At 38.2% G+C, this 211,792-nt stretch overlaps 2 protein-coding genes and 2 long non-coding RNA genes across 15 annotated transcripts in view; 2 read left to right on the forward strand and 2 right to left on the reverse strand.

The window, feature by feature from the left end:
- The window catches only part of OXR1 (oxidation resistance 1), a 299,313-nt gene extending 239,927 nt beyond the window's left edge, over positions 1-59,386 (forward strand). For 4 of the 11 annotated variants that reach the window (XM_075023813.1, XM_075023807.1, XM_075023809.1 and 1 more), the window contains 10 exons: positions 7,195-7,379; positions 10,805-11,598; positions 21,207-21,375; positions 24,530-24,692; positions 44,470-44,550; positions 47,938-48,063; positions 48,790-48,942; positions 55,328-55,423; positions 55,996-56,069; positions 56,850-59,385. In XM_075023813.1, coding sequence (XP_074879914.1) covers positions 7,195-7,379; positions 10,805-11,598; positions 21,207-21,375; positions 24,530-24,692; positions 44,470-44,550; positions 47,938-48,063; positions 48,790-48,942; positions 55,328-55,423; positions 55,996-56,069; positions 56,850-56,985 — 1,977 coding nt within the window. In that variant the 3' untranslated portion in view covers positions 56,986-59,385. Of the gene's footprint in view, positions 1-7,194; positions 7,380-10,804; positions 11,599-21,206; positions 21,376-24,529; positions 24,693-36,256; positions 36,453-44,469; positions 44,551-47,937; positions 48,064-48,789; positions 48,943-55,327; positions 55,424-55,995; positions 56,070-56,849 lie in introns of those variants that run through there. The other 7 variants (XM_075023806.1, XM_075023810.1, XM_075023811.1 and 4 more) reach the window with 7 other exon arrangements.
- A 5,819-nt stretch (positions 59,387-65,205) lies between these two features.
- ABRA (actin binding Rho activating protein) lies at positions 65,206-73,883 on the reverse strand. Its single transcript, XM_075023817.1, has 2 exons — positions 73,073-73,883; positions 65,206-67,501 (listed from the first exon to the last, which is right to left on the reverse strand). Exons 1-2 carry the CDS (start codon positions 73,822-73,824, stop codon positions 67,024-67,026), a joined length of 1,230 nt encoding a protein of 409 aa, XP_074879918.1. The 5' UTR covers positions 73,825-73,883; the 3' UTR covers positions 65,206-67,023.
- Positions 73,884-73,944: 61 nt separating this feature from the next.
- On the forward strand, positions 73,945-165,774 carry LOC142029247 (uncharacterized). Of its 2 annotated transcripts, XR_012649880.1 has the most exons (8): positions 73,945-74,410; positions 96,481-96,601; positions 96,714-96,785; positions 134,366-134,517; positions 140,247-140,393; positions 141,788-141,865; positions 147,722-147,775; positions 165,257-165,774. It is a non-coding gene; the product is annotated as an uncharacterized LOC142029247 (long non-coding RNA). The 2 variants fall into 2 exon arrangements; XR_012649879.1 differs by lacking the exon at positions 165,257-165,774 and having other exon boundaries at positions 147,722-148,243.
- On the reverse strand, positions 156,994-171,761 carry LOC142029248 (uncharacterized). The gene is made up of 3 exons (XR_012649881.1): positions 171,720-171,761; positions 160,735-160,842; positions 156,994-157,252 (listed from the first exon to the last, which is right to left on the reverse strand). It is a non-coding gene; the product is annotated as an uncharacterized LOC142029248 (long non-coding RNA).
- Between the last annotated feature and the right edge of the window lie 40,031 nt (positions 171,762-211,792).

Raw genomic sequence — 211,792 nt, forward strand, 5'->3', positions numbered from 1 at the left:
TACACTAATGATAAACAAATTAATGAGAATCTCTTAGAACTGCTTTTTTTTTTCTTTTTTTCTAGCTGATGGAAAGGTTTGCAGATCTGTTCAAGTCTAGACATACAGCTTTTTGACAGTAACGTGTATATTGGCAAAAGCTATGTGTTAAAAGTTGGTAAGGCAGGTACTGGAAAAGCTTTGTTACTTTGTTCTACTTTGCAGTTAATTTGCTTCACTCTTTGCATTCTGTCCCTGCCGACTTTTTTTAGGTTGATCTTAGACAAGTCATTACGTCTCAGTTTTGAGTGCTCTGATGCAAAAGAATTGAGAACTGTGAGCCTCTGTTAGAAATTGGCTGTACTGGAAAAACATAATCTAAGGTTAAAATTTACAGCGTATTATTTATGTGCTGTAATTCCTCATCAGAATATAATGGGGAGTGTTCACAGCATCTGTCTTTGACTTGCATCTTTACAACCTATTTTCTAAGAGCTTCAAGGAGAATTCTGTTTCTATAGAGTTGTATAATCCACCATGGTATCAGTCTATACGTGGGGGGGTGAATGGGGAGAGAAATGAATGCTAACTTGCTCAGATTTGAGTGCCGGATTTCTTAAGTTCTACATACAATTTAGCCTTTGTGTCACATGTGGTAGGAATGTCCTCTGACATGTTGTCTTATCCTCTCCTTGATACATTTCCTGATGATGCAGGATGATAGATCTTTACATGTTTTCTGGAGAATGCTTAAAAGATGCATCTCCTGTTTGCCACTCTGGAAGTTATTTTGAAGCTCATTAACTGTTTTATAGGGCTTCAGGTGTGAAGTCTCAGTCATCCCTATGACTGATGGTCATAAGCTAAAATCTAGTGAAAGCTTCTTTTTCAATGTGTTTAATTTCACATATGCAAAAGGACTTGCGTTAAGTTAAGACTGTCTAATTTCTCACTTTTCAAGACTTCTTATTCTGTATGTGGTTTTTGTCACACCTGTGACTTCCTGGACAAGCGCACAGGAATTCTCTTGACATGTGGTGGCTGGAACGTGGAAACAATTGCTCTAGTATTTGCTGTCTGTTGTCTCGTTATGGCTACTGTTAAAGGCAGGGTGTTGGGCACAGTAACAGGGTGGTGTGAACATGCCACGTCCTGGTCAGACAATAAATCAGTGTAACCAATGTGCTGCAGTCACACCTTAACTCACTGTTAATTGTGTATGTAGGCATGCCCCTTTCTTGCAGCCACACTGTGCACTTCTTTTCTACAAAAGTGTGCTGCTCTTTTTTCATTCTTTGCACTGTTCATGGAAGGCAGAAAAAGGTATCTTAAACAGTCTGCTTGATTGAAACTGAAACTAATAGAGGAGCTTTGAAGTTCTTTGTTCTTTTCCTATGCTTGCTTGTTTACTTGACTTGTTTTGAAAAGTAGTAGGTAAAGGAAAATTACTAATACTAAGGCTTAAAAAAACTAAACAAACAAAAACCCAAAACACCAGCCTTGAAATATGGACACAAAAAGGACAAACACATTGTTCATGAGATGAAAAACAGGACACTGACAAGGTTCAAAACTTCTACAAGAAACAAAGAATAAAAGTAAATTGTTATCTTCATGTGAATTACAGTTTTTGTTCTACCTTATGTGTTCAAGAATGTAATGGAATTATGTAGAGGTAACTTCTGTTTGAGAACTGCTTGTCAGAAGTCCTCTCAAACTTCCTTAAATATGTGTTTTACTGAACTGCCTAATCTTAATGTTTGGGCTCACCAATGTCATAAAGTTTGGCTCTAATCCTCCCTTTATAATGATTGTTTGAATTTCTGTCTCAGATAATGTATAGGATTTTAGACCTCCTACTTCCTGAGGTTTAAGGAACTGTAATGGGAAGAAGTTAAAACTGATTCAGAATTGAATATCTGCATGCAGGTGCAGTTTAATCTACTTTCAATATGCATGTTTTTGTTTATCTGGATTAATATTTTGTGGACCAGCTTTAAGACTGAAGGGATCTGTTTTTAATAGCCTAGTGTGTCTATACAGTTTTCAGTAATAAAGTGGCTTGGCATTTCTCCTTGAGGCTGTTAAATCTGAACTTCACCTGAATAGAAGTTCACTTCACGTCTTTAGAATCTGTCTTGCATACAGGAAACTTGACTTCTAGAAGTGGTATTTTGGGGAGTTTTGTTCAAGAACCAGACCTTCCTGTAATGATATCATGTTAAACTATGTAGTAGTTATATGCAGAGTCTAATTTTTACTTCAGTTTCATTGACAGTGTTTTTGATACTTTTTTCCTCAACAACTCGTTAGAAGTATAGTCCAAGAGAAACAAGTCACAGGTTATTTGGTGGAAGATGTCCTAAAAAAACTGTTTCCCACAGTCTTCTATCAACAATTGAGCTGCTTATAGACTTTTTTATTTTAAATTCCGCCCCCCCGCCCCGACTAGAAATTTAGGACCTGAGAGCAAATACTAGCAGTATACTGGAGTCATGTAGGAGTTTGGGCAATGGCATGCACACTACAATCTTTTTGCTTATGCTTGTGCACTGATTTGCTGATCTGTCTCTCTTTAGCTGCATTATTGGTACAAATAATTTTTCTGAAAACACTTTGAAAACTGAATTCATATAAAATAAAGTCAAAGCGCAGTTCTAAAATGTTCAACAAATATTTGATTATCATTGAAGGGATCTGTGCTGAAGACACAGCATAACAGAGCATGACCACAAAGGAGAAGCTGGGTTCATCTCCTTGTGTTGATATGGGTAAGTGATGGCATAGGAAGGGCTTTACTTAGTAAGCAAGCCCCCCATGCTATTTTTTACTCTGAAGAATATATTCACACTGAAGATATCTTCAGCAGCTCAGCTAGGCCATAGAGGGAGCTTTGGAACTTTCTCCCTGCTACAAAAGCAAGTAACCAAGAAGATTATATGGGGAGTAGACTAGGCTCTCAGTCGTCTTCAGTACTTGTAAGATAGCAGGGGAATAGCAGGGGAGGTTAGGTTATCAAAAATAAGCCACTAAAGTATGCTGTAGGGTTTTTTTCCTGGCACCAGTGTTGTTACCCATTTCTGCTTATTTTGTTGGAACAACTATGACATCTGCTGCCATAGTGCATAAATGTGTATGAGTAACTAAAAAGTTTTGTTCAGAGCCTTAAATGAGTGCATGGTACTAAAATGCTCAAGAGTTCATCATTAGCTTACTCTAAGACAATAGTTCTGAAGTATATGTGTTGTAGGAATGCTAACATAGAAGTCTGTCTGATCCATAATGGTAAACCAATAAGGGAATTAAGTTTCAGGTACTCTTCTTTAAAGAGGATATGTTATTTTTGTCTTTACTTATGCAGAACTGTGGTGTTAATTCTTAAAGGCTGGAGCTGCTTCCATCTTTCAGGGAAGACTAGCATAATGCCATAAGCAGTTCTTGACCAGCGGTTGGCTAGATGCATGTATGCTCCCACTTACATGTCTTGTGCTGATGTTATCCTTTTTTTTTTCCTCACAGAATCAATAGCACTTGGTTTCTGTCCATGCCAGAAACTCCATCTGTTGAGTAATACATGTTCGACAGGTTTTAAGGAAGCTTTACTCCTGCAAACAAGTTAGAAGGTAGTGAAGACAGAAGCCATTTGTCTTAAAGAGAGTCACAGAAATTGTTAGAGAAGGTGGCAGAAACACTGGCATGTCTGAAAAAGAATAATTTAAACTTGGGACCAAACAAAATGTTTCTTTATCTGGCTCTTACCTGAGCTTTACCAAGCTACTTAGGTTAACATTCAGTGATTGTTGGTAATAATAATAATAAAAAAAAAAAAAGACAGAAATACTAATGATGTTTAGGGTATTATTAAGAATCTCATTTCTAGCCTGTAAATTTGGGGCAGCAGTTCTTCTCTAGAAGTACCCTGAAGTGTTCAGGTAGTAACTGTGGACCATATCAAATAACTTGTGAGCCAGAAACCTATTGGTCTGCCTCCTGTCACCTTTAAGTAGATAACAATGAAATAGGTCATCTCTTGTTGAGGCACTATAAAGCTGTGTTTTCAAGACACCTGTATAATCTTTCAGTTGCTTATAGTCAAGTGAAGTGTTTGATCAGCTGCTTAGTCAAGTACACATAAAAGCCTGTTAGTTCCAAAGGTTTAATTCTCTATTTCTCTATCAGTGTAATAAATTTTAAATGGAATTACACTTTGAGATTAATTTTTAGGCTGAGTATTTCCTTACTGGTGTGAGGGTTTCCTCTAAGACCAAGATAAGCAGCAGCTAGGTTTCTAGCTGTGTCTTTGCTTGAGGCTACAGAGGTAGGCTTTAGAATCTTCCATATGTGTTGGGGACAACTGCCTGATATACAAGTTTGGTTTTTCTGCCATCAGGCAGGTCATTGTCAGACTGTTCTAGGAAGCTTCCATTTGCAATAGAAGGTCTCTTAAACTTGTTTTCCTTATGTAGTCAGTAGTCTTGCACACTTCTTCGGCTAAATGTTTGCCTGCAGAAAGATTATATCTACTGTTCCTCAGTGTCTGAGTCTAAACACCACAAGGTACTATACAATTGCTTTAAATGCACTCAAATTTGCCCTGGAAACAGAATTCTGTCCTGCATAGGATGATGTTTCTTTAAAATATTAACAAGCTTGGTGTGGGGGAGTTGGGAGGGGTAAGTTGGTATTTTCTGAACTGCTAAAGTTGAGGCTGAAGCAAGATAACTGAAATGAGAAGATGTGCAGCTGGTTCTTCATGCATGTTATTCTAATGTTGTGACTCTCTAGTGTTCAGACAAGCAATGTAAAATTGACTTAAGAAACTTTTAACTTATTTTGCAGTAAAATACTCTTTAACCACTTTTTGACCTGGACTGCCAGCTGAAGCAGTCTTTTAGCTTGCTTTCAAGAGCACAGGTAAAGCATTGGATTTTGTTTGTTCAATAAAACCATGGACCTTGTTGACATGAGTGATATGTCAGTTGTAACAGCTCACCCCTTGATAGAAAAATGTCATCTCCTTTTATTGCCTCAAAAGCTTTAGCACTTTCTGTGTACTTAATTTATCAAGGAAGGTTAATGAAATAGTGAACAAGTGAAGGCAAAATCTTAGTCTGGAAATGAAGAGTTCTCCAATGAACTTGATTACTGATTGCTTCTACTGAGTAATACATAATTGTACAAGTTGGTGTTGAACACTTAAATCCTTCAGCTAGAGCAGTCATACAACCTTACTTTTTTTTTCTTCCTCTCCAGCCTGACTGTTCTGAAGATGCACATGCAACATGTGGGCAGTGAAAGAGTAGAACAGAATATTTCAGTTGGAAGGGACCTACAATGACCACCTAGTCCAACTGCCATCAAGGCTATGGCCTTGAGTTTTGGGTCAAATCTGGAGAATATTAATAAAATTCCATTTTCGTGTGTGGTCATTAATGAAAGCGCTCAGATTTAGAAATTATGCTGCTTTTTTGCATTGTGCACTGAATTTATGGAAGTAGTATTTGTTTAAAGAGAAGCAATTGTTCTTCTGAGTAGACTCAGGGACTTTTGCAGTCATGTTAAATTTATTTTCTAGACTACAGTGGATATAACCAAATAGACTTCTGTCAACAGTCATCCTCTTGGAGTTCCTTTTTGCACCTTGAAAGTCTATTTCCGCAATACAGTGCTGGGAAAGAAATGCCAGTGACAGTTTTGTTTCAGTGTCTTAAACACCTTGGAATTATGTAAATATCTTCTGCTAACTTTAAAGTCTTTAGTGTATGTTTGTACTCTAAAATGCACATATAAAACCTGACTAGGCACATAACGCCTCAGGGGAATAAGTATAGATGCTTGAGCTGCTTTTGAGACTGTTTTCATTTTTCCATAATAGTGATACCATTGGTCATTGCTGTAGACTTTAATACTATTTTTGGTTTGTTTTTTATAACTTGCAATTTTCTGCTCATTATATGGCATCTTTTTCTACTGTGAAGGTCATCAACCATCACAGTGCTGGGAACAAATTTCTGGAATTGGGGAGGACTGTAGTTGTATTTCATGCTGTGCTGATATGTCGTCTTAAAACAAAACTGAAAACAAACAATCCCCCCAATACACAATGTTTGTAATCACTGTGAACATTTTATCAGTGAGCTGAATATTTATTCAATTCCTGATAAGCTTCAGCAGCACATGAAGCAATTCTTTTGTGATCTTGCACAAAAGTTTTGAATGTCTTTCTAAATTTGTAGAGTCCTTAGGATTCAAGATCTGTAACTGAAGAATCACTTTCATCCTGCTTAAAGCTAGATTTCCTCTAGTTCATAGTTTTAGCTCAAACTCTACCGTTCTAACAGTTTAATGAATTTCCTTAGCAGGCAACTGGTGTTGATGTTTGTGTGAGTTTCTAATGCTTTAAAAAAAAAAAAAAAAATCAATCTATTGTAAATTAGCTTGGTATCTGTATTGTGTAAGAACCCTACAGCTCATAGTATATCAGCTTGCTTTAAACTTTTTCATACTAGAAGTTTAAAATCTAATTGTGTTCATGTACTGCAGCAGTATCATTGTGATTAAATCCATTCAGAGCTGCATCTTGTTGCAGCTGCATCTTTAAAAATCTTTAATATTTTTAATCTAGTTTCATTCTATAAATGTATTTGTCCTATCAGTCAACAGGAATGACTTGTATCAGATACTGCTGTTGCTTTTCTGTAAAGAAAATGAAGATAAATGATGGTTTTGGAAGATCGTTCTTTTTTTTGTTCTTTAATTAAATAGTAGAAAGTGAGAAGAGTTAAGAGTCAGGTTTTAGACAGTGCTTGAAGTTTATTGCAAAACTAACAATAAGCTCTGTGGTTATCTAGGAAGGATGTATCTTTACCTCAGAGGAGCCACCTAGCATATCCTTTAGGGTTTGAGGAGGTTGTTTTGGTTTGGTTTTTTGTGGTTGGGGTGGCTTTTTTTTTTCTCCACTCAACCCAGCTATTAAGTATCTGTAAGGAACAATATTGTTTTATTTTGGGAAAGTAGGTGGCATTAATTTGCTTCCCCAGAAAAATAGTTATGTTTCTAGGTGATTGCAAAACATAAGAAACTGTATAAAGTTGCTTAAATATAAAGATGCTTTAAAAACAAATTGGAAAAAAAAGGGTTTTCTTACAAAAAAAATTGAGAGTAAGCTGAAATATGAAGGAAAAAATTTACCACTTCTTTTCCCTCTCGTTTTAGGGTACAGTCAATGGTGTGCTGCTAGTGACGCCAAATAATATAATGTTTGATCCTCATAAAATGGATCCTCTGGTCCAAGAGAACGGCTGTGAAGAGTATGGCATCATGTGTCCAATGGAAGAAGTGACGTCAGCTGCTCTGTATAAGGAAATTGCGGACAGCAAAATTAAGGATTTGTTAACCATGTAAGATAGGATAGTATTTATAAAGCTTTAAGTAAATACGAACTGTAGCCATATTGCTGACCATACAAAACTACCAAAACCACATTTTCTTCTGTTGTTTTCCTTTTTAAGAACATCATCAAAGATTGGCTTAGAAAGACCACTGAGAAAACTTAGATTGCCTTAAGCTTTCACATTCTATATACTATATAGAATAAATCCTTTTCTATATACATGGATTCTAATTTCCTCCAATAGTCTCTTTTAAAAATCAATGTATAGCAAGAGGTACCACACCACTTCCTCTTCCCCTTCCCTGCTATGAAAACAATAACAGATGTGTTTGATTCTTCAGCAATTTAAAAACTGATGTACAGAATAGCAGAGTCCAACTGAAACAGCTTTAGGTGCAAGTCTTTACTGTTTACCGTTTTCCACTTGCTTCTCAAACTCTTGTTGCTCTGATAAATGGTTGTAAGACTAATTTTCTGAGACTTGTATATATTTTTATGGTATTAGGAGTATATCTTTTCCCTTTTTGGCCAGGGCAGGAACTGCATGTTTGCCTTTGGGTCTAGCCTTGTTGGGGGTGAACAGAATGAGTTTGGATCAGTCAGGTTTAATTACTGGTGTTTAGCGTGGTAGGCATTTAAAACTGACTTTAACAGCATTATGAAAAATCCTTGTTCTGTTCTGTCTGTTGCCTAATTTTTATACTGTCCTCAGAAATAGGATAAATTCTAACATCAAAGCTAAAAAGGATTTTTTTTTAAAAAAAGCCATCTTTACCTATCACAGCCCATAAAGCACAAACATTTGCAGACTACCTTGACCATCTAACTGCAGGGAAGTGGACTCCTTTAACCAAGGTAGAATTGTCTATACGTATGAGAGAGTAAAGCTGCTTGCATGATGTGTAACTCTTAAAATGCAACCATTTTAAATAAAGTGTAGAGATACTCAGTAACTCTGAAAAATGTACTTTTACAGTTCTTACAGGTAATATGCTAAGCACATCTTTCTTGATAATCTTAAATATCTGGACAACCAGAAGAAATAACTTGTCTCGTGCTATTTTTAAGCTCAGTTTCAGCAGAGACCTGATAGTAAACTGATATCTTGGCATGGTCTTGTTTGCTGCCTGAAGTCATGCATTTCCTTGAAAGAGCAACTAATATACGTATTACTGTAGTAGTACTTTTGGGGCTTTTGATGTAGAATGATGATGCCTTCAGCATGATTGCTTTCTGGAAGTCTATTTTCCAGATTGAGTTTTAAAAAGTTGCTTGTAGTTCTTACTTCAATTGATGTATAGTGCAAATAATGAGATTATGAAAATTGGATGACTTCTTTTAATCTGCCTTTTTGAATCATACCATTGCAGTTGCAAAAAAAGTCTTTTTCCTAGCATATTTAGTTTCTTAATGACTTACTGTTGACTTACAAATGTACCTTTCATGCCCTGTTGATTTTTGTGCTCTTGTAGCACATGCATTTTCTGGTTTTTTTTTATAATATAAATGAATATGGAATGAAAACATGTCTAGTAATAAAAGGTCACACTATGCGTTGAGCCATGAATGTCCAATTTGATTTATCTTTCTTGTCAACTTTATAAACTATTACATGGAACACCAACTTCTAGCATTTTCTTCAGTCCCAGCACTCTTGTGCCTTAACCTTATCAAAATTTGAGGCATGTTTGTAAATTTTGGGGAAAATAAAATTCAAATTTCTTAAGTCTGTAACCAGAACTCCCAATAGCTACAGCTAGATCTGACAAGACCTGTGTGTCTCAAGGTATTTGAGACTTAAATCATGTTTTTCCACTATTTGTTTTTTTTCTAAATATTCCATTGTTATAATTAACCCTCTTTCTCTCCCAATTTTGCCAACTGTCAAACCTGTTTAAACTTGGAAAAACAATCTGAATACTGAAAATAAGATTATTGGTATAATAGAAACTGATCACAAAACGGATGGATTCTTTTCTTCTTAAAACTGCAATTTCATGTTGTATGGTTTTTATATATAAGCCACAATCTGTGCTGAAACTGGAAAAAAATATATCTGAAAACATACAGATTTTTTTACACATTTCATGAACTTTAGGTTGTGCTTGTCCAAAAGCACCTATTACCAGCATAATCCTGAAAAATTAAGGAAATGGTCCAGTCTAATAGGTGATAAATCCTAAACTCTAATCCATGTGCTTTGTAAGCAAAATTACTACATAAGCACAAGCTTAATACCAGCTTCATGTTAACGCTCGGAGAAGAGAGTGTATATGCTTTGCAAACATCCTGAATTTTAGTAATGTCAGTAATGACCTAACTGATTAAAAAACTTTGTAGAAATGTGGAGTGGATTTATCCTTCTTCAAGATGGGAGATTAAGGTATGAGCTTCTTAAAAGCATTTGGTACTAGATAATGGAAGATGTGCTTGTGGTAGCAAGGGAGTTGGCACTGAGAACTCTACTAAAAAGTATGTTTAAACATGAGATTTTTATGAAGGTTGTATACTACTCAGTTTTTTTTGGTAACACTGGAAAAGCTTGAGCCATGTAGATATAGTTGAGCATGTTCACAGTCCCCTTGTAGTCCTCCTTTTCTAAAACTCATAGAATTTCTGGTTACCTTATTTTGAAAGGCAGGTTTGAATAAGATTACTTGCTTTGCAGAAAGTAAGTTCTTTTATGCTTGCTTTTTTTTTTCCTTACACTATTTATGAGCATTTCATGTCTGCTCTTTAAATTGTTCAGTTGTACCAAGTAGTTTTGGATTTATTTTGCTTAACAGAGGTATCCTTGAAGTTAGGTACCTGACTGGTGAAGACACTAATCTCTTGAGTATTTCCCATGGGCAGAATGGTAATATCTACCTTGGTGGTTCCTGTTCTGCATTGACTGGCTGAGATAGTTAAGGTTAGACAAGATGATTTCTGCCATTCATTTCTTAAGAGTGAGCTAGGTGTCAACTTCATAATAGGGTAGGATAGGTATATAAAATTGTACTGGCCTCTTTGTTAGATAAAGCTTAAAAGATTTTGGAGGATTTTTACCTTTAGAGATTATGGTTGTGTGTAGCTTTTTGTTGGTTTTCCCCTGTTTTTTTATTTTATTTTTACACTCTAAGCATCTCAAACAATCTTGTTAGTTTCATAGGAGAGCTTCTACTTGCAAAAGTAATGCCCTGAAGTTGGGAGGTCCTATCTATGTCATGCTGGCCACAGGTCTGCCATAAGCTTACTGTTAACAAGAACATATTTTATGCTTGTTTCTTATTACTGATGCTCTGGATTAAGGTTTTTTTAATTTGTTTCTTTTCTTTTTTTTTTTTTTTTAAGAGCACCCTTAAATTTTTTCAGCTTTAAACAAAACTTAGTAAAGAAAAGAGCTTGACAGAAAATGCACCTGCTTTAGTAACATTCTTATTTCCTCAACAGAGATGTAGAACAGCTGTCTGTAAGGGAACTTTGCCATTCCAAGAAAGCTGCAAAGAGCAATACAGATGAAACGGATTCCAGGATTCGGGATACAGGCAATGACAGTGCTAGTACTGCCCCGAGGAGCACAGAGGAGAGTCTCTCAGAAGATGTCTTCACAGAATCAGAACTCTCTCCAATACGTGAGGAACTTGTTTCCTCAGACGAGCTTCGACAAGACAAATCTTCTGGAGCATCATCAGAATCTGTCCAAACAATAAACCAGACTAGTGCTGAATGTTTAACAATCATTTCAGACTCAAATGAAGTTGCCAGTGACTTAAAACCCAGTGCTGAAATGGTTGTAAATGTTAAACAGTTTGGTACCCACAGCTTAGGTTCGGAAGGTTCTGAAATGTCTATAAAGGGGGGACAAGAACCTAGTGAAAATATTGCAGATATCCTCCAGCAGCCTTTGCAAGGATCACATGGTAGTGAAGAGCATGACAAAGAGGCAGAAGTGGGTAATGATCAAGATTCCTCACTAGGAAAAGAACGAGAAGGAGAGAGTAAGATGGGAGAGGAAAGTCCATGTTGTGAAGATACCACAGATTCTCAAAAGAAAGAGACAACTAGCAAAGGAAAAGTAGCGAGAGGGCAAACGCAAGACTCAGAGACAGAAGTTGAGGAACTCCGCAACCTCTGGAAGACCCACACTATGCAACAAACCAAACAACAAAGAGAAAACATGCAACAGGATTCACAAAAAGAAATTAGTCAGAAAACTGTGACTGCAAGAGATGGGCAATTAGAAGGTGAGTCAGTATTTATGTGTTAGTGTTCAGATTTACAGTGTATCTCCCTCCAGCTTATCAGAATTTTCGTTAGTTTTCATTCTGTAGAACACATCTCCCCATATACTGCTTGTATTTCTCATTGGCTTGAAGATATGCTTAAGTTATACTGTATATAAACCAGTGGGGAAAATATTGCTCAGGAAGGTGAAAACAGAGATACTTTTGTTACTGACATTTTTCTTCACTGAAATTGTATTTATGATCATATTAAAAGACAGTATCTTTTCAGGGGAGTTTTAAATGAACCTGTAAAATTAGATCCATGATGCATTGGTCACTGTAGAGCTCAAAATTAAGTGTTCCTTAGCAGTCAGCTAGCTGTCACTTAAATTGTGCTCCCAGTATACATGTGTATGAATGAATTTCAGGGAATGAATTTCATCTTATTTATAGCATGTCTACCTTGTGGTTAAGGTTTATAACATGAACAACAAACACTGGAGGCTTAATGCTCTTTTATACTTTCAGAACTTTGTTTCACTTGCATCTTGTCATACTTCCATGCTGACTAGAACAAGGTTGTACGGCGACCGAATTAAGCGCTCAAGCTATCTGTACAAGATTCCCTTTATTTCACAAAAGAATCCAACTTATATATGTTTCAACAAAGATCTAGAAAGAACTAACAGCATACAGCCAATACTACTAACACAGGAGCACATATCTGGCTCAGCTGGGATGTTTGCCAGTCCTCAGAACAGTTAAAGATAAAAACATTCCGTACACATACTCATGACTGTCTTCAGCCACATCTTCCCAGGCCTACACGAGGCCATCCTCCAACCTGACCTTGTGAAACTAGTTCTTCAGGGCTTGGCAAACATACAGCCCAACGAATTCTAATGGTCACTCTTGAAAACAAATGCCAGGTGTTCCAAGCTGCTCCCACATCTCCCCCTTTTTTGTTTAGGAACATCAGATACACGAGGGAGGCAGCAAGGGCTCTAGCTTCGAACTGATGCAATCCTCGTACTGCTCCTCAGATGATTCTGATTGCTGCAAACACACAAATGATTAATAACCCTCCAATAGCAATACAAATTCAGATACACAGATTTAAACCTTCAAACCATGTTTTTGGATTTAACCATTTAACACTATTAGACAATTCTTTAAAAAACACCTTATTCTGCTAATTTTGTATATTTCCCATTTGATCTTGTAATATCTGTGCAAGATCTTAGATATCTCCTGCAATATTAGTAGCAAACGCACCTTGCAAATGTGCCTTCACCTAATTCCAATCTCATACACTTTCATTCCTTTGTAAAGGAGTTACACAGAGCCCTTGTTTTTGAAATTCCCAATTGCGATGTAATTTCATAATATTTTGTAATGCACTTTGTCTCTATGTAATGGATTGATCCTGGCTGGACACCAGGTGCCCACCATAGCTATTCTATCCCTCTCTTCTCAGCTGGACAGGGGAACGGGAAATGAGGTTTGCGGTCAGTTCATCACACATTATCTCTGTCTCTTCATCCTCCTCAGGGGCAGCACTCCTCACACTCTTCCCCTGCACCAGTGTGGGATCTCTCCCACGGGAGACAGTCCTCCACGAACTTCTCCAGCATGGGTCCTTTCCACAGTGTGCAGTCCTTCAGGCGCACACTGCTCCAGTGTGGGTCCCCGACGGGGTCATAGGTCCTGCCAGAAAACCCACTCTGTGGGCTCCTCTCTCCACAGATCTGCAGGTCCTGCCAGGATCCTGCTCCAGCGTGGGCTTCCCATGGGGTCACAGCCTCCTGCGGGCACCCACCTGCTCTGGCGTGGGGTGCTCCCCGGGCTGCAGGTGGAGATCTGCTCCACCGTGGACCTCCCTGGACTGCAAGGGGACAGCCTGCCTCACCATGGCCTTCACCAGGGGCTGCAGGGGAATCTTTGCTCCGGTGCCTGGAGCATCTCCTCCCCCTCCTTTTTCACTGACCTGGGGGTCTGCAGGGCTGTTTCTCTTACATGTTCTCACTCCTCTCTCCAGCTGCTGTTTCTGTGTGTTCCGCTACCACTTTTCTCTTCCCCCTCTCCAGCTGGTTTTTTTTCTTTGTTTGGGGGTTTGTTTTGGTTTGGTTTTTGGTTTTTGTTTGGTTTTTTTGTACAGAGGCACTACCACTATCACTGATTGGCTCGGCTTTGGCCGGTGGCAGGTCTGTCTTAGAGCCAGCCAGCATTGGCTCTGTCAGACATGGGGGAGAACCTCCACCAGCCCCCGCAGAAGCCACCCCTGTAACCCCCCGCTACCAAAACCTTGCCACACAAACCCAATACAGTCCAAGCCAAATTACCACTGCTTCTGAAGCATCCAATCATTCTAGTATTGTTGATCAATTTGTACCTGGGTATTCATTTCAGCCGTAACATTTTTTAATACATTAGCTACTGTGTGAGCATCTGAACAGATTTCACAAGCGCCGTGGTAGCAACAGTGGCAGTAGCTGCAATAATGATAGCTGATATTATAAAGGCAATGAGCCATTCTATAAATCGTTGTGGGTGACCAATTGTCTGCTTTAAAAGCCTTGATAATTGACTTAATCCTGATTCCCCTTCCCATGATTTGGTCATATTTACAGGGATCCACAATTCAGCACAACGTCACATTGGCATAATTACTGTAAGACTTAGTTCAGATATATTCTTATGAGTAAAACAGCTAAAATACCAAGGTTAATTCAGATTAGTTTCAAAAGCATGGTTACGTAAAGCGATATCTACAAATTGAGCTGCTACAAAAACATAAGAATGTGAAGTACATCACCGAATCTTTGTGATTCTGTGTGAGGTTCAAACTTATACAAGGAATGTTTTTTTATATAGTCACCGTAGCTTAGGCGCAACACCTCCAGTGGGCCCAATAAAAATGCTGCGCCTGAGCCACAGTGACCCTGCAAAGAAAAAAGGATCAGAATTCATACAATACTGTTGCTGGCCACTATTGCCAGGTATGCTAAAAAAGGTATTCTTTGGAGTAGGATACATGTTGCATCATCACGCTAGCTTGTTGTTGCATTCTCTTCAAATGTCCCTATGTGATAGCTTTTTCGTTCTTGATGCACCGCTTCCTCCTCATTCGTTTCTCCTCTTTCAAATTCAGAGTCTTCATCTGCGGGATTGGGTTGTCCGAGTGGTTTTGCCAGCTCATGATATGGCTTCATGTGTTTAGCTGGAATCCACTTGGTTCCTGTGGGAAGAAGAACACAAGCATACCCTCGCCCCCAAGCAATTAGTTCCACAGGTCCACTCCAGCCAGGTCCACTAAAAGGATCTTTATACAGTACTTTAGGTCTGTGTGAAATAGAATCAGGAGTTTTAAAATGCCAATCTATTGCTGTGCTGGCCATTAAGTCTGGTGAGCTATTTAAAAAATTCAAAGTATACATAGCATTATCTAGCTGGTTTTGTGGTGGCATATTCCCCCTTTTTTGTTTATGTAACATAGACTTTAAAGCATGATGCGCACGCTCAATTATTTCTTGTCCAGTAGGTGAATGTGGAATCCCTGTCACATGGGAAACCTGCCACTGTTGCAAAAATAGAGTAGATTCAGCTACATACCCTGGACCATTGTCAGTTTTAATGGTTTGAGGAACCCCCATAACTGCAAAGCAGCATGACCAATGTCGTTGAACATCACATGCCCTTTCTCCAGAATGAGCAGTAGCACAAATATAAGAGGAAAAGGTATCAATACAAACATGCACAAATTTCAAGGAGCCAAAGGCAGATACATGTGTAACATCACTTTGCCAAATGGCATTAGAATGTAAACCGTGTGTGTTAACTCCAATGCTCGCTGCATCAGAAGTAACTCTTTGATAATCTGGACAAGAACGAATTCTATCTTTAGCCTGTGCCTTTGTCAAATTTTGAATTGTGTTGATTCGCCCATGATATCCTTTACTACAGTGAGGGCATAATTGATTTGGAGGTTTATCATGTTTGGATTTCTGTCATTTAGGACATTGCTTAGCCATATGTCCCAATTTTCCACACTCAAAGCATGTCACAGTAACTTGATTAACATTTAGTTGTCATGACAGTGCAGCAGCTAACATGTTAACTCTATGAGTGTCTGTCCCTACGTTTTGACATATCTTAATATATTCCCCAACGTCAGTAGCTCTTCCTCTAACAGTTTTCAATACAGCCTGACAGTCTGTATTTGCATTCTCATAAGCCAATTGAAATAACACTTTTGTAGCTTCTGGATTTTCTACCTGCCGTACTATCACGGCTTGAAGGCAATCAATAAAAGATACGTATGGTTCTTGAGAGCCCTGTCGTATAGAGGCAGATGAAGCGATACCTTGCCCAGTTTCAGGTATGCATCATAAAGCCATAATTGCAATACGAGTAGCTTGATTGAAAACTTGCTTTGGCAAAGCGGCTTGTGCCTGAGGTGTAATGTAAGGGCCTGTTCCTTGTAACATATTTTGATCTGTAAGTATCCCTGATGACAAATTGTCCATAGTTTGTTCTGCTTACAAATCATTGTATTCTAATTGCCATACAGAATACCGAGCAGAAGTCAACACTGTTTTCATAAGCAATTTCCAGTCCCAAGGAGTCATAGTATAAACGCCTCCAATTGTTTCCACTAGTCCCATTGTAAATGAATTGTGTAACCCATTTTCACGAATTGATATCCGTAATTCTTTTATCATTTCATAAGGTAAACCCACATGCTGTGGTGGATTATGGGAAAAGTAAACATGGTATCTCCTTGCTGTAGAGCTTTTTCTCGACAGCGTCGCATCAAGCTATTTGTATTTTTTCCCAAATCATTAAGTGAATCATCACATTTAGCATCAAAATCTGTTAAAGGCGGAGCTGAAGGCACTACAGTTTTTTCTCCGCACCGCTGTAAAGCAGGAGCCACAGGATTAGACAGAGGCATAGAGTTAGAGCGATTAGTAGGAGAAGGAGCTACAGGCAGCACAGCAAAGCCAGGTTCTGTTTTAAGTTCTGCAAACCCTGGAGAGGGAGTACCAGGCGACTGGGGTGGGGGACAGTGGTGTCGCGGCAGGCAGTGGCGGGGACCTGTATGTAGCGGTGAGGGTCAGCGAGCCCGCCTGCCAGCGGGGTGAGTGCGGTAACGGTGTTAGTGCAGGCGGCGGTGGAGGTAACGAGGGATATAAATCCGGCTCTCTTTCAGAGTCCACCCTGCCTGATGCAAAAGAATTATTATTGGAATCAGAATCCTGCTCATTAGCGGCCCGCTTACAAACTCTCTCCTCAAAAGCAGTATCGGGTTGTATTGATATGATTTTCTCTGCCGGCTGTAAATGCACCAGCGCAGTATAAATAAATTTCCATGTCACAATTAAATTTTCTGATACACCGAATGCCAAAGTTTTTCGCATTTGTAAATGCTCCCCGACTCTTTCCCAAACCTTGCTATCAAAAGTTCCCTCTGTGGGAAACCAGTTACAATTATACTTTACCCATATTAAAAGCGAAGCTATTTGTCCCTCTGTTATTTTATACCCAGGGGCCCCTAAAATCTGCTGCAAAACGTTTAAGTAGAGCTTATGCTCCCGAGAAACCAATTGCCCCATGCTACCGCAATCTCGCAACTCGCCCGTTCCGCAGGGGTTGCTGTTACCTATTTTCTCGGAGTCATGGCCACTTCAAAACTCTCCCCACTAGATTGTGTGGTCTCCGCAGTGAAGGGGAATCACCTTTTCTCTTCTTCTCTTGATCATGTCGTTTTCTTCTCTTAATCTTGCCGGCTTCTTCTCTCGATCACGTCGTCATCTTCTCTTGATCGCGTCAGGCTCACCATCTGCGGCGAGTGAATTAAGCGCTCAAGCTCTCTGTACAAGATTCCCTTTATTTCACAAAAGAATCCAACTTACATATGTTTCAACAAAGATCTAGAAAGGACGAACAGCATACAGCCAATACTACTAACACAGGAGCACGTATCTGGCTCAGCTGGGATGTTTGCCAGTCCTCAGAACAGCTAAAGATAAAAACATTCTGTACACATACTCATGACTGTCTTCAGCCACATCTTCCCAGGCCTACACAAGGCCGTCCTCCAACCTGACCTTGTGAAACTAGTTCTTCAGGGCTTGGCAAACGTACAGCCCAACGAATTCTAATGGTCACTCTTGAAAACAAATGCCAGGTGTTCTGAGCTGCTCCCACAGGTTGAGCATACAAAAAGCATATCTCAAGATAAGTAAGAGCTAGATGGTAAGAAACTAGTGCTATGAATATGGGGAACAACTAGGCTTATTTCTTGAGTACCTTTACTCCTCTGCAAAGATCAGGTCCTGGGATTATTAGCCAGAAGTTATCTTGAAAATCTATTGAAGTTACTCAATTCATGTTAAAAAAAAAAAAGGTATGTCTTTTTAAGTAACTTAAAGATGTTTCTGCATGTATTTGATTTTGCTTGTTAAAAAATTAATAGGTCACTTTCTGATATTTTATGATCTTACTAATGGAGATAAACTGATTGTTTTAACTGTGCAGTATTTCGTGGGCTAGACAGAAAACATACCTATAACACCTGTCACAAACTAAGAGATTATATGTGAAGTGCATTTGAAGGTCAAATTGTTTATGTTAATAATTAAAAATTGAGATTGTATTGAATAGAGAGGAAGATTCTTCAGTTGACAGAAATTCATCTTGCACTTTAGAGTCTGATATGATAGTTTTTGTTTTCTTTTCTTTTTTTTTTTCCTCCTGTTAAGGAGGTAACTGAATTTTGAAATTTGAAGCTGATTAATAGATGTATCTTTCTGTGATAGATTTGGCTTTTACGCCTTAAATATTAGAGGAAATCTTCTGGCAAAATTGTCAGCTAATAGTTGCTGTTTGTGACTTTTAAAAAATGGAAGTACAAGTGTTCTTTGCCAAAATTGCTGCTTTTCTTACAATTGAATATTATTTGTAATTCAGTTGTATTAGATGCTTTAGTTTTGTTGGCTGCCTAAAAGATTGTATCATTGAGTGACACTGCAGGTTTTTCATGCAGGATGATCTGTATAGTCACAGAATATATACACATATAATCAAAAAAGTGTCTGCATACAGTCAGAGGGGTGCTGGCTAGAAGCCTTCTGCACATGGTGTTACAGCCTCACTGAAGGTTGTGGGGGTAAAATGGAAAGAAAAAATAATTTAAAAAAAGAGGTAAAAAAAAAAGCACAAGTTACTTTTTGGAGACTTGTGCCAATGACTTCAGTCCAGTTGGAATTATTGTATGTTTCTTATTCTTGCATGTTGTTTTAGCAGAATGCAAATAAAACAGTAGACTATGAATTAATGTTTCTCAATCTAAATAGATTTGGTGAAGCTTCTACTGGCTTTGTCTACAGGCAAGTTTTAGAGCCAAGATAAAAGTTTGGATCTATTGCTTAACTCTTGAAGGTCACCAAAGACTAAATATGTCAGGTCTGTTAACAGCAGGTCACTAAAAACCACTAGGTAATTAAAAAATTGAAACACTGTAAACACTATCTAATATCCTGTCTATCAGACTAAAACCCTGAAGTAATCATACTACGAGTTTAGTACCATTAAGATACCTAGATAGGTCTTTTTATCTCCTGCATCTAGCAAGGACTTGGTTGAATTCCTCTTTTCTGCGAGTTTTGAGCGTCTAGGTTTTTGGGAACTACCATTTGTTGATCTTCACAGAGGCCAAATGTTTCTGAGTTTGGAATTAATGATCTATTTGTTCTGAATGTTGAACAGGTGATGCATTGCAAGTCGATAAACTGTGAGTACTCTAGAATAGCTAAAAAGGCCTCCCTTGGAATTTTTTTTTTGTAACCCATGACTCTCATATTCTCTTCTATTTTTACAGACCCTTAGGTTAACCACTGGACTTAAATAAAAGCTAGATGTAGCTGATACTTTAGAGAAATTATGCTGGTTTATAGTTATATAAATAGTGTAAACAAACTGAAATCTCATTAAAGGTAACATGTGTGTCTGCTGCTTAGCTGGATATTGGCCAAGATTGAAGGGGCGAAAAAAAAAAAAGGCATGATACATAATAGCCATTACTAATTTTTTTTTTTCCTAATGAATTCAGTATCAAATATACAAAATATATTGGAGAACACACCAGAAAGAAAAGAGTGTCTTAAATAGTCCTTTTGATATTTGAGGGCAGGGCTAAATTTTTTTTTTCATTCTCTCTGCTAGCTGGAACTAAATCTCACATTTTTATTTTGTAAGGTATGGTACAAATCCCACTTCTCTGAGCTCTATGTCAGAGAAGTTCTAAACTACTGCATCAGAAGGACCAAAATCCCAAATATCAGATAGTTTTAAGAATATTTCTCCAACACTGCCACAAAGTTCATGTGCCAGTCCTATGAAACAGCTTTTTGTTTATTTGGGGTTCTTTTTGGTTTGTTTTTTTTTTTAATCTGACAATTTAGCTTTTGAGCCTATGGATTTATAAAATGCTTCCAAATCATGCATATTATGACTATTCTACTATACTGTATACTGCAGGTATAATTCTAAGATATTGTAACTGAAAATTAGGAGGCGCACATTTAAATGTTTACTGAAAAAAAGAATCTTTTGTGGATCAATGCTATTCTAAACTTCATGGTGAAAATCTGATTGAGAAAACATACAGTAGAGATGTTTATAGATCAAGAAGGTAGTGTTTTCTGGGCTTAGTGTGTCTGTAGTCTGCATAGACACTGAAGGAGAACTTCAGCTGTAAAGATGAGTGTCCTAGAAAATTGGAACATATCTGTATGTACATGTAAACCAGAGGTAGGCTAAATCTTTTGTTGTCATAGCTGATCATAAGAACTCTTAAATTTACATTATCCTTCCTTTTTTTAAAAAGTCTCTTGTGGCTGGAGCTCATGTTCTGGGATTTGGGCAATTAATCTAGCAAAGCAACAATTTTGAGAAGGCTTCTTCCTTTACCTTGTGCTGACCTGGCAATCCAGACCCTGAGGGTAATCATGTAATTCTATTAGTTCTTTTAAATATACTACTGGATGGAAAAATCTCATGCTGCAGCATCCAGTATACTTCATCCTGAAGTGGTGTTCATACTTTTGAAATGTTTCATACAGCTAACAAATTAAAATTCGTCTTAATCCTCTATTAGTAGTGCCAGAACTTTTTTTAAATCAAAAGTTAACTAATGAACAGCTTTGACATACATGAATCAGGCCTAACTACTTATTTAACGCTGTATCTTTTGCATGTATATGGAATATCTTTTTAATATTGGGAGGGATGTCCAATTCAGTGTTGAGGGATATGTATTGAGAATACCTTCTGAAATGCTTTCAAGTAGGGATGAAAGACTGTCATAATGTGAACTGAGGTTGGAAGCAGAAATGAATGTTACAATTATTCAAATGTGTTGTATTCTGAAGTTAATTCTGCTGATGCAATTTACGTAACACAAAAAGGACAGGTAATTATTACTACCTATGTTGTTACCTCATCTCATATTACTTACATATATATGCATCTTATATACCTGTATTGCCTAATACAAAATGGGCTAATAATTTTGTTAAGTTCTTTTGTACATTGTGGATAGCTTACTTTTTCTTTACTAATAGGTTCTTCTCTTACAAAAGAAAAAAGGCGACATCGATCTCACAAGTTTCTGTGTCTCAGGGTTGGAAAACCCATGAGAAAAACATTTGTTTCGCAAGCAAGTGCATCAATGCAACAGTATGCACAGAGGGATAAAAAGCATGAGTACTGGTTTGCTGTTCCACAAGAAAGGTAAGGAGGAGGTAGACTGTAAAAATGAACGCTTTCCAATAGGTCTTTGAGCTTTTTTTTTCCTGCACCATGCGAAATTTTTCAGTGACTGTGTCTGTAAAGCAACACAAAAAAAGGTCAACAGCTGAGGATATTAATGATTGGCTTGTACTTAACACTGGAATACCTCATTACAATACTGAAGTTTTACTGATTTACTTGAGTTACTTGCATGTTCAGCCAATAGTTTATCATGGTATTATTTAGGCTTGTGTTTGTAGCTAAGTGAATAACAAAAGAAAGATTCAGGTAAGTAGTGTCTGGTGAAGGAAGTGAGTTCTGCAACAAAGTTTTTATTGTCATTATCTGTGCTTCCCATTATTTGGAAACTTTCTAAAAATTCTCTCCTTCTTAAAGCTCTGAGTTCAGAAGACCTAGCTGGGGTTCTTTTGTCCTATCTTTATATATGGAACATAAAACTTCTCCAGGAAGCAACTTAAACATATCTACTGGAAAAACATCTAGATTTGTTGCAGTGATTCAAAGACATGAGATGTCCATGCTCACTCACTGGTAAAGGCTTGAATTCTTAAATGATCTGGAAACTGACTTATTTTCAAGTTGAATGTGATTTTTTGAGGTATTGGAGATTATTATATCCTTGTCAGAAGAGTGGGGGGGGTAAAGAGAAAGAAACAACAACAAAAAACTATGAGCTATCATCTTGTATAAATACCTACACACAATGATCAAGTCACTTTTCCATCTTTTCTTTTGAGCTGAATGGCATAGAATGTCCAGTTGGGGCACTGCAGTTGAGGACAGATATGGATCAATTGGAGAGAGTCCAGAGGAAAGCAGCAAGACAAATTAATGCCTAGAAAGTGTAACATATAAAGAAAATTAGAAGTAAGTGGGGTTCTTTAATCTAAAGGAGAAAAGGTGGATTACAAACATAAAATCATTTCATACTTAAAAGTTGGCTGCAACAAGAAAGGCAGTAGTCTTTTTTTTGTGTCCACTGTGAATGGAGATGTGTAATGGACTGAAATGACATCAAAAATTCCAATATTCCAACAGGGATAATTGAGTCTATGCTAGCACATCACTAACCTGCTTTTAAACATCACCCCTGCAACCCCTAAGTGGTGGAGATCATGCAGTTTCTTGAGACGAATGTCTGTCACGCTGATTCCGCTATAGCTAATCCTGTCTGGGCCAGGTGACCTCTTGTGGTTACATTCAACTCAAATTTTGTTGTTCTAGTCATATCATATTTCATTTGAAAAGAGTTAAATGTTTCACGTATGACAACAATGTCTAGGTCAGATGATTAAAATGATTATTGTCTCCTTGGTTCATTTTCTAATGTAGCAGAGCAAGTACTTATCTTCAGCATAAAACAGAATTTATCACCTGTTTCAGAAGAAATAGTTCTTAGCTTACAGTCTGTATGTGATCTCCTTGGAAATTACTCCACCTATGAAGGGTTTCTTTTTCTAACTGCATGGGGAATTAGTAATCTGTTCTTTAGCCATCTAATGTGTGTCCTGTGTTTTAGTACACAAAAAGTCAGATGTGGTGGTAGTGGGGTGTTTGTTTTGCTTAATTCAGTGTTAACCTTGATGAGTGATACTCTGCATAGGTCAAAATACTTAGTATCAACCCAGTTGTCTTTGTCGCCTACTTCTTTCTCTTTCTTACCACTAGGTATCTGACAAACCTGCATTATTTCAGTGTTCTTAATCTCAGATGAGCCAGTCTGGGAAGGAATGTCTTTGAGTTCCTAAAACATCAAGTTTTCTTTACTTTTTAAACTGCTATAATTACACACAATTTCAAGTTCTTAAAAAGTTAACATCAGGATTTTTTTTTTTTTTATTTTCCTACTTGTAAGACTTGATACCTCGTTCAGTGCATGAGGAGTCTGCAGCTTCTTGTTCCAACTTTGTCATAGAACTTACCTAGCCTTATGCATCTGAAATGTTTAATTCTCTTACCGTCAGAGAAAGATATTTGTCTTTTTTTTTTCCTTTCATCAGTGTTATCCAGGAACCTTAATTTTAATAAGGGTGACTTTGAATAACTGACCCTGTTCAGAGGCTGTTATTACATACCTGTGTGCTGCATCCTTTTAGATACAGAGGCACATGAAAATTATAGCTGCAGTTTTGAGAGGCTTTGCTGCTCTGTATCTCTTGCTGTTCTTCCAGTATTCAGTTTTGCAGGGATTTAGTAAGGAGGGGGGCGGGGGGGGAATCCAAATGTTTTTCTTCATGCTAATCCAGTATGCAGATTCACTGTAGCAAATATCTCTGAAGAGGGACACAAGCAATATTCAAACTCTTGGTAACCAGAGCCATAAAGCTTTAGCTCTGAAGCTGTCTTTTCCATGATGAAGAGATACTAGTGGATTCATTGCATGTCCTTTTTCTAAATGCTCCATCTGTGCACCTACAGAAAATGCTTAAACAGTACAGACTGACATCTATTAGGGTTGTAAATAACTCTCTTTTGGGAATTTGGGCATTTTGTTCTTCCAAACTGGAGAACCGTGCCATTTGTGTTAACTTAAAAGGAGGTAACTTTGAATCTTGGTACTTACTGCAGTACTGAAGTTAGAGTAGTCTGTAGTTTATGATCTAGCCATATACATGCACACTTTCAGCCTTATTTCCTCATATCTGTAGTAATTCTCACAGTCTGTATAATTTTGGTTACGTGTCTTGGGAGTGTTCAGCTGCTCTTCAGGGGTGAGGAAAACAGATACGCAGACATTTTTAAATTTCAGTTTTGTTTATGTTTTTATGTAACTCTTTTTAAATAAAATTTTAAAATGTTAGTGTTTTATTTTGGAAGTTATTTCAGTTGTAAACAGAGGTTTCCAATGGGACAGAAAAGATTGACAATGGTTGAAGGATTGTACTTGTATATGAAAACACAGCTAGTCAATTGCCAACTTGTTTCCTGGTTTTTCTCCAGTGTCAGCTTCATATAATTAAAAAGAAAAAAAATTTAACTAGTTTTTTTCAAATGTGTCTCTAATATCTAGTAAAACATGAAATAGTAAGTATTTTCATTTTAATCTTAAATACTTCATAATTATTAGACATGACCCCAAAGATCACAAACTTACCTTATTTTTCTTTTCTGTATCATTACTTGACTTCTCTAGGACAGATCACTTGTATGTCTTCTTTATCCAGTGGAGTCCAGAGATATATGCAGAAGATACTGGGGAATCTCTTCAGGAACCTGGATTTATAGTGGTAAAAAAGAAGGAAGAACCTGAAACTAGTGAAGAATCTACTACTGAAGATGCTGCTAAAGAGTGGGAGGTAAGGAAAAACGGTATCAAAAATATTTTTTTTAAATACTTTCATAAGAATATAGTTAAAATAGTGTTAAATTCTTTCCAATAAGAAAAACAAACCAATGTGCTTTATTAGTCTGCTTACTATGATCATGACTGTTTAGTTTATGCCATCCTAATGCTTTGCTGTAACATCAGTTCAGGGCAACATTTCACTATTACAACTTGGTTTTGTATAGAGCAAATTGTAACTTAAAACTTAGAGTTGAAAGGAACGTGAGTACAGCAAAGAAGTTGCAACTTTGATGAGGCAGACATAGTTTTCAGTTAGGTAAACTGACAGTTTTCTGATATTTGTTATTCCTGTATCTAGAATGTTGAATACTTCCTGGTAAGTCTCCAAACAGGGATAAGACAACAAAGAAGGAAAATTAATCTATTAATTACATGTTTTTCCAATAATCCAGTAATTAACTTCTCAGTTTTAACTTCTTCGTACATTAAGATGCTGTTGCATGGGTTTTAGTAATATACTGTAACTGGAACTCTATTTTTTGTAACAAACACATTTCTCCCATGTGAATCTGTGTCCACTGTGTTTATACGGACACATCTTTACATGTCTACATGGTTTTGTTTTGTAGTATACATACAGTTAAAGCCCTTGTAGTCTTGTGCATTCAAGCGTCAGTCAAAAGTTTGATGATTCTTGTCATATATATTGTAGAAGTATCCCATCAGCACTGTTTAACTTGAGCCTCAGGACAGCAATTGCAATGTCTGACTGTAAGACTGATTCTTCCTTCTTCCCTCTTGCCCTGCCCCACAAAGCAATGAGGCATGTTGAAATTAAGGAAGTCTACACTTGTGTTTTATGTAGAGTATAAAAGAAATTTGAAAAAACTGCAATAGTCTAGCTATCGGTAATGGTTTTCTTGTTAGCTCCAAAACTTAGAATCACAGTAGAACTCTGACTTCAGACTTCTCACTTAGCTGAAGTATTAGGTTGTGGTTACAAAACACTGTCTCTGCAGCTCAGTGATTTTGCATGGAGCAGTTTTGCTTTGAGATATTGAAATTGGTATCATAAAAGCATGTCTTTTGAATCTTCATATTTTCAGCATATATATTGCTTGATTATTTTTTACCAGCAATGTATTTTGGTGTTGATTCTTGCTCAAAGCCTTTCTAAGTATTTGATGTTTTAAAACGTGGCCCTTTGGAACATGGGCATCAGTGGCAAGTGATCAATATTATGGTTTAAGGCACAGTATGTGTCTCTTAATGAGCTCTTCAGTAACTTTGCACCTTAATACAATTACAGAATAATTTCAACAGAAAATAGTGCAAATTTTTCTTTAGGATTAAATGTTGTAACTTTTATTTCTGAAGACAGTAGAGGCAGTCCTTTTCCTACATGTATTAAAATCTGTAAGTTATTTACTACAGAATGAGGTCATGCCTTAAGCCTTTATTTAGATCTCCTCTGGAAACAATTGTTGAAGACATATTTCAAAAATAGTGTTATTTCTATATGTGTTATGTGAAAACTATGTCAAGTTTGGTTCTCTTAAGATTATCAAATAATAATTATCTGGATTTAGAAGTTAGTGTGATTAGTGAGATGGATAACTTTTTAAAAAAAGTGTTATGGAAGTATAAGAAATACGCTAATGTGGTCTTCTGTGCATTTTAACTTGAGTAATGTGACGTCTTATGATTGACTTCTAGCACAAACCTGAAAGCTATTAAAAACTAACTTTTTAATCAGGAATGTTTGACAGTACTAGATGATTCAACCTGTCATTACATCCAGCTGCATTTTGGTGGCTTTAAACATACGTGCTAGAAAGTATCAGTACATACAGGGAATTGTAGCTGCTGTTGTCATACCCATTACTCCCATTGAGTTTCAGTCATTATTTTCAATCAACACACTTCCTTCCTTTAACCCAACAAGCTTTTTCGCTGTCAGCTCTTGATCCAGGTGTAATCTAAGATAGCAGGTGAACAGTATCATTGAAACATTTTTGTGGGTATTGGGATGAAAAATAGGCTGCCTTCTTTAGAACACAGTGATGGGAAAACTCAGGGTGGAAGGGAGATGGAAAGCAAAATCTTGATGTACAAATGCATCACAAAGTACTGTTGATCTACCAAAATAGGAAGCTAGTAGAGTAGCTTTCTTTTCCAAAAAGTGTTCTCTGTGATCATTGTACAGTATCTTAAAACTGGAGAAGCAGGGAAGAGGATTAATGGGTAACCCAGGTGTGGTGCTCTGAGATAGCTTTTGCTTCTTTCATAGTCAGATGGTAACACATTTGGCTGCAGCTTTTTATCAAGAGATTTAAGGAAGTAGTGTGCTTTTTTTTTCTCTTTTTTTTTAGTGGAAAAGGAATTATGGGAAGAAGGAGCAAGCGAAAGCAAAGATCAGTAAGATATGAAACATGTAGTAGGGATTTGTTTATAGGTTTATTAAATGGATCAATGAATACGACTGAACTCTTACTGTGAACTTACTCCAATTTTTCATCTACTTATGCTTTCTTCTTACTGTATACAGAGTAGTCTATTTCCTATCAGCCTTTTCCCTGAAGTAATCCAGTAGATGTAACCTCAGCTGATCTAGTGGCAAAGAGGTCAAGACTCCTGCTGTCATATTAAACACTAGTTAGATCAAATACTGCACTGTATGAAGTGTCAGAAAAAAAAAAAAATCCAAGGAATCCCTTAGCTGACTCTTTTTGTATTTATGCTACACACTTAATAGATAACTGACTTCTTAGAAATAACCATGAACCTACTACTATCTACCATTGCCATCAGTAAAGGTGACTAATTCATAGTTGTCAGTTACTTAGAGTTTAAAACAAATTCTGGGTGGGGTACCTCGTAGCTCCCGTTGCTGATGATGTTCCTCAGTATCTGCCTTCCTGAGAGGCCTCTGCCTGTCCCATAGGCAAAGCTCTCTGAAAAGGATACTTTTTCACTTAGGATCAGTCCATGCTAAAGACGTGTCTCTGGTGTCCACTAGAAATGAATAGACAAGAATTTTATTTTATATATCATGTAAGAAATGAAACTGTGCTGCTAGTTTCTTGGTGGTGTTATCCCCATCCGTTTTCCTCAAATGTCTCTTTTACCTTCTTGTACTTAAGTGAATGGGCATACACCAAAGAAGAGGCTGTTTGGGGTTTTGTGGGGGGCTTTTTTGTTTGTGGTTTTTTTTACCATCTGTACTGAGTCTTGAGGATATAGAGGTATATTTATCATGGTATTCTTTTTTTATTTAGTTTGTATTAGTTCAAGCACTAATGGCTTTCTTTATCTCTTAGCACAAATAGTTAATACTGTTCAGAAACCTGTGTGTTAATAGACAAATGCCTTCTCCAAAGCATATTCTGTACTTGCATCTAAACATGGCAAGATTTGATAGCAAGCTGACCGTTTCTGTTGTGCAGTGCCTTGGAAGCAACTTCCATGGGTACTTTATGGTCTAATTTTGTTTCCTTTTTAAGTTCAAGTTGTGTATATAGCAATGTGTATAGAAATTAATGACTTAGTGTTAAGGTGCTTGCTGTTAGATAGCTGCTGAATGTATTAACATCATTTTGGTGCCAGTTAGTACCACAGATTGAAAGCATTAAGGAGTTGTCACCTTGTGCTGATAAAGGCATGGTATCACAGTATTTGAAAGTAGGGATAGGTCCTCAAGCAGTGCTAATAGGATTGGTCTTACACTTCAAGAAGTTTAAGATAGTGAAAAGGAGAAACTGCTTGAATTCTACAGTATCCAAATCCTGGTTGAGAAATGAGTTTTCAGGTAACACAGCTATTTCCTGTTTCTATAAAATAACGCCTAATAGTTTCTTATGGCTGCATAAAAGATTGCTTTTCTAAAAGAAGCGTTGTTGACATTCCCTGCAAAGCATAAATATTATTTCATTGTATATATTGTATATTTAATATATTGTATATTCCATTGTGTATGTTGTATATGTTGTATATTTAAAAAGAAACAAAACCAAACAAAAAACCCCCCAACAGATCAGAGCACAAATTATGAACCACAGTTGATCATAGAACAACTTGAAGAAAGGTTCTAAGTGCTGCCTAGTATGCATTATTTTCTATAACCTTTCTTGCAGACTCTTCAACTTTTTTAATTCAGGAAAAAAAATCTGCACTCTCAAAAAAAAAAAAAAAAAAAGATGGTGGTAAGTGATATCTCTGTGATTCATCAATCCCAGAAATTCCAATTATCCAGTTTTTCTACTATCATTTTCCTAAAACGGATTGTAAAACCTTGACGGGCTTGTTTCCACTGCTGTTGCTGTATGATGTGACAGGTGGCATTTTGAAATTGACCACTGGAGGAAAAAGACATGGAAAACAGTACTCATGTAAAAGTCATTAACCATATCAGGGATCTAGTATAGAGTTAAATGACATAAATCAGCTTTCCACTGAATTTGTGTGCACATAAAGTGTGCTGATAAGCTCAAATATTTTTCTACAGAAGTTGGCATGCATATGTAAATAATCATGGAATCATAGAATGGTTTGAGTTGGAAGGGACTTTAAAGATCGCCTAGTTCCAACCCCCCTGCCATGGGCAGGGACACCTTCCACTAGACCAGGTTGCTCAAAGCCCCATCCAGCCTGGCCTTGGACACTTCCAGGGATGGGGCATCCACAGCCTCTCTGGGCAACCTGTGCCAGTGCCTCAGTTAAAATCTTTAGAGAATCAGTTTATCGTATCTGGGGAGTAAGGACAACTGAAACTAATTTTCCAAGCAAGGTTTTTACAGTTTTAATAATGCTAGATACAGAGGAAACTGCTGTGCTCTAACAAGGGAGGAGGGCATTAGAGGGGGAACAATGGAAGTGACGACTTGCATGAGAAACATTAGTGCATAAAGGAGAAATGACACAATTTGGCCTTTCTCATGTGAGTTTTATCATAAAATTTTTGCACCTTCTATTTGTATCTAACTAAAAGACTAGTTGGTCTCTTGGGGGGGAGGGGGAGAAGGAAAAGAAATTTTAGAGACCAGAATACCTTAATTTGCTCATTTAATGCTTCATCTGTTGGTTTGTGAAGCTAATTCTCAAAGTTGATGACATTCCTTGAACAATAAAGGGACTTGGTCTGTTGTATTCTTTAAGTAGTTAAGTTTTTGATAGGCAGCTGGAAAACTGGGATGCACCGTTATATTGACTATATGTGTATAAATGCACTTTTTATTTCATTATGTGATAATAACTTATTGACATAGACTGCTAATCTAGCTTTAGATTCCGTATTTGAATCTAGAACAATCAAAACAATATCTTTCTTAGGTGCTACAGTTGTTAAGTGTCTTTATCATCATGCAGTATTGGAAATACAGGATTTATGCTGATGGGTCGGATTTCTGGTCATCAGACAGAGTATTGATGCAAAAAAAAAAAATATTACTGAGTGTGGCCACAGCTAAATGTTTCAGAGGTGGTGAAGAAATTTCATCTTGAGCACTTGTGAAGAAATCAGTTCCTATTTAAACATGAAATCTGTTAAGGAAGCAGAAGAATTGCTCTGTACTAGAATAATTATTAATTATTTAAAGTGTCGATTCTTCCTTCCCTCCCCATTTCCCCCTGTCATTTGGTTGTATTTATTGCTATTATTCAGGATTGAGTCATACTTCAGGTCCACGTAAATCTAAATACTCATCCACAAGATATTTGAAAACAGGAAGTTTTTTTTGTCTTAGGACCTCCAAGAAGGTCTTAAAGTAGTTGGAAATTCATCTGTATTATTGTTTCCAGTAGCTTTTAAATTGTTTGGAAAATGCAGAAAATCAGTTTGATATAAAGCTGTTTAGAAGTTGACTTCCAAAACAAAGCATGACTTGATAGATATTTGCAAATGATTTTTCCCAGATTCACTGGATTTGCATTGCATAATCATTGCCTTTATTTTGCATATTAGATTTCTGTAGAAAATACAATACTTCTGGAAAGCAGTAGTCTGTAATACTCACTTGTGAAACTGAACTTCAGCTGGGACTTTAGACATGGTTTGAAAATGTTTACTAGATCAAGCCATTAGTTGCAAATGAAGTTCTGCCTTCTTGAAATGGTATTTGAGTTAGACGCTCAACACTGCAACATTAACAAAACTGTAACTTCAGGAGTGTCTAGAAATTATATTTCTGTGTATTTATTGAAACATGGAGGTCACAAACAGTGATTATGTCTCCTGGTCAGGTAACATCTGAAGAAGGTTTTTCAAGATTGGAGTATTGGATGTAGGTGCTTAAGATCTTTATTGGATCTGGACTGTAACCTATAACATTTCTATATTAAAATGGGCATTTCCATTTCAGTATGCACTGCTGTCTTAAGCTTTTGTATTCTTAATCATGGTTTTTTCTATAAAATTGCTTCTATTCCCTACTCTACACTTAGTGCTTGTATGCTAGTGAAACAGCTGCTTTTTGTGTCTCACATTTTAAAATGTGGTATGATCGTAATGCTGTATGACAAGCTGGATAATACTGGGTCAGCAGAGAGAAGAGGAAGTCTGGAAGTTGTAGGCTTCTTGAATGAAACACTGCACACAAAGTGTAAAGATGCATCACATTAACAGCCCTCAAAATAAGAATATTTTTCCAATATGTTTCTTGAAAGGTTGTCTCTTTATGATAGTATATGGGCTATATAAGCTAGATCGTTGTTTGGTTTTTATATCATGCATTGTCTATTAAGAAATTGGATGTGTCACTATGCATGTGTTGCTGTGCATTAACAAGCATGTTTAGTAGGTTTTGCTCTTGTACCAGAGGATGAGAGGCTCTTGAATTTCAGCAGTCATGTGCAATACTTAGAAATGTTTCTGTTAAATTAATTTTTGTGATTGAAGAGAGAGACTCTGGTGCCCATTAACATAATGCAGTGCCCTTTGTAGAGGCTGGTAACTTTCATTCTTGCTTTTGCAATGAACTTGGGCAAATATTGCGCACTCTCTTAACTTCATGCATGGGATATTTGTTGCTTCGCTTTATTTTCTCTACTTAATCTATTTGGAATCTATTTATAACTTGTAAATGAAATTCAGGTGTTTTCTTTACTTGGAGCTGTCCTGTAGTTGAAATCATGAATGTGGAATTGTAATTGATGCTTATTTCATGTATCTAATAGAGAGAACTGGGGCAGTCCCTCTGCTAAGAGTTGAAGCAGAATCATTCAACTAAAAAGTTTGTGCTTTTGAGTCTCTTAATGGCTTTCAGTGTACCTTTGAAAATTCTGAGGAAAATTTTGTGGATGGAAAACTGCCTTTTTTTTTCTTTCTTCCCCTTCTCCTAAACTGTTGAAAGAAAAGAAAGGATGACTTCTCAAATTAGACTTACTTTCTTATGGAAACATTATCAGCCAACTAAGAAGTTGGGCCAGTCCCTGTTGTACTGGATGCCACACAAGATGACTTTTATACTGTTTAGTGTGTTTCTTGTAGCAGTAAAGGGGAAAGGGATCAGACTTCAGTTATCTGTAATCCCATGTTACCTTCACCTGCAACAACTTTTCTAAAGATCCAGTTGTTCTAGAAGACAAAGTACTAGTTTTGCATAGGAGCAAGTACCAGATTTTTGGGGCTTTTTTATTTTTTTACTGCATTCTAGCTTCATTACTCCTGAACTTGGCACTCTTAGTCATCTGAAAGGCTTTTTGTACCAAACAGAACTTGTCTCCCTCTTATTAAAGATAAGCCAGACCTTAGTTAATCTGACTTTTGTATGCCTTATATCATCAAAATATGAAACTGCCTTTCTTTCACCTAGTGGGATTCCTTCCAAAGATGACAATTTAGGTGGCCTGAGCATCTAAATTAGGTGTCTTCCTAATTCTGAAATTTTTGGCAACTTATGTCCTAAAACTATAATACAAGGGTTAAGCATACAGGATGTACATCTCTTATCAGAGCTGTAAAATGCTATTCTCAATTTAAAAATAACAGAGTTTATAATTCTGGAGTTGTTTTCTGTCATATTATACTAATGCGTATTGAAACTACAGTATTTTAAACACTGCTTGAGGCAGCTTTCAGTTTTTTCTTTTGGGCTCTTTGGTGATGGGAGTTCTTATTATAATCTGTGAAACATTCCTGTTAGATGTAATTAAATAGCAATCTTGTCTCTTTAAAAATACATTCTAACAAGTAGATAGGCTACTGAAAGTGAAACTACTGTCATTGCTTATTGATTTGTTTGTTCCCAGGCAAACCAATACAAAGCATAAAAACAAGCTTTCTTTTTGTCAGTCAACAAAGCAAATTACTTACGAATTGCACTGAGGCACTTGATTTACACAATCTGATTCCTGTGATTTATGTTTTACTCAATTTTCAGGGCTGCTTCTGAAATTGGAGTATTAAATTCTGAGAATAATCTTATTTTATACATATGCCTTATATATAGTCTTCTCAGGAGATACTTGGGGATGCTTATCTTCAGTGCACCACATTTGTGACTTTTCATCACAAAACCCAGTCACCTACATGGCTGCTTCGTATGGAATCAACAACAAGTTCTAAAGAAACTGAGTAATTATGGCCCCTGCCGCCCTATCTCTCTGGGCTAAACCTCCCTCCCTTGAGAGGGAAGGAACAGGGGAAATAAATTACTTTTTAGTAACGTAATATTGCTCAAAAAGCATGCATATTAAATATATGGATTGTAGAATTCAACATCACAACTCTTCTATTGCTGTGGTATCGGGACATTGTGTTAGCTACTAGAAACAGAGTAATACCATCTAATCAAACTGCGAAGATGTTCTTTCACATCCGGCATCCAGTCTTCCTGCTCAAGTTTAGAGAGAGTTAGTGTACTTAACTATCCTGTTTCAGGGTTACGAGATCTTGTCAGCAGATAACTTTAAATCTGGTATGGCAAAAGGTGTAAACCAGATAATTGATTTGGAGTGGAAATAAGACATTTCATAAGTTGTACCTGTATTTGTTGGCACTCTCCTTTTTCTCTGCTGCTACTTTAATATTTTTTAAGGCAGATTAGTTTATTAGAAGAAACTACATTGTGAGTAACAGTTACTGAAAGGACTGTGGGCTTCTGCCTCCAACATTGATTGTGTAGAGATATTTAGCTTGATTACAAACTAAGAATGACAGTAACAAGATTATCATCCAGTGTAATTAGATACATTTTAGTTTGCTCTGTTGTCTAGGTAGCAAATGGGTGGATGCTCTTAAGTGTTTGGTGGTGGTCTGCACACGTGTTGGGTCTGAGCCGATACTCCTCTCCGGAATCTTTTTAATTAAGAACTCTTTATGGCAAGGCATATATTAATTAGTGACAAGATATGAGGTTCTGATTCAGATCAGTAGTATAACCCACAAATGCACGAAAGGACAGTTTCTTTTATTTATCTTTTATTAAGGGAGGCTCCTGGGATCAAGCTTCTTGTGTGGGCTTCTTTGGCTGATAGAAATAGATCTTCCACCAGTTCGGAAAAAAGACTGTTAAAGGGCTGGGGTGGAGGTCGGTCACAAGAGAAGGCTTTTGCCACTTGGAGGGCGGCAGCGTTCCGTGGTGGTGCTGGGGCTCTCCTGCCCCGCTGGCTCCCCCGCCGCCCTCCCCCTCCAGCAGATGTTCCCAGCTGCGGGGCAGCTGCCGCCTGCGGGCGCTGCTGCTGCTGCTGCTGCTGCTGCTGCTGCTGCTGCCGCCGCTGCTCCTGCTGCCGCTGCTGCCGCTGCCAGTCCAAACATCAAAACAGGCTGGCAGGAGGTCTGACAGAGTCACGGGTGCGTTTATTCCCCTTTAACTTTGCAACTGTAACTAAGTGAAAAAGTGAGTTGTCACGTCCAAGAACTTTATTGCTCCCTTTTCTTTTGGGCAAGTTTTTAAAATCCTTTGGAGAAGCTGTGCGAGGAGCCGGTTTTATCTAGAGAGAAGCTAAAAACATCCAAGTAAGTTGTTTGAATCGTTTAAGATTAAATGCTCTGGAATAAAAAATTGCCTCATGGCCCAGATTCTTTTCTTTCTCCCCTAGTTTTGGAGAAACAGGGTGTTGGCTAGTGTTAGGGACGAATTTGTTTTTTCTGAGGGGGGAAAAAGTGGGGGGAGGGGAAAAAAGACTGCTAAAATGGGCTGTGGGGGCGGGTGTTGTGGGGCTAGCTTTTGCTTTTTCGCTTAGAATGTGCATGTCTAGAGATAGTTTGAAATAGTTTTTCTGCATACTCTCCATTCTTTCAAGATTTGCCAGACTCGGGGCAGGGGGGAAGCTTGTGGCTCATCTTATTTTTTTATATCGATTGTAATCGCCTCATTTGAAACAGTTCTAAGGCTGTCCATTTTTCTGTTCTTGTTTTACATCAGTATAAGCTTGCTTATTATTAAAAAAAAAAATCAAATAAACGGGCGTATGGTTTATTGTTTAAATATTACACCATTTGACTGTGTATCTAGTGTAATATTATATATTTGAGTTTCCTAAACCCTAGCTCTCAATGTCCCAGTGATAAAAATGTTCTTACTTGCCACCTTAATAATTTTCATAAATGGGAACAAATTGATTTTTAGAGTTACCAGCTCCCGAGAAGGATGAAATGTTTTCCTTTTTAGTAAAATCTATCTGAATTATGTTGAGTTAGATACTAGTGCAAGGTGAGGCATTCAGTGCACAGTCTGCAGTGTACAAGTAAGTACAAGTTGTGGTACTGGTTTTCTCTGCTTGGGCATCTTGGCTTTTAGATCACAGTACAACAGCATGAGTGAGCAATGTTTTAATGTTGTTGTGATGCTGCCTGCCACCGCCCTGGCCTATTTAATACTTTTACCCAGGACTCAAAGCACTGGATGTTTTCAGAGGATGGAGGGGAAAAAAAAAAAGCCCCATAAGTGCTACTACAAGGAAATTCTCAAAGCATTGCTCTGTGTATTACTGCTGCACACACTGGTTTAAATAAACATCCTTCCTTAAGAAGAAAAGAAATTAAATCATGATTCCAAAAATACTTTATTGTTGGGACTAGCATTTAACCCATACAGCAAGTTTAGCTTATAGACAAAAGGATTAATTTTCTTCTTGTTGCTTACAAAACCGAAAATACTGTGAAGCTAACAGTTCCCGAATGCTTTAAGACCTTTTTTAAAAAGAATATTTTTAAAAAAACTTCACTCACCACTCTTTTAACTGGTTCTGGACTCGTAAGAAATAACTGACAGGGTTTATATACGGTTGTCAACATAAGTAACACAAACTATTATTTTAATATTGAGCGCAAGTTTGTTACCATTAGAACTTGTTTATGAACAATTATAGTGTAACAGAATATTGCAAGCAGTTCTTGGGGATTTTTTTTGTATACTTCAGTATTGTATAAAAAAAATCTAAAAAGTTTTCTGTGTCTTTAAATATTTTAGCCTTTTTAACAAACTAGTGCTCTGCAACCACACTTGAATACAGGAAACCTTTCTTCTTCTGTACCGTCATCATTTGCGATACATCCCCCTACTGTACACTCGTTCATTTGTTCCCTGCCATGTCAGTCAAATGTGTGTGTCTAGCAAACTATTCTGTCACCGTCGTGGGTCTCTGCCTGTGCCTGGAACTGACAGCAGGTACAGAGAATGCTTTTAAACAGCCTTGAATGAATTTTTTTAATTATTATTTTAATTTTTATTTCTTTTTTTAGTCTCATTTTGGTTTTAGAAGGGAAATGTCTCGTCTCTGGTATGGGAAGAAGGGAAGAAAGCATCAGCCAGTTAATCATAAATATGCTCTGGTAATTTTCAGTGTAGTATGTTCATTTCTGTTATTGCATTCCTGTAATGTTGTGGTGCAGAGACAGTTTCTGGAAGTTTAAATTTTGAATGTGTAAACAGGATGCTAAGTCACAAATTTTCATTACTTTTAGGTGCATAACCTAATTGCTGGTATTACATTGGCATTAGATAAGAAAAACTACTTTGAGCATTAAGGGGTTCAGCAGGTTTAAAATGTTTGGGTTTTTTTCCTTTTGGAGTAATGCTATTTTTTTTTCCAGCAAAAATGTGATTTATAGCTAAATACTGTGAACAGTAGTTTGCACTGGTATTTAATTAGAAAAGTGTAAATCTCCTAAGCTACCATTTGATTAAACCTTTTCAGAAGTCATTCAACCATATGAAGGTCTGATAATACTTCTAAATGGATGGAAATGAGTCTGCTGTAGTCCCACTCTCACATTTATAATGAAGGGGGAGACCAATAACACTGTTTTTACAGTTTATTAGATTTATGAAAGTAACTGTATTGTTTTTTCAGTGTTGTTTTCCCCAAAAAGGCTTGTATTTGTAGTAGTATGTAAAGGAAATGGTTCTCGGTGAGACTTGCAAAACAGTAACACCTTGGGGATAGGGAGGAAGTGATCTTGACAATGTAATTCTTATGCTTTTACCAGCTGGTAGATCTGGAAGATATTTTTCATTCAGACTCTGCCTGTGACAGGCTTTTTACCATCTTTTTAAGAGTTAGATTTCTGCATTTTGGTGCATAATTTTGGAGGTGCTGTTGACTTTGGGGTTTATTTTGATCTTTATTTGTAGCCAGGCTACTTGCAGAATATGAAAATCTCATGTGACAACAACTTGTTTTGTAAACGTGTGTTCCTAACTAACAAAATATTTTTAAAATAATAGGCTCTTAATTTTCCTCTGTGGCAATGGAACGTAGAATCAAGATGCAATTCCCAAATTAACTCAAATGTCATTTGAGCGTACCCTGTAGCAGTGTAAAAGGTATCTGAAGTTTACCAAGAATGTTTTCTTTAAATATATCTATATATGTAGATACATAGATAGATCTTGCCCAGCTAATTAAAAAAGTAGTAGTATCGATTGTTACAATTATTTCCCTTAGGACCAACACTTTGTTTTAGCCAGAGTCCAACTATGCTAATAAAAGCAATAGGTATCAGCTCTTGAGAAGAGGTTGAACTGAAGACGACTGTATGAGAATCTTCTCTGCTGTGAGAGAAGTAGAGAACGGGTTATTTTAATGTGTAAAACAAGTCAAATCAGAAAAAAGAGTATAGAAGTATCTACAGATGGGAATATTTTTAAAATGTTGCTATGTCAACAAGACATGCTCTATTCTTGAAGTTGGGGTTTTTTTTTCCTTCAATGAATGATCATAAAGCTAATGTGCAAGTATAACCTTCTTATACAAAAGAGGGAAAGAGTATTGGTACCATTACTTCTTTGTTATGCAAGACGAAGTGGGAAGCATTAAAGAGACTGGCAGCATATATGAAATACAGGTTTTCGACTAAATGTTTCATTAGTGGTTGTTCTGAAATTTGGATGAAAACCCTCCTGACATGAAATAACATAATTGCTGGACCAAATAGAGTGATATAATAAAACAAGAATGCTTGCTTGAAGCGACTAAATCACCCTGGATTATTTACTTGAAAGGCCTTTGTTATTTTCACTGTGATAGAGTAAACTTGAGCTGAGCATTGTAGGGGTTTGATACTTTTCCAGGATAAGAAATCAAAATTTTGGTGACTAACCAACACATTATGCTTCCCCTTCAAAAAGCCAGTAATGTTGGCTTCCCACTTGTTTTAGTAAATCTGTTTGGTATTTACTGTGTCTCTTTATTGTACTGCAACACAAGAGATGCCAGTAAGTTTCTAGAATGTCAAAAATGCAGGCAACCATTCTTTCTGTCAAAGCACTTTAGATGAAAGACATCAGACAATGCAAGAGAACAAAAGGTGGATTGCCTTCTGTGGGAATGCTTGTTGGAATGTTTTGCAGAGCTTCGATAGGCAGCATAGCCAAAGGTGACAAAACCAATGAAAACTTACCTTTGGCTTTTGTATTCTTAAGATATTATGCAAAGGGAATTCAAGTGGTGTCGGTTTTAATAGCTTGAATGATTTGAGACTTGCATGACTTCTGAGGTTCTTGATTTATTGGTTAACAGTAGTTGGTAAGCTAATGGCTGTAGTTTGGCTATTATGGAGATATAATAATAGGGGCTTATATGGGAAAGATGAGAATTTAGTATTTCATCCCTATGGATGTCAGAACTGTAAGGCTGCATCAATCCGATAATACTGCTTGCTACAAAGATCTTTTTAAAGTCAGCTTTCCATACTGAATTTTGTTTTGGAGTAACAGAGTGAACTGATGATCTGAGTATCTTTAAAAAATAAAAAAGTAGAGTGCAATCCAGTACTTTCTTACACTGATCACTAAGCCTAGAACCTTTCCTTGATGGCAGTTATTTGCCATACCCACTGTCCTAAATAATTAGGGGTTTTATGCATCATGCCTCGACTAGATCTTCCATTTAATTATGAGGTGTTACATTGTTTACATTTTTTATAATTGTGAAATACTAGGCCTCTCTACAAATGCTGTCAAAATACAGTAGCAGATGAACATTTGAGAAGGTCGATTATAAGCTGAAGGAAAACAAATGAGTAGTAGAGGCTTGTGTTTTCTCTGTATGTTTTTAATGGTCTGTGCAATCCGAAATTGATCTTAGTTGATCCTTTTTCTGATTAAGGAAGAGACAAATGTTTCCATACTGGGCTGTGATTGTTACCTACTTCTAAGCATGTATGGCACTTTGTCATGCCTGAGAGGATCTCTGCATGCACTATCAGAACTGAGATGTAACCTTGTTCAGCCTGTCTTCTCCTGGAGTGGCAGCTTGAGGTCAGGCACCAGACACACTGAACCTCTGGTTTCTCTGCTTGCTAGTGCTGAAACTTCCTTAAATTGTTTTGCAAGAGAGCTGGGTTTTATTGGTGATGTCGCTACAGATCTTTTTTTCTTTGGACAAAGTGAGTTAAGTTGCCTGACTTGCTTCTTTAAGAAGGTAATTTTCATAAATCTAATTCTTAGTTCTCTGCACAATCATCCTAAACTTTGTTTAATGTTTCCTATGTAAATTTAGTTCTCTTGATGGCTTTATCATATCTCTCAAAATAGTGATTTTTCATATCTTGAAAAAAAGCTTGTTATAAAGGTTTCTGGACTCGCTGTCACACTTTGTGTGCTGCAGGCTTTGATTGCTTTCTTCTCAAGTTCATTTATTAATTCTGGTTATTGCAGATGTTTTAATTTGTCTTTGGTATATGTTAATTATGGCTTGGTGCAGTTGCTGTGGGCTTAGAGCACTTTGAGGCAGATATTCAACAGTCCATCCTGCTGGGGAGACAATACTGATCACAGGGAGAATGTTGCTATCATGTAACATACTCAACTCTTCTGTCCCTGCTCTGGAGAACACCTTGGTGTGCCATACAGTTCCAAGATGGCCAGTTTCAAAGGTATTGAAAGAGAGAAAGAACCACAGTGCCAGCCAATTCAGGGGACTGCTATGACTCTCCAGTCCCTTTCCTCTGCTTAAAATGGCGAGCTCTTGTACCTTCCTTTCCTTGTCACCAGTAGAGTGACAGGGAGCTGAATTGGCAGAAAACCACACGAGACAGGAAATGGTTAGCTTTGCAGCCATACTCATTAAAAATTAATCAAATTAAATTAGTCTTAGGTTTTTTTCAGAACGATACCTTAAAACCGTTTATCAGATATGGTAAACCTCATGTATTAATGCATTATTGTAGTGTAATCAATATGTCCCAGATAATCGTATTTGTGATGGTAAAGACTGCTTCTTTGATATTCTTTTCTCTCAAGCAGTGTCTAACATTTTGGGAGGAAACAAAATTTGTCTGAAAAATAGTTAGTGTTTTCTCTCAAAATATTCTTAACAGCATTCAGTTCACAAATGCACCTTTTTATTTTCATCGGAAGATATTTACAGCCTTTAGAAAGGGTTTGATCCTTTCTTCCCCCTCCCCATTTACTGATGAATTGGAGATGGACTGATATTTCACAGTAACTTTGTAAATGGCCTAAGAAAATTACATTGGCATTCATTTTTTTTCAATTAAATATCCTGGAACTTTAAAGGTGAAATTTTTTTTTTGACTCTCAAGAAATAACGTTCCTGAAGCTTCACCTGACTTTACACAGATGTATTAAGATTCAAAGTAAAATTGTTCAGCTCGCATTCTCTTTCTTAATATTTGCTTTTTATTTCATATTCAGTTAATTGAGGGTATAAATAACATGTTGAAGAGAACCACTTATACCGCTACACAATCTCCTTTCTTATCTTTCAGAAGCAATGTTCAGCTCTGATAAGATCCTCCCTTTCTCTAAGGAGACAGTTTCAGCTACTTGTTAACTGTGAAAGTTTTGGTGTTCTTGGTTTGAGGGTGGCAGTTACACTGCCCTGTTAGCAAACATGCATTAGGTGTGTGTGTGTTGGTCACTCGTGGCTTTAAGCTGGCAGAGGAATGCCTCGCTGGCGTAAGCAGTTTTCATGTCTACACCTGCATATAACAGACTGATATGACCAGTGTCTGAAAGGGCTGATGTGTCACCATCTGCATGGCAAACTGTCCTTCATGGACATTCAAACAATTGTAACTGCATTTTCATGTGTATTGTTGAAGGACAAAAAAATTCCATATTAGGAATTTTGATTTCTGTTTTGCTCACTGTGTATGCCAGCATAAGTTGCAAGAGTTAGGTACTCTGACATACTTTCAGAAAAACGAGGTTTAGAAACATGAGTTTTTCCAAAAGGAGAATCCTAAGCCTCTTGATTGGTTGAATCATTAGTATCCAAACCCTCAATTTGACTTATTGCATTAAATATTAAAACTGTTGTGTGTTCTGCTAAGTGGTTAACTCACATATGCATGGTCTGGAGAGTCAATCTCAAAGGCATTCAAGCTACAAGAGTCATATGACTCATCCCATGTTTTCTCATCAATGTTGCTATTATGAATAGAGCAGGTATTATTAGATCTCCAAGGATATATCCCATGTCATTTCAGCTAGTTTTTCAGCCTTGTTCTTCACGCATTTGATACATAACTGATTTGACTGTAAGGCTACCATAAGATAGAATCAAAAGCCTTGGTGAAATACAGATAAATGGCATCCACTGCTACCTGCCCAAAAATGAAAGAATTTTATTACAAAGAAACATTCTGTACTGAAAACCACAGTCCAGTATGATGCATACAAAACTGCATTTGTCTTTCATGAATGAAAGACCTTGCTTTGCAGGTATTCCTAATGCTGGGTGAAAAAACTAATGAAGTTCTGTGCTAAAGAATGAAAGCTCAAAGTGAAATCGAGGTAGAAAGTAGCTCCTGGAGTGATCAGGAGAACAAACAGCTGACATAGGGGCAGGGAAGGAAGGGAGGAAAATCACTGGTTTATGTAGCTTGGTGAAATAGAGTAGAGGATTAATATGACTACAAAGAAGGAAAATGAAGAAATCTTGATGGAAAAGGAAACAGCATAAGCAGACTATGAATTAAACCAGGTTATAAAACAGAATAAACTTCTAACTAATGATACTACTAATATTTCAAAACAGCCCTCTCCAGCCTTGCCAGGGACAAAATGCTAGCTGTTTTCAAGATACATCTCAAATCAATTCCTGAATGAAATTGTAGAAGGTAGTTGCCAGTAGGCTTAGACATAAATGACTTTATGATTAATTGAGCTACAAATCTTGAAGTACATAATCTTGTCTACTGCAAAGCAAAAGTAAAGCATGTTGACCTAAACTGTAAGCATTTTATAGAAGGTCAGGTACAGTAGCTGCACTGTTGAGGTATCTTAATGTACTCATATAAAGCCTAGTTCAGTGATGAGTGGATGACCTTGAGACGGTTTGTCTTGTGGTTTACTCACAGAATTTAGTATGGACTGCATGCTTAAAACAAGCACTGGGTTTGAGAGGGTGGATTCCTTGCCCTTAATTTTTCTCTTGATAGTTTGACATTCTATGACATGCTATTTATGATGTTTGCCATTGCATACCAATGGTCTGCCACTATGCAGGCTTTTGTTCACAAAACAGATGTAAAGTTGTGATGTGACAGTGTGCAACAGGTTCAGGATGCCAAGGAGCTATTATTGTGTACATACTTGGAAAAGTATTCATGTTTCTTTTGGGTAAGAAATTTATCAGAACACCTTATGCACGCTGTTCTGAGGATGCAGGCACCCCCACGGCATATGAAAAGGTGTGTCAGATCTTGATCACCCACCAAAAGGGTTAATAAGCAGTTCCCAGGTGTGGGACGGTGATAGAGTATGTGTTTGACAGGGTGAAGGCAAGATGGCATTGCCTATAAAACTGTCTCCATTCCAGTATGTGAAACAGCAACTATATAATGGTGTTGGGGATGATGAGTGTTTGGGTTTGGTGGGGGTTTTTTTGTTTTGGTTTTTTTTTTGTTTAGGGTTTGTTTTGTTTTGTTTTCAAGAATCTCCTTAAGTATCCACACATTTATGGCCCATTGTAAGTTAACTCCTGCCTCTTGTGATAGGGGCTGAGCTTAAAGAAGCATCAAGGCTAAAGGGTCCTCACATTATTGCTTTTCAGGATTACATTCATAAGGTGTTGGTGGTGTGAACAACGTAATTTGCAGTGGACTGTCATAGGAAATAAAAGGATAAAACTACACTATCACTTACATGCTTGGGTGGAATACTGTTAAAGCTCTGCATATAGCTGCTTGACTCTGAGAATGCACAAAGCAATACAATTTACAACAGTTTTCTTGATATTTTTAAGAGAACAGTAGAAAATGGTGGAAAAAAATTGAGTGCTAGTAATTACTGATTATTCAGTAATAAAACTGGATGTCACAAGTATTCCTTTTTCCTTGCCTTGCAGTTGCATGGGGTAGAGTGAACCATCGCTGCTCAAGAGCCAGTCATGCATGACTGTGGGCTCTGTACTCAGGACAGTGGCGAGTATCTGGCCAAACTCCTTGTAGTAGGGGCAGGTAGATGGGGAGCTGCTGGACTTGTGGTTATCTGCCTTTGCACTGTGGTAGGCTCTAGAAGTTTTTAATACACTCTTACTACATGGGACATCCATTTAATCTCTCCACCAGCTGTTTTAAGCTGCTTTCATACAAATGATGATTTTGAGTTGTTCTCAAAATCACATTATTGGCTGTAGTTACATCAAAATGACTGTTGTAGTCCTTTAGCCAGCTTGTTGCACCAGAGCAGCATGTCCTAGAGCTTTCTGACTAAAGGCTTCCTGGCTGTACACCTCCTGCCAAAGTAGAGGTGCCATTTGGAGTGAATGTGTTGACAGATGAGCAGCTCCTGAAGCTTTGGAGGTGAATAGAAAGTCTAGGATAAAGATATTGTAAGGTAGTATTGGGGAGTTATTAAACTTTAGTCCTGCTACCTTGACTTTAACTGTATCTTCACTGCCAGATAGAAGAGTCAGAACCTACTGAGAAGCCTGAGGTTTGCTTCTGGTCTATCTGGGAAAGCAAACCAGGTTCACAGGATTCATTAATCTGGGTGTAAAGAGTGTTTGAGAGGACTTTGGGTGGAAGAGTTTGAGTTAAGGCATGCAACTCAGATTGACTTCTCATTTAGCATCCTGATACTGGTAATTTTATGCACTCCTTTATCAGTTCTATATTCATCCTAGAGCAGTGAGATATATCTGAATGCTAGTGCCATGAGTGTTTAATTTGTAATTTTGCTGTGTCTACTCATACGTCTAAAGTCACCTACATGTGCATTGTCCTTGCAGAAACAAACATCTTCTAGCACTTCTTGTTTGTTTGTTATCATTGCACATTTTACCTTCATAACTCTCCTCCACCTTTTTTTCTTTCTTACCTTTTTACTTTTCTTCAACTGTCAGTGGAATTATTGTCTTCCTGTCTCCATATTCAGGTAGTGTCAGTGGCTGAGTATCACCGCAGGATCGATGCTCTAAATAGCGAAGAACTGCGCACACTCTGCAGACGTCTCCAGGTGCCCTCTTCAGTAGTTTAAACCCCATCTCCAGATACTAAAACATCTTTCTTTGTAGTGTCTTTGATCAGGGCAAGTCCCACACCCGGGTGGGTTTGTCTTGCGCACTACAAGGATCCAGCAGAAAATTCCTCTGTTTTGGATCTATTTAATTGTGCAATGCTATGATGGGATCAGTAATTTTATGATGGAATTATTACTTTCAAACAGGAATTTTCTGTCAGAATTTGAAAATTTGTTCTCGGTACTGCTTGTTTTGGAGTGATGTGTTTTAACTTCCACTTTAGACTGGTGTGTTGCATTAGGTGGAAGCTTTCCTAAAAAGAATGCAAACCAGGTGAAGAATCCTAAACCTTGTTGCATGGGTGTTTAATTTTATATAGGAATCTTTCATCAAGAATCTCGCAGTACTTGGCAAGTATGAAGCTTCACAGCTTCTGTGGAATAGGTAAGTATTTTTCCCATTATGCAAGCAGGTGACTGAGGCAGTTCGATACAGCAAAGGTCATACACATGGAGCTGATAACGGAGCTGTCTGTTCCAAAAGCAATACTTCGAAAACAGTACTTCAGATTTTTGAAAGTTTACTGATATGGACTTAAACTGGTATTTGCATTCTCTTTAGGTGTTTCTTAGTTCTTTGACAGTTATAAAATTGTTAGCTGCTGTGTACATCATACATAACTTACTGATGGAAGGCATAGCTCAGCACTCGTTAGAAGTATTGAGTATTTTGTCTTCCTGTAATAATTGGCTGCTGAAACTAAAACGTTTCAGTTCTGTTTTTTTACTTTGATCTTGGGTTTTTTTTTTCACCTGTTATGTAATTACACATAAAAAACCATTTTCTTAGCTCTTTTACTCCTGTTTATTTAATAATCAGTAATTAATTGCTTTAAAATGTTTTGTAAGTAGTACGGTTACATAAAGCAATAATGAGTATGAACCCAAAAGCTGCAGTTCTACTTCTATGGAAAAATAAGAAATTTTGAAAAAAAAATTTTCATTCCCACTTGAGAATAAAACAGTTCTCTTTCTGGCAAGTGGTCGTGGAGAATCCTTGTATTAATATCCTGGAAGTGCAAGAGCTCTTTCCAAATACCTTTCACCTGGAATGCCCAAACTCAGGGTTTAGACTGACTTGAAAAACCTGGTGTGATGGGCTGGAGACTATAAACTGTCTTCTCTGAGGCCATATAAGTGTTTGTGTGTAGACTGCATGGCAGTTACTAATCTCAGAAGCCCCTGGAATCCGACTACAGGTCAGTCTGCTCTGTCAAAGTTTAGTGGGAAATAAATTTGCAAGTTTCAAACCTACACTGCATTCTGTCAAACAAATACCTTTGAACAGACACATCTTTGTCCACTTCTATAAAGCAGTGTTCTTCCTAGAAGAAGGTTTCTTTAGTGTAAGAATAATTTAAAAAGGCAGAAAAATCCAACAACAACAACAAAAACCAAACAAAAAAAAAACCCAAACCCAAAACCTCAACCCACTCCCCCCCTTCAATCCAAATTATTCATGTTTTGCATGGTGCACTTTAATCAGAATTAAAGAATAACAAAATGAATAAGCTTTCTGCTGTACACTTGAACAGTGCTGAACATTTATGGAGTTGAAGCAGTGGTATATGATGGATGAAAGGCATTTAAGGTGGAAAAGAGTTGGATTGCCAAATAACATGTTTTATAGATAGCACTCTATAATGCAGTCTGTAGGTCATCTTTTTGTACATGAAGCTGCATGGATGAATGCATATACTTTTTTTTTGTTGTGATATGGAATTTAGTGCATAGTTTACATTGGAATTGCTTGTTACCTTCCATTGAAAAATGGAAGGCTTGAGCTTTTTGCTTGCTTGATACTTTCTTTAAGCGTACCTTTTCTTGAGTAAAGAATTAATATTGTAATTAAGTTACTGTATGAATATACTTTGATACTTCAACTTTATAAGCCTATTTTTAAGTAACAAGGAGTTTGAGGTAGTAACTTTTTCCATAATTCTTGTGGAGAGGAAAGGGATATCCTTTTTTTCAGCTCAGGTGGCTGTATTTGTTTAAATAGTCTTATCTGTATTTCAGAGTTTTCTTTGGTATGGGTTTTCTTTTGTTAACTAAGAAAGCTCTCTTCGCAAAAGCTTAGCAAAATTTATCTTGGTGGTATGTGAAATGCCATAATCGTGTCCTGTATGTTTAGAGTATGAGGTATGTGGCAAACACTGGTTCTTGTTCTGGCAGAGGGTTTTGGTAGGTATTTTCTTGAAATTCTCAGGATTCAGGCTTTGAATAATTTGGACAGTTTGACTTGCAGTAAAACTTGGTTCAGGCTGATAAATTATTCAGATGCACTCATTCTTGTTAAGATTTTTTTCTTCAGTAAATCCCTCAACATTGTCATAAGTCTTGCTGCAGTGGCTTAAGTTACTAACATCCTTCACTTTGTCCTACTCCTCTGTCAGACTTCACTATCCCCACAGCAAGTTTTAACTATCCCTGCAGCAAGAGTTATAGAAGGAAACCTTTTTGGGTCTCAGCTAGTCTAGTTCTCAACATGTGGCACTTTTGCTTGAAAGTGCCAATGAATGTGGACTGGGGTAAGAAGCTGTCATGAACTATGATACCTGATGAGGAGTTTTGTGGCCTTCTGCGGCCTCCACTAAACGGTGATCAATAGGGTAGATATATGGGGCAGTTATTTTAAACTACTACAGGATCTTCATGCGTAGTGCATCTTTGCCAAACCCCAAAGCTCACTATGCAGCATAAGTATTACTGCTGCTTTCCCCTCCCCACCCACTCAGTTCTTTTTTCTTTGATTCCCTTAAGTACTCCAGCAGATCAGCTTATGGAGCAGCAATATTCCTAGGGCTCCATTCAGATGCTTTACTCAATGTCCTTGACAGCAGTCTTTCCACATGTCTACTGTATATGTGAAAGCTTTTACAAGTACTCTAAAAGAAACTACTGAGAAACGTCCATGTTAAAGTTTCAGTTCCTTTTCTGTCTGGGTTTTTTAATTACATTTAACGTAAATGCTATGTTAGTATTAAAATGTAAGCACTGTGTAAGCTGACCTCTGAAAAGCATTTGAAGTCCTTCAGCTGTATATGAGGACTCTTTTTTTTTTCTTTTTTTAATTTTTTTTAGCATAAAACCATAGCTTTCTTTTGAGTAGGTGTCTGTGTAATTCATTGTTAGTATATAGTTGAGTACCGGCTTGCTATTGGATGCAGTGGAAATCTTGGTCAGATCAAATCTAATGGATTTCTTAACTTTTGAAGGAATTGCATAACAGTAAATAGTAACTGCATGATTTTAAACCTGCAAAGTTTATCCTTCCTGCTAATAGAATTGTGAATACTTATTTTCTTGTTGTTCTTTTTGTAGATAACAACAAGAGAAGATATCAATTCAAAACAGGCAACAAATATCAAAACAGACCTGGAGCCTGAAGCATTCCGGCCAAATCTTAGCGATCCCAGTGAATTACTACAGCCAGAACAAATTGAAAAGGTATTAACTTATATATGTCATTTTTTAGTATTGTACATTAATGTATCACAAATGCTATGACCATAGTGTAAAACACATCAGTAAGAAGACCTTGTATGATATTAAATGCATAAGCACAACAAAATTCATAGCTAAAATGTTGCTTTTTTTCTTAATATAACTTTCAATACACCATGACAACACTGGTCTGTGTCTCTGCCCTTATTTCATTCTTTCTTGAAAACAGCTTGGCTTTCACTGCAGTTCTTGCTGTCTAGTCCAAAGTCACCTCATTAAATGTGTTTATTGAAGGTTTGGATCAAGGCTGATCATGTTCAAAGGCCCAGGAACAGGAGAGCAAGCATCCTTTACCATTCAGCTTGTTACCTGTTGACTTGAGTGATCTAGTTCCCCAGTACTGAGACATAGTATTGTTATGCAAGAATAACTGTGGTTTTACTGTCTTTAGATAAATCTCTTGGAGACCTTACCAAACACATGTTCTTTGGTTGGTAAATCATTCTTCTCCTGCAGGTCACTGGTAGAGCTAGGAGAAGAAACCTGCTTGAGAGACTAGGGATAGAAAATATGCATGTGAAACTTTACAGTTGGTCTGAAGTTTTAAACTAGCTTATAAGGCCACTTGTAGTTCAGAACAACATAATCAGCTTCCATTTATATGTAATATATTCTTAAAAATAGTAAAAACTGTATTAAATAAGAGGATGGTTGTTATCTTGTTCACAGCTCACAAAGTCTCTTCCACCACGGACCATTGGCTATCCATGGACTCTTGTCTACAGTACTGCAAAGCATGGCATGAGCTTGAAGACTTTGTATCGAACTATGCTGGGATTAGACACACCTGTGCTGTTGGTTATCAAGGACAGTGATGGACAGGTAGGAAAATGTTTGTGTGGAGGTAGGGGACCCATCAAAAAAGTGTTTGAGGAGCATAAAGGAATAGCTGACACTTTAGTCCATCATGGGAGACAAAATTGTGTGTATCAAGCTGGTTTTCCCCTTGGTAATTACGTAGATGCTTTTAAAAACATGTTTTCACTGTCAAGCAATCCTCTGACATACTACATTTCTAGGAAATTCTTCAATAACACAAGTTGACTGTCACAATGCATGAGTCTTGTAATACCCAATTACTGAATTTACTTTTAGTATTCTTTTTTAAATGCACTTAAAGCACAAGAAATAGTCTCTAAAACTTTCTGATTCGGGAAGACCTTGTTCAGTTGGAATGTCATTGCCAGCTGCAGCCAATGCTTCTGGGTACATTCTTTGGCTGCAGCCAACATCTCTCATTGGAGGGCTGCAGGATCTTTGCTGCATAATGAATTTTTGTTCCTTGAGTCTCTCTAGCTGTGCTCTATTCTCCTTTGACTGGGATATGAATTCCAGAAAGTGGATCACATCTCACCATTTGAATAGCAAACATCCTCTCTTGAATATTCTAATAGCAGGTAAAATTACAGGCAGCATGAGACTTTGATTCTTTCTTTCTGAAACTTCTGTGCTCTGTCATGGAAGCAAGTTACCACTGTCATGAAGAATTGATAGAACCACTGCAAAATCTGTAGTATTTACTTCATTTATCTGTCCCACTTTGGTAACCAGTTTTTATTTTCAGGAAGCATGGGCTCATATCACCTCATATCATTCAGGGAGGTCTGAAAACTGTAAATGAAGGGTATGTTTTCCTAATTCAAGTTACAGCTTGTTTTTTCCTTCTGTTTTCTGACTCAGGGATCCCTTAAAAAGAAAAATCCCTTCTAAATCTCTGCTAGTAGAGCACTCTTTCCCAGAAGTTCTTTAAAAGGGAACTTCTCTTCATTTACTTTTTAGTATTGAAGATAAAAACTATTCAACAGACTTGAGATGTCTCAACAGATCCATCAGCCTCTTCAAATGTACTTTGGTAACTTCCTTTCTCTGATTTCCATACTAACTTCTCAAGATTAATTTGTAAGATACCTACTTCCTAGTACCTGATTATCTGGCCCAGAAAGAAAATGTCCCTTTTCTGATAAGGGCTGTCTTGCCACCAACACGTAGTATTGTTCTGTTGCTGAAAGTATTCAGATGACCTTCCATATATGAATATCTCAACTTGCATTTTCAAAAAGTGTCATGGTTGCTGAACCAAAACAGGGAATTAATTCGTAGACAAGTCAATTTTTTTTTTTTTTTTTTTTTTTTTTTTGTGTGTGTGTGACAAATCTCAACTTACAGGCTGATGTCCAGGAACATGTATGAAAGTGTTGCTTGGACTTTTGGGTCAAGTAGCCACTGAACTTATCTTTCACAGTGTATGCCAGATCTTACCTAGGTTGCACACAAGAGTGAGTGAAAACCATGTGTATGCAGCAAGCAACATATGCTATAGAAGGAAAGTTTCAGACAAGTTTTACATGCTCAGTCCTTCACCAATGTAGTGAGAGTGTTGTTTTCAGTAGTTCTGTCTCTCAAGCTATTAATGGTAAATGTCTTTGCGTTTGACAGCAGAAAATTAATTTTACACTATCTTTGTATTCAAAACCTATGGAAATTCAGTGTAGAGTTTTTCTCCTCTTGATCATGGATCTGCAATCATGAAAAGTAAGACAATGGTAGCCTACTATGCCCTTTGATGGTAATTAAACAGGGTCATCCATTTTTTAAGGAAGGTATTGATTTTTTGAAAGCGGTTAATTTGTCTTTAATATCTTGTAGCTTCCTGGCAGATAGTCCTATAAAACTGCTTTCCATGACTGAAAAAGAATCTGAGTGCTTTTATTAAAGGAGAGTGTATCCAGAAATAGTTTACTAGCAACATGCTAAGATAAATACTATTTATGCCCTTCCAGAATGTGTTTTAAGAGAAACCGCGTGTCTTCATATTTTATGCTCCAAGATCACTGCCTGTTTTCTAAGCTATTTAGTCCAGAGAAGATCCCAAATGAGATTCAGCCTTTTTGAAGAACGACAGAATTATGACCAGATAGTTCCTTGCCATTTGCTGAGTGTACCTCCTCAGTCCTTTTTTGGCATTCTTTGTTCTGCCCACTTTGTAGCTTCTATGTTTATGATAGATACTGGGTTTGTCTTATCCTCTGTTGAGGTACTTTTCCTTCAAACTAGAATTAATTTATTTCCTGGGCTATTTCCACTGAGACCCTGTTCTTTGATGTCCATGTTTATGAAGACAGCCTTTATCTGATGTTGACATTAAGTTGAGTAAGGAGCAAGTGTACCTTGTAACTTTTCATAATATTGTTTTTTAGAGGCTGCTAAGCCTCACCCTGGGTTTTTTTTTTCCAAAATGTTCTCCAATCTTGATTTCTTTATAAAATGAATTAGCAATTTTACTTCAAGGGCTGTAAAAAAACAACCCAGCCAAAACACTCAGCTTTCACAAACTAAAGTTTTATTTGTGTAAAAGCTGAACATTGTCTAGTTGAAAGTTGGAATCTGAAGCCACCTAAATTGCCTGCTGTAGTCAATTCTAGGAGATCCTCTAATAAAGGTGCCCAAGAAATTTATAGATATCTACATTACAGTTGTTATGGACATTCTATCTACTGGTAGGTGCTTCTGTTAGTGAAGATACCAAGCTCTGATGTCTACTCTGACAGCCATTTAAAAAGAAATTAACACCTAATTCCTGAACATGAGTCACTAAACAAGTGGTGGTCTAAAAGTGAAATTAATGCAGTTAACCACCCCAAGGACTGTCTAGTTTTATAAGTCATTCTTCAGATTGTATTTTATATAATGCAAAAGTGTGAGACAGAACCTAGAACTTGGGAATTTTAGGTACTCACCCTAACAACTAGACACAAAAATCTAATCTCATGCAGAAACCCTATAGCCATCACTTCTCAAAGGACCGGTAATAAAGATCAGGTAAAAAATGAAATACTGTCTTGAAGTTTGAATTCTACTGTTGCAGAAAATATGCGTGAAATCAGGGCTGGAGATAATTGTTTTTGTGACACTGAAATAACCAAATAAAACCCTAAAAGAATGTCATGTTGCTAAACAACTCAATTGATAGAAACTTGAGGATTAGTATAATCAAATATCTAGTATCTAAGGCTTTGATATTTAGTCCATTGTCTTTGAAGGACAATGAACCAATAATTCTTAAAGTTCTGATGGAAGACCTGATTTACTAAAGAATTAAGTCATTAAAAGCCTTTAGCCAAAACTAAGTAGAACATGCATAGAAGAATCCCTATCCCAGCCTTTACTTACAGAGACTTCTGAGCAATACCCAAAGTACCAGTTTAGAATGATTGACTACTATCAATCTAAAATGTGATCATCTAATCTGAATCACTCTGTGAAGTCTTCTCACTTAAAACATATTTCAGCTGAGCCAAGCCTATTTTTAGAAAAAGGATTTTAGAATTAGTATTCTTTCTAATAGGACAACTATTGCATCCATTAATTTAAAACTGAAATCAAACAGCAATTTTAACTGCCTTGTCTATAATGTAAGTTTTAAGTCCTTCACAAATTGTGGGGAAAGAGAACACTTTGCATGTCTTTGTAGCACTAGGCTAAATGAGTGTGATTGGGTTTAAGCCAGCTGATTTTCCACAAATGTCAAATAACAATGTTCAGATCTACTTAATTCCTAATTTCATTTTCCTCTCCCCCTGCCCCACCCCATATTGTTGTTCTAATAAGCACTTCCTCACCTATCCTGCCAGATGGACTTCACCTATCATGCCAGATGGACTTCTCTGATTATTTTTTTTTAAACTATTGTTGCTGCTATTTGACTATATGATCATTTAATATTCTGTGTGCATGATTTACTGCAAATCCTGTGTTGGATGTTATACTTGGTCAGCTCTCACTTGGAACTTTCTCTGACCCATGAGGCCATCTAACTAGTAATGGGCTAAAAAAAGATAAGTGTAAAAAGCTGGGGACTCATTTCAAGCCTACCTTAAAAAACAACAAAAAAAACCCAACCAAAACACACAGGAAGAAAAAAAAAAAAGGCCAAACAAAAAAGCCTTCTGGAAAATAACAGGAAAACAAACATTTCTTCTTTAAAGTAGTCCTTCATTTTGGTCTAATTTGGTCTGACTTCACCGGAAGGCAAAACATAAATGGTAGTTTCTTTCTCTCTTAAGCCTATTCTTGTCACTTAGACGACGGGGTAACAGAGAAATGTCTTGCCAGTGTTTGATCCTATATGTTGAATTAAATAAATATCTGTGCAAAAAAAAGGTTTGGGCTAGTTTTCTTGTGAGCTTGCATTAAAACAGAGGTACAGAAACTTGCATCTCAGTTCATGGAACTTCAAGCTTTTAGACTGAATTTGCTGTTTAACAATGCATCTGAAAATGATAGAGTTCTCTGAAAGTGAGCATCTTTAGCTGACTGTGATACTTTATTTCATCACCTTATCAAGTAAGTTTAAAAATTCCTCTAGAGAATCAGATTTTAGAGTGTAAATGTTGGTCACATGTATGCTCAGAGGTAATTCTCTTCACTTAAGTAAAGGAACAGTTTTACAGGAGTAAAGTATCTTGTTAGTTTAGTGATATTTTGTTCTTAAAAGATACATAATATATATAAATAAATTAGTAATAATATGAAGAAACTTCTGTAGTTATTAACTACTTAAAGGAAGTTCGGTATGTTAGTCCTACCTCTCTTCTCTGTAACAATGAGGTCTCAACAGTGACTTCTAAAATGTGCAGTACTACCGACATCAAATTAATTTTGTTTGCTATCGTGTATACTTTTTTCACAGTTATTAAAAGTTTATTGCAAAAGATTAGTGTTTGAGTTCAGCAAAAAGATTTCAAAACATCTGCTGTTGGCATGATTGTACTGTTAGACTTAACACACAGTCCAATGTGCATTATCAGGATAGTTGAAGAAAATTATCCCTGATACCCTTTAGAAGACTAGCATTTTTTTTTCTCATAACTAGTCAATGGAAGATTGTGTAGTGAGGGCAGGGAGATATTTTGTTTCATAATGAGCATATTTTTTCTTTGTGACTCTTCTTTCAGTCTTGCTATCTTCTATTTCAATTAGAAGTTTCTGAACAAGAAACTTTCTGGACCATATAAAATTCCTGAGAAATAAGGAATTTTCTAATAGTGGTTGTTCTGAACTGGTAACTCAAAACTGAGCTGGGGCAGCCTTTATTAGATGCTTGATAGCTGTATATAATCCTTGAGTTCCTGATCAGGAGTTCATGCTTAACTAATCTTGTGTTTGTTAACAGCTACTATAGAGCTCAACGTGGAAAGGAATGCTTGGAAAACCTACCTATGGCCAAGGAGTTTCTTAGGATGGGCAGAAGAAAATAGTATCTACTTTATATCCTGAACATAATCCGTGTCAGGACACTAGCTTTAATGTCTTGCTCTCATCAGTCCCATGCTTCTCAAACTCACTATTTAATGTGAATAAAACCACAGAAACTTCATTTTGTCTTTTTTCTTTCTCATACAGACAAATGAGAGGGTGCTAGTGGAGTGCTTTAGTACTTGCATCCACTCTGCTTTTGCAGATGTTGAAACCAGCTTCTTACTAACAACAGTAATACTGATTTTGGGAGGGTTGTACTTCATGGGGTACAGTTGATTTTGCATAATTGTGCGGGGGTAGGGGGTGGTTCTAGTTCCAGAGGAATTGATGTTACTTTTAATCAGACTTAAAAACCCAATAATCCGTCCTTAGACCTTTTTAACTACTGTTGTAATAGTCTTATTCCTGAAAATTATAAATACTTTTACTATGCAGCAAAGGCTTAGTTAAAATCTGTCTCTGTTGTAAGACAGGTAAACAGTGCTTACCTGTTATTTGGATTGGAATTAATAGATTACATGAAAAATAACAACTCAGTTACAGCTAGGAACTTGCTGAAAATAACCTGGTTAAAGCAGAAGAGGAGGTACGTATGAAGGAGCAGAACCATTCCATCTGAAATTTTAAAAATACATACATTGTTTCTGAGAATTTCATGAGTTTAGTTTTTATCCCTTTGATTTTTTTTTTTACTGTGTTCATTTTTTATTGAGAGAGAGTACTCTTACGTTTTGGTTTTTTTTTTTTTTTTTTATTGTACCACAAAGCATCATACCAAATCTCAGTCTATGCACTTGGAACCGTGATACTGCGTAAGGCTTATCCTGTAGTGAATTCCAAATCTGGCAACAATTACAACCTGATTTGTTTATCAGTTACTATCATTAGAGATTCTCAGATGCTGTGTAGTTTTTCTTAAGTATTTTCTCTTGCATATTTTTGCTTACAGGTTTTTGGTGCACTAGCATCTGAACCATTTAAAGTGAGCGATGGCTTTTATGGCACTGGGGAGACCTTCATGTTTACTTTTTCTCCAGATTTTGAGGTAAGTAGTAGTAACTTTGTATGCTTTTGCTTTTTTCCCACACGTGCATTATCTTAAAATACTTACTGAATAAATCTAACAGTAAATAATCTGAAAAATTCTAGGAGTTGGCCCCCAAAATGTCATCATACTAGTTTTTCCACGGAATCTGTAAGTGCACAGTAAATTGGTAGTGTTTGCATAGTGGAAAACATATTCAACCTGACTGTTTCATTGTGCTGAAGATTTTTCTACTAGGCTAAATTCTGCCAGGTGTCTGTCTGAAAATTCACAAACTACATCCTTTTAAAGGGCATATCATCTAACCTAAGCATATTTTCTTGGTATTTTTCATTATGTAGAAGTTTCAGTGCTCAAAGGAGACCTATTTTGGAATGGTCTTATTTTAAATAGTATAAACCAGAGAATTTTTATCTGCATATATCTGTTCCCTGAATTTTCTGTGTAAACTTGGTAACTTCATTAAATTGGCCTCTAGCTATCCATAGTCTGTCTTTACTGATGTTTAGTTTCCCTTCCACCCAAATGAAAAGCTTTAACTTGCTAGTCAGTTTTGTTTGTTTTTTTATTAGGTTTTCAAATGGACAGGAGACAACATGTTCTTCATTAAAGGAGACATGGACTCCCTTGCTTTTGGTGGAGGAGGGTAAGTCATAATTTCTTTTTGTCATTAGAGTCTGTTGAAAGTATGTGTGTCTGCACACCTTTGAAAAGAAAGTTTGGAATTTATTTCAGTTTGATAGCTCAGGACTCAACAGTTACCAGCCAAGAAAGATTTAATATGTCAGGTATTAGGCTTCCTATGTGGAGGAAACTTAAACAGGAGGTTTGTCTTCAGCATAGTGTGGCATCAAGTTTCAGCCCTGCAAGGTTATGATGCCTTGCATTCTTTACTTGCATGTGTGTCTTGGTATATTCAGAATGGACACAAGATACTATGATTCTGAAGGTATGTAAATATGAAAATTATGTGTAACTAGAAGAGGCTTGAATTGAAACTGTACCATCCCAAGATATGCCAGTGTCTTCAGAAATTATACATTGTCTCACCCATTCCCCCCCCGCCCCGCCATGCAAGTGCATAAGCTTCTAGGATGTTTCCCTTGTTTGTTATCAGCATTCTCCTCACATATAAGAGTATTGTTATGCCTTTTTCTTAATACAAATGGAAGGGACTGAAAACTGAGGAATTCTGGTTAGCTTTTTATTTCAGAATATCTGAAAGAAGGATATTCGCAAATTAATAATAACTAGTAAAAAAAAATAAATTGTTGCAGCTTCAAATTTATCAACAGCTATAAGGTACTTGTGTTGAAAAAGAATTCTATAATTCCTCCTCGTTCCTGAATTCTGAATGAAAAATGCATTCGTAAGGTTAATGCTTACTCCCTCAGTCTTTTGCTTTAATACATTGTCTGTCTTGCAGAGGGGAGTTTGCTCTTTGGCTCGATGGTGATCTCTACCATGGAAGAAGTCATTCATGTAAAACGTTTGGGAATCATACACTTTCTAAGAGAGAAGACTTCATTATTCAAGACATAGAAATATGGGCTTTTGAATGAGTATTTAACTACTTCTACAGGGTATTGTCCCAAACCTGACATGAATCAGTGCAGCTCAAAAATCCCTAGGAGCAATATAATGCACCATTTTACCTTTCTGATTTTTTTGGTAAGGTGTTTTTTTTTAGTTATTTTTAAATAGCAGACTTTTTTTCATGCTCTCACATCTGTAATATACTGTCCTACTTTTTCTAAGCTGTAGACACTTTTACAAAATGGGACATGTGGACTGAAAATTAACATTAGTTACTTTGAGCCTTGCAGCCTACAAAATTTTCTTATATTTATTACAGTTGCCTCCCAGGTTTCCCACACACACCTTTCTGCAATCCTGCTAGGGGGCTGCTTCATTGAATATAGGTTATTATTTTTGTATTCAAATTATGTCTATGAATGAAGTTGCCCTCTGTGAACCTATATAAGAAGAAAGCTGCGTGTGGGTATTTGGCAGCAGTACTGCAGAGATTGGTCTGGACCAATGATGGGTTAATTCATATGGTGCCACAAATAGATGAGAAGCCTAGCATTCCTTCTTAACACATACCAGTACACATATGGTGAAGTTAGAAGATATCCAAAGTCAACAGTGCCACTTGTCTTGTTTATTGTTCATGTTTAGAAAAAAGTCTGTTAATATGTGTTCTAGCTGCATGCTGATTGTATTAAAGAGTGTTTTGCACATGCTGTTAATGGTCTGCAGGTTTGGGACAAATACTGACAATATTGAGCTACGTGGCAAGGACTTATAAAATAGCAAGGGAAGGTAAGACTATGATAGTTCCACAAAATTAAAAGGCTAAAGCAAGCAAAACTTGGTGAACAATTTGTAGCTATAGTAGGGCATTAAAAGTACAGAAACAGATGCATCTTTCTTCAACATAAAGTGTCAGATATATACTGTTATACTGTTGTAGCCGTGTAGCACATCAACTCCAAGAATATAGCTTATTCCTGTCCAAAGAAAAAAATAGTTGTGATGTTTTTGAGTGGGTCTATGTTGTAAATTTACAGTTAGCACCAGCTCTGATTAAAATGAGATAATGTACTATAGGTAGACAATATTGTAATTCAGTAGACTTGTGGAATATGCAAACTTACTGTCATGTGACCTCAAAAAAAATGACAGGCTAGAATACAGTTCCAGTAGCTCTTGTCCACTTTTGTAGGAAAATTGATAAGCCATTGTGGCAATAACAGCTCAACAAAACTCTTTGTTTCAAAGCTTTTATTCTATGTTCTGCAAAAAAAAAAAAAAAAAAAAAAAAAAAAACCAAAAAAAAACAAAACAAAAAAATTGCTGTTAAGTGTGACAGTGAATGACTTTGTGCTGAAATTTCAGCTATTTCAGATGAACATTGTATATTATCTTGTAAATTAATGTTTAAAGTAGTTTTGTTATTATAGAAAAGTGTCGATTGACGGGTTGCTTATAGCACTTTAAATTATTCTAGAAATGGAATAAAAGCCAAATGGGTTGGCTTAAGTAGATGTAGTTGTATATTATTTCAAAATATTTACATCTCTGGAAAGTTCTAAAAACTTATTTGAAGACAGCTTACTGCTATGGTAATGAGAAAGGGCAGATGTTTCATCTATAATATGCTAATGCTCAATATGAATAGAAATACAGGGCTTTGTTTCCTGTCTCTATGTATAGCTCTTTATCCTTACTAGAACTTAGTACAATGTGTAGACTGAATGTTTACAAAATAAGGAATTGTAAATAAATTGAAATGGCTTTTCTCCCCTTTGGTCTTCCACAGCAGTATTATTGTCTTTGTGGAGTTAAGACTGATTATTACAACAATAAAAGAATCCTGTAATGGATTTTAAGTACTCTAAGGTCACAGTGATGTATAGCAAATAAATCTAAATATATGTAAAAATAAATTTGAGTTGGAGTTTATTTAGAAGTTGGAGTTTACTTAGAAGCACAAATGCAGATTATTGCTGTTCATTTAATTACTGAATATATAGGATGCATTTGCTCATCCTTTTTGGAATTTTTGGCTTTTGAAAACCCAGTGGGAAGCGGTGAAAGTGAAATATGCTGTCTTCAGCCATTTTGAAGGGCGGGGGGGAAAGCATCTTGAATTAATGGGTTTTGTCACCAAGGGTAATCTAAGTGCTTAGTCTCTATCCGAAGCTCGTATTGCAAATAAAGCCTGGTTTAGATTTAAAATTCTACTGTGAAGAATTTTATAAATAATTATACTTTGAGGAATTACATAAAATGAGAAAATATTCAGTAGGTGAATGTCTCTGAGTATTGGACCAGTCTTGGAAGGGCACATGGGGAAAAAAAAGTGGAAATCAAGAACAGTATAGTAAGCAGTACAGTAGCAATCACACTTGTATAAATGCTAAATTAGTTAAGGAACAGAAAGACATTTGAGTTAAAGTATAAATGACTGTAGTAACACTTAGTGAGGTGACCAGCTGTGTAAAGGGTCTACAGGGAGTAATGCATGTCTGTTAATGAAAGACCGTGAATTTTGTTAACCAAAGGTATGGTTTAACTTCTGTATGACACACATAAAAGACTGTATAGATGAGATCAAAGGCACTGTCTTGATGTACCTCCTGCCTTCAATTCAGTATGAATTTTCTGCAGTATAATTCCTTTCCATCTTTCCTGGCAAGGTTTGCTTCTATGATTGTAAAGAGTTGAGGTTTGACATATGCTGACGACTTCATGAGCTACATTTTGAAAGAGTTTGGTGCCAGAAGACTGTGTCTCAGCATACAGTACTCAGATGTATTCATTGACTAACTTGATGTTTTGCTCAGATACCTAGGATTCTTACCACATCAGCTTTCAGCTCTAAATCCTGTCTATGTTAATTAATGCTTTTGTATAATCTGCAAAAAGATGTTATTTCTCACGTATGGCTTGTGCTTGCATCCTCCTGTTCACCTATGTGTACTACATTAGGTATTTTTTATGGGAGTTAACATGTCTGCATAAAATCCAATCTTTGAAGAGGAATAAAAACATTTACTACTCACTCAATTTCAAATTAAAAAAATAATCTTGATTTGGATACTTCCCAGTATTCCTCATTCAGGACTTGAATCTTAAATCTCACTTTTATGTTCTTCCTTTGTAAATGAACACATGCCATCAGGGAGTTTTACTATTGTCACAGCAATGGGGAGCTCAGTTAAGGGAAAATCCTCTACTCTTTCCCCCCCTTAAGAGTACATGCTCCTGCAATATGAAATAGAGCTACACTGTGGTACTGGAGCAGAGAGAGTCCAGCTGAGGGAATGGTGTACACTTAGTGTAGTATGTACAAACCAAAGTGGTCCTGCTAGCTCTCCCACTGCAGTATCACCAATGTCAGGTCTGTTTAAGCTCTGCTTTCTGCTGTCCTGCTTATCTGACAAGCTTTGTAATCCTTGTTGAGTTTCTGTTGTAATAGTTATGCTGCTAGTAGTACACATGCAGTTGAACACACTTTCAGTGTGCCCTGTGGTGACAGGAGTGACTTCAGTTGAGGTGTTGGTGTGGTGCAATGTATACATAGCACCTGAAGTAGTTATGGCAATAGGGCTTGCCAATATTTGTTCTGTGATCAGTGATGATTGAACATCTCACCACAAATGTTATACTTTCCGCTACAGCTAATTTTATTTCGGTAGGCTTTCCTTGTTTTAAAAATGAGCTGTAGTACTGAACCCTGGCTGTGCAGAAACATTTTAAAGAAGGAATTGCTGCTGTGGAGGAGGGAGCTGATTTCCAGTGGGTGGGATATACATCCAGTGGACCATCTACTTGCTTCAAGCCACTGCAGCAACTGTCGTAAGACTTGAAAAAATATAAAGGTGTGAAAGTGAAATTTATTTCTTCTGATACAAATTCCATGCTGTCACTTAAGCACGAAAGCTACATTGAGAGTATGCAAAGTGTCTCTTCTCATGTAGGAACTATGAGGTACAAGTTTTTTGATGCCAAGGAAGGAACTTTGCTTTCCTAGAAAACTACACAACCCTTGCAAGAGCAACAGAAGCCTCAGACAGGAAAATGAGAGATCTGTTAATTATCAGAAGGAAATCTATTTCAAATAAAACATTTTGGGGGGTGAATACCATATTTAAGAAAATAATGTGCCACTGTAAGTTACCATTAACTAAGAGTTGCTCATTCTTTATCTCAAAGGTTAAGGGCTTTCTTTTTGAAGCAATTCAATAATAGGAAAGCAGGTCTTAAATAAAGACTATGAAGACTGCTTTAATCATCAGGTTTTGACCTTTATCATCTTACTACTTCAAGTAGAATATTTAAATTTGGCAGAGGTCACGCTAGTTTCACAGGAATGTAACAGTTACAATATAGTAGAATTAGACTGGATAATTTATGGAGTACTTTTGTTCAGTTGTTTTTTAATTCAGATTTATTTTCTCCAGCTACTCTACAGGGATAAATTTGTCACATATCTTTATGTAAAAAAATGTTATAAAACATGTAACCTACATGAAACACTTCCAGACATTATAAGTCATATCAATATTTAATTTTTCTCTTACCCAAAACTTGTAAATACTTTTCACAGTTTAGAAGGCTTTGCATGGTACTGCCTACTCAGAGGTAAATGATGAAGGACAGTATGAGACAAATCATTAGTCATATCACTTGTGGTTTTCTTATCCAATTGGAAATAAAATATTTTGAGTGGAAAAATGGAAAAAGAGGGGGAGGTGTGTTTCATAAAGTTTTTTGACATTGCATTGGGATGGCTACGGGAGTTATCTGCAGTGAGCTATAGATTTATGATATCTAGTAGTGATTACATTGTTACACAGTTGACCTGTAAGGAATTAAAGGCAAGGAGAGATTTGAAGAGAGCTCCTGAGCTTGAAGGCTAGTCTTTTTTTCCCCTCAAATATCAATTGATCTAATATTACCTTTCTCTAAACTTATAATCTTGGTTTTATCCTATATGGTAAGTCTAAATGCACATATATCTGGGTATTCCAATATGCAAGAAGTCATTGTTTCTATAAATACATTAGCAGCAAAAGGAGGGCTAAGGAGAATCCCCATCCTTTATTGGATGCAGGGGGAAACACGGCGACAAAGGATGAGGAAAAGGCTGAGGTACTTAATGCCTTCTTTGCCTCAGTCTTTAATGGTAAGACCAGTTGTACTGTGGGTACCCAGCCAGCTGGAAGACGGGGATGGGGAGCAGAATGAAGCCCCCATAATCTAAGGGGAAATGGTTAGCAACCTGCTACACCACTTAGTCACACAAAAGTCTATGGGGCCGGGTGGGATCCACCCAAGGGTGCTGAGGGAGCTGGCAGAAGTGCTCACCAAGCCACTTTCCATCATTTATCAGCAGTCTTGGCTAACCGGGGAGGTCCCAGTAGATTGGAAGTTAGCAAATGTGATGCCCATCTACAAGAAGAGCTGGAAGGAGGATCCGGGGAACTACAGGCCTGTCAGCCTGACCTCGGTGCTGGGGAAGGTTATGGAGCAGATCATCTCGAGTGCTATCACGTGGCACGTACAGGACAAGCAGGCAATCAGGCCCAGTCAGCATGGGTTTATGAGAGGCAGGTCCTGCTTGACTAACCTGATCTTCTTCTATGACAAGGTGACCCGCTTATTGGATGAGGGAGAGGCTGTGGATGTTGTCTACCAAGACTGTAGTAAAGCCTTTGACACTGTTTTGCACAGCATTCTCCTGGAGAAACTGGCTGCTCACGGCTTGGACAAGCATACTCTTCGCTGGGTGAAAAACTGGCTGGATGGCCGAGCCCGAAGAGTGGTGGTGAACAGAGTTAAATCCAGTTGGCGGGCAGTCACCACTGGTGTTCCCCAGGGCTCAGTTTTGGGGCCAGTTCTGTTTAATATCTTTATCAATGATCCAGATGAGGGGGTTGAGTGCACCCTCAGCAAGTTTGCAGATGACACCAAGTTGGGCTGGAGTGTTGATCTGTTTAAGGGAAGGAAGGCTTTACAGAGGGATGTGGACAGACTGGATCAATGGGCCGAGGCCAATTGTATGTGATTTAACAAGGCCAAGTGCCGGGTCCTGCACTTCGGTCACAACAACCCCATGCAGCGCTACAGGCTTGGGGGAGAGTGGCTGGAAAGCTGCCCAGCAGAAAAAGACCTGGGGGTGCTGGTTGACAGCCGGCTGAATATGAGCCAGCAGTGTGCCCAGGTGGCCAAGAAGGCCAACGGCATCCTGGCCTGTATCAGAAATAGTGTGGCCAGCAGGAGCAGGGAGGTGGTTGTTCCCCTGTACTCGGCACTGGTGAGGCCGCACCTCGAGTCCTGTGTTCAGTTTTGGGCCCCTCACTACAGGAATGACACTGAGGTGCTGGAGCGTGTTCAGAGAAGGGCAACCAAGTTGGTGAGGGGCCTGGAGCACAAGTCTTATGAGGAGCGGCTGAGGGAGCTGGGGCTGTTTAGTCTGGAGAAAAGGAGGCTGAGGGGAGACCTTATCGCTCTCTACAACTACCTGAAGGGGGGTTGTAGTGAGGTGGGTGCTGGTCTCTTCTGTCAGGTGGCTGGAGATAGGACAAGAGGAAATGGCCTCAAGTTGGGGCAAGGGAGATTTAGGTTGGATATTAGGAGAAATTTCTTCACTGAAGTGGTTAACAGTCATTGGACAGGCTGCCCAGGGAAGTGGTGTAGTCACCATCCCTGGCGGTATTTAAAAGATGTATGGATGTGGTGCTTAGGGGCATGGTTTAGTGGTGGACTCTGCACTGCTAGGTTAGCAGTTGGACTCAATGATCTTAAAGGTCTTTTCCGACCTAAGTGATTCTATTCTGTCAGCTAAATGAAATGTTGAGATTCAAGAAGTAGAGTGCCACTGGTTACAGAAGTTCAGTTCTCTCTGCTACGTTCCATAAAGGAGAAAATGGGAAGGTTCCCCATCTCCTCTTGTCACTGAATTACAGTTCAGCTGAGAAGTTTGAGCTGCAGCTTAGTCTGTCCTTGCCTCTCTTGCCCCAGTATTAGTATATGCATTACGTGAAACTTAAAATGTAGTCTTGTCCACAATGACTTCTGGTGGGCATACAGGAGCCTACAGAAAAGTCAAATGTCAATAATGTGTTGCTCACAAATGTTTAAGTGGGTGAAACTTTTATGAACCTCAGCATTAACTTAGGTGCAGATATGCCTAAATTTCAGATGTTAAGACCGAGTCAGGAGCAATTGTTGCCTCCAAAGTAAATGCTTAGCTTGCCGTCATGAACCTGGAGGAAGATGATTGCATTTGAGAATGCTAGCAGTTTATTCAGTCCAAGTCAGGTGTCTGCCTCCCTGCATCGTATGGGGCAAGAGCAGTAAAACATCAGAGCTAAATCTGCTTGTGATCCAGTCAGCCCAGCCATTTTTGTTAGTAGGCATGCAACAAGGCAGAGGTGGCTCTCGTGAATGAAAATTGTTGGCAACAATTGCTGCCTTCTTTTTGTGTAGTGATTTCTTCATTAGAAGCAGTGCTTAGCAAGTAGAAGAGGCACTCCACACTTCCATGTTGCTATCGAACAGGTAGGAAGAAGTGGAAAAATTTAATTTACTCTGCAGTTTCTACAGGCTACTTTGCTGCCTCAAGACCTAAGCCCGGAAGTTTTTTTTTCATTCCTACTTCAGCAGTACATGCCTAGTTGTATTCCAGATGTTTCCTTGAAAGTGAAGTAGTAGATGGCATAGATTTCATATCAAACCACAAGCTCTCATTATGTGCTGTAAACAGGCACAATATTGAAATGCACCTCTTAGTGGTATACTGCAGTGTGAGTGTTTCAGTTCAAAAATATATCACTCCTACTGTCTTGGGTCAGCAAATGAAAGTAAATGTATACGATTCCTCATACAATGGTGAGGTGCTCTTGGGATTTAAGTCACACATGAACATAACACTGAAAAAAACATCTGTGGTGAACTGTATCCCTGCTGTGTTGTCCTGTGGTAAGATGAGAGTTCTTGTGAGCAGAAATACATAATTCACTTAACACTTTTGTGCCTTTAGTGTGTATTCTTTGTACAGGTATTTTGTATAAGGACTATTTCATTTCCATGTACTCTGAAATCTTGTTCTGGTGCTTTGGACAGGGAAATCTTCACAGGGAAATATTTAAACTGCCTGTTAAAAGGAGAATGTACTTATATTTTGAAAAAACTTATTGATGTTTTATTTCACAGAATATGCACGTGTATTTCTGCTCTAGTGTGTGGGAGGAATAACCCAAAAAATATTCAATTAAGGGTTTTATTTATAGTTCATGTATTCTTTTGACAACCAAATTTCCTCAAGACAATTTAGACAGTTGTAAAGGTCATTATATAAAGACATAAAGAATAAGGTAGGAATATACAGGTAAAAATTATGATATGTAAGTCTTACACTTAGAAGTCAGTTTTGCAGGTCAGCTTGAGTAGTCTGAGAGATCTCAAGAAAACATTAAATAAGTTCCATTGAATCCATGTTAAGTAATAGTTTTCTTCCTTAGATTCACAACTGTGCCTAAATTATTAATGATTTACATAGACTTACTATAGAAATAGTAATCAGTTTTTGTATCACTAACGTATAAAATATTTTATTTGTTCATTTGAGCTTCCAACTGGAGTACCTGTACTCTCATAGTAAGATAGCAATACTTGTTTTATCACGGAGAAAAGATGTTCATACACCTTTTCTTCTGTAAGAAGATATTTGGTCTTTCAGTTTGAAAGAATCTTATGGGGAAAAACCCCACTTCTTTTTCATTATGGAAATTGTTTGCCCAGGCACCTTGCTGCAAAACAAATGCTTTTCATGTGAAGCACATTTTTACCAGATAGCTATTTTTGCAGTAGTAGTTTAGAGAAACAGTGATCTATATAATCCAGTAAGCATTGTAGATCTTAGAGGTCTCAGATTTGTCCATAATACAAACAATTTTAAGACCTGGAAGTATTAGTTCATTAGCGTTTACTCCTATTTGGCATCACCTGAACAGAAATGTTATTTCAGAATGGTTCAAATGGCAAATGCTGTAAAATTAGGCCAGTGTTTCTGCGTAATATGAAACACCATTTTCCTTAATGTCAGTTGATTTTAGGTATGAACACTGTTTCTGTATCTATTCTCACAGAGGTACACTGCAATGGAAGTCACTTTTTTTGCTATACACAACACTACAAGTACCGACTGATTTTTGTATGTTACATGTTACTTTTCCCTGTATTTGTAAGAACCATATTTATACAGATAATCAGACGATACATTGCACAATGTTGCATAGGAGGTATTTTTTATGTGGCTATGAAAAATTTTTTTGTGCATTACATTCTGTTGAGTGTTTTCTCTCCAATATCCATAACTCTAAATAGGAAACTATCTAATAAATTAGTTATATAAATACATTAAATACAAAACCTCATTTATAAAAAGAAGGACTTTTGTCTTTATACATGATATGTAAAAGAAAGCTGTGTCAGTAGTTGCCGCAAGATTATACTACAGTAGTAGTTGCATATCCTGCTTGTAAAGAAAACAAACATGGTATCCTTGATTCTGTGTTCAAATAAAATTGGTTTTACTTGCATATAAATAAATTAATTAGGAAATACATGCACAAGATCACTTTCACAGATCAAAAACTTGGTCTTAGTTTATATTGTCATTCGACTTCTGATCTGGCATGCTTTATGTTCCTGATATCCCAGTTTAAATAGTTGGTAATATCTTGAATGTAAGAACAAGTAAGAATTGAAATTCATTTGTAGCTATTTATATTGCTATGGGTTTTTATAATCAGCTGCTTATATTCAATATAGATTTTTCTCTTTATTTTTCATGTAGTAACTAACTGAAGTGTCCTGCAAGCCCTCCTGGTACAGAGGAAAATCCATTTGGATGCTTGCATTACCATGCAGTAGTTACAAAATACATATTTAGAAAAATGCTCAATAATATTTTCTATGTGAGTGAATGAGGGGGAATATTGTATTCCAAATGTGCAAATGCTAATAGCAAGGGAGAAATGGAGAAAGGTTTTCCAAAACAAGTTGTTCTGGTTGTAGCATGCTTATTTTAGTAAAGTTATTATGACATTATCATCCCTTCCTTGCCATAACATTTCTCCCTCAAAGTCCACCAGCCCGTGTTTCCTGGCTCTCATGAGAATCCCAACCACCTTATCTGAAATACGAACATATCTCTCGAAGAGTTCCCCAAAAGTGACTTGGATCTTGCCGTCGGGCCGTGGCTTAGCCATTGATTCAATGATGAAGCACATGTCCCTAATCTCCCGGTGGATATGGGCCTCAGCTCTCTTCGCCCTTTCCGCAGTTTTGGTTCCTTCCTTTGGACGGCCGTAGCCTTCGTCTCCTTTGTGCAGGCGCGTGGACATGGCCAGCTCGTGGTCAAATTCCTCGCTGAAGGGATTGAGCTTCTGCGTTACGATGTGCTGGTCGGCCCATTCTTGCCATCTGTCCTTCAGGCTGTTAACGGAGCTGTATTTCCTCTGGGCTTTGGTGCGTGCTTCTTCGCTAAACCTGCTCGCGCTGAAAGAAACAAAAAGGGCATTTGAGCATTGCGCTTCATCATTTAATTACACAGTTTTGCTACTAATCTCCTCTTTAACGTGGTTACCATGTTTTCCCGGACGAGATGCTAGCCACCAGGTGGCATGAGTTCACTACTTCTAAATTACTTCTTTGGGGGCTTTTAGTCTATGTTCCAGTTTGCACTCGAAAGCAAATCTGCTGGTCACAGCTTGATCTCATCAACACTACCATCCTCCAGCCTAGGTTTGAGCCTGTTTTGACAAACTTTTGCCCAGAATGACTTAATTCTATATAGGAGCGAAACAGTATGCTGCTGATTACCTGCGCTTTCTACCTTTGGTTAGTCATGCAGCTCCCCATTTCTGCCTGCCTAGCAGAGCCTGAAATCTGCCTGCCCTGGTGTTATAGATGGCAATAACTGTAAGTGTGTGGTCTGGATCCTCAGCTGTTCTTGGCTGAAAAACAGAGGGTAAGTGTCTAGAAAAATCTGTCCTCTGTAATAGATGTTGTCGTTTAAAACAACAACAAAAAGCTAATAGAGTGCAGTAGCTCTGCCTATGCTTATATATTTTAAGGATGGTTCTGAACAAGTATTGAAGTCCAAAATTCACATTCCCACTGGCAGGGTACAAGCCTGAAAGAAACTTAGGGCTACTGAGATTTGTGTCAAGGTCAAAAGATGATGAAAGACCTTCAGAGATCTTACTGATTTTTTTTTTTTGTGTGCGTGTGTGTGTGTCTTAGCAACATCATATTGCTGGATGACTCCAGGCAGACAAATTGATACTCTTTCCTCTAGTGGCCGATCTCACATGTTGTGGAGGAGCTATAGATAGTCTGAGCTAGTCTTTGTGCTGTCCACATCCTGTCATTGTGTCTGTACAGAGCTCGGCTAGGGAGTATGTTGTGCTGTGGCTGTGCTGAAGTAATTTGTTTTCTAACGTTTTTACTCCCCAGAAGGCTGCTCTGAAACCTCCCCAGTAATGTCAGCTGAATATTAAGAGTAACAGCGGAGAACCAAAATACAGTTAGCAAAACAGTACAGAGGACTGCAAACCTGCAGAAAATTTTGTTTCCCTGCTGTTTGGCCATTCCTTTGTTTTCTACTAAGCCTGTTGAAAGAGAGAATAGGAGTGATAGACATGTCCCCAGTTGAAGTCTGTGCACCAGAAGGATGCCAGTACTGGGCAGCACTGTAGTGCTAGAGCAAGAAGTGCAGACACTTAGTGCCAGGGATAGAAGAAGGAGTAGGAGACCAGGACCCATCTTTTAGCTGTGGAGTTGCTGTTAGCTTGACTTAGCTGTGTTGAGAAACTGTATTTAAAAAGCATCAAAATGCTCTTTCCCATCAATATGGTGAAAAGCATCAGAACAATTGAGCATATAGTGCTGCCAAGTAAAGGCACCTTTCTTCTGTGGGGTGACTGCAGAGCATCCTGACAGTAGGCAGCATTTATGTACCTGTGGTTTTGTGCATTTAAGTGATTAACAGGTAGGTGTTGGCAGGAAAGCATTAAAATATATCAGTGGGGTAAAGCTAGACAATTTTGTTTCCTAATGATAAACCAAATCCCCTGTATATAAGCTGTTGTCATACAGGCAAAGGGAAAGCTGTGATCCTTTGCCCCTTGCTCTGAATTGTAGCTTCATTGCCCAGAGGAATTGTGGGCGCAGGGTTTGTTTATGCAAAGCAATCTGTCTCCTGAAACCTATGGATCTCCCAAAAGCCACAGAAACCCTGTGCCAGCGCAGTCTTAACTCCAGCTGAAGCTCAGATTGATTGCTTCCCCAGCTCTTCACGTGGGAAGATATCGGGGTTGGGGGGGAACCCCAAGTGAATCAAAATTGCCTAGAAGAAGTGATACCAACAGTCTCGGTGGAGCTGATGAGGAGATACCATCATGAGGGCTTATGCCTTAGCCACAGCCAGCTGCCTCCCCTTTTCTCCAAGGGCCATGGCCCCTGAGAAAGTCCTGGAGCTTCAGTTCCCCCGGTTGAGGGGAAAGAAGACAGTGAGTGAGATAGCATAACTCTGTAAATGCTTTGTTACCTCTTTTTTTATTTAACAGTTTATTAAGTATTCTCTCCTTTTCCTACTGAAACCTTTAGTTCTCTTTTCTAGCTGAGTACTATTATCACCTTCCTTATCCGAATAGTCTTCTCAGTGGTTGAGAAAAACACCATCTTATCTATCCTTTTGCTTTTATTGTGCCCCATGTGGGTTTGGAAAAACCTTACTGATACTATATATTTTTTTAATGCATCTTCTAATTTAACGTTTTCTGGTGGCTGAAGTGCAGTTTTCCGCATTGTTTAGCTTAATGACAAGTTAACAATGTGTATGTGTAGAACCATTTTTTTCATGTTCTTAGCACACCCACACAACAGATCATGGATCCAAAGCGAAGGTTGTGAACATTAACCCACTGTAAGAAGTGCTTTATCTGTAACAATCAACTAAGTTAACCTGTCAACCAGAATAATCACCCTAAATGCATTCTGAACTTCTATGAGGACAATGTCTGTATTCCATGTTCCTTCTGACCCTTTCTGAAGGGGAAAGGTATGAATCCCATTTTTAATGTTTTGAGTTTGATATCCCTGTTGCATCCCTTTGGCTCCTAAGCGGGAATGAAGTAGTGTTTCCTATGCCTGTAGGACTTAACATGCCTTCTGCTAAGGAAGCAACATTATTCCTGTAAATATTGCAGCTGGAAATGATGAAGGTGCTGATGTGAGGAAAAAAAAATACTGGCACCAATGCTTTTTTCCTGGAATATAGAGAGGAAAATGGGAGATTTACTTTAACAACCATGTACTTATAGCCTTTTTGAAGAAGATTAAGCCACACTGAAATGTTCATAACAGTAGCAGGCTGAAATAATGTATTCTGAGGCTATAAAATAAATTAAGAAAAATGAGTAGTTAAAAATTCCAGTCCTGATAACAGCACTGTAAGTGCAGAAAATTACTTTTGTGTCAGATTTCAGTGGAAGAGAGAGCTTTAAGTAACATAAGAGGGTGTTATTTCAATCATTTGCACCTCAGTAAATATGGCTAATTGGTTTTTTCCTAGGTAGCAGCATTAAAATTAGACATATGGGGGAAAATATATGTGAAGTATAACAGAAAGAGAGCTACTTTTTTTCTACTATAGCATTTTTAAAGTGAGCAATTTGTTTTAATTGAGGTTATTTACAGATAATATCTGCTGCAAATGTATACTTTTTTTCCCACTGTATGTGTGTTACGGATGCACTGCCATAATGTGTGAAATCTTTGGTTCGAGGTCCTAACTTCTGTCAAAGGATGGTGCACATGGCCTCTCCCAAAAGCGGGGGCCACAGACTTTCAAGCTCTAGGTTGCTGGAGAGCTTTTTTTCACTTTGGCTAGTAACCATTTGCTCCTTGTGGGAGATGACTGGTCAGCTGTACAGCAAAGCATCCTTCTAATCCCCAACTTGAATAGTTAAAATAGCTATATGTGTTTAGATAGTTGTGCTAAAAAGTACCGTATGTTTGAAATCCACGACTATGTTAGTCATAGTCTAACGCTGGTCACGGTAAACACTCGTCAGTAGTGAGGTATAAAACCCGAGCAGTGGGAATGGTACAGCCTGCCTTACTGTCTGCAGAGGGATCGTAGAGTCTGTTTTGGCATTTTCATCAATGCTGGTTCCAGTTTTTTGTTTCTGAAATGGTGATTAGGATACAGTATGGTCCCGATCCTGCAATTCCTGCTGCCTTGCTCATCCTTTACACACAGGCTAATTGGGTGTGTGAAAACCCTGCCTTCTCATCTCAAATTGCCTCCTGCTCAGCTCGCATTCACATGGCGTGTGTGCGGGTGATGGACACAGAGTAGAAGCAGTGAAGACCTGGGCCCCACCACGTGATGGCTCCTGGTAGGAACCCGTGTCCTGGTGCCAGCCTCTTCCCTCTCTGCGGGCTCAGGCGGACGAGCTCTGCCAAAACTCCTGCCTTGGTTTAAGTTTCACCTCCAGCCATCCTCCCTGCCCAGCAAAGCCAGCGGGCAGCATGTGTGCTGCGCTTTGGCCATGGCTCGGTGCACCCTGGCCTCAGAGGCTGCAACTTTACGGCCAGATGTGAGGTTTCACACCGAAACAGTTCAGGCTCAACCACATGTTCCTTGCTGCTGTTGTTGTTCCGGGGCATTAGAGGACTGGAGCAAACAGCGTGTTGTGTCTGTAACAGCTGCCTACAGTTTCCCATCTTGCAGCACTGGACGTACAGATCTTTTAATCTTTTACCAACAAAAGAGTGATGAATTAGCTTGGCAGCTACTCATTGGCAAGTCTGGCCACAACACAACTGTTTGTAGCCATCTTCTGGAAAAGTGGTTCTGGTGGAGACTCTGGGAAAGGAAACCAGAGAATTCCTACCAGCCTCTGCTGTTCATCTGCTCTTCTGGGAGACTTCCCAAGGACTGCATGGCTATGGGTGAACTCCACTTGTTAACAACCTGGGCTTCAAATTTAATATGTGCCTGTTGTTGTATAGTAATCTTCAAACAAGAACCTCTTACTGAAAGAAGTATTACTCAAAACTACCTGATGCTGTGAATTTGCTACTTAATTCAATTTTTTTTTTTTTTTTAAGTAGAACCTGTAATAACTACACAGGTTAAGTAACAGATTCTGCTTCCTTTTTTCTTCACACCATTTACAGGCACAAGGAAGTCTATGTGTCAGGAACTTCTACTTCCACAACATATTCAATGACTGTACTTTCCCACACACACCCCTTTTCATAGTGTACCTGTAGAGAGACCTTGAATTTGAAGAATCTATTGATGATTCAAATGTTCTTTTTTGTCAAATGATTTATAACATATAGCATGATTCAAATCGATCCTGAAGATGCTGAGGCAAGCTGGAGGCTTTTTAATGTATGTGTGGGGTCCCAGCTCCTGTGAAAGTTTCCATTCTTTGACTTGATGAATTCCAAATCCATGAAGAGCTTCCAAAAAGAAGCAGGGAACCCAGCTTTTGTTAAGAGGTACTTAAAGGTGATTCCTGCAATGTCTGTTTTGGACATTCTCTGCAAATTACTCCCAAGAGTATGTACAATTTATACTAAGCAAAATAATGAATCAATATTTGGAAATATTATTTGTCAGGTACACCTCTTTAGACTCAATATTTGATGAAATAAATGAATAGCTGTGGGCTATTGCTGAGGTGAAAGATTTTAATCTGAAATGTGGACTAAAGCATTAAGAAGTAAGTAGTGATTTCCATGAACCAGTAAATCCAGAAAATTAAATATAATTAACATTTCATAAATATAACTTACTGTGTCTATTATGTATATAGCACATAAAACTTAAGGCTATAATCAGATGTTGTTGACTAACTGACTAACTCCTTAAGCACAGAGAGATATGTGAAAGGTTTTCTGGAATTTTTTTTTTTTCCTTCAAGAGTTGTAATTTCTTTTTGACCATTTCCTACCAATTTTGTTTTCCAGTTCTTCCTTAAGGAAACCTGTACCTGTTTCTGGGTCTGCTGACCATTCGTGATAACGTAATAAAGGTGTTTTACTTACAAAGATGGCACAGGTCGTTTAATCCTCACAACTGTCATGTCTCGGTCGCTGTCGTCTTGCTCGAGTTTGTCCTCTGCTTCCCCATAGCCACTGTCCTCTGCATCCAGGCTGTCATCATGACACTTAAGCAGCAGTTCTTCCTTAGCCCTCTCTTTGTCCTCTTGTTCCATCTCTTTCCAGCCCTTGGTCAGTTCTGATACCACGTTTGAACACTTTCTCCTTATGGTTGGAGATAATTTGCCATTAAGAATTTTGTCAATAGCACTTGATTCTTCTTTGAGCTTGGTCATCTCTGAGCTACTATTGTTATTCTCATATCTTCCACTGAGGAGGCTAACACCACCTCCTCGTTCGTAGGCTTTGCTTACAACTGTTTTGGTCACCTCTTTGTTTTTAATGCTGAACTTTTTGAGGGCTTCATCTGATTCCCTTGCATTTTTTTCAGCGTCTCTTATCAACACTGATTGCTTTGCTGAGGATTTTTCGCCGTCTTCTCCTTGGTCCCTCTTGACAGTTCTAATTGCCCATTTTTTGAAGGGTCTTTCTTGTACAGGCTGAGTTGATGAGTCTTCTGCAGAAGGGATCCATCCAGAGGGCTCTTGGGCTTGCTTTATGTCATGGTCAGTTGCCCACTGCTGCCAGCCTCGTGCCAAGCTGAAGACTAGGCTGGCCATTCGGATCTTGTGGACAGCCCTTTTTGCAGGAGTAGTGCTCGGCTTTTTTTCAGGAGCCATGTTGCTGTCTGCTGCCATGCTGGCTTTTCCCCTTCCTATGCTAAGCACCTTCTGAATGGACTTCCTGAAGTGAATAATGTTGCCTGAAGAGAGCTACAGAGATTTAAATAGAAGCAGGAGCATTTTGTGCCCATGGAAAATATGTGAAACACTTCTCACAGAGATACAGTATCCTCACTATTACGGAGGTCTTTTTTTAAAACGCAGGGTTGCATTTCATCACAGCAGATGAATGATGCATGATGTAAGCAGGGTGACACAGACCTGCACTGGAAACAGTGGGAAATTAACAGCTCCTTTAGCCCCTCTTCCCTGGGACTGCTGAATTCTCAATTTGTTGGCAAGGGTCTTGTTCTTCTGGAAGTGCAGAACTTGGGTTAGAGATGCTGAACAGGATGTCTGAAACTGCTAAATGTGGAGTGCTGTCAGTTGCTGACAACTTTGGCCAGAGTAGAAGATACCCCTCATCATCACAAATAAATAGTGGCCCTCATCATGGAGTCTAAAGCCTGAAGCAGGCTATGAATGAGAAATTTTTAGATGCATTTTCTAAAAAAGTGCAAGGTGATTTCTTCTTATTGCTCATATGTCCAAGGAAACCCAGGTTTGTTAATTTTTTAAAAGGTATTTATGTGCTTTGTTTGCAGTCATTATCTATTAATGTCCGTCTATTTAGAATGTACCTTCAGGGGGGTCTGGGAACACTATCTTGTTTGGTGTCAGCGCTAAGGATGAGGGAATCGCTATCTCTAGTGCAGGGATTAATATAGTAAGTTTGACTTGATCAGATGGATGAATGATATCCTAGTTTTAGGATTTTGAAAAAATAAAGTATAGCCTATTGAATTCCTGACTGCTTTTCAAGAAAGTTGTTTATAGAACTTAGTGTTTACTTGTGTAATGTTTACAGCATAATTATGTTTACTATGTACAATATAGAAAAAATTGAATTTCCTAGGACACTTTGTGATTTCTTCATTCCAGAGGACTTCGTGGAGTATGTTCATATCTGAATTTGTAAAATTGTTTAGTGAATTGATACATCAATTGTTAAATAATAATAACCAGACATTTTCTGAGATTCGGTTCTGTGGTATCTTATTTCTTAGTATAACGTTTCCTAAATAGGAACGGAAAATGGCATTGCTTTTTCCATCCATCATACTTTGCAGCTTACAGGATGACCTGCGGCACTTGCCACGTGGCGCTCTGGGGCACACTGAACTTCAAGGAATTCTGTTGGCTTCGTTGGTGTTACACCAGAGATAAATATGGACTCTTGGTACTCTGCCTTTTTATCTTCTCTCTGTTAAAGGCAGGGCTGTTTGAAGTAGGTTAGATCATATCTAGCTCTTGTTTAATAATAAAAGACTATATCATACCTTTGACTTCTAGGCAGAATTCCTCATAAATCTGTAGGGTCATTTCCTCTTCAAAACTGATGACATAATGTAAGTTAGTGTCGCCATTAGATATTTAGTCATACTTTTATTTTAGAAAGAAATGTGTCACCTCTCTATACTGTACAACCTCAGCTATTACCAACTGCATCACAACTGTGAAATGGCATTGCGAGGTGTACTGATGCAATTTGATTAAGAAACATGCATTACCACACATTTATTTTGGTGGCATTTTAAGACTAATCAGGAATGGGAGCTTCTTGTGTTTAAAAAGTACACACGCACATGCATGCATGCACACTGGGTGGTGTATGTTCCCTAATATACAAGGAAGATGCAAGTGAAAGAAGAGAATAATGCACATGCAGAATAGGAGTATGACACCAGCTCATTATACCATTCCATGTGATTTCTTGAGTATAGGGATGGCTGAGGCTTTAGGAATGAGCTGAAAGCTAAATACAGAGGTAAGCGGTGAGGCCAGGGAAGGAGTGCTGTGGACCTTAAGTGACTGTGGAAGGACAATCATGGAGTGTAAGGCCATTAGGGACTCCTGTTGTAAGGTAGGATCAGCTCCACCTGCATGTGTTCAGGTCCCTGTTTTACCTGTTCTTAAAGGCTACCAGCAGTAGATAACTCCCCACTCTGCCTAGGTGATCTATTCTAGTGGTTAACTGGCTTAAATGAAACCTTTTCTGAGGTCTGATGTCCACCTCTGTCACAGCACTTTAAGCCTCTGTCACTGCCAAGGACAAATCCCACCCTTTCTGAGGCAGTCTTTCTTTGCAAAGGCTGCTGTATTCCTCCTCAATCTTCTAAACGATCCCACTTCTTCCCAACTTTTCATGTGTTTTCATGATCCCAGATCACGCTTTTTCTAGCCTCTTGATTCCCTACATTAGGTCCACATCTATCGTGCGATGCCCAAAATAGGGATGATATTCTGGTTTAAGCAGAAAAGGAACAGATGTCTTGTATGTTGTGCTCCGGATTCATGTTCTGCTTGTAATCCCTGAAGTTCCCAAAGACCGTCCTGCTAAATGACTATCTATATTCACAGAGCTGACTGTTCCTTCATATGTGACTATCTTTTTTTTTATTAAATTGTGTTCTAATTTGTTCAGATAACTTTTTCAATTTGTCAGAACCAATTTGATTTTTAATCCCTGTTACAGTGTTCTTGCCATTCAATTCATATTTCATAAATGTCCTGTCTATTCCGCTTTTGGGATCACAAATGAAAATAGCACATAAGTATAAAGTAGACCCAGTTAATAAGCACATTCAGTTTGATAGATATTGCCATTTATTTTTGTATAGTTTTGCAGTTAATTTTGTACTAGTCCAATGAATTTTGCCTATGAGATAAAAATAAAAAAAACCTGACCAATATCAGGATGTGTAGCATCTGCTGTTCTTGCCCATCCTTGGGGGTTGGACCAGATGACCTCCAGAGGTCCCTTCCAACCTGAACCATTCTGTGATTCTGTGATCTTCCAAAGCCTGCTACTTTGCTGTGAAAAAGAATTAAGATTGGTTTAATGTAATTTGTCAAATCAAAATTGCTTGTAACTGTCCTTGTTACAAAGGTCTCTGCTAGGTTTATTGCTGTAATTATTGTTGAGGTTCTTGGACACTTTTACTCTCACACAGTCTTTGCAAGCAGTTGTATTAAAATTCATGGCACTAAAAAAGAATTATATTCCTGAGGCATATTCGGAAATTACAGCACATTTCAAAGAACTTGTTAATAAAGAGAGGGGTTTTTTCTAATGGAAAACCTTGTTATACTGATCATTGTCTCACAGACTTAATGCTTACATAGTTTAGATAAATGACAACAAAAAGTTACAGACTAATGAAAAACACCAAGATTACAGATCAAAACTACTATGAAATCCATGTTGCATGACAATATGTTAAACAATTGTTTAGTTTAAATTGGTCACTATTTTAAGCTGAAGTTATAACATCACAGACTTGTCCAAAGTGTCAGTGAAACTTTAATGTAATTATTCTGAGGATAAGTAAATTTATGATGCTTAATTTCAGGGTGTACAATGATGTTGCCTTGAAAGTGTTGAATGGTGCCTTATTTTATCTGGTGAAGTTGCCAGGCAGAAGTTAATCATAAGAAAAGTATAAATAATGTCTGAGTCATCCAGTCAGATTCATACTTTGAGGGTTGCTTACTTTACAAATGTTTTACTGCAGTAAGAGTAGAATTTATTACTTCACGGTTTTTAATTTTTATTCTTAGTGGAATAACAGGCCAAGGCTACACCTAAATTTCTGTGCCTAATCTCCCTACTGACATTTCTAAAAGCCAATAGCCAACCGTTAGGGCACAGGTATATTTTAGGCTGCCTGAGCCTGGACTGCATTTTCTATATGTGCCTTACATACCTCACAAGGTATACTCCAATGCACAGCAAGATTTGGTGAGGGTGACTGTGTCATGGGCTTTCAGAAGTGCAAAAACTATGCTTGAAGTCAGAGTTGAGAGACCATTTCTTGCAGAAGGTATATAGGAGAAATAGCAATTGGAGAAAGTAAATAGATAAGCAGGCTTGACACTTGTGTTGGAAGTTGTAAACTCCCTTTTCCTTGCCTCTGGCTGCCTATGGTTCTGGGATTTAATCTCTTTGACACCTTGAGACAAATTTGCACATGTTCTTAAGACCTTGTGGCTGCTTTTGGATTGCAGCATTTCACTTAATACCCCTGATTTCCTGGATCCAAAGTTATGAAGGACCAGCTGAGAGGTTGCCAATGTCAGTATTTAAAGTTGGGATGTTTTTGTTGTCTGGATTTTTTTTTTCCCTGGATGGATTATGCGCTGCATAGTTATGTACTATTTTAAAATCCTTTTATTTTCTCTCTTATGCTGTGGAATATTAACAGTCTCTGGGAGACCGGTTTGTCTTTTTCTTTTTGTTTAAAGGATGCTTAATTTTAAAAGTAGGACTGTATCCTTCATCCATTACTTTACCTTGTCAGATATTGATATGTTATTCAATGGTTTTGATGCATTAAAACAATGAAGTTAATTTTCAACCAATTGTAGGTGTATGAAACATGCTGTCTTCCTCCTCAGAGTCAGTGGTGAATAATGAGAACAAGCTGTGTTTCATGGTAAAGTATAACCAGCTGCCATTATCAATAGAAACCTCAAGACTGAATTTTCTTTTCGTCATGATACTCTTAAAGTACGTTGTGTCAGAACATCATATGTTGCCAGGGATCACCAGAAACCCTGGGCAAAGTGTTAGAGTTCTGGAGCTCCTTATTTTTAGAGTTCATGTCAAACGTCATTTCTAACAGTAATGAGCAACTGTGTCTCATTCAGCATGCAGTTTTGTGTACAATCCAGGTGTCTGAGTGCTAAGAAACGGACCGCTCCTGAGCCTTTGGACTGAGTCCTCTCTAGCCATTAACAGAAAGCAGTCTACATATTCATTGGTGTAGTTTCTTGTGTTTGCATCCTATATATAGCCATAGTCTTTTTTTTTGCTAAAATTCTGTTGTACTGAGAAAACTATCCCTGTGTAGTTAACAGGGAATCTTGAATCTGCATTTGATGATGTGTCATTTCAGGATTCAGCTGCATAAGAGATCAGGACTTATCCATGACCTATCATGACAGCTCTGCTTTGTGAAAAAATAGACCCAACAAACTGCCGAGAAAACCCTGGTCAGAACCAGGGTTGAAAGACACTTAGTTGTGGAAGGGTAGTGGGGGGATAGGGAAGACCCACTATCCAGTAGCAGCAGTGATAGCTAACGAATTGTAGAGCATAGCCTCAGAGCTCCGCTCACTCTAGGTGAGACGGACTTGAATGCAAGCCAGCCAAATAATAGAAAACAGCCCTGTAGAATCTGAACTGGCTGAAGATGAGAATTCAGCATGATTTTTCTCCACAGTCTATTAGAAAGACCTCGCTGCTAGGGCTGAGAGAAACCCAACTCAGGATGCAGACTTGCATCCATGTATCTTCAAGTTCCTATACAAGTTACACTGCTACTGAAGTGACAAAACTTTTTGCTGTCTTGAAAATCTTACTCCTCTAAAGCTGTCTTCACTTTACAGAAGAAAACTAAGATTAGGATGTAAAGCCTTAAAGCACTTGGGCATTCTCTTCCTACTTTTGCATATAGTGCCCACTGCTTTCCTTGGGAGTCAGATGCCTGCAAGGAATCCATGCAGTTTAATTAAATTTATACAGGAAAAGAAAGCAGAGGTAAGCTCAGACGCTTTTAGTCCCAATGTACCTTTAAGCATAAATACATCTTTTATCTGAATATCTGTAGGGAGTGAACAGAAACAAGTAACAAGCAGTAATGAAGCAATTTCATTTAAAAGTGTAAGCAAACATTTGCAGGAAGTCATTTGCAATAGGCATTCAGTTCTATTTGCATTATAAGGGAATTTCTGAAGATCATGAAAACAAGATAGCCTTTAAAAGTTACCTACAAATATGTTGCTATTCAAGTTTATATTGATCATATCTCTTTGTCAGTGAATGGTTATCTTTTTCTGATAAGAAAATTATTTAATGTTATGAGCAATTTAATTTTGCAGTTCCAACTTGCTGACGTATCTTAGTTTACAGTTTACCAAGAAATAGTTTTATGGCTTTGAGAATATGACATTATTGGCTGCTATTGAAACCTGTCCCAGAGCAGAACATTGGATACGAGGAATTTAAAGTCTTCACATAACTTTGCAATATGAGACAGACGGGAGCCATACCAGAATAGGGGAACCTGAAATCAGACACCTAAATGTAATGTGATAGATGATAAATGTATTTTAAACATCTACAAGAAAGAAATAACAAGGTGGAGAGGGGGGAAGCACAGTTCTATATAGACAAAAGATGTTACAAAACCATAATCAAATCACCACCTTCCAGCTATTAATAAGGCAGTGTTACCATGTATTATGGCTTTCATTTTTTTCTCTTAAAATTAAATCCATGTTTCTGTTTATTGGTGTTTCTCAGATTTCGAGGTGGCAAATGTGAGAGGAAAAAAGACTTTTCACCATTTTTCAAAAATTTTTCCTTTCAGAGACAGTGTCTTCTGGTTAATTAGAGCAGTACAGAGCAGAACTGAATGAATAACTTTATAAGTGTTTGCTTTATCATCTCTCTGGTTAAAGTGCATTTACTTCCAGGTATTACTGGGTGTGCATCACTTTGTTCTCCTGTCTTATCTTTACAGACTACCACTTTTTTTTAAAATCTGGCAATACAGAGTATAAATCATACACAATTGTGCCTTTGATGTATATAGTTGACCTACCACAGGTTTTTGAAGGATTGTTGAAAATTTACATTTAACTTCTAACACAGTTGCTAATTATTGTCTTTATATTGTAAGTATTGCAACTAAAAAAAAAAAAATCTTAGTTTCTGAAATCATAATTTGAGGAAGGAGCAGAAAATAGACTGGAAGTTTTAGGAAATATGTTTGAACACAGAAAACCCTACACATAGAAAGAAAAAATATAGAAAAACAGAGTCTGTATATAAAATAAATCCAATATTTAATGATTTGCTTTAAAGCATTGTAATTCAGGACCAGGCTCAGAACTGAGAAAACAGGCCTATCTCAGTATATTTTCAGTATTTTATTGTGAAGATTTTTTTAATATTCACTGAGGGAAATACCTTGAATTAGGCAAATACTGCATTTTTTTAAATCTATCAATTAGCTAAAGCAGTTAGCATATTTTCGATGCCTCTGTCAAAATTATACTCAGCTCTATCATTATTCCATATCCTTAAAGGTCCTGACACAAAGGATTGTTTGAAACAAGTGACATTATGGCCCAGATTTGAAGGTATCTGTGGTAGAAAGCAGAAGTCCTCTTGACTAGTTCATCAAGATGTTCCTTGTAGTACAGGGGATCTCGTTTTAGAAGTGATACTGGTATACCGAAGCTGTAAACTGTGGCTGTGATTCTTGACCTTTGGGTAATGCAAACGAAGTCTCCTGAGTGCTGTCAGCTCTGCCCGCTCCCCCCGCTATCGCATTCCACTGCAACAGGCAGGACATACCGTTATTTATTAGTTCTCGCTAACCACCAACTGCTTTAACAGCATGCAGCTGTGTTATTGTTAGTAGAGGTAGACCCCTAACTTTGCTTGTCTTTAACAGAGTCAAAGTCCCGTGGCCAGTCTATGAGAGCAGTGCTGCTCTGTGAAGTTACTTGCGTGAGCCTGGTTGACATTAGGTGTCAAGAAGTGAGTGATTGGAATTGCCGGGAGACCAGGTGGTATTTACACTGTCGTAGGGGTATTTCCATGGCTCACGACTGGTCTTCAGTTGCCAGTGAGGTTAGAGCTGAGATTCCCAAGGCTCTTTTGGGGTTAGTTTTGATCAAAAACTTCAAAAAACTGTTAGATTAAGTTACACAGCTACCTCATTTTTAAACTACTCTTCAGACATCTGCCTTATTTCTTACATTATGTAAGAGTAATTAATGGGCCATGATTAAGACGTAAAATTCTTTGCAAGAAGGCGATGAGAGCAGAGGAGTGGGATCTTGAGGTCTATACCCCACGGGCATTATTTAAAACAGCCCATCATTTGATTTGCAGTGTGGGAGCAAGCTATGCTTTCCTCTTACATACGAGGATACCTAATCGCTGGTAGCAGCACCCAAACTGGAATGAACCATTCTGGGAGGGGGTCACAGGTGTATCAACTCAATTTTCTCATCAGCTTGGTGTGCTAATTGTGTGGCTTCCTCATGCTCTGCTTAAGCACATGGACAGGTATGCTTAGTAATGCAGTGGATGATTTAGTGATTTAAAATATAGATCAGTGTATTAACAGATTTGGAGGGAAAAATCGACTCCCCATCCCCTTTTCTTGCCTGAACCAAGTCAACTTCCCTCACAAGTGGTGTCAGCCATTTGAGCACAGAAATTTTGAGGAGGCGGTGAATTTTCAAGAGTGGCTTTTGATTTTTGAAAACGCGTGACTGGTCAGCTTGAGATATTTTTCTTCTCAGGCAGGTAAACTGTTTCTAGCTGTCACTGGACTGGACCTTTCTAGCTCATTCCCTACATCACTAGTCACTACTGACTTAATCCAGTGTTGTATATCTCAGGAGATGGTTAGGAGTGGGATCTGACTGAACAATAACACATTCAGTATTATTTAACAGCCCCAGAATGCTGCCTCAGCTTTTCTAGCTGTTTTCTTAAAATAAGGAGGAAGGAGAAGCACATGTTTACATTCTGAGAGTGTTACGGTACTCACATCACTTGACTGGGTATGGTAATTTTGAGCCTACTGCATTTGCCCTTTTTTCTCTGTGGAGCCTGTTAAGGTTTGTGGCAGAGGCCAATGGATCTGTCCCTAAGGGCTTAAAGGGTTTTCCAATATAATAACAATATCAGAAATATAAGTCAGACATAAGTACTCTATTTTTGCTCTTTTCTTAGCCAGATGATTGCCAATAAATTTTTTTGCTGAAATTGCTGCACAGTATCAATATTGGTCTTTATTTCCCTCTTGGTATTTCTCTTCACATAGTGATTTATAAAGTTCCAACTTTACTCAGGAAAGAAAAATTGATTGGGAGATTTTGAATAGTAGGAGAGAGGTAATAAAGATAAAAGACTTCTCATCATACACTTTGAAACCCACTGGGAATCCCATGAGAAGCATTTCAGTGAGTGGAATCCACAGGCAAAGGCTGGCACCAGGCAATGCACTCAGCCAGGATAACCTACTCTCAAGCTCCCTTTTAAAGGCTCTCCTATTTTGTGAGTTGAATAATAAAAAGGGCAAGGTTTAGCTGAGCCCCACGGCTACAATGTTCCACACATTTGGCAACCAGCTTAGGAAAAATCCTTAGCAGGAAATGTATCTGCTGTGTGTACATTAAAAGTACAATAAAAATAGGAGGCTGTAGGAAGAACGGTTCTCATTGTCATTGTTTTGGAGGTGCTGGTTATGAGCCCTCAAAGGCGCTTTCACATGAGATTGACAGCGGAGAGATGTGAGGGAGGCCTTGTGCGGTGGTGAACGCTTAGCGCAGCTCCCACCCCTCCACCACCGTTATCAGTCGTCGTCCCCCCCGTAGCGCTCTCATGAGGCGTACAGTCTTCTGGCTCCTTGTGCAGCTCCTCCCTGCTGGTGCTGCCCATCAGTCCTGCTTGTGCTGTGCTGCGGAGGTGAGACTGGACCCAGGTAGCGGCCAGTGAGGCCGCGTACTGCTGCTGGCCAGGGCCTGCGCTCAGCACCGGGAGCAGCGTTCACCGTGCCAAGCACTGAAGGTCTTTCAAGAGCGTCGTGGGAAGAGTCAGGTACCCAGAGTGGGGGTCCACAACAGCTGGCCAGCTGAGGAGGTAAAAGGAAGGAAGACCTTCTTCTGTGATTATTGGTGAGAATCTTTGATTCTCAGCTGGTTACTAGGAATAATACTTAGTAAATAAAGTAAGATAACAATACAGAAGGACTTCTAAAGGAAGATTTGATTTCTATAACAGAGCATGATTCTATCTAACTTTATCTAATCTTAACTAAGCTTCAGTAAATAACTGTACCGAGCCATTGCACCTTCCATGTTTGTGCTATTGCATCTAGTTTGGGATGGTTCCTTGACATTTATTAAAAATAGACCAGAGACTAAAGTCCAGCTGTGAAACAGTACATTTAGGAAATCTCAGTATTAGACACAGATCAAAGTGCTGTAGCTCTCTTTCTTACTTAAAAAAAAATATTATTTTTTTTCTGCATACAAACAACACTGGATGTCTCAATTTATGCATATTTAATGTTTTAGTACAGAAAGCAGTTCAAATCTAGGGAAATCTGAAAGGGTCAGATTATATTGCTACTGATTAAGGCTTGTTATATGGGGACTCCCAACAACACCAGTGGCATACTGGCAAGATAAGTGATCATTATCTGATATAATGAAGGGTGGTGGCCCATCAGAAGATGAAAAAACTTGTATTTTAATTGAACTACAGACAAGCCCATGTTATTAGGACTGGAGGATATGAACAAGCGTGGACAAATGCCAGGATGAAGAGCACAGAACGGAATTCACCATCCTGAATGGTTTGTGGCAACCCAGGCTAAAAGTGGAGAGCTAAATGATGGCAGTGATAAATGCACATATCACATGCTAACAGAGGGGTAAATATAAACATTGCATAATCATCCAAATAAATCTGACTACATGATCAATGTTTTCTTGAGTGCTGGGTGGATTTTTCCTGTGGAGGACATGGTACATCTTACTATATCAATTTAGGAAAGTGCTCTTCCTGTTCATTTGGAAACTGCTAAATTTAATGTGTTTGAGAATAACAATGGCAACAGTTTTAAAAGTACCTTAGTGACACTGAAAATCAGAGGAATATCAACGTATCACAATTTACTTTTGGAGTTATCCTTGGAGGTTACATGAGTTAGCTCCTGCCCACTCCATTCTAACAAAAACTTAATTTGTCTATCTTTACTGTCATCAATAATCCTGAGCACTTGCCATAGTATATTTAATTACATGCCTAACTCTAGGAGGACTTCAGTCTTTCATCAAAATGAAGCTCTTGATCCAAGGTTGCTCAGGTACTTCTGCAATGAAAATGCAGTGACTTCATTTGGACAGAATTTGTAAGAAGCATGTGAAGATTTGAAGCAATAGCCAGCACACTTCTCTGCCAAATTCACCCCTGATTTTACTTTGGAAGCTTTGCATCCTCTAGAACAGAACAAGCAGCAAGGGTCCTTGCACCTGTTTTTACTTTATTCATGACACCAGGGGTTGCAGAAGAAATAATGACAGAATTAAGATACCAACATTGATCCAGAGCCCTCTTACTGGACAAAACCAGTCAGAAATATTCTCTCATTAGTGAGTGGTGTGGGTAACTTCTGTGTAAGCATGGATCTATGACCTCCCTCCCTTAGCTCTTCTCTAAACTTCGCCTGCCTTCTGAATAAGGAGATTTTCATAGTCTAGTCAGGACTAGTTCATATAATTGCATGACCGCAGTAAGTCTCAAGTGTCACTTTCAACAATTCTCATTGTTTTCAGTTTTTTTTCTGAAATTCTGGATGGCAAATTAATTCACAGGTTAAATTTCTTTGTACAACACTCTCTGTCCTACCTCTTTATTATTAGACCATTACAGCATCTCAAAAGAATAGATAGATAATCCCTACTCAGTGTGACCATCTTTAAAAAAAGATGCTGACCTCCAAGCCAACATAAATAGATCATTTATGGAAATAAATAAATTATTGTTGGAGTCAGACTTGTCCCAGATTCTTCTGTGAGTGGAGAGTTGGACGTAATTGAGAGATCAAAAGTCATGAGGTTAATGAGGTCATACTGCCAGGGTCTGGTCTGGGTTTACTATAACATGAAAGACTCAGCTCTGATCCTGACTGGCACGTTCACTTAGCAGCAATACCATCCCAGCACCAATCTGTTCGGAAACCCGAAACCCTCTTCTGTGAGCCGTCATCTTGCTGCATGACACTGTCAGAAGACCTATGTTCCTCTGCAAGTGAAACCCTTAGACCATCTCGCTCTGTGTTTTTTGTAAACATGTTTGTTAAGGAGAAGGAGTGACTAATGGAGCTGCTTCTTTTTAAGTGTGGATGAAGTGTAGAATCCAACCAAAAGGATTATTAAAATTGTAGCAAACAGTGTTTGTTAACTCTTAACTAACGTTCCACTTAGATGCCAATGAGCTCTATTTGAACTATGTAAAATGCTGTATTTTACATTGCAAATTAGAAAGAGCTCTTACAAAATAGCTCTTATCTGAAAAATGGGAATTATGTGCCTCCTGCTGCTGAATATTTTATAAGAGCTGACCAGTACCAGTATAGATACCTGCCACGAATATTTTTTTTTATTGGTGGTGTTCTCAGGATAGTGTGTGATAACAAACCTCAGATAACAATAAAAGTAGAATGGCTTGTTACAAAACACTCTCTGCCCTGTACACTGAATGAGGAGATGTTTCTGTGGAAGATGGACAAAGTTCTTGTGTTGAGACAGATACCTGGGGGAGAGAGGGAGCAGAGCTGCAGAAGCATAGGCTTTTTTACTTTGGTAAAGTAGTACTCCTAATACTGTGCTTCAACAGAGGCAGATTTTTGCACGCCACAAGGCATTTTTTGAAGTTTACTAGAAAATTTTCTATGGAGCACTTTCTCTATTGGAATATAAAGTTATATAAAAATCAAATGTTTCTTGAAAATAGTTCAGTTTCAACAAAATTCTGATAGAACATCAGGAATTTTCAGAACTGCATCTTTTGCTGCCATATAAGAAAGACCCTACCCTTAACCTGCATTCCCTGAAGCCCGAAGATTTTGGAAGGGAAAATTGAAAACAGTTTGTAAAAAAATTCAAAACATTTCCCTTTCAGAGCTTGCATTTCATTTTTTTCAGTGTTTTACTTCAGAATTTACTATATGCAATATTAAATGTAGCCTCACACTGTAAACCTTACTTCTGCAATGAAACAAAAATCAACCTCCCTTTTTAAAAATATATAAATAAATAAATACTTCTGCTTCTTCCATTGATTTTTCATTCTGGAAGGAAAGCAGAAGACTTTATTTTTTGCTACATCTAAAAAGGGAAATCACTTACTTTCTCCCCTTATCTCCCAATGTCTCACACATGTACTTTGTGAGCACTGCCAGCTGCTGAACTAAGTTACTGCAGTCCTTGTCAGACTCACTGCCCTCCTCTTGACTGTCATTGCCACACTGACAGGACTGTCTTTCCCAGATAAAACTGATGAGAATTGCAGTACCTTCAGTCAGCAGTTGTCAGGCCCTTTGAGACCTCAGCAGTTCTGTAGTGTCCCAGAAATTCTGGAAATAACCTATTAATATTTTTCTATAATGACATGCAGTGGAACTTCATTTCCACACACATCTCTGGCCTTTTTCGTCTTGACTTTGGCTAATAGAGCTCTGTGAACTCAAATGTTTGTTACACTGAAATTAGGCTGTGCAGTAAGTCCGTGGACTAAGATTTCTTTTGTCTTTTTCCTGTCTTATTGGCTGCACAGGGTGTTTTTTCACCAGACCTGGAAAAGTTTTAGGGTAGTTTAAACTTAACAATGCAGTGTGTCTTAGTGCTGTAATAGGTAATTTAGATTTTATGAAGTGCTATGGTCATGCTTTATATTGATTTTTAATTGTTTTATTGCACCTCGCTGGCTCCCTCTTTGTTGTTCATTGGCATTTCCATTTTATATAGTGTTTCTCTGGGCTGTTCTGCAATAGTCCTTTGAACAAAGCTGATATAGCCTAAAAAGTTTATAGACAGAATCAGCATCAAAGATGAGGGGATTTTACTTTTGTTTTGTTTAAATAGAGCCTTGGGCTTAAAATTTCCTATCAAATACTTTAAACTAGATTGCAATTGTTAAGCATCAACACATTCTTAATTGCATTTTACTCCAAAAAGGAACTGGTCCTAAAGTCTTCCAAATGCACAAAACATTTTAGAAAAAAGAAACACCCTGTGTGATGTGATGTGATGAAAGACTATCTTAATGGCATCTTGACCCAAACTTTGTGACTCTGTTTCATGATCTTTTAACTAATGTGAGAATCGTGGAGAACTGCTGCCACATTTGATTAAAATAAGCACCACATCATTCAGGGACAACTTTCCTATTCCTATTGCTAATATATCATAGTGGGGCCAACACTGAAGAAATACCACCTAGCACTGCTATGGGGTATCAAACCTCCCATTCCTCAGCAATCACAAAGAAAATGCTAAGATCGTTACAAGTTTCTCTAATTGAAGGTAACACTTTAGATCAGTCACAACATGGATTCAGGTCATGACAAGGAATGGAAATAATTTTAGAGTCAGTGATGGATGGTCCCCTGTTGGTAATAGATGCTGGGCAGGAACTGATCCTCGGTTCTTAGACCTCTCTGCAGACCACAGAAAAACAGTAAGGCCTTGAGAAGTGTACTAAAATCTGATAGATTCTTCTTGGGGGTCCCCAAAAGGTTAAGAAAGGAATGTCTGCCACTAGACCTTGTCTTCTTCCTACTGCCATATTCTGTAAATCTCTTTTTTTCTCCACAAGTCTATCAAAACTTGTATGAAGCTGCGAGGGGAATAGGTGAAGGCTGTGGCTGGATGTCAGCTGCTGAAGGCTGTGAAAGCCATGGCAGATACCAGCTGTCATGTTAGCATTCCCTCTCTCCTCCCATAGCTGTTCATCACCATTTACTGAGGAAGGCAACATGTGAAGGCTCCTTAAAGAGTACAAGTCTCCTTTCTCAGCCTTAATAAAACAAGTTTTCTGCTGCTTGTCTTCCAACCTGATGGATACATGATTGTCCTCAGTTAAGCTTATATGCTTATTTAGGAGCCAGATGACATTAACTGACATACAGCAAAGCATATTTAGGAAGCTTTAGCCAGCAGAAAGCACTGCTGCACAGCTTACCAACACCAAATGTTCTTACAAACACCTCAAATCTGTCCTGTTTCTCCACAGTGGCTTTCCATGGAAAAGAAGTTGGGTTGGAGACCTTGTTCTTATCTTGGAAACAGTAAAAATTTTTTTAAATGATTGCATAAAGCTCTAGGATGAAGGTAATCACTGAAAAAAGTCATTTCCCTGGTACGAGGAAACCTTCTATTGTAATAATGATGTGTGGGAGGCAGAGGACTTTCCTGGGGCTGTTCTGTCTGTAAAATAAATTTTCACAAGAGCAAAGAATAAGGCTTGTCACCTTCCTCCGCAAATGACTGTTCATGTATTGCTGTTCCACGTACAGCGCCTGCTTACCTAAACTGCTTCTCTGAGCAACTCAGAGCAGCCTTTAAAGTTTAAAAGGCACAGGTCAAGGAAACATGATCAGTTTGGTGGAACAGTCTCAGTTGATATTGATTTGAAACTTAAGGGCAGAACTTGGCCAACAAGGAATCACCCAGGGCTGTTAAAAACAAAAATGGAAAGCTGTTCCATCTCCTTCCTAGAAAAGGTATCAATGGTTGTTTTGCTGGAGGCAGAGAGTGACTTCAGACCATGTAGTGATTGTGAAATTGGACCCTGGGCAGTGGTAGGCACAGCCGTGCTACCTTAATGGTGGTTGCTGCTGCTCTCCAATTATCAGCGACTGCAGCTGGTGGCTGGAACAAGCTGCTGTTGCTTCTCTGTCAGTGGCGTGTAACTCAGCACTGAGAGAACCAGCTGCAGCCTTTCCAGTCCTAACACCCTGAAATCATATTAAGGCTACAGAATTGAAGACCAAGGGAGTTTCACATCAACAGCAAAGTCAAATCCTAGCTGGTATCACCTGAATGGCTTCTCAGCCACAGACTGACCCTTAGAACTACTCTTTTTATTTCTTTTAAAGACTTTTTTCCCATTAGCTTCATTTTTCCCCCATAACTGCAGCTCTGATCTTTCTTTTCAGGGATCAGATTTGATGTCCTTCCTCTAATTTTCACCAAGGGAAAGCATGTGCTGAAACAGGAACTTGTTTTGAAAGAAGCTTCAAACTATGATCAATGAGGAACTTGCACCTTGTGCAGCACTCAGTTCTTCCTACTGGCTCCCTCTAAACGTAATCAAAAAGAGCTTGACAATAAACTGTCACAGCCATAGAGTATTGCGTAGGAGGTATTAGCTGCCCCCCCTCTAGCATCATCAATAACATGGGCTATTAACGTGAAAATACATTAAGCCACTTGTTCCTTGCTGTGGCAGTTTTCATTCTGCTTTCCTGCATTTTATCAACCAGCAGTGGCTGGCAGTTGCAGAGGAGATATTTCACCAGAAATCTGACAATTGATCTTGTCAGCCTTCAACCAGGCTACCAGAGGATGCCCTACGGACAGGGAGAGACTCCTGTGGCTGAGGAGGATGGTGTAATCTAGTTCCCCCCTAAGTACATTCACAGTTCCCTGACGAAAGGGGCAGTAAATATGCCAGATCACTCTAAAATCACTCTTAATGTGAAATGAGGCTAGAAGTTTAATTTACAAAAGATGGAGAGGAGCTCCTAAATCAATCTAGAGACAAACAGGCTGGAAACACAATAAATGTCTCAATAAATACCTGGTACTTTGTTGCAATTTCAGGGTTTTGTTTTGGTTTTTTTATTCAGCTAGCGGAGCTGAGCACTGAGACGGATGGACATGAATCATCTTGGATACCACAGCTGGTGTCTGATTCTTAAACAAGTCACATTCTCCCAGTGTTGTCTTTCCAGGTAATTATTAGTGGTATATGGAGGATGTGTAGGTGTTGTACCACTGCTCTGCAGTAATATTCTCCTCCTGATATGGTTCAGATGGGAGGGGAAGGTCTAGTGGTTTATTCAGTATAAAAAATGTGATTCTGTGCAGGAAGAACTTGCTCCTATCATTTGAACAGGAGGTAGAACAGAGTTCTGCTCATTTTCTTGTGAGTTTTTCACTCTTGAAAAGCAGAGAATAATTTCTGAAAGCTCTTAATCAGTTAGTCTTCTCTGACTTCCCAGAAATATTTCAGCTAGCAAACTAAGCCAGTCCTCTGATGAGAACTTAGGTAAAGGTGAAGATTAATAAATTTGGGGCTATATTCAATAGGAATGAAAAACTGAAAAACACCACACTGCAAACAGTGCCACTCTGTGCAAATTGTGCTGCCACGCATTTCTTCTGGCTGTGGGGTGCTCAGCAGTAGCTTCATTGGGATATTGCCTGTGGGGTGCTCTGCAACCACAAAGAGAGCTGTTGGTCAGGCGCTGGAGTTCGTGCCAGCTGGACGGAGCCACAGGGCATGACTTGACTTTCCCTCCCTCCATCGCACACGAGTCTTGCAGTGCAGGGTGGGTGTGCGGGAGGCCACGCCGAGGTGCAGGTGGGACCCTGAGGGTCCTCACCGGGTTCTCTGGTCATTAGCTTCAGTGTCCCACAAATGGCTGCCCAGGCTATTTCATCCCTGCATGTAGATTTAGGTTTCTTCTTTTAACAAAAGGCACCAGTGGGCACTTCTGATGATGGCTACCTCGCACAGCTTGTGCAATGCTGCCTTGGCCAGCAGTGTTTAAGGAGGAAAGCGTGCAGAGTTCAGCCTCTTTTGTCTCTTAGAAGCGGCCAAAACATTTTTTGGCACATATCGCTAACTGCAGCAAACAAATCAACTGGATGATAAGAGCAACAACAGCAACTACCAGCTTTAGCCTTTTATTTCCTGTATGACTTAGAAGGATGAAATGTTTGATCTTTAAGGTTATTGATGTGTGACTCCTTGCCCATTCTGGTTTTTCCTTCTCTCTGCAAATCCTTTTAACTAACTTTCAGGAGTAATTTTCCATTCCCATTTATTTTCTTTCCTAGATACATTGCACGGTTTAATGTCCTCAGCTGTTGCCAGGGAAACTGAATTTAGAACCTGGTTTGTCAAGCAAATGAAGGAGCAATTATTTTTGAAGCATTTCTATAAACTTGGATCAAACATGATCACATATTTTTTAAAGTAATGTTGGTAGTACTTTTCTGTAAGATTACTCAACACTTCCAGTGGCAACCCCCTTTATTGTAAGTCCTGCTGTTCAGCATTATGTTTCCTTTGGGTACCTTATTTGTAAAGTCCCAGCAAACCTGACCCAGCTGTTTCCAAGGAGAGAGAGCACAAAATGTTTTACACGTCTTAAACTAATTCTTACAGCTGGCTCCTCTGTGTGTAGAGCTGCCACTCTGGTGCAGCAAGGTGAAATTTTCCAGGGAAGAAATACCCTGGCAGCAAGGGCTTGGAAGGAGGAGAGGGACAATTTTCTCTCCTGGAATGGGCTGGCACCATTCCCAGGTGAAGCTGCAGCTATCCCTTTAGGTGGTTTCTTCCCTTCTGCTGCTCACTGGAAGGGAGTGTGGAAGTGCGGGCAGGCATCGGGCTCCGCTACTGCTGGGCTACATGTGTGCACTGGGAGATGTGTTGTACGGGCAGCCCCGAGTTCTCCCCTTCACCCTCTGATGCCCCATGTGATCACACAGCTTCTCTCTACTTAGCTGGTGACGGACCACGTCATCTCAGAGTTCAGGAAGACCCAAATGCGGTAGATGCAGGAGGGAAATGGAGGGGTGGGCATGTTAAGCTGCCACCGAGGTTGGCTGCAGCTCGTGTGATGTCTCAGGGTTGTTCCGAGACTCTCTTCTGGAAAGTGCAACCCCCCTGAGATATGTTCAGTTTGTGGCTGGGCGCCTGCACTTTGCCATACTGCCTGCACAACCTTGTCCAGAAGTAGCAAGTTGTTTCCAGTTTGTAATGTTGCTATCTATAGAGGCTTCAACTCTAGCATTAAAAAAAAAAAAAAAAAAAAATTAAAATCCATATTACCTTACACTTCATATAGCTGTCTCAGGGAAAGGATCCTACCATACCCTGAGACAGACCTTTAAATGGAAACAGCCTGCACCGTTTTCTGCAAGAACCTTCTTGTACTTTATGGTATTTATTTTAACTCCACGAGGATTTATTTTTTTATGAGGACACTGTCTGTCAATGACAATCATTATCCACTCAGAACTTCAGCCTATTAGTGGAGTTAGTAAACCCTGTAGGTATTGGATTTTTACTATTTGGTAATGAAAAATGTTTCTGCAAAACTGAGAATGAGGGTAAAAAGTATACATGCATAGACTATCAATAACTTATGGGTTGGTGTAAGGCAGCTGATACAAGGAAACATTTTTCCTTTCCCAGTGCAATTACATGAGTTGTGGGACAGTTTTCACTGTGCCCTGGTTACAGGATACGCATGGAGCCTGACTGGCTCACCAACATTCTGGAAAGCCTAAAGAGAAGTGATGTGCCACTTCTTGCTCTCTACCCCTGCTTAGTCCTCCAGAAGAGCTGCTGGAAAACCCTATTATACCTACTGTCTCCTAAAACAAAAACATTATCTGAAAATGTCAGATCAAAATATTTCAAGAAAAACAACATTTCTATTTGTGGTCACAACCTGAGATTTTTGTTACTGAAATGGTTTTGTTGTTCTTTTGTTTTCCTTACCTTTTCCTCAAGATGTAACATTAGATGCTTAAAGTAACGTATTTTGAGTGGTTGAGATCCAAGTTCATAGTAAATGTCGTGGTTTTGTTTAAAGTGGTTATACTGCTGCCTTGCTATGTTTCTGTATAGAAGAAAGAAAAAAAAAAAACGGGAAAGCAAATAAAAATTCATTAAGGATCAAAAGGCCTGACTCATTTAATTTGGAATAAGCATTTTGGGAAATAATGTGATGGTGTTTCACCTGTCTGATGGCCTGCTAATACACTGTAGTTGCTGGTGGGTAGCATCACTGCTTCGTGGTGCTGAGTGCCCTGTGGGATCTTTCTCTAGTTTGGAACAAAAGGGATCCCTTTTTTTGTTTGTTGTTTCTATCCTTGAAAGCTTGCCTGTGTAAAAGCATCGTGTTTAGGATGGCTGGACTGTATGTCTTGTCTTGAAAATAGCGGAAACTGTGTCCTTTCTGTTTCTTCTCAATTACAGATCGTATCTATTTGTCCATTTCTAGTAATTGGTGGTCAAATACTCCAAATGAGAAATTTGTTTGTTATAAAAGGCTCTTTCTGTTCCTGTTGTAAGAATTAGTTTTGAAGCAGCCTCAGTGTTGATTTTGTTCCGAAGTGTTCTTTATTTTGGTGTTTACAGAAGCGAAAGCTGCGGTGCAGGGCCCGTACAGAGGGGCTGATGATTGACAGTTAACCTAGAAGTGCAGTAACTGTTAAGTCTTTCTAGGCAGACTTGTCAGGGCTTTCTTTTGGAAGACAGATATTTAAACAAAGACTTGGACATACAACCCGGCTATCAAAGGACACGTTAGTTTCTCTATGGTAACTATCTTCACGTGCTCTTCAGCCATCAGGCACTCTTCGAGAGATGAAAAATGAATTGATTTGCACCTCATTTGAGCAGTAAGCCGCTTTCAAGGGGCTGCGTCCTCCCCGCCCCGTTTGCTCCGGCCTTGGGTGAAGAGCGCTCGCAGACAGTCCCCAGCCCCGCAGCTCTCGGCTGGTCTGTCAACGCCCGCGGCGTGGCGGGAGGTCCCCCCGCGTGGGGCGGGGGCTGCCCGCACCGGCGGCTGCGCCCCAGGCGGGAGCGGGGCCGTGCGGGGCGGGGGGCGCGTCCTGCCCCGCCGGAGCCCGCGGCCGCCCGTGCCCGCCCCGTTCCCGATCTCCTGCTGACACCTGCCGGCTTCCCGCTCGCTCCGAGCCCGGGGCCGGCGGAGATCCGTACGGGGCACCACCCCGCAGCACCTGGGGGGACCGCAAGTACGACCCTTGGGTGCTTCAGCACTTCTCCTAGGGACAGGCCGTGCTGGTGAGGATGGAGCAGAGATCCACACCGCAACACCAGCCGGGGCTGGCTCAGCGCGGGGTGAGCATCCTGAACCCACCCAAGGAGCCGAGAGCTTCGGCAGGGCACGAACTGTACGATTTAAATCGGTTCATCACTCGTTTCAAAACGAAACAGGTAGTAGTACTGGCAGTTTGGCATCATTTATGGCAGGGAATTATGAACATTAATTGTTAGATGCACTTCAGAGTTTCCGACTTCACAGAGGCACTCAGTGCAATGCTGAGGTCAAACAGACGTTAGGCTCGACAAAACGCAGTATTTTTTTTCTAGCAAGCCTAAGTTATGAGAAGACCTAATTCTCTGTTGCCTTGCCTGAAATATACTCACTTATTTAGTGTGCTAAAACAAATGTAAAATGCAAATAACTTTACACTTCTCTAAATGACAGTACAGCCAGGGTAGTAGGAGACAGGGTCCAAAAGTTTGAGCATAGGGTTACATCTCCTTATCTGCATGTGAGTATCCTGTAATCTGAACTGAAACAAAAGTGTTTCTTTTTGCTTTTAGGTGACAGTTTCAAATCTCAAAAGCTGTGACATGCAGTACAAACCAGTTATTGTTACTTGATGGAATTAGACAAATGGAGTATTCGGTGAAACAAACCAACAAAACATGCTGTACTGTGCAAGATGCTGTTTTGGAAGTGAATAATGCTTAGCGTGGCAGGGCTGGTCCCTAGTTTGGTTACTCTTGTGTTGCGGTATCACCTGCAGTGTCAGGGTGAAAGGGAAATGCTTTCCAGTGTTCTGAGGAATAGCTGAGCAGAAGGAAAGAAGAGCTGCCATCTTGTGTGGGGAAATGAGACTGCACTAAAGGAGGCTAAAATTATAAGACGTTTAAAAAATTATTATACCTTCAGAAACTCCTTAACTAAAGATAATTTCCTTTGTAGTGACTAGTTCCATACTTTCTTTTTATTTGTTTTTAACTAATACAAATGAATCACATATTGTTCATAAGCTCTGTTTTTCTAGCTTCAGCAATACTGCAAACTCATTGAGAGATTGCCAAGGCAGTGGGAGCAGTGACCACTCTCTGCCTGCACCAGCTAGGAGAGCTGACTGTCCATGGAGCAGGACATCTTGCAGCCAGGATCACCAGCCCTGTAGACAGAAAACATCTTTGTGCAATTTAGTATACAAACTATAGTAACCACAAACAAGCTTATGGTGTGGTATGCGGTGTTGATGAATCACAAGGTAGCAGGCATGTCTCTCCAAGTCTCTTGGTAGATTCATTGTAGAGTCTGGATTCATTGCTTTTTCTTTTCTTGCTGGATGTGGATGCTTAACACAACCAGGCAAAGAAATGTCCTTGCCACTACTGGAAGCAGTAGAGATGCTTTTCCAGTTTCTGTTTTTTTCCCATTCCCTTCCAATTCCTAAAAGCAAGATTGCATACAGGAGCTATAGCAGTAGATTATGAGTCGACCCAGGTGGACAAGACTGTATGCAAAACCCTCACCTGCTCTCCCTGTGGTTGCCCTGGGCAAGGAAAGTGGGATGCTCTGTTTCTGGAGTCCTGCCATGGGCAGGCTGGCACTGTCCATCATTGTGTCATCCACAAAGTAATCAATCCTGTGTGCACCAGCAATGGCTGCATTCCCTGCGTCCACCAGTGAACAAATGTAGAGTGAGATATACAGTGACACCTAAAGAGGCTATCCCAGATGTGCTGTTGAGAATTTATTACATCCATACAGAGTTCATATAAGAGGTGATCATTAGCATTACCAGTGATGAGCAAGAGAAAGTATTCTCCTTTTGTTTAGCCAAGGATCTTCCCCTACTACATCACCCAGGAATGAAGCTGGAGTCTTCTCCAGCCACTGAGGCAGCAGCAGGAAGTAGAGCAACATCCTTACTTCAGCTTTTGCCTTTTGACAGTGGTAACAAAACTCCAGGACATGAAGACCTTGTGATGAAACTGAGCGTATGTAATACCTAGGCAGAAGAAAACAGTTCCCTGTGAGTGTATGGGGGTATGGCAATGGAGTCTCTGATCATGGTAAGTGGAAAGACAGAGGATGGTAAGACTACCAAAAAAGTTGGATTCTTAACCCAGAAATCTGGATAAAAGTAAGGGAGACTGTATGTCAATATCTGTATTTTTTTCCCAGGTGGAAGACATTGCCTTGCAAAGCAACATTACACCTTAGCCAAGACACAGAGCATGTCTTCATGTTGGAAAGGTGGGCTTTGTGTCTGACATGCTGTTGTGAGAAAATCCCTTTTGGTATTTGGGAGTAAGTCCAAGGGTTTTAACATGACCTCACGGAAGCCCAGAATCCTGACCAAAGCACGTCCTCACCTACTTCTGCTTGTCAAGCATCCAAAGGATACGGAAAGGTTTAGTTTGTTCTGTCAAGCTTACTTTCCTCTAAATAAATGTCTGTCAGTATTAGTTCTGTTCCCTGCTATAAAGTTCCCATTGAGAACCAGACAGTGCAGGCCTCCTGGGGAAGAGTTTATCTGATTTCTGCTACATCCTGTTAGCAGTAGAATTAGCAGAGACAGGGTATCCTTGAGGTCTGTGACCATCAGAAAAGTAACAGACAAACCATGAAAACGTTATTCTTGTAGGCAGGCTACATAGGGAGATCCTGAGAGAGCAGGTCAACTTCTTCAGAGTGACAACTGTATGGAAAGTTTACATAGCTTTAGCAATTATCTAACAGCAGATGTTAGTATATGAGCTGGAGGACACTGAATTTTGAAAAACTATGTTGACAAAGGTTATCTCTGTGGGCTTACTGCTAAGGAGATTGAGAGAGAAGCCTTCTTACTTCAATCGCTGGTTAAATCCAAACCGAATAAATTGGACTTCTAAATCAGCTGCCTCTTGTAAAATCTCATCGTGTTTTTTAATTTGAAGTTTAAGCACAATACTTATGGTGGTCTTAGTCCTTATCCAACTGGCTATGTCAAGTTAACACTTTATGTTTATGCAACTAAATGAACAGTGTAGTCCCTTATTCTTGAGCTTGGGGAAACAATTCAAATTGTCTGCTGTTAAAGTGGTACTGGGAAGGAAACCTAGCTGAATTAGGAACTCAAGGTGTCTCAGCACCAAACTTGCTTATTTCTTGTTAAAGTTGACCTTTCTGAAGGTCTTACCCTGAATAATTAGGGACACGCTCACCTCACAATGAGCCATTTGAGTGTTTCTTCAAAGACCACTTGAGAAAGACCAGAGAGGAGCCACTGACACTGTTCTTCTGGTCTTACTTCCATCATTAACAGTTTGGCTTTTCTACAAACAGGTAACTATCTTCAGTAAACCCTATATGTATTAATGAGAATAGCAGACATCATCTGCCTCTCTCCTGTAAAACATGATCTACTATGACTACTTGTTACAAGGAAACTTTGTTTTCCTAGACAGACAACAGTTCATTAGAAAAGGACTCAGACTCTGTGCCTTACAAAGGCTCTATGCAAGCTAGCTAATACCTATTCATTCTTTCTATTCAGGGCTTGCAGGCATTCAAACCTCCTGTCAGACACAGCTGGCCCAAGATCTCCTTTCACATCTCATCAGTACCTCCTGAAATGGTATTGACACACCCTTTGTCGGAGATAATTGCCTGTCTACATTGTGGGTTCATGTTTAGATTATAATGTTTGAGAACACTTAGCCATTTTGTGATTGCCTAACAGGGTCTCACTGCCTTTCATTTCACACTGTGAGACTGTCCCAATTTATACCTGAAATTCTTACTAGTCTTTTTGTACATAGGCATGCACCTGGAATTTCATCGTGTTCCCAGTACTGTTCCTTATGTCCATCTAATGCCAGGGATCACCAGTTCTTCTTGTATGCTATTTTGAGCTCCCACTGATGTTGCTTTCCAACTACGTGTCAACAAGTCTTACAATCATGCTACTTTTTGTGACAAAATCTTCAGTGAAACTCCTCCCCAAACCAAGACCTTGCAAGGCTGCACTGTAGCTCCTTTTCTTCTCCCAGCCTAATACTTCATCTTTCAATACTACCCACAGCTGTTTTCAGCCTTTCATAATTCTTTTATTGTTTCTATTTTGTATTGTTTATCTATTAATGTCTCATGCAATAATCTATCATTTTCACTGAAGACCAGCTAGATCAGATGGCCAAGAAAAATCAGGAAAGAATGACATGGGCTCAGTTTGGCACAGTCTGTCTTTGATGAATTCATATGCGTTAACCCCTTTACTGGGCACTTTTATTTCTTTTAACATTCAGCCTATTAATTTTTTGGGGGAGGGTAAGAAAACACATTCAGACACAAATGCAGTGGGAGGGAAATGAGATCTGTAGTTGTGTGTACTGTTTTCTCCTTTTAAAACATAGATAATAGACTTGCTCTTCTGTACCATCATTTGATAAACATATTAAAAATCCCTGCTAGACTGTGATTCCATGTTCCCGTTACTTCAGTGTCATATGACTGAAGCTCATGTCTCAGTTTCCTAATTTGAACATAAAAACTGTATTATCCTGAGTGTGGGCATTAAAGAAATATTTCAGGCTAGAACTAAAAGTAGTATCTACTGTGTCATTAGGAAATTTTCTTTACCGTGCTCAGTCTGACCTGTTCTTAAAACAATAGAGAAGCTCTCAGCACACAGGCAAACACAAATCTGAATTACATCTGCACATTATCCCATTTGCTAGTATACTAATGCTTATACGCATGAATCAAGGAACACTCCAATTGCAATCCTAACCACATACCAGAAACATTCACCCTTTTAAATGAAAAGTATGCGTAATCAAGTTTCAGCTGTTTAAATTCTGTTCTAGAAGCAGATGTAGCCAGTCTATTTTAGTTTATGGAAGGCCATTAACCAGTCAAGATAACTTCACTTGCATGCCTTGAAGAGAATAAAGCAAATTTACTTTGACTCACTTAAGTGTTTGTGTCTTTTTGTGAAGTTCCCTCCATGGATCAAAGAAGCTTAGACAGCAGGAGCAACCTATGGTTATAAACTCTATCCTGAACTTCAGATTGCTGTAACCTGTGACAAGTTTTCAACTGCTTTGTTTTTGTATTATATGCTATTTGGAAAAATGGATATAGGATGAAAGAACACCAGTTTGCTGTACTGCAGAAACCACTATGAACAGAAATACATATAAACAGGAAACCTTCTCAAAACATGGCTGAATAGAAGTTACTACATAATAGTTAAAGTAGCAAATATTAAAATAAAGAATGAGAGAAGATAGAAGGATCTAGCAATATGTATCAGATTGGTAGTACAGTGACAATATCTGGGATTGTAATTTTTTGACCAAATCTTTCAAAGTGATGATAACCTTGCATTTTTCATCCTTCCTTGCAATTTTTATTTTTTTCCCAGAACTAAGCCCTGAATGTGCTTTAAAAAGCACTCACTTTTTAAAACTGGTAGTCGGGAAAAGGGGCAGGTAGCTCAGCCTGACAATTTTACCACTGTTAAAAATCACCCAAGTTCCTGACCATAGAGGAATGACAGCTTATGGGGTTCACTTCCCTAATGTGAATCTGTGTATCCATCCCAAATAGCGACTTACTTAGGAGTTACCTTGAGAAGATGAATCCTTCATACTTGATCCAGTTTATTTCTCTCCTTTGGATTCTGGGTTCTGCACAAGTAGTTAAATACAGTAACACTATGCTGTATCTTGCCGTATATCAAGATATTTCTCAGGCAATTTGGTAAGAAATGTATTAAGAATAAGCCTTATATTAACAACTAAAAGAGAAAGTATCCTTGCAGTGAGTTTGGAATTCTGCTTTCAAGTATATGTTTAAGATGAGATGTATGGGCTTTTCAGCATGTGTTAAGGCCACTAAATCATGCTGGCTTTATTTTCAAAGGACCTGAGCATTTAAGATATGCTTGACCAGCTCAGTTGGTAGATACTCAGTACTTCCAAGTGCTCTCTCCATTTACTACCTCATATGCTCAACTACAACAGAGCAAATTGCTGTGTGATTCTTTACACCAGGGAAGCATAAGCATGTACTGGGCATTTTGGGGTAGAGGCAGTGATGTCGAATCACTAAGTTGATGATGAGATAAAATGGAAAGATGAAACCTCCTTGTATTTCTATTCGTTCTAATTCTGTTTTTATACATGCAGTTTAGACTGATGTTGCGTGAGGATCTCTGGAAAGGCTTACCACACTTTCTTCAAAACAGTTAATGTTACCTTTGTGAGCTCATAACATTTCTGTGGCCTAAATCAAGATTATTCATTCCTACCTCGGATCATATTATCTAACTCCTACCAAGTCTCGGATTTGGATGCATGTCCTTGTTTGGCAGCAAAAAGTTCTGTTCTTAGGCTACAGAGCTGGCTCTTTGTAAGCATAGTTTTGAAAATGTAAATGCAGTGGACCATGTTTCCCATGGAATTAAAATAGCGTGCAATTCTAATTTATTGCATTCAGTGATTAAACAAATAAATTCTCCCTTACGTATTCAAATTGCCATCCATCAGCTCTTTCACGACTGAATCTATAGTACCCTTCTAGATAGCTGGAGAAAAGTCTTTCATTAATTATCACATACAGTGTTATTACTGCCTGTACACTGCTGGCTGCAAAAATAATTCTTTGTGTTTCTTTGTTGTAACTTATTGTTTCTATCTTGGCAGCAAACATACTCACTTGAGGTTCATGAACCTAACCAGCACTGCTACCATGTAGAGAGCCCTGTACTCACCTCAAACCTGTATGGAGAAGACAGCAACCCTCTGAGTGAAGCACTTATCTCATTTAGTGAGAGGTGAGAGGCCATACTCAGCAGGTAGACTGAGGAATGTTTCCTCCCAAACTTGACCTGGCTGCTGTGCAAACTGCTCTGCAGTGCTGGAGAGCTCAAATCATAAAACGATAGAATCACAGAATGGTTTGGGTTGGAAGGGACCTGTTAAGATCATTTAGTCCAAGCCCCCTGACATGGGCAGAGGTGTATTTCACTAGATCAGGTTGCTCAAAGCCCTGTCCAACCTGACCTTTAACACTTCCAGGGAGGGGGCATCCACATTCTCTCTGGGCAACCTGTTCCAGTGCCTTACCACCCCCACAGTAAAGAATTTCTTCCTTATATCTAATCTAAACCTACCTTCTTTCAGTTTAAAATCATTACTCTTTGTCCTGTCACTACAGGCCCTGGTAAAAAGTCTTTCTCCATCTTTCTTACAAGCCCCCTTTAAGTATTGAAGGTCTCTCTGGAGCCTTCTCTTCTCCTGGCTGAACAACAAAAACTCTCTCAGCCTGTCTTCATAGGAGAGGTGCTCCGGCACTCTGATCATCTTAGTGGCCCTCCTCTGGACTCGCTCCAGCAGGTCCATGTCTGTCTTGTTCTGCAGACCCCATAGCTGGATGCACTACTCCAGGTGGGGTCTCACTAGAGCAGCGGGGCAGAATCACCTCCTTTGACCTGCTGGTCATGCTTCTTTTGATGCAGTCCAGGATACGGTTGGCTTTCTGGGCTGCAAGTGCTCATTGCCGGCTCATATGAAATTTTTCATCCACCAGTATCCCACAGTCCTTTTCCCCAGGGCTGCTCTCAATCCATTCATCCCCCAGTCTGTATTGATACTGGGGATTGCCCTGACTCAGGCACAGGACCTTGGACTTAGCCTTGTTAGACTTCATGAGGTTTGCATAGGCCCAGTCCTCAAGCCTGTCAAGGTCCCTCTGGATGGCATCCCTTCCCTGTAGTGTATCAATGTGGTTAAATCCACAACCACAGACGCAGTGGAGAATTACCTATTTCTTATAGCTCTGTTAACTGTATTGTATTCTGTGGCCCCAACTAGGTGTTACAATAAACATCTTTCCTGCCTGCTGACATTAATTGTCTTGATCCTAGAAAACGGATTTTAATTTCTTTGTTTTGGTAGCCTTCCTCATTTTTGTTTACTTTAAAATTTTTACACCTTGCTGGTAATGAATGTACCCACCCTGCTCTGGCCAGCCCCTGTTATTTTTCCAGCCAGAGACATCCAAATTCTTGCATTTAATATGCAGAGATCTTGAACCATTTGTTTAACTGGTCAACTTAAATTTGACATAGCTGAAGCTGGAATATTTTTTGTTGTTCTAATTCATCATGAAATGCTTGAAAATGGTCAGTGCAAAGTAACATTACATTTCACTACTGTTATGATTTGCTGTATTATTCTTCTGAGTTACAGACTGTTTCATTACACTTTTTCAGACTCTTCCCTGTGGCTGAGCCTTTTTTCACCAGCTGGGCTATACAGGTATGTTGCTGCAGGTTGAATAACATCTACTCTTTTCTTTCAGAAATCACTTGAACCTACAGTAGAGTGGGGTGTGCCTAGAATAAGGATAATAATATTTCATCCTTCTTTAAGTTTAGAGCTCAGTCTCTACTGTTACTGTCAGTAAACTTGACTAGAAAGCTTTGCAATGTGGTGCATTTTGTCCAGGTTTTCCTACAACCTTGCTTATTTATGATCTTAATTTTCACTCCTTATCTCCATTTCTGTCTGCGACTTGTTTGCTAAAGAGGCAACTCTACGTTAATTAATCTCTTTAATGATGGTACAGAAATGTTAAAAATCATTCTTAATTATAAGGACTACAAAACAATGAAAGGTGTTTTGAAGATATAGTCTACATAGGCACTCCAGAAGCTTTGACTGCTGGCAGAAAATTGAGATGAGATGGTAGTTTGCATTTAAGAACTGCATTTGGGTGTTTTACATTTTTTCCCCATGACAAGAAAGAGCAGGATAATACAAGGAGCTCAGTGTTGCTTCTTGCTCAGAAATAATGAAAAAAAATATGAGAGTTGCATAAGGAAACAGTTTGGGACAGAAGGTGCTGATCTTTCAAGAGGGACACCATTTAAGACATGTAGGTTATTAAAAGTGAAAAAAAGAAACAGGATAGGAGTTTCGGCTTGCCAATAGACTTTTCTGGGATTGCCAGAGGGCTGGAGTTGGCCAAGTTTCTCCGGGCTGCTTGGAGGATGGCAGATGTGGGAGCTTCTGGAAAAGGAAACTTATGTTTCTTAGGGCCTGAGGCCATGGAGGTTGTTTACATAGGTTGGTAAGTTTATTTTGAAGGAAGCATACACTAAAAGCAGGATTTGAAAAGGAATTCTTCCTTACTTCTTTCTTCAAATCCATATGAGAAGGGAAGTGAAGAGCTTTGAAGCTAGGATTTGGTGCCATATAAACATTGATCTGGCTTCCCCAAGTGCATCCCTCAGGGAATAGGCCTTGTGCCTTTGCCTCCCAGGTTGGAAGCCTGTGGTTTTCCTACTCTTACACTAAGGTGAAGGCTATGGTATTTTTGTGTTTGAACTCTGTTCATCCAGGAGATCAACCAGAGCTTCTATAGGTATGTCGATGCTAAAAGGAAGACTAGGGAAAATGTGGGCCCTTTCTGGAAGGAAATGGGAGACCTGGTTACCTGGGGTATGGAGAAGACTAAGGTACTCAGTGACTTTTTTGCCTCAGTCTTCACCAGCAAGTGCTCCAGCCACACTGCCCAAGTCACAGAAGGCAAAGGCAGGCACTGGGAGAATGAAGAACCACCCACCATAGAAGATCAGGTTTGAGACCAGCTAAGGAACCTCAAGGTGCATGAGTCCATGGGACCTGATGAGATGCATCCATGGGGCCTGAGGGAATTGGCAGATGAAATGGCTAAGCCACTATCCATCATATTTGAGAAATTGTGGCAGTCCAGAGATGTTCCCAATGACTGGAAAAGGGGAAACATAAGCCCCATTTTTAAAAAGGGAAAAAAGAAGACCTGGGGAACTACAGGCTAGTCAGTCTCACCTCTGTGCCCAGCAAGATCATGGAGCAGATCCTTCTGGAAACTACGCTAAGGCACATGGAAACTAAGGAGGTGATTGGTGACAGCTGACATAGCATCACTGAGGGCAAATTGTGCCTGACCAATTTGGTGGCCTTCTATGATAGGGTTACAGCGCTGGTGGATAAGCTAAGAGCAACTGACATCATCTACCTAGAGTTGTGCAAAGCATCTGACACTGTCCCGCGCAACATCCTTGTCTCTGAATTGGAGAGACATGGACTTGATGGATGGACCACTTGGTAGATATGAAGGATTCGACGGATGGGCCACTTGCTGGATGGTTGCACTCAAAGAGTTGTGGTCAACAGCTCAATGTCCAAGTGAGGACCAGTGATGAGTGGCATTCCTCAGTGGTTGGTATTGGAACCAGCGCTATTTAACATCTCTGTTGGTGATGTGGACAGTGGGATTGAGTGCACCCTCAGCAAGTTTGCTGATGACACCAAGATATGTGCTGCAGCCAACACACTGGCGGGAAGGGATGCCATCCAGAGGGACCTTGACAGGCTTGAGAGGTGGGCCTGTGTGAACCTCATGAAGTTCAACAAGGCCAAGTGCAAGGTCCTTGCACATGGGTTGGGGCAATCCCAAGCACAAATACAGACTGAGCAGAGAATGGATTGAGACCAGCCCTGTGGAGAAGGACTTGGGGGTGTTTGTTGATGAGAAGTTGAACATGACCAGGCAATGCATGTTTGCAGCCCAGAAAGCAAACTGCATCCTGGGCTGCATCAAATGAAGTGTGACCAGCAGGTCAAAGGAGGTGATTGTGCCCCTTTACTCCACACTTGTGAGACCCCACCTGGAGTACTGCATTCAGCTCTGGGGTCCCCAGCATTAGAAAGACATGGACCTGTTGGAGTGAGTCCAGAGGAGGGCCATGAAGATGATCAGAGGGCTGGAGCACCTCTCCTATGAAGACAGGTTGAGAGAGTTGGGGTTGTTCAGCCTGGAGAAGAGAAGGCTCTGGGGAGACCTTATAGCAGCCTGCCAGTACCTAAAGAGGGCCTACAGGAAAGATGGGGAGGGACTCTTTATCAGAGAGTGTAGTGGTACGACAAGGCTTTAAATTGAAAGAGGGTAGATTTTGATTAGATGTAAGGAAGAAATTCTTTACTGTAAGGGTGGTGAGGCCCTGGGACAGGTTGCCCAGAGAAGTTGTGGATGCCCCATCCCTGGCGGTGTTCAGGGCCAGGTTGGCTGGGGCTTTGAGCAACCTGATCTAGTGGAAGGTGTCCCTGCCCATGTCAGGGGTGTTTGGAACTAGATGATCTTAAAATGTCCTTTCCAACCCAAACTATTCTATGATTCTATGATTACTCTTGCTAACGTTTTCCTGTAGGGCCTTTTATAGGTTTGGCAGAATGAGGAGGCACTTAAAGTGCAGTTTCCTCTTACCACAGCATAAAATGACAAAGTGGATTTTTTAAGTCTAGAATTATAAATGTGTACATGAGTGCCTACCTGACTGGAACTTTTCACTTCTGTGGGCTGGATGCCAGTTTATTGCACAGTCATTTCTGTTGCTTACTTGGCATCATTATAGCTAAACAAAGACTTTTATTTTCATGTCTTAGCTGAGGCATATGAACTAGTTTAATAATACTCAGAAAACATAAACTAAAGGAGTGACATTAAATGCATTGCTTTGATTTTTTTGCAAAGAACCTGCTATCTGGTTGTTACCTTTTTCCTCTTTCCTGCTTCCGTTTCGTCCCAGTCCTACTATTGAATTTATGCAATCTAGGCCTATAGTAAACAGCCTAACAGACAGATCGTGGCATTCTGATGCATTGTTATAGGGAAGCTGAAATCTGTCACAGGGGAAGTGAACTGGAACTGATTTTAGGTTCCCATTCAATTTCTCAAGAATGCAAGAAAAAGAAAAGCAAGGGGAGGTGGGACGGTAAGGGGAGAAAGACTTTAAATAGTATTCTTGACATTTTGAAATAATGATCATTGGCACTAATGCTGAAAAGCTTATAAACCACTGCCTTATGTGGATTAAAGAAGTAGAAAGGCCAGCTCCTTCTTAGGCAGAGTACTTTGTAGTGCTATCTCAGTTTTGGGGATTATGATGGATTTCAATAGGCTTACATTTTCTAACAAGTCTATGACCACCAGTGCCCTTTATGGCTCTCCCAGTGCACACTCTGACCACCTGCGAGGGAGAGGAAACTCATCTTGCTGCTTGTAATCCAGATCCAGCACTTGGAGCTAGAAGTATTACTTTTCTTGGGCTGTTATCTACTCATATCATTTACCGTATGAAGTAGTGTGGATTGTAACAGAAACGGGGAGCAGTGGCAATATGAATCAAGGTTAGTCTGGAGCTCTCGGCAATGCAGAGGAACACAGATATAAACAAAATTGCTTCCTTCAGCCTTCTCTGTTCCTTTGCTCCAAACTTCAACACACTCTTTTCTATGCTGTGAGATGCCCCTGCCTTCTGTGATTTTTCAAATAGCTTTCAACAGTTTTTGAATTACTGAGGAGTTACATCCTTTCTTGGGATCAAACTGTTCTGGCAATTTTGGTGTACTTGCAATGTCAGCCAGGCTGCCTTCCCTCCTAGCAGGCTGACTGTGCAAACACTGGTGGGAGCCTAGTCCGCCCCCAGCTTTGCCAGGACAGAAAGCTCTGTCACAACAAAGTACTTCTCACCATGTGTAGGAGAGCTGTATAGACACAGGAACTGATCCGACAGGGGAGAGACAGACATCTGTAAAGTGAGAGGATAGCTAATTTGAGACAGAAGGTGATATGTCTGTATGAAATTATAAACTCTGTTGGGGACTGGGTTCTGAGTTGTTAAAGTTATTCTCTGAAGAGCCTGTGGGGGTGTTTGGCAGGTGGCAGCCCTGACTAGGAAAGCAGTTTGCCATCTCCTTGAAGGACTGTTGTGGGGAAGGGGGTGAGTGCTCTGCAGACAGCGGGCTGATGGGGCTGTGCTCCCCTGGGATGGCTGCAAACAGGCTTCGTGGTGCTGAGGTTTGTACAAGTCGGTGCTGTGAACTCAGGCCCAGGTACAGAGCCTGTGTCGCTCTGGAGCACCTGATAGTGGAGGGGGGTAAACTGAGGTAGCAAACACTGCAAAGGATGAAGTTCTGTGGTGGCCTTGGCAGAGACCCTGGTTCAGGAAATCCTCCTGCCTCCTTGTTGCCATTCTCAGTCACAACTCCCATTCCATGCCACAGCTGCCTCTCCCCTCATCTGTGCTGCCAAAATTGCCGCTGGACAAGCTGTAAACCTGACCTCTATGGCAGGATGTCTCCTTTTTGAAGTTTTCTGGGCAGCTTTTCCACTGTCTTGCCAAATGCACTCACAGGCTGTTTGCACAAGCCAACCCATTAAAGAAAAAGATCTGATTTAAGTTATTTTCATCCTCAATTCACCCCCAGTTGTTAGTTCTGCACCTGCCTGAACTTCCTGCTCCTCCAGTTATGCCTGCTATAAAAAACATTTCATTACCAATCTGGCTCATAAAATGGTCAAACAAATGCTATATTATGCTGGCATCGTGGAAGTGGAATAGCAGGAATGAGCATTAAGGGACAGTCTGGAGACTGGAATAATTAAATCTGTACCCAGTGCAACAGCTCGTGTGGCCACAGTCTGAGAAGTAAGGTAGTCCCACCTGAAACTCTCCAGAAATGCAAAAATGTTTTTAGTAAGAGTGTGTAACAGAAGATGATGTGGAAGGAAGCTAGCTGGTCTAGCAGAGACAGCTCTTCACTCTGTGAGCAGCAGGAATCAGCAAAAGGGGATATCTGACTCCCAGACCTCCTGCCAGACTCATCTTCTGGCAAATATCTGTGCATGAAAATGTCAAACTCACATGCTTTCCTTCACAAGTTAGTTGTTCACTAGTTCTGTCTATGTTGGGATGACAAAACAGCAGTACCCAGAAATGGAGGGATAAATTGGTTTTGGTGCCATCAGCTTTTATGGCGTGAACTTTTCTGTGTAGTCTCATAGCATAAGATTTTCAGAGCTGCATGGTGACTGATGCAGGCCTCTTTTCTACTCCTTGATGCTGAGACATTAGATGGACCCTGGACTTTGTGCTTTTTCCCAATGGAAAATAGACTTCATTTTTGTACAGACTCACACAGGCAGGTATGGCTGGGGAGGCCTAGGCCTCACCAGTACAGTAGGAAGCAGAAAGAAAAAGAGGTTTGTGTAAAAGCATAATTATACAAAAGGCTCAGACAAAGCAATTTCCCTGATCTGGCATGAAGGGGTGACACCAGACCCAAGACAGCTTGCATCTTGGGACTATTGCTTTCAAATAGCTATAGCTTTCATGTGCTTTGAAAGCAAAGTCACTGTGGTTATGAAAGTCCTGTTAAGAAATAAAGAAATCATTTCTTCCCTGCTATGCTCTCTTCCTAAATTTAAGCAATGATGTTTCCTAGGTTGGGTGCATGTCTGGGAAAGTTTAAAAGCAATTGGCTTGGGTTCAAAGAACAGGACATATGGGAAAGTGGTCTCCTTTTCTTTGCAACAAAATCATAAAAAACTGTGCCTGGAAGAATGGGCATTATAATGAAATAGTGACAGACGCTTGTCAATCTTCTTTTCTATTAAAGATAAATAAAACTAGTGAGCTGGTCCACTTGTCAGACCAATTTGTGGAAGAACAGGGTTATCCAGTGCAATGCCAGGCTACAATATAACAACAATTGATGTTAGAAGAGAAAAACTTAATTCCATCTTTTCTGAAGGTGACTCTTGAGAAGCTTCCGTTTACTCTTCCATTTAGGCAATTTTTGAACTAAATTTTGTTCTTTCACAAAGGATTCAAAAATATTGTTTTCCTGAAATCTCGTAAAACACTGAGGTATCTATCTCAGAAATAGACTTGAGGAAATTTGATACAAATTATGAAGTTTTCTTTAGGACTTCTGACCAGATGCACTAGAAGACATTCCACCCTTAGAGATAATGCTTCCCTGTCATTGCCTCCATATGGTTTTGGCATGAATCGGCCTTTTGACTTAAGTTGAGCTACTTAAGGATATCTTGTGTAATGTTTATACGGCCATAAATGAGCAAGACCTCTTTGCTAGGAACAACACATTCCTTGAGGGGAAACAATCCAAGGGTTAAGTGCAGTACCTGTGGGATGACATTCTGTACAGCTGAAGTCCAGACCAGCCTTTTAAAAGAAAATAATGTTTTCCACTTTTCTGTGAAAAACACCTGCAACTGCAGAATGGCTTGCAGAGTAATAGGATTTGTTTTTCTTAGATGTAAGGAAAAAAACACATTTATTTTTCCCTGTTCCACTTCAAATTTGTGACAAAGTTTTTGCTGTGAGGTTTTTAACAGAATTCAATAAGCTTAATAGAATGAGGCTGTCAGGAATGGCTGTCAGATGCAGTTGAAGTTCTTGTGACCTAGGGCTGAAAAAGAACAAATTACCAGAAACAAGTGGACTTCATCAATGGTAGATTTGGACCATGTTTGCAATGCATATTTATAGTTTGAATTATGCTGTGGTATAAGATTGTGGTGTTCACATAGGGAAAAACTCAGTCAACTTGTATGAAAGTTATTCACCAACCTGGATGTGTAAGAACTCTTTCTCCTGGAATTTACTGCATTTGTTCTATAAATATTTTAGAGTAGGAAAGTTTGTGGTCATTCTGATGTTTAAAAAAATCAGTAGTTAGGGTGCGAAAACCATTTTCCTGCAATTGTAGGGTTTTTTTGTTAGGTGAACAAAGAGATGTGACTTGGTTTCATTTACCTGCAGAGCCTTTGATATATGAAGCATATTCTTTCATTTTTCATGGTGGACCTTTGACTGTTCTTTTGCTTGTATTTCAATATGACTTGAAAAGAAGCACTTGCTTTTAAACAACTTGGTATGTTGAAAATGAACCTATCTGGAAAAGTGGAGGGAATTGGGAAAATCAGGAGTCTATTGCTTAAAGCTGAGCAAGAGCAAACTTACTCAGTTCTGCTTTCCAAACAGGCTTTCTTAAAAAGATAGATGTAGAAGGCCTAAAATAATACTCTCAAATGAAGAACATGTTCCTTCTCTTATTTGAGTTGGCTTTGATCAATACCCATGTAAAAGAATTGCAGTTTTTTGACTTTCAGGTGTTTGGAACTGTTGCTTACTGGTCATCATCTTTATGTTTTGATTTTACATATAATTGTTGATAAACCCCATGTTGATAAGCTCTTTTGTGTCACTGATCATTGTAAATAACTTGAGTATGGTTTGAGTTTTTTTCTGCAAGTTGAAAAGTTTTTATAATCTTTTTCTGATCCATAGTGTATCTATACAATGCAGACAGATAGACCATGGTTGAAACTTAATGAAGAACCTAGAAAGAAGTCTTCTACCACATCTTCTTACATTGTGATTTGTCTCCCATATGCTGGTAATAGCAATGTCTTGATGAACAGCTAGAGAAGTAGTATTAGAAGCAACTGCCATGGATACTCCATATCCTGGCTGAGAAAATGCACCCTGATCATGCTAACCAGGAGGAATCCCTGAATCCTCAAGGGAAAGTATCCATGTTTGTATATTCAGTGAATATCTCTTAGAATTTAGATATGAAAGCATAATTAAATTGTTATGCTATTCTGAGTATCACTGGAAGTCTCATATCAGCACAACAAAACCCTAAGTCTCCTGACCCAAAAGAGCATTTAGACTTATACATCTTTTAGACTTGGTGGCTACTGCCTGAGACTTGGAAGTAGACTGGATGCCCTGTGGTGCAGCTTTCACAAGGGAGAAAGAACTGCCTCTTTTCTCCTGACACTGGGTTAGTGGATGAGTTCAGCTGAGGAGGTTGGGCAATCACCCAAATCAGAGCAGAGATATAAATATTAGCAGAGCATTCTCATGGGAGGTCCATAGAATTTAAAATTGGCTTCCTTGATTGGTCTCAGAGCCTGACAGAGCTTGGCAGACCCATGTATTTTCTCAGGCATTAAATGAGCATGGCTTGGATTATCTCCTTAAATGCTTTCTTTCTTTTTGGTGAAGTATAGAAATTGTGGAATGACTTTAAAAAAAAAAAAAAGAAAAGGGAAAGTTTGTATCCTGAATCCATATTTATCATAGAAGAAAGGGCTAGGAAAGATCTCAGAAGGTCACCTAGTCCATTTTCCTATCCCAAGGCAGGATTAATGATACATGAAGTAGAGTTCCCACGCTGTGGTGCACTGGTGATGCATGAACCCCTTAAAAGTGAGTGTAGCAGTGCTGCACAGAGTTACAGCATTCTGGGGCAAATCTTCAGTGCGCCGGAAATACTATTTTCAGGAGATCATTTGGGATAGGCTTGCTGAGCCTGCAGCAATGGAAGGGAGGCCTGTAATTGATTGAGGCTGTTCAGCCTTGGAGGACAGCGAGAGCAGCTGAGAGTGCTGGATGCAGCAGGATGCATCCCCGTCTCCTGCTGTTCAGCTGGGCTTTCTGCCTGTGGCGGTTTTCCTGGCTTGCTTCTCTTAGCTAGTGCTGTAGCTGCAGTCCATGGGTTTCTCAGCCACTCTGGCTACATGTGTCTGTGTCCATTCCCTGGCATGGAAACTGCCCGGTGGGGATCAGCCCTTGCTCTCATTATTATGCTCTGCCACCCTTCAAAACAAGGTGGCCACCTGCAGGACAACTGCCTCTTGGGAGTGACATGTGGCCCATTTGGACTCCAAAAACATGCACAGGAGAGAGAAAAGCAGATTGTTTGGGAGCCCAAAACATGTCCAGGGATCATTTTAATAATTTAATAGAAAAGGTAACTGAGGCCCTGTGCCTGGGTACATTCCCTGTTGCAACTGATTTTACTCCAGTGGATGTAGCCCCTGCGCTGTAGGTGCAGCCCCTCCCTGTACCACCTTGCAGACTTCCTTTATGCATGATCTCTCTGTATGAAGTGAACTTGTCATCCTGGCAAACATACATCCCTATCTGCCTGGGGCTTTTTACTTGAGTAGATTTTTCTCTAGCAATTTTCTACATATTCTGGTCTGTGGCTTCTTCCTGCATTCAGTTTACCCCAAGGCTCAGATGATCTGTGCTACAAAGAGATGCATACAAGCAGTTATTGCAGATGGTGTTAGTGAGTGCTGGTCACCTGAATGCTGATAACTTGCTGCTGTGATCTTTAACCTATTCTGCTCATAGTGCCTGCTTTGGGGACGCCACCAGTCCTACGATCCACAGTTCCCTCAGGGACCCTGGGGCAGGGACAATACAGGTGCAGTAAAAGAGCACAGTTTTGGGGACAAGGAGTTGCCTTTGCTAGTCAAGTGAAGAGGACACCGTAGGAGGTTGAGAAAGATGGGGTTTGTGGGAGAGGGATGAAGAGTGAGGTCTCCATCTGACGAAGGATGTAGGAGGTGATAGGGTAATAGAAAGTCTAGTGGCTAGACACTGGTTCATATCACCCACTGACAAGGATGGTCAGGAAAGCAGTCTGTGCAGTGTTTGAGATAACATACAGAGCTGCTAGATCATCGGGGTGCTGATGGCCAGTGCTGATGGGGGAGTGTAACCTTGGCTTTTGGGTAGAAGAGGCAGGCTGTGTTACCAGATTGCACAGGATGGCACTACAACAGATCCTATATCATTGCAACCACATATTCCATACTAAAATAAAGGAGCTGACCAAAAAAGACCTTTTGAAAAGGAGGTCTGCCATGCCTGAAAACCTTACTTCTCAGAAGGGTAAGTATCTAACGGAGGTACCACCTTTTTTGTATCTGCTGAAGGAGGCAGATGAGGGACAGAGGCACTCCTAAGACCATATCTTGAACTGACAGAGGCAAATGTTTCTCTTGGAAAAAAACAGGAAAGCTGATAGCTTTCAGCCCTGTGAAGAGAACATCCTCAGGGAGTCAGTTTAGAAAGGCATACTATACCATGCTGGCACCCTATTATGACTTTAAGATTGAAGATGTAGATTTATAATCTTAGCTTTTGACAGTGACTATTTTAGTGAGTATTTTGTGAAGAAACACAAGGTAGTCGGGCCCGTGCCTATTGTCATGGCTTCACTTCCATAGTGCAGTGCTGGGCTTCCATCTCTGTTGCAGGAGGGGAAAGAGTTATGCCAAGCAATGTTGTTGCTCAATGGCCTGTTAGATACTTTTCCTTTGAGGTGCAAAACTAACAGAAGCAGAGCTGACTTTGGCTAGCACTTGACTGCCCCTACAATGGTGTCCTTCTGTCTGACAAGGACTTTTTTTCACTTGGCTTTTCCGTAGTTCCATATTGTGATTTGACAGAGCACTTTGGCAACCTGGTCTCCCACCTAGTTTAACATCGTGATGTTCAGAAGACAAGTGATCCTCCGAGAACTGCAGTGTGTGTGCTATTAGGAAACACTGTAATTAATGGCTGCTGAAATGTTAATATTGAAATGTAACATACAATAATTCCCTGTTCTGAATTTCTGAACCACAGCAGATTGCATCGTGCATTATGATGTCCTCAAGGTAGTAAAGTATTTATGGGCATGTAAAAGAGAAATTCTTTCCTAAATCTTGTATCAGAAGATTTAGAGAAGAAATCTACCTTTAAAATTATTAACATTTTTGAATGTGAAGGTATGGCATCAGCAAGCTTCTGAATGGTTCTTCTGACACTATCACCAGCCACCAGGGAATCCAGCTGCTCAGAAATGGCATCATAGTTCTCATATTGGCACTTTTCCTGCTTTGCTCCTCTTATATTGCTATATTACTTGCAGAGAGCTGTTGCGTTCTAGATTCCCAGCCAAATAAATAATGAATATGGCTTCATTTAGCAATTGAGACCTTTACATCTGTAAGTTAGCTATTTTTCAGAATTGTGTGCAGACTGAAAACCTTGAGGATGAGGAATGGCTTTATTACATATGTGGCTGTAATGTGAGCATATAGCACAGCTAAATATTTTTAACATAGAAAGTATTGTTATATTAAAAACTGACCCAAACTTTAATGATGGTATTGTAATCTATCTGGCACAGGTTGCTGCTAGGGAAGAATACATTTAGATGTATAAGTTAAATTTCATTACTAAAATAACTTTCTGAAGTTTGGTCTGAGACTGTGTGTTATATTTCTGGAGTAACTAAGAATATCACCAACACATCTCTGAACTCACCTTTCACTCCACACACAAGGAAAATATTTTTGATTATTTTGTCTTTCACATACATTGGTTGTATTTCAACAAGAACAGTCAGGAAAGCAAATTGAAACTCGTAAGTATTGCAGAGAGGAAAGTGAATAATTACAAGAAGAAAGTGAATAAACAAATAAGTTATGGTTGGAAACCTCTGTGATGAGCCTCACATCAAATAATAGTACCACTTTGGCTTTTTAAAACAATGTTCTGTAGTGTTTCTGGGAAAACTGCAAAATACAGCACCTTAATCAAGTTGACTAGAGTCTTTAAGTACAAACTGAAAATTAATTTGTACTTCTTTGCATTTTTTTAACAGAGCACAAAGAAACTGTAATGTGTTTCACAAACCTTCTCTTACAGAAGTCTTAATAGACTATCAGGGTCTACTAAGGGCTTCTCCCCAAAACTTCCTCTCCCCCTCTCCACTAGTTATCAGCTCTGTGTCCCTTTGGTCACCTTTCAGCAGAGTTCAGTCTTTGTAGGTATAGGATAAAGGGAAATGACCTTGGCATTAATCAGTGATTTAAATGAATACAGTCATAGGAAGGAGATGTCTGCATCCCACAAAGGGCTCCCAGCCTAAAACCCACATCGTTCAGCCTCATGTGGGAAAACTGTTTTACCTGTGTGGAGCTACTTAAATGCATTGGACCATGTGAAGAAAAAGAAATCAATGGTCTGGAAAATATTATCCATGCTGGAAAATGTGTAATGAGATGCTGCCAATAGCTCATCTGCGTAAGCACTAGGAGCACAGTCATGAACATCTGCTGAAAGCACACAAACCTTGTCTGTGCTAGTTCCTTGGCACTTGTGTAGCTGAGCTGCTGCTGAAAGCTGGGTACGAGCTGTCAGAAGAGAGAATAGGACTGATCTACTTGGTGCTATGAATACAACTTTGCCTTTGCCTCCTGGTTACAAGTCTTCAGGGTAATATCAGGTTTGTATTCCTCCTGTCCACTGAAAACCTGACAAACTAGGCCTCTAGTGAAAATTTCAATATGAGACAACCTTTGACTCTATAAACACGTTCTTGGCTGTTAAGTCTAAACTAGAGTTAAGCAGACAATACCAGGAGCCACAGATCAAATACAGCTTTTGTGGAAGTGGATGTTGCTTCATTTACTCCTGTTTTATTTAGGACTGAAGCTCATTAGATGCTCAACTATTAAGAAGGTATGGCTGAGGATCTTGAATTACAAAATTGCCTTGTCCACTCTCCCAACTGAGGGAGCTCTCAGCAGCGATGGCTGAAGTGAAATGTGACCAAACAGTTTGGGAACTGGAGAATATGTAAGCTAAACACTTTTGTCCTTCCAGCGAAGTTATGCTATAGATGAGGCAGATAGGTGGATAGGTGATTACTGCCATTGAGGCTATATGGAAGCCACAGGACTTTTCCAGGAAGAAGACTTCCAAGCTTGTCCGTAACTCTGCATCTCACAAAATCTTTTCATGCAAATGTTAAATATGATACATTGTATACATTTCAATATGCATCTTCTTCTAGGCTAATTATGCCTACTCTTTTTCTCAGTGTCTCTGGGCTCACTAGGAGCTGGACACCTGCATTTCTTTGAAGATCTGATTCTCACTGCCTTAGTGACATCCTCATAGGCTAAGAAGAAATATGTTAATTTTATGTATGGGAAATTGAGTTTTCAGCTAGATTTACCTATATTCTTTTCCTTTTAAACAGACTTTCCTTTTTTTTCCACTAGTTTGACTTTTTGAAGCCAGTAAAAAGGAAAAAAAAAAGCTATAACAACTACCTTGTAAAAATCTTACCTACTGCTTACCTCACAGCTATGATATCAGAGCACTGTATATAAAACATATCGCTTTAGAGGTTAGAGTATTTAATTTTTTTTTTCCTTTGCCAAAGAACATCCAAATGATCAAAAATCTTCAGACGTAAGAGCCATAGTGTTATATCATATCATTATTTAAAAAATTTTTAGTGCTCTGAGATCAAATAATAGCCCTCCAGCTATTTTGAAGGTAATAAGCAGTTTCTCGTAATATCATATTTCTCACATGGAATCGAGGATTTATTGTTTTTATTTTTTGGAGTGAGGATATATTTTTTCAAGATTAACTGATTAAAAGAAAAAGGGAAGATAACCTAGGTGTGACTGAGATGTCCTTGATTTGCCTAGCAGTACATCTCCATTAACTTTCTGTGGCAGGAATCAGCCTGTAGATGTCCCCCAACACATGTTGTGCTATGTCCAGTAGTTCAGTTCTGTTGAAAGCAGCTATCACATTTATAAATTACTAACAGCTCAAGTTAAAGAGAGACAGAGAAATGAAAAGCTGCTCAGGAATGGCTAGTCTGTGGGAGGACAGTGGAGGTAATGACAGAGTGAAGAGCATCTCAGACCAAGAGAAATATGAGCTAAACAAGAGCTGATAAGAGAACTAGGAATAAGAGTCTTACAGAAGACATCAGAAAAGAGGAGCCAAAAATGACACACTTCACTGTGACTCTTAGATATGGAAATGATAGATTTTCCTCTGGCTTACTGAACCAGAACTGACCTTAGCACTGTAATACATGATGAAAAGAATGCTGCACTTCCATAAAGTGACAGGTTTGCAAGTGCATAACATCTTCAACAAAACCAACAGGTTAGTGGGAGAAAATATAGTTCAGCCTGTAATCATCCTAATGAGATGATAAATTTTGATGACCTTTACCTGTGTTAAGCTAATGTAATTAAGCACCGAATAGTGCCTGCATCAGTGGTGGACTTGGACCTGCCTGCACAGCTTATGGTGGAGCTGGCTGAACCCTGAATGTAGTTTGTAACAATGGGTGGAATCCTAAACAGTTGTTTGTTTCACCCATTTGGCAACCTATTCTCTTCCAATAAACAGTTGGTTTCTTTTCACACAAGACTTTGATAAATGGTTTCTACTTGTATCAGTATCCATATTCACAGGCAAATAAGCACATTTGTCAAAGAGAAAGAGTATTCATTGGCCACAATGTATTATTTGCTCCGTTATTTGTCATTTTCATCATTATTCTTCTGCTTTCAAAACTATCCATGGAGGACCTGAAAGAATACAGAGTAATCTTTCCCTCAACACAGCTAATGAAGAGTCAAAGCAAACAGTAATGAGTGACCTTGAGCTGGGAAATGTTAATTCCAGACACATTTCATAGCACTTGTATTCAACCCTACTGCTTTTCCATCATAGCACGGTAAATAATAGAAAGTCAACAGCATTCATCTTGCTGGAGAGGAGTATAGAACCACAGAATGTGGAGCAAATTTCTTCCACCATAGTAGATGAATAGAATCATAGAATCATAGAATCATTTAGGTTGGAAAAGACTGTTAAGATCATTGAGTCCAACCATTAACACTACCAAGTCCATCACTAAACCATGACCCTAAGCGCCACATCTACACATATTTTATATACCTCCAGGGTATTGTTCTCTAGACCCTTCACCAGCTCCGTTGGCCTTCTTTGGACATGCTCCAGCACCTTGATGTCTTTCCTGCAGTGAGGGGCCCAAAACTAAACACAGTATTTGAGAAGCGAACTCACCAGTGCTGAGTACAAGGGGACAATCACTTCCCTAGTCCTACTGGCCACACTATTTCTGACACAAGCCAGGATGCCATTGGCCTTCTTGGCCACCTGGGCACACTGACTGCTCATATTCATCCAGCTGTCAGCTAACACCCCCAGGTCCTTTTCTGCCAGGCAGCTTTCCAGCCACTCTTCCCCAAGCCTGTAATGTTGCATGGGATTGTTCTGCAGGACCCATCACTTGGCCTTGTTGAAACTCCTACAACTGGCCTCGGCCCATCAATCCAACCTGTCCAGATCCCTCTGTAGAGCCTTCAGGTCTACCTGTGTCCCTGCTGACGAATACTTCTATAACCAACCCTTTAAAATCTCTAGTAATGGACTCTCTCCCAAGCCTCCCTCTAGGCAAGCTACTCATATTTCATTATCGTAAACATTAGAAAACCTTGTTAAATAACTTCCTTGATCTTCTTTGCTTCATCTTCTTTGTCTGTCTCTTGTGGACATAGCTAATAGCAGAACCTTCAATGAAATAATTGTTTCTCTTGTACAATGATCTGCATACTGGAAGACTACTATGTTCCACTCTTTCCTCAATCTTCCTCTTCCTTAAGCTGCGCAATTCTGTTTCTTTCAGCTCTTCCTTAGTGAAGACTTTTTCAAGATTCTGATCTTCTTTATCACTTTCCTCTGGAGTCTCTCCAGCTGTTACATGCTTTACTCGAAGGAACAATGTGATATTATCTTGTCATGTTCAGCTTGTCGTTCACCATATCATACATAATTGTTCCTGCAGAATTGTTAGATAATCTTTTGCTTTGTTTCCCCCATTATTTCTTCCTAAATTGAAATGTTTTGATGATAAATCATAGTTACCTATGCGCTAAATACAATTTTCACTATTTTCCCACCCACCTTTCAGTAGTTCCCTGCAAATATCTCTTACTCAACCTCCGAGATTGTTGAATCAATGTAATTTTTCTCTATAACAGTGGAAAATATCCTTAGAGATAAAGAAAATAACTAAACATGAAACTATCTTTATTTCAGTAGGATTTTGGACACTGTTAGTGAGGAATCTTAGTTGACTCTTACTCAACTGTTACTAATCAGAATGACTTTCCCAAAGTCACACAACAAGCATTTTGATGTAACTAATGCAGCACAGAAATGGAGATCACATTTTAACCAATTCATAAACCAACAGAGAAAAATAATTAAACCTTGGAATAACTAAAATACTCACCTAAGAACCATTTAAAATATGATATACTAAAGTATTTCTAAAAATCAATTTTTCATGGATAAAACACTAGTTTTTTTCTTTGTGTGTGTGAAAGGCACCAGCACAATTTCTTAATGTATAAAAGACATGCTTAAAAAAATTGTTTCTAGTAGTTTTGAAAGGAATTTGCAAAAAAATTCACTGAAGGAAGTGTGTATCAGACAATATATCTGCCTTATATGCCGATGTTTTGTTACACAGTTCTTCAGTAAGCTTTTTCTCTTTCCATGGATGAGCTAAGGTGAATAAATCTCTACAGGCCTATTGCTTCTGACCTGTAAGAGGATGTGTAAATGAGCTCTTTCACTTGCAGAGTGAGCCCCAGTCTAAAGGAATGTAAAATATTGCATCTGAGCTTTCAAGAAACAAGTTGCACACAGGAGACTTGCTGTGAAGGAGCTGTTGAAATGTAAGGTGCTAAGACTTTTATAACAAGGTAACCACATACATTGAGCCTTCAGTATGATTGATTGTGGGTTTGGTAGTTTTTTTTGTGGTTTTCCTTTTTTTTTTCTCTTTGCAGTGGTGATGTATTGTATTTTGCTTTGTTTTCTGAGACAAACCTGCAGCTGGATTGTAGGAGACAAAAAAGAGACAACTTGAACTGCTGACTGTTTCAGTGAGACTGAGGGTACAAGGAACATCTCATATTTCATCTTCCCTCCAAAGATCAACTGGAGAGATTGAGGAGAACAAGTGGGAATCAGGTCTGGGTGAGCAGTACCATTAGTCAGTGTAAAGTATGAGTCAAATACTAACCAATATTTTTTTCTGGATAGCTACCCCATCCAATCATTCTCTCAAAGCCAGAGCAGGTGTATGAGAGTTGCATTTGAAAAAGATTGATTCTACACATGTTAATCAAGGACAAGTTTCACATCAGGTTGATGTAACCCAGCAAGCCAGCTTACTTGGCTGCAATGTAGTCAGAAAAACTGTGAAAATTTCTTGAATTTCAGGTTTTCACTGAATCTGGTGTGGTTTCCTGGTTCCGTTTTGCTACACACCAATAGAATAGTTCTTCCCGGTGGCATGGTCAAGGATATGTCCATAAATTAAATGAATCCACTTCTCTTGTTGGCACTGTAGAGTTTATACATTTCTTTCTCCTAAGAAAGTGGACCAAAAAAGTAAATATATCCTTTTTTTTTTTTTTAATTTTATTTTTATTTCTCACTATATCAGTCCGCTACTCCCTGCTTTCACTGGTTCCTGTCTTTCATGGGGCGAGCAGTTGATCTCAGTACTGGAAATTTTCTCTCCAGTTGTGTCAGTATGCAGAAGATAATTTCTACATACATAGAAATAACAGATACACACATACACAGAAATACACACATACACAGGAATAACCGATATCTCAGTATGCTGAGATCAGACACTAAGGGAAGCTGGGAAAGACAGACATGTCACATCAACAGTGCCTTTCTTCTTCTGACTTAATCTCAGTACAGGGTTGTTTTCTGTCCTTTTTCTTCTTAATTTAATCAAATTGTATTGAACTAGTTCTCCTGATATCAAGTCTAATTCTTTGTGGTTGTACAGGGACTAATCCAGAAAATCATGGGTTTAGCTTTAAAAGTATACATATTTTTCCATTGGAAATTTCTCAGGGGAAGCATCATCTACTTTATTCAGAAAATGAAACTCTCTCTGTAGAATAAAGTGGGGCCAAAATATGTCCTTTAGATAGATGCATTTAAATGGCATATTTAAAAACATGCAAAATTGTTATGGAAACAAACTCTGTGGTATTAATTTTGATAGAGTAAATGGACCCAGGGTCACAAAGGTGTTAAATTGATCATGTTGTTATAAACCAGTCACAAGTAGCTCAGATATTTGCGTACAGAGAGACCTTGGATTGCTAATTCCCATGGTAAATAGACCAGAATATTTATGCCAAACACTGAAAAAAAGTTGATTAGACTGTACAGGAGGAAAAAAACCCCCAACAAACCAAACCCAAACAAAATACAAAACATATGGTGTTTTCAAGCTGAAAAGTTAGGAAGCTGCCTGGTTGTGGAAAGCAAATCTATTTGGGAGTCTCCTGAGTCTTTTTTGTCAGAGATGTTGGTTGGGGACTCTTGGTCTGGAAAGCATCCTTGTTAGTAGAGAATAAGCTGTTTCTGCTGGTGATTTGTATTAATCACTCTGAAGCAAAGGGTTGTTTTTAGTCTTTTTCTTTCTTTGATAAAAGGAGAGAGGAGAGAAGGGAGGAGAGGTTAGGCAGTAGCAGGTGAGGTAATGGGGGCTTACTCCTGGTCCTGGGAGCTGAAGCAGCTTTTTATTCGTGGTGGATCGTCAGAGCTGCTGGGACAACCTCAGCTGCTGGCTTTGTGGGTCTGGCTCAGTTCCACAGCAGAGGTTGCAACCTGACATGTCCAGCTGGGCTCTCACTGCCTTTCCTGGAGTGGGCTTCTGGGGCTGCTCCATAGCGAGTGCAGAGTCATGGGAGATAAAACAGACTGAGGGGAGAGAAAAAGGCCATGGGGGGTGGGTTATGAAGGGGTGGTGGGAGGAAGGTAGTGCCAATGCAGTGGCATGTTGTAGGAGAGAGGAAGAGACTGGAATATGATCCCCAGTCCCTCCCAAGGTGAATGCTTCTGTGGTGCTGTAGTCCTACACGTGGTTATGCATCTGGGATTGCTGTCTCTACCATTTCCAGGGATGGGAGATTAGCTGTGCACACTGTCTGGAGGACTTAACTATGACACTAACATTGAGAGTGTAGCCACAGAAGATTTTAGTTATCACATAAATTCAGAAATAGGACTAAGGACTTTTCTTAGGAGAGTGTACTTCCCTCATCTTGGGTGGGGTTTGCTCTTTAAAGCTGCCTTGAGGGACCAGTTGAAATATATATTTCTAAATCATAGTTGAGAAGAGTATTCGGAAATATTAATTCATGTTGGAAAGCATGTTATCTCCATGCTCCATTGCTCTAGGCAGATCAGATGCACGAAGAAGCTTGACTGCACCCAGAGAACATGTCATGTCCTTGCAGAGCAGGAGGATGTGGTTCACATCTCATTCCCCAGTTCGGATTGTTTTGTTACCAGGATCCCCTTCATTCTCACTCAGCTCCAAGATGGCATCTGTCTGGTTACCATCTTCCTATGGACTTTAGTTTCCTTTCAAAGACAACCTGGGCTGTGGACAGGGAGGAATTCTGTGGTGTGCTCTGGTATCTTCCCATCCAGAGTATTCAGGGGACCAGGGGTGTGGGGTGCACCCATCCTGCATCACCGCTGCAGCCAAGGGCTCTGCATGGAGAACAGCACTGATATCACCAGGAGGAGTAGAACTTGGCAGTGTCATCAGGCATATCAGCTGCCTGTGGAGGGCAAGAAGTGGCAGAGCAAAGCATCACATTTCCTCACTGCAGGAGAAGAGTGCTGCGTGGCCTCGGAGTATGCCTATCTCATTACTGCAACCACAGGGAATGCTATGTCTTTCCTGGACACCTTTCATTTGCACAGAAAGCAGAATTCTTCCTAAGGGGCTATATTATGTCATCACAGCATCCTTTCTAGCAAGCATAAGGCTGAGAAGGTCTGGAAAGTATCCTTGCTTCAACTGAATGGTTAAACACATTCTTAGCTAATAAAAATGCAATATATGTTGATTTCAAACTTAATAACTTATCAAAACTGGGATTTCTATTGTGTTATAGGAAGTATCTACCAAAAAATAGAGAAGGTGAAAGAAGTCCATAACCTGTGATTACACAAGACCTCCTTTATCTCCATTTTTCTCAATGGCGATATGAGAGAAAGTTGTAATAATTAATTAAAATGGTATTGTTCATTATAATCAAATTATACAACTTTGCTGGCTGCTTTCTATAAACATTACACTACAGATTCTGAGGGGAAGCTGAAATGTAAACAGTGCTTTTTTACATAAACACTCACTAAGAGTCTTGCTCTTTTTTCCTAAAGACTCCACACCATCACTTGATTGAGAACCTAAATTAAATTGTTTGAAGACTGGATTTAACATTTTTCAGTACAGATAAACAACATACTTCAAAGTAAATGCTGTTACATGACGTGCAACCTTAGGAATATACCATTTTAATCATTGCTGCTGACATTGCTTGTTTATCCTTGGTATAACATCATTAATTGAAGTGAAATTACCTTTGATTTTACAGACTTAAATAGGCAAATTAAAATTCTTAATTTCAAATATGTAAACAACTAAGTTTCATGTGTCTCTTATGAACATTGGAGGTGTTATTAAATGCCAATACTGACTTCACGTCTGGTTCTTGAACAGACTGAAAACTTGGGCGTGTTTTATGTGCAAAGCAAGAAGGTTGTTTGGGCCACGCTTTCTCTCGTTTCATTGCTTCTTGTGTGTGTTGCTTGAAGTCCCTTGTACCTACAGGTTTCTATGGCTGCTTGCTTTCTACAATCATGTTTTAATCTCAAGGCAATCATTCTCCAACAGTATGAACAGGGAGCCCCCAGTCTGTCCTGGGTAATCTTCTCGTATGCCCAGTTCAAAGTCAGTTTCTTGCTGGTATTTAGTGCAAAGCCTGAGATGAGGCACCCATGTTCTCACTCATGAAATAATTCTCAGTTTAGTTGTTGCCTTAATCTAAGCTAAGGTTCTTCAGACTGACAAGATGTCTGTATTCTTCATGTCTGGAAGAGTGAAGCACTCTAATAATGTAAATGACTGTCACTGTCATATCTGGAAGAAATGGTATCACAACACATCGTGTCTTGCACCTCTGTCCTTCCACTCTATTGTCCTAAAGTGGCTTTTTTATGACAAGTGTTGCAAAACAGAAGCCAGTATGAAACATGCTTCTGAGCAAAGTGACTCTCTGAAGCAGACAGAACCAGAGAACAAAAGGTTAGTTTTCTTGTAGAAGAGATAACAGCTTGAACCTCTCTCCCTCTTCTCTCCCCACATTAGAAAAGGGTGCACTAGTGAGGTTAGGTCAGCACACACATGTTTTAAATTAGTGGTTTCTAAACAGGGAAGTGACAATTATTTGTTATGATTATTTGTCAAATAATCACATCTGTACTTAATTACCACGTATGTGCCAGTGTTTGCATTTCTCAGTAGGCTGAATTCAGTGAGAATAGCTTTAGATGGTAAAATGTGAGCCCACATTTTAATGGGCACAAAAAATTTAACACAGTATACATTGTGTTAAAAGTTGTAAATAAAAGTCCCATATAGCCCTAATCAGTCTCACTCCTTATCTTTCATTTGCAATGTTTATGAAACACAGCAATGAATCTTACATAGTCTCTGTGATGTGGGTTTCTTTCATTCTCAAAGCCTTTTTATCAGATAAATTTTAGTCTTATTGTTTTATTACCAAATAGTGTTCTTTCTTTGTTAATACATACATAGCCTCACTGTACCAGGGCCAAGCTAATATTCTCAGTATTCATCTTATTTATTTATGTTTCTTTCTTCTATCATTGCACGTAGTCCATTCCTTTAGAAACACACGTTTTCACCAATGGTTTAATTTCCAAGGTCAGCTGCAGTCTTATTTTAAGTATCACAAACTCAGCTTTTGCATACCAAAGAAAAAAATCTTTCAATGCTCATTTGAATAAAAATAGAGATTTTTCTTTGACATTGTTCTCCTTTAGAAATTCTTATCTCAGATTCCATCTGAAAGTATATTTGGGGAAAGGGAAATTGTAAGTATGCCTTTACATGAGTGCTTGTTTGCCCCAGAGGTGTTTGTGCTGTCATCTCTTAAAGTGCTTGAGTTTAGGAGTCACTCGGGGTCCAGGAAAACATAACATGTGTTTGAATTATTCCAAGGCTTTGGACTGAATCCTTGGATATGAGCGATGTCGTCTCTCCTGCTCTGAAAGAACGCTTTCCCAGCTGTGTCGGGGGTTGTAACACCCTGTTATGTCATTCCTCCATGTCTTACAGGGAGCTGGGAGTGTGGGGAGATTTGTATCGCCATCCTGTTTGTGGTCATAGAGCATGTCTGTGACAAATACAGATAGGGAGACTCGGTGGGAGTCCCTGGCTGGAAGAATGCCTCCGTGGTTTAGGCTTGTCTTAGTGCCGTGTTTCTGTGTGGGGTCACGCTTTGGCAGAGTCCCACACAGTGGGAAGTTTGGGGTGTTGCCATTCAGCCCCATCCACATACTTTTGCCTGCTTCTGGCATCTTTAAATGAACTAATTCAAGGGACAACAATTTGGCCTCTTTCTCTCAGACCCCACTATCTAGACCCTCTCTAGCCCCGGGCTGTGAGCTACAGCTGGGAGGACAACAGCATGATACAGCACCCATGCCACCCAGCAGGTCCACGTGCATGTGGATTCGGCACAGTTTCTTTTTGGGATAAGCGACCAGACAGAGGCTTCAAAATAAAACATTGGGTAATGCAGCAATGGGAATAGCTACAGGATTAAAAAAAGAGTTTTAGCATAGTTCGTTGTGTATCTGTGGAATTAGCAACCAACCATAGAGAGGTGTGATGTTCGTCATCTGTAACAGCATAACCCCACATTCGTCACATATTTCCCTGCTCCTTTTTAGGTAAGCTGAGGGACCAGGGATGATCCCATGTGCTCTCCTGTGATGATCTTACTCCAGCATCCAAAGGAACAAAAGTAGCATTGATCCTTGATCAACACAGAGTCAATATCCTCTTGTTTAAGTCTTTCTTTGGCTTCTCAATTATCATATTTCTGGTGTTAAATCATATTCTGCTAGTCTTAAAATTGAAGTTGGAAAGTTTCTAACCTGGCAGTTGTCACCTTGCTGTTCAGCAAAGTGAATTGAAACCATCTAAGGTTTATGTGAAGTGAACCTAAAATCCTGTTTTCCAAATTCCTGAGCATGTGCTCTCATGAGTAGGTCATTGCTCCTAGGTAAACACCTCTCTGTGCTCCTCTGCGCAAGCTTTGCAATCAGAGGGTGAGCTTTGCATTGGACTAAATTCTGTCCAAGGGAGCTAGGAGTTTAAGCATACCTATTGAACTGTTTTCCTGTGGGAATTTAGATTTAAATCAAGTATCTTTCACCAGGGCTTTGACATGCTTCATGATCCTGTTTAAGAAACTCCATTTTTTTGGCCCTCAAAGGTGGTACTGAATAATTTTAGGTGTATGAGAGGAGGTGATCTGAATCCTGAGACTTGTATGCCTGAATTCACTCTTGGTTTGAGCTTTGATGGAAATCATGTGGTCTGAATCCATTCACAGCTCAGGAGAAACAGCATCTCCCTTTCCAAGGGGAACAAATTGATGCATAAGGCAGAAAAGTGTTACGCTAAGAGCAAAAGGGAAAGGTGAAATTTGTCTTGTAGTGTTAATCAGATCTCTTCAGAAGATTTGCATGACTGAAATATTAAAAATAACGAGCTCTAATCTGTTAGGGGAAAAGGAAAGATACATTGTCTACTTTCATTTTTGCTCAGGATGAGATTTTCAATAGACACCACAGAATATAGTCACTTAGGTGGCAGCTAGTGTTAATCAGCAAATTACACCTGAAGACAGAACTACAGACTGAAGGTGAAATCTACTTTATCATGGTGGAATTCAATCTGAGCAGCTGCTTGTACTGTTTTGTGGACTATATTTAAACTTAACAATTTTTGGAAGTGATAGATGACTTTTATCAAATGAATGAGTTACAGTAAATACAGGATATTCTATTACTTCCCATATTGTCAGATAGGAAAGAATTAATCAAAAATCAAAACTTGTTGGATACTTACATTATAAATATTGCAAATGAATTAAGGCAAATGACCTCATATAAATAAATATGTAATGCCATAAGAGACTTTAATTTCTCAAAGCTGAAATTGATTATGAGTCAAATTATCCAAAAGAAAATTTAAACAGAAAAATATGATTCATATCTGAAAATGCAGAAAAAAACTTTACTGAATTCCTCAGAAACCACAATCTGGAAAAAAAAAAGTCTTGGCTGATCAAAAAATCCAACTCATAAGCGTAACAACCTGGTGTAGAGAGAAAATGGAATTATCTAAGTTGAATTTTATAGCAATGGCTATAAAAGAAGAGTCAGGAACTGGAGACAATGATTCTTCTCTTGTGAAGCTTGTACCTGGATTGAAACATAAGGGGTACTATTGAAACTGATAAATGAAAGAAAAAGTATTAGCCCAGCAAAGTAAAGTAGAACTCAAAGTAATTTTCATACAGGATGTTAGGAAAAGAAAATTAGAATAGTAATATTGGATTAAATAATAATGCAGAAAATTTGAAAGTGTTATTTCAATTATTATTTATCTTTAGGTTAAAATAATGGGATTGTATCACATAATGGCACACATGTGCTTTCTTTTCCATGAGAATCTTAGCAGGATGTCATAAGGTAATTACTAAATTTTAGGTATTTTTAAATTACTGGTCCAAATAAACTGTGTCCAAGAGATTGAAAAGATATGGCTTGGGACCTGTCTCATTTATTCATATTTATTTTCAGTAAACCAGGGAACACTGAGAAAAATCCAAACTAAGCTAATGTCAAGCCAAAATTGGGATATGAAAAAATCTGAATAATTCATAGACCTGTCATCATAACTTTGATAAATGACAGGATGGTAATCAATTAATAAAGAATTAAGGGGTGGTGGGTGGGCAGTAAAATTAACAATAGTCAGCATGGGCTTGTAGATTTATTCATATTAACATTGTATAGTCACTTTAGTCAATAGAATATTAAAGACATAGTATATTAAATGTTCTATTAAATACTTGAATTATTACACCACTGTGGTTTCATTTAGGAAACTAGAGTGTTACAAATGATATATTTTCAATGGATTAAACCCTGACTAAATATGAATGTAAATTGGGATTTATTACTGGCATAGAAGGGGAGCTTGTGTCAAAATTAATTTTGTTGGAACGGCACTTGGTCGCAGGGTTTTAAAAATTATCATAAATGACTTGTAAGAAACATAAAGTCATCACTGATTTTAGTTACATATGATTCCAGGTTTAGGTGAGAGCTAAAGTAGCTCACTAGAGTGGTGTGGATCACCTTGTAGATGAGAGCCAACCTATAGTATGCAGCTCTATTTCATGGCCAAAGGAGAAACACATGTTCACAGGAACCAAAAAAGTAGGTCATAGTTACAGTATTGATGACTTTTTGAAGGAGCAAAGACTAAATTAACTTGGTCATGGTGGATAAGCACAGTTAGTTCACTGTAAAGTCTTCAAGCTTTTCTCTGACTGAAGCTGTTAATGCAATCTTTATGTTTTATATAAAAAGCTAAATATTAGGGAATAGGTACATGATGTACAGCTTAGTATTTCATGCTTCTGCACTCCTCATAGATATTCAGATTTAGTATATGTAATTTAAGAAAGATACTGAAATATTGCATGAGGTTCCAAAATCATTCATAGAGTAATTAATTTTTTAAAAAGTTATACTTTATAGTAAAAGATTGAAAAATAGACTGTTTATCAAGGGGAAAATTACATGGTGATTGAACACTGTTTTTAAGCATTCTATAAGAAGAGTTCTATTGCACAAGTGGATGGCTGTAGTGTAACAGAAAAAGATATTACAAAACCAAATAGATAGAAGTCAATAGTAGGAAAATTCACTTTAAAACAAAATGTCAATACTTATGAGTAAGTAATATGAAAATTTGAATATTTATGTAAAAGAGCAATTTGATAATGTAATGTGATATACAGAAGTAATATGAAAGTAATATGATAAAAGTTAAGCAGTAATGGGAAATTCTCGTCTTATAAAAAACCTCTGTCTCTGGACATTTTAAAATGATACTTGTTCATCAGCAAGTTTCGGTTACAATACGATACAATACAATCATGAAGTCATATGGCCAAGATTGTGTAGTAGTCCTTCTACTTCACAAGATTCTTCACAATCATAGTAGTCTATGTTTACACCTATGACTTAGTGAAAGCAAGGCCTTGGTCAAGCTAACCAAATCAGAAAAGCATTTGCCTTTCCATGACAGAACTAAATTTTCTGATTGAATGTTACTAATACTCACTAATAAAGCTATGGGGCTCTTCAGTGGTAACACACAACTCTAAAATGCCTGCTAGGGTTCCTGTTAAAATACATTATAATTCTTTACATGATTTGAACTTCAACTGCAACTTCTCCAAGGTGAAAACTTGCAATTTTTAACTGCATTATAATTTTAATTATAAACACTTTATAAGAATAGTTCCTTAAAACCGAAATTGTATATTATGCAATCTTGGGTTTTTCATGTTTATGCAGCCTCACCCAATGACTGTGGTCTGAGCATAATTACTCTAATCACAGTTTCTTATGTGTCCTGGTTTTTCCTGTGTGTGCCATATATCTGTTCTGATGACACAAAGGGCATCAGATTTAGTTTGTGAAAGACCTCTTGAGTGTTTTAAAACTTTCACATTGGTACAGTGGTTGTCATTACAAAATGGTACCTAATATATCACTCCCTCCCTATACTTCCAACAGAAAATAACTGTGTATTTGTTGGCAGATGTTGATTTCTTAATTGCTCCCAATAGCAGTTCCTTCATGTAATGCAATTTTAGGGCCAAAATTTGCCCTTAGATGAACTTGTCTTCAGTGGTTTTGAGCCTGCAGTTGGCTTCTAGCACTAGCAGACTTTTTCAAAGATAAATGTTATGCTTGTATTCGGAGCTCTCCTTTAACCTTGGCAGATAAAGGGTTATGCTCTGTCGTGGTACATATGTGCACCAGTCACTTCAGGAATGATAAGTGATCAAGACCCTTAGACAATTCAGGTCAGTTCTGAAAGATAAGTGGGATTAACCCATTTCTAAGACACAGAGATCTAGAATAGCCTTTTTAGAAGAAGAGTTTAGTCAAAACCTCAAAAACTTAGCAATAAAGACAACTGAGAAGATCTATGACTAGAGATACCATAGAAGTACAAATAACGAGAAGGTGGTGAATACTTACTAGCCCTCATATTAGGAGAATAAAGAAGAAGTGTAATCAGGAGTCAGGTTTAAGAACAAACGGAAGACACAGTTGTTCACATCTATCTTCTTCATCTATGGAGCTCATTGCCATGATGTGTACAGGATGCCAAAAGTATAAATGGTTCAAAAAGTTATTAGGTACAATCATGAGAAAGTTCATGGAGTGTTATTAAATGTGGATGAAAGGTTGCAACCCCTGGCTCAGGATTTCCCTAAATCACAGATTGCCAGCAGCTGAGAGGATATGCCACGGGGACTATTATTTTATACTCACTCAATTTTTATTCCTTTTCCTGAAACAACTGCTACTGGCAGTGTCAGAGACAGGATCTTGGGCTAGAAGAACCTTTAGTCTGATCCACGACAGCCATGCTTATAAGAGCCCAGACAGGGCTTTTTCTAAGAAACAGGGCTTTTTCTAAGAAAGAAGATCCCAGACTACTTTATTGCACCTGTGACATCCCATGCTAAATTGTAAAACATCATTTACTATTGCAAGACACCTAAAACCAGGGCAAGAGTAGTTCAAAGTAAGAGCCTTATCTATGACTTATTTCCCTTTTATCAATTCTGGTGAAATCATTCATGTTTCTTCTAAAGTAGAAGTATTTGTAATATTATATTTCATAAAGTCTGTCTTCATGTTGTATTTGTGTTGCCACTATTGATTTATGTGCTTTTAATACACTAGTTTTAAATTTCTTGGAATGTTGATTAAGTCTTTAGTGTAGTTTGAAATGTGTTCTTTTAGTGCTTTTTAATCCAATTTAAACAATTTAATGATTTAATCATTTTATCCATCATTAAATCATAAAATTTACCTTAAGAGTAGTCTTGACTACATATACTTCTGTATTTTAGGTGGAAAAAAATACAACTCAATACTTTAGACATCTTAAAGGTAATTTAATTTTTTTTAAAAAAATCCCAAATTCCAGAATTAATTACTTTTCTTCAGAATAAAACTCTGTGCCCTGAAAAGGCACTTGCTTTTATTTCTCTAGGTACAGGCTTTCAGTATATTCCCATTCAGGAAAATGAAACACATTATTTCTCCTTAATGCAGCACGTACTTTTCCAGTGAAACTGACTCATGATGGTAAAAATCTCTCTTCAGTACTGCTCTGCAGGGTAGCAAATGTGTACACACATGCACACACTTAGAGGACAGTATATGCATTATTTCTGGCTATAAATAAAACCAACAAAAAAGGTTCAACCAAGCACAAAAGCAAATAAAGAAAATAAAAGTGATATGGACAATCAAGATGTGAATGCCCAGGATGCCTTGGAACAATAGATGACATATTTCAGCTAAAACTGTTACTTTTTAAGTACAAGCAATGGTAAATTTTCTTTTATTTCAATAGATGTCAGGCTCCTTTCCTGTTTGGCCTAAATTGCAATATTTAGTCAATATTATTACCTTTTCTTTTTTTCCCTTTTTAATTTATTTATTTATTTATTTATTTATTTCTGCTTGGCTAATCACAGGCCTCAAAGCATGAATACTGGTTATTTATGCCTACAAAGCAATTTGGGAAAGGTAACAACCATACTTTTGCTGATCTGCCACTACAGGGAAACAGAAGATTCTTCCCCTCGCCATGTTCATTGTACTAGCTAAAGCCATGGACAACTCTCCAAGCTGCAGTAACATTAAACTTCTTATTGTATAAACAATTCTCTCACACTTTAAGTGGGTTGGAAGTAGGAGAGCAGGGAAGATTAAATTTGAGATTATTTTATGAGGCACTGAAATGCCTGGTTTAGCCAAAATCCTGGATGAGAAAATAGCCCAAAAGAGAGAAGTGATACAGTCAAAGACATTACTATGCTTGCGTGTGTCAGCTATAGGAAAAAGTTAACAAACTTACCATATGCTTTTTTATCAATTAGCTGTTCTATCTCTTATTCTGCTGTGTAGAAATTGGTAAAAATTTACCAACCCATTATCTGAGTAACACTTTTGCTTTGCTTTGCTTTTCTTATCCTTGGAGTTACCATGTCTATTAGTTTTCCATTAAAGGTTGCTAGAAAACTGTTACCATGCCCATCTGCAGAATGAAACAGGGCTGAAGCGCAGATACCAGTAAGAGAGACTGGATCTAAACACCATCTTCACTGGCAAGGTTAAACATTTTTCTCTAGTTCAATGTGTGTGTGAGATTTCAGCCCTCAAAAGCAACCGAAAGGAGAAAATGTAGAGCCCCCACACCTATTGGGACAGAATGCCACCATCTCCATCACCTTCACGTTGCCTACATTTACGCCTACTTAGGTCTTTAATTTTAAAGCATTCACCTTTCATTTGTTTCCCATCCTGATCCAGTTAGTTTGGGAAGCAGTGCCATATTAAAACATCTGGGTTTCATCAAATGTGTTCTTTTTAATGGAGGTTCAGTGTGATCAATCCCAGATGCTCAACAACTGAAGTTACATATAAAATGTTCATAGGTTTTGGCCAAAATCAGATTCAGCTTCCCATACCTTAAAAGTGGAAGTTCTTTAAATAGATATGAGTTAGATTTGAGTCATTTATTAAAAAACCAAACCAAACCAAAACCAAAAAAAAGGAAGAAAGGAAAAAACTGGAAATGAACCCCATCTTATTTAAAGTACAATTGAGTTAGACAAGTTAGATTAGTTTATATGCCATTTTAGGCTGGATTTTCAATGTTATCAGTCATTATATTTGCCAAGGACTTCTTATCATAAGCTACTTCTTTCAGTCACTTACATTTTGAGCCACCAGGGTAGCTGACTCAAACTGAAATCTTTCAAGGGGATTTTGGCCAATGCAGTTCAGATTTTCCTGAGAAGTAAGACTCGGGAGGAAGGAGATACCAGCTTGCCCATGAGAAAAATATACTAGAGAACAGTTGTTAGAAAGTCTCTCAAACCAAATGCAGTGAAATAGGACCTTGAGGTTAGGTGGAGGAGAGAGGAAATACAAGGGACCCCCAAGTCAGAGACAGGCCTTTTGCCATTACTCTGAAGTTGTAGCCCGACTTTAAGATACTCAGTTACTGTTGCTGGGGGAGAATTTTTAAACTCCTCCTTATTGTATGCAATGCTTGGCACCACCCAAGCAATGTCAATGCAACATGTCCACTAATGTTGATAAACATGGAATGCTAGTGGGAATGTTCCAATTTCCAGAGATTTTAGTAAGCATTTGATTAAGTTTCATTTATTCCTGGAATAAAGCTGCCACTTGCATAAATGTAGGATGGTTACATGAACCTTCAGATGCCTTAGTTACAATAACTTAGGCTAGGCAATTGAATTAAGTGCCAGTTGTTGACTGGAGTCCATAGAGCTTTGGCATCAAATCTGAGACTGCCATATATTTATAGGCACAGAGTCACGTAATGTGTAACTGGTGTAGTTTCTACTTCTCTGCTCTAAAACCAGAGCATGTTCATGAAAGAAATTCTGAAGAAACACCAAAAGAAAAAAAATAATTAACTAACTTATTCAAAGTAGGTTTCATTTCTTCACAAATGTAACAGTTTCAAAAGCTATTATCTAGTGAATTTCCAGGGTCAGAATTAAACAAAAGTATTCCTTTAATCCAAAGGTAATTCTCATTTTCTAATGATATTAGTATCTCATTTCTAGTTCTGTTAAAGCTGTCACTAATTCAACAGCCTATATCATAATTTTCAAGACTGGGAAAAGGCATTGACATTCAGGGAAAAAAAGGGATTCTTTCTATGGGACTTCAGGTGAATGATTTGTTTTGTTCTGTTTTTCAGCGACAGCCCTCTTGCCTCCTTTAATTTTTGAAAGGTCAGTGACAGTCCCAATTAAGAAGGAGTAAAAAGGAGAATGTGAGTTATGTGGACAAAGGTGCCTCATAAGCACAGTTTCTCACCACCAGCAGCTCTGCATAGTATTGTTTCTCAAACTAATTAATTTATATAGTTAATGATTGCAAGATGTAACTAATGGCCACACTTATCAATTACCTTTTCTAGCACCAGCATTCCCAACTGAAACTGCTTGTGAACTGGAGCATTGCAGGACTTGATCTCTGCTTTTTTTGCAACTATCTGACTATACTGAATGGATTTTGGAGATCATCAAAGTATGCAGGATGGACAGCACATCTACTCTTGGAAAGATGATGGTAAGACATTCTTCAAGTCATTTTCAATGATCTAGCTGTACCTTTATTAACCATCTCTCTCTCTTCTCTGTGAAAGTCATTTTGAGGTTTTTGGTTTTGGGGTTGTTTTGATAGGGCAGAAAAATTGTTAATTTATATTAACAATTTCTCTTAATTTAATACATATGTGTCTTTTTTTAATGGGATGGAAGGCAATTAATTAAAAAAAACTCAGAAAAATCTCACAATTGGACTATCATGCTTAAAATAGCTTTGGATAGTAAAAAAAATATTGGCTTCTCTTCAGAAAGGCTTATTATATGGCAAAGCATGTCATAAACAAATTGTGTGTCATTGTTTATTTATGCTATAATATTGTCTAGGAGCTTCATCATTCAGCAGAAACCCCATTTCTAATCCTTTACAAAGCACTTAATGACACTTCCTTTGAAGATCTCTGAAGGAGACCAAGGAATTAAACTGTGTAACTGTATTATAAAATAGGAAGTGTCTCATTCAAAAGTTCTAAGCAAATCCAAGTCCACAATGTTTGTGAGCTTATTATCTATAATTATACAAAACTTTTCATTGAATGTTTTTCGTGGGAAGAACAAAACTAGTGTATTTGCTGTTAAACAAGTCTGACTTCTACCAGTTTGTAATGCAATTATGTCTTACCTTCTCTTTAGAGATGGCTCATCTTCTGCCTGGCCTCAGCTGTCTAGCATTGAACCAAAAGAGAATATGTCATCCACATTGGGAATTAACACTTTTGGGGCAGAGAATGGTCCTATGATGGGAAAATGTGGACTGTTTTCTCAGACCTTCAGATTCCCAGTGTAGCCAAGAAGCCTAAAAACTCTTCTTGTGCAGGAGAGCTATGAAACTTTATTTTCAAAGCTCTCACTCCTAAAACTGAGCATGGAAGCTATGCGGAAAGAGGTTACTGAGCTCAGACAAAGCAGAGTTCCACATGACAGTAGGTTTTAATAAAAAGCAAGAGATTTTTCTGGTCAACCAGAAACACAAACTAAAGGCCAATTTGTAATTTATTCATTCCAGAATAATTTTTTTTTAAATGTAAAATACATGGACTTATTACAACACTGAAAACCAAGGAGAAGTATTCTCTTAAAAGGGGAGAATGGGACATGGAAATGATGAAAAAGAGAAATATTAAAGATTGATAGTAAAGAGGTTGGGGATGGTGAAACACACAAGTAATAAAAAGCATGATAAAGGAGGAAAATGCCTAAAGTAATGAAAAGTTTCAATGACATTGGTTTCACCCTCTAAGCACGTCAAACACTTTTGAAAATGTTTTAGATTATTTTAAGGATTTGGAAAATGAATGAAGAAAAAAGAATAAATTAAAAGACAGAACCCATTAACTTTGAATATAGGCATCTCCATAGCACATTTTGATACATCAAATCTTACTGTCTGAAGCCTAAGAAATACTGTATAAAATGTATAGAAGAGAAAGAGAGGGAATGTAGTAGAAAGAAGAGATAGATTGTTTTGAGTCTCCAAGTCCAGACTTCCCTCCTTTTAGTCTCATCACATTGATTAACTGGACTTGAATATGAAAGTAAAGCAGCAACCAAATAACCTATTTAGTTCATGAAGAGTTGCATCTATGTCATCAAAGTGTTCTACTAGGCTCAATATCCCTAAGCTGCAGCTGTTCCTTATTAGTTTAAGAAGGCTAAGACTGGAACATATGATAAAATGAATAGGCAAAGTCTTCTACATTGAGAAAATGAAACTTCTTTTCTCTGTAATGAGTCATTTAAATATAAAAATCTTTATCATAGGGATTTGTGCAAGTAAAGAACTCAACAAAATTTAAAAATAACTTTTTCATATACAATATAACTCTTCAGTGGTTAATTGACATGGCTAAAGAATTATATGCAACAAGGCTGCAGGATAAGTTACATACAGTATGCAACTCCTTTGCTACTGATGACCTCTGGAACCTATCCCTTAAGCAGCTAATACTTTACTTACTTGGAGAGAGGATAATGGGTAACTGGTCTGCTTAAATCTGACAATTCCTAGGTTACCTATATAGTCTAATGCAAACATCTTTTGAACTCTGCATCCTAGAATGTATCAGACCATAAAGATTCAGTAATCAGATAAAGCTGGCAGCCACATTTCTTCAGGCTTCATACATCAAAGACACAGAACAACATTCTGAGTTATTTTAATGTCTGCTGAATAGAACATTTTGAATCTCCAGCTGAAAATAAATGTTTTGTGTCACAAGTCTGGATCTAATCTGTCCTAAGCCTTTTTGGCTGTCACCAAGCCACTTTTTCACAGATGAGAGGATGGATATAAAATAAATAACACATTCCAGCATGAAAAACAATTACCAAGAGGCTGATTTTGCTTCTGTTTGCACTGGTGAGAATTCATGCTTTATCTCAGTGAGCTCTTTTTAATCTAAGCACAGCCATACGGAGGCAGAAGAAAGTGCATCTCCTTCCTATTGCAAACCCAGTTTTCAGGGACCAGTTTGCTCTTCTCATCTACTTGTGAGCGTAAAGCCCAAAGGCAACAGACATGGAACACATTTTACCTAAATTTGGCTGTCTCTGAGTTAAAATTTGCTTGAAGTTAGCTTGCTAATATAATTTTTTAGAATGTGGAGAAAAGTAATACCTCATACTTTAGACACTTTTTTTCAGATGGAATGAATCGACCTCTGAAGATGCCTAAGATGGAAGAATCACAAATCAAGCATTTAGATGGCAAAGTTAGAATGCTGCCAAGGTCATTCTTGTCATACTCTGCCAGTTATTTAATCAGGAGTTTCCAATGTCAGCAGTAAAAACCATGTCACTGCAGAATGCAGAAAGGTGGAGAAAAACAGAGGAATGAATAGAGCAATGCCTCTCAGCATAAGCTACAACTGATCTAACTTTGAAGTTGGATCTGACCTTAATGTGAGCCTTATTTGGAGCAGCAGGTTGGCCGAGATGGCTTCCAGAGGATTCCTCTCATTTGAGTCATTCTGTGCTTCTACAATATCACCGTTCAGGTTTACAAATCATGAAGATTACAGGACTGGATTATAATTTTAGTTTTCCATATAAACACAACATATCTCGGACTACACTACCAAGTATATAGAAATTAATTTCCACAGTATTTTCAACAGTAATAGAAACATTACAGTCATAAATTGTTTATTGAAGCTACCAGTGAAATGTATCAAAGATAGCTGTCTGAGGCTATATGATCACCAGAACTCTGCATGCTGTAAAAAAGAAATAATTAAAATGAAGCTGAAACACATGGAAATAGACTCAAGGAATATATGTCAATAAAAACACAAAAATTTCAAAGAAATGTAAAAAATTGTATTTAAATTCACATACTTTCACTCACATGAAAACATTTTACTGTAAACAACGGGTATTGCTCTCTCTTTGCAAGATGTAAAAGCTTTTTCTTCTGCAAAGGAAAAGGGCTTAATCAAGCAAGACCTAAATTGTCATTGATCTCAAGTGGAATGATCCTGATAAAATATACCTGGAAACATGCACACAGGACTTCTGAGAAGACAGTTCACTGTTAAACACTAGCCATGTTTGCTGCATTAAGTAGTACTCATAAAATAAGTTAATCTTGTAAAGCTTGGAAAGTCAGAATGATAGCGTGACACAATGCAATAACTTCAAGAACAAGCAGGAAACAGACCCTATCTCTCATGAGTTACGGTGGCTGACACAGAAAAGATAAATATATTTCCTCTTCCTTCAACTGTCTGCAATTAATAAACCAGCAGTAGGATTGATGTCATGCTGCTTTTGGCCATCTAGAAATCTCATGCCCCATCACAAAATGATAGGATAGGGACTTTTTGCCCAATCAGCAGAGAAAACTGATATCTCTGGTTACATAGATTGTGTGCTGGTGATTATTTCCTATCTTAGCTGCCTTAGTTAAGTGTCTAAAGCTGGCTGGGATGAGTCTGGGAAAAAGGGAGCTGTATTTGAACACAAGGAAATGAACATACTTGTAAGCTCACAAACTCATCATTACCACAGTTGCTGCAGATCAAACTGGAATTATTGTCTCATATTTGCAGTTTAATCATACTATTTGAATTCTGGCATCTTAGATCCCATGCCTGCCCTTGCTTATACTTGCAGCAGGAGTACATATGCTATAGCAGGTATACTGACGTCCAGACACTTAAAAAATCTAAATCCCGGTATATCGTTATTTAAGCCTAAAAGACTTATGCATGTTTTCACTACCTTTAGTGCGTACCTTAGAAATGGCCTGTGAACATTCAAAGATTAATAATATGTGTGTAAAACCCCATGATATCACAGTCATCCTAAGAAAACTCATTTTGTGAAATTATTCAAAATTCCAGCTAAACAAATACTCTAAAAGTATTTTCAGTATTGAGGGTGGGGGGCATAATTCCCTTGGTTACATGGAATTACTGTCTCAAAACAAAACCGAAGTTGATTTTTTCTGTTACGTTTCTTTCTAAAATCTATAGTAATACATCATTTCAGAAATGTGACATTTATTTTCAAAACTAAAATTATAATAGCTGAGAAAATTATACCTCATTTCTACCATACAGCTTTAGTATCTCTGTGTTTTACTTTTCTTTAGCCTTCTATGAATACATTCTTACATATTTAGTGTTTCACTAAATGATTGAGATCACTCAATCATCAAGTGACTGAGATCAGGGTTAATAGCTTCATACAGACAAATGGGTTTATCTCTGTTAATATCCTGAAGACTAACAAATTGCTAAGGAAACAAAATTGCTTGCTTAACATTTTCTCCCACAGCCTTTCCACTTTTCACAGGAATAACATGCTAACCATTTTGCCGTCTTTCTATAGATATACATGACTGGTGCACCGCATGGGTCTCTTCTGACTCAGTCGGTGTTGGAGACAGGGACCACTGTGTTTTCTTCTGTCTGTAATTCTAGCATCTGGTGAGGAAATTTTGGTCCTGGTGTGTTGCTTCATGCAGCACAGAAATCTACAAGAAGGGAAGGGATGGAGTATTTGAGGCATGAAATGGCAACCAGCTATCTACAGATACTACAGTGAGGGACTCCTTGGCTTTGGGCTGGGTGAAGGCATCCTGGCAGCACATCTTCAAATACAAAGAGTGAATGAGTACTCATTCCTCAGAATGAATCAAAAACACCACCTTTGGTCATGGGAAACCTATTTTTGTGGCACTGATGCCAAATAATCTAGAGAACTCAGTGTACTTACTGATAAGTGTTTTTTGATATGGGCACAACTTCTATGACCCTTTGGGCAATGGAGCTTTCATGGTGACACTACGTATTATCACTGCTCACCCTGGACAGTATGACTCTCCTTCATGTCTACATGTCTACATTTCTGTCATGTACTACAGAACGCTATTCCTGCAGTAAGAGAAATATAAAATAATCAGTACTCCTGAAAGACAAAGTGATGATGATGTGGAATTCAAGTAGAAAAAAAAGAATAGTCTTCAATATTTCTTTTCGAAGCAGATGATATTCTTATGCTGACTGATACAGGATCTAGGCTTGATGGTTAGATTGCATACTTTTACACTGTTGGTTTTTATATTCTGTGTGAAATTAATGTCTAAGTCTAACATTCTAATGAATTTTATCTCTATAAATTCAGTGTTAAAATCCATTTTAGCATCATTTATCCAGTAAATGAATGTTTTCTATAACTTCCTCTTATCAGATGGCCTGTGGTCTAAGGGAGAGGATCTGGGTAGAGGAAAAGCACATCTGTGAAAGAGCAAAGGGCATCTCCTGTGGGATCAGCTCTGCCCTTGGCAGAGACCAGGAGGAGCTGACAAGGATGGGGAAAGCTAAGCAGCCCCAAATGGTAAGCTTGGGACTTTTTTGCTGGAAAGAAGTTGGTTTTAAAGCTGAGCTGAATACAATCATCATATTTAGGAAAGGTAAGGAAACTTAGTTGTGTTCAGTATGTCTGAGTGAAGTAATGAGCAAAGTAACTAGAGTGGGTTTTTTAGGATTTTTTTGAATTGTTATATTTTTTTTACAAAGAAAAATTTAATCCAAGATTAAAAGATTATGATAAGGTGCCTGGTTACTGTGTCTCACTGATCTCAGTTTAAAAGAAAGGAAACAGTGTTGTGAAAGATGGTCCAGCAGCTGCACAGTCACAGCTGGAGCTGGGTGGCACTGGTAGGGACAGGCCATGCTGCCATGAGGACCAAGAGGCCATACTGCCAAATCAGGATCCTGCTTGTGAGCAAAACTTGGCTCTGATCTCACCAATGCCTGGAGGCAAAGAAGGAGGTACTGGACTTTCTGGTTGCAGATTTTGTTATAAGGAGATGACCAGGCACATAGTCAAGCTTGCTTAGACACCGAGAACTCAAACCTAGAGTAGAAATATCCTATTCTATTACACCAGATTTTGCTAAGCAGACCTCTAAGTAGCATTTCCAAGGAAGCCTGAGAAAAAACTTAATTAACTAGCTCTGGCTAGATTATGAATGCTGAGGTTCATAACAAAGGAGAAGTTTCTATGTCATTGAACATTGTTCTCATTCTTTCAGGCTCCAGCCCTACCAAAGTTGACACACTTGTTCAGTTATTGAGTTAAACAGGACTGTTCAGCTAATTATAATACACCACAATTAAAAGTATCTGTAAAGGATCAGGCCCTGTGACAGTGAATTCTGAATTTATTCAGGAACTCTCCATTTCAATGAAGAGTCACAAGTCAATCATGGCACCTCTGGCCCGGTAAATGTTTAGTTAATTACACCAAATAGAACAACTCTGTGAGGAAAGACTGACAGCATCCTAATCCAGAACAGCCTGTAATCTGATGATTAAACCATGTAACTGGAAAATAGGATATGCTCGTGATTTTTCATGGTCACAGCACAAGGCAGCATATGTCCCCCTGACTACCCCAACAATTTTCTACCTGTTTTTGAAGATCGCTTCCTTAGTCACCTATTCATCTCCCTCACCCCATCGTTTTGGGATCAGGTCCTTCAGGTACCTTGGATTCTGCAATGCTCTATGCCTAGCAGGAATTGAGTGATTTAGGAACCAGAAGAGACTGGTTCCTGCACCTGAATTTCAATGAGAAGCCAATGGAATTTTGTATCTAAGTGCTTAAATCACTATTAAAAATGAGTGTTAATTGATTTGCTTCAAATAATTTGAAATATTCACATTTATTTAAAGAATTATACATCAGGACTTTATTGTTAACACATTTATTATCTTATTTTGCAGATCTTGGCTATAGGAAAACAACTTTAAGAGTCAAGAACCTGTCAAGCAGCAGCTTTATTGACCAAGCCTTCAAAAGTAGTGAGAGCATTAAACATAATATTTTACTGGGAAAGGCTGGAAATGCAAAGTATTTTTGGCCTGATACAGTAAATCATTTTCCTCTTTGGTATGGCAAATGGAGGGACCACTATCAAAATAGATCATCCCTCAGGCTCATATATTCTGCTTTTTTAAAAAACTTGTCCTTCTTCCTCAGGATGCATTTGAGTGTGTATGAAAGGCAAACACAGATGAATCAGATTAATAGTATTGGAGCATGTCAGCTTGGGATTGTGTAAGGATCAGCGTTTGCCAATAGCTGGCCGCAGTCAGAGTGAGAACATGAGGCTCACATTACCTCCATCCTCCCCTGAGCAGATACAAATCTCGGATGTGTCAAGTGTATGTTCAGTGCTGGTTAATCATAGGAAGAGCAGTTGCAGCGTCAGTCTCATGACTGACATCAGTACTGCACCAGCCAAGAAAAAATCTTTCTCTGCTCAGAATAGCACTTCACGCACTTCATTTTCAAATAATTTCTGGGACTGTCCTCCATATTAAATATTTTCATGGCTTCCTGAAAGCCTTATTTTTTATCCACCAGCTGAGACTGATTTCAGTCAAGTTTTTCTTTCAAGGTTATGCCAATGTCTATCGATTAAAGGGTTGCATAGGAACATCTGTTTTCAAATCTCTCACCCTTTTGTCTGTAACATATCTTCTGATATTTAATATATATGAACAACAAAACAAACATTGGGATATAAATTTAGGTAATACCACATCTGAGTATCAATCTTATTTAGCCATCCACACTGTGTGACACACTTACTTAGGTATATTGATAAATATACAGATAGTGGGGAGGAGAAAATTCAGGATAACCTGGATAAAACAGCAGTGAAACTTTTAGTGTTCCTGCTGATAAGTTTTAGCTATTAACTGGCAAGAATACAGGCTCTTGAGTATGCAGATATTTGTAGAGCTATGCAAATATGTCAATCACACTTTAAACTGATTTAGACTTTTTTGACTTTTTTTTAATTTTACCTTCTATAATTAAAACCAAGTATGTGTTTTTATTTTTTTATTTCACAACTATTTTGTAAATAAAAAAAAAATCTGAATGGATGTGGCATTTTAGCCTTTGTGCACCAAAAGATATTTTTAAAAAAACAAATTTGGTTTTCAAGATATTTTAGTAATCAGTTCAATATTCACAGCTCTGTTCCAAGATACACAAAACACAAGCTTTGTATGCAAACATTTCATTTAAGCATAAAAAGCCATCTCTTATCATTAAAAAAACTAAACTAGAAAAGAAAACAAGACAGTTAAAGATTTAATATTCTGTAACTATTTTGGTCTTGTAATGTGCGAAACAGACTCGTTAAATATGGCACACAAATTAAAGCTATAGATAAATATTAGTTGCTAGACTTGATTTTAAGTGAATGGAAAATGCAACTTTAATTTGTTGTTTTCCAAGGAAACAATAATCACTTATTTATGTATTTCTATGCCAAATGACTCCTTTGAATACTAACCAGAGATTTTGATCTCTCCTAGTAGTTCAGAAAAGAAAGGATTTCATTACATATTTCCTGTCTTCAAATCTTACCAAAACCAAAAAACCAATGCTGATGTTAAAGAGCTGGGTTTGATAGGTAGGTTTTCTGTCTAGCTTACTAATGAAACAATTGCCACAGTGTCAGTCACAAGGCAAGATTGCCAACTTTGCTGTCCTTGAGGGGGAGTGTTTCAGGAAGAAAATGTGCACTCAGTTATGACTCTGAATATAAATCCCTCATACTTTATAGTGCAGCTCTGAAACCAAAGTTATTGAATATGTTCTGATACGACAGGGAAGAAATTGGGACACCAACACCTCAATTACCCAACTTTTCTGGAAGTCTTCCAGAACAAGTTTCCATGCTGATTGGGACCCAGAACTTCTGGAGCTCTGCCTTAAATCCTTCCCCCTAGATCACCCAAGTACATCCCACTGGGTGAAAGACGTGTGATTCCCTTCTTCCATACAGCTGGAAACCCAGCAGAGAAGGAACAGGGAAATCAAGACCCAACAGTAAATATTAGTTCCTCTGATGACTGACTTAGTTGAGTACAGAGCAGAAAGATGAGTGTTCTGATTTGCATCACCTGCCTATGGTCTACTAGAGGTTTGTATCTGCTGGAAACCACCCAGTCTGGTGAGTCCATGGGCTTAATGTTAGGGAAGCAGAGCAGGACAGTACCTCTGTTTTCATGGAGTATTGTCGTTTTCATCAGCACAGAAAGCTTGATCACTCAAAGCTTGATCACTCCTGTACAGAGACTAGCTCTCTGAACCATCATGAGTAAGAGGCCAGTGGAGAAACAGTTTGGTGACAGCTTCAAAGTCCCAACTTGTCAGCTTTTAAACTTTAAAACTGCAGGCTGGTGATTTACAGTGACCGTAATGGTAACATAAAAATGTTTTCAAGGACATTCTTGGTTTGAAGAAAACAAATCTGAGACCTTCAGTCAGCGAAACTCTTCCCTTACTGACCCGAGTGTAACATTGCGGTTGATAACAATCTTTACCAAACAAGACTACAAGTTCAGTAATAAAACAGTCTTCAGTATGATCCCCGTCAGTACAGATGAAAGGCCAGAAGCTCAGATTATATTCTATTCTATTTGTAGACTTTAACCCTAAACCAACAAACAATTAAAAAGTAATTTTAAAGGCAAATACCTCTACAGAAAAAGCTATAGTTACTTCCTAGATGTATTTGACAAAAGCCATTTAATCTGTAAAGTGTTGCAAGAATCAATGTTATTAAATATTTATAGGGAAGAAACACCTAGAGTCGTATAAAAAGCACAGTATTTCTGTAATAATGTTAGAATGAAATATAATTGCTGGTTGGTAAACGATCCCTGTTAGTTCTTTACATTAATACTAAGGTAAATGACATTTTCAATAGGAGTGTAAATGACAATCCAGAAGAGGTATGCAAAAATTGTCCCCTAGGAGTATCAGTTTACTTTTTGGATTGTTTCCAAAGCTCTCAAAATTCTTTGGAATTCTTTCTATTGATTTCAATAGGGTCAAGCCCCTAATACGTTAAATCATTCTACATGTTGTTGAACCTAATATTGCTCAAGGGTGAACAATTTGGTAGTTGCAGTATTTGCCTTGAAGATATGTTTCTGTATTATTTCCACCTTTTTCTACTCCTAGTTTTCTTTAAAAGTGCCATTTTTTGTCTAGCAATTTCATTGTTTTGTCATAGTTTCAGAAAACTGATGTAGACATTTTTTAATTAAGAAGGGCTCTTCTTGGCAGAGTACCATACCTTCATTCTTGTATAGTGTGTCAGAGGTTCAGTGTCTGCCCAAATTAGTAGCAGCAATAATATAACTAAGAAAAACAAACCCATGTTCAGATAACTTAAAACACAATCAAACCTATCCATTAATTAAAACATGTCAATTGCAAAAACAAGATTTGATATTCAGCTTTTAAAATTTTCTGACACATGTGCATCTAACTTTTGAAACTTAACATAGTATTAACTTTCATTTAGCTGTTTGCTCTTGTAAACTTATTAAAAGTTACATTGTCACTGTAAGGTTTTATTGTTCAATCATACTCATCTGGATATGAGTGCAAAAAATCTTTTACATGAAAAAAAAATTAAACCACTTTTATTAAGGAAAGAGATACTTGGGAGACCAATGAACAGCTATTTGTCCACATAGGCATCAATATTCTATTTATGTTACTAAATTCATATGCATGTGTAAGTCTAAGTATCATCATTTAAATTCTGACAAGTCCCAGATCGTGTTTCAGTGTCGAGCTGGGGCTTTGCAACACTGACAGTAAGAAGACATGGTGAAGTTCTGTCAGTGGCTGCTTGTGGTATTTTGGTCTTCTGGAGGAAAACCAGAGAGATTGTATCTCAACAACAAAATCTTTGGTCATGTAAGTCCAGATTGGTGTATACGTTGGAAACAGGGACAAAGGGTAGTGTACACAGAACTATGATTGTTACTTTGCCTTTGAGGTCGTATCTTCAACAGACAATGAAAGCATAGCTGGTCCAGTGCTTTATAAATTTCCAGAACTATTGTCATATTATAACTAGCGCAAAAGGGATTTTTCTTTCTCTTTAGGGTTGAAAATTCACCTGCTATTAAATTGTAAATGCACATACCCATGAAGAGAAATTTGCTTCACTATGTTTAACATAGAGAACACTTTATCGGCATTTTAAATTTTGCCATGCAAAAAACACCCTTCTGATCTATGTATATGAAACTATATTAACTTATTTAGATTAACAAAAATATGGGAGCCAAATGTCAGGCTTGATCGATACACAAAGTTATTCAATAGCTAACAAAAATAAAGCCTTTTGTATGTGACAGCCTAAAACACTAGCCAGATCTCCGTTTAGGAAGTCTTTCTAAGAATTATGTTCCTTTAATACAAGAGGTAAGGACTATAATAGTTCAGCAATGTTTTTTTGAAATATGATTGGTAGTAGCATTAGCCCCCTGACGCCACAAACCTTTTATAATCATGTTCAACTTTAAATACATGAAAAACCTGTTGTCTTTATTGCTGCTCATGTGAATTCTGGCCACACACTCAAAAATTTTGCTGTTGCAGGGTTGGTAGCTTACAACTAAGTTTATCTGTCTGAATCCCCAAGTATGTGTAGCAGTGATTCAGGAACAGCAACACATGCCCAAAACCAAAAGCAGAATGTTTCTACTGTAAGTACAAGTACTGAAAGTCTAAGCTTAATTATATATCTAATTATCTACTTAAGCAATTAAAAAAATCTTAATCCAAGAACATGGAAATAAAAATAATTACAAAAACCAACACAAGAAGAATAATGAATGTTTAATAATACATCTGAGTTTCTCAAATTCATTTTGAAGGGAAAAAGCTGGGAAAGAGTTTACTTCTACAGCCTTGCAGTAGTGTATGACAATAGTTGAAAGCCTCAAGGATGTGAGAAGAACAACGCTTCATTTTATAAACAATGTAACTAGAGGTAAATATTTGGTTACAGCTGTCAGTAGAGCACGGGATAATGCTTTAACCCTTTTGTTTTAATGTTTTTAGGTTTTCCAATCTATCCTGTACAAATACAGTTCTGCCACTAAGCACTAGAAGGAAAACCCATAAATTACATGAATAAGGGGTGGGTTTGGATTTATAATACTAATAAACAAATATGAAGGACCAGCATTCAAACTCAAGCATTTCTTTACAATGCAGACCCTCTGCCCCAAAGGCTAAGCACACATTATCAGCCATACCACAGGTAGACCTGCTGTGATACTTACTAACCCAGACCATGATCTCTTCCAAACATGCATAAAAGCCACTCACATGGTATGTTTCAGTATGAAATGAGATAAAATAATCTTTGCCTACATCCCCCTAAAATGCTGAATCTGTTGTTCTTAACTTTTCTTGTTCTCATCTAGCAAAGTGGTTACCAAAACAGGTTATGACTCTTGTAATTTTAGAACTTGAAATAAGTATATTTTAAAAAAATAATATCACCAGTTTGGACAGTAGACCATGTAGGCAACTAATCAGAGCTATGTTAGCTAGTGTAAGTTTTTACATATTATTCTTCCCTGCAATAGGCAATGAATAGTGGTAATACTAAATATGGCATATTGGTAAATACCCAGAACTATAAATAAAGAGAGTGTGTGCTTGGGAAAACCTATTTTATTAGTATCTGAATGTCATAATGCTTTATAATAGGTATTTTTTCCTTGTACAGTGGTAAATGAAAGTTAAAAGAGAAGTTTTTAAATTAGTCTATAATATCAATATGCTTGCATTTGAGTCACTGACTTTTTTTTCTCTTACAGAGACAAGAGTTCAGTCATAGCCAGCTGGCCAATCTTTTAAGCTACAATTCCACTGTGAGTAGTAAACTCTACATAAAAGCTGTGCAAATTTTAGGGGGGCATGGGGAAGGATTTTATTCCAAGATAGAAAAATATGTAAGGCTTTTTTATTTCAATTAAACAATAAGTAACACAGTTGTGATGACACAATTTATGTTTGAAATACCTTTAAAATAATCATAGTAATTAAAATGTAACAGCAATCATATAGGATCCAATTTACTAAAAAATTTATAGTATTGCATTATTGTAGTCTGGTGTCCACCTGTCCTGAGCAGTTATGTAGCAGGAGCCTTGCTGTGAATTCTCTAAAATGTAATAAAATATTATTAGCACAGGGAATTCTGGACAGATGTCAAACTGGACCCAGCCTCTCCTGCTAAAGTGTTTCCTGTAGTTGAGCACCTGAGAGCTGGAGCTAAGGTGAGGCATTTAGACCTAAGATTTAAATGGTGAAAAACCATATGCCTCCACTGCTAATGTTCTGGGAAGCACTTGTATTTCCTATGTGCCAAAGTTGCTTCCAACACAGCTACCCAAATGTCCATGTATCTACCAAGGGCCCAGGTGCCCAGGAGTCCCAATGAGCCGAAACTTCGTACCAACAAGCAGGATACCCAGGTTTGAATGTGGTGCCTTCTAGGTTTTTGAAACTGTCTTGCAAAATGGAAGGCTACAGTGTCCATCATGTTTCATGATGGACACCTCAGAGTCCTGTTGTCCGAAATTGCTCTTTTAGGATAAAACAATGACATCATTGAGTTAGGTAAGGGCATGAAAATGGCTCTATAGGTTATTGCATTCTCTTGGGCATAAGCCATTTTGTTCCACTGAATTTAGCTGAGTATCTTGCTTTCAGGGGACTGATTGGTTAATGAAATTACTGGTAGGATCAGTAAAGTGTTTTCTCCTTGCTCCATCTGTAATGACTCCTTTTGCTGAAAGGGACAGATTTGGTCACTTTCCACCTCACTTGCCTTCTGGAAAATTTAAGGGAGTTGTTCAGGGCATTTCAGAGGGGAAAACAAATCTGAATTCAGTCTAATCATTATTTCTGAGTGGCATGAATTCTGTATAAAGCTAGCTCAGTTTTTCAGTCCAAGCGTAACATGTGGTAGGCTGTCCTTAAATCTACTGACACACACACACACTCTCTTAATTTATAGAGCTTTAAAGTTGTGCTCAGCTGGCAAATCATTTTTACACCAGAAGAACTTTTTTTGTAGAGTTCTCTGAAAATGCCATTAAAGCCAGGAAAATCTCAGGATCTTTCCTGTTGTTCTGTACATCTGTCGCCCATTCAGCATGATGCTTGGAACAGCATTATCTTCTTGAGAAAGGATTGGGCATGTGTATTTTTCCTTCAGTTGACACTTGAATCATCAGTTTGGATATCAGAATGCCACAGTTGTTTTCCATCTAAGGTACTGTCTTTTCCTAGAATATTGACCCAGGCAATTCTGTAAGGAAGTACTACCTGTTTAGTATGATGCATTATTCCATGTCCAGAATTTAGCACTGTGTATATGTGTGTGTTCTTTCCCTTACCCAGAAGAAGCCTCAGAGACCCTTCTGTTGAGGACTCTGTCATGAAGAAGGGACTTTTTTTCTTAATGATTGACAGTTTGTGGTTGTCATGATAACTGCATACTGTGCCTTAGTATAAAAAAATATATTTTGAAAATTCCCAAGAAAAAACTAGTACAGAGTGACTGACTTGGAAAACAATTTTTGATACTTTTGGATCCCTGAACTTTAATTTTGAGAATTCCCAGATGTTTACATATGGTACTGTAGGAACAGTGCTGATCCTGCATGGGGCCTGGGACAGGGTTATGCAAGGTACTTCGCAATGTGCTAGAATGTGACAGTCCCAACCTTGATGAGATTTAAAAAAAAAGGAATTAAAAAAAAAGAAAAGCCAAGGCAGACAAAAATTAGGAAAGGAACCAATAAAGAGATGGCATGAGCTTTTCAGGGCAAGATAACAAATCAGTGACAGTATCAGAACAAGAACCAAAATATCTTTTGCCTGTCCCAACAAATGCTTCTCCAGGTTATAATCCAACTGAATAACTGCCAAGCATGTTTATATTTAGCCTGTCCAACCGAAATGCCCACATTAGAAGCCTAAATATTCTCACCTCTCTTTAAAAACTCCAAGGAATAAACGCCTAAACAATATTTGGGTTTCAAAGTACCACCTGGTAACAGAAGTAGGCAGAATTTTTTTTTTACGAATTGGTACCTCCCTGGTGGTTCCACATGGGATTTACAGATCAATTTTATTAAAAACTTCAGCTCTATCTGAATAGACTGAGATAGAATTATTCTATGCAGATTAAAATAAGCAAATGACCCAAGGCATTTATATAAAGGGGAGAGAAAAGCGTGACTGAATTGGGAAAGTCATGGAAACAAGACATGAAAGCTATAAATCTATTAAATGAAAATCTATTGAAATATTTATAACTAAGGCCAGAGTTAAAGAAACCTATACAAATATTATCATTTTGTGCAGCAGCAGACACTAGTAGGTGCTCTTCTGAGAAACCAGGAAGACCATGACAGTCTAAGATTTACATTGGTTTAGCCTATCTATATTACACTATCGAAACAGGTTTTTTAATTTATTCTCCTTTCCATTCTACTTCAGTTGCTGGATATACTGACCGTTTTTCTGGTGAAACTTAGCCGCATAGCACAAATATTAGTAAGCAGAATATGAAATACAATGAAAATATGATTTAGTTATTCTTGGCTCCAGTAGACTAAAGATATCAAACATTATCAACAGAGATTTTCCTTTTATGGTGGAATGTGATACAGTTGTAAAAGAAGGCATGGCAGGAAGAGTTTGAAGTTATGCTAATTGGCTACAGCAGTTTAATTAGGGACTTGGACATAAAATGGTTTTTATTAAGTTCATGCTTATTTTTAACAACTTCTTTAGCCTTTAAATTTGTTTAATGCACAGATGTTTTACAAGCATGTGTTATTTACTAAAGCATGTTTACTGTTGAAACACAGTAGATTTACTGCCAAATAATGCTCCCTAGCTGTTTTAAATGCCAATAAGTAACAGATATGTCTTTACTGTAGTTTATCACCACTGTTTGGGCTGCCGAAAATTTCATAAGGTGACTAGAGGTCTCCAAGAGGCCTCAGCTCATAGGAACGAGAATCCAGATGTTTGTTCTTTCATCTGGCTTAGCTTGACTTGGATGCAGAGCTCACATCAAGAGTGCTTTTGAGTCTGAGTCTCCTACTTCGGAAGTTAGGGTGTCCTTATTTAATACAACAGTGTTAAGCCATCATCACCCTCAGATGTCCTAACTGATCCTGTGCTGGAAATCGTCATGGAGATAGTAGGTATGTCTGAAAACTCAGTCTGCTCTCTCCTCAGCCATCACAGCTCACAGTTAAATCAAGCCACAAAAGGCAGCATCAGAAAAGGTGCTAGCAGGATACCAGAGTTGTGTTGAATATCTTCTGTTCTGCTGCCCGTGCTATGGTGTCAGTAATTTACAGCAGCAGATCAGTGCACATAGCAGTAGCCTGCCACCACCTTTAGTGCCATGGCTAGATTCACCCACTTAAGCCCTTGTTAAAACCTTGTGTGAAATGCATGCATTTCACTTTGGCAGTGCAGTTTTATTGTAATGTTAGGCAAAATTAGTGATATTGTATTATTTTACCTCTTCTGTTCATGATCATTGTACTCAGACACACAGCTGCAGGATCAGGAAGTTCTTGAGCCACAAAATATTGGAGGCTGGAAGAATATTTTGGAATGACTAAATTACTGATTATTTCACTGTATGTTTTCTCTGTTCTGAAATTCCTTCCGAGACATCTGGTTTTGGCCCTAGTAAAGGAGACAGAATTGGTGGAGGTGGAGTGAATGGGCTGTCTGGTCTTGGTACATAAACCTCTCCTTTCTTCGACTCTGAGCAAAGACACAGTGATAGCAGAGAGATCAAGCAGTGCTTGGCAACTAGGAATCATGAAAAATAATGAAAAAAGAGGACTAGTTCTAACAATGGACATAGAAAACAAAGACAACCAAAACCACATGGTAGGAAAGTATTTCTCAGTCACCTATCATAACCACACAGAATTCAGGAGACCTACGCATATAAATATTAATGCTGGAAAGAATGAAGAGCACCTAAAAATAAGATGGGACTTGACCTTCACCTCAGTCTATAATCAGTCATTCTTGTAGTCAGGATGAGGGTCTGTATGATCTTGTAAGAGATTTCAATGTAACTACTCATTCTGCCACAAAAGATTGACTGACTTCCCTTCTGATAAATAATGACAACAACTGAAAGAGTACTGTAACTCAGAAAAGCCAAGTAGGAAAGCAAAAAATTAAACCAGCCATTTCAGGATGGTTTTATGTAAGAAGCAGAAGATAAGTAGAGACTGAGAAAAGAATTTGTGAACCACCACATGTTTAATGATAAAAACACTACAATATAAACCAAAACACATTTCTTGACCAGCAGTGTTTCATTTCATGCTTGTTGTAAGGACAAATATGGACTCCCTACTAAGTTCCTAGAGAACACCAGTTACCATACTTTTGATTTCACCTGTATCAGGCACAGTCAAAGATTATATCCCACTATATTGGTACTAATGATCATTACCAAGGTCCCAGCCTAGTGAGTTGTGTTATCTGGATGAACTTCCATGACAACCACACATCCATCACAGCACAGCTGTGCGAAATCAGGAAACACACCATGGTTACACCTGCCTTCAAAATGCAGTCCTCAAAAAGTGAAAGGATGGAAGGTGTAATCCCTATCTTCAAGACAGTCCTAGGTAATTATCTGAGTCACTTCAGTCAAATTTCAACAATTACAAAGCATGAATCCATATCAAATTGTTTTAGAGAAGTGTGCAAAGTGTAGTGATAATGGTGGCATCACTGATGGAAAATAAGGTTCACTATGATAACAAATGTGTGAAATTAAACAAGCCAATAATTGTGCAGCCTAATAGCTCATACTCTGATCTTATATAAAGGCTGTCCTAGAATTAAACATATGTCCTGGTTTCAGCTGGGATAGAGTTAATTTTCTTTCTAGTTGCTCATACAGTGTTATGTTTTGGGTTCAGTTTGAGAAGAATGTTGATAACACACTGATGTTTTCAGTTGTTGCTGAGTAGTGTTTAGACTAAGTCAAGGATTTTTCAGCTTCTCACGCCCAGCCAGCAAGAAGGCTGGAGGGGCACAAGAAGTTGGGAGAGGACACAGCCAGGGCAGCTGACCCAAACTGGCCAAAGGGATATTCCATACCATGTGATGTCATGCCCAGTATATAAACTGGGGGGAGTGGGGCTGGGGGTGATCACTGCTGGGGAACTAAGTGGGCATTGGTTGGCAAGTGGTGAGTAATTGCATTGTGCATCACTTGTTTTGCATAGTCCCATTTTATTATTATTTTTATTATTATCATTATTATTTTTTTCCTTTCTGTCCTATTAAAATGTTCTTATCTCATCCTGCGAGTTTTACTTTTTTCTTTCCTGATTCTCTCTCCCATCCCACTGGGTGGAGGGGAAGTGAACGAGTGGCTGCGTAGTGCCTAGCTGCTGGCTGGGGTTAAACCACGACAACATACCATTGATTTGTCCGTATTATAATGTGATCTAACAGAGGTTCTTTAGTAATTAATTTAGTTCTTTCAGATGAAATCAGAATTCATTATATTTGTCAGTCACAGTGTCTGTTACAAAGTGCCATAACAAAAAAAATGCAAGTATCTTTAACCTTACATGTTTTTTGCTTATTACTTTGCTCTAGTTTGAAGTCATAACATCGTCAGATTTCACAAGCAGTAGCTGCTCTTATTTTCATAGCAACTACACAATGGCAACTGCAACTGTATTTCCTAATGAAGGCATAAATCTTCCTCCACCCCCTCCATGCCTGACACCTGTCTAGGACAACCATTTTCCTATTATTTTTACCAATCTGAGGTGCCGCAAAGGCACAAAGAAGTTTCTTTTTCAACCCCTGCCTCCTTCACCTCTTTTTTGAGTGAAGCTGTGCTTCAAGCAGAAAGCTAAAGGCTCCACATTCTTTCCACTTACATGCACCATTAACTGCAGCTCATTCACAGAACAAACCACCAATTGCTTCATAATCCTTTCTCTCTTAATGGGCATTTCCAAATGCTTTTCTTTCAACAGCACTGTCTTCTGCATCAGGAAGTGCAGGCATTCACCTTTAACTCTCTGCTTTTGCAGCATCATGACATTTAATCACATCCCAAAATGGCTGACATCATCTGGGTCTGGCCATCCTGCAATCTGAAAATGTCAAACGCTGGGAACAGAAACAAAACACTCTAACTTATTTTACCAAAATTGCAGGGGTGAAAGAAAAGCATTAAACAATAAAGTAGCAAATGCTGAGGAAGAGTTTTAAGGATTTAGGAGGACTACAGAAAAACTGTTTCTCCAGTTGGTTTTCCTGATGTTTTGTTTGTCTATTCAGAGTGAAGGTGAAAAATGGTCTGAAAATAGATTGCAGTGTAACAGTGTTTAAATATTTTTGTAGATTTTGTTTACGTGAAAGTATCCTAGAAGACATTGGAATGAAATGAGGTGCTTGCTTGCCTTCCAGCCTCACTTTGTTCTGACAGTAAAAATGGTCACAAATAGATTTGATTCTACTGATTTCTTTTTGTAGGAAACAAAAAGATCAAATAAAGTTACAATGCACTGAGCACAAATCTACTGTGTTACTGAGGCTGTTCCAATGAATAGGAAAAACATGCAGTTGAATGGATTGTATTGTGAAAAGCAGTCCACTTAAATGGAACTAATTCCCAAATCTCAAACCAAAAATGAATTATTGCATTATAATGTTTATTGTATTCAATTTTATGGATAACTTTGCCAGATATACATTGTAAAAAGCTATTGTGTATGATAACATAACATAAATCAGTCAAATACAATTTGGACAAGGAAAACCAGAAGATGTGTGATGTCTGTACTGAGTTTCTGTATCTTATGCACAGGGAGCTTTTCTGATTCTGATTTTCATGAAACTGAAATCTTATTCTAAACACATAAAAGTAGCCAAGCTCAAAAATGCATTATCTTGGCCTTACTGTATATATAGGGAAAGCCTTGGGATGTAAACTTTAGCCATTAAAATGTTCAGTTTGGATTAAGAGATGTCCCTTCATAAAGAAAATTATGACACCTCTTCCCTCTCACTTTTACTCACTCCATTTTACTGCAGTTCAAAATAATGTCAACTGAGAAAACCAAGGTTATTTGTGTATTTTGTTTCTTTTTAGAAAACATGAAATCTTCAGCAATGCTATTCTGGTGCTGGGGTGGAGGAGGGTGCATTATTTGTAAACCAGTATTTTCTTTAGCCCATAGAGAATTGGTTAATTTACCAAAGATAGGTTCAGTGGTCACATTTAAATTTATGAACCAGATAAATTAATTCACCAGATTCACTTGGAATATTTAACATTTTGTATGCCCCCTCCAAGGATCCTGCACTCACACGTCAAACTCCAGAGAATACCTGATATTCTAAAGGCACAACAACCTTCTGTAATGTATTATACCAATGAACAGAGAATTTTTAAGGAAAACTGGACCACAGGTTTGGAGGGGAACTCCTGGATTATGAAGTCCAGCAACCACATTGTAAAATTCCTTCATAATTTCTCAACTTTATCAAGCACTATTGGGTCATTAGACCAGAGCTGTTAGCCAGCAGAGCAGACTGATTTACCAGATAGCCTGCAGAGTACTTGTACCACACATAGTACAAATCTCACATGTCAGAGCCATGCAGTTAGCTTGCTTCAGCTCGCTCGTACTACAGACATAGACAGGATTGTGACAGGGCTTTCCTGAGCATGCAGTAGGCATGAGCTTATGATAGCAGAGACAGAGTTGAATGAATGAGGAAAGAATGGAATAATTTGATGGTGACTCAGATGAAGCTAAACCTTAGCAATAACTTAGGCTGCCCCTTTCCCTTCCTCTCCAAGCAGAAAGCTGCCACAGAAGTGTCATACTAGTTTGTTTGGTGTAATGGCTTCTCTTAAACAGATATTGCATCTAGGGGGATATTTTTAAATCTTCCAAAGGCAAGAGTTACATCAAGAAAATAGAATAAGAGTAAGTAAGACAAAGTAACATTTTACATGTGCTTCCTGATCCTTTCTGGGTTAGGCCCGTGAGCTTTATAAACGTGAGCAATAAAAGCTGATGTTGTTGAGTATCCATATCCTGTACAATATTCTTTGAAGGAAGGTAAAACATTTGCAGTAATGGAAAAACAAAACAATACAATCTTGCCTCAGAGTATTTTAAAAATTATTTTACTGGGCCACTTGCAATGTTTCATTGCATTAATAGTAGAAAACAAAAAAGGTAATTTTAAAATTATTTCCTAATGGTCTTCATGATTTTGCCACCAAAAACTTGCTGGTGACATCAGGAATATATTTCTATTGCACACATCTATCACCAAGCTTGCAGCACTTTCTGGGGGGCCAGGTGTCTCCAATCTGGAAGAAATTATTAAAATCTGTTCAGCTGGTTCTGCATCAAAGAATTCTGTAATTGCTTGCTTCTAGGGCTTTCTGCCATCTGAGGCTGAAATGGTAACCATCTGTTAAGAATTCCTCCACTGAGTAATTTTATTTATATTCTGCAGAACAATAACAGAAAAAATAATATTTAAAAAACAAAATCCATCTTAGTTATAGCTTGTTTTTGAATGAAATTCTGAAACATGCATCTCTCAGTGTTTGTTGTTGTCAAATTTCTGCACTGGCTGATTGTACAGCAGAAAGAATAATTTATTTATCATGAAATATCACTACTTCATGCTAATAATAACTCACAGAAAAAGAAGCATTGTTTTGTTATTATTCATTCATCAATAGAATGCCTACAAGGTGCTGAGAGCTCCACAGATTAAATTAAAGAGAATTACTGGTATAGGTAGCATAGGATTTGAAGAATGATCTTCTCTATAAAATAGTTTCTGTAAAATGAATGTTCACATTCTACTACTATCTAAGGTCACTTTGCCATTTAGGATAAGGTTTAACTTAAACAACTTGTGCCACCTCAAATTTAGGTGTCTAATAAAAACCTAGTCCTCTAGGTTTCTTCTGTAGTCAATACTAAGGCACAAACACATCCACAAAACAATTCGCCTTACGTTTCATGTTTAAGCTGGAAGAGGTGAATCAGCCTGTGGAAGTATGTTTCCATCTATCCATCTATATACTGAAGAAATTTAACTTTGATGGCCTTTGAACTCTTTCTTTGTGCTTCAGGTCTCTGTCCATAAGAGGAAGTGCTTCATTTCTCCAACTCTTCATGTATTTTCCCATTTTTACAACTGATGCGGCCACATACAGCTCCTTAATAGAATTTCATTTTCAGACATTGAATTCCATTGCACTTAATAATGGTGAAGACCTATGAAGGAAAGATTACATGATTAAAAATGATATTTTAATCTATATACATACAGGAACTTTAATTCTATGAATTCTAGACTCTGAAAAATGCACATTTTGGGTTTTGATTTTATTGTTTTTTAAATTGGTGCTTGGGGAATGGAAGGGAGGAGATAGTATCGTTCTGTTGCCTAAAACATCTCCTGTCTTACATGACAACCACATAAGATAACTTTTCCCCTTGAAGACCCTGAGGACCAAGGGAACAATGTGAGCGGATGACTTTACAGGTGGACAATTGAGGAACAGAGAGGAACTGATCAGTGAGTTAACCAAAGCTTCAAAGGATATCTAGAGCAATGGTTGAAGTAGACTCTCACTTTGCAGATTCAGGTTTTTGCATTCATCACTGCAACCTCTTCAGCTTTTCTGCAGGGCCTTTTTTGTCAGTTCAATACACAACTGCCAACTCTATCTCCTCACATCTGGAGGAGCCAGCACTCTGCCATCATGTCCCACGTGTCAGGCTTTTAACATGTAGCTTTATTCCCAGTTCTCCTGGTCCAAAATCTGTGGAAGAGACTAGAATGTTGGATTCTTGGAGGAAGTGACTACTAAATGATCACTTTTACAGTATTTCAGAGGGAGAGCAAAATGTTGGAATGAAAGCCAGGAGATTGTGGTAGAGTGAAATAGAAGAGTTCCAGCTTTTGTTGCTCACCTTTATAAAGCTCATGGGCCTAACATGGAAAGGATCAGGAAGAACATATAAAATGTCTGGTAAGTTAAAAAGTAACATATTAAGTATTTTCATCCCTTCTTCCACAATTCCCTCTTACAGAAGCCTTAAGAACAAGTAGGTTGGAGGTTTGCTGAAATGACTGCCTGCCTTGCACTTTTGAAGCAGGAATTGATTTCTTGTCCTCTGCTTGTACAGTGAACAGCACAATAAGGCCTTGACTGAGAGTTTGCCTCATTGCTATTGTATCATCTAATACATTATTCCAAAGCTGTTTTTAAATTACATGCATTTTAGATATACATGAAAATAGGGGCTTCAGTTTTAATTTGTCTTTTACCTATGCCTGAGTCATTACTGATCCCATAGGAAGACCAACTGACCATATACTAATGTGGGTCTTACTCCTGGGCCCAGCAATATAGTAACAGTTCACAGAAATCATTCATAACCTGACATTTTTCACAACACCTTCCTGTCATATCACTGTACCAAATTCTCTTTATTCTCCCTGGCGAAGACAAGCTATAAAAAGGAGTTTTTTATAGTACCAGCCCCTGAGCCATCATTCATTTCAGCCAGAGCCTTGGTCAAATGCCAAGCCATTCTCACTCTTCCTCTTCTGCTGCAAGCAACAGGGGATTCAAAGTGACAGAGCACCCTTGAGCTAGGAGGCACCCACAGACAGCTAAGGGAACAGGATGCATATCCTTTGGTTGCCAGTAAGATGATAATCTGCTTGTAGAGGCATAACAAAATGCTGGACTCTCATGCAGAACAGTGTTCATCTATCACTAGAGGGACAGACAGATGGCCATGAGCATGTGTTTTCAATCCATGTGTTTTATGACATTTAGAAAGTGTATTTTACTGGGGATTGGGGAACTGCTTTATCCTAAAGCTCCTCTTCTCAAGAGAGCTCTCCTTACCAGAAAAGTTCAGTCTGCAATTCCTTCCCAGAGCCCTCTGAACAAACAGTCTTTTCTGTCCTGCCGTCGCTTCAGGACTCCCAGCCCTTGACAGCCTGTGAGCCGATGCCCAACCAAAGCAGACCACTCTCAGACAGCCCACTGAGTTGTGGTTAGCCCCAGCGCTGGACACTTACCGATACAGCCTGCAGTCATCCCACCTCAGGCGGAGCATCCTCTGGGGACTGTAAACTAAGCCACGTACTACTTTATTAATTCATTAATGTCCTTTACTGGCTCTCAGATCATCGTGGTAACAGAATTACTGTGACTATGAACGCTGTTTTATGGCGAAAAATAAAACTGGAGCTAAATTGAGTGTGACAGTGACCATAGAGAAGAATAACATCGCTAATGGAGCTCTCGCACTGCTCAGATTCCACAGACAACACTGGGATTGTAAAACAAGACTCAGTTTGATTTTATACATAGCAACAACATCAAAACTGACAGAAACAAGGGCTGTGAGATAGAAACATACCAAAACCATGCTTGTGTCAGAGGAGTTTTGACTAATGAACTGAAGACAGGAGGTCTGAAGCAATATATTCAGTGCTAAGGTTAGTAGCAGCACTGTAACTTAGCCAAATATGCTTTTCTTAGCTCCATTTTGTTTCTAGTGAGGGAGCTGTCTTGTTTCTTTGCTGTTGTTAAATTGAGGAGACTTAATACCAAAACCCACTACTTTATGGAACAGTATTACCACAGCAAGCAAAACACTGAGTGGTTGGCACTACATTATCGTGCTCAGCCATGCCACGTCCAAAGCATGGCATAAGGGACAATGGACCTGGGCATGCAAGGAGCTGTCACTAGCAGGTGGTATAGTGCAGAGCACCGGTGTGACTTGTAAGAAGGAGTCTCCCACAGCAATATGCTTGGCAACAAACCAAGACGCTGTCAGAGGTGTTTAGAGCTAGTTAACAGAAGTCACGTTAGAATCCTGGTTTGAATGAAGCCTGTTGCAATATGGAGGTCTCCGTTACGGAAATTTAAAACAGCAATCATAGCATGCAAGTTCAAATCAAAGACCTGATGTACTGGAAGATGGAAGTGAGAGAAGCAAGAACTGAGATTTGGTCTAATGCATAATGTGCCATGCAAATGCTCTCTTCATGTAATCACTTTTCAGAATTCAGAGAATACTGTAAACTTGTAATAACAATTGCCGGGATAATAACCAGGCAGTTCTTTACACAGAACATGGAATAAATTATCCTCTCTTTTCAACAAAGATTTAAGTAGAAAAAGATATATCCAGCAGCAATCAAACTGATTGAACTTGTCAATGTTCAAACAGGTAGATAAAAAATAGAGAAATTAAAAGATTATTTTTCAATTCTTAATATTGAGCTGTCAGTATCATCATAAAAAAAGTTAAATTCCAACTTTAATAACATCCAGTCATCCGTGAACTGTGTTGGCACTGGTAGTGTCTTTTTTGGGAAGAGCAATAATCTCAAAGATTCAAACTTGGAAGTATTTGCAAAATTCTGTTAGCAAAAATATTTTAGAGCCTGAAATCCAAAAGAAAAAAAATAAGTGAGAGAAGTAAATGTATTAATCATGGTTCTGCATGCATAAGCCTATGTAGAAACTCTAATGCAGAACACTTGTACACTTCTATAGATTGTTTAGCTGACATGAAAACTTCCCCAAGGGACATTTCCAACCCTTAAAAAGCATCCACACCCTTCAGAAAAATCTCCCTCAAAATACAGTCAAATTCAAGGACAAATCCTGTAAAAATAGTGTGCCATACACTGATGTAACTCATTATGCGTATACACTCACTGGGAGCAAGTGGAGGCGTAAGTGAAGCCGGCCTGGACTGAAGTTTTTCCGGGGTTTTTTCTTGCTTGCTTGCATGCTTCCTTTTATTCAAAGTATGGAAAGAGTAAACTGGAAAGAAGAGAGAATTCTGATAAACTTCCTTCTGGGAGACCTAAAATTAATCTTTCTTTTTGTTTCATACTTCTACTTTCTTGGTGTTTGAGCTTTTTCCCCCTCCTTCTACAACTGAACAGGCTTCTGCCCTCTGGAGCTGTGCCTCCTCAATATCATGATGACTCCAGTTGTAGCTTGCCTACCTTCTGGGAAGATGGCACAGACAAGTAGCCTGAGAAGATGCTTCCCTGGGAGAACAAGTGCTGAGGGCACCCTGCCTTGAATGACAGGGCTGACACATTCCCACAGAATCAGGAGTCCAGTGACCCTCCACAACTAGGTAGAACCAGGGATGACACTGACACAGCAGAAAGCTGTCTACCTTAGAAAAATTTCCACCATGTCTTTCCAAGAAGTACTTCAGGAACCAGTACTACACCTGTAAGAAGGTGAAGGGGTTGTTTCTGAGCATGCTTCCCCAAAAACCTGTAAAGGCATTTGATTTTCTTTAGTGTACTAGTTGATGCTGTTTGCTGGCACACCAGGCCAGAACATCCATACAATTATTAAAGTTAGATGAGATTAAGCCAGGTCTCAAGATCTAAGTTTCAAACTGTACAGAAAGACCAGCTGTTGTACTTCCACAGCTCCAGACAAAGTTGTAGTATAGTGGACAGGACACAAGCATTGTCTTTTCTTTGATATTCAGGAATGAAAATACTGTAACATTTGTTATTTTGAGGTAAGTGATATTTTGGGCATGTGATTCTTTATCCTGTTGCACCTTGGTCATGGAAAAAGGACCTCCAATTTATTTTGAGTGTTGAGTATGTTCTGACTAGATGAGATCAGTCCCCAAAGAAAGTAAACTTAAGATGTAGATATTTAGGGAATGAGTGTTTTCAAGTTTGTTGATTCAGACAACTGGGTGTCACTTTATTGAAATCAGTGGAGCAGTTCTGATTTACAGCAGCTACAAACCTAGCTGGCTTTTACTTTTTCTGTTTATGTAGCTATTATAATATGATAATGAAGTGTCCAGATGGCTGTGATCTTTTAGTATTCCAATATTCTCTGCTAGGTCAGAGATTAGAAAAGATGTCTATTTTACCAGACTGTCACAGATCTAGCACATTTAAGAAATGCCAAGACGCTGAGGTACAAGCACAAGTGTAATGTGTCAACAGCAAATACATGGGCTGTTTCAGCAGAAAGTCCTCATCGTGATTTCTTTGAACCACCTCAGATAAAACTCTAGGCTTTCTATATGGTCGACAGAAAATGATAGGTCTCTTGGGCAGGAGAATTAGAACACAGAAATGAGGAGTTCCATTTACTGTCAAGGTAGCTTAGATACTAGGATGAGTAACTAGAATAAGATGATATAAATATTTCTCCAGTAGATTTAAATATTTGTGCCAAGTCTTATAATCGGTTTGAATCCAAAGGGTTGGAATTCCAATTTTTATGTGGCATAGTATGAATAAAAAATTTTCTTCTGCTAGTACTAGCAGCATATGCTATCTCCAAAAGAGAAAGGCAATTAACCACTTGGTTTTTGTGACATAGGGGAATAAAATCTGAAGAGTAGTGCAAAAATCAGTAGTGCTGAAGAAAAATTGATGTTGTTGCAAAAGACCCCAGAGTTTATAATTGGCTATTAAACACAGTCTATTGTAATACCTGGAAAACTAGATAATTCTAGAGTAAATTATCTAAGTGGAAATAACTGTGTATGCAGTATTCATTTGCATACTGAACAGAATGACTGCTGTTTAGATGCAGCAAAATGGCACCATATGCACTATTCATTTGCAAAATAAATGACACAATTGAATGGGAGCCACATGGATGGGAAAATAATGAAATAATTAGGATGAAGGAGATGTGAGATCTGTCATAATTTATAAAATAAGTGACAAAAATGCAAAAGTAAGTGCAATTTTTGGGAATGAGGAGTTAAAGTAATAGGGATGATATATTACCATTATTTTTAAAAAGTTAAGTCATATTGTCTTCAAGTTAGAATACCAGGTTTTGGCATGATAAAATCAGAAGCAGGAATGTATTCGAGTAGATTTATGGAGAAACAGACATTCAAGTGTCATGGGCTAATCTGGATCCTGACACGTAGATACGGAGCATGAAGCAGAGGCTTTTCCCAGGAGAGCACAGCTGCAGGGCCATGCTCCACAGTGCAAGGGCCCCTGCAAGCATTGGGATGCATCTGATAGAGATATAAATACTAAACCCAATGAATTTACTTTCTAGATCCCTGTTCTCCAGAGCAAAAATTGCAATCTTGCATTTGAGTATGAAGTCTTGCCATATAAAAACTGGGAAAAAACAGGAGCAGTAAAAAGTTTTCAGAAACAAGCCACATGATCTTGTGGTTCAGTGAAGTCAGGACCCTCTTAAGGCTATTTTTGACAGACACTCGAACCACCTTTGGTCTCGTTTTAAAGCTAAATATCTGTTCCCATAAATACTATTTAGATAGTCCAGCTCTGCTATTTAGATAGTCCAGCTGGGAGCAGTGCCTGCATCTGAAGGTCTTCAAAGAAGCCTACACTGGGAGCTCACCCCTCTCCACAGGGTGTGCTCACCTCAGGGTGCATTTTGCACAGCGCCTAAGCCGCAAGCTCCTTAAAGCCAGCCCTTATGGCAGTAAGAGGGCTGTGCTGAAGAAGATGTTTCTGCACCCAGGAGGGATTCAGGATGGCTTCCTTCTTAACTGTTGTTTCAGTACTTCCCTAGGAAATGGGACAAAAGATTTGTAGTTTTTCTCAGCCTGAGGAATTTGGGTTCAAGCAGCAGAAAAGTACCCTAATAACCAGGCTACAGGATTTGTCTCTACATTTACTGCATCTGCTATTTATTGTCAAATGTGAAATACTCCTTAGACCAGGAATTGAAATGTAGGACTTATAAGGGACATGGGATTCAAAGACTACCTTATCTTCATCCCAGCCAGTCTGAGTGAATCCAAGTTTCCCAATTCTCATTTAAATGCTCCAATATCTATATTTAATGTAGTTACATATATGTTTTTATATATAATATGTTTATATATGTGTGTATATAGTATACACACACATGGACAGGCACATATATAAAAAAATATAAATTATAGCGCACAGTTTTATTAGTGTCATCTCCTCTCTTATCTTGGTATTCTTAATCTATATGACTGGGACTCAAATGTGAGCAGGGATTAAACTTAAGGTTGCCAGTGTTTGCAGGGTGACATTCTTAAAAATTCTTCCAAACCTTGCTTTTGTATTTCTTCAGCTCATAAACAATTTCAATATATTGTTATGCTTTGAGTGGGTCCTTAGAATCACATAGGCATTGCAATGAAAAAATATGCACAGATTAGTTTCTGCAAGGAAAGTTGCACTGTTACCACTAGATCCTGTCAACATAAAGCCAAGCCACTAGAAAACACAGTGTGCTAATCAGATTAGTCCAGTGTCAAGTTTTCTGTGTAAAACTGCACACAAAATCAGAACAATGTGGTATTAATGTGATAGTACTGCCGTTACAAGCAAACCTATACTGCTGGTGCCATGCGAATTCTTTATACATTGAAGGGCTACCAATACCGTCATGGCCTCAAAATGTGAAGGTTTCATTAATGTGTTCCTTGAATCCCTTAGGGATTATCTTTCACTCACTGGAAGACAGTTTTCTATATATGTCTGATTTCTCACATTATTCATTTTAATTAAGTTTACCTTGAAAATAGAAATAAGAAAGTATTCCTGCCATGTCCTCCTTAATTATAAGTGTTTACTTGACACTGTGTCAGTAGGGAAACATTTTACTGTAACATAGATTTTGTCATTTTTGTTAAAACTTTAAGTTTACACTGGCCATGTATGTTTTCACCTTTAATCTCTAAGTGTCAGGTACTCTGGATAATACTCCTATTTGTGGTCAGCTGATCAGGGAAACTATGAACAGTTGGAAAAGTGAACTTTGCTGAGACTTTCCATATTTCCAGGTTAGTCACTATAAAAATGAAATCACACAGAATTATGGAAACAATTTTGAACTTGCATTTCTTGTATTCTAGCAATATTGACACTGAGAAGACTTCACTTGCAAATTACATTAAGTGCAGAATTTATATTTGCTTTGTAAAGTGCTGGAGATTTGCGTCATCTTGCACTCTCTATAGCATCCAGCATAATGATGCTTTTATTCTTGCTGGCTCTTATTCTACAAAACAAATAATATCTATTATATCAACTTCCTATAGGACAACTTATATTAGCACATATTAGCAATACATGGTGTTTTGATTGTTTCCCATCTTCTCCTACTACAGAAGCACCACAACCAGCCCCAATTTCCAAGCAAAGAGTTAAATATTTATTCTACTTGGTCAGTTTACTAATCCATAATTTGTTATTTAATTGCACAGTGTTTAAAGAACAAGATTGAAGACTCCTGCTAAAATAGTTGTACAAAAATAAACAGCATTGCAGTGTTGTGTCCTTCATATTGCTTGCTCCCAACCTGTCCCTCACAAATGAGACATATCTCTGATGTTGGAGGCAGACCTTCATTTTGCTTTCCGCTATGTGCTTTTCCAAGTGGACTAGGAGAAGAGAAGATTTTGTTTTCTTCAATAAGTTGCACCCTGGGAATGGTAATGATCCCTTGGTAAGTGGAAGTTTGTTGAACAGGTATAACAATTGGGTGGAACAGAGAGAAGGATATATCTGGGATCAAGAGAAGAAGGCATAATTGGGATCTGAACTTAAATTTTCATTTTTTTCAGATGGATGACTTTCCTAGGTATTGCCCTTCAAATGTACTGTCATGGAACCACCACACAGAGGAAAACCCTTAAAGAAATAGTTCAAAGGATTCTTTAGATTTACATTTAGCAGTTTGCTATATTAATAGCGTGATTTACTTTGACTCAAGTGGGCTAAATGACATCATTATTATACTGTGGGAGAAAGAAGTAGGTTTAAGTTGGAAATAATGGTGTTCAGCATCTTATCAGCCATATTTATGAAAGTATAAAAATTACATCAGGGAAAAAAATTGAGTTGAAATCCTGAAGAATGTGGGTTTTATTATAAACTTCCATAAACCATTGACACTGAGCAGCTTTAGCATTTGGCACAACTGTTTTCTCTCTGAAATCCTGTTTATGGCAAAAGAACAAAAAAATCATGTACCATATTTTCTTCTTGTTCTCAGATTTCTTTAGATTGACTGATATAGTTATGGCAGATGACTGCCTATATGTGTAGATGAATGTGTAAATAACTAGAGAGAAAATGAGTTAATTCAGTATTTTAATCTTCAGCTAGATCTGTTGATGTCTGAGAAAAACAATCCAGACATTTTGAAAGTACAAAAGTTACTGTACTTGACTTTTATTTAGTCTTTTTGCAAACAAAAACAAAATTGAAAGAGAAATATTTTTAGCAGTAACCTGTCTACTAAAATATGTGCAATTTTTTTCCTTTAAGAATGAGTAATATAGTATGCCTAATTATTGACACAGTAATGGCGTAGTTATATATGTTGATGAAATATAGAAGCAAAAATAATTTACCTTTCAATACAAAATTCTCCAACTATTACTGGGTTTAGAGATAGGTTTATGGTGTATAGCAAGGTATTTCACTGTATTTCAGTTATATTTCTAATATGGAGGTGTATTTAAAATGCTGAAAATAGCAGTATTACTGTTCTCTTATGAACAGAAATCAAGATTATGTAATAAGTTTTGAAAAAATAGCCCTTCAATAATGAAAAAGTAGAAGAAAGCACTCTTTTCAGGGCAAATCTTGGAGAATAGCTATAAAATAATTTTAAATTGGAACAGTATAATGCTGAGGATCAAAAAAAACTCAGCAGAAAAAACAATGGTAATTGTATCTCTCTAGTGCTATACACTTTGAAATTACTTAAATGATACACCTATTATTATAGAAAGCATTTTGAAGGTCGAGAGTGTAGGGTTAATAATATAATTTAAGTAAACATAATTTTATACTAAAATAATTTTGCTATTCTTTTTTACTTAAAATCTTCATCATTATTCAGTCCATTGCCCTTATTCTACCAGTTTTTCTATATCAAGCCTTAGTAAAAAAGGCAAAACTAAGAGAAAATATGGAAAGAAAACAAAATTTATGAAACATATTCCCTTTTTTTTGTAGCTATCTTCAAATCAGCCAGCTGTAACATCCTGATAATTAACAAAGGGGTTAGCTAGGAATGCAAAATTAGGTGACTTGATTGCAATTGATAGACCTGGAAACAATATCCTCCTCTCCATTCCAGACACATATGTATACACACAAAGAATATACATGGGCTCTGTGACTTTGGTTTACCTCTGTTCTTAACTCCACATTTCTAACCATTTTCTGGAAATGGCTGTTGCCTTTTAAGTGAATGTGCCAGCTCCTTTGAGAAGATGTTTATCACTTCCTAACTCGGTGCCATAAAGGGTCCATGTGCAGTCATACTGAGTTTCATGCTGCTTTACTTTTCACTGCCTTGTCATTCTTGCTCAGAGCTTTTTATTTGCCTTAGCTTTTCACATTTTTCCTACAGCGGAAGTGTTTATTCATCTCCAGTTGAAATCTGATACAAGTAGACAATACTTCTGGAGCCAGTTTCTGAACATATTTCTGTTGGAGATAGTTATTACTGTCTAATTAAGAGATGTGCACGCTGGTGACTGAAGGTCTTAGCTGTAATTGGTTTCTAAGAATTTTACTTTCCTGTTAAGTGAAAACTATCTATAAAGTCAATAAACTCATTAGCCTTCACATTACTATTACAAAGGATTGGAACACAGAAGTTCTGGGAATCAAGTTTAGAAGGAAATGTGAAAGACAAAAAATGTTCGCTGTTTTGTCTGGCAGTTCCAATGGAATTATGAACTGCCATTTGTGGTAACCATGACACATTTTGGTGGGCGAGAGGGTGGAGAATCATTGATATTTCTGTACAGGATAATATCTTGGTATAGATGGTAGATGATTCAAAGTTCAGAAGGATTTCTGTAACATTTTGTATACCTTATCCATGTGCATAAATACTGATGGGGGGGGTAAAGAAGAGAGAAGGGGACTCTTCTCAGTAGTGCCCACTGACAGAAGAGGCAATGGGCAAAACCTGAAATACATTAGAAAAAGCTTTTGAGCTGTGAGGGTGGTTAAACAGCGGAGCAGGTGGCCCAGAGAGGTTGTGGAGTCTCCATCCCTGGAGATACTCAAAACCAGGCTGGACACAGTCCTGAGCTGACCCTGCTCAGAGCAGGCCTGACTCGACGAGCTCCAGAGGTACGCGCCAGCCTCAGCCACGCTGCAGTTCCCCGTGGTGATACTGGAGGAGAATATAACAACTCGTTAAAATTCAGCTCAGATTATCCGTGGTTAGAGTCACATAAGAAAAATCTTTCACGTTAAATTTTGAATTAAGAATACCTATTGCTGATAGAAATGTTGCGTGATGCTCCTGTTCATTATATTTCTGATCAGTGCTTGACATATATCCCACAGTTCCTGTTTTATATTTTAATTGGTAGCAATAAGAAAAGTGGTTATTACCCATACTTAAAAAGAAAATCTTTTTAAGTCGCAGTCTTATTTGGTGTGAATTTAAAAAGCTTTTTGTTGATGTGAATGAAAGATTAACAGTAGTGTGCTTCCTTTCCTAAGAACAGTTTAAGAACATAAGATAATTAGATTGAGAAAACAATATCTGTAAGAATTTTTGGGAAAGATTCATTTAAAGTTTATAAAACTGTTACAAACTGTTATTTCATTAAAAAAGTATAGTTTTAAAAAAAATTGTGCAAGATGGGATGATGAAAAGAATGAGGCTTGTAGTATAATTAATAGTTCCCTCCTAAAAAAAATCCATTTTAAAACTCATTTATCAAGTGTGAATCATATGCATATCTTATATACAAAAGGCCAGAATGGATGTTCATATTTTGAGGGCTTGTTTCCATAGCCAGATTAAAATTTAATGTATAAGAGAGGTTATATATTTTTTGGCTACAGTTCCCTTACAATATATTCATATTAGATGCATTAGAAGAATGTTACAGAAGGATATTTTAAGTTAATAGATTTAGCAGATAAAAATAAAACTGCTGTTAGTTCATACCAGCATACAGAAAGGACAGAGCAAGCCAAATACATTCTAAAAGGAGATGATAACTTTATGCTTAGAATTGAAAAAAAAAAATTGATGATATGTTTGTCTTCTGATGAGAGTGGAGAATTTCATTTCAGACTGAAAGATTTGCTGAATCTTCTTTAAATCGCAAGTTTGGGCTCCTCTCCTCTCCTCTCCTCTCCTCTCCTCTCCTCTCCTCTCCTCTCCTCTCCTCTCCTCTCCTCTCCTCTCCTCTCCTCTCCTCTCCTCTCCTCTCCTCTCCTCTCCTCTCCTCTCCTCTCCTCTCCTCTCCTCTCCTCTCCTCTCCTCTCCTCTCCGTAAAAATCCAGCAGTCCATCACCATAGTTTTAACTCCTTAAAAAAAAAATTGTGAGAAGTTCTAATAAGCATATCTTTGCCAGTCTTAAATTCTACACTGATATTTGCCTAAAGTGAATTTCTTAGGAAAACAGTATCAGAAGAGGTTGCAAGTACAAAGAAGCCTCCGTTTTCAGACTGCCTGGGAATTGTGATGGGCCCACAGTCACATTTCAAAGGAGGTAAAGCTCACGGGAAACCAGAATTTCTGTTTGAAATGCCAGTCTTACAACTTCTAGTTATCAAGAGGTTTCTACATCAACTTGAGGTGAACCTCATTGCAGCTATTGTTCTTATACCACTCCAACAAGCCAAGCAGGTCCCTCTCACATCACTCTGTCCAGACCCAGAAGAGTGCTGTCTGCCTGACATTTTTATTATCTCTGATCACTGACTTTGGACAGTTGCAAAGCATGTGCCATGTGAAAGTTATTTCTTTCCCTATGTTATAACTTTAATAAGGTAGAGCCTTCCAGAAAAGAAGGTGAGATTTGAATACTATAAATTATTTTGAACAGTTGTGGAAAAGCTCCTGTTAGAGCTATGCACGACTGTGAAGTATTCCCTTCCTGACATTTTTTAGGCCATGTTAAAATGTACAGGAAATATAAAACTGTACTGAGCTCCTAATCATCCATAAAGAAATGTTAGTAAGGAAGAGATCCCCCCATGTGGATATGCGGTCACATATAATTTTGATTGTTTCTCCATTTTCTTTGGTGCAAATTGTATTGGTGTTGGTCATTAAATGTAATAGCAGAAGCCACATACATAATGACTGATCTTATTGATGGGAGATGTGATCTTACATTTGAATTTACATTCTTACTGCTGATCCTGTTGTCAACCGAGAATCCATCACCTTGCTTGACTAATGTTTTCTTTAATTTTAGCTAATATATGTCACAGCTTGCATATTGAGTTATGTACTGCCTTGCTGTTGTAACAGCTAACACTGCTGTTATCCTGTCAACACCAGGTTTCAGAAGGAATTCCTTTGGTGAGGTCTGTCTTCAGTGCCCTGCCCCTCAAATTTGCAGTTCATCCCTGCAGAAGGTTGTCTTGCTGGTTCAATGTCTGTGTTTAAAGCAAAACCTTGCTTTCAGTTGTTTTCATAATGCCTTCTACTTACTGAATTACTGTTTTCTTTAGGGAGTGCCTTGGAAGGCCATTTGAAAAGATGTATTTTTAATAAACATATATACAGGGAGAGGGGGAGGGAGAGAGGCAGAGACCCTATACATGTATCTAAACTAATTTTTTTGTCCTACAATACTTTTGAAGATACTTCAGCAAAAGAAATTTAGTGAACTATTGTTCCCTGCTATAGATTTAAAACTAAAACAATCAAGACATAAACATTTTAGGAAAAGCACTACTATCTCCTTAAATAATATTACCAAACATTTGGTATTGATTTACCCATACTGAGTAAAAATAGTTTCATTGTTCTAAATTAGTATTTACAGTATATTTTGGACCTGTTACAAGAACTGCTGAAGTGAGGAGGCATTGAGATGAGCTGAATAATTTTCTTGAAGCTTTACTACTCTTGAGTAACTTGACTATCTCACATGAGTGCCAATGCAGCCTTCATGACAGTCCACACCAGGCTATCAAGTTATTTTTCTCTCCCTCATCTAATCTAGTTTTGAGCACCTGTGCCAAAGCCAAACTGCCATGATGAGAGTCTCAAGGTTGGAGAAGGAGGGGGTGAAAATTACTTAAGCCTGAGAATATTTTGGCACAAAGGTGGTAAGATATGTATGTAAGGTAAGATATCCTCATAAGATGCTTTGTGAGGAGCATACCAAAACCACAGGTCATACAGAAGAGACTGGGACAAATTCTTCCCTCATGTAACAACTACACTGTGCTATAACCAGTAGGCTTCCTTGTGTAAGTGAGAGGAGGCTTTGGCTGAGCATTTATCTAATAGGTTAAATGTAAATACAGTCCAGTAGAGAACTGTATTTTCCAGACTAATCTGAATTACTGCTGGGAGTTAAACTATGTGTGTCCCTTTCTTATATTAAAGAAAATGTGTAGGAGAAATATAATCTAATCGCTTGCTGATATTTCATAGAGGTGGGAGTAGGAAGAGGCTTTAGGTTTCTTCAACTGTTTATTCTACTTTATTTTTCTTCTGAACATGATTCTCTCTTCTCAGGAAAACTGCTGTTGCGGATGCAGTCTTACTGAACCTCTGCCCAGTGCTTAAACCAAACTGAATCTGAGCCTTTTCCAGGAAGACTGGGAGGAGATGTGAAAATTGTTTAGAACTAAGATTAAAAAAATAAATGTGGTGTTTCTGCACTGCTGCTTTCACTTGGGATCTGAACTCAGGTCAGATGGGCCATCCTTACCACAACTCCTGAGAGGACCCAGCCAGGAAAAGTTCATTCTTCTTAGGCTGTCAAAGGAGACACAGGCATTTTATAAGTGACCTTGATGCCAAATTCATTGATCTCTTGCTCTATCAGTCCTTTAGGGCCAGATTTGGAAGGAACACCTAGTACAGCAGGGAAGGAGGAGGGGAACTCTGGCCAGGCTCCCTCCTGCCCCATAACAGGACCATGGAAACTGGATCCCTGTCTGCCAGAGGAGGGCTGGCATTTCTTAAAAGAAGGATTGTGTGATCAGCTAAAACAGAACAAACCCAATACCTGCTGCATCTCTTTCAAATGCACAAGAAGAGTTAGGAGGTACCTGAGGCTTCATCAGTATTTCATGTGTCAGGGAATAGATTCAACTAGACCAGACTAATGAAATAGGTGTTAAAGCATTTCACTGTCTAAAGGCAGAGCATGGTCTGTAAGTATGAACTGATTTTGCACAGTATTAGCTTATGAAATTGTAACATTAGTGTATTTTTCTGTTTACTGTTTTAGTATGTTGAAATTTTAGCTTAGATTTCTAAAAGAGTTAAGTTAGGCTAAATTGTGTCCTTTTTCTATGTAAAGATCAAAAGCAAAATGTTTACTAATAGCAGAAAACATTTACAACTATTTATGATGGACAAATGTAATGTGACCAAGAAAGAGCACTTCTAACCTACCTTGTAAACTTTATTTTCACTTTCATTTACGCTGCCCAAATGACTATAGGAGGATTGAAGAGAGACACACTGTGGCAATAATGTGCAATAATGTTTATTTACAGTGAAACATGCTTTTTTTGAAATTCCTTGGTGTGTATGCAGTGTTGAAATTTTTCCATACCTCCTCAGTCTCTAGTTCTGCTGCCTACTATTGTTTAGTTGTGGTAGCAGCGACAAAAGGTGTATCTCTCCCTGGGTGCTGAAGAACTGACACACAGGCTCTCTCTCAACGGACAAAGAAATGGTGAAACGTGGAGGAGAGGGAATAGGGAGGTGAGTTTTCTGTATGTGTCATTCCATTATAATTAATGTGAAAAAGTAAACACACAGGTGTTAGCTGTATGTTTCATAGTGGGAAGATGTAAGTTCTTATTCTGCTCTGGTTGTAGAAACACTTTCCAAATCCCTCTAATGCAATGATCAATTTTTGTGCTTCTTCCTCATTTTTGAGCTGGATAAATCAAATTTAATTCCAGCTGAAAGAATTTCTATAGACACAGAGCTCCTCAGAACTAAGGTTGTGCAATTAGAGGTTGAAGAAACTTATCTAGACTATGGATTGATGAGTCAGTTACGGATAGCAGGAGTGATTTATAAAACATTCTGGCTAATATCTAAAACTAACTAATGAACCTAAAGATACCATTAAAGTGTTTAAGTGAGCAGTTGTCTCCCCACTCCCCACTTGTTATCTTTTTAATGCCTTCCTATTCCTCAGCTAAATTAGTGAATTACAAGAAAGTGTCATTTATTTGTACATTTTTATCAATGCAGAATGACACCATTTTACTTTTCTTGCTCATATGCCTTAGTGTGGCCAAGTGACACTTAAATCTGTTTAGTGTCTCAGTAAAGATCACACTTACCTGCAGTTTTAGTTGTTAACACAGACCATTAAATATGTTTTTGGTGTTTGCAGCATTGTTTTCAAAGTATGGTTAAGACTTTCCTTCTTCAGAAAGGAGCTTCATGCCTCTAAACAAACAGAAGACAATCCCTCCTGATCCCATCCTGATCCCTTTCTATCTTCTCCTCTGGCCACTTCTGAAAAGAGGAATCTGCAGGCGTCCAGAGGAATGTTTCTTTACTTTTCTGCACTGAATCCCTTTCTGTCTGATTCTGTAGAGTATAGCAAGTAAATAATTAGAACTCAGACTAAGTTAACCCCAATATTGTTATTAGCTCCTACATCTCATTGATCTCGGTATCTGAGGCAAAGTTATTAGTGCTAGAGAGCTAATTACTAATGCATTCAAGAATAAAACCTAAGACCTGTAGGTTTTAGTTTTGATTTTGAAATTAAGGTAACTTTCTACTTCTCTTTTAATTCAGAGTTCCTTTTTTGACTGTAAACTATCAAAAGGAAGACCAATACTGCTAGATCTTATTTTGAACTACAAAAGGCTTATGATATCAGCAACTCAGGGGAAACAATTGGATTTGGAAGACTTCACACAAAAATGGGTTAAATCAGATGAAAACCAGCTCTAGTGCCAAGTACTTATCTCTCAACATATGACTGTGAAAGTGACAATACTGCCTAAATAAAAAGTAGTACCTTAGCACTAGGTATCAGGGAATACTGTGGGTTTTAGAGTTAACCTAAGCTGGAGCTGGTTTGTGTAACATACAGTAACAATGCTTAATATAGAAATAATGATGGTTTCTTTTTATACTTTTAGGTGGCTTTTAATTGTGTGCAAATTAGTTTCCAATCTAAATGAAGGTTGTTCAAGCTTATATGGGTTCTTTAAGGTGAATTTTCATGTTAAGAATTGCCAAGTCAGTGTAAATCCTTGGTAAATTCAGCATTTATAAGCACTTCTGTCTGTCCCATGAATAGCTGGCAACCATGTTTGTTTTCCACACTTAGCGTAAGAGTGTTCTTAACTCTGTCTCTGATTTTAATACATACTGTTGGCATATTGTGAAGATACAGCTTCTTAAAAAAGACACCTTATTATTGTGCCACCTTCTTTGTGTCTACATTTTTTTGTTTGTAGATATCTGTGGACCGTTTACTCCCTTCAGCTGAATCAACTATTGATCCCTGCTTTGGAGCTTATGCTGTCCTAGAGGGGCTCATAATTTTATCCATAATGGGCAAAAGAGAATGAAAAAAGGGTTATGTTTCTCATTTTATATATATTAGGGGCTGGATGGAAGCACAAGTTGTATAGCATGTAGAGAGTATTGCTCATATCTGTAGATTCATACATATGGTACTATTCAATTCCTATTCATGATGAAGACTGTTCCAAATTTTATTGAATTTCTAAATGAGTTCTCCTCTATCTCTAGATGGTATTGAAATCTCTATCAGAACCAGACCAAGCTTCCCTTCTTTCCCAGATGTAAGTCACTTCAGAAGACATAGCCAAGAATGCTTTCTTCCAGAATGAAAATGTGTTCGTCCTACTAGGATGGATTTCATTTTGTTTGCACTTCATGGTCCTATTCTACTTTGAGCTAAGTGTTTTTTTTCCTGATTCACTACTAGCAGGCAATAAGACTCTTAATTTCATATACAATTTAAACAACATTTACCTCTTTCATGCCTCTATGTGGAGATCTACTATCATACGCAGACCACCAAGCAGAACATTATTTGGAAAGACAGTTTGCAGAAGAAATCCCTTACCTGTGAAATGGTCTGTTTCCAAGCTATAAAGGTGTAAAATGAGACAGCGAGAGCCATCTGTCTTTGGGGACTCTGGTGTGTGCTGAACAGGCAATAAACAGAGCATCAGTATACCACCATAGATTCTAGGAGGTGCATATATCCTGCCTGCTCTGCACAGACCTTGTCCTCCCATCTCAAAAAAGATATAAGAACTGGATTAAGGTCAGAGAAGGATGTCTGAAAGTCTGGAAGAGCTTCCATACAAAGAACAGCTTATGTAGACTTGTCAAGCTGTAAAAGAGATGACTGAGGGGCCCTAGCTGAAGCTTGTAAAACTGTGAGAAGAAGAGAGCAGAAGTGATCGTTCCTGTCTTTTCTAGTACAGGGTCAAATGAAACTAGAAGTTAACAGGCTAAAACTTAACAGAAGCAGACATTTTATATATCAACTAGTCAAGCTATAGAACTACTCACCAAAAGAAATCACAGAGTCCACTAGTGACTGTGAGTCACATACAGCAGGTGAGATGTACACTGAGTGGTACGGATGTTAATTCCAGCTTGTTAAATTCTAGGTGGAGTGACACTTTCCCTGTGGAGATATCTGCCTGCACCAGGAAATCAGCACATATTTAACATAATTGGCTGACACTGGGAACTTGGCTTACCTAGTTTCTGCCCATGTGCTATCTGGCTTTGGTAGTGCTATTCAGTTCCTCAGAGCTCTGGATGCTAAAAAATAAAACAAACTCATTAAAAAACTTTAAATAGAGGTTTTCTTTTTTTCATTCTGCCTCTACCAATTATCTCATTTGATGAAAACATTGCATAAAATGAAACCTTGTCATAAAATGATTGTTTAATCTTGTATATCAGCAAGTAAATACTAATGTTACAGGACCTATGTCCAATTTTTAATCACAGTATTTCTTTTAACACTTTCATTCATCTTCTGGCACTGCTTTATCCCACACATGTCTATGAGTCACTCCTTCTGCATGGATGTAAGAGAATCTCTCTCGCTAACTGACATGAGATCTTCATTCCTTGCTGGTGAGATAAACCCCTCCCTGGAAAGCAGTATGGATGAAGGTGAAACTCACATTTTTCTTGTTTTTTTTTTTCTGCTGGAATTCTCTCTCCTTTACAAATGAGATATTTCCCTTAAGATCTTCCAGTTAAATTAAAGATAAGGATTTGCATATGCAGTGGTAAATGAAAACCACTGGAACAGATTTTAAGTTTTGTTACATTGATGTAAATTGGCAATAGTAACTTTACTAAATAGTCCCAACTTTGTGAAAAATGTACCAATGAGACAAGAACATCTTTTGCCTCTGGCTTTCAATTTTAATTGTTGTAACAAACTGTTGTCTAATTATAGCAAAGAAGACATGCTGTTAACCTTTCCACATCACTAAGTAGCTTCATTGGTATACTGAAACCATACTTTGACATTGTAGATAGAATTGTAAGTGATTTTTTTGTCCATGAAAGGCTTTTCTAACCATCACAGTGACAAGACAATTACCAGATTCTCGGTGGTACAAGTTCTTTCAAAAAGTTTCAGGTTGTCTGATGAACTGACTTGGCTTTCCATGAGCAGCTGTTATTTCTTATGAAAATGAGAGAAGATGCAGGAATTTCTCTGTTCAAATGAAATCTCCATCAAACCGAAAATCTTTTAAAAATCCTTTCTGAATGATGTTTTCTGATAAGTTTTACCAAAACTACATTAGAATAATGGATTAAAAATTATGTTCTGGGATTTATAAATGCATGGCAACTAAGAAAACATTGTGCCTGACATCTACATAGAGGTGAAATACTGTCATTAGCACACAGAGTATTAAAGCAGTGCTACACATCTCGTTTTAGTACTTGCCATGGTCATAAATGTGAGTTACTTAGAGAGGCATGTGGTGAACAAGCTGCCAATTTTGCTTTCCTCCTACTTCAGGATCTGTTTCTTCCCATTGAAAGTCTGATTTCCTTGATACCTGCCATACAGAAGCTAGAGCACTTTCCTAGGATATTTCTCTTGCAGCCTGCAGTTGTAGTTGCCATGCTGTACGTACACAAAAGTATTTTACTGTACTTTTTAAAAGTACACTACAACACAAGGTAGGGCTTGCTTCAAAATGAAGATGCATCTAATTTTTACATTTTCTGCACTATTTAACACAGTTAATTGATGCCGTCAATAGCACTAGTGGAGAGTAATGCTAATGCTTTGGACTGTAGTATTCTGAGCTCGTTTTTAAGTTTTAGGGTGTTTTCCAACTTGTAATGGTGTATTGCAAAGAAAAACAATACAATAAAAATAGATAGTTATCACAGCCAGCATCAACAAGTAAGTTTCCAATTTTTCTGGAACTAAGTGTCTATTTAATTTTATCCTAGCCAAATGAATTTGTCCTTCATTTTCCAGATTCTAAGAAATGTAAAGAACTACATGAGAATGAGGTCATTGTGATAATGTACATTACCAGTAGAGCTGGCCTAATATGAGAAAAGTCTGAGCATATGAAGAAAACATAGGCCAAGTCCAGGACTAAAAGCCTCCATGAGAAAACATTTTCATTAGCATTACAAAAATATTCTCACTGTCTATTAGTTATTTCTCCATTGAAAGATCAGGCCAGTATCTAATTTTAGTGATAACAGCACATCTTCAGCTGCTGTAAATCTGTTGGTAAGTCCAATTATTAAAACCAGATGAGGATTTAGTCACATACCCCATTCTCTTCAAATGCTCAGAAATTAAATGTCTGTAATATGCATTACCTATTGCACTTAAGAACTTGGGTGAATTTAGCGCTCTGGAAAGCAGAGTAAAAAGCAGCTCTGGCTGATATTTAGGGCTGGTGCAGTCTTTACCTCTGTGCCTCTTCAAGTCTGACTTGTATTGACCTACAAGTTAAAAAAAAATGGTGAGTCTGAAATGTTGGCAATAGCTGAAGATGATAATGATACCATTGCATATTATGACACATTATTTAATGCTTCTTTGGAAGTCTTTGATGAAAAGATAAGCTGAATGGTCTCTCCGTTTCCAGCTATATATAAAATGCTTATTGCAGTTTATAAGCTGAACTATCCCTCAGTGGATGTCTCTTAGCCATTCCTGACTATTATATCTCTCCACCTGAGTAGGTAATCCACTTGCTCCTAAGGGGCTTCTGGGATATTCAGGATTCCTTAGTAAAAATCAGTTGTTCTGAACTCTAAATAAGGTCTTACAAAATAAATATCTGTTACCAGAAAGAGCATACCAAAACTTTAGTCAGTTAAACAACAGGTACTATTTACAGTAGTCAGACTAATATAGTAATTTGGGAAAAACCTTATACTGTAGGTAACAGGCTAAATCAGTCGAAGTAAATTTATCATTTGTACTTCAACGTGTTTATCATGTAACAACCAACAGTGACAGCATGAGGTCATGAACCATTAAAAATGTGACTCTAAAAATCCTGAACCTGTTTACATAGCTGTAGTTGTGAATTCAGAGTGAAAGCAATGCGGCAACTTTAAGCTATATGTAATATAATTTGTTAACATCCTCTGAAATCCAGACAGGTAGCCCCACTGATGACCATAATGAGAACACAGGAGATTTATTTTCCTTGTCGAGGAGTTAGTCAAAAGTACCGGTGCAAGTAAGGGTTTCAGATATAGTAGACATAAACCCCTAGAAAAAGAAAATATTTAGACATCACTCCCAGCTGCTCAGGAAAGCCAAGAGGGTTAATGTACTTTTCTGACTGCTACTAATGCAAATTTAGTATTTTTTTTGATTACATATGTCTTTAGGAATTTTGAATACCTCCATCCCATGACATTATCAAGAAGCTGAATAGAGAAATGGCTGCAAAAGCAACTCCTTGTAGCCAGAATTAAAGACCAGACAGAAGGGCAGAGTTCTTATGCAGGTGGAAGTTAGTTCCAAAAGATGTGAGTCACCTGTCTGGAAATGAGGGTAATGATTTGAAGTGTAAATCTAATTTTAGTTCTCTATGGTTGCACCTCAGAAATACTGTGCACCTTCTAAGCAAATTATAGGTTTTCTCAATTGTTAATGACCAAAAGAATAATTATTTGGTCTCCAAGTTAATTTTAATCCTCTGAGATTTTTTCTTACTACCTTAAACCAGCTCTTCCTAAATTTTTGTGTATCACATCCATCCCTGAAAAAAAAAAAAAAAAAAGTTGTTACCAGATATGTGTGTATTAGGAACATCAAAAAATACAAATAGCTCTCTAAAAAAAGAGACACTAAAAGGGAAAGGAAGCTAAATTGCCTTGCACCAGGTGAACAGAACTAATACTGTTTCTGTGGGCTTGGGAATGTCATTTCCCATTCCCTTACGGGATACCCCACTACTCCACTTCCTTACGAAAATGAAAGAATTGGTCACACTTAAAGCTAGTGCCATCTTGCTCCTTTCCCAGCCTTCATGGAGAGGTTGGGAAGGGTGATCTCATCCCCCCACCCCAAAAGCCAGTTAGTTTTTTCTTATCTTACCAGATCTAACTCTCTAGGATAGGCATGCATGTTTCCTGCTGTCACAGGTTGTACCAAGGGGATTTTCTTTAGATCCTAATGTCTATGGGTAATCCCAGTCACCCAGCTCTTACTCTGCTTGAGAACCACGACATTTCTGCCTTGCTACTGAGCCTTAAGGTTCCAGCAGCCCTGCTTAATTCTGTCGTCCCCAAAAGTGATTTAGATTTTTCTCTAAAGTTAAATCAGAATCACAAAATGGGAACTCCGGCAGGCAGCTATCATTACTGCAAGGAACAACAATTTTTTTCCTAAAACAAACCAGCTTTCTGGTAACACTACACAAAGATAACAAAAACCTTAAGAAAAAAAGGCTCATCCAGATTTTATTGAAGTCATATAACAGCAGAAGAAAGGGACCTTTGTTTTTTGGCTTTCTTTTCTTCTCTCAGCTCTTCCCTGAAGCTGTCGTTTGATGGATCAAATACTACAGCAGCAATAATAACTTGACCACTCGGCTGAACTCTTCCACCACTTGTATCTGCCCCATGTCACAGCTTCCATTTCAGATATGCCAAAAAAGTTGTCTAAGTCCATGCTGTGATCATGGAAATAACTGGGTGTTGCCTTCTGGTTTTGTTTTAAATAGGGGGAAAGAGGATTTTTAGCTATGTATCTGATAGTAAAGTTTAAGCCAGGGAAAACGCATGGGCTATTTTGTTGATACTTCTGAGAGAAATGTGTATTGGCTTGATCCCAAAATGAGATTCTCATTTTTATTGGGTGCTTCTTTTCCTTTGGCTTCCTGGCTACGTTTTACTAGTAATACAAAATCAAGTGCTGCTTTTATTTTCAGTAGGACCGGGGTTTTACCTCAAGTACAAATCACTGAGACAGAATACTAGGAAACCTTTGGAAGACCTGGTTAAATATGAAACTTCTTGATGGACTATCAGAAACCTGCAAAGGGGAAAATTAATTTAAGGAAAAGAGAGAGTGCTATTAGAATTTTGAGTACTTGCTACCTCTTGAAAATCAAGCCAATAAGATAATTTCGTCCATTTTCTCACAGGCCTTTCATACACTGGAACAAAACTAAACACAGGCCAGCACTTTAACACAGAGATGAATCATTGCAGTATTTTCAGTACAATCTTGAAACATTTCAGTGTAGCAGAAGCAAAAATACTTTGAGTCTCTGAAAGCCAGGGACCATTCCTTCAGATGAGGTGACAGTAATAAACCCAAGTCTGGCTTTCAACCCTGCCTCAAATAATGAGCAAAATCAAGCAATAGGTCACCTCAAATGCTTTCCAGAACTAAATCAGGGAGATATGTTGTAAATCTATAGCAAATGTAGAGAATTTTACTGTTTTATTACCAGTGACAGTTTATAAAATGGAATAGTATTGTTATAATAATACAATATAATAGTTTATGGTTGAAAGATTAACAGCAATATCTTTTCCCCTCATTTTTGACAATAACACCTAATTCCATTAGGAGCAGCTCTATGTAGCTATTTTTATCTTTGTTGATAACGGCAAAATCAGATTTTTTCCCTTGACAACTAAGCCTTTTTGAACTTCATAACTAGAGTGAAATGCTGTTGAGTGAATTTTAAGTATGCACATGGAGTTAAATTCACATTCAGATTTTTTTTCTGGGAGAAATTTCATTTCCTCTTTCAGAGAGGCGTGCAAAATGAACTGTTACTCACAGAAATTTGGATTTTTAAGAACGCCTAAAAGATGTAAACATGTCATGCCCTCATAATTTCAACAGGAATCTCGAAGCCAGCCAATCATCATAAGTTTAGGTTAAAAACCCCCAAACCCAGGGATACCCCTCCCTCTAAAACTATTGTCTTGTGCCCCATCAGAACTACTTTGATATGGGAGTGTTTTGCTTTTTATCATATGTTCAAGTAAAGAAAGTTGTACTGCTCATAGGAACTAATTCCATGCATATAACTGAAAATCTTATGCTGTTTTCAGTTTGGATTTGGTCTATAGGCACTGAAGATTAGCTAATAGTTGAATCCCATGGGTTCTTAAGTATCCATAATTGTGTTTGTTGCAAGGGACAATGAAAGCAATATCTGATGATTTTGCTTATGACAACTGAGCTTGGCTGCCATATCATTCTTGACTCACTATCATTCTCCATAGTACTTAGTAATATTATAAGGTATTGTAAGTTATACGGACATTTTATATAAAATATTCTAAAATATTTTAAGGCAAGAGAGAATATATAGTGCAGATAACTTAGAGAAAATAACTTAAGATCTTGAACTCAAACTTTATTTGTGTCTTAACAGAAATGTATGGCTCCATAATTTGGCAATGTCAGTGATGGACAGGTGGGTAAGAGGTTGTCAAGCTCAGGAAGTGAAATGTAAGTTTTTGCTGCAGATGTACCAGTGACATTTCACAGTCATTCACAAAGTATAATCAAGGGCCACTACGAATTAAAAGGGGGAAACATTGTAGGACAAAACAGTAGATAAGTGGCTTGATTAAAAATGTACCACATAAAAGAAATACCAGTTTGAGGGATTACAATTTTTTATATGGTTTCACCACTGTTTCCCACTGATGACTTTATAAAACATCAATAAAATCAAAAGAAAAAACTGACTTACCACTAGCAAAAATAATACATAATGAGCTGTTAAACTTCAAAGTAAAACTGAAGCTATATAGGAGGATAACATGTTCTTTCTTATGTTCATTACTGTAACCTTAGATGTTTCATAGGACATCAGATCGTGTTCAAGTGAATAAATAATGAAATATATTTTTATTTCTTATTTACTGTTTTTACCTTTCTGTAAAAAGGTAGGGAAAAATCTGTTTGGATCCTGTTTTCTATGGTCTGTTTCTCAAGCATATTTGGACATTTTTACAATTGCAATCCTTATAAATTTTAAGATTGATCAATATGCACAGTTGGAATCAGAGATGAAAATAAAAATAAAATAACTCTCAGGATCTGAATTAAAAAGCTTGTGGTTGTGGTCATGAAGACGTGTCTAAGATAGTGTATTACACACAAACTACTTTGTACAAACAAAAGTATTTGTCACAGAATTTAAAAACTATCTTAATGTAGGCTGAGAATATAGTTCCTTAGTCCAAGCTATTTTATTTGAGGATGCAATTTCTATCCAATGTTGCAATCAAAGAGATTTTAAAAATCTGCAGGATTAATTAAAAAATATTAAAATACTAAACCATGCTTAAAACCAAGGTTTTAGCATAATTCTTTTCAGAAGGCTTTCTGAGGGTTTCTTCATTTAAGAGTAATTGCCAACTAAAATGATTTTGGCCTTATCCAGTTAAAAACAAATACTTAATGCAGAGTATGCAGTTTAGCCAGATAAAGCACAACCAAGAGAACATTGGTATGAAATAATTCTTCTTTTTAAAAAAACAACCCTTCAGTTAGGATTTTGGCTCTAATCCTGTCCTCATTAAAACCAGTGGCAAATATCCCATTGCTTTTAATATAAAAAAGACTAACATCTTTATGACATTCTGGTAATACTGGAAAAGAAAGTAATCTCTCTAGAATCTCTCTGACTGATAAAAAGGAAGACACATGCACAGAACTTTCCTTATGATGCTCAAAAACATCCCTGGTTCTCAGTGAAAAAAAATAATTCAACATGCCCGGCATGGGCTGAGAGCCCAGTATTTCCCCTGCAGTAAAACCAGGACCCGGAGAAGGTGAGAGGTCTTGGGGATTTTTTTTATCCTAGTGAGCTCAAATTAACTGTCCAGTAACAATAACAGGCTCTGTAATCAAAGACTGGGTGACAGGGATGGTGTCTATGGTGTCCAGTAGTAGAAAATTTCCTGATTTTTAACTGTTCTTCCAAAGTATCTTAAAATGTGGCAAGAGGGCTAAAAACCTAGGGAATTCAAAGCTGGAAGGATGTAGGCCAAAGGAGCTGACCGACTACTCTCTTTATTGCCCACTGCATAAGGTTTAAAGCAAGTTCCCGGTGGAAGAAGCCCCTTTGGGCTGGGCTTTGGAGGAGCACTGGTGGAGTGTGAGAAGGGCTGAGCTCGCGCTCTCCCTGCTCTCTGCTAACCCGACACAGGCCAGCCCTGGCCAGGAAGCCATCCCGCAGCGTCTGACTGCTCTCTTGGATTTAACGGCCCATGAATGCCGTCTCTGGGTTTGCAGAGGAGAGCTGTGTCACGTCTGGCTAATGCTGACTGTGGGCAAACTGAGCGGCACCCACCTGTGCAGGGCATGCCCTTTGCCTCCCGTGAAATCCAATGGTAGCTGTAACAAATTGAATAATCTTTAACTTTATAAACAAAACAAACAAATGCAAGGAGGAAGAAAGGAAACAGACCAGCCACTTTTGGTTTTCCCTTGGATCATGGATGATCTTAGCAAAAAACATTGACTCATGTAAGTAAAATGTAATATAAAGACATGTTTTTGAAATTGTTTTTTGTGAAGAGTAAGCAAGTATATTAATATCAATTTTAAGATGAGTTTACATTCAAACTATGTCTTTAGGAAAAGGAAACATGTTTCCTGCTCTGTTTTAAAGTGTTGATGAGTTATTGCTTTGATACACATGAGAGAAAATGCCATATAGTTTTGGACTAAGTTGGGGATACTCATGAAATCTGCCTTTATTATACAGCAAAGCTTGTGGAAATATTTCAGCTTGACCACTTCTCCATGAAAATGACAGTGTGTAAATCTACACTTGTAGCCAAGGGGGAGAATGTTATAAATGAGCTCTGACAACGTGACTTGAAAACTGAAATGTCCAGACATGAGCCTACATGTTGTTTAATCCCTGAGTTTATAGCATTAGTCTTAGCTGGTAATAAAAAAGTTGTCTAATATCCTTCTTGACTGATCAAGTCCTTGCGGTAAAGTACACAGATATGAGGTTATACACAAGAACTTCTCAGAACCACCATAAATCAAATACACTGAAATTGATTGGGAAGTAGGTAACATGAGCTTTTTTACTACCACACTTAATTCTGGTTACATTTAATTCAGAAGCTCTACATGCCTAGAACAGGCTTAATAAAAGACGTTGATCTTTTTGATAGTTTCAAAGGAACAATTCTATACTTTTTGTGGATAGGCAACCTAATGGAACAAATAGAAAAATAAATGGAAGGAGTGACTTTTACAAAGAAGCTGTATAATCACATGTAAAGAATTTATTTTAAATCTTTAGCTGAAATAAATGTAATTCTAAAAGCCAAATGAGCTGTTTGCCAGAGCTGGATGAGGTGACATAGTCAACTTAAAAGGTATAGCTTTTATAAAGCTGCTGCTAACAAAGCTCTAAAAAATTTAAACTGATGTTTGCTTTGAAATGAAACAACCTTCTTTTAACTATACATTTTCCTTTTTTATGTTGATTTTTTTAGTGTTAGTAGACATTGAAATATATTTTTTGCTGTTGGTACTTTCTGGTTTATATTCACAGACATGGGATATGCTGTTACATGTAGGAAGTTGTTAGCATGAGCCACCCATATCAGAGTTGACATTGGCTCCCTGAAGCCTGTTAATCCACTTTGATATCCACTGCTGTTCCAGTTACTCCTATTACATCAAGTTCAAACTTGCTCACATGAGCAAATTAAGCAGTTTTTAATCATCCCATGGAAATTACTTGGTGTCTCTGATAGAATTACTTCTGTACAGTAAAGGTTTCAGAGTAATGATTTCAGTGTGCCAGAGACTTCCAGTAAAGTCTGAGGAAAAGAGGCCACTGAAGTCAATAAGCCCTGAATTAGGGCCTTTGGATTTGGTTCATCTCTTATCCCCAGGGTAAAATAACAGTACTTCAAAATAAATAAGTGGAAGTCATCTTTTAAATTAGAACAAAGGGTCAGGACAAATTATCTTTGGTTCTCCTGTAATGAGTATATAAAGTTTGCTCAAAGCTTTACTGCAGGAATAAAGATTAACAAACAAAAATTCTGCCTTGTTTGTTCTAAGATACAAGCAAATATATGTAGTTATTGTGATCTCCTCCATGTCAGATCTTTTTGTCTTAATCAGTCTAAAATTTCCTGGTCTTATGACAGAAATTTTGTGTCTATGCAGGCAAGAGAAGGGGGCACCAAAAATGCTGATAACTAGAACTGCCTTACATTTTTATTTCTGCTGCTGTCCAGACAATATTGCCCTGTGCTCAAGAAAATAAGTAAGGCCCTAAGGCTGAAGGAAATCAATTTGCCACAGTGAATTAAGAAAAAAATTTTGCCTTTTATCTGCATATTAGTCTGTCTTCTCTCTTCTGCCATCACATATGACATGAAACTCCAGTTTGCAAACCGTGGTAAGCGCCTGGAGAGCAGATCCAGCCTGGGTGGTGGATGTGAGCAGGTTCTCCTGTCCTCCTCCCTCGGCGCAGGCAGTGGCCAGTCTGTCCACTTGCGGCAGGGCCTGCCTTCTCCCCTGCCAACGGCAACAGGCTTTCCTCCTCTCCAGCCTCATCCCAGGGTGCTGGCGAGGAAGAATGTTTCTTCAGACTTGCCTCCCCCAGCATTTTCCCTCAGGCTCTGGTAGATGAGGAAGCCCCTATGGCCACATCAGCTTGGCATAAGCATTGCTGGGGGATTTAAATTGATTGTGGAGCTGAAATGTATGTGGAAGGGCAAATACCTTGGTCTGGGGAGGCTGGTATATGAGACAGGGATGCATAAAATCAGACCAGGCAGGAGAGATTGTGGGCAGTGGAGATAGTATCTCAAGGGCTGGTACATGGGCTTGGAAAGGGGTGCAGATCTGGGGGCTGTGCAGACTCAGGGGACACTTTGTGGCTCAAAGAGCAAGCTGTGAGCTTGCGAGTTAGTTGCATATATTGAGGATGCTGGTAGGGTTGGCCTGGGGGAGGTGGCCGCTTAAGTGGCAAACTTCATTTGACAGTGACCCCATATACATAGAAATAGCTTGAGCCCATTCTCACAACGGACCCCTTCTCATGGATTTCCCACTTGGAAATTCTGCTTTTGCCTGCACAGCTCAAGGTCTGACAGAAGTACCTGCCATACTGCTAGTAGCCTTGATAGAAACATTTGATTTATATGGACATCTTAAAACAATAGAAGGCTTTTAAATTTAATAATTAATTGCAGCTGCATTAACCATGCAATGAAAGAATGCAGATGACTTGCCATCAACATAGATATTTATATATTAACAGTCCTATAGTATTTAGTATACTAACAGTCCTAACGATGAAAACAGTGACTTCTATAGAAAAAGGCCAAAAAAGTCATGACATCCTATTCATACAGAACATTCCTGTAAATAACATGAGAAATTACTTGTGTTCAGAGAATGCTTAGAAATATAATTTTGAAATATTTCTCCCAGAAAGTCCCCATGAAAAGAGTTAATCTTAAACGCTTTCAGCTATCCATCTCGGAACAATAGGTCTCCATCTACTTAGAGAGGCCTTATATTACAGCCAGTGATCATCTGGTGTTTTCTTGAGAAACCTTGACTTGAATATTAAGATGGAAGGGAGAGACGTCTGTGTGTTTGTTAAGACATTAATTCTGAATGGTATTTCTATGTCTCTGATATCCTTTCTCCACTGCGATGATGGCTGAGCTCTGACCCAATAGAACTCTCTTGGTGGATCTTAGATCAAGCACTCTAGAAGGGAAAATAAAAACAAAAATACAAGTATTTTGGCTAATTTGATTTACTCTATGTCATTTTTTGTGTGAAATATTTGTGTCTAGATACAACTTTTCTCTGCTAGATGAATGTGCTTTTCAGTGTTTTTGTATTATATAGACACATGTACTATGTATTACATATGTCTATGTAATATGTATGTCTATATATTTGTGTGTTATTATTGATAATCTCTTTTTCACAGTCACATGAAAATGGTTGCCCAATTCTGTTCTCTTGTCTGTGCAGCTTTTTGAAGAAAACAGCACCAATCATCTCACTGTGTGCAAATTTACCACGTGTTTTTGATACCTCTCTTGATTTCTTGTTCCCTAGATAGTCCATGTTAACTAATAACTTATTTAACTTCAGTAATATATAATGTATGAGAAGAATCTGAATCAGAGCAGATCCAAATGAGTTCACTCCTCAGCCCTAGAGCTTCTGAGTCTCCATCAGCACAAGGAAATATGCTAGAAATGCTTGCTTTGGGTTTTCAGAGGTTTTATTTTCTTCTCTACCCATACAAACTAGAGACTTCTCTCTTGAAAATGAAAGATGAGATAATAATGTAAAAGATGTAAAAAAATTGACAGGTGTCTCCAGCTTTTTTCTGGTACCTACCTCAATTTTTGTGCAACATTGCTTTACTCCCAGAGAATCAATAAAATCAGAGAAAGTATAGTCATATGCTGCATCTTAGATATACTGGGGGAGATCATGAGAACAGATTGTGGAATTAGGAGACAGGCACTTGCTATAAACAACACTACTAAAAAAATATAGGCAATTGCAATAACGTATTTTGGGGCTGGATTTGTTTCTCCTGTCTAGCCATGGTACAGGCATATGAAACAGTAACATATGGAGATCAACCACTACTTTCAGAACAAAACTCTGAATTCAAATACCCTCTTTAAATCCAGAGCTTGTCCTTCTGGGTGAAGATTACAAAATATTGATAAGGAAGTATGACAAAACTGAATAATACCTACTGCTTTAGTAAATCATGCTGATGGGAAAAAAATTAGGACATCTGAAAAAGGTAAAAAATGCTTCAGAACCTTATAATTAAATTTAAATAAAATATTACATTATACTGTTGATCCTTCCTTTAAAATCCAGAGGCTTTGGTGAGGGACTAACTTCTGGCTGTCAACAGACAGCAGTATAAAAACTTTTGTGTCCGACTAGTGATGTTTTCTCAATGAAAAGGAGGTTTTTGGAAGAGCTAAAAATTTGTATTTTAACTACTGATTTCTTTACTTCTATGTTTTCCTTTTTTTTTTTTTTTTTCCTGTTTGACGTCTTACCTGAAAACATTCCATTTAGAGATGAGGTTTTCCCCAGATGATCATTCTCTTTGGAGGTCAGTTGTGTTCTCAATGGCAAATAAGCATGACAAGTTCCATGGGTGAACTTGTATTTGGACATATTTTTGCCTTTCTATAAAGCCAGTATCTTTCTCCCGCCTTTCTGGATGATTCTGCCCCTTTTTTGGTAGTTCAGCATAGTTATTTAAGAGCCTTCCTCAGCTCCATATAACAAGGAACTAGCAATAATTGAGCACTAGATTCCATACAAATGGAGGATTTGTGCTTTCCTTTTTTTAATTTGAGATGGACGTTACTCTTCCATTAACAACATAACTGATTACTTGCCACCAGTCATCTGGATGTGATGGAAGTCTCCCAAATGCCACCATCTTCAAACTGTGTGAATGGGCTACAGAATTGCCTTTGAAGGTCTGAGGTGGACCACTAATAATCTAAACGTAATTTAATAGCCAGTTAGTAACCAACTAGATATAATAAACACAACATTAACACTGACCTTCACAATACTCTTTAGAGCCATTCTTCCACAGAAGAATGTCACTTCAAGTCTCATGTCCTTCTGAGAGTTCTTATCTCTAATTCTTTAATTCGAAGTACGGAAAATAATTGCTTTAGTAAAGCTGTACATGAGGTGCTATATCTGGAAATGCAAACCCTCAAGCAGACTTAAGGTTGCAACAATTTCTTATGCTTTAGTGGACACATTTAAAGATATGAGTATTTTAAAGATGTCAGAATTTCAGAAGCTGAGTTCAAGATTCACAACTTTAAAATGAATTGCATAAAAAGTGTCACTGTATACTACGGTTTTAACTTTAACTCTTGGAAGGCTTAGAGGTACCAAGAAGATACATTATGAAATGTAGTGGTGATATAAAGATAATGCATTTGATTTTGCAATTCTTTGCTTTTGTACTTGATGCTTTTCAGAAAGCTGTGTTACCCAACAGTTTTGTAAATATGAGGATATTGCAAAAAGAGCAGTTCCATGGTTTTGTCAAAAACTATGAAAACATGACCCAAGTGCTATCTAAAGATTCAAAACAATGCAAATCAAATTTAGAAGGTCTCAAGTTGTTGGGTTTTTTTGTCTGTTGAAATCTGGGGACATGTTTAATTATATTTGAATGCCAGCTTGGGCTGGCAGTACTAGAGATGGTCTGAGGCAATGTGTGATTTTGAGGCACACTGAGGGCTTTGTTGGGCAGAATTCTTACCTAGTTTTGTTTCAATGTGTGTGGTTTTCAGATGGCTGCAAATGCCTTAGAAAACATGATCTATAAATTTTACAAAGTGAAAAATAAATAAGATGTTCTGCAGATGTGAATGGTACTTTAAAATTGAGTTTGTCGGTCAGAGGGTGACAGAAGTTCCATTAGTGGTTGAGAAAATAATACTTTTCTATTTAATATATCAGCATTTTTCCATCATTTACAATGTAATTATAGGGCACTGAGAGGTCAGAAAACATGCACGATAAAAAAAAGTACTTATTTTGGCAGATAATGCATTAATTTGACAGGGCATACATTTTTTCCTGCTCCTTCATTGCAGTGATTCATCTTCCTTGGTGATTAAAAAAATGTAACTTTCTATTTTAGTAGTACTGAAGATGATTCTATTCTAACAGACGGAGCGTCAAGAGTAAATAGCTTTGGCCAATGTAGAAAATACATCACTTGCAAAGAATTCTAAGCAGACGTGTTGATAAATATGTCACTATTTGGCCTTCTTTCCAACACCTGTCCAGAGACTGAGTAGAATGTAGTTTGTGCTCTGTCACTTACACTACAGATGAGTTTGGCCTTTGAGTGTAGCTCGATAACCTTAAAATACACAGTAGATAAACACTAAATACCAGGCTATCAACAATTTTATTCTTAAATGGATTACAAGATGACAGGATGCCAATATGATAATCAAGCCATCACTCAGGCTGGTTATTTTATTTCCAAAGTAACAACTGGATGTAATTAAAAGCTATGATTCTCTCTTCTGTCATGTCTAGTCAATTTTTTAGGTCTCAGCTGAGTAATAGTGCTTCTCGCACCTCATCTCCTAGGTAGCTATTAGAAGTATGCCACTTTCAATTGCCAGATGCTCCTGTCATCAGTCTGACCTTGCAAAAAAAAATTTAAATTGAAAGCTGTCTCTTGTGATTTCTTCATTTTCCTGTACAGTAGAAATGAAGCAGAGTGATGAGTGGTTTATGGGTCAGAACATATGAAGACTGTCAATATATGACTACCACTTTCATTTGAAATTTGCAGCCTGTCCTGGAGTTGTTGGGTATGTCTTTATCCTTTGAAATCAGCAGAAAGCCTGTCTTTAACTATGATATGCATTTGGTCAGATCTCACCTGTAATGTTCTCCTTGTTTTAAATAAGTAAACGTTTTGTTTTAAATATTCTGATTCAATAACATTTTCTAGGGATGTGTGGAGCCAACAGACACATTGTATTGCTTTCTGGAGGGATTTTTGTGACAGTGTTATGAGATTTGCACCTATTTCTTGTCTAGCACTGAATAAATTGGCAGCTTTGGCTCATTAGACCCTCTGGAGGTTCAGTTCTGCTTTCTCCTTACTCTACACTGTAGCTCTCAGATATGTTAATATTCCACCTTAATTGGGGGTAGTTGCTTCAGTGTAAATTGCAGTCAATGGAGGTCTAGCAGAAGAACATCTGCTCTCAGGTATTTTAGAAAATAGCTGTAAAAAAACCCTTTAATTGCTCAGAAGCATAAAATAGGTCTGAAAAAATATTTGGAAAAGAGGAGTTTTGAAGGTTGACTTAATTTGTGCCATAAATACTGGATTTTGGAATATAGTTGTAAGAAGTAAACTTATCTCATGGAGTAGCATAGACCAGGACCGGACATTGCCCAGAAATTTGGCTAACCTCCAGAACTGTCAGAAATCTTGTGATGTTTTTAGAGGAAGTTTCAAGAAAATGGATATTCCCTGCTTTTAGTTACATAGCTTTGCTCTTATCCATACAGCTTAATGCACACACATTTCAATTTGGGAAGATTTTAGTGATATAAAAAGCACTTCCATTAAAATGTATTACAAAGCTTTAGACATAATGTTAAAGTTAAGCATTTTACAGGCTGTAATAGATACACTGGACTCAGGAACAAAACTTCTGTGTAATATGGATCTTAATATAGAAATTATAATCAAAAGATATATGTGGTGCTCAAAATAGTAAAATAACCGTGATTTTTTTTATTCTTATTTTCTGGTACAACAACAAACACTAATGCAAATATTTTTAATTCAGCATGTGACTTAGAAGTCTCTTCAACAGATAATAAAATTCTTCCAGGTATCGTGTTTTAGTAGACACAGAACTTAATATTTGATTTTCTGTATTCTTAATTCTAAAATTAAGTACCAGGTAAAGAGATGCTTTGCATTACAGTTTTACTGCAACATGCAGATACATGCCTTGTTTAGCCCAATAAGTACAAAGTCACATAAAAGTATTCCCTTTCTGGAAGAACAAAGTAATCTTAGGAAGTGTGATTTTAGGTTTAAAATACTGTTGCTTGTTCTTGAAATGAAAATGAGAAAAAAAGGTAGTAGACCTACTGCTGAAATGCTTGTAAGGGATGGAGCCCAAGACATTTGGCTAGATCCATAACCCCTTCTCTGTAGCCCACTTAAGATAGATTTGATACTGGTGAAATCTGCATAGCAGTTGCAGGTTGCTTTGTGTGACATTCCTGTAGCTAGGTATATAAAAAATATAGACATACAGACATATAGACAAACTCTGAGTGCATTTTCTGTCCTTCCTGAATTAGGTATTAGGAAGAATCAACAAATATAGGAACCCCTTCTAACAGGTATGCATAGCTGATGTAGAGATAAAGGGATGTTTTATATCCTGGCACTGCGTGTTGTGCTAGTGGTTATGACTATTTGCATGTTCAAAGTCTTGAATGTTTCTCAGACTGACAGCTTGAAAAGTGAAGTGATCCTTTTAAAAGTCTAGAACTGGCACCAACATTGAACATAAACATTTCAAAATATTTACATATCAATGTCAGTGCTTAAGAAATGAACAAATCTTTTATCACCTCATTGCAAGAGATTCTGTATTTGTGTGAGAGCACCCTGCTTTCCTTCCATAAAAAAGAGCAAACAAGGATCTCTTGGTTTTTGTAGCAGTGGGCAAAGAGTGACTTGAGGTGTTCAAATAAGGCAGTGAAGAGATGCAAAGAATTAACATCTCATGGAACACGGTGGACATGAGAGAGATTTTGGGCTATATAAAAGGCAGTGGATATTCTATTGTATGTAGGATTTTATTCTTTTCTTTCCTCACTGTAGTATTTATTTACTATCTAATTATTGCCTTCAGGGCACTTAACAGATTATGTGCAAACAAGAGTATGTGGCGTTTTTGAAGAAACAGGTATAAAAAATGCTCAAGACTGCAAAATTGGACACTTTGCTTGCCTCAGAAAGGAGACCTCCATGAAACCTGAAAAGCAGACAGTCAGCTTCCCTGGCATCCACAGTCCTTTTCCCCAGATAAAGACACTTCTTTCCAGCATGTAAATCTTCAGTACAAAACTGTCTTCAGATGTGCTAAATTCCTACTATCAACTAACATATTACTTTTCTTTCTCTAGCAGCTACTGCCAGATCGACAACTTATTTTTTTATCCTGGAAATGTGCTGTTCTGGCTAGTTTCTGCAATGATTTTTATTTTTTTGGCACCTGTATACTCATGACTGTTAATCTGGCCTTTTCTTAGGACATATGTTCTATGGTTGAATAATGCATTGGTATAGATGTAGCTGACAATCACATTATCGCTTCCTTTGTAATTTTAAGTGCACATTATCTGCCTTGGGATTTTTATTCAAAAGATTCAAAACATGCGATTGCAATTTTTAACAATGAAGTCTTTTGAATATCTCCAGTTCAGGTTATCATCATCTCTTAGGATGATTTTGTACAGATAAAACACAGATGAATATAGCTGATCATGTGCTTTAATGTTCATTATTTATATGTTGCCGTTACTCTTTTTGTAGCTATTTAATTTTAATCCTGCCTCCTAATCCTCACTTCATCTGGCTTTTTATTATTACTGTTTGATATTTTCCATGCATAACCACTTAACAAAACATTTTCTTAAAAAGAAAATCAAGTACTCTCAACAACTGTAAGATTGTTAATACGATTATTTCTACAGCTATGTGAAGAACAGGAAAGTGCAAGAAATACCTTTTTGTACCCACATTCCCGTTTGCAAAGAAGCATGGTCGTGCCATCTACTACTGATATCTATTACCAACTAGTTGCAACCTACACAATATACCAGACACAAATTAGACAGCTGTGGAAAAGGAATTAAAATAGATGTTTACCTGCCCTTGGTGTTCAGATGCTGACGAGGCTGACGTGGCTGATGCAGTTGATAGTGCTGCTAGTGACCGTTTTTGTTGATGAAGTAACATGACTTTTGGCATTTGTGCTTTGTCTAACATTCATGCATTTGTGCATGCGTCTCCATGCCACTGCGAGAGCTCACCCAGCCCGTGGCATGCCCTGCTCCCAAGGGGCAGGAGGCCAGCTTGCGTCTTGCCTTCCTCTCTCCTGTGTGTCCTGCACCCTCGCTGACATTACGCGAACCACTGCGTCAGCAGGGGTTGAGCGCTCAACTGCACATGATAAGGAGGTGCCAGGCCATGTGATGGGGGACGTTTATGTTGGTTGTACAACTGTGAAGCCCTCCCCCGCATCTGCCTCCCACTCCTGTGCTTAGTGGGTCTTTCCACATTTCTCTTAAGTACCAGTCTCAGAATGGAGTCCTTTTACAGGTGGTTTAAAAACACCAAAAATGACAGAAGATATAATTTCTGTGCATTGAAACATGATATGTTCCAGACTCACATTTTGAGATAGCACTTCATGGCAAAATTTTGATCACATATGATATCATGTCCCTGTTTCTAGCACTACAAGTCACTGCATAACAGATATTTAAATCTGCAATGATCATTGTGATTATGAAACCAGTCACCACAGCAGGACAGATTTCTCCTAACTCAATGTCTTACACCAAGACAATTTTGAAGACCAGTTTTCACACCCGAAAGGAAGGGAGTGATACAAATTCCCTCTGGCAAACAGGGGTTTGTCAACATATTTTAAAAGAGAGGGCTGCAGCATGACATATAAATAAGCACTGCATGGGTCTGTCATGGGAACCGTCATTCTCTGTCAGTTACAGTTATTTTCAGGGTTATACAAGTGTTGATCCTGAAAATACATCATGAGAGGTAAAAGTGTCAACAGCTTCTTGTGTTTGGTCCTAGATATCACATGGACTTGTGTTGGCTATTTCTTCACTCCTTCAAGTACTGATGTTTGCTTATATCTACATGCTCTGCAAGACATGAAGAGAAGTCAGATCCCAAAAGGGAAAGGATCATGACTGTCAACTTCAGAAATATTCCTGCAGTGAATTCAGCTGTCCTTCCTTCTTGTGAAAGCATGTTGCATTTCTCTTTGTCATGCTTCAGCTGTTCATAGGTGCTAAGCAGCAAGACTGTCTGTATAATTTGAAATACAACAAAGTGATTCAATGGTTGTTGAGATTGCTCATGCTGTAACTAGCGTAACTTGTCACTTTCTTATAGTTTTTTATGAGGATTTTTTTGTCACTGCTCTCCTTATTTTTCCAATTATCTGGAATCATCCTAATGTCCAAAGGCTCAGTCAGGATTAAGACTGTAATGTGGTGAGTACTGTACAGGCACAGAATTATCTGTGTATCTGTCTATTTACATGATCTTAATTCCTCTTCCTGAAGACTGAATTTGTGACCCAGAGCACTGCCTTTCTAAAAGTAAATATAAAACCCTAAGTAAATGTAAAATCTTAGGTCTTCTAATGTCAAACATCTAAGTTTCAAGATCTTGAAATTGTAAAACTGTATTGTGTGTCTTCTTTAAAACACTGGGAGTCCATTTTACATACACAAGGTATTTGTATGTTTTCCCCTATCTACTTTGTTTCCAGAACAAAGATTTTTCACTTTTTTTCTTTTGATTTTTGAACATTTCAAATTACGTGACATGTCATTTTTATGTTCTCAACACAGGAACTGTTGAATAAAGATTAAAAATCTATTTGTAGGATGTATGACATGTCCTTTGTTTCTACCAGGCCAAGGAAAAGTACTCCAAGAAATGGCAGTATGGAGGAAGGGGCTGTGATGGTGGCATGCTTGCTGCAAAGTGATCCATAGGTCTCAAATCCTCTTAGGTGTTTGGTCAGGGTGGAGGATAAAAACATCTTAAAGTCAGCATTACACTGGCTGTCACCTAAAATTAAAATGGAGAGGTGTATTGTGAAACTGTGAAGTATTAGAAAGTGCCAGCTGCCACCAAAGTATTGTGGTGTAGAACAGGAGCTGATAGAGAATATTGCGATCCAACATTTTGGTGTCATGGCTTGAAAAAGAAGCAGGACATTTCCTACATGCACAAACTTAAATTTGAAATGCTATTCTGTCGCCTGTCTTTATGTGAAGTAGTGCTACAAGCCCTGATTTTGCAACTTTCAGAGCAGATCCCCATGCATGTGGAGGCACAGACAGTATTTGCTGGAACTCCAGAGGGCTGGAGACAGCTCTTTATACAGACCAGCTGAGGTTCAAAATGCTATTTGACAAGCAGCAGCATCCCTTTCAGTGAGATGCTCAAGAGTGACTCGGCTGGAAATGCAGTATCAAATATTAATATTTCTTTAGAGCCACTTTATATTCTAAAATACTAGATCTTCAGTTGCTCCTATTGACATCATTCCACAATGTTATTGAAAAATGACAAGCTAAATTACCATGAAGCTCATTTATTTGCATTTTTTTCAAAACCAAATCAGCTTTATTTATTTATAATTTCATTGAATCCTTTTTTCCTTTATTTGTCTTACATATGTGGCTTTGATTTATTGCCTTTCCTCTTAAAAATAAAGAAGTATTTCCTTGATCACATTTAAGTCTCCATTTATCAATAAAATATAAATATGTTCTTGACATTTTTATTTTATTTTTAGTGGGATATAGTTTATAGCTTTTAATTCATTCTTCTTGATCTTTTTCATCCTTCTTAATCAACATGGTTTCATAGCAAATTTCAGTGTCTTTGTTGTCATGTAGCTTTTAATATGTTTGATTTTTCACATTTGTTATCTGTTTAATTTATTTTTTTTGCTTCTCAGATGTTTTATAGGCATTACACCAATGCTGATACTGTATTTGTGTTGGCTTAGAAGTTCCTTGTAATTTAAAATCCCACTGATAGATCTCTGGGAGGAGACTGGCTTGGGCTTTCACATCCAAGAAATGTAATCCATACTGCCTTTCTGCAGGTTTACTATCTTAATGATGTATGGCATTTGACAGAACTTCTTTGAAGAGTCTCTGAGAATTTCCTTGGATTTGGATACAAGATGTAATTCTAGTTTTGGTTCACACGTTTGTCAGCATTTCTTTTTGCATTCTACCTCCAGTAGCTAAGACGTCCTACCTGAAGCTATCATCTATTGCTCAGTTTGGAATCAGTCCCTATAAAAGAGCAGGGTCACTTGAATCTTGGCCCAGACAGCCTAAGTTTTCCAAAAGTGCAAGTGAGCAAAGTGCACTATTTAGAGAAACTGACTAAAGCTGTGAATCTTTTATTTTCCCAGAATCCAGAAATCTTGTAAAGTCTAGGATTGTCTAGCTGTTTCTTTTGCTTGTTACATTATACTTTAAGAACAGAAAGGGAGTAGTTAATCACTGTTATGCTCCTGGCCCACCTTAAGCCATTTTCCACTGAGTGGCCTGATATGCAAACACAAGCTTTTTTACCAAGCACTTGCACATGTGGATTTCTTCTATGTTCAGTTACATCCAGTACACCATAATGCCTCTGCAAGTGCATGCATACTGGTGAAATGCCTGAAACCTACTATTAGTCCAAAAGTTTTGATTTTAAAATATTTCGGGTACTTCATCTTCAGAAGTCTATGAGAAGAGCAGATGACCACTACCTCTGAAAACCAGCCATTTAACTTCAGATTTGAATCATTGACCTTTAGCAGACATTAAATCCTTAATTTTGGTAGAAGAAAATGATACAAATGCGATGTTGAATAGTTCATTCCTATATTTTATGTTTATTTACTTCTATTTTCTCTGTTCACTCTGCTAGGATCTATTTTCTTACTTTTCTTTCAGAACAAGAGAGATAAAATTGTTGAGACCACAAGAAGCTCCATAAATAACATGAACCCTCAGATTAGCAAATGCATTTCTAGTTTAGGCTTTGCTAAAATAAGAGAAATGATCTCTGTACTCTCTCACCTTTTTCTTCCTGATCTTTCCTATTAACTGAAATTAAAGTAATTCTCTCTTTTCTCTCTCTCTGTAAATAATTTTCACAGAAATACGTGCTTGGTATACAAACCATGAAGAGGGTATCTCTTTCCCTAGTTTTGAAGGTGTTTAGAATGATGTTTGTATTGGGTTTGCATGGCAAGGCTTTGGTAGTGGGGGTTACAGGGGTGGCTTCTGTGAGAAGCTGCTGGAAGCTTCCCCCATGTCTGACAGAGCCAACACCAGCCGGCTCCAAGATGGACCTGCCGCTGGCCAACGCTGCGCCCATCAGTGATGGTGGTAGTGCCTCTGGGAGAACAGATTTAAGAAGGGCAAAAAACCTATGCAACAGCAGGTGGAGACTGGATTGAAAATATGTGAGAAACAACCCTGCAGACCCCCAGGTCAATGAAGAAGGAGGGGGAGGAGATGCTCCAGGTGCCGGAGCAGAGATTCCCCTGCAGCCCCTGGTGAAGACCCTGGTGAGGCAGGCTGTCCCCCTGCAGCCCAGGGAGGTCCACGGTGGAGCAGATCTCCACCTGCAGCCCGGGGAGGACCCCACGCCAGAGCAGGTGGGTGCCCGAAGGAGGCTGTGACCCTGTGGGAAGCCCACGCGGGAGCAGGCTCCTGGCAGGGCTTGTGGCCTTGTGGAGAGAGGAGCCCACGCTGGAGCTGTTCATGAAGAACTGCAGCCTGTGGGAAGGACCCACATTGGAGAAGTTTGTGGAGGACTGTCTCCTGTGGGACGGACCCCACTCTGGAGCAGGGGAAGAGTGAGGAGCCCTCCCCATGAAGAGGAAGGAGCGGCAGAGACAACGTGTGATGAACTGACTGACTGTAACTCCCATTCCCTGTCCCCCTGCACTGCTGGGAGGAGGAGGTAGAGAAGTCCAGAGTGGAGTTTAGCCTGGGAAGAAGGGAGGGGTGGGGGGAAAGTGTTTTAAGATTTGGTTTTATTTCTCATTACTCTACTCTGATTTGATTGGTAATAAATGAAAGTAATTTTCCCAAGTCAAGTCTGTTTTGCCTGTGACGGTAAATGGCAAGTGATCTCTCCCTGTCCTTATCTTGACCCACAAGCCTTCCATTATATTTTCTCTCCCCTGTCCAGCTGAGGAGGGGAGTGACAGAGCAGCTTTGGTGGGCACCTGGCATCCAGCCAGGGTCAACCCACCACAATGGCACTGCCCAGAAGGAGTCCTTAGGACCACATCTGTACTAGTGAATAACATGTTGCCAGATACTGCTCCCAGCAGCTGAAACTCCATCATCCATCCCACAAAATTGCTGGAGTGGTCTCCAGCATGATCACAGCCATGACCAACAAGTCCCAGGCATATTTTAGGACTCAGCACAGGTCAGAAACTGTTCTCAGTGGGCAGGTTGGATACAGCCAGCCATATTTTGAATGGAAACAGAGTTTAGTATGGACAGGGGTTACTCCATGGTCCAGACCAGCTGGTCCAGAGTACATTTACTCTGCAAAGATAGCTGTGTTAGGAAAGTACCGAGACATACTAGAAGTTGTTTCTAATGAAAAACTGTCTTTTTCTCAAATTGCACTTTTTATTCCTATTTTAGAGATATTAATATTTTGCAAATGTTCCTTTCTGTTCTCTGATATCTGATTTATGGTCTCCGTTATCATGGAGCAATTGTCTGCAAGCAGACAAGTAAAAGAGCACATATTCATACATGCATGCCAGTTAATTGCAGGCGAGATGTTACAGCACTCACAGGACCAGAAATCTGTCTCATGTTTAGAGAAATAGTTAAACAAATGATGGGGAGAAAGACCGGAGGTATCTATCTTTCTGTAGATGTAAAGGAGTCCAATAAAGCTGTGGTAATCAATAGCTGCAGTTCCACCTCTTGCAGCTGTATTTGTGACACAGAGTTGCTTTAGTCTTTGTGAAGTGTCGAGTATGTATCACCATGTAAACCTACATAAGAACAGATGATATTTCATTATGGTTTTATACTGTGACATCTTAAATAGCAACAGATTTGAGTCAATATGCATTGCTCTTTAAAGAATCATGTTAGTGGTCTTCATCGCCTTCTAAGAAACATGCATTACATGGATGACACTTTGGCTGGATGGCTGATTCACTAGCAAAATCCTACTGATAATATTACCATATGTCAAGGTTAAAACTGAACTTCAATGAATTTTTTGAGCAGCAATGTGAGTATTTTATACTTAATATTTAGTATATATTACACTCATATCAAATTATTGACTTTATATTAAATATGTAACATTTAATCTTATATTTAGCAAATTTATATTGAAGACTGAAATTCAACAGAATCCTAAAGTTATGCCATTGCAGTTACAAAAGCACTGGCACTATAAAAACTTAGATTCAAAGTTTAACTCCCATGTAGTAATACACAACAGCTACTTCAAACTAGTTTTAACTGCAAAATTATTTGCAGCACCTTCATGAACCTGCAGGCTTCTCCTGGATCACTGCTGGCAAACTGGTTTCCAATTCTGAAAGCTTTGATTGTAAAAAGTCAAGGACGTTATATTACATTGTGTGGCATTACCATGGTTGTCACTGCTCATGTCTCAGGTTACATATTTGGAATAGCATCGATGTAAATAATCCATGAAGATAAAAGTTGAGATGAACAGGTTTGCTTCAGAAACAGCTATAAAAACTGGGAGCAGCATCTTTTGCAGAGAAAGAAGCATTTGTGTTGTATGAGCCACGCAATACAGATATTCATCTGTGGCCCAGGACTCAACCTGCACACTCACCCCAAATCTGTAATGGCTCTCAAAAAAGCAGAGAAACTGAGCCAGGGCAAATGGTGTAGTCCTTCATCTGACATAACTGTTATTTATATTATATGAACACTAAAAATGCAATGTCTCGTTACTTGTCTCCATGTTTAAATCTTAATCTGATACCCAAATAGGGGATGAATAAGAAGTTAATAACATTATTATTTCATGGAAATTAAAGGCAAAATTGAGACATTGCTCATGACATGGCATCAAGGAATTGGCAGAGCAAGGCATTAAGTTTACAGTACCCAGCTAGGATTCATACCAAAGTTAAAACTTTTCTAAATGCTATTTTCTATTCATCATGTTATAACAGTGATTTATACACTGCCATCGTCACCCCTCTCTTTTCCCTTATTTTCATTAGCAGAGCTGCAGCTGACACTGTCAGTGACATCAGATCAAGCACCAGCGTCACCATTGCTCACCTGGCACTCTTTGACACTACTCTGCTCAGTAATCAGAAATAACATTTATACCAAAGGCCATTTCTGTCGCAATAATCATGTTCCTGCCAACTGGTTTCATCTGAGAAAGAAACAAAAAAGAAATGCTATTGAACAACAGGTCACATTTCACCTTGTTAGAAAGGGAAATCTTTCTGATAAAGAGAAACAAATGACATGGCAGATTGCCAGGGAGTTCTTAAGGTAATGGGGAAATCGAATTCTTCAATAGACATTTACAAAATCAGTTATAAATGGGTAAGCTGGGAGATGAACAGGCATAACTTTACTGCACGCTTCCTCTAAGCATGCAGAACTAAGTACCACAGACTAGTCCCAAAGCTGATTGCTGAATTACTGAACAGGAAAGAGAAATAAATAACTAAATGATACCGGCATATAGAAGCCTAAACTGCCAAGATGACAGGTGCCAACATGACTGAATGGAAACCCAACAGCCAAACAGGAAAAGAGGAAAAAACCCTATTAAGCAGAAAAAATATATTTACACAAAACTTCTGGATATTTACACAAAACTTCTTAATCCTAACTGTAGTTGCCTGTCCCCTTATTACAGACTGGATGCTTCCCGATTTCAAAACACAAGAGTTTTGCTAACATAGGCGATGTGTCAGCATATCTGTGCTCAACGGTGGAGGACATTGCTGATATTTTGTCATGCTTAACACAAAGGAGTCCCACTTCTGGAGGTATGAGGCGTCTTAATGAGTATTGTTGCCTACTTTTGTTAATACCTTTTGCTACCCTGCCATTTTTCCTTGAGGGATGGACTTGAGCTTAATTTAGTCTTTCTTTCTTAACTGTGCAACACCTGCTTCCTCAGCTGTTCTGGCTTCACGTTGCTACTGGACATGAAGGAGGGAAAGGAAGTATCTTTCCTTTCCTATCCCCCAACAAATATTTGTCTTTGCTCCTACTGCTGTGGGCAGTACATGAAGGGAAGCAGTCTGTGGCATTTTCTGGCACAATGCAAACACTAACGCAAAGTCAATGACATCATTAATGCATTGCTCCTTCAGACCTTTCTTGAGGCATAACTTTGTAATAAGCTCCCATATGTTCACCTGGAAGGAAAACTAGTTTTACACACTAGTTATTTCTATTCTATTTCTATATTTCATTATTTCTAACACTCAGATTTGAATGACAAGAGACCAATTTTAGGCAAATGACCTAATTATCTCCTTAAATATTTTTTTAATGGTATAAAACAACGGACTGTTTTTGTGCCCAGCTATATTACAAAAGAATCAGAATTTTTTAAATAGTAACTTTATTAAAAGCACCCTTAGAAAGAGAAGTCCATTGGGTCTTGACTGTTGAAAGCTAAATAATATAGTAATTTTACTCTAACCCAAGATTGTATTCAGAACCCAGAGTTAACTCACTTTCGTAGGGCTGGAAAGCAGCTAAGCACCTAATAAAAAGTTTCTGTGGAACAGGCCAGGTTGCAGGTAATTTCACCCTGCGATAGCACAAAATTCTAAAGTAATTATCTAACTTTAACAATTAGAAATTAAAGCATTTTGCAGTAGTGGTTGTGTGTTATGTAATACTTTCTAAGTTTTATATTCTTATAATTAAGTCATCTGGCACTTGTCTGAATCCAACATTAAAAATAATACTTAATTCAAATGAAGTCACCATAATATATATCAGTAATTTCATTACCATGCAAACATAAAAATGATAAAAATTAGTCATCTTTTCCTAGATTTCAGATTTTTTGTTGTGCTTTCTTATTTCATCCTTAGTGGGAATGGCAGGATGTTTGCTAATGTATCATACAGCCCCATTTCTTTTGATTCTTTCTCTGGTAATTTTTCCCAATATAGCCTTGTCTGCACCTTCTTTCTCTTTCTCTTAGGCCATATTAACTTTGTCTTTTTGTCCTTCATAATCGAGCAATACATAACCTAGTATTTCAAAAAACATTGAGATGTTCTAGCTCTGTTTGTACTTAACTTCAAGAGTCTGTACTCTTAATGCAGTGATGGCCCAGCACAGTTCCAAGGTTGCTCCCAGGTTCTCCAGTGATCTGAATCTTTCCCACGCCAGAAATGCTGTTTTCTAATTCTGAATGACAAGAGATTCTTTCATATCCTGATAAATAATAAGTTGTATTGAAGTATATCTATACTTCGGTACTTCTGCTCTGGACCAACCAAAACATCTAGGACCCCAGTAATTCTGCTGCTTAAAAAAACTTGGTGCTTAAAAATATGCACTGGGGAGGAAGAGTTGCTCTCTTACATACTGTAGCAGGGATGTAGGTGTAAACAATAACTGTGAGAATTTTTAAATAGGAAAGCGGTGGTTTGTGAAAGAGCCAAATACAATAAATGTTGAGGTACAAATGTCAAGGTACAAAATTTATGTAATGGAAAAAGGTATTTGGACAATATTATGGTTGAAGACCTCATGGGAAAGACATAGTTAGATAGTTTTGTCCTCCAAACTTCTCAGAGGAAATCCTGACAAATATTTCAGATGAAAGTTTTAAGATAGTCTGCAGCTATTCCCCAAAGTCTTATATAAGCCTTACCAGGTTAGGTAAAGAATTAAGACTTATTCAACTTTTGCTAGTTATCATCTTAGTATAATTGATTCAGTGTGCGAACTGAGCTCACATGCCATCTTATCAATAGATGAAGTAACTCCAAGCTGTTTGGCCTTTCAAGTATCTCAAACACAAAATCATTTAACAGCTCTTACAGCAGCTATCCCTTTCTGCAAAACCCTTTTCTCCTTAATAACAGAGATTACCGAAAAAGATGCCATTGAACAGAAAGCTGTTCAATGCCTTTTTTAAGGCATGTAAACTTTCAATTGTTTGAAAAAAAATTATAAATGGGTATAGCAGCTACAATTTTTTGCAAAGGTAGATCCAATACTCTGTTGAAAAACATAAGAAAAACTATGTTGACACATTTTTGTTGTTTACAAATAATTTAGTATTTTATTGTTCATTTAATATCATAATACACTTAAGAGGAAATAAATAACTTCTATTGCTGGAGCTGCTTATTATGGACAGCAGTTCAGAAGAATAAAACTTTAAAATAATAAATATACAAAAAAGACATCTGGTTACAAATATATACATTTTTATTAGACATGTAATAACTGTAAAATGTCACCTTTATGTATGGGATGAAACTCACAGTAAGGGACATTTTATATATTTTTTCCTACTCTCATAGTGTGATCTAGCTAATGATTGCTATTTTGAAAGGAAATTGCATGTATTTTGTGACATGACTCTGGAATGAGCTGCTAACTATTTTGGTTTTATCAAATCAGACATGGACTATACTTGATATTTTCTTCTACTGTAAGACAGTCCACATCCATTTGTTTTTAACATTTTATCCAGACTAATTTCAGGGCTTTATGTAAGTGGACATTGTGGCGGAAAAAGACTTAACTGCAAGGTTCAAGCAAATGTTTTATTTGAACTTCACTTACAGACTTAACACGCCACTATTGCAGGTTTTACAGATACAATGGAGGAATGCACTTTTGCAATTTTTAAAGCAAGAGTAGTACACTGTTACAACCATAAGCGACTCACAGACAACCACAAGCACACACATGTTTACAAACTTAAAGCATAAAAAATATTCACTTACACCTCCAGGTAAGGGCTTTCAATCCCAGGGAAGCTAACTCAACCGGTGTCCCAATCAAGGCGGGGAACGGTTTCCTTCACAAGCCAACTGTACACTTGGAGAAGTGACTCCCCAATTTCCAACCTGAATTTTAAGGGTTTTATCCCCTGACTTGTGGAATGGTGTGTGTGACTATGTCTGAGTGGATTATGATATATACCTAAATGGATTATGTATATCTGAGTGGAGTTTCCCCTTATCTTTCCTTTGCTGGTCTGTGGTTGTTTGAATACATAAGGTTGTTATTTGAAACTGAAGCTGAAACCCTCCAGGTTTTTGTTGTTGTTTTTTTTTTTACCTTGCTTCCTCAGGCAACTGAATAGTGGTTGGACTGAGACTCAGGGCATACTATTTGTTAAGGGATTTCAAGGCTCAGTTCAGGTTTTGGTTCTTTGAACGGCACAGCCACTGCCCTGTTTAGTTTAGGGTTTATCAGACAAAACAGGGCTAAGCTGTCTACACAGCTCCCCATGAGTTGTCTCCACAGAGAGACAAGGCCTCAAGGCAACCCAAGGCTGGGTCACTTTTGTAACCCCCCGTGAGTCGCCTGTGTGCACTAGACATGGTGAAACTCGTTTGTGAACTATGAGCTGGACAATCCACACAAACATGAACTAGTAATAGTGCTTCTATCACCAAATCTTGTGCCATGTGTTTTTCTTAATTTTAATTTACTTGTTTTGCTTAATTTTATTTTTTTTATAACCCCCTCCTCTGTGCAAATCTCAGTGTTCTGTCCTCCCTTGGTGTTTACACCTGCAAATAGTTAGGCACAGCAATAAGTATCGTTTCTGGTTAGCATGTGTTTCAGATGACCACAATATGATGTACTTCTGATATTCCATCAAACAGTAATAAAACTACTACTGACTTCAGAAATAGTAAATATTAGGCAATATGTGGTATTTCTACATGAAACTGTATTCAGTAAGTTGAGGATCTGCGTCATGGATGCCTGTCCTTAAAAGTTGAAGGTGCTCAAGAATGTATTTGGTGGTGAAGGACCTGGATTGCTCCTATTTAAATTAAGAAGATCCTTGATAACAGAAGCCTTGTAAGCATCACTTAATTTTATATAACACAGATCAGCGACAAGATGCTATGACTTTATATTTTAATCTACAGTAGTTTCTGGAAACCAGACTTGTTCATTTCCAACTGGAATCCAAGTGATCAGGGCTCAGCCCCAGGATGTTTTGCAAACTACCTCTGTGATATTAAGTGGTTCAGCCTTTCTGTGGCTCAGTTCTCCACATATAAATGTCATCAAAAAAGATATTTCCATCTATTTTCTGTGCTACCTGTTAACTCAGGAAGGTTTTTTGGGGAAAAATCTATCCCTCATTTTACTTATGTACCTTGTCAAGAATGATGTAGCACGGTTGTACACTGATGCCTCTATATACTACTGTACTCCATAACATTAACAAATATATGAATATTTTCTTAGATTTCTTTTGGCATGCTATTCTTGCTAAGATTTAAAAGTCAGTTTATCACTCAGACCAACTCTGGTTTGAAGATCCTCACCCTAAAGTCCCACTGGTTAGCAGGAAGATAACTGTGGCCAAGAATAAAAAAAGAAGAAATAGGAAACTTTTAGCCCATGTCTTTTAAAAAAACCCAGGAAACTATACTTTTTTTCCCTCTAAAAGAGTCACAATTCATTTTTATTCTTCAGTTAAAAAACCAGACATGTAAAAATATGCATTCCTATCTCACAAAAATCCCACAAACAGTGATTTTTCACATAAGAGCAAAGGAATTCTGCACAGCGGTCTGCACACTAGTCTCCCAGGTTCTACATACATAAAATTTCTGGAATGAAGCATATAGTAAAGCACACTGGTTGAAATTTTCCATCTTGTTTAGCTGAACTGATTTCCGTACAAGCATTCAGGAAGTCTACAAGTCAAATCCTGCTGATCTGAACACTGGACATCTTTGAAAATTTTGGACACAGTTCATAGAAGATAAGCAGTAATGCATGAAAGATGAGAGAGAAAGAAATAAACTTTGATAGAAACTTTGGATGCTTAACAAAGTGTCTCCTAATCACCATCTTCAGACATAGACAAGTCAGCCCAAAGGATCAATAATTTTCATTTAGATTTTGCTGTTTGCCAATGACTATAATTCCCCAGGTGAGCTTAAATTTGGAAATAAGGATCTAGTAATTGTTCATGCTTTGAATAATGACATTACTGAGTAATAAAATCTTTATAGACATCACTTAATCACCCATAAAATAGTCCAATGACATAATATTATAATATATATTTTAAATGAAAAGATTTGACCAAAATGTAGTTTTTTATTTAACATATGTTTAGCTTGGGTGGGCAGGTGGGGTCCAATCTTGTTAAACCAAAAATAGTATACCTTTGGGATTACTCAACTGAAACAAAAGTAGAGCAGAGTATTAAAGGACTAATTGATGAAGGTAGTTGACATGAGCTCATGCGGTATAATAACTACTCATATCTTTGGAATGTGCCCCTCTGCAAAGGGATGTATAAAGGTATTATATGAGTGAGACTGTAAATTGAGAGTGAACGTGGTGCATTGCCTTTGCATTGGCTACCTGTGCATGGGTGAATTTCATCATACTTAACAGATATATGTGGGCTAGGACCATTGCCCCTTAGTTCCATATTACATTTAGTAAATGGATGTAGCTAGGTGATGCTGGAGAGCGATTTGCTTCTCAGTGGCTCAGTCACTCTCTAGAGGTGCTCCTCTCGCTTCCCCTCCTCTTCCCATTGTCCAAACACAAGAGGTTCTTGCCTCTAACTTTTGCGCCTCAGGTACTTAGAGTTAAATGGAATTAATACAAGGTGACAGTGACTAAAATTCCACTTCTGAATTCAAAATAAGGAAGCCACTTGCAATGATATTTTTCTTTTGGTTTAGATTGAACTATTTAACTGTATAATGTTAAAGACAGTTTCTTAGCACTTATAAGCCAAATTCCTGTTTCATTTAAATTGGTGCAAAGCTGGAGAGGAAAAAATGTGAATGACATGAGTAGGTCTTTTCTCAGCAAAATGGCAAAACCACCTTTTTTCCAGAGACCTTCTGTCATTACAATTAGGGGGAAGAAGAGGTAGCCATCTGGCAAACAAGTAACACTTTACCAAAACTTCCCTTCAGCTTTGGAGCCTGTCAGTTTCCTTCTGTCGTGGTTTAACCCCAGCCAGCAACTAAGCACCCTGCAGCTGCTCACTCACTCCCCCCCACCCAGTGGGATGGGGGACACAATCAGGAAAAAGAAGTAAAACTCATGGGTTGAGATAAGAATGGTTTAATAGAACAGAAAAGAAGGAACTAATAATGATAACACTAATAAAATGACAATAGTAATAATAAAAGCATTGGAATATACAAGTGATGCACAATGCAATTGCTCACCACTCGCTGACCGATACCCAGTTAGTTCCCAAGCAGCAATCCCCCAGGCCAACTCCTCCCAGTTTATATACTGGGCATGACATCACACGGTATGCAATACCCCTTTGGCCAGTTTGGGTCAGCTGCCCTGGCTGTGTCCCCTCCCAACTTCTTGTGCCCCTCCAGCCTTCTTGCAGGCTGGGCATGAGAAGCTGAACAATCCTTGACTTAGTCTAAACACTACTCAGCAACAACTGAAAACATCAGTGTGTTATCAATCAACATTCTTCTCATACCAAACTCAAAAACATAGCACTGTACCAGCTACTAGGAAGACAATTAACTCTATCCCAGCTGAAACAAGGACACCCTCTTTCCCAACAGGTAGAAGCTAAAACTTCCCCTGACTCTTTTTTTTTTTTTATTTTCATTTAGAAAAATAAAAAGTGAGCAATAAGGGAAAGATTTGTTTTCCTAAATCTCAGATCACCTGAAATAGTGACTGAAGACAGAGGCAAGTTAAAATGCCCTTCATGTTTTCAGAGTTTTGACTCCGAAAGAAAGGACACATAATCTTCAGTTAAGTGGGGAATTTCCCCAGCATCAAAAGATATGTTAGGGAATTTGCAAGACCTGTTTTAAGAACGTAAATTTCCCCTGTGTAGGGAGTTTTTAGTATTAAAACCAAGTGCTTTAGCATGGAAGAGGTGGATCTATCAATCCATACACAGTATAGATAGATATGTAACATTTCCTTTGGAAGAACATCTTAAAATATTTCATTCTAGAAAAACTGGAACTGATATTTTTCAAAAATATTTCACTGGAGCTTCATAAACTCTCCAGCAGCAGGGCTCCAACAGAATAAGGCAGCTTGGGGAATCTTCACAACATCAGCCTGCAAAGTTGTGGCAAAAGCAAAGATGTGACCTTGGAAAATCTGAAAGCCCATCTATAATCCTTTAGAAGATTTTCAAATCTTCTTTCATAGTCCAGTGGAACCGACATATTCCTATTCTAATACACATTTACTGACAGGAAAGTCTTCAAATGGAAATGTAAGTAGAATTTACAGGAAGTCAAGTACACTTCATTCATCTACACAGTCAGAAAAACACCATCCCAGATTTTAATAAACTTAAAATAGATATAATTTTACAAATAAATTTGCTTACCTCCACATCTTTGTCTTCCTGTCTTGTTTTCTATATATCAAAAAAGTGCATGACATAAATCGATTCCCTGTTCATTTTAAATGAAAATTATCTGTTATCAATTTAATGTCAGTCAGAAAAAAATTATCTTTTATGACCTATCTAACCAGCAGTTACAATGGCTGCATTTTTATGTTAGAATTCACAGTCTTAAGCAGCAGAAGTTTGTTGTGAAGCGCTGGCACAATCTTGACACTTCTTTTAAAATACTTAATGCTAAATTCACTTAAGCCTTTGCATGACAGTAGCATCTGGAGAGTCTTTCTGTTTGTTAAGTAGCTAGGATGACTAGTTTTCCACTTCTGGAAAATGTTACTTTCAGGGAGGTAAAGGATTTACAATTAGAGAAAAAAAAGCCAAGAATTACAGTATTATGAGCATGACATCTCTGTCTGAATTCTAATTGCCAGACACAGAAATGCTGGCTCACACACCACATCAAAACAAATGAGAAAATATCATTAAATGTAAGTTTGGAACCCTTATTTTCCTCTATAATGTTGTATATTTCTTCCAATCTGACAATGTGAGGGTGTCACGAAGTGTAAGCAGTACTTTCCAGAGTAGGAACAGGTGGCCTTAAATTCAACAGAAAAAACAAGAATTCAGCTGTCTAACTAAATCTGTATGAATTTAACAAATGCTAAGGGAAAGAAGAAATAATTATAGGGAAAATGCAATAAAAAAATCTGTCTGCCAAATGTTTAGCATCTGGCCCTGGACCAAGGCCCACTAAGACATGCCCTCTGCAGGCTGGTGCACTCACCAGTAAGGTCCTTATCTGCTCCCTAGAATGTTTCTGGATTTTATCCAACAAATCTTAAATACCAAATTTGTAAAAAACCCAAGAAATCTTGACCTAGCCATTTCTGAACAATACATTTTTTCATTAAAACATAAAGTGGCTAGCCCCAGGCAAATGGGAAGATAAATGTCTTAGTGTAAACCAATCCTCTGTGCTGCAGCAACATGGGGAACTGCAAACAAGGCAATTGCAGTGCTATTGTACAAAACCCCACACTAGCTATTTAGGAATATGAAAGCAAAACAAACAAAATGGTAGAAGCAAATGCTGAAGTTGCTTTCGAGGCATAGGATTTAAAAAATAATAATAACATGATAAGATGCATGTAATAGTGTAAATTTCTCCACTATCCTGCAAAAAACAGGTCCACCTGCTACTGCAGATGTCCTCTGCCAGAACAATGTAGAAGTCTTCATACAAATAGCATCCTAAAGTTAATCTTCTTTCCCTCCCCTGCAAAGTGGAAAGGGTTTTCTTGCTCTCTTAGGCTTTGGTTCAGTTACTCAGGTTGTTATCCATACAAAACTGAATCATAAGACACAGGAGCTAAGAAAGTCTCTCACCTTCCTGAAGGAGGGGATGGAGGCCACCTCAGATACCAAGGACATGTCAGATGGTATTCTGTAGCTCTGCTTCGGCAACTAAACTGTGTCTTTACAGAGGGAAGAAAATCCAGATGAAGAACCTTGGATATCTGTATGTAGGTAGCGCTGTATCCGCTGAGTAACTCAGAATTATGGTCTGTGGACATCTGGTCAATAGAGTCAGTAGTGCCTTGACAGGTACTCAGCCAATCACCAGTGGCTTTCTGCTTCCAAGTGCCTTGACTTCCCCAGGATCTAAGGATTCTTCTTGCTCGATCCCCATTGATGTCCAGCAGTCATCTGCTTCTTGTGGAAATGCTTACATGTAAACATCTGAAGATGACACCCTTCAATCTTGTGCAGAATCTACCCTTATTTTCAGACCCTACTGGATTCCTTTATTCTTGTCTTTCATGCATACTTCAAAGACTTGTGTGTAGACCTCTAGCTACACACAAGTGTAGCTACTTGGTGATGGGCTGCTGTTCAACTCTACACTTATTCAACAGAGAATGAGGACAGTGGTGCCAGTGTTGAAGGCAAAAGGATTTGACTGCACAATGGTATAACTTCTCTATTGTACTTATAGTTAAAAGGTCCCTACTGCTGTTATGTTTTAGACAGTGGATTAACTGATAAGACTGCCTGTGATAGCAAAGGGCTGGCCCTCAACACCTGGCTAGTTTTATGGCCTAAATGCAATAAATGCTCAGACTAATTCCACCATGCTTTCCCAGAATACAGCCAGGCACAATTTACAAATGTAGTCTTGAATTTTATTATTTTCTAAAAAAATCTGGTAAAACAGTTCACCTCCTCATCCCGGACAAAGAATTTCAGAAGCTGAAACTGCCCTGAAAAA

The sequence above is a fragment of the Buteo buteo genome, chromosome 3 (assembly GCF_964188355.1).
Source record: "Buteo buteo chromosome 3, bButBut1.hap1.1, whole genome shotgun sequence".
NCBI classification, from domain to species: Eukaryota; Metazoa; Chordata; class Aves; order Accipitriformes; family Accipitridae; genus Buteo; species Buteo buteo.

Excerpts from the sequence above, each read along its gene's own strand:
- ABRA (XM_075023817.1), bottom strand. The coding sequence starts at position 73,824 with ATGGCAGCAGACAGCAACATGGCTCCTGAAAAAAAGCCGAGCACTACT. Across the intron at positions 67,502-73,072 it reads AAACGACCTGTGCCATCTTT|CGCGAGCAGGTTTAGCGAAG; the intron begins GTAAGTAAAACA and ends TGTTTCTTTCAG.